The following is a 288358-nucleotide window of genomic DNA, read 5'->3' as shown; positions in this document are numbered from 1 at the left end:
ACCAGTGCCTGCCCCCAGGCTCACATCCTAGACAGCTGCCTAGGGCTGCCTAATGGACCGGCTGGCCCTTAGCCCAACCTACCTCACAGGGTTGATTTAGAATAAAAACAGAGGAAGGGAGAATGATGTTGGAAACAGCTTTGGATCCCCATTGGGAAGAAAAAAAGGATATAACTAAAGAAATTGAAGCAGGGTATAGTTATCTAAAGAAATTGAAGCTGTTTTATTAAATTTACTGCCTGCTGCCTTTGTTTAAAGTGTTCTAATGTAATTTTTTTGCTAAAAGAGCCTCATGGCACAGAGTGGTAAAGCTGCAGTACTGCAATCGGAGCCCTCTGCTCATGACTTGAGTTCGATCCCAGCGAAAGCTGGTTCAGGTAGCTGGCTCCAGGTTGACTCAGCCTTCCATCCTTCCAAGTTCGGTAAAATGAGTGCCCCGCTTGCTGGGGGAAAGTGTAGATGACTGGGGAAGGCAATGGCAAACCACCCTGCCGTGAAAATGTTGTGAGAGCAACGTCACTCCAGAGTCGAAAACGACTGGTGCTTGCACAGGGGACCACCTTTACCTTTAATGTAATTTTATGGCTACTGTTTCAATTGTACATAGTTTCAGTGGGTAGCCATGTTGCTCTGCCATAGAACAGCTATTTGAGTCCTGGATTTGAGTCCAGCAGCACCTTAGAGATAGACTAGAATCTGACAAAGGGAATTTTTATTCTCAAAAACTCCTACCTGAAAATCTTGTTGGTTTCTAAGGTGCTACTGGACTCAAATCAAGCTGTTTTGATCATATCGTGTTTTTTTCTATTGTAGGTAAGGTTGAACATATATTATTTGGAAAGTGGGATCAAAATAATGTGACTAAATAAGCAACACAAAGCAAAACTGCAGAAAAGTAAATAGTTTTCCCTTAGGCTTCCCAACCCTCCCGCCCTGGCGGGGGATCCCAGGATTTACAGCCTCTTCCCCTGCTCTCCAAAAAAACGGAAGTGGGGGGAGGGGGGAAATGACGCCAAGGAGCTTGGCGAGCCGCCCCATCTCGGAGGAGCAGCTAAGGTGAACCGGAGAAGAGGCGGCAGCAGCGCAGCAGCATTGCCTGCTCCGCTCCACCTCTGAGGTAAAATCAGAGAAGGGGAGGGTGGAGGCAGGCCAGGAGTGTGGCGAGCCGCAAATCTGGGTCCTTCTAGGACCCGGACTCACGGCTCGCCACGCTCCTGGCCTGCCTCCACCCTCCCCTTCTCTGATTTCACTTCAGAGGCGGAGCGGGCAAAGCCGCTGCACTGCCGCCTCTTCTCCGCTTCACTGTAGTTGCTCCTCCGAGATGGGCTCAGCCTTTACACAACAGCATACACTTGGTTACAAAAATGGGCTGATAAACTAGCAGCAAGCCTACCACGCAAATGTTGCTGCCACTAACCCACACATCCCGCCCCAACATTTTAATAATAATAATATAATAATAACTTTATATTTATTTATTTATTTATATTTAATAATATAATAATAATAACTTTATATTTATTTATTTATTTATTTATTTATTTTATTCGATTTATATCCCGCCCTACCCCACCGAGGTGGGCTCAGGGCGGCTTACAACATAAAAACCAACAGAATCCATTTAAATACATTCATGATAGATTAATAATTATAATTATACAATATATTTCTATCCCGCCATCCCCGCCAAGGCAGGCTCAGGGCGGCTCACAGCATAAAAATACATTATACATCGAGTTATACTTATAAAATCATGGTTAAAACAAATTACAGATTATATTAAAATTAACATTTTGGGTAAAGAGCAGCAAAAGTACTTCATGAAAGGATGCAAAAATATTGCCCCTCGGCCCGAACGACTGCCTTTCCCGTCTTCTAATAACAAGCATTCCCTCTATTTCCCTCCTGGCTGCTGCTTCTTCCAGCTCTCTGCCAATGAGCATATGCGAGCGCAGGACTGCAGAGTCCAGTGGCCTTGGTTCTTCCAAACACCTGGCAATCACCAGCGGGAGCGGGATTCGCTCATCGCAGAGGAATGAGGGCACTTGCCACATCTACCGCTCCCCGGCCAGTTGCTGAGGAATCTACTTGGCCTGAGGGAGCCAGGCTCAGCGCCGGCCTAAGGGAGCACGACATTGGCCCGCCCCAGGTGACGGCAGAGAAAAACAAGCACATACAATCTATACGGGAAGAAGGAAATTCTCTGCCGAAGCCGAATTTCAGCTTCTTGGGGGAAAGTCTGGCGCCAGAGAGAGGAAGGCGGGGAAAAGCACGCGGAGGAAGAGAACGGGGGGGGGGGGTGCTGTTTGTGTGAGGCCTCCTTGGGGTCAGACCAGAGAAAAATCCGAGGCAGAGCTAAACCCCAGAATCCGGTTTCAATAGGAGAGCACAGTTCTTGGCAAAGCCAAGTGAAAAAAGAAGGGTATCAATTGCCAGCACCACTCGTGTAGGATGAGGGGGATTCCAAGCCCATGCCAGAGAGATGCGGTTTCCAAATTAATTTGAAGCTGGCCTGGCACCTCCCTTCGTAGACATTTACAGCCTGAGCCCATCTCGGAGGAGCAGTTACGGTGAAGCGGAGAAGAGGCGGCAGCCGCACAGCGGCATCACCCGCTCCGCTCCACCTCTGAGGTGAAATCAGAGAAGGGGAGGGTGGAGGGAAGGAAGACATTTAAAAAGGTGTGCCGTCCCTTGAAATGCGATGGCCAAAACTCCCGTTGGGGTTCAGTGATGCTTGTCACACCCTTGCTCCTAGCTCCACCCCAGTGTCTCCTGGCTCCACCCCCAAAGTCCCCAGAGATTTCTTGAATTGGACTTGGCAACCCTATTTTCCCTACAGTTACAGCTGTTTGCTGCTATGCATAGAGGAAGCAGATTTTCCTGGTAAGCCATGTGGTTTCTATTCATAAACAGTAATCATGCCTTTTAAATAAATTGTAGGCCTGAGTCAGAGAAAAAAGGTTTCTGTATACATAAATGATGGACCATAGAGATGAACTAAAAGCATAATGGTAGGAGAAAGTGATGGCAAATAGCAACTGCCCTAAGGCAACCCCGTAGGATTTTAAAGGCAAGAAACATTCAGCGATGGTTTGCCATTGTCTAGTTCTGCAAAGCAGCCCTGGACTTTCTTGGTGGTCTCCCAGCCAAAAACTAACAAAGGCTGACCCTGCTTAGTAGCCAGGATCTGACCAAATCAGACTAGCCTGGGCCACCTAGGTCAGGGCAAAGCTTATATAATATTTTTTTCCAATAACTAGGTAACTTTTTAAAAAACTGACTTTAACCAAAGATGCATAGTAAGTCCACTAGATGTCTCCGGTGGTTATTCACCAGCCATGAATGCATTGTAAGGCAACAGTTGCCACTGACAAACTCTTTAAATCATTCCCATGCTTTGGCCTAGCACTTTTGCTTTTTTAAACTCCTGCTGTTGTGAGCTGGCCATCTTCCAAATGGGGTTTATTTGAAATATTGAGTCTCTTATCTCAGCGTGTTGGCTTCCATAGTGGTGTCTAAATTTATTTATTTTAAATAGTCAAACCAGTTCTCACAAAAAGAACAAGGAGACCAGCAGTAAAACCACATCAAAATGATATCAGAAAAAGGCAGGATATATTGTAGCAGCAGTAAAACTACAATAAAACTTGAGAAAAAATTAAAAAATAAAATTTACCTCTGCTGGGTCAAAAACCTGTGCTATGCAGCACATGCAGCAACTCTAGGTGTGTGCGTCAGAAGGATGAGGCCTAATAGGGGACCAGCTGCAGTAGAAGCAAACTAAGAAACCAATAGGGTTGCCAATCCCCAGGTTGGGGCAGGGGATCCCCCGGTTTGGAGGCCCTCCCCCCGCTTCAGGGTCATCAGAAAGCGGGGGGGCGGGGAGGGAAATGTCTGCTGGGAACTCTTTTATTCCCTAGGGAGATTTATTCCCATAGAAAATAATGGAGAATTGATCTGCGGGTATCTGGGGCTCTGGGGGGGGGGCTGTTTTTTGAGCTAGAGGCACCAAATTTTCCATAAAGCATCTAGTGCCTCTCCCCAAAATACCCCCCAAGTTTCAAAAAGATTGGACCAGGGGGTCCAATTCTTTGAGCCCCAAAAGAAGGTGCCCCTATCCTTCATTATTTCCTATGGAAGGAAGGCATTGAAAAGGTGTGCCGTATATTTAGTGATGGCCAGAACTCCCTTTGGAGTTCAATTATGCTCGTCATAGCCTTGGCTCCACCCCCAATGTCTCCTGGCTCCACCCCCAAAGTCCCCAGATATTTCTTGAATTGGACTTGGCAACCCTAGAACCCAAAGCAACCTGCCCTTTCTCCGGCAGGTGTTGCTGTAGCCCTTCCCTTTCACCCAGCCAAGCAGAGGACTGCAGCAACAGCAACAAAGGGACAAACAAACAAACAAACAAAAAGAGAACTAGAACTCTAGAAACACATAGATTGTTTCTTCCGCCTCTGACTTTGTACATCTCTTCCTTTTCCCTTCTGAATCTGATTATTTAACATGTAAGAGTGAAGATGCTAAAAACCCATCACTGAGAAATATTTTATGAAGCTAGCAACTGTGATGACTTTGTATTTGAATGCTAGTTATGTATTAGGTTGCCAGTTATCAGCTGACAATCCCCAGGAGACTTGGTGGCGTGCTCACCTGAACAGTGTCTGGTTATGCTACAGTATCATAAATTCTGGAGTTTACAGTAGGCTCTGTAAACTCTTGGAGGATTGGTTACATCAGGGGTGCGTGGCCTAATATGCAAATGAGTTCCTGTTACAACAAAAAGCCCTGCTAATAAACATTAAATGAAGTAGGTTAGGCTGAGAGTATGTGACTGGTCCGAGGTCACAGTGTGCTTCATAGCTAATTGGGGATCTGAAAGTCTCCCCAGTCTTAGACCAACACTCTTTTGTAACAAAGTTGTTGTTGTTATTGTAATGAGATACAGAAAAAGGGGGTATTGAAATCAGAATATCATTAATCATCAACAGTTATAACATTTTGTTTTTGTTGAGGACACAGTTCTATATTTTATACATATCACAAAAGTATGATATCTTTTCCACTTAATTTCTCAACAATAATTTCTCAGAGTGTCAATATTCTTTTTTTAAAAAAAGAATGAAACAAAAAGACAGTCCCAAGCATGACAAATTATAAACAGATTAAAATAAAATTTCAAAGTAACATATATGATTTCTTTTTTCTTAAAATCTACTCTACACATTGCTTACTTGATATTATTAGATATGGGCAGCCCAATCCAGACATAAGTGGCAGCTGGCCATGGCATAGCTGCCATGCCGCTAGTAGACTTCCTGAGGACTTTGGCACGTTGGAGTGTGGGGAGGGGAGAGGCATAGCTTGCCATGAGGGAGATGGTCGCCATGGCAACGTTGCTGGTATAGGCACACAAGGGCAGCGGAGGCAGCTGGAGGGGAGGGCCAGCCCACCACCCACCCCGACTAGTCCTGGCGCATGCGCCAAGGCTCATGACAGTCAGGGATGGGGAGAGGCGGCCCCAGAGAGGCTGATAGCCATCCCCAACCCACCCCCAAAAGCCATCCCCAACCCACCCCCAATGATGGGCAGACCATCAAAGGCCAAGGAGAGACATCCCACCAATACAGGGAGGGAACAGGAGTGAGGCTGGGCATGCGCACACAAAAAGCCTGGTTTGGTGGTGAGGCAAGGGTGGGGGCAAGATAGGCCCACACAGGACCATGGAAGAGCCGTCAATCCCTTCACACCTTCCCGCTGCCAGAGACTCTGCCAATGGCAGGCAGACAAGCAGGAATTACCAAGTGCAGGAGTTCGCTGTCTTAGACAGCGGCTGGAATGTGTGTCTGGGAGTGAGCAACCCAGCAGCAGACACACACCCCCACCCAGAGACCCCCCCTGTATTGCCCTGACGCCCTCTGCCATGGTCATGGAACACCTCCCCCGGGGGCCACAGAACTCAGAGTGTGAGTGCATCAGCTGCAGAGCTCTGTGTCCACTTCATCAGCCCCCCCTTTGTGCCCTGCACACAACAGCCCTGTGGGGTCGGGTAGGCTGTAAACCTGGGCAGGCTGAGGGGTGGCACTCCCCTCCCCTGGCCAGCCATGTGGGAGGCAGCGTGGTGGCTCATAGACCATCCCCCCCCTCAAAACCAAGTCTGCCCTCTCAGGCATTCCCTTGGAGTGGCTACTGATGGGGCGGGGCGCTGCCCAGGGAACGTGCAGCAGATGCCAAGAAGGAGAGACAACAGAGGGCACAGCTCAGACTTTATTTTTCTGGAATAGAATGCAACATTCTCCCTGGCGCACGCTGGGCAGTCTCGCCGTGGGCGGGGCTCCACTCTGAGCAGCGGGAAGTGGGGAATGGGGGGGGGGCAGTGGAGCAACACATTCGGAAGCCTCTGTGTTGGAGTTCCACCTGCAAAACGGAGATGGAGATCAAGAGCACCTGCAGGGGCAGCAGCTGGAAGAGCAGGCTGCGTTTCAGTCAGGCACTCTCTTAAAGGGACAGTCTCTGACCCACCTCCCTGCAACAGGGCAGCTGCCACACACACACACACCCTGTGCCCTGCCAAGGCACGTGGCAGAGGGCAGACCAAGGGAAGGGAGCAGGCAGCAGCACAGGGGAGTGGGGTCAGCAAATGCCCCTGCTGGAGCCCACTACCTGGTTCAAGGACCAGAGACGCTCGCACACCAAGTGGTTGAAAGTGAGGGGAGGGGGAGGCTGCAGGGGTGGAGAGTGAAATTTACTCACAGTCCTCGCATACAGGGAGCCTGGAACCTGTGGAGACCTGGAAACAAGAGCAGTCAAAGATACTGTCAAAGCAACTGTGCGGTGCAAAACCTGTCAGCAACATGCCTGCCTGTTCCTCACTCTAAGTCTGTATGGCCGGGAGCTCACCGGCAGAGCTTCCCACCACACACTTCTGTCCCTAACAACTGAGTTGTGCGAGACCAGAGTGGAAGTATTTCTAGGAGGGGGGAGACTGTGATTGGGTGCTGGGGAGGGGGCCCGTCGGCCCGAGGTGCGAGGGAATTGGCAAGGCAATCATGCCACTCCCTAAGGTGTTTGCAAGCTTCCACAGCGGCAGAGGTGACCTTTGTTTTTTGTTTCAATGAGTGCCTATGGTACACGCCGCTATTTTTGCCAGTGTAACATTGCGCCTCTCGGGGGGACCGTGTCATGGGCCAAACTGCTCAGGAAGCTGCCTAAGCCTGGCTGCACCCCCAACTCCACCCCCTCCTCCACCTGAACGCCACGCTCCGCCTCACTTCCACCCATGCTTGGGCGCAGCCCTCAGGCTCCACTGCCCTGAGGCAGAACGGCGCTCGGGCGCCCCCTCGCCCATGTAACTCCCTCTGTTGTGGTCATATATTAGTGCAAACCCTTCCTGCACCCACCTAGCAGCTTGTCTGCTCCCAAAAGACTTTCCACACACCCCCTCTGGATTGTGCTGTTAATCTATTAAGAGGAAACTCTGATTGGAGATATAACTTTGTATTTAATATGTCTGTATTCCCCTTTGCAGGGGCTTAAACTAAAGGGGGCAGTGGGGCTCAAGCCCACCATGAATTCTGGAGGGAGCAGTGCCCCCCCACCTGTTTGGTAGTATCATGAAGCTGCTTAGGCTTAAATTGTGCAGTCTCATGCTTTCCACTCACACAGAGGCTGCAAACTCCATTTTCTTTCTCTGAGACTTTGGGATATTTACTTGCCACAGATGAACACCCCTTCACTGCCTTGCCTAATTTTTGTCTTGGAATCTTTGGAAGTTCTGCCTAAAGCCCTTGCTTTCAACCTGTGGGACATCAAAACAGACAATATACTGGTATTCTGGGACTTGCAGCATTGGCAAAAAAGAAATGAAGGGATAGGAATATTTCTGTTTTTAGCTGTATGCATTGGAAGGTTACAGAGGTCTGTGGATTAAATGCTGGAAGTTTAGGTGATTTTGGTATCCTGAGACTTTATTTATTTATTTTATTTTATTCATATCCCGCCCTTTCCCACCGAAGCGGGCTCAGGGTGGCTCACAGCATAAAAATTCTAACAATAAAATTCAGAATTAAAATAGACTAGTAATTACATAGTTGCAGCTTTAGAGTAAATAAAGAAAAATATTGGAGCAGCTTCATCTTCCTTTTTCCCCTTTTTTTGGTCTCAGTGTCTGTACATGAGGAGGGAAGAGATAAAACTGGTTCACCAAATTTCAAAGTGAGAGGATTCTGCTGTCCTGGACCCTATTTAAACCAAACAAATACTCCCATAATTTCAGGCCAGGGTATCTGAGAAGCCAATATTTACTGTGGATTTAATGTAGATTCTGAGATGCATTTGGAGATTCATATTGAATATCCAGTATGTAAGTGGTATGATTGTTAGGAGTGCTGGTCTAAAAGAACATGAGCAGCTTTTAAAAAACAAGAAACCGGGCAATCTATATAGCCTCAACAAATGAAAAGAAAAAAGCATTGCAATCCACGTAAGAAATCAATGTATAACAGTAGTTAGAGATTTAGAAGGGAGATATATTCTGCTAAAGATTCACTTTCCTAATGGCAAGATTTTTATACTTGTATCCATCTACGCTCCCAACAATGCTAAACAAAAAAATTTTGAGAAATTTTTCCAAGTCTTATAGGATTTTCAAGAAGGAGAGATTATGATATTTGGTGACATGAATGGAGACCTAGATCACAAAAAAGATAGATTCAAAAGGAGGGCAACTTCCTAAGAATGTCTTTAAATATATGGAATTTCTACAGCTAAAAGATGCATGGAGAACTGTCAACTCAAGTCTTAGAGACCAACATTTCTCTGACAGATCAGATATATTCTAGAATTGATATCTGTTGGATATGTGAAAGATCAGTTATGAACCTGGAAAATGTAGAGATCCAACCAAATATATTCTCTGATCATAATCCATTTGTGAGTCATTTTAGCCAGAAAAATCATAGAGCTGAGGACTTTAAATTACTTGCTTTGTGCAGAGATCCTCATGCCCAGGGTAAAAACATGCAGCAGATTCTATTAAAGGAATAGAATCAGTTCAACCAAAAACGTTGAAGCCAAAACAAAATCACTCCCCTTTGTGTTGATCTTGATAGGTTGTAGTTACCATTTGTCCTTCAATGCTGCATAAGTCTCCTCCATTTTTGGATTCACCCAAATCATTTTCAGGCACTTGGTTATTCACTTTCTCCAGTTTCTTAGAGGGTCTTGCACCTCTTGTTCTCTCTGCTCTTGTATAGCTTCAACTTCATTACATTTCTCCATAAACTGTTGCACCCGATTTAGTAGCAACTCCTTTAGTACACTGATTCCTTGTTTTATAGAGGATATGTTAGCCATAAAGTCCTTTAAATCATCCTTTTGTATTTGTTGTGCTATCTTTCCCACACATTAGCTCAGTTCAATAGTAAGATGAAGTAGTAGCCCAAAAAGCCAAATTAATTATTCCTTCCAGATCTCCACATAAAAAATATTTTTCTCTCACAATCCAGTTTAAATCAGTTCAATGCCAACAGATCATCAGATGTACTTCACATGCTTAAAGTCACAGTCTACCTTCATTCAAATTGTAGTGTATCCATGATCCAGTTGATGCTTACTTAATTTTAAACTGAGTTCGCCCCAATATATATGTTATTTTTCTTTCAGAAAGGAGCCCCGTGGCACCGAGTGGTAAAGCTGCAGTACTGCAGTCGGAGCCCTCTGCTCACAACCTGAGTTCGATCCCAGGAAAGCTGGTTCAGGTAGCTGGTTCCAGGTTGACTCAGCCTTCCATCCTTCCAAGGTCAGTAAAATGAGTACCCAGCTTGCTGGGGGGAAAGTGTAGATGACTGGGGAAGGCAATGGCAAACCACCCCGTAAAAAATCTGCTGTGAAAACATTGTGAAAGCAACGTCACCCCAGAGTCGAAAACGACTGGTGCTTGCACAGGGGACTACCTTTACCTTTTTTTCTTTTAGAAGCCTCTCATACGAGGGGGGGGGGATTCCCTCCTCCTCCTCCTCTTCCGGAACAGTCAGATTTGGTTTTATAGTAGGGATTTCATAAATGGTAGAGATCAGACTTACTTGCAAAGTATAGTTTTGATAGATGCAGTAGAAAAAGGAATGATGCATTACAAGATCGCTGAAGATAGAAAAAAGAGGAAGCTGGCATTCACCTCTGATGCTATTTAAAAATAGCGATCGGCGCAGCGGTGCATCGCAGAAACAGAGGCTCAGGGAGTTGGTCTTGACTTGTTTGGATTGCAAAATGGATTAAAAATCCCAGTGACAGATTAGTGAAATTAGAAGCAGTGGGGCTAAAGAATGGACTGCATTATTTGGATCAAAAAATCAACTTTGAAAAAAAAAAGTCCAAGACAAAAACCACACAATCAGAGACAGCTCACTTCAGACTTGGGGGTCGTTAAGAAAAAGGATCAGCACCACAATATCTCCTATAATGTCACCATTATATGTATATCATACTGAATATGAGAGAAGAAATAATGGTTTCCTAACTTACAAAGATATGATAAATGCCAAAGGTGAAATCAAATCTTGGCAAAAGATTCAAGAAGAAGGAAAGAAGATACAATGGCTAATTTACCTTCAGTCAATCTCCAGACTTAAAAAAATACCTTTTTACAAAAAGAGAAAGAATCATAGAGTTGGAAGGTACCTCTAGGGTCATTTAGTCCAACCCCCCACACAATGCAGGAAACTCATAGGAAAGAGTAAGAGATCTGACTGAGTTGGGAAAAAAATATATGACATAAAGACCATTTGCTAGGATGGCTTTACAAATTATTACTTCAATATGATATGGAAATGGAAGAAGCTAAAGTCTGCATGATAAAATGGATGCAGAATGTTGACAAAATGATACCCCTTTCACACTGGAAAAATCTATGGATGAAAGGTATTAAATACAGCCTGTCAGGCCTTAAGAGAATATTGGTACAAGATGTTCTTCCGATGGTATTTTACTCCAATGGATATCCACAAAATGGACAAGAATTATAAATGAACTTGCTGGACTTAAAGAAGTGGAAGGCATGTTCTGCCATATGTAGTGGTCCTGCAAAAAAAGTGGAAAGACTAGATTGAAATTCATACAGAGGTTCAGAAAATTCTTAAAATTAAATTCCCATTGAACATAGAGACAATGTTATTGGGAATTATTCCAGATAGTGTTGAAAACAAATCACAAGCATTAGTTAGGCATATGTTAACAGCAGCAAGAACACAGTTTGCATCTATTTGGAAGACAAAAGATTGTCCAATTAAAAGAAGCTTGGTGTGATAAATTGAATATGCTATAATTGCAAAGTTAACAAATCTAGTAAATAAAAGACCAATTGAATTAATTTCAGCAGAAATGGAAAGCATACTATGTACATTCTGGTCAAGGTTAATAATTGATTACTAGCCTATATTATCAGATACAAAAAAAAGAGGCACCTCCTGCAATAATTATAGAGGGAGAAATTGTACTCATTATTAATTAAATTTCTAATGTTATGTATATATGTTACACATCTCCCATTCCTTACTTTGCAAACTTGTAAGATAATATACTTTAGGACTTAGAAGTTCTCTCAGTTTAATCAACAATACAGATGGAATGTATTGCTGGAGTTTTGTATTTTTTCATTCATTGCATGCATGTAGAAGAATATAGAATAAAATGGAACTAGATATTCTCTAAGAGCATTTACTTGACTACTAAATTCCAGGATGAATTTAAAAATGTTGGGAGTGCCTCAGGCTAGAATGGCAGGGGGTCTTATATAGTAGGCTGACAAGGAGTTCAGGGCCCCTTAAGAACATGCCTTTTTATCAAGCCTGATAAAAGTCATCTGGAAAAATATTGACAACTAGAAGAAATTTTCTCCAAATATCAAAAATTGTGTCAAACTTGTAGAATTTTCTCTGAAGAGTTTGGTGCTTGTTATGCTGGTTGAGCGTTAGAAGTAGCTTGGAAAAAGAGAGAATGTGGACAATATTGAACCTCTTCATGAAGAAGATCTCTAAAACAGATGGTCTAATAAGCTAGCCAGCACTGTTGAGGTAATTCTGGGATGTCCATCTACAGATTCCATATTAGCACTTTTGGAAATTTATTGGACTATATTGAAATTTTGCACAAGCACTTCATTCTATTGTATGGCATCACTTTAAAAGAAAAAAATTCAACTTCATATTGGAAAAGATTTTGTAATTGTAATGGACATTGGATTTGAACTTTAATGAACATAAGAGAAGCCATGTTGGATCAGGCCAATGGCCCATCCAGTCCAACACTCTGTGTCACACAGTGGCAAAAAATTTTATATGTACACACACACTGTGGCTAATAGCCACTGATGACTTTTCTACAAGTTTGATACAGATTTTGATATTAGTAATTTTTCATGATTTTTGGTTATTTGGCTCATTATCCCATGTACCTCTTCAATGGCAGAATATAGGTAGCACATAAATTAAAATAACAAGGAGATTAATGATATTATAACTAGACTAATAAATAATATTAGCATAGTATTATGGCAATAATTTATATCAACATTATTATAATGATGATACCCCCATGTCACTGCTAAACCTCACCCTGTTACTGGCTATATATGTTTGCTCTAAAAGCATCACTATTTTACAGGAGTTTTGTTTGAAACAGTTGGGCATCATATTCTTCTCATGGCATGTACTTTGCAATATGTGTCTTAGACCTAATTTCAACATGGTGGCAGCAGCAAACCTGTTAGTGCCATGACACGGGCAATACTACATTAACATGATCCATAGGAAGTAAGTACCTTATGGTGCCATGATGGAAATTCGTGGAACCATGTTGGGTAGCTACTTCACATAAATACATTTGTTCATTCATTTCCCTTCGTGCCTTTCATTCCAATAGTATCAAAACAACAATGGAATCGCACTGAAGCAAATAAAACCAGACTGGGTCTTTGGGTGCTGCTGGCTCAGCTCTCCTATTTGTCAAGTGTTGCTAACCATTAGAAATAGTGCCTGAAAGGAGTGCCCCCTCCCATGAGTGGATTAAAGTCTCTGTAATGAAGGTAGGTACTGAGAGCTGGGGGTCTCTTCCATTGTTCCTGAGTCTGTAGAAAAAGAATCTGGCCCAACTGGCACAGCTTGGTCTTCTCTTTGCCTTCTTTAGCAGCAACTTTTCCTCAGCTGCTCAGATTGAGGAACAGATCAGATTTTTTCTGGGACATCATCATGTGTTCATCTAGTTCCTGGGTAAAGCAGAAGGTACGGCAGAACCCCTCCCCCTCCATTCCACACCTCACTGCCTGCCCTTGGTTACTGTGGCCATCGTACTCCAATTCGGGCTTTGATAAACAGAAGTGATCCAGAAACAAAGTCCCTTAAGTAACGGATTGAGGAAAGGTACAACACAATCCTAAACTAAGTGTAACTCTTTTTAAGGTTGCATTAGTAAGGTGAAGGAAGGAAGAGGCCTGTGTATTCCTCTTGTGTAATCCTGTTTGTTTACTTAGAACATTTTAAAGCTTACCTTTCTCTGTGACCAGGCCAAAGGCAGGTTATGATAACACTAAATAAACAAAAATCCATTAAAACATAACAAAATATTAGTAACTAAAGATTATGTTCCTGTTAGAATATGGCTCCCACCAGACTTCAGTCTTCTTTATAAATGAATGTGACCAAAACATCAAAATGCAACACAATGCATATATGCCACCACCGATTTGGTCCTTAGATGGGAACAAGATTCACAGAAGGCTTACCATATGCACTTCCAAGCAATCAATGGAGCAGGAAGAACACTGTCTGAGGGCTGCCTAACATTTGGAAAGAAACAGGAAAAGGCACCTTGTCTACATTTTGTTGGGGTTGCTAAACTGTAAAGGTCACTGTTGCATTATTGGATAGGCTGCTGGCTAATACAGGTGGCTGTAAATTAGTGCTTTCTTGTAGTTTGTCTACTGATAAACTGCCTCTGAACTTTTGTGCTAAGATTAGATGCAGGATATCAATCAATATTCAGATAAATTAGCTTGGTTTAAGTCCCAAACAAACTCCTTGCAGTTTACACTGCCTAGAGTTTAGACAAGACAGATCTGGGTCAGAAGGATATGAGAAAAGCCTCCACCTTTCCACCAAGGACAGGACAAGGGAAACACCTTTGATATGCCTGTTGCCAAAATCACAAGGGCTAGCTGGGCCATGAAGAGAATGTAGGTCATCTTGCTGCCTTATGGTTGATAGATCATCTGCAAACTAAACTACAACGTTAACTTTTCCTAGACCTTCCTTCTGCTGCTACTTTTTCCCCTCCAGGCTGCAGTTCCTATAAAAAAGAGCCTTCTGCCCTCACAATGGTTACAAAAGAAACCTGATGTGGACTCAGAATTCAGGGTAAAGGTCACAACTTCGGAAAAGCTGCCAGTTGACATCAAAGCTGCACTGCACTGCCCAGTTGTCACTACATATCAAAATGGAGAAAACAGCGTAGGATTAAATTAAGAATACCTCAACATGCCACTCAACATTGAATTAACCATTCAGTTGTTTATTTTATAAATGACCATTTTTCTATTAAATATTTAAGAACAATAACTTTTGTATAGTTTTTATTGCAACCAACTGTTATGTTAAAATTATATTCAAAGTTCGGAGGATATAGTTTTTTATTAAGTAAGCAAGCAAACAAACAAATAATAAAAAGAAACAAATACATCCAAAACAACAATAAGGGAAAAGATAATAAAACACAATAAAACGCAATAGAACACAATAAATCACAATAAAACACAATAAAACACAATAGAACACAATAGGGAATACACAACAATACAATTGAAAAGAAAAACCACTACAACTACAAACTCATTCACACTAAGGAATGGAGAGGATCAATAAACTTCTGTTACTCCAAATCAGCACCTTTACTTTTTACCCACTTATATATGGGATCCCGTTCCTCCTGGCATTTTTGCACATTGCCATCTCTTAATCTTATGGACATTAAATCAGATTCTGCGGCATCTAACAGTTTGGTAATGAATTCCTCTTTGTTGGGGATTTTATTGGTCTTCCAATACTTAGCATAAAGTATTCTGGCAACAGTAACTATGTATAGTAATAGTTTTAGTTTTGTCGTAGGAAAGTTTTGTCTACAAATATTCAAGAGGTATAGTTCTGGTACATGACTAATTTTTATTTTCAAGATTTTTTGTGCCCAAATATTGACTTGGGCCCAGTATTTTCTGGCATCTTCACATTGCCACCAAATATGAAACAAGGATCCTTTAATTTCTCAACACTTCCAACATTTGTTTGAATATGTGGGATATATTCTAGCCAGTCTATCTGGAGTGAGGTACCATCTGTATACCATTTTATACAGGTTTTCTTTAAAATCTGCTGGTTTTATTAATTTCAAATTCTGTTTCCATAGTTTTTCCCACTCAACCAAGTCCAAGTTAAATCCAAAGTCTTTCAACCAGCGGATCCATGATTCTTTTACAGTCTCATCTTGCATCTTAATTTGGAGCAGCCAATCATAAACCTTGGAGATAATCTTCTGCTTGGCCTCTAAAATAAGGTCCAATTCAATTGGTTTATTCAAAAATCCTTTTTCTTTATCCTTTTGAAATCTTGATTTAAGCTGACATTGTACCCACCAACTCAGCTTGGAAAGTTCTTCCTCGATCAGGGCATTCTGGTCGTCCAACAAATAGCCATAGTTTTGTTGATTGTCCCAATTATACAAATTAGGGTGGGTCAAAGCTTCTATTGAAGATATCCACTTTGGAGTATAAGAATAATGCACTTTAATTTCTAGCCAGGTCCTGTATAGGGATCTTCTTATTTCATGTCTAAGAAAACGGCCGGATCTGTTAGGAGTATGATACCACATATAATTATGCCAGCCTTCCCCCAGACCAGCACCTTCCATGGCCAATAGTCTCTTGTTACTCAACATACACCAATCTCTTAACCACGCAATACAGCAGGCCTTATAGTATAGGTTCCATTCAGGAAGAGCCAGACTGCCTCTTAATTTACTGTCCTGTAAAACTTTCAATTTTATTCTGGCTTTCTTACCCTGCCAGATAAACGTCTTGGTCATGCAGTTAAGTTGCTGGAAAAATAACTTGGGTAAAATAATTGGGATTGTTTGAAAAAAGAATAAGATTCTGGGAAGAATGTTCATTTTAATTGTAGCAATTCTGCCTAAGAGTGATATTTTGAGGTCTTTCCATCTGATTAAATCATTGAGAATCTCTTTCAGTATTTTTTCATAATTGTCTCTGTACAGACTCTTTAAATCGTTTGTTAAATAAATTCCAAGGTATTTTATTTTTCTTTCATACTTAAATCCTGAAAGTTGTTCAAGAAGTTCAATTTGGGCTTTATCCATGTTTTTCGCTAAGATTTTTGTCTTAGAGACGTTCAATTTAAAGCCGGAAACTTCTCCGAATTCTCTTAATCTTTGTTTTAGAAGAGCTATCGAAGAAATCGGTTGTTCCAAAATAAATACTAAGTCGTCTGCAAACGCCAAGTTCTTGAATTCTTCATTATTTATTCTGGCTCCTTGAATTTTGGGATCTTCTCTAATTTTCTTGATTAAAGGTTCCAACGTCAAAATAAAGAGCAGGGGCGATAGGGGGCACCCCTGTCTGGTGCCTTGTTCTATTTCTATTGGGTCAGACATCACTCCATTGAAATTAACTTTCGCTGCTTGCTTCGAGTAGATTGCTGCAACCATTTTACAAAACTTTTCACCACAGCCAGCCTCGGCCAATGTTGCTCCCATAAAGTTCCAGTTCACATTATCAAATGCTTTTTCGGAGTCCACCATGATACCCGCAAATTGTTTGTCAGGATGGTCTCTGTAATATTCAATCGTATTTAATAGCAGCCTCACATTCTGGCTCATAAGGCGACCCGGAACAAAGCCCGTTTGGTCTTCATGGATTAAGCCACCAATTACTTTCTTTAACCTATTTGCTAAAATTGCGGCGAAAATCTTGTAGTCGCTATTAAGGAGAGAGATTGGCCTGTAGTTTCTGATTTCTGATGGATCAGTACCTTCTTTATGAATCAGGGTAATTAGAGCTTCTTTCCAGGAGTCTGGGATCTCCCCTGTATTTTGGATACTCTCGATCACTTTTTTGAAAGGCATCAATAATATATCTTCAAAAGCTCTAAAAAACTCAATCGGAAGCCCATCTGGGCCTGGAGTCTTATTACTTTTTTGAATTTTAATCACATCAACAATTTCCTGAATTGAAATAGGATTCTCCAAAGTTGCTTGTTGTTCCCGTGTTAATTGCTTCATTTTAACTTCCTCCAGATAGTCTTCTTGTTTTTGGTCTATTATCTTTTGCTCTTTGTAAAGATTCCGATAAAAATTTTGAATAATATCTTTCATTTGAGAATTCTGAAAAACCTCCTCCTTAGCATCATTTTTCAGCATTTTTATAATCTTTTTCTCCTTTTCCTTCTTCAATCTGTAAGCCAGCCATCTACTCACTTTATTTGCATTTTCAAAATGATTTTGCTACGCCCATTTTAATTTTCTCTCAATTTCATCTGCCAAAAGAAGGTTTATCTGATGTTGAATAAAAGTGATTTTGGCCTTCGTCTCCCTTAAATTCAAAGTTTTCTGTTGTTTCTCATAAGACTCCAATTTGGTTATAAGCTCGTTGTATGATTTCCTTTGTTCTTTCTTCCTTTTCGCTGTTTATTTTATAAATGACCATTTTTCTATTAAATATTTAAGAACAATAACTTTTGTATAGTTTTTATTGCAACCAACTGTTATGTTAAAATTATATTCAAAGTTAATGGGAGAGATGGTGGTTAGAACATCTGCTTGGTAAGCAGAAGGTCCCAGGTTCAACCCCCAGAATCTCCAACTAAAAAGGGTCCAGGCATGAAAATAGGCATGAAAAACCTCAGCTTGAGACTCTGGAGAGCCGCTGCCAGTCTGAGTAGACAATACTGACTTTGATGAACCAAGGGTCTGATTCAGTATAAAGCAGCTTCATATGTCCATATGAGAAGTTACCTGTTTTATTTCTATTATATAATTGATAAGATAGAACAAAATGGAGATATGAGAAAATGGTAGAATATTTTGAGTAGGTTTTTATCATCCTAAGCTTCCATGTCATATTTTTCTTTATACTTTTAAATCAAAGATTGTTCTTAATATCGGTAAAATTGCCCTCTGTATTGTGTTTTTACCGACCTCTGAAGGATTGAAGGCTGAGTCGGCTACCTGAAACTCAGCTTCCGCCGGAATTGAACTCAGGTCATGAGCAGAGCTTAGGACTGCAGTACTGCAGCTTTACCACTCTGCCCAGCTTGCTGGGGGGAAGTGCAGATGACTGGGGGAGGCAATGGCAAATTACCCCATAAAAGTCTGCTGAGAAAATGTCGTGCAAAGCAATGTCACCCCGAGTCGGAAACAACTGGTGCTTGCACATGGGACTATCTTTACCTTTTTATTGTGTTCTTATAATTTTATTTTTCTTCCTTCCCCCCTACCTCCTTTCTTTATTCTGTATCCCCTTAAAAAGTTAAAAATAAAATTATAAAAAATAATTAACCATTCAGAATTAAATTAACAATTCCCCATCAGAGCACCATGCATACTTAGGAACATAATGCTATTGGGTTAAAGTCCTGTGGAAGAAAAGAAGGCATTTGAGAATGGGGTCTTATGTGTGACACTGGAAGTTTTCTGGCTATGGGCTATGGAAATACCACTTATGGGTGGCATTACTGTTGATTATATTATATTGTATGTACACATGATAGTTGTTATTACTGGAAGAGTTAACTACACTGAACTAACCAAAGTGACACTGATATTACATTTCTGTTCATTATATTTTATCCCGCCATCCTGTCAGAAGGTCAGAACAATGTATGGTTCTGTCTTCCCTCATGGAATCTTCTGCTGGGTCACATGTAACATTCCCCAGGGGTCACCTAGTGGGTCTCCTGGGCTGTTTCACATTCTTCCTGCACACCACAGTCCCAACCTGAATTGAGCATGCATGCACCTGGGAATTAAGTTCTGAGCATGGAACTCCTAGAGCGTATCTGTTGATTAGCCACAAGGTCAATATGTGGGAGCACAATGACTTTGTAACATGTGGATCACCCTTAAATTTCTACTCAAACCAGCTTTTAGGACAATGAAGGACCAGGTAGAACAGGGGTCCCCAACACATTCAAAGCCGCACTTAAGAGTAGAGGAGGTTTTTGCACTTAGATCCTAGATCTAAAAGTTTCCAAAGCACTGGCTCTGTAAAGGTGCAAAGACCAGCAGTGCACAGAGACCATACAGAAGTAATGTAAGAATGCAAGAGTAGCCATACTGGATCAGACCAATGGTCCAATTTCTTCAGCATCCTGTTTCCAGCCAACAAGCTGAGCCCGCCCCCAGACAACAGCCCTCACCTGTTGACTGCTCCCCAGCAACTGACAATGAAAGGTATTCTGCTTATGAACCTAGAGGCTCCATTCTGCTAACATGGCTAATAGACAAAGACACACCTATCCTTCATAAATCTGTACACAGCCCACCTCCTTTAAAATAGGGATAGTTGAAACCAGGGCTTTTTTGTAGAAAGACCCAGCAGGAGCTCATTTGCATATTAGACCACACCCTCTGACATCACCAGTTTCACACAGGGCTTTTTTTGTAGAAAAGGCCCAGCATGAACTCATTTGCATATTAGGCCATACCCCCTGATGCCAAGCCAGCTGGAATTGTGCTCCTGTGCATTCCTGCTTTTAAAAAAAAAAAAAAGCCCTGCTTGGAACTGTAACTTTGAATATATATTGTTGAGTTTTTGTTCCTTTTGTTTGGCATTTGGATTGCAAGAAAAATATAAATATAGAAATTTCATTCAGATACATCAATCCCACTCATAAATAATATGTCAAATGTAGTAAAATTAAGTTGTTATCTTGGTGCAGCAATAGTGAAGTTCAGCCCCTGCTCAGGAAACATGTGCAAAGTCTACGGTGGAAGAAGCCCTTCACTGTACACTCCAGTTTCCCAATGGATAGGAGGAGAAACAAGTGCGCTCTAGCAGTAGCTCTTAAAAGTTTAGTGACGATCATATAGAATTATTTATAGAAACTAACTTGAACAGCTGCTTTTCCCACTCTCTTGTGGGACTCATCAAAATCCTGTTTGACACTCAAATGAGTCGGTGTGTTTGGTGGTGAGAGGGAGAAAACTATGTGTACTTTAAAGAAATTACAGGATTTGGAAATTAAGATCAAAGGTGCAGAATGATCTTGAAGTTACTCACTGCTCCCCACGCCTTCTTGATGAATTAAAAAATGATGACGAGGAGCACAGAGTGGTTTCTTCTGCACGGCCAAAAATGGAACAGAGGAGCTAAATGCAGCCATGTTGGAATCTGCATTAAACGGAAGCGAGGAATAAAAAGAGGAGGTATTTAGATGGTGTCTCAGGAAATTACTTCTGAAGTCTGAAGCAACATGAGAAATCAGTTTGGGGTTGGATGATTCCTCCACTGGCATGCACAGTCCTGGAAGGCATTATACTGTAGGGATGAAGGGACATAAAGAAAAGCGGTAATCTTCTGCAAATTTGCCTGGGAGTAAATCTCTGCTGAACACAGTGGGATCGTCTTCCAAGTTAACATTCATAGCATCGGACTGCACAGGTCCTCTCTGCCCTGAAACAGGATCATGTTTACCTAATGCTAATTTCATATCAGCTCATGCCATTCAGATGACACACCATTAACAGAACCAAGGGCAAGCCAGATGCGGTGGGTCATAAGTGCTAAGTAATACATATTCATATTATTATTATACTTCTGTAACACTGCCAGGTACACAAAGCACTTTATAACAGTGATCTCCTTCATCCACAACCTGTGATATTAGTCAGTAATATTCATATTTCATAGATGCACAATAGTGACTTGCTCAATACCACCCAGATAGATGGTATGTTGGTTTCAGCCAGATTTTTCACTCAAGCTTACTCAATTTCTTTTATTACCACAGTTCCCATCCTATGTGACTTTTGTCCAGTGATTCCTGCATAGCCTTTTTCAGCAGTGGAAAAACTCAGCCCATTGGCTATGGCAGAATTTGAACCCATTTCATCTGTTACAATCATTACTTTATACATGGAGGGCCTTCTGCCTCTGTAAAGAAAGTCAAGGCTCATGCTTAACCAGAAGAAAGGGGGAAGGTTCTGATCATACAAGTAAAGCAATTTGTTCAGCCTCAACACAATAAATTTCTACTTTACTATATTATAAAGTGAGTTTTATTGAGTCCATGTGAGCAGTTTATTAACTTTGACTACACTAATTTTTATAATTGTGGCAACTTTAAAAAAAAAACCAGTAGTGGTCAACAAAGTATAATAATGCATTCTTATTTAAGATCACTTCTGCACTAGCCATTCAGTGGGGATATTGAAATGATTTGTTCATTTTGTTTATTTTATGGAGAATCCAGAAAAGGTTTCCGCCTATGTACTGCACTCTGGTTTTTTCTCCATTTCCTTCCCTGCCACTTAATTTGTGGCAAATTATTATTGCTTAAAATATAGTTGCACCACCAAATTGTCCAATCAGGATTGGCAAAGCAATGTTAACATCAGTAAGAGCTACTGTCCCTGTAAATTCTGGCCTATGGCATCTTCTGTTTCTCAGTTTAATTGGTCATTTTCTATAGCCATTGGTAACCAGAATCAATCCTTAATTATTACTTCTTTGTTTCCGGGGCTGGGGGTGGTGGTGGTGGGATGCCTGTAAATGCTGCTTTTCTCTTTTCAGCTGAAGCAATTACTCCTTCCTCTTCTACAAACTAATTTCTGCTGTAAAATGGGGTCATTTCATCCCTTTGTCTCCCGTTATTGCAGCCCATCAGACTGCACGGCCATTCCCCTGTATGGTTCCTACAACCCCAAAACAATTTTTCCTGGAGGTTGAAAAGGGCTTGTAGGAATTAAAAAGATAATGAAAAAAACCTCTATAAACCCTCTCTGTGCATGGACGGATGGATAAACATTTTAAACGATTAAAACAGAGGAAGACAAGTGGCTGAAAAGGCAAAGAAGCAAAATTGTAATGGTTATGCCTTTTCTGAATGGAATCTACTTCCAGCGTGGATGGGCTATGCTGGATTTTATATGGAATATAATTCTATATTATGAATACTATGTGAAACCATGGTTAGCTTCCTTTATTGTTAGATAGCAGGAACTGTTTTATTAATAGTATGTATTAGTTTGAGTCTTACTCTTGTTTCTCACCTCTGCAGAGCACCTGGCATGAAACAGCTATTAAGATACAGGAATCCCTTCATCCTCTAGCTTAACAGGTTACTTTTTTGGTTCCTTCTTATTACCAAACCCATTCTGTAGCTTATTTCACTGCCCTATTTAGTTACAATAAAATTCTACTTTGGTGGTGTATGTCTATCAACTTTAGCTCAAATACTCTGACAGTTAGTGAAAGTTAACTAAGATGGAAATCCTCAAGCCAGTTATCTCAGAATAGCTTTGTAAGGTTTAGATTGTTTGAAGAAAACACCTAGTTCCCAGTAAGGTGTATTCCTTATATGGCAATTGCAAGGAGAGGGGTCTGTTGAGACAAATCAGGTGGCGGATGGCACACCCTACTCTTTCCCACTCACTGGTTTTCCCGTATAAACACATTCCCTGTCAGCCATTTTAAATTCCCCTCCTTCCCCAGGAATGAGAAATCAGCCTGGATGATAGGTAAAATCTCCAAAATTTGCAGAGGAACAGTTAAGTAAACCTAAGAACTATTGATTTTCTCCTGCAAAACCTCACCTCTATCTCTGCATGCATTGCATGTCTCCATGGCAAATGCGGATTTAGGACAAAAGGAAACACTACAGAGAGTGACAAAAATGTGAAATTCACTGCCAGAGGATGTAGTGCTGGTCACAGGAATAAATAGCTTTAAAAGAAGATTAGATAGACTAGTGGAGGATAGGTCTATCATGGTTACTATCCATGGTGACTGAGGGGAACTTCCACATTCAGAGGAACTAAATCTCTGAATCCCAGAACGAGGAGGCAACCTCAGGGGAAGGTCTTGATCTCCATGACCTGTTGTTGGCCCTGCAAAACAACTGGTTGGCCACTGTGTGAGACAGGATGCTACACTAGATGGTCCATTGTCCACCCAGTGGTGGCCCCTAGGAAGCAAAAATCTTGGGGGCCCACTTGCAAATTATCTCAGAGTTGAAGCACATGCCCCACTGCCTGTGGCCCCTGCTGTAGCTTGCAGGCACTTTCCCAAAAATCCCTTTGGCAAAACTGTGGGGGCGAGAAGAAGATATTGGATTTATATCCTGCCATTTACTCTGAATCTCAGAGCAGTCACAATCTCCTTTACCTCCCCTCCCCAACAAACACCCTATGAGGTAGGTGAGGCTGACAGAGCTCTCTCAGAAGCTGCCCTTTCAAGGACAACTCTGAAATAGAGATGGCTGTGTCAAGACACACAAGAGGGGAACCCTCTCACAGCAGCTGTTATTAAATGTCCAGCTGCTAAAGACAGGTTGCTTACCTGTAACTGTAGATCTTCAAGTGGTCGTCTGTGCATTCACACTCATGGGATAGAGCACCTACGCCGATCCCCGAATTGGTATCTGAAAAGCCCGGGATTTTTCTGCGCTCGGCACCAATGGGCATGCGCAGGCGTCCCAGTACGCATGCTCACCGGCGCCAGCATGGGGATCCCGCCAGTTCCTTCCTGACCGCTGAAAGCCCCTACTGGAGGGAGACCGTCAGCAGTGGGGAAGGAGGGTGGGTAGTGTGGGACCGTCAGCAGTGGGGAAGGAGGGTGGGAATGCACAGATGACCACTCGAGGATCTACAGTTACAGATAAGCAACCTGTCTATCTTCTTCGTGGTCTCTGTGCTTCACACTCATGGGAGATTAGCAAGCAAGACATACCTGGAGGCGGGAAGACGGTCAACCGGAAGAAAAAGCTTGCAGCACCGCAGTTCCCAACCGAGTCCTCTGTTGAGCATGCATGTCCAGCGTGTAGTGCTTCATGAAGGCATGCGGAGAAGACCAGGTGGCAGCCTTGCAGACATCAGCCAGGGACACGCCTTTCAGGAATGCCACTGACATAGCCATCGCTCTTGTGGAGTGTCCACAAATAGGCCCAGGTAATGGCTTCTTTGCCAACAAATAACAAAGTTTAATAGTCTCAGTAAGCCATTTTGAGAGTCTCTGAGACGAAATCCTGGAACCTAACTTGGGTGCAGCATATGAAACAAAAAGCTGCTTGTCCTTGCGAAAACTCTTTGAACGATTCAAATAAAACAGCAGAGCACGCTTTACATCCAAAGCATGCAACCTACGTTCCTCATCTGAGGAAGGTATAGGGAAAAAGGTGGGCAACCAATTCTCTAAGTTGAAGTGGAACTGGGAGACCACCTTGGGAAGAAAAGTAATGTCCGGAGCTAAAGAAACACCAGCCTCCCGAAAAACAAAGTAGGGATAATCACAACACATCGCCGTGAGCTCCCCTGCACGACGTGCTGATGTGATAGCAACTAAAAATGCAGTTTTCCATGATAGGAGCTGCAAAGAGCACGTGGCCATCAGCTCAAAGGGGCGACGAATTAGTTTGTCCAGCACTAAGGTTAAGTCCCACAACTGCGGGGGTCATCTTGATGGTGGCTGCAGCCTAAACAAACCCCTCAAAAACTTTTTGGAATGAGGGTGCGCAAAAACAGAATATCCCTCCACTGGGTTATGAAAAGCAGATATTGCTGCCAAATACACCTTAATGGAAGAAAAAACAAGACCAGCATCCACTAAGGATAACAAAAAATCAAAAACTACCGACAGCCCCACCCTACTAGGTGAGACTGAAGAGTCAACTATGAACTGAGTGAATTTCCGCCACTTCCTGTCATAGGAAGTGCAGGTGGAAGGCTTCCTACAGTTCATAAGGACTTGCTGGACCCTGTCAGAGAACGCCAAGGATCTATGAGCCACGCTGTCAGCTTCAGGGGGGTCACGTTGTGATGGAGTACGTGGCCGCCCTGAGCTGACAGAAGGTCCGGTTCTGCCGGGAACTGGTAGAAGACCCCCCCCCCCCCAACAGTTGAAGCAGGATCGAAAACCAGTTCTGGCGAGGCCATCAGGGAGTCACCAGGATGCAGGACGGCCTCTCGCTTGCTATTTTGTTGACCACCTTCATCAACAACGGCAGAGGTGGGAACATGTAGAGGAACCGGCCCTCCCAAGGAAGCAGGAGCCCGTCTCCCAGAGAGGCTGGATCCGCTCCCCCTCTGGAACAGAACATGGGGCATTTCTTGTTCTTGGCCGTGGCGAAGACATCCGGCTGCGGGTACCCCCAAAGCTGGAATACAGGCTTCAGAAAACGCCACTGCAGTTCCCACTCGTGTGGGGAAGCCCCACCCCTGCTGAGGGAGTCTGCCTGTATGTTGAGGACCCCCGGAAGGTGTGCCGCCTTCACAAAAATGTCGTATTGGAGACACTCCAACCAGATATCCATCGCCAATGCGCAGAGCCGATGAGACACTGTCCCTCCCTGCCTGTTGATGTAGCACAGGGCAGTGGTATTGTCCATAAGTAGCGCTATAGTCTTCCCCGCCACCAAGGGGCGGAAAGAGCGTAGGGAATAGTGAACTGCCAGCAGTTCTAGGTAGTTTATATGAAACTGAGTCAGTTTTGTCGGCCACTGGCCTCCACACACAGGCCTTCCATGTGGGCCCCCCAACCTCACAAGGAAGCATCTGTTGTGATAGTCACAGTAGGAATCGGGAGATGGAAGGGAGCTCCCTGACAGATGTTGTTCTCTGACTCCCACCACTGTAGCGTCTGAAGAGTCCCGGATGGGATGACGAACCTCTTTCAAGGTGAGTCTCTGAGTGGGCGAAACTGGCGAAGAAACCACAACTGTAGGTCTCTCATCCTCAGTTTCACGAAAAGTAGCACGCTTGTCGTCGCCGCCATCAGCCCCAGCATCCACTGAAGCTGCTGCGCTGTGCCCCACTTTCTCTTCTGTAGCAGTCGTACCAGACCGATAATGTCCTTCGCTCTCTGCGGAGGCAGGTATGCACGATGCTGGTTCGTATCCAGCAAAGCCCCTATGAATTGCACTGTCCGTGACGGAGTAAGGTGAAATTTCTCCAAATTGACCTGCAGCCCCAAGGTGTCGAGAAGACGTAGAGTGATGGCAATGTGTGTTGACAAACTTTCCCTCGACTTCGCCACAAGGAGCCAGTCGTCGATGTATGGAAAAACGACAACTCCCTGGAGACGGAGATGGGCAGCCACAACGCTCATCATCTTCGTAAACACTCGAGGTGCAGTGGACAGGCCGAATGGAAGGGCTTTGAACTGAAAGTGTTGGGAACCCACTGCAAACTGGAGGAAACGCCTGAACGCCGGATGGATGCTGACGTGGAAGTAGGCATCCTTGAGGTCCAGGGTCACCATCCAGTCCCCTTGATTGATGAGGGGCAGGATTGTTTGCAGCGTGGACATTCTGAACTTCTGGTACAGAATAAATTTGTTCAGATTCCGAAGATCCATAATTGGTCTTAAGCCCCCGTCCCTCTTGGGGACCAGGAAGTAGCGAGAGTAAAAGCCTCCCGTCCTGGCCTCTATTGGAACTCTTTCTATGGCTTGTTTCTGTAGGAGGTTGTTCACCTCCGCCAACAGAGGTGGGGAAGGGGGAGTGGTGATCACCACGGATTGGTTCAGAATCTGAGCAAACTCTATTTTGTAGCCCTCTTCTATGATGGACAGGGCCCACCTGTCTGTAGAGATCAACTCCCAGGCAGGTAGGAAAGGGCGGAGGTGGATAGATGTTGAACCAGTAGGGACGATGACGTGTGCCACGAGAAAGTCAAAGGCCCTGCTTTTGAGGGCGAGCACCCTTGGATTTGCCAGTGGCCTGAGAACCATAATGGTTCCTGTTGTTGCCTGAGTACAATGGTCTGTCAGGCTGAGTGGAGCGAGGTCGCCGTTGCTGTTTGGGCAAGAACTTTTGATAAGGCTTCTTGGCCCATGGTTTGTGCCACTGCTTTGCCTTGGGAGCCCTGGAGGTGGCCTGCACACCCAGGTCTTCAGGCTCTTATCTATTTCCTGCAGTGCACTGTCTGTGGTGGTGCTGAAAAGGCCATCCCCCTCAAAGGGCAAGTCCTCAACAAAGGTCCTAGTATCTTGCTGCAGGGCTGTTGACCGTAGCCAGGAGTGCCGACGAATGCACATAGCGGACGTGATGGCTTTTGCCGACACATCCACCATGTGCTTTGCTGCAGCCAATTGTTGCTTGGCCACAGCAAAGCCTTCCTTCTGCAGCTTCCTAGCAGCAGCCTTGTTGTCCTCACTCAGGGAAGAGAGGAGAGGGGTGAGTTGTTCCCATACGGAGAATTGGTATCTAGCCATGCAAGCTGCATAGTTAGATACCTTTACTCCTAAGGCCCCTGCAGAATAGACCTTTCTTCCCATATTGTCCAGCTTTTTTCTCTCCTTGTCAGGTGGGGATGAGTGGACTTTGCGTACTTTGGAGGAAGAAGAGACGACCACTGAGTTCGGTTTTGGATGGGTGAAAAGGAACTCAGCCCCCGTCTCCTGGACACTGTACATGTGGTCCAGCCTTCTGGATGACACCGGTGTCAAAGATGGTTTCTTCCAGGGCTCCTTGACTGCCTGCAGAATCACTTTGGTGACCGGCAAAGCCATTTCTGTGGATGTGTCTCTTTGCATAATGTCAAAGACATTATCATCCACGACGGGTTGTGGTTGCATCACAGGCAGGGAGAGGGAGGTTGCCATCCTCTTCACCAGGTTGCCATAGGACTTCAGATCCTCCGATGGCGAGATAGGAAGATCCTCGGCCATATGGGACCCTGGCGAAGGCTCCAAAGCACCTTCCTAGGTGTCGGTACCGCTCTCAGAGTCCGACAAAGAAGACTCCCGGTGTACGGAGTGTTTAGAGAGGATCGGCGTCGATTCCCAGATGGGCGAACGGGTTGATGGCAGCCGACGAGTCTCAGCTGCTGGAGTGGTGCGCCTCTCCGGAGGGATCGATACCGATGCCGCTGTTGATGGTCTTTGAGAATGGTGCGAAAGGCTCGACATGCAGGATGCCTCCGACTGTTGATCCCACTCCGCAAACTCCCTCGGTGGAAACCTCTGATATGGAGGGTAAGGATACGGATAAGTGGGCAGCCACTGACGCTGCTCCCACGGTGGTAGCGGTGGGAAACGGCATGGTGCCATGGAGGGGTCTAGCTCCCGTCTGCCTCTAGGTTCCATCAGGGTAGACGGGTCCATCGGCGCCGATGCCTCTATTTCAGAGATCAAAGCACTCCCACTGCGACGCCGCAACCCGGATGATGAGGATCGCTGAGTGAGGTCAATCTCCTGCTCAGACATCAAGAGACAGGGCTGTTGAGTACTGCCTCTCGATGCCTATGGGCTGTGGTGCGGGGACGCCAGGATCTTCCTCGGCGGAGCAGAAGTCATTGGTGCCGAAACGTCGCGAGAAGGCGATGGAGTGCGGGACCTCTTCCATTTCTCCTTGGACTTGGCCTTCTTCGAAGCGGCTGCTCGGGTCCCCGAGTCATCCCGATGCTTCTTTGTGGGCGTGTCCACTGATCCTTCATGGGATCGTTTTGTAGAGGAGCCTCGCATCGAGGTCACATCAGCCGATGTGACCGTCGGGGCCGGAGTGTCTGCCATGGTCGATGCCGACAGACCTGATGCCCATTTCTGAGGGCGGAGTGCCGACTCGGTTAAGGCAGCTGAAAGCCATGCCGCCCGGTTCTTCCTCGTTTGCTTGGAGAAGCGGAGACAGTGTGGGCAGGACTCCATGCGGTGCGCTTCACCCAAGCAGAGAAGACACAGAGAATGGCCGTCTGGGGGGGCAATCTTCTTCCCACAAGAGCAGCAGCGTTTGAAAACCCCCCAACGTCTTTCCATAGACGCCAGTCACCAAAAAACCCACTCAGAATCCTCTGAGGGGAAAAAAAGTTTGGGGGGGGGAAACAAACAGGGGGAAGGGCCCCGAAGGGCAGTCCAACAAACACACAAACTTCTTCTTTTTTTTTTACTAACTATCTAAACTAACTATCTAACTATCTACTCTATGAAAACAACAAACGGGCTATATACAACGATAAAGGCAAAAAACCCGATATCTCACCGACCGGGGACACGAAAGGCAAACCTCTCCGCACAGCGGTCAGAAAGGAACTGACGGGATCACCGCACTGGCGCTGGTGAGCATGCGTACCGGGACGCCTGCGCATGCCCATTGGCGCCGAGCGCGGAAAAATCCCGGGCTTTTCAGATACCGATTCGGGGATCGGCGCAGGCGCTCTATCCCATGAGTGTGAAGCACAGAGACCACGAAGAAGATTTTATAAAAATAAACTCTATAAAATGTTACGTAGGTTCTTTTTGGTCAGGGTGTTACCAGGTCCTGCGTCTACCAAGTAAAAGGCAAAACTTATAGAAAAATATATAAACTTTATTCATAAGATAAAGGGGGAAAGGGAAACACAAAATGGGATGATAAAAACCAAGAAAACATACTGTGCACAAAGGAACACTTAAACAAAACTCTAAGGCAATTTGCCTATCTCCCTACACTGGACTGTGTAGTAGTTGGCTAATTCCCTAGACGAATACTCACTGACGCTTTTCTGCTGTCAGGCCCACAAAACCAGAGAGATGTCTTCCAAAGTCCTGTCCTCATTCACCTGGTTGTCCTGTTACCTTCTCCTAGATCTCCTGGAGAAGACCAGGCTTGGAAAAATAGAAACTCCTCCTTTTGTGGGCACCTAGCCTGATTTTATCCTGGCTGGCTGACTAGTCAGCTAATAGCTGACAAGATCTAATTTAAAAGCTGTCATCTAGCCTTGACTCTAGATGCTAACCTGTCAAGGCTAGATCTAAACAATCTATGTCATTTGTGGGCTGACTTCACAGGTGTATCCAGTTAGTCTCTACCTGGGACTATTTAAGTGCCTATTAGCTTTGACATATTCTTGGTGCAAATCCTGAAATACTTACAACACATATAGACATTGAGTACACAAACACTTAGGTATGTCTCAGTTTCTTGACAGGCTGACCCAAGGCCATTCCAGCAGCTGCAAGTGGAGGAGTGAGGAATCAAACCCAGTTCTCGCAGATAAGAGTCCGCACACTTAACCACTACACCAAACTGGCTCTCGGAAAGAGGCAAACTTGGCAACAACACCAGCAGCCGCACCAGGCAAGTTGGGCAAAGAGTAGCTCAGTTGCTGGCTACATATGGAGGCTGGGAGGGCTGCAAGCAGGGGGAAAACCTGGGGGGGGGGAGCCAGTCTGGGGCCCTTAAAGGCGTGGGGGCCCATAGGCCAGTACCTACTTGGCCTAATTGTTAATCCGGCTCTGCCATTGTCTGATCCAGCAGGGCTGTTCTTATGTGTTTGCCAAGGTAATTTGTAGTTACTATTAAGGGGCTCCCATTTATGTAGTTTGAATGCTCCACTTCAGCCAAAGACAAATTTCATAAAGTTCACTTGGTACAATGACTAAATAGTTATCATAATTATGGTTTAGTCTCTCATTGTGGCTCATGTAGGCCCACTATGCTGTAAAGAGGCACATTATTATTTCAGCTAGCGAAGGCAAAGGTAATTAAGCAGAGATCAACATCATTCGTTTCATTGTGTATTATTTACATTGTGTCATCATTGTACACAGTAGCTTACAGAGTAATATTAACAGAAAGACAATCTAAACTTCATCAGAGGGACAGATGACAGGGGAAGTACATTTGTTTTCATTTTGGTACAAGTGAAGGACTAAAAAGTCAAAGGCTTCATGAATGAGATGGGTTTTAAGTAACACACATACTATGGGCTACAGAATGCCAGGCTCAATAGCTTCTCATAGCTCTAAAAGCAGCATGCTTCAAAGACCACCTCCCTCGACCAACCTGTTATGGAATTCAGAAAGCAGCTTGAATGACATGTTTGAATTTGAAATGCTTACCAAGCCTTAGGCACCAGGGACTGGCCTGATGAATTCCTTACTAAGTCCAGTCCCTTGAAAATTATCTTCAAGTAAACTTGGTATATCACAGTATATAGAGGTAGAGAATATACTCTTAGGTCGTTTTCGCACTCACCTCCAGCCGGCGCGACCCCCCTCTTCACCGCGCAGGATCTGCGCGGATTTCGCACTAAATGCCGCGGAGCAGCCGGAAGAGCCGGAAACTCCCGGCGCAAAAGCCGCTCAAACGTAAACCGCCAAAAAGCAGTTTCCGTTTGCGCGGCTTTTGCGACGGGAGTTTCCGGCTCTTCCGGCTGCTCCACAGCATTTAGTGCGAAATCCGCGCAGATCCTGCGCGGTGAAGAGGGGGGTTGCGCCGGCTGGAGGTGAGTGCGAAAACGACCTTAGATTATTAGATTCCTATTTTCTCCTGGATAAACCCATCCGTAAAGGAGCTTTAACCTTTGAAACTTGTATTCAGTGAAACTAAGAAACCAATTTTCCGATTATATTTTATAGTGATGTCTCAAATCAGGCAGACAATTATGCCCTGAAGTCCTGATCTAGCCTACAAAGAGTCAGTTAACATTTTTTGAAGCACTGCTGGACTTTTACACTGACATTTGGGAGCTGGGGTGGATGGTAATAGTATTTTTAATTTTAATTTGCTTTATTAATATTTATGGTTATCTCTTGCTGGGTTCAAACTGGCACTTTAAGCTGATACAGGGATGGCTCCCAGATGGATCAAAAAAATCAAATCCAAACAAGCACATCTGCCTCCCATCCTGCTCCCATAACCACCCCGTCCTTAGGTCTCTCTAAGATGGCTCAAAAAATGAGCACATCCATAGTGGAAGCAAATTTTTGCGCTACATGCCATCCACTTTTCCTGTGTCTGAGCACACAAGTGAGGCAGATTGGTGGTGTGAACTTGCCAAGCTGCCCCAAGCCACTTCCAGCTTTTTTTAAGCCAGTTTGGTATAGTGGTATAGACTCTTATCTGGGAGAACCGGGTTTGATTCCCCACTCCTCCAGTGCAGCTGCTGGAATGGCCTTGAGTTAGTCATAGTTATTGCAGGAGCTGTCCTTGAAAGGGCAGCTGCTGTGAGAGCCCCCTCAGCCCCACCCACCTCACAGAGTGTCTGTTGTAGCGGGAGAAGCTATAGGAGATTGTAAGCCACTCTGAGTCTGTGATTCAGAGAGAAGGGCGGGGTATAAATCTGCAGTCTTCTTAAAAAAATTAATTGCTTCCAAGTGCTTAGGCACATATGCGCATGACCACTGAAATGAATGGGGGGGGGAAGACACCCAAACTGAGCTGAGGGGAGGGTGCCCCAAAGGCATCTGACCACACCAAAGTGCCTCCCATGCAGGATAGGGGTGCTTTGCAGGGGAGTGTTGACTGGCTTCCACTGCTCTGTTTTGAGCCAGTCTGATTTGGAACACCTCCCGTGTGCCCCAAGTTGCCAGCTTGGACTCAGCCTCTGTGTTGTAAATTTATTCTAACCTATCCAGAGCTTCTAGTGAATTATTTTTTTAAAAAAATGGAAATAGATATAAATGAAACAAAGAGTTAAACTCCATAATTCTGACTTCAGTGAACCCAAGGATATTTTTTGTCTTCTCTTGCTTTATACAAAGAAACAAGGGGCGTTTTCGCACTGACCTTAATCAGCAGCGACGCCCCTCTTCACCGCGCAGGATCGCCGCGGATTTCGCACTAATTGCCGCGGAGCACCCGGAAGAGCCGGAAAGTCCCGCGGCTTTTGCGGCGCAAACGGAAACTGCCAAAAACCAGTTTCCATTTGCGCCACAAAAGCCGCGGGACTTTCCGGCTCTTCCGGGTGCTCCGCGTCAGTTAGTGCGAAATCCGCGCCGATCCTGCGCGGTGAAGAGGGGCGTCGCTGCTGATTAAGGTCAGTGCGAAAACGCCCAAGCAGTGTCTCTATGTATGTGAAGGGTTTTTTCTGCTTAAGAACGTAAGAACATAAGAGAAGCCATGTTGGATCAGGCCAATGGCCCATCCAGTCCAACACTCTGTGTCACACAGTGGCCAATATATATGTGTGTGTGTGTGTGTGTGTGTGTATATATATATATATATATATACACACACACACACACACACACACACTGTGGCTAATAGCCACTGATGGTCCTCTGCTCCATATTTTTATCCAATCCCCTCTTAAAGCTGGCTATGCTTATAGCTGCCACCACCTCCTGTGGCAGTGAATTCCACATGTTAATCACCCTTTGGGTGAAGAAGTACTTCCTTTTATCCATTTTAACCTGACTGCTCAGCAATTTCATTGAATGCCCACGAGTTCTTGTATTGTGAGAAAGGAAGAAAAATACTTCTTTCTCTACTTTCTCCATCCCATGCATAATCTTGTAAGCCTCTATCATGTCACCCCACAGTCGAAGTTTCTCCAAGCTGAAGAGCCCCAAGCATTTTAACCTTTCTTCATAGGGAAAGTGTTCCAACCCTTTAATCATTCTAGTCGCCCTTTTCTGCACTTTTTCCAATGCTATAATATCCTTTTTGAGGTGCGGTGACCAGAATTGTGCACAGTATTCCATCGATTTATACAGGGGCATTATGATACTGGCTGATTTGTTTTCAATTCCCTTCCTAATAATTCCCAGCATGGCGTTGGCCTTTTTTATTGCAATCGCACACTGTCTTGACATTTTCAGTGAGTTATCTACCACGACCCCAAATCTCTCTCTTGGTTAGTCTCTGCCAGTTCACACCCCATCAACTTGTATTTGTAGCTGGGATTCTTGGCCCCAATGTGCATTACTTTGCACTTGGCCACACTGAACCTCATCTGCTGCATTGATGCCCACTCACCAAGCCTCAACAGATCCCTTTGGAGAGCCTCACAATCCTCTCTGGTTTCTAATAGAAACACACTTAGTTTCTTGTGCCAGTTAGTTATGAGCCAACTGGAAGAGGGTTGTCTTACAGGCCCTGCGGAACTGAGCAAGGTCCCGCAGGGCCCTCACCTCTTCCGGCAGCTGGTTCCACCAGGAAGGGGCCATAACAGAATGAGCCAGTTTTTGATCAACAAGAGGACCTGTCCTTTTACTCCATGACTTTCGAGCTTACTAAGGAGCCTTTGGTGAAAACTTTATCAAAAGCTTTCTGGAAGTCAAGGTAAACAACATCTATTGGGTCTCCTTTGTCCACATGTTTGTTCACCCCCTCAAAGAAATGTAACAGGTTAGTAAGGCAAGATCTTCCCTTACAGAACCCATGCTGAGTCTTCCTCAATAACTTGTGTTCATCAATGTGCCTACTCATTCTGTCCTTGATAATGGTTTCTACCAACTTTCCCGGTATTGAAGTCAGATTGACTGGCCTGTAATTTCCCGGATCTCCTCTGGAACCCTTTTTAAAGATGGGGGTGACATTTGCCACCTTCCAGTCCTCAGGAATGGAGGCAGATTTCAATGAAAGATTACATATTTTTGTCAGGAGATCCATAAGTTCAACTTTGAGTTCTTTCAGAACTCTTGGATGTATGCCATCTGAACCTGGTGACTTATTAGTTTTTAATTCGTCAATAAGTTGTAGGACCTCCTCTCTTGTCACCTCAATTTGACTCAGGTCTTTCAACACCCCTTCCAAAATTAGTGGTTCTGGAGCAGGCAAACACTTCTCATCTTCCACAGTGAAGTCTGAGGCAAAAAATGCATTCATCTTCTCAGCCATTTCCCTACCCTCCTTCAGTGATCCTTTTACCCCTTGATCATCCAAGGGCCCCACTGCCTCCCTGGCTGGTTTCCATATTTGAAGAAATTTTTATTGTTGGTCTTTCTGTTTTTTTGCAATATGCTTCTCATAGTCCCTTTTTGCCTGCCTGATCACAGTCTTGCATTTGATTTGCCACAGCCTGTGTTCCCTTTTATTAATCTTACTTGGACTAGCTTTCCACCTCTTAAAGGAGTCCTTACCTTTTACAGCTTCCATTACTTTGTTTGTTAACCATGCAGGCCTTTTCTTATACCTGTTTGTGCCTTTCCTAACTTGTGGTATATATTTTATCTGAGCTTCTAGGATTGTAGTTTTAAATAGTCTCCAAGCTTCCCCAAGGGTTTTGACTGTATTTACCTTTCCTTTCAGTTTCCTCTTCACATGTCTCCTCATCTCAGAGAATTTACCCCTTTTAAAGTTAAACGTGGTTGTGCTGGTCTTTTGGGGCAACTCCCTATTTATACAAATGGTGAAATCAATAATGTTATGGTCACTGCTCCCAAGCGTTGTGATCACTTTTACATCTCTCACCAAGTCTTGGGCATTACTTAGGACCAAATCCAGGATCGCCCCACCCCTGGTAGGTTCTGAGACCATCTGCTCCATAGCACAGTCATTGAGAGCATCTAGAAACTCAATCTCTTTCTCTCAACCTGAACACATATCGACCCAATCAATCTGCGAGTAGTTAAAATCACCTATTACGACACAGTTTTAACGTTTAGCCGCTATCTTTAAGCCTTCCATAATATTATAATTGTCCTCTATCTTTTGATTTGGTGGGTAATAACAAACTCCCATAGTTAAATTTCCTTTTGGGCCCTCTATTTCGACCCAAAGCATTTCTAGAAGGGAATCTAATTCTTTGACCTCAGTCTTACTGGACTGTATACCCTCTCTGACATACAGAGCCACCCCATCTCCAACCCTTCCCTCCCTATCCTTCCGATATAACTTATATCCAGGAATCACAGTGTCCCACTGATTCTCCTCATTCCACCAAGTTTCTGAAATTCCTGCAATGTCTATGTTTCCCCCCAACACTAAACATTCCAACTCACCAATTTTACTTCGAATACTTCTAGCATTTGTATACAAACATCTATAATTTCCCAGGCAAGTTAGGCCCGCAACCTTCCTCCTGCTGCCTCGAGACTTTGGCAGACACTCCATATTGTTTGTCACCATCTTAGTGGACAACTCTGATCCATTACGCGGTAGAAAAGTAAGAGCTAACCCTTCATCTCTTTGAGATGAGTCCTCCCGAACCAGAGACATTTCATCTTCTGTCAGATTTTCCCCAAGATTTAGTTTAAAAACTGCTTTGGCACCTTTTTGATTTTAAGCGCCAGCAGCTTGGTTCCATCTGGGGACAAGTGGAGACCGTCTCTTTTGTACAGCTCCCGCTTGTTCCAGAAAGCATCCCAGCGCCTAACAAACTTAAACCCTTCCTCCCTACACCATCATCTCATCCACACATTGAGACTTCTAATTTGTGCCTGCCTCTCCAGCCGTGCACGTGGAACAGGTAGCACTTCTGTGAAGGCTACCTTGGAGGTCCTGGCCTTAAGTCTCCTGCCTAGCAGCCTAAATTTTTCCTCCAGGACCTCACGTCTGCATTTCCCCACATCATAGGTGCCAACATGCACCACGACCACTGGCTCCTCCCCAGCACTGTCTATCAGCCTATCTACAACACGTGTGATGTCCGCTACCTTCGCACCAGGCAGGCAAATCACCATACAGTCAGTATGCAGTTTTGCCATTCAGCTGTCTACTTGCCTAAGGATCGAATCTCCAACTACCAAGACCCCACCTCTCTCCCTGCCCAGGCACGAAAGGATACCCGCTCACCAACTGAAGAAGAGGTCCCTTCTGAGGGTGCAATCCCCTTATCCTCAGCATGATGCCATTCCCTTTCGACCCTCATGCTCCCTGGCAGCAACGGGGCTGCCATGTTCAGAGTGGGGCTCATCTAATACGTCCCTGAGAGTCTTCTCCGAGTGCCTAACTTACTGCCTCTGCTTCTCCAGGTCAGTCACCTCGACCTCAAGGATACAAATTTGTTCCCTGAGTACCAGGAGCTCCTTGCATCGAGCACACACCCAAGACTTCTGTCCTGTGGACAGATAATCATGTAACACTCAGTGCAAAACACTGGAAAGCCCCCATCCCCCTGCTGACATTCTACCTTCATGATAGCTTTTTAAAAATATACAGTCCCCTTTTAAATCCTGTTTGTTTATGTAGTGCTGCTACTGGAGGGTCTATTTACCTTATTGCGAACACAAGGAAAATAGGGATCTGGCTTCCTGGTCCTTATATAGCCCCCAGGCCAAGAGCCACAGGCCAAGAGCCCTTTAGCTCTCGCCCTTTGGCATGCGCCTCTGGCAAGGCGCAGCTTAATAATGCAAAGAGGGTGGGGCCTCAGTCTGCCCCAGGAACACAGCCAATCCTAATCAATCAGAAACAATAACCTTCAGCCCACTCAAACCAAACCAAACAAACAGCTTAAACTCCTCTCTTTCAGCTTTTGGAATCAACAGCTTACCTTTGCAACAACAGAGTCCTCTAAAAATTACTTCAAAGTATGCTAGAAGTTTAAGCTGTAAGAAGTTTAAACTGTAAGAATTGCCCCTGTATAAATCGATGGTGCGGTCTCATTTGGAGTACTGTGTGCAGTTCTGGTCGCCGCACCTCAAAAAGGATATTATAGCATTGGAGAAAGTCCAGAGAAGGGCAACTAGAATGATTAAAGGGCTGGAACACTTTTCCTATGAAGAAAGGTTGAAACGCTTGGGACTCTTTCGCTTGGAGAAACGTCGACTGCAGGGTGACATGATAGAGGTTTACAAGATAATGCATGGGATGGAGAAAGTAGAGAAAGAAGTACTTTTCTCCCTTTCTCACAATACAAGAACTCGTGGGCATTCGATGAAATTGCTGAGCAGACAGGTTAAAACAGATAAAAGGAAGTACTTCTTCACCCAAAGGGTGATTAACATGTGGAATTCACTGCCACAGGAGGTAGTGGCGGCCACAAGTATAGCCACCTTCAAGAGGGGTTTAGATAAAAATATGGAGCACAGGTCCATCAGTGGCTATTAGCCACAGTGTGTGTGTATATATAAATATTTTTGCCACTGTGTGACACAGAGTGTTGGACTAGATGGGCCGTTGGCCTGATCCAACACGGCTTCTCTTATGTTCTTAATTTAAGGAGTGGGAAGATTTTTCCATGTAACCATAAAACAAATTTGTTGTAGTTCGGCTGCACAGTTGAGTCCGACTCTTTGCAACCCCATGGACAAAGTCACGCCAGACCCTCCTGTCTTCCACCATCCTCTGAAGTCTGCTGGAATTCGTGTTTGTTACATCAGTAACGCTGTCCAGCCATCTCATCTTTTGCCGTCGCTTTCTTCTTTTGCCTTCTGTCTTTCCTAGCATCAGGATCTTCTCCAGGGAGTGCTCCCTTCTCATTTGGTGGCCAAAGTATTTGAGCTTCAGCTTCAGCATCTGACCTTCCAGGGAACAGTCTGGGTTGATTTCCCTTAGGACTGACTGATTTGATCTTCTTGCAGTCTAAGGGACTCTCAAGATTATTCTCCAGCACCACAGCTCAAAAGCATCTATTCTTCAGCGCTCGGCCTTCCTTATGGTCCAGCTCTCACAGCCATACATTACTACTAGGAATACCATCGCTATGATTATACGGATTTTTGTTGGCAGGGTGATGTCTCCACTTTTTATTATACTGCCCAGGTTCGCCATAGCTGTCCTCCCAAGGAGCAAACGTCTTTTAATTTTATGGCTACAGTCACCATCTGCAGTGATCTTGGATCCCAGAAATGTGAAGTCTGTCACTACTTCCATGTGTTTCCCTTCTATTTGCCAAGGTGTCATGGGGCTGGATGCCATGATCTTAGTTTTTTTGATGTTGAGTTTCAAGCCTACTTTTGCGCTTTCCTCTTTCTCCCTCAATAAGAGGTTCTTTAGGTCCTCCTCACTTTCTGCCATTAGAGTGGTATCATCTGCATATCTGAGGTTGTTGATGTTTTCCCCGGCAATCTTAATTTCTGCTTCTGCTTCATCCAGGCCAGCATTCCGCATGATGTACTCTGCATATAAATTAAATAAGCAGGGTGACAATATACATCCTTGTCAAACTCCTTTTCCTATTCAAAACCAATCAGTTGTTCCATATCCCGTTCTGACCATTGCTTCTTGACCCTTACACAGGTTTCTCAGGAGACATGTGAAGTGGTCTGGTACTCCCATCTCTTTAAGCACTTGCCACAGTTTGTTGTGATCCACACAATCAAAGGCTTTAGCATAGTCAATGAAACAGAAATAGACATTTTTCTGATACTCCCGTGCTCTCCGAAACCCAGCTTGAACTTCTGGTAGTTCCCGATCTACATACTGCTGAAGCCTAGCTTGTAGGATCTTTAACATTGAATATAAAAGTGATATTGATGCTTTAAAAAACATTTGCTGTGGAGAGATGCAAATGAGCTACATAATACTAGAAGTGACTTTCTTGATTCTATGTGGCTGCCAATTCACTTTCTAAAGAAAAGGAAAAAAATATAAAATTACAGCTATATGACTTGTCCAGGTAAAGAAGCCAGAACTAATGTCCTTTACTTTAAGAGGCAACACTAAAAAAAACTACCAGAAAAAATGCTGCATGAAATACATTTATTTTTAACATTAAAATGAATTAATTTTCTCTCATCAATTTGTGGAAGAAGTTTGTGACATCCTTTGAGATAATTGGTAGTACACCTGGGTGTCACAAAACCAAGGTTGAGAATCATTGCCTCATGCAGATAAAAGAGAAACAAAATTGCAAACCACAACTGCTCAATGTAATTAAACATTGTTTTCACCTTCCAGCAGTTTGGCAAATAAGTGCAAAAACTCCTGGATGAATAGCAAGTTTTTGGCATTTGCTGTCAAAACTCTGATAAATTAGGTAACATCCAAACTTTCAGATTGTGTTTAGTTTCTCATGTTGATTTAGTAGTACTACCCAAGGCACCACTTTTCCTTTCCACAAATTTCTGACTATGGTTCTGGATGGGAGATTTTTACATTAAAAAATTATGGCCAACAGGAATTGATAAGTTCAGATGTGAAATCACTCATCTCCTTGTTCCATACCCCAAATACAGATCTGGCTATGTCTAGGACCACAGCATATTAGAGATAGATCCAGGTGGGTAGCTGTGTTGGTATGAAGCAACATAACAAAGTTAGAGTCCACTGGCACCTTTAAGACCAACAACATTTTATTTCAGGGTGTGAATTTTCATGTGCTTTATCTGAGGAAAGCTCACACCCTGAATAAAATTTTGTTGGATTTAAAGGTGTCATTGGACTCTAAGCATATTAGAGATGATATTCAGTGTAGAGAAGGTTTTTTTCTTTCACTAAGTCGTTTGTAGATAGTGAAGTTGTAGCTTTTTAGCTAGGGAGTTTTCATAGATGGATGGTCTGTCAGTTATTTCTGCTACTAGAAATTACATACCGGCAAAACAACAACTGTGTCTTGGTAGCAATGAACAATCCAATCCAGCACCTTGTTATACTATATAGCATCTATTATTTCTGACAATGCAATTCTAAGCAAAATTGCTTCCACCTGAGACCTGGATAGCCCAGGCTGGCCTGATCCCATCAGATCTCAGAAACTCAGCAGGGTCAGCCCTGCCTAGAATTTGGATGGGAGACTACCAAGGAATACTAGGGCCATGAAACAGAGGCAGGTGATGGCAAACCACATCTGAATGTTTCTTTCCTTGAAAACCCCATGGGATAGCTATAAGTCAGCTGTGACTTGACAGCAAAAACAACAACTAAGTCAATTGAAAAAAATGGATTTAAGATTAGAGTCACTGTGCATAGGACTGCACTGTTAAGTCATTGCATGAAATTTAGTGTGAGTCAGAAGTACTAAAGAGATGTTCTCTGTAGATACTGTTGAAACAGCGTTGCGAAGGGGTGACAGTTCTGTCTTTGATGAAAATGGAAAGCAAAATTTATGTAAGGCCAGAGTGTTCTGCCACAAGAGTAATTAGCATTTGCTGTTAATCTTGGTTAGGTTTCTTGAACAGCTGTCAGAGCAGCAACCTTGTCTTCAGGGGCAATATTGCTTTTCTTCTCAATAATCAGCACAGCCAGACTGGTGGCTTCTGAAGGATGCCAGAATATAAACTTAAAAAAAAAAAACAACTACATAGAAACTGGAAATACAATTCTGTCACAATACTTGAAGCTTGTAAAGGGACCCAGAGGAATCCTAATCTCTCCTATGAACTGTTTTGTACATAAAGATCAAAAAACTATAATCTGCTTCAGATTCTACCTGACCAGTTATCAAGACTTACTGCTAGGAAATGCAGAACTTCCTAATTTATTCAATTCTTACCAAACTGAGAGCCAGTTTGGTGTAGTGGTTAAGTGTGTGGACTCTAATCTGGGAGAACCAGGTTTGATTCCCCACTCCTCCACTTGCAGCTGCTGGAATGGCCTTGGGTTAGCCACAGCTATCGCAGGACTTGTCCTTGAAAGGGCAGCTGCTGTGAGAGCCCTCTCAGCCCCACCCACCTCACAGGGTGTCTGTTGTGGGGGGAGAAGACATAGGAGATTGTAAGCCGCTCTGAGTCTCGGATTCAGGGAGAAGGGTGAGGTATAAATCTGCAATTCTTCTTCTTTATTAAGGCAGACATATCATTGTCAATAGGAGTACTGGAAGGAGAACAGTAAGACATATTTCACTATAACTGATTTCAGCACCTGTGGGAAATCTTTAGATTTAAATACCATTGATCACAGTGGGAGTGGAAAGAGGTCACTCTTCCATCATATCCAGATCCTTTTGTTGTTGTTGTTCAGTCATACAGTCGAGTTCAACTCTTTGCGACCCCATGGACAAAGTCACGCCAGGCCCTCCTGTCTTCCACCATCCTCTGAAGTCTGCTCAAATTCGTGTTAGTTACATCAGTAACGCTGTTCAGCCACCTCATTTTTTGCCATCTCCTCTTTCTTTTGCTTTCTGTCTTTCCCAGCATCACAGGATCTTCTCCAGTGAGTGCTCCCTTCTCATTTGGTGGCCAAAGAATTTGAGCTTCAGCTTCAGCATCTGACCTTCCAGTCTGGGTTGATTTCCCTTAGGACTGGGAAACAGTCCTGGGTTGATTTCCCTTAGGACTGACTGATTTGATCTTCTTGCAGTCCAAGGAACTCTCAAGATTATTCTCCAGCACCACAGCTCAAAAGCATCTATTCTTCTGCACTTGGCCTTCCTTATGGTCCAGCTCTCACAGCCATACATTATTACTGGGAATACCATCACTTTGACCACACAGACTATACTGCCCAGGTTCACCATAGCTGTCCTCCCAAGGAGCAAACGTCTTTTAATTTCATGGCTACAGTCACCATCTGGATCCCAGAAATGTGAAGTCTGTCACTACTTCCATGTCTTCCCCTTCTAATTGCCAAGGTGTGATGGGGCCAGATGCCATGATCTTAGTTTTTTTGATGTTGAGTTTAAAGCCTACTTTTGCACTCTCCTTTCTCCCTCAACAAGAGGTGCTTTAGGTCCTCCTCACTTTCTGCCATTAGAGTGGTGTCATCTGCATATCTGAGGTTGTTGATGTTTTTCCTGGCAATCTTAATTCCAGCTTCTGTTTCATCCAGGCTGGCATTCCGCATGATGTACTCTGCAAATAAATTAAATAAGCAGGGTGACAATATACATCCTTGTTGAATTCCTTTTCCTATTCTAAACCAGTCAGTTGTTCCATATCCCGTTCGAACAGTTGCTTTTTGAGCATTATACAGGTTTCTCAGGAGACATGTGAGGTGGACTGGTACTCCCAACTCTTTAAATACTTGCCACAGTTTGTTGTGATCCACACGATCAAAGGCTTTAGCATAGTCAATGGTGCAGAAATAGACTTTTTCTGGTGTTCCCGTGCTTTCTCCATAATCCAGTGAATGTTGGCAATTTGATCTCTAGTTCCTCTACCTCTCCGAAACCCAGCTTGAACTTCTGGTAGTTCCCAGTCTACATACTGCTGAAGCCTAGCTTGTAGGATCTTTAACATGACCTTGGTGGCATGTGAAATTAGTGCAATGGTGTGATAGTTTGAACCAGGGCTTTTTTTTAGCAGAAACACAAAGGAACACAGTTCTGACTGGCTTGGTGTCAGGGGGTGTGGCCTACTATGTAAATGAATTCCTGCTGGTTTTTTTCTACAAAAAACCTTACGTGAAATAATGGTGACATCAGGGGGTGTGGCCTAATATGCAAATTAGTTCCTGCTTGTCTTTTTCTACCAAAAAAGTCCTGGTCTGAACATTCCATGGTATCACCCTTCTTCAGGATTGGAATATAAACTGACCTTTACCAATCCTGTGGCCACTGCTGCCCACATTATGTCAGCAAATTTGGAAGACGCATCACTTTAACAGCATCATCTTTTAGGACTTTGAATAGCTCAACTAGGATACCCTCATCTCCACTCGCTTTGTTGTTAGTAATGGTTTCTAAGGCCCATTTGACTTCACACTCAAGGATGTCTGGCTCAAGGTCAGTGATTTCACTGTTGTGGTTGTCAAGGACATTGAGATCCTTCTTGTATAATTCTGCTGTGTATTCTTGCCACCTCTTCCTAATCTTTTCTGCTTCTGTTAGGTCCCTGCGTTTTTGTCCTTTATCATGGCCATAAAATGTTCTCTTGATTTCTCCAATTTTCTTGAAGAGATCTCTTGTCCTTCGCATTTTATTATTTTCCTCTATTGCTTTGCATTGTTCCTTCAGGAATGCCTCCTTATCTCTCCTTGCTGTTCTCTGGAAATCTGCATTCAGTTGGGTGAATCTTTCCTTTTCATCTTTGCCTTTCGCTTTCCTTCTTTCCTCAGCAATTTGTCAAGCCTCATCAGACAGCCATTTTGCTTTCTTGCATTTCTTTTTCTTTGGGATGGTGCTGATTGCTGCTTTCTGTACAATGTCACGAACCTCCATCCATAGTTCTTCAGGCACTCTATCAACTCTAGTTCCTTAACCTATTATTCACCTCCACTGTATATTCATAAGGGATGTAATCAAAGTCAAACCTGAATGGTCTAATGGCTCCCCAGTTTTCTTCAGTTTAAGTCTGAATTTTGCAATGAGTAGCTCCTGATCTGAGCCGCAGTCAGCTCCAGGTCTTGTTTTTGCTGACTGTAAGGAGCTTCTCCATCTTTGACTGCAGAGTATATAATCAATCTGTCTTCTGTGTTGTCTATCAAGTGATGCCCATGTGTAGAGTCACCTTTTAGGTTGTCGGAAGAGGGTGTTTGCTATGACCAGCTTGTTCTCTTGACAAAACTCTATTAGCTTTTGCCTGGCTTCATTTTGTTCTCCAAGGCCAAACTTGTCAGTTGTTTCGGTCACCTTTTGACTTCCTGTTTTGGCATTCCAGTCCCCTATGTTGAAGACGACATTTTTTGGGGTGTTAGTTCTAGAAGGTGTTGTAGATCTTCATAGAACTGTTCCACTTCATCCTCTTCTGCATCAGTGGTTGGTGCATAGACTTGGATTACTGTCATATTGAATGATTTGCCTTGGATATGGACCGTGATCATTCTGTCATTTTTGAGACTGTATCCCATTATTGCCTTCCTCACTCTCTTGTTAACTATAAAGGCCACACCATTTTTTCCACGTGACTCTTGCCCACAGTAATAGATGTAGTGATCCTCTGAGTTAAATTCACCCATTCCTGTCCATTTTAGTTCACTGATGGACCTCTGCTCCATATTTTTATCCAATCCCCTCTTGAAGCTGGCTATGCTTGTAGCCACCACCACCTCCTGTGGCAGTGAATTCCACATTTTAATCACCCTTTGGGTGAAGTACTTCCTTTTATCCGTTTTAACCTGACTGCTCAGCAATTGCATCGAATGCCCACAAGTTCTTGTATTGTGAGAAAGGGAGAAAAAGGACTTCTTTCTCTACTTTCTCCATCTCATGCATTATCTTGAAAACCTCAGGCGACGTTTCTCCAAGCTAAAGAGCCCTAAGCGTTTTAACCTTTCTTCATGGGGAAAGTGTTCCAACCCTTTAATCATTCTAGCTGCCCTTTTCTGGACTTTCTCCAATGCTATAATATCCTTTTTGAGATGCGGCGACCAGAACTGCACACAGTACTCCAAATGAGACCGCACCATCGATTTATACAGGGGCATTATGATACTGGCTGATTTGTTATCAATTCCCTTCCTAATAATTCCCAGCATGGCGTTGGCCTTTTTTATTGCAATCGCACACTGTCTTGACATTTTCAGTGAGTTATCTACCACGACCCCAAGATCTCTCTCTTGGCCAGTCTCTGCCAGTTCACACCCCATCAACTTGTATTTGTAGCTGGGATTCTTGGCCCCAATGCGTATTACTTTGCACTTGGCCACATTGAACGTCATCTGCCACGTTGACGCCCACTCACCCAGCCTCAACAGATCCCTTTGGAGTGCCTCACAATCCTCTCTGGTTCTCTCCCAGTCCTGCATTTACTTGTAAGTCTGTTCGACTGAGTTCAGTGGGACTTGCTGAACCCTATGTATGTTTCTTTAATGAGAAAAAACTGTTGTTTACACCAAATTCTAAGTAAACATGGCTGTTAATGTGCTTGTGATGTTATTAATGCTTTTGCATTGATTTTTTTGTGTTTGTTTTATAAACTGGCACCCAAGGTAAAATAACAAAACAGAAACTAAAATCATGAGAACTATTAATAGGTTGCTTTAAACTACAAACTGTTGCCGACACAAATTTTATGAAACACTGTTGCTAAACTTTAAGGCTTTCTTTCTTGGATAAAATTAAACCACACTTTGCATCTCTAGTCTCCTCTCCACTGCCTATAAAAAGTATCAGTTATTTAATTTACATTGCCCTATTTATCTAGAGGTTTCGGACTCTCTATCCAAGTGTCATCTGCTTTGTTGCAAGCTACTGAACTCTTAATTATTTTCATTTTTGGATGAACTGCAGATCCATAATGTCGCTAGAAACATTTAATAAAATTCAGTTCAAAATTGAAACAATAAAAATAAACCAACACTTAAAAACAGGATAGGATTCATATTAGCTCTTATGCTAGCAATGCCAATATATTCATAAAATTAATACTTTGTTTCAGAAATCTATGTTTCTTATGGCCTTGGATTTCTTTACAGAAGATGCAGCTTCTTTTCAATGGAGAACCTGCAATGGTGAGCTAGTTTGGTGTAGTGGTTAAGTGTGCAGAGTCTTATCTGGGAGAACCAGGTTTGGTTCCCCACTCCTCCATTTGCAGCTGCTGGAATGGCCTTGGGTCAGCCATAGCTTTCACATAAGTTGTCCTAGAAAGGGCAGCATCTGGGAGTGCTCTCTCAGACCCACCTACCTGACAGGGTGTCTGTTGTGGGGGAAGAAGATAAAGGAGATTGCAAGCCACTCGGAGACTCTGATTAAGAGAGAAGGGTGGGATATAAATCTACAGTCTTTTTCTTCTTCCTTGATCTTGGTTTATATCATCAAGCATACTTGTTAACTTGTATTAATTATTGGGATCGCATCTTGTAGTTGGACTGTCCATCTTGGGCTGTTTTGGAGGCTTCTTGTCTGGCGTCCTTCTTAGGTGGAATACATTAGGACAGGGGTGTTGAACTCATTTATTACAAGGGCTAGATCTGACATAAAAGGGACTTTGTGGTGCCAGGCCACGCATGTCATGAAATGTAATGTCAGATAGTGGAGATATAAACTTTACAAAGGATACAAACACAATTAAATTTTTTTTTTTAAACTTAAAATAAAAACATGATTGTGATATTTTGTTTAAAATGGAAAGTTGGGGGAATTTGGCAAAGCTGTATTTAAATTAAAACACCAAGAAAAAGCACAAGGATCACAGCAGAAACTAAAAAAACCCCCTAAAACTGAAATGCTCTGGGCCTAGGAAAATATGAAATGTCTGGGCATTGCAAGGTTCTCCCTATCCCCTGGGTCTACTCAGATTAGCAATGGTTTCTAGTGCAATATCTTTTTTTAGTGGTGGGTTCCCAGGTTAGAGTATTCACTAAGCACCAGTTCTCAGGTCCATTCAGCAGAGACAAGCTGGCTCAAAGCATCAAGCCTTTATTTGCAAGAAGACAATTCCAACAAGCGACAGCTTCATCTGGCCATACAAATGCTCAAATTCTTGCCAGGCTGTCAGAAAGCAGGCAACTGTACATACTACACTGTACTGCCACAGGCCCATTAAGAGGGCAGGCTGGGCTATATCTGGCTTGATCCATGAAATAAATTGTATCGGCAAAGCTCACATATATCTAAATAAATATTTATATCCTGCTTTTCTCTCCAATGGGGACCCAAGGCAGTTTTTAACACCATTATCTCATCCATTTTATTTATTTTTTATATCACCCTTACCCAGTGGGGTAGGTTAGGCTAAGAGACTGTGACTGGCCAAAGTTCACCCAGCAACTTTCCATGGAAGAGTGAGGATTTGAATCCGGCCCAACACTCTAATCACTACATAACATCACACACTCCTTGCAGCACAATGGGTTTCCTTCTGTCTCATGCACTGATTCCAGTTCCTTCAAGATTCCTATTAGCTGTGATATGAGCAGAGGAAATTCTTTACTCTCATAAGACTTTCAGTGTGCACACCTGCAACAGAGGAGAATCCAGCATGATCAAGCCGCTAGAGGTCTCAACATAGCCGTATAAAGATGATACATATAGTTTAACACTTTTATTGATTCTGTTGGTTGTAATTTAAACCAAAGTGGATAAAAATAAATGATTTTTAAAAAATAAAATAAGATTTTTTGAAATTTAAACTATATTTTTATTTAGATCAGATTTTTAATAGAATGCTTTTTGAGGGAAAATCGATCAAAATAGATTTCTATTTAAGATATAGTCCAAAGATGAAATATGAAATTAGTTTTTAATTATGTAGCTTGAGGCTGTATATTCATGAAATGTTTTAATTTTTTTGTAAATAATTCCATTATTCCATTCACAATGTCATGCTTTCCCAGAGGTTTCTATAAGATTATTCTGGGCAATTTCTCTATCTAAAAGAATGCCATTCAATGTTTAAAACTGTTTGAATTATTAGGCTTTTATGGTTGGCTTGGTGCTGTATAAATAAACTGAATACTGAATCTATCTAAAATAGATTATCAGAAATGCTTGGTTTTGCAGTTCTCAAAACTGTGACTTTTTTTTCTGCAGAGATAATATGCCTATTCTTTACAGTAAAAATGTTACAGAATAAAATAGAGTTAAGAGACCTCAGTCCTACTGGTCCTCTGCAAATCTAAGCACAAAGAATCAAAACCTTATCTCTTAAGTGCCAGGTTTAAAGAAGACCTATTATGCATGGATATTTCCTCTCACTTTCATCATGGGTGTCAGGTTTTCTTTGTTGTCTGAATTGATTTCCCTCACTTCAGCGCTCAGTTCACTTTCTGGTTGCTCTTTCTCAGTGATTTCTGAGAGTGGTTTTGTGCCAATTTCAAGCCAGTACAGATTCCCTTGGAACCCCCCCCCCTGCCCTTTTGCTGCCCCTTGAAGGTCACGCCCCCGTCCACAATGAGGTCATTCTGCCCACTCTGCACCTTCCACCATAGTCCCCCCTTCATCAATTACTTTCCTCCTCATTTTAAATTGATTTTTTTTACAAACACCATTAGTCTAGCGAAAAATGACTATTGCTAGTCTTTAATCACTAAATTTAAATGATGTTGGTAAAGTTTAAAAGGAACTGTGCAAGGTTTAGTTCCCTGCTGGTATTGACTTGAAAGGGGGATTGGAGGGGAGACAAACAACAGAATCTGTAGTGCAAAAAAAAAAAAAGGATTTCAGTGCTGCATGCAAACACAATAGTGCAGAATGAAATTGACGTGAGATGTAAAGAGAGAGACAGACACTAAGATGGGAAGCCTAAAACACCCCCCTTTAATGCTTTAGTGAACAAAGATTTTTTTTTTTGGGGGGGGGAGCATTTTGACAGTCTCTGGAAGCCTAACATTAAAATGAGGCTGAGCCATATGGACCTTCTGCAGACTACGAAACTTAAGAATCACTTGGAATCTATCCATTTGGAGGAAAAAGTGCAATCGGCACAAGAGAGGCTTTAAAAAACTATCAAGATCACAACCACTGTGCAGGATCAAATTGGAGAATCAGAAAGGGAAAGCCACACAAATTTCCAAGATAGGGCAGGAAATTAGTGTTATTGAGCAGCTGTGCTAGAGCAGTAGAAAAATACTGAAACAATTTTTATTCAATTTAGTGGCACAAGACTTTAAAAAGTTCTCCAGAACTTCTGCCAGAGGACTCCTCCCCCATACAAATTGCAGCCCTGTGCAAGGCAGAGTTGTAGCCAACTTTGCACAGATGTGTGCACACACACACATAGCCAATGACAGTGTCAGTGGGTTCTAACATGCATTCTGTACACTCAACATATTTGTCCATATTATGAGATTGTGTGACTCTTCCCTGTTTTTCATAGTGGCTGATAACATATCAGAGAATCCCCTAGTGGTTGGCAATATAGAAAACAGGGCTTTTAGCTGCTTGTCAGTTAAAAAAAAAAAGTTTCAACATTGGTTTTCCCCCTTTGCCTGCATTTCTTTCTGCTCCATTTCATTCAATGAACTAATGTTAAAATGTATGTGAAAAACCTGAACCACAAAGATTTAAATGGAAGGCTGGATCGTCTGGATGCCACCCCCCATATATCACAAGTGACATTATAATAATAATAATAATAAATTTTATTTCTACCCCGCCCTCCCCGCAAAGCGGCTCAGGGCGGCTAACAGTAAATAATATATTAACATAAATAGTAAAACATTAGATTAACAATTAAAATTACACATAAAAACCCATTAATTCAATTAAAATACTTAATTTACATTACATTATATATATCTGGCAGTAATAGCTGTTTTGGCGCTGATTCTGCCAGTTTAAATGGTGTTAAAGATGGCGGTTCTTCGTTCATTGCAACTCAGCAGTCCGTATCATTATAGGCGCGTCTAAAAAGGGCAGTCTTGCAGGCCCTGCGGAACTGGTCGAGGTTCCGCAGGGCCCGCACCTCCTCCGGGAGCTGGTTCCACAGTGCAGGTGCCGCAACTGAAAAGGCTCGCACCCTGGTGCTTTGGAGCCTGGCCTCTCTCGGCCCAGGGATGGTCATTTTGTTTTTACTTGCTGACCTCAGTGCCCTCTGGGGTTCATACGGGGAGAGACGGTCCCTTAGGTAGGCAGGTCCTCGGCCATATAGGGCTTTAAAGGTAATAACCAACACTTTGTACTGGACTCGGTAGATAACCGGCAGCCAGTGCAGTCCGCGCAGCCCCGGCTGTATGTGCTCCCATTTCGGGAGCCCCAGTAACAGCCTGGCCGCCGCATTCTGCACTAGCTGCAGCTTCCGAGTCCGGCACAGAGGTAGCCCCAAGTAGAGGGCATTACAGTAGTCCAATCTTGAGGTGACCGTTGCATGGATCACTGTTGCGAGGTCGCGGCGTTCCAGGAAGGGGGCCAACTGCCTTGCCCGCTTCAGATGAAAGAATGCTGACTTGGCAGTGGCTGCTATCTGGGCCTCCATTGATAATGAAGGCTCCAGTAAAACACCCAAACTCTTTACCTGGCGCACTGGTTCCAATGGTGCGCCGTCGAAGGTTGGGAGAGCTATTTCCCCTCCCTGGGCGCCGCGACCCACGCAAAGGACCTCTGTCTTCGCTGGGTTCAACTTCAACCCACTCAATCTAAGCCACGCCGCTACAGCCTGCAAGGCCCGATCCAGGTTCCCTGGGGCGGAGCCAGGCCGGCCGTCCATTAGTAGATAGAGCTGGGTGTCATCTGCATATTGATGGCAACATAGCCCAAACCTCCGGACAATCTGGGCAAGGGGGCGCATATAAATGTTAAACAGCATTAATGTTAAACAGCATATAAATGTTAAACAACATTCCCACCCCAATTTAGAATAGTGTGTTTTTTAAAATCATAGCTGCAGAATAAATACACCAGAGGAAAAGAATGATTTGTAAGTCAGGCACAGAATCCAAAGTCAAGCTTAAAGGCTTACTGCTTGGAAAATCTGCATAAGGTGTGTGTGCTGGCTGAAGTTCAATGAATATAAGATTGTCTGGGGTGAAATAGGTATGGATAAGGAGAAGATGTTGAAGACCTAAGCGTGAGGAAGGAAGGGCAAGCAGTATAAATGACATGCCAATAAAGGTACTTACTGACTGACCGAACAAATGAAAGTGAAACTTTTTGAGAATACTCCAGACGTCTTGAGATCTTTGTAAGTGATTCCTCATGGATGTTTAAGCAAATACAAGAATACATATGCTATATGATGTTATTGTGTTAAATAAAACAATTTAAATGGTTGTTGTTAATGATTATTTTTCTCCTAATAAAGTACAGCAGAAAAGTTGTCCAAATATCGATTAGTCTACTAGACTGGGGATAGTGATTTCATAATTATCTATTTCAAGTGATAAATAACCAATCATTAATTTTCTGATATATTATACTAAAATGAAACCTTCATCTAGGTTGTAATACTAAGGCCAGTAGGAATGAGCCTTTATGCAGAAAACCATGATTTAAATTGAGTTTTACTGACTAGTGATTTAAATCCACCCTGATTTCTACAAACTAAAAATATAATTTAACATTTTCAGAATCTCACTGAGTTAGTGGGACTCCCTGACTAAAGGTCAGGTTATGGGTTCATTATTGTATCTTATTTGGATTCGCCATCTACTTAGAAAAATCAGTACAAACAACAAAAATTATTCTTTCCTCCCACAGCTTGGATTTGCTACAGTAATCTTCACAGTTCATTATTTATTTAAAATGGTAATGGAAAGATAGAAATAGACCTTGCATTTAAAGAAGTGAGCCACAGAGCTCACACTGGAAGATAGAGCAGAAGTAGTAAGAAACATAAGAACTTGGCTTCCGTTCAATGAATGGTTTTATATATATATATATATATATATATATATATATATATATATATATATATATATATATATAACACACACACACAAACACACACACACATTTAGAAAACAAACAAAATACAATGGAATAAATTCCATTCTTAAAACTGGCTTCATGCCTGGATCAAAGTAAGCAGATAAGAGGACAATATCCATAGAACCTGTGTCTGTGCTGGGATGCTAGGGGAACTTTGTGTAGGCAGGAACTGTAATTGCATTCTTCCTCACCACTAGCATTGGCTACATTAGAGAAGGAGGGAGAAAAGGGATCCCATATTCTGATGCATCTTTAGAACTCATTCCTTAAGAAACAAAAAGAGGTGGCTACAGTGATGGATGATTTTCTAGCAGACAAAGTATCATGTCAGATAGCATTATGCCATTTTAAGTGGGTAAATCTTAATTACTTGAGCTACCAAACCAACATTTATTATATTTATACTCCACTCTTCCCTAAGGAATTTATTGCATTGTACTTATGCATCTTCTATTATGCAGTTCTATGAAGATCTACAACACCTAGAATTAATACCAAAAAAAGATGTCCTCCTCATCATAGGGGACTGGAATGCCAAAGTAGGAAGTCAAAAGGTGACTGGAACAACTGACAAGTTTGGCCTTGGAGAACAAAATGAAGCCAGGCAAAGGCTAATAGAGTTTTGTCAAGAGAACAAGTTGGCATAGCGAACACCCTCTTCCAACAACCTAAAAGGTGACTCTACACATGGACATCACCTCATGGGCAACACAAAAATCAGATTGATTATATACTCTGCAGTCAAAGATGGAGAAGCTCCTTACAGTTAGCAAAAACAAGACCTGGAGCTGACTACGGCTCAGATCATGAGCTACTCATTGCAAAATTCAGGCTTAAACCGAAGAAAACTGGGGAAGCCATTAGGCCATTCAGGTCTGACCTTGATCACATCCCTTATGAATATACAGTGGAGGTGAAGAATAGGTTTAAGGAACTAGAGTTGATAGACAGAGTACCTGAAGAACTATGGATGGAGGTTCATGACATTGTACAGAAGGCAGCAATCAGCACCACCCCAAAGAAAAAGAAATGCAAGAAAGCAAAGTGGCTGTCTGATGAGGCTTTACAAATAGCTGAGGAAAGAATGAAAGCGTAAGGCAAAGGTGAAAAGGAAGGATTCACCCAACTGAATGCAGATTTCCAGAGAACAGCAAGGAGAGATAAGGAGGCCTTCCTGAAGGAAAAATGCAAAGCAATAGAGGAAAATAATAGAATGGGAAGGACAAGAGATCTCTTCAAGAAAATTGGAGAAATCAAGGGAACGTTTCATGCAAAGATGGCCATGATAAAGGACAAAAATGGTAGGGACCTAACAGAAGCAGAAGAGATCAGGAAGAGGTGGCAAGATTACACAGAAGAATTATACAAGAAGGATCTCAATGTCCCGGACAACCATGACAGTGAAATCGATGGGGTTTTCTGGGTTATGTCGCCTTGAACTCAGCAGGGGTCAGCGGATTGTCTCTACAGCGGCCCCTCTGAATCAGGCAGTTGGAGGACACCCTGAAGGTTTTTTTTTTTCTGGCATAGGACTTTTGCAAGAAGCCAGGGGCATAGCGGCAGTTGTTCCTGTCTTTCTTGTATGCCCCGAAGCTCCACCGCCATGATAGCTAACTCAGCAGAAAGAGGTGAATGCCCAACTGCTTGCTTTCTTTTCTCTCAATAAGCTCCTGATGTATCGCTTTCCTACCTCAAGCACGGCAATTCTACTAGGCAAGTAAGTGTGCTTTCAATACCACTGGCTAATGGGTCGTTTTACATAACAACGAACGGGTCAGTTCAAAGGAAGGGAAAGAGATGGATTCCACCCCGACTTTCCCTGTGAATGAGGCTTCGAAAAGTTAAAAGAACAACTTTGAGCATTGGCAACAATCTGAATCAGACTGAATACAGATACCTAAATCGACCCAGATTATAATTGGATATGTGTTAAAGAGGCTATTATCTGGCTGCAATATGGTCTGAACATAAACGAGATATATTCTAGAGAGATTGCAACTGAAATGGTAACATCCAAAATCACAGCTGGAGGAGATTTGGAGAGGCAAACTAACTCTTTCTGAGCTACTTTTCAACTTGGATTAATAGATTGAGTTTGTTGACAGAGAAAAATGGCATTACCAAGCGAAATGTTTTATAAAAAAGACATATTATGTAGCATAATTTCTCTGAAGCAGGATCTTGGTTAATTAACAGAGTTGATTAAAAAACAAATGGGAGCTTTTATGGTGAAAGCTAGTGAAATCTCAAATCTACATGAGTGTTAAAGAGATCCTGGTGACATCTGTGGAATTGGAAAGGGAGAGTGATCCGCTGGGAAACGAACAAAAGAAAATCAAAATGGAACCTTATGGCACAGTTAAAAAAGACTGGAAATTGAGACTGATTGAAGTTTTTTCAAGAGGAACAAATGGTGTGGAATCCTTCCTACTTTTATTGAGAGGGATGACTGCATTAAGAAGAGAGAAGGTCTACCTCAGTCAAAAAATCAATATGTGGAAATTTTTCAGGAAGAGGGGTTTTTGAATTGTCTCTTTCTCTGTGGGTAGTTGGATATGGAACTCTCAATAAGAACTGATATGCAATCTTAAAAGGCTAAGTGAGATTTTTGAGTTATATTAATCTGTTTTTTCTAGAGTAATATGGATATAAGAGCTAAAGGATTGAAAAGTTTTGAAAAGAATTTTACATAAAGAAATTGTTAACTTGGATTAACTTTTAAGAAGGTAGACAACATAATTGTAATTTGGTAGATTTGCTCTTAACAGATAAAGATATTTGTTTCTTAGGCTCATTTTAATGACAATATTGTTAAACTAATAAGCTAGTCTGTATTTTCAATATGGTTGAGCTAAGCAGCAAAAAATCAAGACATGGAAATCTTTCAGGAAGAAGTGTCTTTGAACTGTGGTTCCCACTGTGGGTAATTAGATATGGAATTTTTAATAAGAACTGATATGTGATTTTAAAAGGTCAAGTGAGATCTTAAAGCTTGAAAAGCTTTGCAAAAATGTTATATAAATAAATAGTTAATTTGGATCAATTTTTAAAAATGCAGCACAATTATTTAGTAATCTGGTAGATCTGCTCTTATTATGTTTGTTTGGAGAAACTGTCTATACTGAGACAGATAAAGTATTATGTCTTATCTTTAGCTTATTTTTTCTCCCTATGCTCTATGAGATTTTAAATCATTTTTCCCTCTTTCTTTCTGTTTGAATTAAGTTAGTTAGAAGGATAAAGATATTTGTTTCATATGCTTATTTTAATGACGATATTGTTAAACTAACAAGTTAGTCTGTGCTTTCAATATGGTTAAGCTTAGCCAGCCAGTTCTGTGTTGAGACTGCCCTGACTCTTTTATACTTATATGTGTTGAAGAAGAATTGTTTAGACTTGTATTTTAAGTAATAGTTTAGTAAAAAAATCTATAATGAAAGATAAAGATGGTAAAATATATGGGGAGAACCTCATACTTGCAGGTAGAAAGAATTGGGTATTTCACTTGTAGATAGAATTGTAATTGACATATTTACATTTTTCTTTGTTTCTGTTTTTCCCACTTTGTATCCACCCCTTCCCCTCTTTAATGTATCTACGCTTGTGCTTCTTTTCTTTGTAGTTAAAATCAATAAAAATTATAAAATAGACAGTGAAATCGATGACCTTGAGCAGACATCCTGGAGTGTGAGGTCAAATGGGCTTTAGAAAGCATTACTAACAACAAAGCGAGAGCAGAGATGATGGTATCCCAGTTGAGCTAGTCAAAGTCCTAAAAGATGATGCTGTTAAAGTGATGCGCACATTATGTCAACAAATTCGGAAAACACAACAGTAGCTACAGGATTGGAAAAGATCAGTTTATATTCCATTCCCAAAGAAGGGTAATGCCAAGGAATGTTCAAACTATTGCACTCATTTCACATGCCACATGCCAGCAAGGTTATGTTAAAAGATCCTACAAGTTAGGCTTCAGCAGTATGTCTATCGGGAACTACCAGAAGTTCAAGCTGGGTTTCGGAGTGGTAGAGGAACTAGAGATCAAATTGCCAACATTCGCTGGATTATGGAGAAAGCATGGGAGTATCAGAAAAAGTCTATTTCTGCTTCATTGACTATGCTAAAGCCTTTGATTGTGTGGATCACAACTGTGGCAAGTCCTTAAAGAGATGGGAGTACCAGACCACCTCACATGTCTTCTGAGAAACCTGTATAAGGATCAAGAAGCAACTGTCAGAATGGGATATGGAACAACTGATTAGGAAAAGTAGTTGGACGAGGATGTATATTGTCACCCTGCTTATTTAATTTATATGCAGAGTACATCATGTGGAATGCTGACCTGGATGAAGCACAGGCCGAAATTAAGATTGCCGGGAAAACATCAACACCCTCAGATACTCTAATGACAGAAAGTGAGGAGGACCTAAAGAACCTCTTGTTGAGGGTGAAAGAGGAAAGCACAAAAGTAGGCTTGAAACTCAACTTCAAAAAAACTAAGATAATGGCATCTGGCCCTATAACATCTTGCAAATAGAAGGGGAAGACATGGAAGTAGTGACAGACTTCACATTTCTGGGATCCAAGATCACTGCAGATGGTGACTGTAGCCATGAAATTAAAAGACGTTTGCTCCTTGGGAGAATAGCTATCGCGAACCTAGGCAGTATAATAAAAAGTAGAGATATCACCCTGCCAACAAAAGTCCGTATAGTCAAAGCGATGGTATTCCCAGTAGTAATGTATGGCTGTGAGAGCTGGACCATATGGAAGGCTGAGTGCAGAAGAATAGATGCTTTTGAGCTGTGGTGCCGGAGAATAATCTTGAGAGTCCCTTGGACTGCAAGAAGATCAAATCAGTCAGTCCTAAGGGAAATCAACCCAGACTGTTCCCTGGAAGGTCAGATGCTGAAGCTGAAGCTCAAATTCTTTGGCCACCAAATGAGAAGGGAGCACTCCCTGGAGAAGATCCTGATGCTAGGAAAGACAGATGGTAAAAGAAGAGGGGGACGGCAAAAGATGAGATGGCTGGACAGTGCTACTGATGTAACAAACACAAATTTGAGCAGACTTCGGAGGATGGTGGAAGACAGGAGGGCCTGGCGTGACTTTGTCCATGGGGTCACAAAGAGTCTCTGTTATGCGACTGAACAACAACTTATGCATCCTTAAATTCTGACAATGGGGTTTTGTTTTCTGGATCCCAAACCTCTTATTCTTATTTAAAACCCTCCGTAGCCCAGTTCTCCTTACCAATCCACTATTATATCATCAAATTTCTCCAGCTCTACCACTCCACTACCACCCTGCTTCTTCAAACATACTTTCTCCCTTGCTGCCCCACATGCTTGGGTCTGCATCCCAGAATACCTGCATAATGTGACCTCTTTCAGTTCATGTCACATTTTCTGTGAAGTCTTGTATAAGTCCCCTTTTCTGTTGAATGGGATCCCAAGCACGTTACTGTTACAAACATTTCTTCTTCTTTATCTCCCGCTGCCTTTCCTTTGCTATCTGCATCAGATCTTAGACTTTAAACTCTTCAAGTCAGGGACTTGTACTCTGTAAAGCACCACACACTTCGATGGAGCTCTATGAATTAAACAAATTAGTGAATGTTTCCCATATAGGCATTCCTCAGAGCCATATTTCCATTATTCAAGCAGTTGCAGTGAATCATAATGCATTTTCACATTGTTTTCTGGGCCAAAGATTGGGACCATCACTTGATAGCACTTGCAAAGTTTATTGTTCCCTTTGATGAAAAACTGAGAAAGAATGTCAAAAGACAGTATTCTGATACAATATGGAAAAGAATCGTTTGCTTTTGATCCATGTGCTATAATTCCTTGCATAGTGTTCCCTCTAAGCTGTGTTAGCGTGAGCTATTTCACAGATTTTTAGCCTCCAGCTCACACATTTTTGTCTAAGCTCAGGAAGAATGACCCCAGAGCACACTAATTTATGCAGTAGCTCACAACTTTAAGGCCAGTAGCTCACAAAGTAGAATTTTTGCTCACAAGACTCTAGTTTAGAGGGAGCATTGCTTGGATCTGGGATTAATGTAATTTATTATGGTTCAATGTGCTTGGCAGTCCTTCACACCAATACTGTAAGGTGAAGATGATCCTTATTATTTCTGTTTTAAGCACAGCTACACGCCTTGCTGACCTGCCTCAGGTACCTTTTCCCAACAGCAGACAGAGTGCAATGGTCATTCTCTGTCTGTTCCTACTGTCTTATACTCAGGAGTACAAAATCTTAGAATGTGGAAGTTTCCTTGACCAATTCTGGCAAACAGAGGTTGATATAGTTGTCATTGTAACTTGATTATCTGCCATTAACAGACTCAAATACTACGGGAGGCCAAGGATTTCTCTAGGCTAGTGTGTCCATAGCACTTGTGAATTCAGAGTGTCAGCATCATTGGAAATAATTGAGAAATATAATCCCCCCTGCACAATTTCTATAATTAAAAAAATTATTTTAAAATTTCAGAAATTGAACATTTCTGTCTACTGTGCCTCTGTACTGATAAAAAAACAAAACCGTAAACTCTTGTAAAACCATCTTTTCTTTCCCCAGTAGTGCCCTGAGATTTAATGAACCTTCACACTTTTTTTTTGTATTTTAATTCTTTTGAAGTTGGACAATTTATGTTATTTATAGTCTTTCTTTTTCACTGAGACTCAAAGCAGATTACACACTGTAAATCAATGTAATCAACAGGACAAAAATTTTAAATCTCCTAATCTTATTTTTTCAAAAGGTATGAATGTGTATATTATGCTACTTTGTTGTTGTTCAGTTGCAAGAGTCGAATTTGACTCTTTGCAACCCATGGACAAAGTCACACCAGGCCCTCCTGTCTTCCACCATCCTCCGAAGTCTGCTCAATTTCGTGTTTGTTACATCAGTAATGCTGTCCAGCCATCTCATCTTTTGCCGTCCCCTTCTTCTTTTGTCTTCTGTCTTTCCCAGCATCAGGATCTTCTTCAGTGAGTGCTCCCTTCTCATTTGGTGGCCAAAGTATTTGAGCTTCAGCTTCTGACCTTCCAGGGAACAGTCTGGGTTGATTTCCCTTAGGACTAACTGATCTGAACTTCTTCCTGTCCAAGGGACTCTCAAGATTATTCTCCAGCACCACATCTCAAAAGCATCTATTCTACTGCCACTTTACAAAAACACAAGTAACCAGTGCAAGAGCCACCATGTTATGGTGGAAAGAATGTCAATTGGACTAGAAAAGTATGGTTTCACATTTTTATCTCAGTTATGAAATTTAGCAAGTGGTTGTAGGCAGGTCAGAAACTCAACATAAAGTAGCTGTACAGACAGAAGTTTGAGAACTCCTACATACACTACTCCAGGGGTGGCCAACGGTAGCTCTCCAGATGTTTTTTGCCCACAACTCCCATCAGCCTCAGCCAGCATGGCCAATGGCTGGGGCTGATGGGAGTTGTAGGCAAAAAAACATCTGGAGAACTACCGTTGGCCACCCCTGCACTACTCTTTGTTTGGAATATGGGGTACATGTATACCACCTGTAGCCTGATCCTCTATGTGTTTACTGAGAAGAGTTCAGACTGTCACTCAAAAGTCAATTTACACTGCCATCTTAAACAGGATTAAACTTTCCAAGCCCACTAACTTCAATGGACTTAGAATGTGTAGCTCTGCTTTGATGGCACTGTTAGCACACAAGTTTCAATTAATCTTATTCAAAATGCTTTTTCTGTAATATGCTAGTATCTATTTAAATCTAATATGAACAAAGCAATATCTCTGAAGAAAAGCAGTACTTTAGATGACACACATAGGCATCAGCTCAGACATAACAGTCTCATTTGTGAGAAAGAAGAGGAATGTATCTTCTAATGTGATGAATGTCCCCTATGGAATTGTACATATATAAAACCATTTTAAAATATGTTGTGTGACTATTAAATACATTTTTAAAACAAAATGTAGTTGCAGCTTTACTCAGAAATAAAGCCAACTAAAATCGGTGGTGCTCACTCTTGAGTAAACAGATTTGCAATGTAAGACAAGACTTCATTTTGATTGCCTGGACAGGCCCTTCTGTTTCACCCTATGATATACTTTCAACCCTGTTTTTCAAAACCTTCAAACCATTATCTGAAAAAAATCTTATATACACAGCATTTGGGATTTATTTTCAATCTCAAACCAAATCCCCCAATGAACATAGGGGTAAAAAAATCTAAAGTTTTTTGTTTGTGGTTGTCATAAAAGGTTGCATCTCTCCAGAACACTTAGAAACAGTTCTCAGGATCACTTAGGGGGCAGAAAAATATCCCAGAGTTATTTTAGTAGCCTATGGGTTAAAAAAACTCCAATGGCAAAATGTGCAGATTGTCTGGGGTTTATTTTCTGCCAAGGTACTTTTCTTAAAAGATAAAATAAAATGCAAGTGGTGAGTGTTTATACTTTGGGGAAATTGTTTACTACTGTGCAGGTGACAGTGTCCTAAGAGCAAAAGGCTCTAGAGGCCTTTTCAATGAATGCTACCCCAAAAAAGTACAACTGGGATAGCTAATTTATGCCAGTAGTATTCATAACGCATATAAATTGCAGTCCAATTTCACCAGAGGCAAAATTTTATAGAAGTTAAAAAGAGAAACATAGGCAATCCCCCCAGCACACCAGAAGCAACTGAAAGCAGTGATCATTCACTCAACCACATACTCAGCAAGAAACAGCAGGAACAAACACACAACCTACACCAAAGGCACAGAATATATTTTATTTACATTAACGCCTTTCGCACTCCTCCACACCTACCCTCGCCTCTATATTCGTTGATGGGTCGCAGCCTTCCCCCACCAAGGTTTCAACTTGGGCAGCTGTTTTCCACAGTTGGTTGATGCTCACATAAACCAGAGGCTTCAGTCAGCTCCCAAATGCCAGCGCAATCGTGAGAGGAAAGAGCTTGTTCTCAACAGAAGGACGGCGCAAACTGTTTAAGCCGCTTCTCTTTCAGAACTCGCCTGTCTGCCTCTCTCTCTCGAGTCAGGAATGGATTAATCATTTCTCTCCATGAGATCATCCGAATAATAATTATTAATAATATTACTTCCGTCCTACATTCCCCCTCCCTAGCATTTCTCTCATACAAACTCGGAACCGAAACTCTCGTTTGGGAACACCCTTGACACAGAAGTCATGTTTTGTCTTTTACCCCAATTTCAGGACGCTTCTAGCTTTCGCCGAGACAAAGCCTCAGCTCCTAGTGCCCTTCATTGTGGTTGGTGGCGGCGATAATCCCTAATGGACTCCCGCGACCGAGAAACCCACAGCGCTGGCACTCTCTCTAGCATACCCCCTTGAGCCTGAGAAAACTTGAGTCGCCCTGTCTCCCCTCCCCCCTCTCAGCCAAACCGAAAGGTACTTAAGTCTTTCTCCGCTCGGCCATTTATATCCTCTCTTCTCCCCCCCCCCACCCCTTTTGCGGCCTCCTCCAGCCACCCCACCCCTACTTCTCCCCTCCCACAAGTCACTCTAAGCCTCTGCCACCCTCCCCATCTCCTCCTCAGTACCAGCCTCCCCTTGGACGAAGTCTGTAAGCGTTGTCACGATTGGTGAAGTCGCGGGGCCTTTTCCGTGTGGGAGCTGCGGATTGGCCGGGACGGCCCGCCTTACTCGTTGTGTGAGTGTGTGTATGTGTGAGGGGGGGTGTCTTCTTTCGCCTCTCCTCCCCTCGATCTCTCTGGCAGTGTCAATGGCTCCTCCTGCCACGGAGCGGCGACAGGCTTAAGGCGAAGCCGGGCTGGGGGGGTTGCGGGTGACTCCCTTGAGAGAGAAAGAGACACTGTCGGGGGGGGGGGCTGGGGAGGGAGGGAGGAAAAAAGCGCGCGCGCTCGTGCTCGCGCTTGGGAAAGGGAGGGGGACCGGCACGAGCATCCCCTCATTTAACTGCCGCCGGCGGAGGAGCGACCCAAGCGGCAACTGAGGAGAAGGCGGCTCTTTCCCTCAGCGAGCTCATCCGGGCAAGGTCCCTTCAAGCCGGGGTCCCTCCTCGCCCTCCCTCCATCGCCCGAGGCAGTGCCGGAGGAGCGACCCCCTCTCCTCCCCCCGACCGAGCCGGCAAATGAACTCGGTCCGAGCCGCCAACAGGAGACCCAGGCGAGTGTCCAGGCCGCGCCCGGTGCAGCAGCCGCCACCACCGCCGCCTCCTCCTCCGCCGCCTCCTGCTCAGCCGCCTCAGCAGCCGCAGCAACCACTGCAACTGCCGCCGCCGCCGCCGCCACCGCCGGAGAGGAACAACAACAACGCCGCAGCTGCCGCCGCAGCAGCCGTCGCCGCCGGGGAACGGGGTAAGGACGGAAGGGGGCAAGGACGGCGACGAGGTGGAGGAAGAACCGGGTGGGGTCTGGAAACATGGCAAGCCAAAACTGCTGCCGCCTTTCTCCTCCCTCCCCCATTAGGCGTACAGGCCGCGCTTTGTTTGGCTCGGGCCCTGCCGAGGGATGGTAGTGTGGGTGGGCTGTGGGGGGGCATCGGGAAGCGCGTTGTGGGTTCTTCTCGGGTACGGGGGGGGGAACAGCGAATACAGCGCCCCCTCTCGGTTCCCCAGGGAGAGGGGAAGAGCGAGGCCCATGTTCTCTTTTTGCCATGGGAGGAGAATGCTTCCCCTTGTGTCCGGGACACGGTGTATCCCAGTAACTTGTGTTGACACCTTTCCTTTTATTCGCTTCCCCCTCCCTTCCTCTTCCTCAATCCCCTGCTCCTCTCTCTCGTCTTTTTGTAATGGTGTCTCATGGAGACAAGAACTGCTCCCCCTCCCTTTCCTCTTCCTCTCTCTCCTCCCTCGCCCTGCCCCAGTGTTTTTGCTGCGCAGTTTGCATTCAGTGTGGCTTTGGTTACCCGGGCCCCGAAGGAAAGATCAAGGGAGGGGTTGTGGGGTGGAATGGAAGAGAGAAATTACCAGACCTACTAAATACAGATGGCGTTGCTTTCGGGGTAGATCATCAGCCATTTGTTCGCTTTCCCCCTTTCCATTTGCTTTCTTTACTCCCCCCCCCCCCCGACATAAATATTTGCTCCTGGTGTCAAGCTGCAGCGGCTGGGAACTGAGGAACCTTCGCCTTTCTAGCGTGTGTGAAGGTTTCAGTTCTCTCCACTGTGCGTGTTGGTCCGGGGCCTAGTATAAAAATGTTGTCATACTGGAGGTAGGGAAGCACCATTGTCTGCAAGAACTAGGAATTAATCGTTGTAAGGATTCCTCTTTTCCTTCCGTACTTCCTTCTTTCTCCGTAATGGAGGCTTAAACGATAACCCTGGGAAAAAAATTAAGGTGGTGGGGGGAGTGTAGTGGGTATAGGGGGAGGGGAGAAGAAGGGTGATCGCTCGCTCACTGAGCTGCATAACTGTTGCCATATTAATTGGCTTGGTTTCTCTGTTGGTGTACTGTCGTCGCAGGGTTATTTTCTAAAGGAGAAGAACAGGGGTGGGATCCAAGGAGACATTTTGCATGTTTTGTCTGATGGGTTGCATTTTAATTTTTTATGCATCGGCTGTCACACCTATCGCATGATAAAAAGGCGAATGACCTGTGGTACGGTGGTTTAAGACGTTTAACCAGCCCCCCCCCCCCGCCGTTGTTGTCAGCGGAATGTCTTTTGTTTGAGTGTGTGGAGATAATACCTTCAATATAAGACATTATAGCTTAAGAAATACATTGTAATTCGGTTTAAGGGTTTTAAAAAATAGGGCTGAAATATCAACTTATTTAATAAAGAAAATGTATCAAGCTGAAATGCTTTTAATCATTTTTTTCCTCCGTTTCTTTCTATCCTCCCCCAAGGGGCAAAGAATGTTATCCAAACCAGATAGCTGAGTATTTTCAGAGGATGTGATGTCTTTTGCCCAATTATGGCTTTTGTGTAAACCATTAGAAATCTTTGTCCTGTTAGTTATGTAATTCCTAAACTAATAATGTGCAATTTTAAAAGGCTTGAAATTCATTTCCTCCTCTTGTGTGACCATGTATTGTGGGCTTTTGCTTTCATGTGTTCCCTGTGCATGGAGTAGGTTTTTAGGTATGAGCTTATGTGTTGATTGACAGTTTGAGGTAGCTGAGAGCGGTTTTGTAAAACCTGTGTTATGTATTGGAGGAGGGAAATATAGTTAAGGGTGCAAATTAAGTTACATTTGCTCATTACTGAAATTTGGATTGTAGCATAGCTACTCTGAATGTTAGACCTGGGACTGGCTGACATTGCTCAAATAAAACTGACTTGTCTCTCAAAATTGTCTCATCTTTAATGAAAGACTTAAAAGCTTGGCAATATTCAGTAGGGGTATTTGTGTGTATTTTTGATAGTGTGACTAACAGAACAAGTATAAAGTAAAACTAATCACTGCAGGTCAATTAAATGCATATTGCACAACCAGATAAATGAAAAATCTAGTATTCTCTGTATATCAAATAGGTCAGGGGTGGCCAACGGTAGCTCTCCAGATGTTTTTGCCTACAACTTCCATCAGCTCCAGCCAGCATGGCCAATGGCTGGGGCTGATGGGAGTTGTAGGCAAAAAATATCTGGAGAGCTACCATTGGCCACCCCTGAAATAGGTGAATTATTATAAAAGCTGGTTTAAGTTTTTTGGGGGAATAGGACATTCCTGCTGTTCTTTAATTACAAGAAAACACCAATACCTTTTGCAGATGTGCACAAGCCTGTATTTTTAAAGGCCAATCATAATTTGTTGGGTAAGAGTAGATGAATAGGTAAACGTGGAAAGGAATCATTTACTAAACTTAAGGGTTTTTTTGAGTTTTCCCATGGTGGTCCTAACTAAGCATAGGAAATGAATCCCATTGACAGCAATAGATTAATTCCAAGTTACTATATGTTAGGATTGTGGTGTCCAGGTTATTGACTTGTGACATTACATTGTTTTAAAAACAGGTAATCAAATAAGTAGGATTTTAATTATTATTAAGGTGTATAACTATTTTTTCTCTGCATTCTGTATTATTTGAATATAATAAGTTCAAATAAGTCAATTCATAAACAAGGTGCTAGAAGTTATTTGAGAAATATAAATTGAAATAAAAAACGTGGACATGCTTTATTATGGACATGGATTCTGGAGTGAATCACATGACTGGAAATTCAGGGTCTTTGTTGGTTCAGACTTCTTTCCCTGGTTTGAATGGGCAAGGGGTCACGTAAATATCTTCATCAAGAGCACTGCTTGCTGGCATTCCTGCAATAAGTTATATACTTATATATGTGTCTCATTGTGGGTCTGTGGTAAATGGATCCATATATCTGGTATGCTGTGTGAATAGAGATGTGAAGGCATGAATAGAGATGTGAAGAACACATTTCCCGCCATATTTTCTGAGGATTTCCCCCAACCCAGTTTTTTAAATGGAAATATTAGGAATTTTGTGGAGTATAAAAAAAATCCTATGAAATATTTTCATTTTTAGAATGAGTGAAATGCTTTTAAAGACAAGATGGGGCATGCTGTAGACATATACTACTCTTAAATCCAAGATGGATTCCTCTACCTAGGATACCTCATCTTCATGAAGGGAACATATCCAAGACTCTCATTGCTTTTCAGTTGTTGCATATATTCTGTTGTCTTTTCAGCATAACTTGTGGCTGACCTTTTTATCTCTCCTTCAAACCACTGCAATACATATGCCCACAGACTGGGTAAAAAGTATATTATTGTCTACTTTGCAAAAGGCAGAAAAGAGATCAGGAGGAGCTGTGGCAGAAACTGCACCAAAGCCTCAGAGGAAAACAGAAAGTTTCATTGAAAACTTAGCTCCCTCTAAGCAGACAAGCAATAGTTAAGGTATATGTGCTAAGATAGCATCGGGTGCATCACCTTGCAGTTTTCTTTTAAGTACTGAGTACAGTTGCAATTTTAGTTGTACAAAACTAAGGCATTTATAATGTCTGAATTCCATAAGTATATCAAATATTGCAATTTTATATGCTAAATAAGTTATAAATGATGCATTTTGTATTGTTAAGCAATATAATTATTTTATGTTTGCTAGGGCACTAAATATTGCATATTCCCAACATTTTTAACACCTCCTGCCCCTCAAAATTTCCAGAAATTTACACTTCTGTGTGTATGTATATTGAATATGGGCAGACAAGAGTTTTGTAAACATTCTAAAGAAGTGACCAATATGAATTGGAAGTGACCAATACCATACTGAATTTTTAAATCAGTGATACTTGTTTCCATTTGATTATCCTGGAATTGGTTTCCTGATGATTCTCAAAGGATCAAGTCTTTTGACTGCCATAGTATGCCATGGTTGGAAGATGCAGAAACTATTTTCTTTCTGTCTTTCACTCCCTCCCTGGTCCCAGACTGAAGAAATTTGGTTCCTAAGCTTTGCAGCAATACAGGTCATATTGGCCCAGCTTTTGATTCACATAGGTTAATTTGTAGTGGATTAAAGAAGATAATATAGTAGATCCTGCCATAGGTCTGAAATGTTGGAATTTGCATTTCGTTATATTAGACATAACAAAGTAGTCATGATTGAAGATTCAATTTGTGGAAAATAGGTTCATTTTTGTTTTGCTCCGTTCTAAGGTGAAGATTTAACAATGAATCTTTTTACTGTTAACAGTGAATTTTACATAAGGCTACTTTGGGTTGTTTGTTTTTTAGGTTCAGGTCCCGCAGATGCTAGCAAGTGTAGCCTTTTGGATTTCACTGAGACAGTGGTTGTCTGCATGATTGGGTGGTAGAAAGAGTACCCTCTGTATAGTTTTCACATTTAAAAGATTAAGAATAAAAATTAAAACATTTAGTAAAATAAAAATGTTTGTTTCCTCCTTGTCCAGATCAGAGATAGACATGTGCAGTGCGTGCATACTACTAACCATAATAGTTGGCACAGTCAGCTTTCTTAGCAGCATTTACCTGTTTGGAAGAGGAGAAAGTTCTGTCTTCCCATGTGCTGTAAATGTGAAACCATCTTATTGGTTGGTCATATGCATACTCTGTCCAGTGAGTAAAACTATGTGTCTCCACTACTGATGTATGCATAATCCTGTAGTTTGACTGCAGCACCCTTAATCTTATATAGTGACACAAACTTTCCAGAAGACATTAGCATGCTTTTTAGTAAAAAAGGATCAGGTCAGAAAGGTTTCTCCTGTATTCTCAGCAAATGTCACTGGCTTCTAAGTTTTGTAAAAAATTTTACAATCATCTTTGTGTTTGCAAGATCTGAAAGTAGAAATCTGTTTCTCCCTGTGTATCACTCTTGCTGGATTGAGTCACTTCTCTTTTTTTCCACCATGGAAAACATTTCTATATTTATATGAAACATATTCAAGAATACTAATTGCTTTATTTTAAGAGTGGTGAAAACCATAAATAAACTTTTCAAAAACTTGCTTGTAATATGTCTCATAGGATTGGAAGTTCTTGCAGATGCTAGAACTAAACTAGTAGAAGATGTGAATCAAACCTTTTACATACATCCATGCATCATTTACCTGAAATACTGCATTTATCATTAAGACCTGGTGTAAATATGTGGTAGAATGAAGTGGTAAAATGCTGAGATGCTAGATAAACTACATTACTTTAGACTGCATGTGGTGGATTCTAGTCTTTAATGCTCTTGCTTCTTGTGAATGGAAAACTGTCACAGCAAAGAAAATGGCTATTAGCCTATTTTGCTTGTTGTGCTGGCATTCGACTTACAGTACTTTTAAAACATAGGTGAACACTCAAAAATATGAAAACACATTTGTTGTTTAAAGCAGTACAGCCCATTCTACCACATCAACATTGTGTTACTGCATGAATTGATTAAGCTTCAATGTCACTTCCTTCTTACACAGTCATGAAACTCATATTTGGGCTGTGGTATTGCATGGGCTTGTTTATAGAAGTGGTCCATATATGCCAACTTCACAAATAAGTCAAACTCTTTTCTTAACCATGTAGGAAAAAAACAATGTGTGAAGTATATTCAAAGCAACGGGTTTTTGATGAGAAAAACAAGAATCTAGCATGTGTTACTTTCCATTTATAATGCAGTACTGGTTTATCATGCTTGAAAATCTTTTGAATTTTCATGCTAGAGTATACTTTAAAGGCTGGTTCATACACTCATCCAGCTGTCAGTCCTTCTCAGCATGCTCATAAATCAATGCATGATGCAGGGCCTCTGTGTTTACTACTACCAATGCTGGCCTGATGGGCAGTTATTTTGCCTCTTGATCATTTTTCTTGAGGAGGAAGAATTGTACAAATTGGGGCTCTGTGTAAGCCATTGGGTGCTTTCACACACGCTGAATAATGCAGTTTCAATCCACTTCAGTGACTGTTTACAAGCAGATTTTGCCATTTCATGCAGTAAAATCCAGTTGTAAAAATGGATTGAAAATGTGCTATTTGGTGTGTATGAAAATGCTCATTGTGTTACACTCTTGCTTATGTGTGTGATGGGTAGGCATGTCTGACTGTTCTTCCAGTATACAGAGTGCTTGGTGACTATGACTGGTGGAGAGCCAGTTTGGTGTAGTGGTTAAGTATGCGGACTCTTATCTGGGAGAACCAGGTTTGATTCCCCACTCCTCCACTTGCACCTGCTAGCATGGCCTTGGGTCAGCCATAACTCTGGCAGAGGTTGTCCTTGAAAGGGCAGCTGCTGCGAGAGCCTTCTCCAGCCCCACCCACCTCACAGGGTGTCTGTTGTGGGGGAGGAAGGTAAATGAGATTGTGAGCCGCTCTGAGACTCTTCGGAGTGGAGGGCAGGATATAAATCCAATATCTTCTTCTTCTATGAGCAGCTTAAATTCAAGAATTCTGGAATCTCATTTATACATATAATCCTAAATATGAGATCTGGAGTAGTGTACAGTTGATTAATTTAAGAAATTTTTATGCTATCTGCCTGGGATGATTTACAAAGTAAAATATAATAAAGACATACAATGTATTAAAAGCAGACTTCCTGAGGGGAAGGGAGTTCCATAAGTGAGGTGCTACTACTGAAAAAATCTTGTCTCTGGTTGCCACCAGCAACAAGAGTTGTGAAGAAGATCTAGGTTGACGGTGGACAGTAAAGGAGGAGGCAGTCCTTTGAGTACTCTGGGTCCAAGCTGTGAAGTCATTTTGCTAGTTTCTGCCTGATTTCTGTCCATTTTGAATTTGGCTTTTCCATTTTCTCAGAGAGTTTTGGATTTTTACATTGCCCTTTTTGTGTGATGCTTTGATGTTAATGTATATTGTGACAACATGACAAAGAAAGCTTTGACTCTCAAAAGCTTATACCCCCAAAATCTTGTTGGTCACTAAGGTGCTGCTGGACTCTAATCTAGCTGTTCTACTGCAAAACAACACAACCACCCTCTGAAACTAAGTCTGAGAGCATAGCATCTTAAAATCTAGAATGGTATATTTGAATTGGTTATAACGATAACTTCTTAGCTTCAGTCGCAGAAGAAAAAGGATCTAGGAACTGGCCCTGGTATTAAATTCCCACCTAAGTGCTTCATAATTTATTATCAAATCAATTTAATGACTTTTTGTGCATTCAAGATAGTTATAGTTGGGATCTATGTCTTTATATTACATTGGTAGAACTCTACATGGAAATGCATTATACAATGTATTTTTATCATATTAACATAGATTAAGAGTATGAATAAAAACTATCTTTCAGTATGCTATATGAAAAGTAAATAGAGTACCAAAGAATAAAGTGTGGTCAGAATAATTGTCAGAAATGTTGTCACTATCTTCACAGGAGCCAAGATGCTGTGTAGCTTTTCAAAGTTAAAATTTTCAGTATAAAGATGCTGTATCCCAACAAATCAAGTATACACAGTGCAGGAGCCTCCCCAGGACCAGGCAGTGATCACAGGGCCCAGATGTACTGTGCGGCAGCCTCCCTGGGGCCTGGCTGGCCAGCCAGAATTGCTGCAGGACCTGGAAAAATTACTGTCACCGTTCAGTTTGCACTTGATTATCCCAGATGGTGTGGTCTAATATGCTAATGAGTGTGTGACCTAATATGCTAATATTAGGGGAAGTGGTCTAATATGCTACTGAGTTCCTAGGGCGGCAGGCCGTGTGTGTGTGTGCCAGAGTAGGCTCTCCCCACATGACTTCAAATAGAAAAACAATTACTTGCATTAATTTTGCTGGCCTGAATCATTCTCCCTCAGCGGAGCACTGTTGTTTAAGTTGATAATTTTTTATGGCCTGTGAATGATGTTATAATATCCATATGGCCCTTGGCAGAAAAAAGGTTCCCCACCCCTGATTTAGTTGAATAGTTCAATTACCCTTTTCTGTATCTAAAATCATAATTCTGGAGGCTTTTTTGTATCTAAAATCATAACTTATGCTGGAGTTGCAATATTGTGCAAATATTCAATATTTGGTTATAGGGCTGATCAGTTTTTCTGAATATGTGGCATTATGCATTGGTGGTATTGAGTTAGCTGCTATCATTTATTTAGGAAATGTATATGACACATCTCTAGAGAACCCTCTTGAAGCTGTATTAACACTCAGAATGCTATCTTCTATTTCAGTGTTTTTCAAAATTTATACTTTCAGAAAATCCTTTCTACTTAGCTGTTGAAGAGCCTCTGCTCTTTCTGCATGTATTACATCAGGGGTGCCAAACATCTGGCCTGGGGGCCAAATCAGGCCCCCAGTAGGGTCTTACCAGGCCCTTGAACAACTGGCTGTCATCTGCTTCCTTCTCTCTCTCTCTCTCTCGCTTCCTTCTGCATAACAGCTTGCTTTGCAAGGCTTGCTCAATCACACTGGAGCTGAAGAGCAAAACTTCTATTTTTTTCCATTGGCTGAGGCTCCTCCCTTGGGAAGGAAGGGGGGGGAGGAAGAGCTTGCTTTGCCAGGCTATCACAATCACACACTAGAGCTACTGAGCCAAGCCTCTATTCCTTCTATTGACGGAGGCTCCTCCCACTCCTGGTCCCCTGGAGAAGGAAGGAAAGAGCCAAAGCTTCCTTTGCCCAATTCCCTGGATCCCATGGGAGAAATACAAAGAAAGCACTTTTAAGACCAATCTTTAATGGTGTTTGTCTGTGTTCTTTATAAAGTTTATATCTCTGCTATCTAATCTTAAATAGGTACACACATGGTCTGGCCCAACATGGCTCAGTCTGACAAGGTCTTATTTATGTCAGATCCAGCCCTCATAACGCATGAGTTTGACACCCCTGTTCTACATGTTCAGTTTATGCAGGGTACTGGTTAGGCATGTGAGCATCATAATTGCTTCATTTAAACTGGGAATGTGTTGTAATAGAAACCCAACACATTCCCTCCCAATACATATGGAAGGGAAAGATAGGTAGTGGGTGCAGAAGCTTGCCACTCGTGAGCTTCTTTTTGACGAACTGTAAGGGGTCCCTGCAATAGAGCTTGAAAATCTCTGTTCTAGTTATTATCTGAAATTTTGGCCGAGCTTTTACCCTTGTAAAAATGCTTAGGGTCATAACATTTAATTGACATTAGTTAGAATGAAAGGTTTTTAATCAATATGATGCAGTATGCCCCTGAATAAGTTTGCTTTTAACATGAGGAGGACATTAGGTGCTCTCTGAGTTGTTTCTGTATTCTTGCTCACATAAGGGCATGTCTCTTGTGACAAGGTTCCTGCTGACGTGCATACATAATCTTAAAAACAAGCGAAGTTATTTTTCTTTAATACAGGTATTATTTACAAACACATTTAGATAATTAATCAATTTATTTAATCAGATAGTGGCCCTAAAAATTCATGCTGAATGGAATGAGTTGAAATTTTGAAGTCATTGGGGGCAAAAGTTTTTTTTCCTGTTTTTTTGTGGGGGGAACAACAAACATTTCGGGAAAAACTGTACACATAATACTTGCTGTTAGGGACTTGCTGAAAAAAGTACACATAATACTTGCTGTTAGGGATGGGCATGAACCAGGAACTGTCACAAACTTTTAGGAGCTAAATGAACAGGTTTGGTTTGTGATGTTCGTGATGTGGTAGAACAGCCCCACAGTATTGTAGAGACACCAAACTCACAGGGGATCTCTGTCTGAATCCTCATGAACTTTAGTTCGTGAGCCAGTTCTGGTCTATCCCTACTTGCTGTCCTATCAAACCTAAACTAATTTTATTGCTTTAACAACAGAAGATACATTATTTATAACTTACCAAATAAAATAGCAATAGTTGAAATATTTATGGAATTTAAATGTTATAAATGCCTGAATTTTTTACAAGCAAAATTGCAGATCTGTCCAATGCTTAAGAGAAACTTTAAGCTGATGCACCATATTTTTGCTTATCTAAAAAATAGAATAAATAGGAGTCAAATGGAAAACACAAGCTTTGTGCTAAATGATGTAAAATGTATTATTGGTCAGGAAAAAAAGTGTCACATAGGGTTCAGTAATAATATCTGCACTGCTAAATGTAGTTTCAGTTCAATGCTGTCGTCTTCCTTCTGTAGCTACTAGTTGGAGAGACCTTAGTTTTCAGATTTTTAAAGTTTTTACCCTGACCTGGATAGCCCAGGGTGAACCCAATCTTGGAAGCTAAGCAGGGTCAACCTTGGCAAGTACTTGGATGGGAGACCTTCTTGGAATACCAGGGCCAGGAGGGCAGCAGCAAGCTTTATTCAGCTATCTCTCTGAATATACTCCATGTCCTCAGTAGTGGTCAGTCACTAGAGATTGCTCTGGGTTCTAGGTGCATGCACACATGTACATTTGCACATAAAAATACGAAAAAAGGAAGAAATTTTAAAAGTTTTCCTCTGAAGTTTTAGTGCAGTTACTGCTCCACCTCCTTATGATCTCTCCCCGCCCTGGTGAAGCTATTTGATAACCACTGTGGATATCATAGTGGTTTGTGAGAGAAGTGGAAAGGTCAGCCACAAGAGAAGAGTCATGTCCAAAGGGCCAGAGAAACAATGAAAGTCCTGCATGCTGCCTTCATGAAGATCAGGTGCAGAAATGCATCTTGTATTGAATAATAATAATAATAATAATTTTAAATTTATATCCCGTCCTCTCCACCGAAGCAGGCTCAGGGCGGCTTACATAGCATAAAATAAAGATATTACAATGATATAATAATAAAATATCCCAATTACATCATAATTATATTTCTTAATTTAATATACTATTACATTTAAAACTAACAGTTAAAACTAACAGTTTAAACCACAGATTAATTTAAGAGCTGTTTACTTTGTCTGTAAATGCCCACCTTGTCTTTAGAAATATTTTATTCATTCTATAAGATAAAACGTTTCATAGGAGCTTTTTCACTACTCAACAAAAGTTCTCATTTTCCCATTAGAAAAAAATTGGGAGGGAAGGCTTTGGAAAAAAAAATGGGTTTTTTACCCAGGTCTTCACATATATAATCTGGAATAATTACTCCTTGTTTAATGGTCCTGTATAGTATCAAGGCAGGTTTCAGGAAACGTTTGTTTTATAATTGGAAGAAACAGCCCTTTTTTTCTGCTTGCATTTGCTTTGCAAGGTAACAGTGAACAAGAATGAACTGAACTCAAAAACAAAAGAAACAATCTCCTACCTCTTACGAATGAATCTAATATTTTATATTTATAGCAAATTATGATTTAGTTCCTATGCAGCACTTGGGGTTCATTCCTTGGTTTTCTTTAGTGCAGTAATCTTTTTGCCAACAGCTCTCTAGTGGTGGGAGAATTCAGTAATGTTTCCGTTACTTAGTGGTTAAATATTTCCATGCCAAATAAATAAAATTATATATTTTTTAAAATGTAGTTTCGATAGTAAGCTTAAACTTTTAGAATTATATATACTCTGCTTGTTCTATTATATCATTTTAGATCAGTAGGTCCTGGTACAGATTGAGACTGAGCTTGTTTGGTAGAAAGGAGAAGTATTTGTAGAATGCCATCTTTATACACAGTTTCCTCTATCAAGCAAATATTTGTATTGCTTGTTTCTAAATACCAGACAACTTTCTCAATTTGTTTTGCCAGTTCATGCAAGACCTTGCACGGATCACAAGCAGGCACAGGTGGGGCATGGGGCTGGAGGGGGGTGGAAGAGAGTGTTAGTTAATACTATCACTAGTATTTAAAGCCTGGGAAGTTGCCTTGCAACTGTGTCATGCTGTTTTCAACAATTAACATGATACATTTAAAGCACAGGACTATTGCCAATGCAGAAGGATAATGAGCATACATATCCCCATTCTTACATTTAGAGAGTCAGAATGCAAATAGTGTGAAACATCCACTTACATAAAACAGCTCTGGGTATAATTTTTGCATGGTCGCCCATCAGAAACATGTCCAGCCCAGCTTGCTTCCAATAAACTGTTCTGTGTGGCCAAGGTAAGGTAAAGAACTGGGCACATTACCTCACTAGAGAAGCATAGCAGGCACAAGTGAATCAATAGAACATTATTTCAAAAAACAATGCAAAAAGACTGAGATGATAGATGTGCAGGAGCAGAGCAGTGGGCTTTAATAGTGGATATCTGGATCAGCGATAACAACAAAATTGAGATTCTGGAGGTACTTTTAAAAGAACTAATACATTTTTTTCACTGTTGATTGCTGTTTTCTGAATATTGGAAAAAAAGAAATATGAAAATAGCCAGCAATTTATTCTTTGATCCTAACAATGTCATTAACACCTCCTCTCCCCAAAACTAGAGCCTCTCAACATTTATTAATAATATAAAATACTTTCCCCCTGTTAGTCAAGTGTATTTAAATTGTCCTTGTCCTGGGATTTGGGGTAATAATTTGTCATGAATGATTTCAGTATCAATGATTACAGGAAGCCAAAGTAGAAGTTCTGACTTTATCATGTGGCCCTGCCATAAGCCAAGGGGAGCTTGTTATCCCAAGTAGCTGATTTTGGTTGCCGTTGAAGACAGCAGTTCTCCTGTACCAACCCTGAAGAAATGAATGGTGATTAGACAAGAGACCAGAGTTTTTCTGTTCATTTCGGTGGGGCTTATGCATAAGGAGTTTATAGTGGGTTGTCTCCCACCTTATTTAATGGGAAGAGGGAGGGGTACCATTTGGCTTTGTCCATTTCAGGCATTAACATATCTTGGACTAGTAGGGATAATAGTTCATATATTGTGATTATTTTTAATAGACTATATTTGACATCAGAGGACTCAACTATATATGATTTGTGAGTACTGTGATCTGAAATGTCTGCAATTTCTAAAAAGCAAATAGGGAATATTTGGATTGGATTCAGTGGTGGACATATTATCCCTTTAGTGCTGTTTCCATTGTGTGGGTCATCTCTCCACCACAGTGCTGTGTCCCATGGAGAAATTGAATAGAAGAAAAGTGCTAAACCTTCTTTCTCCCACACAGCAGTCTCAGTACAACCCTCCCTTAATTGGAATCCAGAGATATAAAATTTCTAGAAATTTTGAAGCTTTGGGGGAAAATCTTGTATTTCTCTGAAGTAAAATTGAAATATATGGAATACTTTACATTATTTATAGTCCACCTTTCTTATTGAGAGTCAAGGCAGATTACCCAGCATAAATTAGTATGATCAGCCAGATAGGACATTTAATAAACAATGCAATACGGTTTCGATTGCAGAAATCTGGAACTAAGCAGAAATATGAAACAGCTGAAACAAAACATAAGTATTTAAACATGACATACAGTATGTCACAGAAGTGAGTACACCCCCTCACATTTTGTAAATATTTAAGTATATCTTTTCATGTGACAACACTGAAGCAATGACACTTGGCTACAGTATAAAGTAATGAGTCTACAGCTTGTATAATAGTGTAAATGTGCTGTCCCCTCAAAATTACACAACACACAGCCATTAATGTTTAAATTGCTGGCAACAAAAGTGAGTACACCCCTAAATGATAATGTCTAAATGGGGCCCAAACTGTCAATATTTTGTGTGACCACCATTATTTTCTAGCACTGCCTTAACCCTCTTGGGCATAGAGTTCACCAGAGCTTCACAGGTTGCCACTGGAGTTCTCTTCCACTCCTCCATGATGACGTCACATAGCTGGTGGATGTTAAAGACCTTGCGCACCTCCACCTTCCGTTTCAGGATGCCCCACAGATGCTCAATAGGGTTTAGGTCTGGAGACATGCTTGGCCAGTCCATCACCTTTACCCTCAGCTTCTTTAGCAAGGCAGTGGTCGTTTTGGAGGTGTGTTTGGGTTGTTATCATGTTGGAATACTGGCCTGCGGCCCAGTCTCCGAAGGGAGGGGATCATGTTCTGCTTCAGTATGTCACAGTAGATGTTGGCATTCATGGTTCCTTCAATGAACTGTAGCTCCCCAGTGCCGGTAGCCCTCATGCAGCCCCAGACCATGACATTCCCACCACCATGCTTGATTGTAGGCAAGACACATTTGTCTTTGTACTCCTCACCTGGTTGCCGCCACACATGCTTGACACCATCTGAACCAAATAAGTTTATCTTGGTCTCATTGGACCACAGGACATGGTTCCAGAAATCCATGTCCTTAGCCTGCTTGTCTGCAGCAAACCGTTTGAGGGCTTTCTTGGGCATCATCTTTAGAAGAGGCTTCCTTCTGGGATGACAGCCCTGCTGACCAATTTGATGCAGAGTGCGGTGTATGGTCTGAGCACTGACAGGCTGACCCCCCACCCCTTCAACCTCTGTAGCAATGCTGGCAGCACTTATATGTCTATTTCCCAAAGCCAGCCTCTGGCTATGACACTGAGCACGGGCACTCAACTTCTTTGGTCGACCATGGTGAGGCTTGTTCTGAGTGGAACCTGTCCACCAGCTACGTGACGTTGCCATGGAGGAGTGGAAGAGGCCTCCAGTGGCAACCTGTGAAGCTCTGGTGAACTCTATGCCCAAGAGGGTTAAGGCAGTGCTGGAAAATAATGGTGGCCACACAAAATATTGACACTTTGGGCCCCATTTGGATATTATCACTTAGGGGTGTACTCACTTTTGTTGCCAGCAGTTTAGACATTAATGGCTGTGTGTTGCGTAATTTTGAGGGGACAACACATTTATGCTGTTATACAAGCTGTAGACTCACTACTTTACATTGCAGCCAAGTGTCATTGCTTCAGTTGTTGTCACATGAAAAGATATACTTAAATATTTACAAAAAGTGAGGAAGTGTAATACAGTAATACATACTATATTAAAACGATGCAGAAGTTACGCAGAAGGAGCATACTTATAGCAGCGATGATACATATTGTATATAGTAGAATAGTCCACTGCCTCTGCCCCTTTATCCAAACATCTTTCTGTGCCATTTCATTGCAGTCCTATTACTTGTGTTAGAAAGACCTCCAAGGTAATTCAATTTTAATAGTTTGCGGAAAGCTGAGAGAGTGGGAACCTTCCTATACTCATTAGCTGGGTCATTCCATATGGTGGGGACCAAAATAGAGGATGTATGAGCAGTTATTATTTGAAAGGTAGCACTGACAGAAGGCCTTTCTCAGATGAGCAAAGCTGTTGTGGTGGCATATCCTAGACCCATTCCAGCCTGGTTTTCACTCTGGTCATGGGGTGGGAACAGTGTTGGTCGCTCTCACAGATTATCTCCGGAGACACCTGGATTGAGGTGGGTCGGTGCTACTGTTGCTTTTACAACTGACAGCAATGTTTGACACGGTTGACTATGATCTGTTGGCTCACCGCCTCTCCGACATCAGAGTCAAAGAGACTGCCTTGTGGCGGTTTTCCTCCTTTCTCCAAGGTTGGGGACAGATTGTGGCACATGGTAAGTCGGTTTCCCAGTGGTACCCACTGGAATGTGGAATGCTGTGGCGAGCAATCCTGTCACTAATGTTGTTCAGCATCTACATGCATCCCTTCACCCAGTTGGTACAAAGGTATGGACTGGGACATCACCAGTAGGTGGATGACACCCAGCTCTATCTGTTGATGGACAGCCACTCATACTCTGTCCCAGAAGATCTTAACCAGGCACTGGAGGCTGTGGCTGGGTGGTTCAAACAGAGTCAGCTATAATTCAGTCTATCTATGATGGAGGTCCTGGGTGTGAGCCGGGGTGGAGTGGATTCTGGAATCAGGCTCTGGCTCCTCAGTGGGGCACCATTAGTGCTAGTGCCAAGAATTAGAACCCTTGGGATGATCTCAGATGCCTTGCTCTCTTTGGAGGCCCAGATAACCACAGTTGCCAGGTCTGTTATTTACCATCCTCGGCAGGTCAGGCAACTGATTCCTAATCTCTATGCTCAGGATCTCACTACAGTGACCCATGTAATAGTCACCTCCAGGGTAGATTACTGCAATTTGCTCTACATGGGCTTGGCCTTTAACCTGACCTGGAACCTCCAGCTGGTGCAAAATGCGGTGGCACACCTGCTGACTGATGCTTATATAGGTGCATACCCAGTTGGTGCTCCACCAGTTGCATGGGCTACCAGTTGAGTACTGGATCCATTTCAAGGTAATGGTGTTAACCTTTATTGCCTTTAACAGCCTGGTACCAGCATATCTAAGAAACCACCTATCTTCATATACTCCCCAGAGAGCCTTACACTAATGGGCAACATCTTCTGGTCGTACTTGGCCTAGAAGATGTACACTTAGCCTCATCTAGGACCAGGGCTTTTTCTGTCCTGCCCCCTCAAGTTTGCACTGGAGATCCAAACCTTGCAGAGCCTGTTGCAATTCCTCAGGGCCTGCAAAACAGAGCTGTTCTGCCAGGCCTTCAGTTGAGGCAGTGGTCATCACTGAGCATCAGTGTGGCCTCCCTGCCACATGCTGGCCCATCCATGAGTCCTATTTGGAGCAGTGACTGATTTTGACTTTCATTTGTCTTTATTTGCTCAGTCAGGGACCAGGTTTTTAAAATGGTTGCCATCTGAACTTTTAATTTGCAAATTGATCTGTCTGGTTTTATGTTTTAGCTAGTTGTTTTAGAACATATGTAATTTTTTTTATTCGTGATGTGACCCGCCCTGAGCCTGTTTCAAGAAGGGCAAGATAGAAATGTGAAATAATAAATATAGGAAGAGAGGTGGTCCTGCAGGTAGGAGAGTCCAAGGCCATGTGATAGCCAGCAGCAGTAACTGATGAGCAGCCAAAGGAGTATCTGAAGATCTGCTGACATAAAACACATAATTTAGCGTATAAAATGGTACTATTTGGCATATTTATAGAATTTAAAAGTATAAATAACTTAATTTCTATAAGAAAAATTACAACTGAACCCACTGCTCAAGTGCTGCACCTTTTAAGCTTCGATAGCGCATGTATATTTGCTGTCTGAAGCATCAGGAAAAATAAAAGTTGACAATAGAAAATAAATTCTGTGTTAAAAAAAATTGGACTCTCATAGAGATGCAATAGCTAAGTCCATCAGCATGTTTGAATATTAAGCTATGCAAGTTTATTTTTCCAGGGAAAAATTGAAAAATTCATGAGATGTTTTCATGCTCTACATTTAGAAAGAGTGAGATGTTTTGGAACAGGAGTTCCAAACCTTTTTGGTATGTTGACCCACAAAGCCAAATTTATTTGGTATTGTGGTTCATCCAGGGCTGTCCCAAGGTTTTTTGGTGCTTTAGGCAAACTGTCAATGTTTCCTCTAAGCTGCAGAATCTTGTGAGCAAAAATTCTACTTTGTGAGCTACTGGCATTAATGTTGTGAGCTTCTGCATAAATTAGTGTGCTCTGGGGTCATCCTTCGTGAACTAAGACAAAAATGTGTGAGCTGGAGGCTAAAAATCTGTGAGCTAGCTCACACTAGCTCAGCTTAAAGGGAACACAGCTTGGCATCCATCTGTGTCTGTTTGTGTGTTAAGTTCCATCAAGTTGCTTTTGACTTACGGTGAACCTATGAGTTAATTTTTTGCAAAACATCGTGTTATTAACAGCCATTTTCAGATCTTGCAAACTAAGGACCATGGGTTCCTTTATAGAGCCAATCTATCATGTTGGGATTTCCTCTTTTCCTGCTGCCTTAACGTTTCCTAGCATTATTGTCTTTTCCAATGATTCTTGTCTTCTCATAATGTAACGATTTTGTACCGTGGCTAACTGATAAATGTCATGTGAAGGGCACAGCCACCCCCATTATGAAACCTAAGCAGGTGGCATTGTGTTATACACAGCCTTTGCATGTGGCGATTACATCCCAGCCTTTGACCACCTTCTCCTTCTTCCTTACTCTTCCTAAGATACTTACTAAAGTACTTACTCTAGTAAACACCAGATCATCTTTTACTTGATCAACATGTATACACAGTGAAAAGAAATACCAGTTAATTGTATGACATGGAAGATACTGTTTCCAGGGTCAGATCTTGGTTTGCAAGATACAAAAGAAAACAATGGAAAGGGCAGGGGAGGCCATTAGGGAGGGCTGGCTTACAACCCACTTCCAAAGGGTTTGTGACCCACTTTGGGGTCTTGGCCCAGAGGCTGGGAAGCAGTGCTTTAGAAAACCAGGTTTTTCCCTCTCAAAATGAATGCGTATTTCTCCTCAGATTCTGTGACTCAGGTGGATCTAGATATGTGTCTGTTTTTGTTTTTGCTAATACCTAGGTGAGGAGTTGGTCTGGATTTTTATACAGGGAGTATTAGCTGTGCATGTGGCTTCACTTTGCTGCTTATTGGCTTTTTTTGCCTGCTGGTGGAAGAGATGATGCCACAATTCATTGTGTGTGGAATAATGGGAGATGTGATAAGAAGAGCAGGCCAGGGAAGGAATGACAGACATTTGTGAGCTGTTGCCATTTTTCCCCCCAGTTGAGGTGTTTTTGGTAACTATATTTGTAACTTGCCAGGCTATAAAATCCTGCTGTAAAATGCCAGGTCAGCCACAGGAAAAAACAGCAGCTATCCAGAATTTAATCCTGTATTACAGGGCTGACCTGGCATGTATCAATGAGGCTTGCCTGGAGAGGGGTTAACCTTTCCCAACTGTAGTCCTTGGGGAACTCAGTTTGGTGTAGTGGTTAAGTGTGTGGACTCTTATCTGAGAGAACTGTGATTCCCCACTCCTCCACTCGCAGCTGCTGGAATGGCCTTGGGGTTAGCCATAACTCTCACAGGAGTTGTCCTTGAAAGGGCAGCTTCTGTGAGAGCTTTCAGCCCAACCTACCTCACAGGGTGTCTGTTGTGGGGGAAGAAGATAAAGGAGATTGTAAGCCTCTCTGAGCCTGTGATTCAGAGAGAAGGGCAGGGTATAAATCTGCGGTCGTCGTCTTCTGCTTCCTCCTCTGCTTTCTCCTCTTCCTCTTCTTCCTCCTCTTCTTCCTTCTCCTCTTTTTCTTCCTCTTTCCTGGTGGGTGGGGAGGTGGTATCACTGTAGTCTATAAGGATTCTATCCTCTTATGAATCCACCCATTGCCTTAACAGTTTACCTGCCTGAGCTGACTGAGGTGGATTTAGGAGTGTTGTTGAGAACTCCTAGACTAGTTGTTCTGTGGGAACTTCAGCATTCATACTGAGGCTGTCCTGGGCATGGCCTCCATGACAACCATAGGCCTGACCCAGGTAATAACTAGTCCTATACATTGTGCAGGTCTCACTCTTAATCTGATATTTGGTTCTTGGTTGGGCTGAATGTGATCTCAGGGTGGAGGAATTGATAATGGTTCCTTTGTCATGGACAGTTCACTGTTTTCTCTGGTTTGGACTTACAGGGATATGGGAGATGGCTAGTGTGAAAGTACAGGAAGACATGGGCTGAATTCAGTAAAACAGATGCAAAAGCTTATATTCTGCAGTGGAGGTGTTGTCCAAGAAACAGTGCTTTTTTGCCATCATTGCATCTGCACAGCATAGGCCAATGGTCCTGTTTTAGGTGATTAGAGGCTTGTTGGGATATGGCCTGCAGAAGGAGGCAGACTGTTCAGTGACTCATTTAGCTCAGCACCTGGCAGATAAAATCTCTTGCATCCATCCATTCTGACTTGAATTCTACATTAGCAGTGGCAGGGTCAGATGGAACCAGGGTGCCTACTTGTCCAGTTTTTGGGGATGCTTTCCAGTTGTGTGAGGATATGAACAGGATCCTTGGAGATAGGAGGCCTGGCTCCTGCTTATATGACCCTTACCCTTCCTGACTACTTAAATCTGTGAGTTGGGTTTTTTGCTGATTGGGTTCAAGAGGTAAATAGTGCCTCCATGAGAGTGTTTGCCCCAGCCTTGAAACAGGCTATGGTGTATTCAGTTATAAAGAAGTCTACCTTGGACATTGGAGATTTCAGTCACTGTTGACCAGTCTCAAATGTCCCATTTTTGAGCAAGGTGACTGAGCGAGTAGTGGCCAGACAACTTTGAGCTTTCTTGGATGAGGTGAATTGTTTCCAGGGGTGTTAAACTCATTTGTTGTGAGGGCTGGATTTGACACAAATGGGTCTTTGTGCGGCCAAGCCATATGTGTCATAAAGTGTAATGCCAGGAAGCGAAGATATAAACTTTATAAAGGATACAGATAAACACAATTAAAGATATTATTTTTAACAAGATACATTCTTAAAACTCTAATGATATTTTGTTTAAAATGGAAAGGTGGGGAAAGGTGGCAATGCAGTCTTTAAAATAAAACATCAAGAAAAAGCGCAAGGATCACAGTAGAAAATAAAAATATAAAATGCTCTGAATCTAGGAAACATGGAATGGCTGGGCATTGCAAGCTTCTCCCCTCCCCTCCCAGGGTCTATTCAGATTGACAGCTCTCCAGTATAATATTGCTGTGGGTTCCCAGGATAGAATACTCGCTAGGCACCAGTTCTCAGGTCCATTCAGCATAGACAAGCTGGCTGAATACATCAGCCCTTTATTTGCAAGCAGCTTCAGCTGCCCACAAACACTGCAAAAAGTGAAACTGCCTTCCCTCGACTCCATTAAAATACATTGCAGCACAAAGTTGCAAGGAAAACATGGAATGGATTTTCCATTAAGGTCTCTGGGTGCATTTCGTGTTTTCCTTGTAGCTTTGCCAGCCCAGAAGCTGACAAAGGCAAGACGGAATGAGCTGGGAACATTGTTGGCAACCATGGAGCTTCAAAGCATGAGGTCAGGAGGGGGGAGAAAATTGCTGCGGGCCTGATTGAAACCCTGGGCAGGCTGGGTGTGGCCTATGGGCTGGGAGTTCGACAGCCTTGGTTTAGACCCTTTCCAGTCTGGTTTTAGGCCTGGTTATGGGACCAAACAGGCTTGACTGTCCTGATGGATGTCCTGTTCTGAGAGATAGACAGCGGAAGTGTTACTCTGTTGATTTTTCTGGATCTTTCAGTGGTTTTCATTACTATAAATCATGGTATCCTTCTGGACCATCTTTCTGACCTGGGGCTGTGAGGTACTGGAGAGTAGGTTTCAGAAAGTGGTACTGGGGAACTGCTGCTTAGCACCTTGGCTTTTGGTATGTGGGGTCCTACAAGGTTCCATCTTGTCCTCTGTGCTCCAACTTCAACATGAAACTGCTTGTTGAAGGCATCTGGAGATCTGAGCTGGGTTGTCCCCAAAACATGGATGAGAGGAAGTTCTGGTGTGGTTGTAGGATAATAATCAGAAGCTTAAACCTGACAATATAGAAATGCTATTGATGAGTGGGAGGTGTGACTCAGGATTTAAGGTGTCACATGTTCTCCATGGGGTTTTAGTCCCCTTGAAGGAATAGGTCTGTAGCCTAGGGTGCTCTTGGATCCAGGCATGTTGCTGGATAAGCAGGTGGCAGCTATGGCCAGGAGTGCTTTTTACTAGCTTCAACTAGGCAGCTGTGACCTTCTCTTGGCAGCAATGATGTATCCACCATGATCCATGTCCTGCATACATCTCAATTAGGTTACTTCAGAGTTTGTGCAGAATGCAAGAGCCAATATGTTGATTAGTCACAGGGACCATAACACTCAAGTCTCAGCCCATCTACACTGGCTTCCAGTTTATTTCAAAGTCCTGGTGTTGACCTTTAAAGCCCTATATGGTTTGGGACCAACGTACTGGAAGATCCCCTGTTCCCTTATGAATCTACTCAACTTCTATAGTCATCTTTGGATTCCCTATTTTGGGTTCTCCCACCTTCAGAGATCAGGTGGGGGGGCATACAAGGAGAGGGTGATCTTAGTCATGGCAAAAAACTCTGGAAGTCTCTCACTAGGGGGGCTCATTTGACCCTTTCTGTTGCCATCTTCAGCCTGCAAGTGAAGACTTTTGTTTTGTTTGGCATCTTTTGGGCAGAAACTGGGTATGGAAACATTTTAGCGTAAATTAGAAATTGTATGCATAAATTCCTATATGAGTATGCTGCATATATGTTATCTGCCCAGTATAGAAAATCAAGTGAACATATTGTATGAGCAGTGCCTGTTCGTATGCTATTTTTTATGTGTAGGTTCCAGGTCATAGTAGAGTTTCTAGGAATAGTGGGACAGAGTGAATAAACCTAAGGCAACTTGTATTATATTGGTACCATGTGTGAACTATCTTAATTAATAGTTTAAGACAGTGATTGCATGTTGTGGCTGATCTACATTTTATACCCCCAACCCATATACTTATAGCTGCTTGTCTCTGTGTGTGTAGCTGCTTGTATTTATGGTCTCTTTTTGAGCGGTACAGAAGATTATATTTGTGCTCAGAATTTATAAATTGAATTTAAAAACAAATTTAATTCATGATTTTGACAGTGAAAAACTTTTGCCACAGACCACAATGATTTACATTATCTAACAATTTATGTAAGCAAGATTGTGCTTTAGTAGGTAAGGAGCCAAATTTAGTAAAGGAGCCACATTGTACTTCATAAATCAGTAATGGGTTACAAGAATGTACATGTGAAGTTACTGATGGTGTGCCAAGAGCATGGGAGGAGTTAATAAATATATCGTTTGCAATTTCTTGCAGTTAGTACTATTAGCTATTTTGATTCACTGTCCACTGCAGCCAAATCAGTAGCATAGGGAAGAGCCTCCATGCTTCTCCAAAGCCAAATGTGTCCTGGGAAGGTAACTGTGGAAATTTTTGACAGTAATAATCCTTTGCCATGTCTCCTTACACCCTGACATATTGCAACCAATAGAACTGTAGAATACAGATGAATTATAGAAGAAGGGTGCTGATTGGTTAAATTAAAACTGTCATAAGTTGTAGCACAGACAGGCAAGACAAACTATAGCTTGTGTAATCACTGCAACTGGGTACAATAGTCATTAATAACTTGCTTAATTATAGCCTACTTCAATTGAATATAGGATCTGCACTCAACATTTCAGCTAATGCCTGTTGTTTGGAAAGCTTTACATAGCTGTATCATTTTACCAAGGTCATTTATTATAAAGGGTATAAAACTTCCTTAAGATTCAAATGAAAACCAAGTATTTTGAGTTTACAACCTTGTTTTTTAGTGGAGCATTTTTAAAACCCTTAGTGTTGGCCAAGTATACTGGGCTTTGCTTAAAACTTTTTTTGTGTTTGTGAGATTAAGGTTTTTATGTTTGAGAGATTGGGGTGGAGGTGTTCAGTTCATTTCTTGCTGAACTCTGTTAATACAGCTGGCTTAAGTGCTGGAAGGCTGCTGTTTAAAGCAGTATTGTTTCTGAAACTTCCTTTGATGGGAAAGGGATCTCTTAAGAGCTCTGAGCATGAACATGCTCTTATGTACAGCTCTTAGCGCTAATTTTAATTTGACATTCACAACCAGTACTTCAAATGTGTTAATTACTGCATTGAATGCAACACAATTTAGCATTGAATATAAATATATTTCATAAAATTAAGTGGCTATTTAAATGTGTCATTAAGAATTTCTCAGTTGGCTCCCTGACCTGGATAGCCCAGGGAAGCGCGATCTCAGAAGCTAAGCAGGGTCATCTGTGGTTAGTACTTGGATGGGAGACTGTCCTTGAAATATCCAGTCGAGAGGACAGAGTCAGGCTTTCAGTCACCTCTCTGAATATCTTACAGGTCCCCAGTAGGGGTTAGCTGCTAGAGGTTGACATGACTTCTAGGTGCACCCCCCCCCCAAAAAAAAATACACAAAAATAATTTAAAAAGAATTTCTCAGTTGGATAAGTTCGCTGTTCTCCCTCTGAGGTGGAGGCCATCTCTGTGGGTGATTTCCATCCATCCTTTAGGAAGGCAGGAAATACTTTTTTATACTTCCTGTTGATGCCTTTGGAATAATCCTACCTTCTGTTCTTTTCCTGCCTCTATAGGGAGAGCAGCTTTGATTAGGCCTTGGCTTTATCTAACTCTTAAGCTCTAGATTTTTCTTACTTATTTTCCCTCATAACTACTTCTTTTAATTATTTCACTGTTCTTCCTTGTATTCTTATTCATTTTGATGAACAAAATCTGCTACATTTTTCCTCAGAGGAGAATGTTCCTTCATGTTCTGTGTTTCCTTTCTATATCTTACCACTTTTCTCCCTCCCCCTCTCTCTTTAGATGCCTACAGAGGATCAATACTTTTTTGTACTTTGCAAGTGCTCCTGCATAATATTTTTTCTCTCACCAAATGGTGGAGGCAGAACACTCAGACACCTTTCTGACTGATGAGGAGTCAAAGCCATCTGCAGCTGTGATTGCTGTGTGCTTTTTAGGTGGGGTCGACATGCCTTCGCAGCTTGTTGATGCCGTCCATCTCAACAGAGCCCAGCAGTCAGCGATAGTAGTGGCCAACTGACAGGCCAAGAAGCGCTGTCTACTTTTCATGTGGGGCCAACATGCCTTTGTGGCTTGTGCTGTCCATCATGACAGAGCCAGCAGTCAGCGGCGGCAGCTGAATGACAGGCCAAGAAGCGCTGCTTGCTGGTAGAGCATGCCAGTCCTTCAGGTCTGTCAGTAGCTGGTGGTGGCCATTTTGGAGGCTTGGAGTCCGCATACACGCCATTCCCTCCACACCAACTGACCCTGACACCATTGCAGTCTGTTGGCCTGTTTTTAAGGCTGGACAGAGCTTCCACTACAGCCTCCATCACATTCACAGCAACAATTGTCTGGGCCCACAAGGTTATCCAGGTCTTGTCAAAGAACAACCTCTGCCTCCTTGAAGGCACTAGCAGAGGGTTGAGAGCTGCCTTCTTTCTAGTTGATGCCACCTTAGCTTAATGTTCATTTCTGAGGCCATGACTTCCAGCACTGTGACTAGGAGTTTGAGTGCTTGGCCTGCAGATATGCTTTCTAAATCCATGGTATCTGTCTATCCATTCCAGAGTGATAGTCTCCTTGGTAACTGCCTTGGTAGATTTCTGACATGACAAGAAACAGACCATGCCCCAGTATATCTGTCATTTCAGTAGACAGGGAAATCACTCCTTTTGTGCCTAGCACTCCTTGTCCAAGTTTTGGTCTGCCCCTGTCTCCCCCCCCCCCCGCCCCTCCCTGTGGACAACATGGGCCCAATCCCAAGCAAGCATGACAGCATGTCCCTTCCAATGGGAGTCATGTTTTCAGTGTTCTTTCTGGTCTGGAGATATTCTCAAGAAGACTCATGGACCCTAGATGTCATTGTTCATAGCTACACCATTAAATCCTCTAACTCCCACTGGAATGATTCAGTCTCTGGTGTCCAAGGTCTACGCCAAAGAGTAATCACTGAACAGGCCATACAATATTTTGTCACATTTGAGTTATGCAGCCCATTTCCCCTTCCAGAGTAGGATGGGGGAGTATATTCCATTTTATTCACAGTTTCAAAAAGGAATGCCAGTTGGAGGACTAGCTTGGATCTCAAGTTTCTCAACAGGTTTGTTAAACTTTATGGCTTGCTCAGGGAATCTTTGAGGTCCATAACAGAGGCCCTTCAACTCCAGGTATTTTTTTACTTCTGTAGTCCTGACTGATGCCTAAAATCCTGGTAAACCTGATGCCAGTGAGGGGTCATTCTCCTCTGAGTACAGGAAGACATCTTGCCCACCACACTGCATCGCTCATACTAGGGCCTGTTCTGCCACATCTATATCTACTTCATCTTTTCTTGCTGCTTTACAGTTCTAGCTATTATGCTTGTTGCATATTATCTGGCTGTTATTACTGTTATTACCGTTTAATTTTTTTTGAGTAAGGTTGTTAGTCTAGAAACTGCTTCTCGGAGTATCCCAATTGAGGAGATCTGGGTGCTCTGGGGTCAAGGAAGAGGAAGAAGAATTATTCTATTTCCTTCCTCCCTGACAAGATGGTGGAAAACACCCAAGATGTCCTCCTGTACTCAAAGGAGAATGACCCCTCACGGTAAGTACCAATGGTCGTTCTACATGTATGCTGAAACAATCTTCTGTTAGAATTGGAAGAGTCAAAAATTTGGGTAAAGATTGGAGGAAGGAATATCAACAATCTTCAATATGCTAATGACACAACCCTCCTCTTGAAAACTAAAGAACTCAGCAACTGTTTGCGAAATAAGAAAACTGGGGCTAGTTCTGAAGTGTAATCTGAGTCAATATTTAATTGTTATAATTCAGGCTTTCATCTCTATGAGTCTTTGATTAGTCTTCAAACAAATGGCCGTATAGGGCACATATGGGGGAAGGCTTAGTACTTTCCGCTAGAATTCAGGTTGAACTTTTCCTATATCCTTCTTGATGGTCATACTCCAAATTGGGATCCCATACAACAATTTGGCACTTGCAGTTATGGTTAAAGACCCTAAGAGCAGCAGAAACATATTGATTACCCTTAGTATGGTAAAAGTGGGTAACTGCAAGTGTGTTGCTATTAACAGATTTAGTCGTTTTCTTTTTATGGAATAGAAACATCAAAATAACAGTTGACAGTGCAGAGACTGATCGTGTGGAAATATTCACTTTCTTAGGATCACTGATCAACCAAACTAGGGAATGCAGTCCAGATATAAAACATCAATTCACACTGGGGGTGACACACCAATGATAAGCATGAATTTAATATGGAAGAGCAAGGATATCAGCCTTGCAACCAAATGCAGATTAGTCTGTGCTATTATTGCAAAAGTTGGACCATGAAGAAGCAAGATAGGAAGAAAATTGACTCATTTGAGCTGTGGTGCTGGAGAAGGCTTCTGAGCATTCCTTGGACATCAAAGATGACAAACAAGCAAGTATTGGACTGCATAAAACCAGACAGGCCATTGGAAGGAAAAATCACAAAACTGCAACTGACTTATTTCAACCATTAAAAGGGTGATTAACATGTGGAATTCACTGCCACAGAAGGTGGTGGCAGCTACAAGCATTGCCAGCTTCAAGAGGGGGTTAGATAAAAATATGGAGCAGAGGTCCATCAGTGGCTATTAGCCACAGTGTGTGTGTGTGTGTGTGTGTGTATATAATTTTTTTGGCCACTGTGTGACAGAGTGTTGGACTGGATGGGCCATTGGCCTTATCCAACATGGCTTCTCTTATGTTCTTATGCTCTGGGCCACACTCAAGGGACCTGTTCCCATTAAGAAGCTTCCCTCAGCATCAATCTTTTGGAACTGTGTGCAATTTGTCTGGCTCTTCTCCACTTCCAAGACCATCTGTCTTGATTGAACATATGAATATGAACAGCTGGCACCCTTCTTCCCTCCGCCTTGGATATTCTGTTTTAAGTTCCTTCTCCCTCCTCCCAGAAAACGTCCAGGTACAGAAAATTAAGCCATTTTAGACTCCCTTTTATTCTGGTTTATTCTGGTTTTTATCTTTTAAACTTGAGAAAGGAGGACACTCCGGACCCACCCTAGTTGGAGCGTCTCTGTTCAGCCTTTTACACTTCCTAAAGGGTGACTGACTGCCAGTCCCCATGTTCATTGTTCTTCCACTGTTTATCTTTACCTGTATGGTTTGTTTCATAGGGCTCTGTAAGCCTTATTGTCTGTCTGTTTGCCACATAATGTGGACTGTACTCAGATGCAGAAGTCTCCAGGCTGAGTGTGGGCTCCTCCTCTCCCCAGAGATGGAAAGTGCAAACAGTTTCCTGCTTCCAGGGATTGTGGGAAGAGGAACCCAAGCATATCAGTATGTCTTCCTAACCCTCGAGAAGAATGAACCTTCATGGGAAGTCCAGTGTTTTGATCTGTTTTTGTCTGCTTTTTTAAAAATTGCCAGTCTTTAGATACTGGAAGCCAATTTTAGTGAAAACTTGCATATTCTAGTTAGAAGTATTTTATATTAGTTCTAAAGAACCCTTGTTGTATATGCTGTCTGGGCCAAAAATTATTTCCTTGTTAGTCCTAGAGTTTTATCTCCCATTATGTCTTTTTGACTCAATTTTGATATGCTTCCTGAAATAGCACTTCTGCATGAATACATCCCTATTGTTTGCCAAGGTGAATTTAGGCCTAGGTTTTGTTCCTACAGAAAAACATGACCCATTTTGCACTAGAAAAGATTTATTTTTTTATTAATTGTTGACTTAAACTTAGAATCTTTTTTGGTGAGCAAAATTTGGAGTGTGAATTGTGAGAACTCCCATTGTGTTCAAAATCAAGTTTTACCCCTTCAGTACAGGAACCTTCTATACAGGTGTTTGAACACTTTGTATTAAAGGACATTGAGAGATTGGGGTCTAATAGAGGCTATACTGGACAGAAATTTCACTTGAGGAAAGAGAGGCCATTTGAACACTCTTTGTGGATAAAAACAGTGATAAAGGAAGCCAAATAAGGGTGAGGGGGTAGTTATTATGGACAGACAGAACTGACTATGGCAGATGCTTTATTGAATAATGGTAAGCATCACCCCATCTCTTCTTATTCAACTAAACACATACATAGGCTAACTGATATTACAGTCACTGAGGCTTTGGAATTGGGGACTATTAACAATCAGCCAAATTTTTGGTGATGGATTCCCCCGGAACACCTCTGTTTTATGTGCTATCAAAGATTCATAAAAAGGGTATGCCCCCTCCAGGGAGACTTATAGTGTTGAGTATGGACTCGATTTTTGAGCCTCTGGCACAATTATTGGATTTTTTTCTACATCCTTTTGTATGTTAAGTGGATTCTTATATAAAACACACCACATGTTTTATTATTAAGGGATGTGAAATTGATGAAAACATGGCACATTACTATGGATGTTAAGAGTACTTCACTCTAACATCCTTCATGATGAAGTTAGGGTTGTTGCTGAGACTGTTATGGACTCTAGACCTGAGCAATCTCTAACAACCTATGTACTTTTTGACAGAATTATTGGATATTATTTTGGAAAATAATTATTTTAGATTTGGTTTTTCTTTCAATCTTGAGGCATAGCAATGGGTAGCCTGGTGGCACCTAGTTTTGCTATATTATATATGGATTTTTTGGAAAAAAGATTTATAATGTCAGCTGAGCATAATTCTTTTTTTGAGTATATTTCTTTCTACAAATGTTTTATTGATGAATTTTTAGTTATTTTCTAATGTTAATATTTATGTCATTCATGATTTTCAGTTATGGATCAGCTTCCTTCATGAATCCATTACATTTGATTTATATCATCATGTATTGGTCATAGAGTTTTTAAATGCTGAAGTTTTTAGAAATCAGGACGGCAAGATGGTTGTAAAACCTTTTCATAAACCCACTGATAAAAGCTCAGTGTTAACATTTTTCTTCTTACTACCTGAGAGTGAATTTACTGGTAGGACAATTTATAAGAGGTAGAAGAAAATCTGCTCTGGAACAAGACTATTTTAAAGAATGTCATGCATTAGAGGAACAGTTTTTTACAAAGTGGTTATCATAGGGAGATTATTCATAAACTAAACTTAAGGCAGAGGGTAGGCAAAGGGAACAATTATCATATAAACAATGTGATCAGAATAAATCATTTAAAGCCTTATGGGACCAACATACCTGCGGGACCACCTCTCCCCTGAAGCCCTGAAGACTTTTGCTATCTGCTAACCAACACTTTTTGGCCATCCCTGGCCCAAAGGTTGTCTGGCTTGCCTCTACCAGGGCCAGGCTTCTTCGGCCCTGGCCCCAGCCTGGTGGAATCAGCTCCCCATGGAGATTTGGGCCCTACCAGATTTACTACCATTCCGTAGGGCATGCAAGATGGAGCTATTCCACCAGGCTTTTGGTTGAGGAAAGTGGGCGTCCTTACCCTACTGTTTATACCATCTGTCTGTCCTCTCACAATGACTTACCATCTGGATTAATATATTTGGGCCGATATTTATGTTTTAACCTGCAAAACATGTCCATGTTATATTTTATCTTGTTGTACTTGTTTTGATTGTTATTGCTATTTTATTGTTGGATTTTAACTGTTTTTATTATGTCTGTAATCCGCCATAAGCCTGTCATGGGAAAGGGAGGAATATAAATTTACCAAAATAAATAAACAAATAAATAAAATTGCTTGTGCCTTTCAGTTCTTCAGTCTATCTCATGATATTAACAGGAGTATTAGGAAATGTTGGCACATTGTTTCCCAGTTACCAGGTTGCCAGGGTCCACCAGATATTGGACTAAGACTTGAAATTTAAAAAATATGTATTAGGAAATGTTGGCACATTGTTTCCCAGTTACCAGGTTGCCAGGGTCCACCAGATATTGGACTAAGACTTGAAATTTAAAAAATATGTTGGTTAGGGCTGACATTTCAGAACAGAAGAGGGAGACAGAATTAGAAATAAAAGGAAATTTTAGATGTGGACATTGTAAAGCCTATAAGTACATTATAGTGGTAAAAAATTTACAGATCCAGTAAAAGAAATTGAGATCAGTTTTTCTTTTTTTTTTTGTATCATGTTATACTAAGCATTGTATAACATTTCTGTAATGAATGTCAGTAAGTCAAAAGTAGATTTGCAACTTAAAGATACATAACTGAACAACATATTCAAGATTGCTACAGCACAGACATTATCTTCAGATGTTGATGTAATAATTCAAAGCAAGAGATGTCAGTTATCGGAGACAAATAAAATATTGCAAGAGTGCTGATCTTTTAAGCAGGTTTTATGATTTTTAAAAAAAACTTTATTTTTTTTAAAAAAATATTTGTGTTTTCAGTGTCTTTTATAAAATTTATATCTCTGCTACCTGGCATTACATTTTATGACATACATGGTCTGGCCCAACAAGGTCTAAGTTATGTCAGAGCCAGCCCTCATAACAAATGAGTTCAACACCCCTGATCTATACCTTGTGGCCAATAGCCACTGATGGACCTCTGCTCCATATGTTGATCCAATCCCCTCTTGAAGCTGGCCATGCTTGTAGCTGCCATCACCTCCTGTGGCAGTGAATTCATGTGTTAATCACTCTTTGGGTGAAGAAGTACTTTACTTCCTTTTATCTGTTCTAACCCGACTGCTTTGCAATTTCATGAGTTCTTGTATTGCGAAAAAAGTACTTCTTTCTTTGCCTTCTCTATGCCATGCTCTCTCTCTCTCTCTCTCTCTCTCTCTCTCTCTCTCGGCTTGGCTTCGCGGACGAAGATTTAAGAAGGGTGCAATAGTCCACGTCTGCTGCAGGCTCGCTGGTGGCTGACAAGACCAATGCGGGACAGGCAGGCCATGCATAATCATGTAAACCTCTGTCATGTCATCCCTCAGTCATTGTTTCTCCAAGCTAGAGCCCAAAGTGTTCTTTTTCATATGCAATGCTGTGTTTAATAACAGTACACCAGGGCTTTTTTTCTGGGGGAGCACACCAGAGCACAGTTCTGGAATCTCTTTGTGGAAACAGAATTCTCAAAAAATGTTTAAAGGTTCATGAGGGGCATTGGGGGAACACGATGCGACTTGTAGCACCACAAAAATATTAAAATATTTTTTTTAAATTTAAATCCAGTAGTGACTGCAGGGAAGTAGCCGGCCAATGCAGGGGACTTGTTGCTCTCGCCAAGGGCAAGGCATGGGCTGCAAATCCGGGAAGAGTCTGTGGTGGGTTCAGCTAGGAGAGAGAAAATCAACTGCAGCCTACCCAATGGAGGCTTTTCTCCCTTGGCAGCAGTGCACCCCAGCTGCTGCTCCACATGCTGACTGCCAGGAGAGCATGGCTTGGATTGCAGCCCAGACAGGCCTGAGCCAAAGCTATTCAGATGTGCCACCTGGCCAGCTCCTCTCCTGCACCGAGGCCCAAGTAGTCTTGACAGGGCGCTCCTTGCACAATCCTTAGCTGGCTCCCTCCGCTGGACCCCTGCACAGTGGTGGCAGAGTCTGGGCAGCCTTTTGCCCAGCTCTTCCTGGAAGAGCAGCTTCACTGGGGAGCCAGCCAGGCTACCACTGCTTGTTATCTTCTGGTTTCTAGATTCTCACGGCCTCCACTGCCCCCTCTTACTAAGAGCTGCTATACAACAGTAAGACGTACAAGCCGTTCTGTGACAGGGATGGGCTTTTTCAGATGAGGGAGCACTGCAGAATGTGGGGGGGGTGTCACCTGTGTGTGTGGGTGTGCGCGCGTGCCACCCATATAACAAGGATTTTGGACTATTTTACTAAGGCTACAAGGAGCCCCATGGTGCAGAGTGGTAAGCTGAAGTACTGCAGTCCAAACTGTGCTCACAACCTGAGTTCGATGCCGGCAGACACTGGGTTCAGGTAGCCGGCTCAAGGTTGACTCAGCCTTCCATCCTTCCGAGGTCAGTAAAATGAGTTCCCAGCTTACTGGGGGTAAAATGTAGATGACTGGGGAAGGCAAGCCACCCTGTAAAAAGTCTGCTATGAAAACATTGTGATGCGACATCACCCCAGAGTCAGAAACGACTGGTGCTTGTGTAGCGGACTACCTTTACCTTACTGGGGCTACAACAAAACTTAAAGAAATTGAAGACTGTTCATCAACATCAAGGGATTCATCAATCAATCCAGCTGGAATTTCAGTTCCCAGTAATTCAGGTGTGGAACATCAAAATGTAACAAGTGACTCAGGGAGTTCAGTCTCTGAAGTTAATGGAAGCTTTTGGCTCAGCTGTTGGGCTGAAATAGAATTGATGACCCACCAATCTCCCCAGTTGCATTCTATGATCAACTTAACATTTCTCTTCAGAAAACAGTGCTTTCAAAAGAAGACACAGAAGATGGGGAAGAGTTCTGGATTCTATGAATTGGCCAGCAAATTCAAGGGAAAACATCCAGTACTGCTTTCTAGTCAACTGGTGGAAGTCTGGGAGCTTCACTTTCTGTGGGTAATGAGCTTGAACAGGGAGACTTTATTACTTCCTCTAGGATGATGAATATTTTTAGACAAGCTATGCAGGAAGAAATCATCTCCTTTTGTGCCAGAGTAGGCATTAACTCTTATGGAGCTATAGACTGAACAAATCTCTCTCTGGTGGGAGATTGTGAAATTCAATGGCGCTCCCAGGAACACCATCAAAAAATTCATCACCAACCAGGCAATTCAACACCTGATTGACATCCATGCCGTTGAACGAGTTTCCTCATCTGAGCAGGGTCATGAAGTGTACTCCATCCTCTTCATGATTCCCAGGAAGAATGGAGATTGGAGAGCCATTCTAGAGGCATTTCCAAATGGAGACCTTGAGGTCTATAACAGAGATTTTCCAGATGGGAGATTTCATCAGGAAGAAGAAGAAGATATTGAATTTATATTCCGCCCTCCACTCTGAATCTTGGCATCTCAGAGAGGCTCACAATCTCCTTTATCTTCCTTCCCCACAACAGACACCCTGTGAGGTGGGTGGGGCTGAGAGGACTCTCACAGCAGCTGCTCTTTCAAGGACAACCTCTGCTAGAGCTGTGGCTGACCCAAGGCCATTCCAGCAGGTGCAAGTAGAGGAGTGGGGAATCTAAAGGGGAGACTAAAATTAGCTTTCGAAAGTATCAACATTAGAAGAGTAGGTGGTAATCATCAAACTACATCAGTAAAGCTCTTAATAAGTAACAACAGCTTATAAAAATCAATACTTACAGAATGGTTTGGTACTGGAGAGCAGTGGCTGTATATTCTGCCGGCATTCAGGAAGGCTTGTTAAGGCAGTTCTGGTAGTTATCCAGTTTTTTTTCTGAACGGAACTCCTTTAGAAGCCTTCATGATAGTTGGCACTGCTGAAAAGGTCTGTGCTTGAACTGGAGGCATTCTGATTTGAGACATAGAACAACAAGGAGATGTTGATTTGGTGATGATCCCTGCCCAGTGACCTATGTGAAACTTTGCCTTTTACTGTTTTACTTTGTTTATGGCACACAGGGGAATTGGAATGTCCATCTAGGCTGACTTTGTATGTAGTACTGGTATCAAAAATTTATGTGAAGATTATTCTGTGTAATCTACCTTGAGTCTCAGTAAGAAAGGAGGAGAATGAATAAATGAATGTGATGCAGTCTAGACTGCATCCACTTTTCTATACAAAAAGTTGTGTGTTATTAAAATCTTCCTTCATCTAGTCTGAATAGAGACCCTGTGATGTTGTTATACTGTTATAGCCTAATCATTCTTTGGAACGTTGTGTAAGCAGATTTGCGCTTTAAAAAGCAGATATAACTCACATAAAGCAATCAGTTAAGTAAAATCTGAAACTATCCAAGGACTACAAAAGCCTTCCTGAATAAGGTTTTCACCACCTTCTGGAATTCTTCCTGAAACCTGGTTATATATTCAGAGGTAGAAACAAACAAATTAAGTATTAGCCATGGTTAATAATGGTGCAGACCTAATCATTAGCCCTGGTTGGGAGGGTGGAGAGTAAAGTCTGCTATTTTCCTTATGGTTGAGGAATAGGCAGTGTTACATCTGCACTAGTGCTGGTAGTTTACACACAGATAAACCAATCTTGGATCTGTTTTTATAAAGTGGTAAGTGGTGTTATCAATGTTTCCTCTAAGATGTGGAGTCTTGTGAGCAAAAATTCTACTTTGTGAGCTACAGGCATTAAAGTTGTGAGCTACTGCGTAAATTAGTGTGCTCAGGGGCCATCCTTCCTGAGCTGCACGCTGAGCGAAGACAAAAATGTGTGAGCCAGAGGCTAAAAACTGTGAGCTAGCTCACATGAACTCAGTTTAGAGGGAACACTGAGCATTATGCTTAGGCCCAGTTAGCCCAGGATAGCCTCATCTTGTCAAATTTCAGAATCTAAGCAAGGTCAGCCTTGGTCAGTATTTGGATAGGAGACCATCAAGGAATACCAGGGTCACTATGCAGAGGCAAGCAATGGCAAATCATCTCTGAACATCTGTTGCCTTAAACCCTGTGAAGTCTTCATAAGTCAGTTGTAACTTCATAGGGGGAAAAGTGTTTTTTTAATCATGTTTATGTGGGCTGCTAAAATCCTTCATCTCCCCAGCATTTCACCTTTCCTCTTTAAATGAGAGGGAGAATAAAGAGCCAGTGCTGTCCCTGCTGCAAGTATAATATTCTGTAATTGTCTGGAACTAGTAGAAGGAATGCGTGAACTCTCTCTTCACAGCCCACTCATCTGATGCCTATTCTGTGTAATTCAAGATACTTGGAGTAAATTTTATTTATTTACCCAGACTCTTGGTGGCATGTAAGTTACCAATCAAGCGCTGGATCAATTTCAAAGTGCTGTTATTGATCTTTAAAACCTTGCATGGCCTGGGACCAACATATGTGAGGGACCCCCCCCCCATATGTGCCCTGAAGAGCATTACACTCAGTCACTCAGCATCTACTGGTTCTACTTGGCCAAAGGACATCCAATTAGCCTCAACCAGGGCCAGGACGTTTTCTACCGTGGCCTGGGGGAACATGCTCCACCTTGAGATCATAGCTGTGCTGGACCTTTCACCATTTCACAGGGCCTGCAAAATGGAGCTGTTCCGCCCTCAGTTGAGGCAATGGGTGTTCAATCAAGTTGGCCTCCCTTGCTGCAGTCTTTTCTTCAGTGTGGCCAGTTTTCAGAAGTCCTTTATGCCTGGTGGCTCCAGCTCTGGTTCAATGTACTCCTAGCCAAGAGCTGTCTGCTTTAATTTATTTTAACTGTTTTTAATTCATTATGTATTTTATATGATGTAATCTACCCTGAACTGGCTTGTGCAGAGGGCAAAATATAAATCAACAAAAATCAATAAAACAAAAATATTGTGGGTTGGTAGCAGTGTTCCCTCTAAGCCAGGGGTGTCGAACTCATTCGTTACAAGGGCCAAATCTGACATAAATGAGACCTTGTTGGGCTGGGCCATGTCAGGCCAGGCCATGTGTATACCTATTTAAGATTAGGTAGCAGAGATAAAGGCTCCTCTTGTTCTTTACCCTTCCCTTTTTTGTAGTCTTTGTGTTCGTCTTCTTCTCTCCCTCTCCCGTCTGCCATTTTGGGTTGCTCTACAGGGACCATAATGTAGCGTTTCTACTGACTTTCACATGAGAAACACAGGAGAGGATGGATTTCTGTCAGAGGGGGAATATGAGCCCCTGGAGGGGCAGAAATCTTCAGGAGCTGGCACGACCTGAGCGAGGGCTGTACTGGCCTCCTCAATGCCGCTTATGCACGGCACAGCTGAAAAGCACGCCAAAAGCGGCCACTTGGAAAAAGCTGTGGTTGCCGAATCTGCTTCACAGTGAAAGACTAGAGATCCCCAGGAGGGTGAGCCGAGCCCATCGGGCAGGTCTTTTAATAGCGCGGCGCTGGTAAGCAATATCCCCACTGCTCAAATGGCTAGCTCAGGTGCTGTTACACCTGACTTACGAGGAGACCCATCTGCAAGCAGCCAAAACATGCCTCAAGGGGAACTAGTACCCATGTTACTACACAGGGAACAGACTCTACAACTACCTTTATCGGCAGAACTGCTCCACAAAGGGCCGGTCTTGCACACACGTCCAGATTGGCTCAAACTGACCGCTTGAAGGTTGAAAGGACAAAATTGCTTCGATTAGGGTATTCAGCACAAGTGACTAATACCATTTTGGCTTCTAGAAAACCCTCCGCAATTAGAATATGCAACACCACTTGGAAGGCTTTTGTACGCTGGTGTCGCAGGAAGATCAACCCAATTCATCCAGAGTTGAGCTCCATTTTACTCCTTCAAGTTGGTGTGTTGTCAGGGCTCAAAGCAGCAACACTCAGGAGACAGGTACCAGCCTTGGCTATTGTTTTGCTGAAAGCTTATCCTGACAAGACATTTACACTAATCATTTTCTCCATGGTGTGTCTTTACTACAACCTTCCCAAATTCACAGATTTCCTACATGGAAGCTCAACGCAGTTCTGTCAGCACTCACCAAGTTTCCTTTTGAACCCACCAAGGACATTTCTCTATCCTTTCTGTGTATGAAAATCTTATTTTAACTGCAGTGACGTAGACTTGTGTATATTCCATAAGGACAAGGTTGTGCTTCGTATAGACCCATCCTTCACTCCAAAGGTGAACTCAACATTTCACAGGTCGCAAGAAATATATCTTACATCTTTCTGCCCCAATCCTAGACATCACAAAGAGAAGGTGTGGCACACCTTCGACATTAGAAGGACTTTGAAATGTTTCATCCTATGTACACAAGAGTTTCGGCAAACAGATGCCCTGTTCATTAATTTGATTCTTCCACACAGAGGAAAGAGAATGTCTAAAGCAGCTATCAGCAAATGCATGAGGCTTTGTATTGCAGAGGCATACAAAACACAAGGCATTCAGGTGCCAGGGGGCATTACAGCACACTCCATCAGAAGTGCAGCCACAAATGCAGCATTAGCAAACAGAGCATCTCTAGAAGAGGTTTGTAAAGCAGCAACTTGGTCGTTCATGACAATGTGTATCAAGCACTAAATGATAGACGTGTACGACTCTTCAGATGCAGCGTTTGGATGTAAAGTTTTGCAGCAGATTCTGGAGAGTGATGATGGCGAGAGCCCTGCCATTTGCTAGGGACACTGCTGTTAGATGTCCCACAAGATGGTCTCTGCCTCAGAGGGAGAACAACCCTTGAATACTCACCATGAGAGGTCCTTCTCCTCTGAGGTTAGGAGGCCATCATGGCCCACCCTGGCCGTCATCGCTTATTCAGATTCTTGAGATTTACAGAAATAGTTCCATAAGGAATAGTTTTAGGGCTGCTGTGTGTGGGATGATTCTGTTCTGCCTATCAATGTTTTCTTGTTATTTGTTTTGAACATGCGCTTGATTTCTATACATGGTTGCTACTCTGTTCTTTTCTGGTAGCTTTTCTCTGTTCATAGGTTGAAGGTTGCAATGTTTTATTCATCATGATCAACTGCTGGCTGGAGTTACCGAACTGACTTGAGGGTGACTCCCAGCAGGAAGTGAGGTTTTTCAAGTCCTGCCTCCCTATAAGTAGGAGGAGAATCACCCACAAGATGGCCTCCTAACCTCAGGAGGAGAAGGAAGAAGAAGATGAAGAAGATATTGGATTTATATCCCGCCCTCCACTCCGAAGAGTCTCAGAGCGGCTCACAATCTCCTTTACCTTCCTCCCCCACAACAGACACCCTGTGAGGTGGGTGGGGCTGGAGAGGGCTCTCACAACAGCTGCCCTTTCAAGGACAACCTCTGCCAGAGCTATGGCTGACCCAAGGCCATGCCAGCAGGTGCAAGTGGAGGAGTGGGGAATCAAACCCGATTCTCTCAGATAAGAGTCCGCACACTTAACCACTACACCAAACTGGCTCTCCTCACGGTGAGAATCCAAGAGTCATTTCCTCCTTCCTCCGCAAGGGAGGAGGCTCAGCCAATGGAGAAAATAGAGGTTTTACTCTGTAGCTGCTGTGTGATTGAGCAAGCCTTGCAAAGCAAACTGTGATGCAGAAGGAAACGAAAGAGGGAGAAGGAAGCAGATAACAGCCAGTTGCTCAGGGGCCTGATTCGGCCCCCAGGCTGCATGTTTGACACCCCTGACTTAGAGGGAATATTGGTAGGATGTAAATAGAATATTTAAGAATTGCAAATATTAAAAGTTACTGAAACTATTGAGACAACTCCAGAAGTGTTCATGATTAGAATATTGTATCAGTCACACAGTATATTTGAGGATTGGCAGTTAAGATAGATTTAGGCAGCTAGCTGCCACTTAGTAGCAGCTAGTAGCTTCCCAGGTATATCTTTGACATCCTGTTCATATTTTCTAATATCTTAGGTTCTAAATAAAATAGGTAGGTGATAATCTTGGCAAACCACCCCGTAAAAAGTCTGCGAAAGCAACGTCACCCCAGAGTTGGAAACAACTAGTGCTTGCACAAGGGACTTCCTTACCTTTTTTATATAACTTAAACTAACCTGAAAAGTTGTTATGCTAAAATGAATTCTTCATCTGGGTTGTAAATATTAAGGCCAGCAAGAATTAGCCTTTGTGTAGAAAGGTAAAAGATAAAGGTAGTCCCCTGTGGAAGCACCAGTCGTTTCCGACTCTGGGGTGACATCGCATCATAATGTTTTCATGGCAGACTTTTTACAGGGTGGTTTGCCATTGCCTTCCCCAGTCATCTACACTTTACCCCAGCAAGCTGGGTACTCATTTTACTGACGTTGGAAGGATGGAAGGCTGAGTCAACCTTGAGCCGGCTACCTGAATTCAGCTTCTGCCGGGATTGAATTTATGTCATGAACAGAGCTTGGAGTGCAGTGCTGCTGCTTACCACTCTGTGCCACCATGTTTTAAATCATGATTTAAAACAATGTCTCAGGAGCAACCTGAGCACTTTTCTCCAATGTGACATCTATTCCATGGTCCAGGAAAGTAGGCAGAGCCTAGTAGGGCTTATGTTCGGCAGGTGGTTCCTATCTTAAAACATCTGCTACCAGATTGACTGGAGAGGTGGGTAAACTCCAAGCCTCCCTGAGTTATGAACCTCATCCCAAGAACAGAAGTAAAGAGGCCATGCTCTTCAACAATGCCCTGTCCTTCTATGCAGCCCTTGCACTCTCATCCTAGTGTGCAGGTAGCTTCCAGGAGGAGAGCAGGCTGGCCACAGTACTATGGTGATGATTTTAATCCCTCTATTGCCAGTTTGTGCTTCTCTGGGCACCTTGCCAATTTCATTCTTTCACCTGAGCCGCTATGCCTCATGCTGGATAGAAGTGGCAACTAATGATCAGTGGTGGGGAAAGAAGGGCGGGATATAAATGGAAAGTTAATAAATAAATTTTTGAATTTGTGGAGTGGTACATAAAGTATACAGTAGTCACATGGCATTTATAGTTAACAGGGCTGGCCCTAGCCTATCCGATGCCCTAGGCAAAATTAGGTTCTGGCACCCCCCCCCCCCCAAAACTCATAACTAATTTTAAAAAACAGATGAATTGTTACCATGACTTCCAGGTGCTCTTATGGTGGAAGAGGCAACCTCCAGTAGAATTCTGTGCAACCAGCCCCCCTCCCATCATTAAAATTCAAAGGGGAGGCAAAAGGTGGGAAAAGCCAGGGGGATTCTGTTGCCAAGGCTTAAAAATACCTGTATAATTGTACTTAAAGTGAAATCATGATTTCATCACCTGGCATCTGAAAAAGTAGGTGAACTTGCCAGATCTTGATCAGTGATCAGCGTTTAGAGCTTGATCAGTGAACAGTATCAATTTACCAATGATCACAGTAAATGCTGTTTCATTTCTGAATCAAAACACCTTCCCTGTGGATGACAGAGCATAGGGTTGCCAGGTCCAACTCAAAAATATCTGGGGACTCTGCGGGTGGAGCCAGGAGACTTTCTTACTCTCTAAAATAAGACTTTCTTATTCTCTAAATACAAACTTCCACATACCTCAGAGATGGGCTCTCTCTCTCTCTTTCTCTCCCCCCCCCCCCAAGCGTTTGCAAGCCTGCACATTTGTGGATCTCACTGGGGCAATTTATTCACAGGAATTGGTGAATATAGCCATCATTATTTTCACCAACTTCTCAGGAAAAGAGAGCAGCCAAAGGATGGCAATGGTGGAGTTTTACTCCAAACAAATGATTTAAAGGCGCACACACACACCAAGAAGAGGGGATGGGAGGGAAGCACCATGCTGGGAGAAAGGGGAAGAGGAGAGAAAGGAAAGCAGTAGAGAATGAACAGGGAATGGGAGGAAAGAGACATTGCTGGAAGAAAGGGGAGGGAGGAAGGAAGGAAGGAAGGAAGGAGAGAAAGAACAGGGGATGGGAAGGAAGTTGGGGAGGGAAGCACTGTGCCCGGGAGAATGATTTGCCCAGATAAGAGTCCACATACTTAAGCACTACACCAAACTGGCTCTCTCTATTTTAGAGGAAAGTTACAGTTTCAATCTAATTTGATGAAATAATAGGAGCCTGAAAATGCCACATAGAGCTGTGAAGTCAGAGTAACATTGAAAAAGGGAATAAAATATCCAAAAATATGGACAGAGGAAAAGATAGTTTAAAAAGTGTCTTAAGAAATGAAGGATATTTTGCTGATGAAAGATTTCCAGTGCTATGAGGGATCAGTTGTATGTTATCATTGTAATTGTTTAAGAAATAAGATAATTTGATGTTAATACATAGTAAGCTACAAGTAGCTGTACACTATAGTACCTTAGCACAGGTATTTTAGTGTTTGCTGTTTGAGAGCCAATTTCACACTAAAAATATACAGCATGAAAAAGTCTCAGTTTTTCCAGTTGGGAGGGGGGTTTCCTATCAAATACTTTCTGTTTTGAGTGAGGTCAGCCTTGTCTTACAAAACATTTCCATCATTCAAAATATACAGCATAAAAAAAGTCTGAGGACTTTTTCAATTTTTCCAGTGGGAAAATTGGGAAATTTGGAGAGCATTGGAGAAAACAACCCTCCTCTCTTATACTATAGATGCCATAACCTAGCCTGATCTCAAAAGCTAAACAGGGTGGGCCCTGGTTAGTACTAGGATGGAAGACTGCCAAAGAAGTCCAAGATCCCTGTACAGAGGGCAGGCAATGGCAAACCATCTCTGTTCATCTCTTGCCTTGAAAACTTTATGGGGTAACCATAAGTTGACTGCAGTTTCATTATACTTAAGCACAACACACACAGAGGAAACAGCATGTTCAATAATTTTTTTGCTCCAGGGTAAATAATTTTAGGAGCAACTAAGATGCTATAGTGTGTTTTTAATGGTAATACATAATTAAAGAGTTCAGTATTTTCAATGTTATAACCTGAGCCTGCCTTTGGCGGGGGAGGGCGGGATACAAAAATAAATTTATTATTATTATTATTATTATTATTATAACGTTTAGCTTAATATCTAAAGATGCTGGTAGTCCTACCTGTTTTGACCTTGAGTTTTTATTCAAATAATCTACTTCCTTCTGTTTACTATAAGAACATGTGTTCTGCCTTTAAATTTTACTTTTTCCTACCTCTTAGATGGCAGAAATTAAAGATACCTGTGCTATTGTAGCATAGACTGCAGCACTTTGCAGCTGTGTCTCAAAACTAAAGCCTCAGGATGCATAAAACATGGATTCTGATGTCTCTACACTAATGCACAGAGTATGGGAAACAAGTAGGAGGAACTGGAAGTCCTAATACAGGAAGGAAACTATGACCTAACAGGCCTTACTGAAACATGGTGGGATGACACTCACAATTGAAGTATTAGGATTCAGGGGTACGAAAAGAGAGCAGACAAATGAGAAAGGGTGGAGTTGTAGCAGTATATGTGAAGGAGGTATATACTTGTGAGGAAATACGTGAATCTGAGCATGGCAGCTAAATTGAGAGTATCTGGGTAAAAATAAAAGGAGGAAGAAATAACAGTAATATTGTGGTGGGGATCACCTATAGACCATCAAGCCAGACAAAGATGGGTTTACCCAGTCTAGGCCTTGGATGATGACTGTAGCTGTTGAGTGGTCCTTCAGGTAGGCTAGTCCAAAGCCATGTAAGGTTTCAAAGGTCAACACCAGCAGCTTGACTTATTCCCAGAAACAGACTGAGAGCTAATGTAGATGAACTAAGACTGGAGTGGTATGGTCCCTGTGATCTACTCCAGTAAAAATCCTAGAGACAGCATTTTGTACAAGTTGAAGTTTATAAGAACTTTTCAAGGGCAGCTCCATATAGAGTACATGGCAATCTAGATGTAACCAGAGTATGAACCACAATGGCCACATCTTTTCTGCCCAGGAGAAGCTCCAGCTGGCTGATAAAAGGCACTCCTAGGGGGAGGTGTTTGTGAGTTTCCTGCATTGTGCAGGGATTTGGACTAGATGACCCTGGAGGTCCCTTCCAACTCTATGATTCTATTATTCAAATAAACGACTGGCTACGTCGATGGTGTCATCAGGAAAGATTCGGATTTCTGGACCATGGCTTACGCTTTAGAGATGGTGGTCTTCTATCAGGAGATGATTTTCACCTTACGGCGGTAGGGAAAAAGGTGTTTGGTAACAGCCTTGCTAACCTAATGAGGAGGGCTTTAAACTAAATTGTATGGGGGAGCAAGACAATAATTCAAAGCCTCATATGATGCCAGAAACTGGGGATAAGAACATTCAAGATTTGCAGAGAGTAGCACATACGCTAGGTAAGGTTAACTTGCAGGCTTGTACGGAAACCAAACCCTCGGGATGCATAAAACATGGATTCCGATGTCTCTACACTAATGCACAGAGTATGGGAAACAAACAGGAGGAACTGGAAGTCCTAATAAAGGAAGGAGACTATGACATAATAGGCCTTACTGAAATGTGGTGGGATGACACTACTGGAATATTAGGATTCAGGGGTACAACTTATTTAAAAGGGAAAGGCAAATGAGAAAGGGCAGAGGTGTAACAGTATATGTGAAGAAGGTATATACTTGTGAGGAAATATATGAATTGGAGCATGGTAGCTCAGTTGAGAGTCTCTGGGTAAAAATAAAAGGAGTAAGAAACAACAGTGATATTATTGTGGGGGTCTGCTATAGACCACCGAGGCAGGCAGAGGACTTGGATGAGATACTTCTACAGCAGATTGCGAAGTTCTCCAAGATAATAATAATAACTTTTTATTTGTATCCCACCCTCCCCGCAAGCAGGCTCAGGGCGGCTCACAACATGTGAATACAGTATACAATAAAACCATGTGCAATCAATTATAAATTCATATACAATTTCGATATAAAATCATCCTTAAAATCATTAAAATTACATTAAATTTAAGATTATGGTGCTATAATTAAGATCTTTCATAAAATCCAGTGATTAAAACATAAAACATAGAACATATCCAACAGGACTTCTTGGCTCGGTTTATGTGAAGGCTGTTTTAAAGAGGTGGGTCTTACAGGCCCTGCGGAATTGATCTAAGCATCGCAGGGCCTGTACCTCCTCCGGGAGTTGGTTCCACAGTAGGGGGGCCGCAACAGAGAAGGCCCGATCCCGGGTGGACTTCAATCTGGCCTCCTTTGGCCCAGGGATATTCAGCTGGTTCTTTCCAGCTGACCTCCGCGCTCTCTGAGAGACGGTTCCTCAAGTAGACAGGTCTTCGGCCATATAGGGCTTTAAAGGTAATAACCAGCACCTTGTAACAAACTCGGTATGCCACCGGCAGCCAGTGCAGTCCGCGTAGCCCCGGCTGTATGTGCTCCCATCTTGGGAGCCCTAACAGCAGCCTAGCCGCTGCGTTCTGCACCAGCTGCAGCCGCCAAGTTCGGCACAGGGGCAGCCCCATGTAGAGGGCGTTACAGTAATCCAGTCTCGAGGTGACCGTAGCATGGATCACCGTTGCTAGGTCCTGGCGCCCAAGGAAGGGGGCCAGCTGCTTCGCCCGTCGAAGATGAAAAAATGCGGACTTGGCAGTGGCCGCTATCTGTGCCTCCATTGATAATGAAGGCTCCAGAAGAACCCCCAAGCTCCTGACTCTGTGGGCCGCTTTCAGCGGTACACCGTCAAAAGCCGGAAGGGGGATTCTCCCCCCCCCCCAGGGCACCACGGCCCAAGCAAAGGACCTCTGTCTTCGTTGGATTCAACTTCAACCCACTCAGCCTGAGCCAACCTGCCACGGCCTGCAATGCTAAGTCCAGGTTCTCCGGGACGCAGCCAGGCCGGCCATCCATTAGTTGATAGAGCTGGGTGTCGTCTGCATATTGGTGACACCCGAGCCCAAACCTCCGGGCTATCTGGGCAAGGGGGCGCATGTAGATGTTAAATAAGAAGGGATACAGTGATCATGGGAGATTTCAATTACCCGGACATCTGTTGGAAGTCCAACTCTGCTAAAAGCAAAAGGTCAAATAAATGCCTGACTTGTCTTGCTGACAACTTTCTTTTCCAGAAAGTGGAGAAGGAAACAAGGGAATCTGCTATCTTGGACTTGATTCTCACCAACAAGGAAGAAGTGGTTAATGAGGTGGAAATAGTGGGCACCCTGGGCAATAGTGACAATGTGATGTTGGAATTTACAGTCTTAGGGAAGGGAAAAGCTGTACAAAGTCAGATGTATTGGTTGGACTTCAGAAAAGCAAACCTTGACAAACTGTGCTGGGTAAAATCCCATGGCCAGAAATACTTAAGAAGAAAGGGGGTTCAAGAGGCGGAGTTTCTTAAAAGTGAAATATTGAAAGCACAATCACAGATGATTCCTATGAGAAGAAAAAATGGGAGAAGCCTAAAGAAGCTGAAGTGGCTCTGTAAACAGTTCTCTAAAGACTTGAGAAATTAAAAAAGGCTCGTTTAGGAAATGAAAGGAGGGCCGTATAATGAAGGATGAATATAAACAAATCACCAGTGCTTGTAGAGAAAGAGTTAGGAAAGCTAAAGCTCAGTATGAGCTTAGGCTAGCCAAACATGCTAAAAACAACAAAAAAGGATTTTTTCCCCTTATGTTCAAAGTAAGAAAAAGAGCAAGACATGGTAGGCCCATTGCGAGGGCAGGAAAGTGAAGTTGTAACAGGTTATGAAGAGAGGGTAGAACTGCTCGGTTCCTACTTTTCAGCAGTCTTCTCTTCTGAGGGAAACAGTGCTCAACATAGCAAAAACAGAACATATAATGAGGCCATGGAGAACATAAGAACATAAGAGAAGCCATGTTAGATCAGGCCAATGGCCCACCCAGTCCAGCACTCTGTCACACAGTGGCAGTTTTTTTTTAATATATACACACACACACACTGTGTCTAATAGCCACTGATGGACCTCTGCTCCATATTTTTATCTAAACCCCTCTTGAAGGTGGCTATGCTTGTGGCCGCCACCACCTCCTGTGGCAGTGAATGCCACCTGTTAATCACCCTTTGGGTGAAGAAGTACTTCCTTTTATTCGTTTTAACCTATCGGCTCAGCAATTTCATCGAATGCCCACGAGTTCTTGTATTGTGAGAAAGGGGAGAAAAGTACTTCTTTCTCTACTTTCTCCATCCCATGCATTATCTTGTAAACCTCTATCATGTCACCCCGCAGTCGACGTTTCTCCAAGCTAGAGTCCCAAGCATTTCAGCCTTTCTTCATAGGGAAAGTGTTCCAGCCCTTTAATCATTCTAGTTGCCCTTTTCTGGACTTTCTCCAATGCTATAATATCCTTTTTGAGGTGTGGCGACCAGAACTGCACACAGTACTCCAAATGAGACCGCACCATCGATTTATACAGGGCATTATGATACTGGCTGATTTGTTTTCAATTCCCTTCCTAATAATTCCCAGCATGGCGTTGGCCTTTTTTATTGCAAACGCACACTGTCTTGACATTTTCAGTGAGTTATCTACCACGACCCCAAGATCTCTCTCTTGGTCAGTCTCTGTCAGTTCACACCCCATCAACTTGTATTTGTAGCTGGGATTCTTGGCCCCAATGTGCATTACTTTGCACTTGGCCACATTGAACCGCATCTGCCACGTTGACGCCCACTCACCCAGCCTCAACAGATTCCTTTGGAGTTCCTCACAATCCTCTCTGGTTCTCACCACCCTGAACAATTTAGTGTCATCCACAAACTTGGCCACTTCACTGCTCACTCCCAACTCTAAATCATTTATGAACAAGTTAAAGAGCATGGGACCCAGTACCGAGCCCTGCGGCACCCCACTGCTTACCATCCTCCACTGCGAAGACTGCCCATTTATACTCACTCTCTGCTTCCTATTACTCAGCCAGTTTTCGATCCACAAGAGGACCTGTCCTTTTACTTCATGACTCTCAAGCTTTCTAAGGAGCCTTTGATGAGGAACTTTATCAAAAGCTTTCTGGAAGTCAAGGTAAACAACATCTATCGGGTCTCCTTTGTCCGCATGTTTGTTCACCCCCTCAAAGAAATGTAACAGGTTAGTGAGGCAAGATCTTCCCTTACAGAACCCATGCTGAGTCTTCCTCAATAACCCGTGTCCATCAATGTGCCTACTCATTCTGTCCTTGATAATGCTTTCTACCAACTCTCCCGGTATTGAAGTCAGACTGACTGGCCTGCAATTTCCCGGATCTCCTCTGGAACCCTTTTTAAAGATGGGGGTGACATTTGCTACCTTCCAGTCCTCAGGAATGAGGCAGATTTCAATGAAAGATTACAGATTTTTGTTAGAAGATCCACAAGTTCAACTTTGAGTTGTTTCAGAACTCTCGGATGTATGCCATCCGGACCAGGTGACTTATTGGTTTTTAATTTGTCTATCAGTTGTAGGACCTCCTCTCTTATCACCTCAATCTGACTCAGGTCTTTCAACACCGCTTCCAAAATAAGTGGTTCTGGAGCGGGCAAACACTTTTCATCTTCCACAGTGAAGACGGAGGCAAAAAATACATTCAGCTTCTCAGCCATTTCCCTATCCTCCTTCAGTAATCCTTTGACCCCATGGTCATCCAAAGGCCCCACTGCCACCCTGGCTGGTTTCCTACTTCTAATCTATTTGAAGAAATTTTTATTGTTGGTCTTTATGTTATTTGTAATATGCTCCTCATGGTCCCTTTTTGCCTGCCTGATTACATTTGATTTGCCACAGCCTGTGTTCCCTTTTACTAATCTCACTTGGACTGGTTTTCCACCGCTTAAAGGAGTCCTTCTTAACTTTTACAGCTTCCATTACTTCGTTTGTTAACCATGCAGGCCTTTTCTTATGCCTGTTTGTGTCTTTCCTAACTTGTGGTATGTATTTTATCTGAGCTTCTAGGATTATAGTTTTAAATAGTCTCCAAGCTTCCCCAAGGGTTTTGACCGAGTTCCAACCTCAGATCAATATAGGGGGGTGGTACATAAACACCTAGTTTCTTTAAATGAAACTAAGTCCTTGGGGCCAGACGAAGTGCATCTAAGGGTTCTAAAAAAGCTTGCAGATGTAATTTCTGAGCCTCTGGCCATTATTTTTTGAGTTGGAGAACAGGTGAAGTGCTGGAAGATTGGAGGCAGGCGAATGTTGTCCCCATCTTCAAAAAGGGGAAAAACGAGGATCTGGGTAATTATCAACTCATCAGCTTGACGTTTATATCTGGAAAATGTTTAGAACAAATCATCAGTCAGTCCTGGAACATTTAGAAATAATGGATGTGATTACTAACAGCCAGCAATGGTTTCTCAAGTACAAGTTATGTCAGGCTAACCTGATCTCTTTTTTTGAGAAAGTGACCACCTTGCTGGATCAGGGGAATACTGTAGAGATAGTTTATCTTGATTTCAGTAAAGCTTTTGATAAGGCTTCACATAATATCCTTGTTGACAAGTTGGTAAAATGTGGTTTGGATCTTGTTACCGTTAGGTGGCTCTGTAACTGGTTGACAGATTGCACCCAAAGAGTGCTTGTGAATGATTCATCCTCTTGGAGAGGAGTGACAAGTGGAGTGCCTCAAGAATCCGTCCTGGGGCCTGTTTTGTTTAATATCTTTATAAATGTTTTGTATGAAGAAATGGAGGAAATGCTTATTAAATTTGCAGATGATGCTGAATTGGGGGGGGGGGGGTTGCAAATACAATAGAAGACAGAAACAGGATATAGGATGATCTTGACAGGCTGGAGAACTGGGCTGAAACAAATAAAAGGAATTTTAACAGGAATAAATGTGAAGTTCTCCATTTAGGTAGGAAAAATCCAATGCATGGTTATAGGATGGGGGAGACTTGTCTTAGCAGTAGCATGTGCGAAAAGGACCTGGGGGTCTTAGTGGACCACACGCTGAACATGTGTGATGCTGTGGCTAAAAAGGCAAATGCAATTTTGGGCTGTATCAACAGAAGTATAGTGTCCAGATCATATGAAGTGATGATATCTCTTTACTCTGGTATGACCTCACCTGGTGTTCAGTTCTGGGCACCACATTTTAAGAAGGTTATAGATTAGGGGTCCCAAATCCCCCGGTAGGCCTGGAGACTCCCGATTTGGAGCCTCCTCCCCCCGCTGGCCATAAAAGGGAAAGCGGGGGGGGGGAGGGGAGGAGGAGAACGGCAGCCCTTCGCACCCAGCCCCGATCGCAGCAGCCAGAGCTCTTTCGTTTTCTCAGGCTGCTTCCCGCCCCCAGTCAGCTGGCCGGTGAAGGGAGGGGAGCCCAGCCACGCCCCCAAAGGACCATGTGCCTTTGCACCTCCGGAGGTGAGTGAGTTCTGTCTCCTGCATCAGATTTCCCAGAAAGGGGGGGGCGGGGGGGAGGGGGGTGGAGAGGGAAACGTCTTCTCATAGGGTATAATGGGGAATTGATCTGGAGGTTTCGGGGGCTCTGGGGGAGCTGTTTTTTGAGGTAGAGGCACCAAATTTTCAATATAGTATCTAGTGCCTCTCCCCAAAGTATCCCCCAAATTTCAAAACGATTGGACCAGGGGGTCCAATTCTATGAGCCCCAAAAGAAGGTGCCCTTATCCTTCATTATTTCCTATGGAAGGAAGACATTTAAAAAGGTGTGCTGTCCCTTTAAATGTGATGGCCAGAACTCTCTTGGAGTTCAATTATGCTTGTCACACTCTTGTTCCTGGCTCCGCCCCAAAGTCTCCTGGCTCCACCCCCAAAGTCTCCTGGCTCCACCCCCAAAGTCCCCAGATATTTCTTGAATTGGACTTGGCAACCCTATTATAGATAAGCTGGAATGGGTCCAGAGGAGGGCGATGAAGATGGTGAGGGGATCTGGAGACGAAGTCCTATGAAAAAATGTTGAAAGAGCTGGGGATGTTTAGCCTGGAGAGGAGGCAACTGAGAGGTAATATGATTACTATCTTCAAGTACTTGAAGGGTTGTCTAGAGGATGATGTGGAATTGTTTTCTGTAGCCCCAGAAGGTAGGACCAGAACCAGTGGGTTGAAATTAAATCAAGAGTTTCCAGCTGAACATTAGGAAGAACTTCCTGACTGTTAGAGCGGTTCCTCAGTGGAACAGGCTTCCCTGGGAGGTGGTGGGTTCTCCTTCCTTGGAGGTTTTAAAACAGAGGCTAGATGACCATCTGACAGCAATGCTTAAAACTCTTCCAATATTTTGTTTAAAATAGAAAGGTGGGGGAATAATGGGATTTGGCAATTTAATTTTTAAAATAAAACATCAAGAAACAGCACAAAGATCACAGCAAAAGTATAAAATGCTCTGAGCCTGGGAAAACAATGAAATGGCATTGCAAGCTTCTCCAAGCTCCTGAGGTCTACTCAGATTTGGCATTGGCTCACCAGTGTAATATCCCTCTTTAGCTGTAGGATCCCAAGTTAGAGTACTCACTAGGCACCAGTTCTGAAGTCCACTGAGCAGAGACAAGCTGCCTCAAAGTATCAACCCTTTATTTGTAAGGACTCAGCTCCAGGAAGCATGAGTTTCAGCTGACTATTGGAATGTTGAAAGTAAAACTGAGCTCCACTCCATTGAAACACATTTCAGCACAGACAAAATTGCAAGGAAAACATGGAATGGATTTTCCATTAAGGTCTCTGGGTACTCTCTATCTGGGCATACAGACCTTAATGGAAAAGCTATCCCAACATTTTTCTTACAGCTTTGCTTCTTGCTGCAGCTAGCAAAGACTAGGCAGAAGAAGCTGGGAACTTTGTTAGCCTTGAAATTTCAAAGGGTGAGGACAGGAGGGGGAAAGGGGAGAAAAGAGCTCTGTGGGCCTGATTAAAGCCCTGGGCAGGCTGGTTCTGGCCTGTGGGCTGGACATTTGATACCCCTGCTCTAAAGTTATAGAACATATTTTACATTTGCCACACTTAAAATGACCACCAGGGGACCTCTCTGTTCCATCCTCACTTTCAAACTTTGAATGAGCAATCAAATCTTTAATGTTTCTTGTCCTTATGAACCCAATCCAGGGTATATCTTGACAGCCTGGCAGATCCTGCACTGAGGCCCAATTTGGTGTAGTGGTTAAATGCACAAGTCTCTTACCTGGGAGTGCCCAGGTTTGATTTCCCACTGTTCCACATTCACCTGCTGATGTGACCTTGGTCAACCACAAGTTCTTTGGTGGTTCTGATAGTGGGTCAGTCTGTACTACTGGGAATGTAGCTCCTCCTCTTCCAGGATAGGGTCAGCTTAAACTTGATCCTGGAGGGGAGGGGCTTATCCCCGGTTTCGCAATCTTACCAGCCCTGCCCTTGAAGCAGGATGTGTGGGCTTGAGCTCTGTTGAGCTCAAAGATCTTGATAAGAAGAAAGAAATTGAGGCAACCAGTCAGCCTCTGGGTCCTAGAGGGATTAATGCTTCAGACTGCTTTCACTTTCAGTTGCAACCCAGGCATTCAACATGGAAGACTCAGCATGTGAATTCTGCCAAATTCCCCATCATCCAATAATGACACACAGTTTGAGAGTCAAACCATGGATATTTCAGGGGAAGGTGTCAAAGCCAATCAACTTTATAGCTGTAGGCTGAATCAGGAAGGATTGTAGAGACCTTTGGAAAGAGGGATCCAAGACAGAGGCAGACTCTAAGCCCAAGAAATGGGGCAGAGATGAGGATGTGGGTTAGGGTTGCCAAGTCCAACTCAAATATCTGGGGACTTTGTGGGTGGAGTCATGAGACTTCTGTGATGTCATTTCCTGTAATGTCACTTCCAGGTCAAAGGTCAAGTGATGTCACTTCTACTCATTCCAATGATGTCATTTCCAGCACACTGCACCAAAAGCCCACCTCTTCCCGTGATGTCATTTTCTGGGCACTCCCACAAACCTAACTCTTTCTGTGAAGTAACTTTCTTTTTTCAAAATTCAAATGTACTGTCACATATAATTTCCCATCTCAACTTTCCCCCCCAGTTTATATTACCTTTAGGCTTTTAGACCTCCTTCCATTGCAGAAATAACAAAATCTTTGCATAAAGCACCAAGGATGCTGTACAATTTTTCCTCTATGCTGCAGAGTCTTGTGAGCAAAAATTCTACTTTGTGAGCCTACTGACATTAAAGTTGTGAGATACTGGCATTAAAGTTGTGAGCTACTGCATAAATTAGTGTGCTCTGGGATCATCCTTCCTGAGCTAAGACAAAAATGTGTGAGCTAGAGGCTAAAAATCTGTTAGCTAGCTCCCACTAACTCAGCTTAGAGGGAACACTGATGCTGTAGAACCCTACTGATGAGGAGAGTTCTAGACCAAATAGTAAAATAAACATTTACTTGTTTCAAAATAAGTGATTAAAGAACCTGACCAAAGCACTCTGGGTTCTTTTTAAAGCAGGTCAAATTTCAGCAGAAAACAAAGCAGGCCAAAACAAGGGAATCTTAATTTAAAGCAGTGATGGAGAACTCCAGCAGACTTATTCCACTCAGCAGCACACACACCAAGCATCATTCATAGCTTCAAAACAGGCCATGAAAACACTTCACCACCACAAAAATGCAGTGTCATCACATTGTGCTTTAACAATAAGAAATGAATACTTCCTGCATATACTCCACAACTAATTTTAGAAGATATATATAACAGACAGACAGAGGCCATCCAATACATAACATTAGTATTATCAGCTTCATTTATAGCCTGCCTTCCTCACTGAGACTCTAGGCAGAATACAAACAATTAAAAGCAATTCAATCAGACAGCAAGAGCCTCCAATAAACAATGTATTAGGACTACAATTACAGAATTGGAAAACAATGCAAATGAATGACTTGGTAAGGTAGCCGAAACTGTCTAGAGCAGGATGGCCAAACTGTGGCTTGGGAGCCACATGTGGCTCTTTCACACATATTGTGTGACTTTCAAAGCCCCCACCATCAGCTGACTTGGATAAGGCATTTCTCTCTTTAAATTACTTCTCCAAGCCTAACCAGGTAGCGGCTTGGAGAATGCATTTAAAGTCGCTTTCTTTCCATCTCTCCCTCCCAACAGTACCACACCCAAACTGAAGTGCATAGCAGAAGGTGCAGCTACTCACTTGGTAGCAGGAAGTCTCCCTTCTGACAGTTTGTAAGACCAAGACCTGCTCTTCCGATGTACCAGATAAAACCAATCTGTAGCTGTCCCAATTCTGCACATAAAGCAGAAGCAGATCATTTGAAAAATGATAAGAATGAACCATAATTAAAAACCTGGGTAAGCAAAAATGTTGTGGCCTGGTGCCTAAAAGACAGTAGAGTAGGTGCCACTATACCCACCCCAGCCCCTAAGCTCAGACCTTTCTGAACCATCAGCTACAGAATTAAGGTACAGAAAAGAGTTAACAGTCCAGTAGCACTTCACAGATTTAACAAAATTTGTGACAGGGTCTGAAGTTTTTGTGAGTCAACCCTCCTAACCTGATGCGAATTTTGTTAGTCTTTAAGGTGCTATTGGGTTCTTGCTCTTCTCTGCTGCTACAGACAAACAGGGCGACCCATCTTGATTGCCCTCCTTATAGAATTAAGGTGATAAGGTTTCCTTCCAAATAGAGGAGGAAGCTCCCACATGGCCCTGAGCTCCAGTATGTCTTCTTCTAAAGTGAATCACTGCTTAACTTTCTCTGGATACCATTTTGAGAGCAGAAGGGTGAAAATTTAAAGAACATATAGCAATAGTCTTCCAGACTGGAGTGTGCCAATTGAGGGGGGGGGGGAGTTGAGAATAAAAAGAAAGCTTAACCACACAAGGTTCTGTTTCATAAGATCTGTTGAATGAATGGAGTTTGCATGTCTGAAATGTGTATTTGGGGTGGGGGTATGTGACATTTGGTATGGGAGATCAGGCACCACCAAATTTAGCTCAGGGTTTTGAGGAAGGGAGGGCAGGAAAACAGATCTGTAAAAACAAATAAAATCAACCCCCATCTAATTTTTTTCTTTCTGAACGGGAGAAATTTGGTGTATTCCTAGCATGTTGTATGCACAACCCATTAAGTTTTGAAGAGAGTGGAGAAAAAGAGATCCAATTTAAGGTTGCAATCCCACACACACATGTCCTTAGGAGCAAAATCCACTGAAACCAAGATTTCACTAAAGAAAGCACGGTTAGGACAATTGCTTACAGAACTTGATCCTACACGTTTTCTCTCGAAGAAACACCCTCCCCCTCAGCTCAGAAGGAAAGTTCACCCAGATCTTCTTTGTGGTTTCTGTGCTTCACACCCATGGGATTAGGGCGCCTGTGCTGATCCCAATCGGTACCTAGAAAGCCCAGGATTTTCGTGCCCATGCCCAGTGAGCATGCCCACAAGGTGGGGCACGGACATCCCGCCAGTTCTCTTCTGACCACCGCACCGAACAGTTCGTTCTTCTCAGCTCCGGTCGGTACTTACCTTTATTGCCTTTTTGCCCAGTTCTTCTATTGTTCTACTATTAAAAAAAGAAAGAAAGAAGAGGAGGAGTTATTTGACTCTTTTTCCGACCCTCTGGGGTACCCCCCCTTGTTTCCCGCCCCATTTGGACTCACGCTTCGTTTGGTCTATGGACAAGCGTTGGGGGTTCTTCAAGCGCTGTGAGTGTTGCGGCAGTAAAATAGCTCCTCTTGACGGTCACTTGCTCTGCTTGCTGCGCCTCGGAGAGAGCCATCGAGTCGACTTCTGCCCTCAGCGTGCTCGGTTTTCAAAGCAGATCAGAAAGAATAGGGCAGCCCGTCTTTCAGCCGCTCTTGTGGAGTCTACCCTTACTCTGAGTAAAATGGCTTCAACTCCTTCGACACCGTTGTCGACCGCTCTATCGGCATCGACATCAACTCCCGCAGCGGAGACAGGCACCCACAGCCAGCTGCTGTCTGATACTGTTTGCCCCTCTCAAACGTGCGGGCTTGGTTTCGCAATCGGAGTCCTCGACACCTGCGAAGAAAAGCAGTGAGGACGTGGGGTCTCATACAGACAAGGGAAAGAAACATAAGAAGGATAAGGAGAAACAGAAGAAGCGCGACCATGTTAGTCACACCCCATCTCTGACCTCGGATGGTTCGGTATCGACTCTGACTGCAGTCCCAATGATTCCACCTAAACAGATCTTGGCCTCTCCATCTTGTCAGAGAAGCCCCTCGGTACTGAAAATCTTACGCATTCAGGCCCTCTCCGGTTCTAAACCCAAGTTCGATCTGATGCAGTTATCATCTTCTCCTCGCTTCGGTTTGCGGGGCAATAGTGATAGAGACTCTGTCAGACCCTGATGCATCTCATTCAACCTTACAGCCTCGGCCTAGACTTTGATTGGTCGACCCCAACATCGATCACCAGTCTACCTTCCGTAGACTACCTTCGCCACTGACGTGGGATCAACGTCAGTGGTCATACTTGTATGGGGGCTACCCCTTCAACCCATGCCCGTGGGTTGCGCTGGAGTGGGAGCAGTGCTCAGAAGCATCCTTCCGCTCCAAGGTATCTCATCATTCACCAATCCAACGTTCACAGTGGGCCACTGTCTCTGTCCCTTCTCGGCAGGAAGGCTGAAAAACAGAGAAACCTCGTGAGCCTAAACCAGCAGAAACTCCGGTCATGTTGCCCGCGAAAGACTTACCTTCGACATTGCACTTGTCGGAACACTTCGATGCCCAGGGAGCGTCGTCTGCCTCTGATACGAACTGCGATGCCAAAGGCTCTATCGATAAAACCCGAACCAAGTCTTCTCCAAACCCTCAGATCACTGATGATCTCACCCTCCGAAGACCTGAAATCTTATGAAGATCTTGTTAAGTGTATGGCCCAGTCACTTTCCTTACAGATAATTCAACCTCAGCCTACAGTTGATGACACGTTCTTTGATATCATGCAGTGTGACACATCCACTGCCATCGCCCTTCCAGTCACCAAGGTGATCCTGCAAATCAACAAGGAACCCTGGTCTAAGCCAGCGTCCACTCCAGTATCCTCCCGTAGACTGGATCATATGTACCGTGTTCAGGAGACTGGGGCCAAGTTTTTGTTCACACACCCATGCCCCAACTCCGTAGTGGTCTCTTCGTCATCTTCAAAAACCAGAAAGGTACACTCTATTTCACCTGATAAGGAGAGTAGGAAGATTGACAGTGCTGGCAGAAAATTTTACTCTGCCATTGCATTGGGAATCAAGATCTCCAATTACTCCGTCTGCATGGCTCTCTACCATTACTCACTTTGGGAACAGCTTTCTGGACACCTAGCTTCACTCCCCGAGGATAAGCGTCCCGCAGTAAAGAAATTATAAAGGGAGGGATTGCTGCTAGAAAAACAGCAACTAGCTGCATCTAAGTACATGGTGGATACTTCTTCAAAGACACTTACCTCAGCCATCACTCTGCGATGCCATGCCTGGCTTCGAACCACAGCCTTGTAGCCAGACACCAAGGCCTACATAGAAGATCTTTCCTTTGAAGGCGAAGGACTCTTTAGATTCTGTCCTACAGGAGAGGGACAAAAGCATTAAAACGTCACACATCTTAGGTGTCCCTTGTCCTGCCCCGAGGGCCTTCAAGTCTAAACCGTGGCAGAAACCCTGGAATAAGAAGCCTTTCCAGAAACACTCTCCAAATCACACCTGGAAGTCATGCTCCTCACACTCTGGAAACAGATCTTCCTATGACAACAAGGGCAAGTTTACATCCCCGTCTGCACAACAGATGAAAAAGGGGACCCGCACCCGTTCTAGCAAACCCTCCCTCTTTCCCCCCTCCTCTGGATCCACGCACCTCCACCGATACCTTTCAGCATGGTGCCTTGTCACTTCAGATCGTTGGGTTCTCTCCATCATAGAGGAGGGTTATGTGATAGAATTTGCTCGTCTCCCGGACAAGTCAGAATTCATAGCAACTCCTCCTTCCCCAGCTCTGCTTGAGGAAGTCCAAAACCTTCTACAGAAACAAGCTATAGAGTGGGTTCCCCATCACTCTCTAGGTCATGGGTTTTATTCCTGTTATTTTGCAGTACCAAAGAAGGATGGGGGAATCAGACCCATCATAGACCTCTGGGACTTGAACGATTTTATCACATACCAAAAATTCCGAATGTCAACTCTTCAAAGCATTCTGCCATTGATCAAATAAGGGGATTGGATGGCTACATTGGATCTACAAGATACATACTTCCATATTACCTTCCACACTTGCCACAGGAAGTACTTACGTTTTGCGATAGGTCCAGATCACTTCCAGTAGAGGGCCCTTCCCTTTGGACTGTCCACTGCCCCACGTGTATTCATCAAAACCATGGTGGCGGCGGCTTACCTGTGTCTTCAAGGAGTAGTTCTATTCCCATATATAGACGATTGGTTGGTAGTGGCAAGCTCAAGAGACCTTCTCCTGCAACATCTCGACCTGACTCTGAATCTTCTTACCAATTTGGGCTTGAAAATAAATTACAAGAAATCCCATTTTGTTCCGGCCACTGTGGTACAGTTCATAGGAGCGGTGCTAGACACCAACTTACACAGGGCCTTCCTTCCCCAACATTGAGCGGAGGATATAGTATCCCTGGTCAACCTCCTGCAATCTCGGAGGATGGGCTCGGTTTTTCAAATTCAGCGTCTTCTGGGACGCAACAATCAACATGCTTTTCTTTGCCAAGTTGAAAAGGCGAACTCTGCAACTCTGGTTTCTGAAGCAATGCCGCGGCTTGGTAGGATCTTCTCTTTAGCTTCTCCAGATTCCTCCCTCGGTCCTCCAATCTCTGGATTGGTGGAGAGAGAAAAACAACATCTTACAGGGAGCACCATTTCATCTCCCACACCCATCTGTGACAGTCACCACCGACGCATCCCTGTGGGGTTGGGGAGCTCACCTGAATGGCCTCTACGTGGGAGGCCCGTGGCCCCCCTCTTCCCTGCATCATCACATCAACTTCTTGGAGCTTCTAGCCATCCAGTATGCTCTTCAGTCATTTCGTCCACTGATTGCTCACTGCACAGTGGCAATTCTGATGGACAATACAACAGCACTCAGCTGCATCAATCGTCAGGGCGGGACAGTGTTGAGAAAACTGTGCCCTGGCAATGGACATCTGGGAGGAGTGCATAAGCCTGCAGACCTTCTTGGTGGCATCCCATCTCCCAGGAGAGCTCAATGTTCAAGCAGACTCTTTCAGCAGGGGGGCTGTCCAGATACATGAGTGGGAGATCAGCTGGGCTTACCTGTCAGCAGTGTTCCAGTGATGGGGTCGTCCTGCGGTAGACGTGTTCGCTTCAGCTCTCAACCGGAAGTGCCTAGCCTACTGTTCCAGGGGCGGGGCAGGCATAGACATTGGGAGACTGCCTCCTCTTCCCTTGGAACTAGAAGTTCCTATACCTCTTTCCACCCCTTCCATTTGCTGACCAGAGTAGTCAACAAGATGTTGTGGGAACATCCGGACTGCATTCTGATAACGCCATGGTGGCCACGGCAGAGTTGGTTCCCTATTATGCTAGGTCTAGCCAATGGGTCATTTCACCTTTTTCCCCCAGAACCAGATCTTCTGTCCATCCAGGGAGGGAAGCTCTTGCACTACAACGTTCCACACCTCAAACCTCATGGAGGATTACTCCTCAGGCTTTTCAGCAAGAGTCCAGCACATTTTATTGAACAGCCGCAGGCCTTCTACCCAGCGATCTTATGACTAAAAGTGGTCTAAGTTTCTGCAACAGCAGCAGCAGCAACAGCAAGCCTTTATTGGCATAAGTTTGTGGACTTTCTGGGGGATCCCAATGTTGACACTCATGGGGTGGAACTACCACTAATTTTTGAGTTCTTGCTCTCTTTAGTGGATGCAGGCCTGAATTACTCTTCAGTTCGTGTTTATCTAGCTGCTATTACAGCTCACCATGACCCCATAGACGACTTCTCAGTGTTTGCACATCCACAGACTAAGAGATTTCTTAAGGGACTGCTCCATCTGCATCCACCCACTAGGAAGCCGACTGAGCCTTGGGACCTTTCCTTGGTGTTGGATAAATTGTCAGGTTGCCCATTTGAACCTATGGCCAGCTGTCCATTGAACCTCCTTTCATGGAAAACAGCCTTCTTGGTTGCCATTACCTCGGCTAGGAGAGTTGGGGAGCTCATGGCTTTGCATTGTGACCCCCCTTACCTTTGTTTTCCAGAGGATCACATTTCATTGGTTCCTGACATCTCGTTCCTTCCGAAGATAGTTTCAGAGCTTCACCTTAGTTTGAACATTTCCCTGCCAACATTCTACCCCCTCAACGTCTTTCGAGGAGGATAGATGGTTACATTCGTTGGACGTGAAAGCTTTTCTTTTCTTCCTGAGTAGATCGAAAGCCTACAGGAAGGACCCATATTTGTTTGTTTCCTATGCTACTGCTAGGCTAGGAACTAAGATTACATCTCAAAGATTGTTGAAATGGCTAACAGAGACTATTAAACTCTGCTACTTGTTAGTTAAAAGACCCTTACCAGGCCCCGTGCTTGGGCATTCCACACGGGCCCTGGCCACATCCACTGCCTTCCTTCGAGGTGCTTCGTTGGCTGACATTTGCAAAGCGGCTACTTGGGCTTCGCCGCATGCCTTCATGAGATACTATGCTTTGGATGTGCACAGACACCAGAGGTTCAAGTGGGATGTCTGGTCTTACAGTCTGCTACTTCTGGTTGACCTCCTGCACCCTCCTTCAGGTATGTCTGCTTGCTATTCTCCCATGGGTGTGAAGCACAGAGACCACGAAGAAGATAAACAGGTTGCTTACCTGTAATTGATGATCTTCGAGTGGTCATCTGTGCATTCACTCTACCCGCCCTCCTTCCCCACTGCTGTTGGTCCTCCTTTGTCTGGCCTTGACAGCGGTCAGAAGGAAATGACGGGATGTCCGTGCCCCGCCTTGTGGGCATGTGCACTTGGGGCTTGGAGCATGCTCACTGGGTGTGGGCACGAAAATCCCCGGCTTTCTAGGTACCGATTGAGATAGGTGCAGGCACCCTAATCCCATGGGTGTGAATGCACAGATGACCACTCGATCATCAGTTACAGGTAAGCAACCTGTTTTTAACCCTGCTTAGAACAGCAGCCTTAAATTCAGCAGGCCTACTTCAAAGAGCGCTCCCAAATCAGCATGCACTGTTTTCAGCAGAAAGCAGTGGCCCCGTGATCTGTCTTGCACCTACTCAGGAGTAAACTCAGCTGAAACACTGGGATTTACTTCTGAGTAAACACGCAAAAAAATGATATGAAGAAAGCCTCTGGCGTGCAAAGTGGCCGGAAGTTGATCCCAGCAGGTTATCTGTGTAAATGCTGGGATTGGGAAGGGAAAGAGAGGAGCCAGAAAGGCTAGGGGGGAGGATAAAGGGCAACCCTGCAAGGGTTAGTCAGCATGCAGTTAACCTATCACTGCCCGCCCCAGGAGGGTATCCCACCTTCAGGGCAGCAGCATCAACGTTTGCACACCCTCTTTCCTGACAGCTTCAAGCACAGCATGTGACCAGGGCTCAGGATAGGTGAAACTACCCCCTGCCTGCTGCAGGATGAGTGAAATCACCTCTCCTCGCCCCCTAACAAACGCACACATTCTTTTCTCTCCTCCCTCCCCCCCCCAAAAAAAATTATCAGGTAGGCTCTTTTTCTGGGGGCAGGGGGATAATGCATGGGGAAGATAGGCAGCACAGTATGCATCCTCCACATGGTAATGCTCTAACCTCCAGTCTGTGGTACCATAGAGAAGAAGTACTAGAGTGTCACATGACGGGCACCATTTTGTCTCCCGCTGCTGATACTTTTTAAAGTGGGGGAGGGGCATCAGAGCAGGAGGAACCCCGGTCCCAGCAGGGGCTTGGCAAGCCTAGTGTGGGTAAATTTTTTAACACATTTTTTTTAAAAAAAGTTGAACAAAACAAATTACAGGCCCCCTAGGGATTGCAATCCTCTGTTTGGTGACCAAAACAGATTCTGAGTCCTCAGCCTTCTGTTAAAGAAAAAGTTGAATTATATGAGGAGGAGGCAGAGGTTTTGCCTACTGCCGGAGTAGCCAAGCTGTTTCTCAAGGAGCTTTATATTAGAGTCTCATTGAAGGTCTTGGCAACTCTGGACCTCTCTTATACCCCAGATGGGATAATAGATGATTGCCTAAGGGCTCTGACAAAATCACTGCCAAGGTCAGGGAATAAATCCATCTTGGGTGCCTCTGTCAGCTGGGGTTTTTCTCAGTGATGAAGCGGAATGGGAACAGCTGGTGAAATGTAAAGCTAAATCTTCTTTTTGCTAAGTTTTATTCTCTCATACCAGGAGTTTCCAAGAAATTCAGACTTCCACCAGTGTTTTGCATCCTTCTCAGTGCTCCCCATGGGCACAGATGGTATGCCAAAGGACAGAACAAGTCCTTCAGAGGATCCCTGAGAGACTTTGATAATCCCTCAGTCACATGTTCTCCCTTCACTAGAGCAGCCATCTCCTGGGCTTCTGACCTGGCCTATGTGAACAGCACCAGATATTGGAATGCAATCCCAGCAACAAGAGCTAAAGTGGCAACAGTCTTTTTCAATTGTGCTAACCAATTTTTGTGATTTTTTTTTTTGACAGACATGATCCCAGGTTAGGCTACAACAAACTCTTTAAAAGGAAGTGGCAGTGCAAATCCAGAGAGAATAGGTCATCTTCCTTCTCCAGCTAACAGGGTCAAGCTTCTAAGGGAACTAAGAAACAAATTCAGTGTGACTATGCCATGAACCTGCATGGCATCAGAATTGGGGGGGTCATTTACAGAGGTTTGTATTCCAGTGGCACAGGTCTGTCACTGGCATAGGAACCTGATGGCGTGGAATGGTAAGCTGTAGTACTGCAGTCCAAGCTCTGTTCATGACCTGAGCTTGATCCCAGCAGAAGCTGGGTTCAGGTAGCTAGCTCAAGGTTTATTCAGCCTTCCATCCTTTCAAGGTTGGTACAATGAGTACCCAGCTTGTTGTGGGGGTAAAGTGTACTTGCCATCATTTTCCTGGAAGTTCCCAAGGACTGATCTCCCAGCAAACACAATCCTCTCCAGCTGGCCTTTCTATATCAGCTGGACATGAGCTTGTAGAGCCTGTGTCTTTTTTAGGACCCCCCCAAAAGGATTCTTTTCTTATGTTCAGAGTAAGAAAAAGAGCAAGGACATGGTAGGCCCATTGCGAGGGCAAGAAAGTGAAATTTAACGGGTAATGAAGAGAGGGTGGAACTGCTCAATTCCTACTTTTCATCAGTCTTCTCTTCTGAGGGTGCTCAACATGGCTAAAACAGAACATATAAGGAGGGTATGAAGTTCCAACATAGGATCAGCATAAGGGTAGTACATAAACACATAGTTTCTTTAAATGAAACTAAGTCCTCAGGGCCAGATGAATTGCATCCAAGGGTTCTAAAAGAGCTTGTGGGTGTAATTTTTGAGCCTCTGGCTATTATTTTGGAGAATTCTTGGAGAACAGGAGAAGTGCTGGAAGATTGGAAGGGGGCGAATGTTGTCCCCATCTTCAAGAAGGGGAAAAAAGACAATCCATGTAACTACGGACCCATCAGCTTGACGTCTATACCTGGAAAAGTTTTAGAACAAATCATCAAACAGTCGGTCCTGGAACATTTAGAAAGAATGGATGTGATTACTAAGAGCCAGCATGGTTTTCTCAAGAACAAGTCATGTCAGACTAACCTGATCTCTTTTTTTTGAGAAAGTGACTACCTTGCTGGATCAGGGGAATCCTGTAGACATAGTTTATTTTGATTTCAATAAGGCTTTTGATAAGGTTCCAAATACTGTCATTGTTGAGAAGTTGGTAAAATGTGGTTTGGATCCTGTTACTGTTAGGTGGATCTGTAACTGGTTGACATATCACACCCAAAGGGTGCTTATGAATGGTTCCTCATCCTCTTGGAGAGGAGTGACAAGTGGAGTGCCTCAAGGATCTGTCTTGGGACCTGTTTTGTTCAACATCTTTATCAATGATTTGGATGAAGGAATAGAGGGAATGCTTATTAAATTTGCAGATGATACTAAATTGGGAGGGATTGCAAATACAGTAGAAGAAAGAAACAGGATACAGGATGACCTTGACAAGCTGGAAAACTGGGCTAAAATCAATAAAATGAATTTTAACAGGGATAAATGTAAAGTTCTGCATTTAGGTAGGAAAAACCAATGCATGGTTATAGGATGGGGGGACTTGTCTTAGCAGTAGTATGTGCAGAAAGGATCTAGGGGTCTTAGTGGATCATACGCTGAACATGAGTCAACAGTGTGATGCTGTGGCTAAAAAGGCAAATGCAATTTTGGGCTGTATCAACAGACGTATAGTGTCCAGATCACGTGATGTGATGGTATCGCTTTACTATGCTCTGGTAAGACCTCACCTGGAGTATTGTGTTCAGTTTTGGGCATCACATTTTAAGACGGATATAGACAAGCTGGAATGACTCCAGAGGAGGGTGGCGAAGATGGTGAGGGGTCTGGAGACCAAGTCCTATGAGGAAAGGCTGAAGGAGTTGGGGATGTTTAGCCTGGAGAGGAGGTGACTAAGAGGTGATAGGATCATCATCTTCAAGTACTTGAAGGGCTGTCATATAGAGGATGGTGTGGAATTGTTTTCTGTGGCCCCGGAAGGTAGGACCAGAACCAGTGGGTTGAAATTAAAGCAAAAAAGTTTCCAGCTCAACCTTAGGAAGAACTTCCTGACCATTAGAGCGATTCCTCAGTGGAACAGACTTCCTCGGGAAGTGGTGGGCTCTCCTTCCTTGGAAGTTTTTAAACAGACGCTAGATGGCCATCTGACAGCAATGAAGATCCTGTGAATTTAGGGGGAGGTGTTTCTGAGTTTTCTGCATTGTTCAGGGGGTTGGACTAGATTACCCTAGAGGTCCTTTCCAACTCTATGATTCTGATTCTAGGAACAGTCACAGTGTTCTTCATACTCCACAAATGGACAGGGATGATCATCCTGGATTTAACACGGATTAACAAAGTGTAGGCACCAGGAAATTCTGAATGGAGACCCTGAAGGCCATTGTGTCTACTTTCCAGCGAAGGGACTTCATGGCCTCTCTATCAGGCATTTTTCAACATTCCGATAATTTTGGAGCATTGCAATTTTTTTCGATTTACATATAACAGACTTCCTTTTCAATACTGGACTTTGCCATTGGGTCTGAAGTCCTCCCCTTGGTTCTAGTTTTCCGCTGATAGTTTTCTGTGGCTGCAGGGAACCATTTTCCCTTTCCAGTCAACATCGTAGTTGAGGTGGTCTCCTGGGATCAGATTCTCAAGTCCTTACAGATGACTTATGAAGGTTCTGAGAGACCATGCTTTGTCATCAACATGCAGAGGACCACTCTGTTTCTAGCCTATTCACCTAGGGGTTCAGATCAACATGTTTTGGATGGAGTGTTCTCACAATCAAGATACCAAAAATTCACAGGTTGTCACAGGTAATGGGGATGAATCCCATAGAGCTGATGTTTCTGGCCCATCTCCTAGGCATGAGGGTCTCTATATGAGATCCTTCAATGGGCCAGATTTTTTGTGTTTACTCTCCTCAGCAGTTCCCCCTCCCCTTCTAGGTCTCTAGACCTAGATCTCACACAAAAAGGTGCTGAGACCTGACTTTCTGGTGAAATTCAGGTCGGTGTTGGTGGTAATGATGGATGCAAGTTCATTGAGTTGGGGAGCACATTTCCAAGGTCAGATGACTCAGGGGTCTCCCCCAGAATGGCAGTAAAGCATAAACTTTCTGGAATTGAGTACTATCAGGTTGCATTGTTGCAGTTCAAGAATATTCAAAAGGGACATTACTGTTGAGACAGTGTGCCACCACAATAAAAAAAGACATCGCTATGCTGGGAATTCTTAGGAAGGGAATTGAAAACAAATCAGCCTGTATAATGCCCCTGTATAAATCAATGGTGTGACTTCATTTGGAATACTGTGTACCTATTGAATGTAGCACCTTAACTTATTGTAGTTTTAAATTTTATGTAACTGTTTTAAAATGTATTTATTAACTGTATTTTACAATTGTTTTATACAATAATCATGGTATATACCATGTCCTGTTAGCCGCCCTGAGCCTGCTTCGGTGGGGAGGGCGGGATATAAATAAAATTTATTATTATTATTCTAGTCACCGCACCTAAAAAAAGATAGCATTGGCAAAAGTCCAGAAAAGGGCAACTAGAATGATTAAAGGGTTGGAACACTTTCCCTATGAAGAAAGGTTAAAATGCTTGGGGCTCTTTAGCTTGGAGAAATGTCGACTGCGGGGTGACATGATAGAGGTTTACAAGATTTTGCATGGGATAGAGAAGGTATCAGACTTTTCCCTGCAGCCGTTGTGGCCGGACCTGCCTGTCCCACATTGGTCTTGTCAGCCACCAGCGAGCCTGCAGCAAACGTGGACTATTGCACCCTTCTTAAATCTTCGTTCGCGAAGCCAAGCCGAGAGAGAAGGTAGAGAAAGAAGTACTTTTTTCCCTTTCTCACAATACAAGAACTCATGGACATTCAGTGAAATTGGCAGCTGGGTTAGAACTGATAAAAGGAAGTACTTCTTCACCCAAAGAGTGATTAATATATGGAATTCACTGCCACCGTAGGTGGCGGTGGCTACAAGCATAGCCAGCTTCAAGAGGGGATTGGATAAACATATGGAGCAAAGGTCCATCAGTGGCTATGAGCCACAGTGTATTGCTGGAACTCTCTTTCTGGGACAGTGATGCTTGGTGCTTGGGAGGGCACAGTGGGAGGGCTTCTAGTGTCCTGGCCCCAGTGGTGGATCTCCTGATGGCACTTGGGTTTTTTGGCCACTTTGTGACACAGAGTGTTGGGCCAGAGTGGATGGGCCATTGGCGTGATCCAACAGGGCTTCTCTTATGTTCTTGGTCCATATGGAAAATACTACAGCCAAAGCTTACGTCCACAAGTATGGGGGGTGGGACTCGTTTCCATACTTTACACAAGGAAATGGGCAACTGATCTGATGGTCAGATCATCATCTTCAGTCCCCAAAAGTTATTAATGCGGTGGTCAGAACAACTTGGTAGTGGTCTGGCTGAGTTGACAAATGGTAGAGCAAATATAATGGATGCTCAGCTGAAAAGTCTTTCTACAGGTGCGTCAGAAATTCAGGACACCAAAAGTGTCCTGTTAGAGAGGACAATCTTCATCTGACACTATTAATGTCCAGATTACAAAATCGAAAGGCAGCAGGACAGACCCGCTGAACAAAGATTGATCAAGGGGTTTTCTGTATGCCTTTTCCACCACTTCAGATTATCCAGAAACTGTTCCAGTAGATTATAAAACAAGGAGCGGAGATCATAGTAATTGCTCCCTTCTGGCTGAGAAGGGGTCCTGTTCAGACCCTCTGTAGTAGACTTTTGGAGACTTCTGATGCAGGAGGACCTTCTAGTGCAGGGGGCGATGTATCATACCTAGCTGCAAATGTTCAACCTCACTAATTGGAGGTTGAGAGGCAACAATTAGATAGCATTGGTACCATTCAGGTGGTCACACTATATTAGCCCCCCACAGAGTCTCTGTCAGTAGTGCATATAGTAACACTTGGAGTGTCCTTTCAGTCTCCGATGTAGATAAAGGTTAGATCCACTGGCAGAACAATGAGTTTCGTGGTGGCCTTTTTAATAAAAATAAAATGACTATCCTTGGGCCGAGAGAGGTCAAGCTCCAAAACACCAGAGCACGGGCCTTTTCAGCTGCGGCCCCTGCACTGTGGAACCAGCTTCCGGAGGAAGTGCGGGCCCTGCGGAACCTTGACCAGTTCCGCAGGGCCTGCAAGACCGTCCTTTTTAAACAAGCGTATATTGACATTGACTGCTGAATGCTGTGAACAAAGGAACCGCCATCTATATTACTTTGGAACTATTTAAACAGGCAGAACCAACGCCAGAATATCTTTATTGCTGCCAGATATATTTAATTTAACTTAAATTATGTATTTTAATTCTATTAACTGGTTTTTATATGTTTAATTTTTAATTGTTAAATTTGAAGTTTTTATCTATCAATGTAAATGCATAAAATGTTGTTAGCCGCCCTGAGCCGCCTAGGCGGGGAGGGCGGGATACAGATAAAATCTATTATTATTATTATTATTATTATTATTATTATTATTATTATTAATAGACTGGTCTAGAGAAAGGCCTTAGTTCCACAGGTGGTGGCTATTTTAGTCATCAGGGGGCAAAAAAGAGAAAGTCCTTGTCATAACCCACAGGTTAAGAGGTTCCTTTAGGGGGCAGTACATAGACCCCACTAGGAAGCTGAATGGGGTGTTCTAGGTTCTGTGTAGGAAACCCTGTGAACTAATGGCTTCCTGTAGTCTGAAGGAGCTGATGCATAAAGCAAAATTTCTACTGGGAGTTACATCAGCTAGGAGGTTTTATGGAGCTGAGGGTCTTGTCCACAGACAAGAAATTATGCATTTTTCATGTTGATAAGGTTGCATTCAAGGTTCCCTCTCAGCTGAGTTGGTGTGAGCTGACTCACAGTTTTCGGCCTCTGGCTCGCACATGCTTGTCTTGGCTTGGGGGGGTGCAGCCCCAGAGTGTGCCGGTTTGCGTGGTGGCTGGCAACTTTGGTGTCAGTGACTTGCAGGGTGGAATTTTTGCTCATGGGATTCCACAACTTAGAGGGAGTATTGGTTGTGTGATGCCCAGCACTGCTGGTTATTCCTGAAGTTAATTCTCTTTTCACAGATCAGGACATGTAATTCTGCCTTCATTCTGTTCTAACCCATTACTTGACAGAAAGAAAGAGTGGCACTGTTTGAATGTTCGTAGGGTTCTTTGTCCTGCCCAGACAGGACTAACCCACTCAGATCCATTGAGGCCTTGCTCCTTTCTTTTAGGAGAGTGTAAGGAAGAGATCAGCTTAGAGCCAGCCAATAAGTTAAAGCAAGTTACTGACCCAAGTTTTGCCAGGAACTGCCTGATTTTCAGTTTGCCAGGGCTGCTGAGTCATGTTTTTCTCTAGGCCTTCAAGATAAAACCAAGCAGGAGAAAAAGGTTTTTCATCGCACGCATTCTGCCGGGCTGGAAACCCTCCTGTCCCTGAAGTTTGAATTTATTTGATTTTAATTGTCGTCTTATGGTTTGTAGACCTCTGAGAGCATTCTGAATTTTCTTTGCCTTGTTAATGACAGGCATTTGAGGTCTTTTGGGTTTCTCTTCACCAATAAAGTACCTTTTGCCTTACCTGTTGGAGTGGAGCCCGAACAGCTGAACAAGTCTCCTAGCAAGTGACCTACGCCTGAAATCCTACAGAGAGCATCTTTAGGGAAGCAGTTCACGACTTCAAACTTATATTGGAGATAAAGGGGCTGTATCAGGGAGGCCTATAAAGTTGAAGATTTAGATCCTCCTCAAAGTTTTACAGCTCACCTTTTGGTGGCCTGTAGTTCCTTTCCTTCACTGGAAGTTATTTGTAAGGCAAATACATGGAAGTCAATTCATTCCTTTACCAGGCACTATGGGATAGATAAGCTGGCCTCAGCAGAGGTTGCTTTCAGTAGAAGGACTCTAAAGCATGCTGTCTGCCTGGGAAAGCTGCTAAACCCGCCCTGGGATGCACCGCTTTGTTATGTCCCAGTAGTAAGGACTGACCCACTACCAGGACCACAGGAGAACGGAAGCTTTGTTTCACTTACCATGAAGCTTCTTTCTCAGTGGTCGTGGAGTGGGTCAGTCCTACCCACCTTTTGACATGGGGCAGCTTCCAAGTATGGACGATTTGCTCAAGATCTATCCAGGTTCAGACAGATCATTATGCTGTGTGTGTCCCCCCCCCCCCCCCCCGGAAGTTTCTTCTTCCTGAGAGCAAGGGTCTCTGTTTTTCTGGGTTCTTTTTAGAGCTCTCCTAATGTAGGTCTTTTAACTACAGAGGTGAGTCTGATGCTGGAAAGCATTTAGAGGGAGGGAGTATGTTTTTTCATTCCCTATTTTAAATAGTGGAGATAGGATGCGTGAGCCTTGGATATGACTGGGAAACCAGCGGCTAAGCCCCTCCCCTCCAGGATCAAATTTAAGCTGGCCCTATCCTGGAGGAGGAGGAGCTACATTCCCAGTAGTAAGGACTGATCCACTCCAGGACCACTGAGAAAGAAGCTTCATGGTAAGTGAAACAAAGCGTCCATTTTCTCAAAGCTGTTTCACTGAATAAATTGGGACTCCTGAGTAGACCTGCTTAGGATTGCCTCCTCTTTATAGTGGCACTTGGTTTTTCACAGCTGCTTGATTAGCAGAAATTTAGCATTTCTTTAATTTGGGCAACAAATTGTTAATCAAGGTTAGATAGTAGGATGTTGTCACTTTTTTTTGATTTGGTGTTTCTGCTGTAGGCTTGTGGTTGTATTTCTGCTGTAGGCAATTGAGCAGAAATTTTTATCTTGATTCCAATGTATTTGTGCTGCTCTGGAAGGTTCAGGCATGTAATATGTTTTCTATGTATTCTGAACAGCAGATTTTCTTTACATGTAAAGTATAGTTGGTACATTAAGGGTGCAAAGAATGAAAATTGATGTTCTGAATGCAAACTTGAGTAGTGCATATTACAGAAACCTGGAGGAATGGAAAAATCAGTGGGGTAAGGATATCTGTGGATATAAAAGATCAGGGAAGGATGTATAGGGGGCAGTGTTACTCTACATGTCAAAGAGAGTTAATTAAGCTAAAGAAATAATAAGAAAATGAAGATGATATTGGATTTATATCCCGCCCTCTACTCCAAATCTTAGAGTCTCAGAGCAGGTCACAATTTCCTGTATCTTCCTCCCCCACAACAGACACCCTATGAGGTGGGTGGGGCTGAGAGGACTCTCACAGCAGCTGCCCTTTCAAGGACAACTCCTATGAGAGCTATGGCTGACCCAAGGCCATTCCTGCAGATGCAAGTGGAGGAATGGGGAATCAAACCCAGTTCTCCTGGATAAGAGTCCGCACACTTAACCACTACACCAAACTGGCTCTCTCCAGAGAAATAAAGGGAACTTGAAATGTCTATAGACACTCACCTACCTGATCGCTACCATAGGGAAGATCTTAAAATGGATAAGGAAATAAAGGAAGCAACTAAAGCAAAAATTATTGAAATAATGGATGGCTTCAACTGCCCTCACATTGAGTGGGCAAATCACTATTCAAGTCGTGCTATAAAGACAAAGTTTCTAGATACCATAAATGACAGCACACTGAACAGTTGGTCACAGAGCCCATGGAAGGGGTAACCCTAAACTTGGCTCAGACCCTCAAGACCTGATGAAAGATGTAGCTTGGGAATGGTGGCCACAATAACATTAAATTAAGCTTCATTTATGTCATTAAAGTTGGCCCAAATGTGCAAAATGTATGTTTGATTTTTTTAAAAAAAGAACTTTACAAAAATGAGAGGACCAGTCAGAAAGGATGCTGAAAAGGAGAATCAAGAGTCAGATCTCCCCATGATGTTCGGCAGCTATAATCACATTTATTGAAGATCAGATAGAATGAATGCTTCAGATAAGGAAGAAAGGAAAGGTCTCCTGTGCAAGCACCAGTCGTTTCCGATTCTGGGGTGACGTTGCTTTCACAACGTTTTCACAGCAGACTTTTTACGGGGTGGTTTGCCATTTCCTTCCCCAGTCATCTACACTTTCCCAAGGTACCATCTAATCTAAAAGGATGGTGACATGGTTAGTCAAGAAACCCATAAAAGGTTACCTTAAAAAAATTAGAAGGCTTGCCCAAACAAGGAAAACAGAAAGGAGCATAGGTTCTGGCAAAAAAAGTAACTTGTGATAAAGTGAACAAAAAGAGAATATGAGCTAAAACATTAAGACAAATGTGCTGCTGGTCTATAGAAATGGGGTTTCTAGACATTAGTGATTGTTCATGGAAGCAGTTTGTCATGGAGCTAACCAGAGATATATGAGCTCTTGACTTGGTTCTGAGTTGTAGTCAGGATCTAGTTTGAAATGTAGATTTTGTTGCACTAATTTGCTGCAGTAACCACAATACTTTGAAACATTTCTTCAGATATATTGAGAACAGCAAACTGGCTAGGGAGTTGGGCTGTTGGAAGATAAAAGAGCAAAAGCATTACTTGAGGAAGATAGGGAGATGACAAAGAAACTGAATGAATACTTTCCATTCTTACTGTGGAATATGTGGGGCATATACTGTTTTGAGCTGATATTTTTGGGAAAGGTTATCTGAAGAATTTAGCAACTGGTCTCCTGCCTCTCTTCCTGTGACCTAATTACAGTGATCCATACAATGAGCACCTCCAGGTTGGATCTATTGTAACTCTCTTTACACAGTGCTACCCTTGAGACTGGCCCAGAAACCTTAACTGGTCAAGAACCGGACACGTTTTCTCACTGGGACACCAGTAAAAACCCATATAGAACTGGTATTCCTCCAACTGCACTGGCTTCCAGCTGAATACTGGATCAAGTTCAAGGTTCTAGTTTTAACCTTTAAAATCCTATGTGGTCCAGAAACAACATATGAACATATGAAGCTGCCTTATACTGAATCAGATCCTCAGTCCATCAAAGTCAGTATTGTCTACTCAGACTGGCAGAGGCTCTCCAGGGTCTCAAGCTGAAGTTTTTCAAGCCTATTTGCCTGGACCCTTTTTAGATGGAGATGTTAGGGATTGAACCTTGGACCTTCTGCTTACCAAGCAGATGTTCTACCACTAAGCAACCATCCCTCCCCGATGTATCTTCAGGACAGTTTCTCTCAGTGTATCCCTCAAAGAGCTTCACACTCTATGGATCAATACCTCTTGGTAATCCCCAGCCCAAAAGATATCTGCTTAGTCTCAAAGAGCCAGAGCCTTTTCATTTCTGGTGCCAGCTGGGTGGAACACTCTCCCAAATGAGATCCAGGCCCTGCAGGACCTAATACAGTTCCACCTGGCCTGCAAAATGGATATATTCTACAAGGCCTACAGTTGAGGTGGCAGAATTCCATCTGTATTGGCCTCCCCTGCTTTTACCTCTTTCTATTTTTCTTATACCAACTTGAGTTAGTATTTTATCATCTATGGTCACAGAGATGTAGAGTTCTGAGAGTAGCTATTGTGCTATGGATTACTGTCTAATGGTTTAGGATTAACTGCTTTTATGTAGGTTAATTTATTGTTATGTATGGTTTTTACTGTGTTTACAATGTTATATCTATTGTAGTAACCTGCCCTAAGCCTTGCTGTGTAGCAGAAGGTGGGCTAGAAATCTAAAGAAGTGATCAATAAAACACTGTTACATCAATATTTTAAAATAATACTGTTAATCTAATTCATCATACTGCTAAACTGCTTTACTGAGCTCGTTTGGGGAGGGTGGGATATAAGTATGATTAAACAAACAAACATGGCTTGAATCCAAGCTTTGGAGTCAATAACTAACAATAGTGTTGCCATTGAATTTGACTAGTTAGAAAAATACTTCTAAATGCTACAGAATACAGAATATTTTCAGACGTTTAATCCAGTAATATGTCCAGGAGTCTGCAAAGTATATTGTTTTCTGTCAGTCAGGGTTCACATATAAAGACAAACCTTATTTGTCATTACAGCATCAAGCCGGGGTGGGGATCCTCAGGCTCATCTTTCCACTTTCTCTTTCTTCCTGGCTCAGAAACTAATTCCGCTTTTGCTGTAAAGTATAGTTTATCCTTATGCCCAAACCACAAACTGTTCCAGTTGTTCAAAACCAGCATTCCAAACTATGGTTTAATTCCAATTTACAGGGAGGAGATAAAAATCAGTTTTTGGTTTGATTTGACAAAATGGTAGTTTGCCATGCCTTTGATTGATTTCTGAGCCTTGTAAGGGCATGGGGGAAGGGAATACAGAGGTTGAAGAACACTTGAAGTTTGTTAATATAATTGGACAGTGAAACTTGTTGCTTACCTGTCCTATTATATTAGATTGAATGTTTGAAAGGGTATGTTCAATGAATAAATAAAATCAAAAACCTTGTTTCAATTAATTTAGCCCTTCCATTTTTTGTGGACTATGAAGCCCAAAGTGCAAGTTCAGAATTAATGGATCTTGGACACTGACTTACTGAGAGAAATATTGACACTATGCTAGTTTTTAAAAGCATGTGTTGTTTACTGACAAATAAGTATGGGTTCCGGGTGGATAAATATATGTGATAAACTTTTGATGAGTTAAGTGTTGTCACACTGTTTATATTGTTTCTTTATGTTATTGGGATATTTGTTTTCCTCCTAAACACAGAAGTTTTTTCTGCTGGTTTATGAACTGGCCAAGATCCAAAGTATTGCTGTATGCAAAAGAACTGCAGAGGGCTTGGACATGGCCAGTAGGGGATATCTTTTGTGATGTGGCATACCCCAGTGTTTTATCAGATTGGTTTAACACCACCATCCCCATTTCAGTAGAGGTTTGTCATGAGGCAAGGCAGGCTGCTTTTTGAGAAGCAAATGCTCCTAACCTTCTTGCTTGAATGGAAAAAGAAGTAGAATTATTTTAACCTAGAACATTATTTCTGAACCTTGAAAAGAAAGGATTTCTGTGTATTCACATAAGTGTAAACAATGAACACAGTAAATGCATGTTCAGTGTGTGTGTGTGTGTGTGAGAGAGAGAGATACACTTAGGTCTTGGAGACAAGACTGGACACAGTATCTGGCACATACAGGAATGTGCTGCAGAGTAAGCATGTAAAGCAGATGGGACAAAGGTGAAAAGCTTAATAGTTGAGTAGCAAGGATAATTAAATAGGCAGTATAGAATAGGTAAGTATTAAAGTGGTGTCTTATTTGTCCTTTGTTGTTCATGATCTTCAAATATTTCTTAGTTAAATATTTCAAATTAAATAGGTTAACTAGTTTTATACAGGTGTAACACATGTTCATATAAGTTTGATAATATGGATAATATTACTGAAAAAAGAAGAGAAGATATTGGATTTATATCCTGTCCCTATACTCTGAATCTCAGAGTCTTAAAGTGGTAACAATGTCCTTTACCTTCCCCCCCACCACAACAGACACCTTGTGGGGAGGGTGGGGCTGAGAGAGCTCTTATAGCAGCTGCCCTTTCAAGGACAACTCCTACAAGAGCTATGGCTGATCTAAGGCCATTCTAGCAGCTGCAAGTGGAGGAGTGGGGAATCAAACCCAGTTCTTCCAGGTAAGAGTTTGCACACTTAACCACTACACCAAACATACCTGGAATTTCCTCTTTTACAAGGATCACTACATAAAGCAATTAATTAAAGGAGGCTTACTAATTTAACTAAAATGGTATGCAGTTCTTCACGTATTTGTTCCTATTCTGAAGTTACTGTTCAGTCACCAGTATAGCAGTTATTGCAGGTCTCTTGCTATGTGTGAAATATGTGATTTAAGTGTGCAGCTGTCAAGTAAGTAGAAGGCCAGCAGTCAAATTACAGTGTAATAGTAAGAACACTTCCCTGGAAGTAACCCCCCATTTAATAGACTTATACAGGATTCTGAGTGAAGTTGCCTGGGACTGCACTGCTGCACTTTTAAATCCCAAGTAGGCAATCTGCATTATGCATGCCAGAAATGATAAAGGCAACATGGCTTTCTAGTACACTTTAACTGGGAGTTGGGAAGATGGTGGAACATACCTTTTATTATAGGCCCGTTTCTCCCAGAATGTTCTTAGCTATGTTGTTTCATACTTAGTAGAGCATTACAGCAGAGGCAAAATGACTCCAAAATAGTGGGGGTGAGGACTGGATATGTCTTATTATTATTTATTAGACGATGAATTGCTGTATCCTGGCTAGTGCTGGAGTCAAGACAATGTACAACAGTTGGTCAAAATACAATTATTTAACCAGTAGAATCGATAAAACCAGTTACTACCTCAGGCTGGATAAAATGACAAGTACTTGTGATTTCATACTTGTAGTGCAGTGGCATACCAAAGGCAGGGCAGGGTGTGTGTGTGCTCTGTCCCAGGTGCAGCTTCAAGGGCCCTTGAAGCTGACATTGTGCTGTATCCAGTAAGCATCTTTCCTTTTATTTTTAAAATGTAGTTCTGGTTGCAGGCACTCTTGGCACAGGGAAATCTGAGCACTAGGATCAGCTAGACTTCTCTTTCTCCAAGTCTGAAGCAAAATTGCTTAACAGATTGTACAACCAAGCCAGCATGTTGATAGCTATTACAGCTATAGATATTACAATACAGCCTGCAGGTTAGCTCAGCCAGATCTTACAAAGCAGTGGTTGTGATGTTACAGCAAGATAAAACAATCTTTCCCTCTCTTAATTTCTCTCTCTTTTCCACATTCCTCTCATTCATTTCTGTCTCCCTTTACCTAATTTTTCTGTGCAACCTCCCCCCTTATTTTCACTTCTTGGTCTTAAGACCTTCTCATACCTTTCCTGCTTGGTGTCAAAATGTATTTAAGAGTAGTATAGTAGCAAACCTTTGTTAATATTATTAAGAGAAGGTACTGGGTTTGCTGGGCATTGTATATTGCGCTGGTTCTGTTGGGCTTCCACCCCTCCTGGTTTGGACTGTAATTTTGTTTGACATTAGCTGGTGTTGCCACAGTGGCACTGGTACATTGCTGGGCTTGCAAAAATGCCTCTCCTTCAGTTTCTACTGCAGAGATTCTCTGGTTTGACTATACTCTTTTGGAAACAATGGGGGATGGGGGCATTGTCTTTGGGAGATAGTGTGTTTCTTAACATCTGGTCTGGTGAAGTCTGTGATCACTATTTTGTGGTACTTTGGCTAGTGTTAGTGAAAATTAGCACAAAGGTAGATTCCTAGCTCTCAAAAATGCATCATAGATGTTTGGGATGGTCAGCTCTTGGGCTTTGAAACGGAGAACAGAAGGGCCCCCCCCCCACACATACACATAATGCCCTTTCAGAAAACTAGTGGTGTGAAGGCTAGGAATGAGTTTTGAAAGACTTCATTCTGAGGTTTGAGGGGCTGCCTAAAATTCTGAGTTGTGATAGCTGGGGAACTGCTCTTTGTTTGGTTGAGTGGGCTAAAAGTGAAAGAGATTGAGAGTGATTTGAGAGTGATTGCTGCTGATTGTTTAGGAGTGCCTCTGCTCCACCCTCTTTGCATTATAAGCTGCGCCTTGCCAAAGGCTGAGCACATCTCACAGAGGTCTGAGAGGAGCAGAACAGAGCAGAGCAGCTCTGATAGCTGAGATAGCTGGAGAAGTTGCTGAGAATTTCTGAGTTGAAAGACTTCATTCTGAGGCTTGTGGGGCTGCCTAAAATTCTGAGTTGTGATAGCTGGGGAACTGCTCTTTGTTTGGTCTTTGTTTGGTTGAGTGGGCTAAAGGTGAAAGAGATTGAGAGTGATTGCTGCTGATTGCTTAGGAATGCCTCTGCTCCACCCTCTTTGCATTTTAAGCTGCGCCTTGCCAAAGGCACGAACCTTTGGCGTGAGCCGAAGGGCGAGAGCTAAAGGGCTCTTGGCCTGGGGGCTCCCTAAGGACCAGGAACCCAGATCCATGATTTCCTTGTTCTCCCAATAAGGCAAGTTGATCCTCCAGAAGGGGAGCCACTTAAACAAACAGCATTTAAAGAGGACTGTATATTATATATATATATATATATATATATATATATATATATATATATATATATATATATATATATAAAATGAAGATAGAATGCCAGCAGGGGGGTGGGGGCTTTCCAGTGTTTTGCACTGAGTGTCACATGTATGACTATCTGCCCAAAGGACAGAAGTCTTGGGTGTGTGCTCGATGCAAGGAGCTCCTGGTCCTCAGGAAACGAGTTCGTACCCTTGAGGCTGAGGTGACTGCCCTGGAGAAGCAGAGACGGTCAGTTAGGCACTTGGGGAAGACTCTCGGGAGCTTATTAGATGAGCCCCGCTCTGAACGTAGCAGCCCCGTTGCTGCCAGAGAGCGTGAGGGTCGAGAGGGAACAGGGCACCGTGCCGAGGATAAGGGGAATGCGCCCTCAGAAGGGACCTCTTCTTCGGTTGGTGAGCGGGAATCATTTCGCGCCAAGGAGCCATCCCTGAGCAGGAGGAGAGGGGTTTTTTTTGGTAGTTGGTGATTCGATCCTTAGGGAAGTAGACAGCTGGGTGGCAAAACCGCGTATTGACCATATGGTGACTTGCCTGCCTGGTGCGAAGGTAGCGGACATTACGCGTGTAGGAGATAGGCTGATAGTGCTGGGGAGGAGCCTGTGGCCGTGGTGCATGTTGGCACCAACGATGTGGGGAAATTCAGTTGTGAGGTCCTGGAGGAAAAATTTAGGCTGCTAGGTGGGAGACTTAAGGCCAGGACCTCCAAGGTAGCCTTCTCGGAAGTCCTACCTGTTCCACATGCAGGGCAGGAGAGACAGGCACAAATTAGAAGTCTCAATGTGTGGATGAGACGTTGGTGTAAGGAGGAAGGGTTTAAGTTTGTTAGGCATTGGGATGCTTTCTGGAACAAACGGGAGCTGTACAAAAGAGACGGTCTCCACTTGTCCCCGGATGGAACCAGGCTGCTGGCGCTTAAAATCAAAAAGGTGGCAGAGCAGTTTTTAAACTAAATCTTGGTGGAAAGCCGACAGAAGATGAAATGTCTCTGGTTCGGGAGGACTCATCTCAAAGAGATGAAAGGTTGGCTGCTATTTTTCTACCGGGTAACGGATCAGAGTTGTCCACTGTGATGGTGACAAGCAGTATGGACTGTCTGCCAGAGTCTCGAGGTGGCAGGAGGAAGGTGCCGGGCCTAGCTTGCCTGGGAAATTATAGATGTTTGTATGCAAATGCTAGAAGTATTCGAAGTAAAATTGTTGAATTGGAATGCTTAGTGTTGGGAGAAAACATAGGCATTGTGGGAATTTCATAAACTTGGTGGAATGAGGAGAATCAGTGGGACACGGTGATTCGTGGATATAAGTTATATCGGAAGGATAGGGAGGGAAGGGTTGGAGGTGGGGTGGCTCTGTATGTCAGAGAGGATATACGATCCAGTAAGACTGAGGACAGAGAATTAGATTCACTTTTAGAAATGCTTTGGGTTGAAATAGAGGGCCCAAAAGGAAATTTAACTGTGGGAGTTTATCGCCCACCAAATCAAAAGAGAGAGGACGATTATAATATGATGGAAGGCTTAAAGATAGCAGCTAAACATAAAAACTGTGTCGTAATAGGTGATTTTAACTACCCGCAGATTGATTGGGTCAATATGTGTTCTGGTCGAGAGAAAGAGATTGAGTTTCTTGATACACTCAATGACTGTGCTATGGAGCAGATGGTCTCAGAACCTAGCAGGGGTGGGGCGATCCTGGATTTGGTCCTAAGTAATGCCCAAGACTTGATGAGAGATGTAAAAGTGATTGTGCCGCTTGGGAGCAGTGACCATAATGTTATTGATTTCACCATTTTATAAATAGGGAGTTGCCCAAAAAGACGGCCACAACCACGTTTAACTTCAAAAGGGGTAAATTCTCCGAGATGAGGAGGAATATGAGGAGGAAACTGGAAGGAAAGGTAAATACGGTCAAAACCCTTGGGGAAGCTTGGAGACTATTTAAAACTACAATCCTAGAAGCTCAGATAAAATACATACCACAAGTTAGGAAAGGCACAAACAGCCATAAGAAAAGGCCTGCATGGTTAACAAACAAAGTAATGGAAGCTGTAAAAGTTAAGAAGGACTCGTTTAAGCGGTGGAAAACCAGTCCAAGTGAGATTAGTAAAAGGGAACACAGGCTGTGGCAAATCAAATGCAAGACTGTGATCACGTAGGCAAAAAGGGACTATGAGGAGCATATTGCAAAAAACATAAAGACCAACAATAAAAAATTTCTTCAAATATATTAGAAGTAGGAAACCAGCCAGGGAAGCAGTGGGGCCCTTGGATGACCATGGGGTCAAAGGATTACTGAAGGAGGATAGGGAAATGGCTGAGAAGCTGAATGCATTTTTTGCCTCCGTCTTCACTGTGGAAGATGAAAACTTTTTCCCAACCCCAGAACCACTTATTTTGGAAGGGGTGTTGAAAGACCTGAGTCAGATTGAGGTGACAAAAGAGGAGGTCCTACAACTGATAGACAAATTAAAAACTAATAAGTCACCAGATCCGGATGGCATACATCCGAGAGTTCTGAAAGAACTCAAAGTTGAACTTGTGGATCTTCTGAAAAAAATCTGTAATCTTTTATTGAAATCTGCCTCCGTTCCTGAGGACTGGAAGGTAGCAAATGTCACCCCCATCTTTAAAAAGGGTTCCAGAGGAGATCCGGGAAATTACAGGCCATGTGGACAAAGGATAGATGTTGTTTACTTGACTTACCAATAGATGTTGTTTACCTTGACTTCCAGAAAGCTTTTGATAAAGTTCCTCATCAAAGGCTCTTTAGAGAGCTTGAGAGTCATGGAGTAAAAGGACAGGTCCTCTTGTGGATCAAAAACTGGCTGAGTAATAGGAAGCAGAGAGTAAGTATAAATGGGCAGTCTTCGCAGTGGAGGACAGTAAGCAGTGGGGTGCCGCAGGGCTCGGTATTGGGTCCCATGCTCTTTTAACTTGTTCATAAATGATTTAGAGTTGGGCGTGAGCAGTGAAGTGGCCAAGTTTGCAGATGACACTAAATTGTTCAGGGTGGTGAGAACCAGAGAGGATTGTGAGGAACTCCAAAGGGATCTGTTGAGGCTGGGTGAGTGGGCGTCAACATGGCAGATGCAGTTCAGTGTGGCCAAGTGCAAAGTAATGCACATTGGGGCCAAGAATCCCAGCTACAAATACAAGTTGATGGGGTGTGAACTGGCAGAGACTGACCAAGAGAAAGATCTTGGGGTCGTGGTAGATAACTCACTGAAAATGTCAAAACAGTGTGCGTTTGCAATAAAAAAGGCCAATGCCATGCTCGGAATTATTAGGACAGGAATTGAAAAGAAATCAGCCAGTATCATAATGCCCCTGTATAAATCGATGGTGCGGTCTCATTTGGAGTACTTTGTGCAGTTCTGGTTGCCGCATCTCAAAAAGGATATTATAGCACTGGAGAAAGTCCAGAAAAGGGCAACTAGAATGATTAAAGGGCTGGAACACTTTCCCTATGAAGAAAGGTTGAAACGCTTGGGACTCTTTAGCTTGGAGAAACGTCGACCTTGGGGTGACATGATAGGGGTTTACAAGATAATGCATGGGATGGAGAAAGTAGAGAAAGAGGTCCTTTCTCACAATACAAGAACTCGTGGGCATTCGATGAAATTGCTGAGCAGACAGGTTAAAACCGATAAAAGGAAGTACGTCTTCACCCAAAGGGTGATTAACATGTGGAATTCACATGCCACAGGAGGTGGTGGCGGCCACAAGCATGGCCACCTTCAAGAGGGGTTTAGATAAAAATATGGAGCAGAGGTCCATCAGTGGCTATTAGCCACAGTGTGTGTGAGTGTGTGTGTGTATATATATATATATATATATATATAAATATAAATATTTTTTGGCCACTGTGTGACACAGAGTGTTGGACTGGATGGGCCATTCTCTTATGTTCTTATCTCACTGCTGTAGCGCATACTGAAGTGGCACTGTCTCATAAATGTCCCTGATTTGTTTCACACTTGCCAAAAAAGACGCCCGCTACTGTTTTGAGGCAATCGAGGACATTTTGTAATCGTGTTAACATGTCTTGTAATTAACTGAGGCTGGATAAAATGACAATACCGGTGTATTTTATTTATAGCTAATGGTATTTGTAATGCTAGACGGCTTTCCCTCCTGTAAATGGTCATCACTGTGCTTAGGAGAACAGTGTAACAATATACTTGTAAATTTGAGTGGTTTATTACATAACAATATATAAATATAACCAGGGTTTTTTTGTACCAGGAACTCCTTTGCATATTAAGCCACACACCCCTGATGTAGCCAATCCTTCTGGATCTTACAGTAGGCCCCGTACTTAGAGCCCTGTAAGCTCTTGGAGGATTGGCTACATCAGGGGTGTGTGGTCTAGTATGCAAAGGAGTTCCTGCTACAAAAAAAGTCCTGAATATAACACCTTTTTTTGTTTAATTGCGTTAAATTATTTAATGTAATAATGTAAGGTGTGTGTTTGTGTGTTTTGCAGATGATGATGTACCTGCAGATATGGTTGCAGAAGAATCAGGTCCTGGTGCACAAAATAGTCCTTACCAACTTCGCAGAAAAACTCTTTTACCTAAAAGAACAGCTTGTCCTACAAAGAACAGCATGGAGGTATTTCTAAAATAATCATGATATGTCCTTTAAGCAGATACATAATGCAATGGCTATGATTAGAGATGTACATTTGAAAAACAAATCGGTATTTTTTAGATTTAAGATTTCATGAACGGTTTCCACATCAGTATTCTGAATTATTTGAGTTTCCAATATCATGTTGGGATTTTCAGTTGTTAGTTTGTTTTATCTTTTTCAGAATTCCAGAATTTTTCTGGTTCATTATTTGTCTCTCCAGCAAATTAGCTGGCTAGCAGGCTTGTCAAGGCTGCCTTTGATGTGTGGGTCATACATGGTCACCAACATGTAAACCACCTGCTTGATGAGAGGTTCTAGGCAGGATTTGATTCCTTCTTGCAGTAAATATATTTCGGGTCCTATGCTGCTGCCCTAATATTTGCACTATCAGTCATCATGTAGCCCATTGAGACATTCCTGCCTACCTATGTCACTAGCTGCATTTTGAGGGCAGCAGAGATGTTATTATTATTATTATTATTAATTTCATTTATATCCCGCCCTCCCCCACCTTGGCAGGCTCAGGGCGGCTAACAGCAATCCATAAAAACACACCATAATAAATAAAACATTAGAATTACATTATAGAACAATAAAACATTAAAACATTAAATTAAAAACCAGTCTAGTAGATGTTGGCCACTTTTTGTGCCTCATCCAGTACCTCAGTGTGGAGTAAAGCCTGGCAATGGCCAGTCTGGCAGCCCCTTTCACTCTGCCTAGTGATGGTGCCCTTTCCCGACCCTGAACATCCTTGGGTTGCTACCAGAACACACTCAGTGAGATATATGCATGTTGTGACTGAGGGCAGGTCCAAATGTCAGATGTAAAGTTCACAGTTCTTCCACAAGTGCAAAACGTTTGTGCTTTCACATGATCCTTTGCAGTCCTAAACATGGTCCTGCTCAGCTTGCTGCAAGCAGGGATAGGCAACTTAAAGCAACCTGTGGAACCCAGAATAATCAACAATAGGAAAGGGATGCGTATCTAGAGAGATCATCTTGAGACAAATTTAACAACAGTAACAACCTGGGAAACCCCCTGCCCCAGCACAACACCTTTAAAGATTAAAAACCTTTTAGAAACAGAGAAAATACAGTGCAGTTAAAAATTCTAAAACAAGCCTATAGAAGATAACCCAACAGGACAAGCCTTTTAGACACTTAAAAAACAGTACAAAAGAAAAACAAGGAAACTATTTTTAAAACAGTCAGAAAGAAGAAAAAAGGCATTCTCCCTCTCAACTACAACCCTCAGGCAAAAACAAAAAACACAGAAAAACTTGAAATAATATTAAATGATGTTCACTGTGGGAAAACTACTCCTGAAGATGTCCAGGTACTGAGGAACAAGGAGGTCTTCCCTAGTAGCAGGTTACCAGGACTCAAAAAGTCAAAACAAAAAAAGCCCCTCTAGACCTGAAATGGAGTCAAGCTGTGGGCCAGCTTGGAGAGCTGTCATGATTGGGCAGACAGTTCTGGTACTCCTCTTAATGTCTGATCCGATTGCCTGGAAGAGCTGTCTCCTTCTGCCACCCTCCTATTGCCTGGTAAATTTACAAAATGGAAGAAAGACAACTCTTTTAAAAAACCCAACAACTATCTGAATATACATTCTAAGCCATGATCCTTTGCCATACAGTGGGAGGGAGTCCTACATATGTGAATGCAAAAGAGAAGAGGGCCTTGAGTGTTTTAGAAGAGCTGCATCTTGGCTAATCTTCTTTTCTGAAAACTTGCTAGGGTGCCTCTACTTCTGCTACAGAGAACTTTGGTCATCGAGCAAAACGTGCAAGAGTATCTGGAAAATCACAAGATTTATCAAGTAAGTTGCCTGTTATTTATTTCAGAAAGCAGGTAGTAAAAAAAATGGCAGCACCTTGGAATGCTTGGGTTTTGACAGAACCTCAGGGTAGCCGACCTTCAAACTCTTCTTGGTAATTGAACATGTTATGAATGAACAGTAGTGGGTGGCAAAGACCGTTTGCTTTCTTCTCATTTAAGGAGAGGAGAACATCCTGACATTTGGGTACTCCTTCTTCCAGAATCCGTGGAGGTAGAATATTAGGTAATACCTCCCCCATCCCCGCAGGAGGTGTACTTCCTTCTTAAGTTCTTTTCCTGCCTCCTTTGCATGTGCAGGACTCAGAGGAGCTCCAGTTGCTTTTGACCTTTTTTCTGCTGTGGAGTTCCTTTTTAGGTAATCATTTCTTTCCTTGTGTGCCTTAGTTTGTGTTTTTCTTCTCAAATGCTTTCGTTGGAGGGAGGGGGTAAACAACCCCATCCCTGTTAGTCCTCCCATTCCACCTCTGCTCTGTTTGGAGTGACTAGCTACCACTAAACCCCTGCAACTATATCATTTGAATTTAAAATGACTGACAGATTCACAGATGTTTTAGGGGTTATCATGCTGGACAACAGAGGGCTGCAGAAGCAAAAGCCAAGGTGTAAATTGGCTGCTTCCAATTTAAGAGCTTCAAGAAAATAGTTCAGCCAGCTTTGAGATCTTTGGTGCCAGAATCCTTCCATTATCTCGCAGCACCTGCCACTTCCTCTGCAACACAAATGCAGACTGATCAAGAAGTGATTCAGGTGGGTAACCTTGTTGGTCTGAAGCAATAGAACAAAGTTCGAGTCCAGTGGCACCTTTAAGACCAACAGTGTTTAATTTCAGGTATAAGCTTTTGTGTGGTTTTAAAGGTGCCTCTGGACTTTGATCAAGAGGTGTGTGCAGGTCAATCCTGCTTTCATGGGCCCTTCAGCAGCACAGATGCAAACTGATCAAGAGGTGGTGAGTGTGCAGGTCAATCCTGTTTCCCCAGGAAGAGGTGGATGTCTTTATTGCCCCGGTGGGTATTTCACGAGTGGCTGATAAACTTCTTTAATAATCAAATGGTCAGAAGAGAGCAGTCCCAGGACAGAAAGAGACATGGTTCTTTGGGTGCCCCCCCCCCCCGCCCACCTTGTCAGCCTACGTCGCACCTAAAAAGCAGGCTACACGGGGCCAGATTCGAATTGCCAAAAAATCCTTTTGGCCTACTAAATGGGGCACAAAAAAGCCCTTCCCTCACCTCTTCCTGGGCTTTTCCCCAAGGTCTTCCCATCTGGGGGAGCATATTTATAACTCTGATTCTGAGCTTTCGGAGTCAGACTCAGAGAGGATGGGGAACTATCAGATGCAGACCCTCCTCAGCAGGCTACTCAGTCTCACAGACTGTTTTCTCATGAGTTGCCACCATTATTCTACAAGCTTATAAAAAGTCTGCAACTTCACCCTCTCCTCAGGGAGATCCAGAGGGTGAGGATGTGGCCACAGAGGTGTTCATAACCTTAACCTTGGGGTTCGACCTTTCCATTTCTTCAATTTTTCACTAAAGGATGTCAAGGACTGGATTGAAACAGTGGCAGCCTTATGCAGAGATGAAGTGATGACCTATTCCATTAGAACTTCAGCTGCCACCTTCCTCATGGCTAGAACCTCTATCATGTGGCTTTGTAAACTCATGAGGGAAACGCCCAGTTTATCAAGGAAACTCACTGACTACCTCTCTAGACTAGAGAGCTGCATCCTTCATGGCTGATGCCAGTTTTGATTCTGTGATATTTTCCTGAAAGGCTATGGCCTCCACTGTGGTGGCAAGGAGGAATTTATGGCTGAAGAATTAGACTGTGGCTAATGTAGCCACATGGCCTTTCCTGGGGGTAAGCTGTTTGGCAATACCTGGATGATACCCTAATAGAGACCAAGGATAAAAAGAAGGTAGGGCTGTTCCCCCTCTGTGGCAGAGGACCTCTTGATATGGTGATTCCTACCTTCCAATCAAGGGAGGTTGGTACTAATATTCAGCTTCCTCCTTTCACAGTCACATGGGTGTCACCCTCTTCAGTTTATTTCTTGCCTCAGAAGGAAGTGCAGCTAGGCAAATAAATTCTGCCCTATGCCATTTACTTTTTATTTCTTTTCCTCCTTTTCCCTCCCATTGATTCTGCCTCGCTTGCTCTCCTTTCTCCTCTCTCCCTCCTTCTCTGTGGACCATGGAAATGTGGATAGCAAAAAAACAAAAACAAAACTGCAGACTCCTGAATGCACTTGACCACCTGGAGGTTGAAAGGAGGTGCTTCCTATGACTGGGATACAGTCCTGATGTAGTGGAGACTCTACTGGCATCCTAAAGAAAAGCCCTCAACAGAATATACTTCTTGCAAAGCCTTCGTACTGTGGTGCAGAATAAAGGAGGTTAACCCATTAAAAGCATCACTTGCCTCAATTTTAGAATCCCTGCAAGATGGAGTCAAGAGAAAGCTTAAGGTTCCCACACTGAAATGGCAGATAGCTGCCTTAGCTACTGTTCTGCCCCATATCAATGGAGTGTACATTTCCTGTCATCCCCATATCATCCACTTTATTCAAGGCGTGGCTCTGAGGGACCCACCACAAACTCACAGATTTCCCATGTGGAAACTTCACATTGTCCTCTCTGCTCTCACCAAACCACCATGTGATCCAGTGTTTATTCCCAAGGTTAATTCTGCGTTCCACAGATCCCAAGAATTTCACCTAACGTTGTTCTGTCCAGAGGTTAAGCATCCTAGGGCAAAGACTTGGCACACTCTTGATCTTAGAAGAGCCCTAAAATATTACTTACAGTGAACCAGCTTCTAAAGTATTACAGTAAAAAAGAATGATATGTTTCTCTCCAAACAAGAGTGTCAGGGCGGCCATAAGCAACACCATCAAGGTTTGCATCATTGAGGCCTATAAAGGCTATAATAGTGCAGTCCCTTCAGGTATCACAGATCATTCTGTCCAGAGTGCTGCCACTAATGCGGCATTCCTTTGTCAGGCATGCTATCATCAAAGAAGCCTGTAAAGCAGCAATCTAGTCTTCGCTATCTGCCTTCATCAGACTTCAGAAAATTAACACACACTGTTCAGCCGATGTCGCCTTCTGCAGAAGAGTGCTGCAGAATGTCATAAGTGATGGTGAACTGAAGATACTGCTCTGGGAGATCCCTATCAAGATGTCCTCCATCTCAGAGGGAGAACCAACGATTGGATACTTACCGTAAAGGATCCTGCTCCTCCCAAAGTCATTATCAGGAAGACAATAAAGCAGGTTTTTCTTCTTGTCTCAGCCTTTGTTCACCTGTTTTTTCTCCTACTGTAGAGATAATAGCTTAAGTCTGCATTTCTAGTAGAGTTGCCAAACTGAAGAGGGTAACCCCCACGAGGCTAAAGACAGGAAGCTGAAAATTAATTCCTGCCTTCCTTGATTGGACAGTGGGAATTATCCTATCAAGATGTCCTCTTTTCCTCAGAGTAGAAGGTTCCTTCACAATAAGTATCCAATGGTCTGTTTTCTTCCAAGAAAGAGGATAGATGACAGAAGGGGTTTAACTCCCAGTCCTTTCATATCTTCAAAATTTCTCTCAGATTCCATACAGACTAAAAGACTGACCTGGTCCAGCCCAAAGTCTTCCTTCAGGTCCAATTCTCAGTCCATATAGGGCAAAACTTGGGCAACAGAGGCAACGAACCTTGTCCACAGAACTCCTGACCCCAGGCCTCCACTAGTAGGGGACAGACTGGAACTCTTCTAGCAGAAATGGACTGCATCCATGTCCAAAACTTGGGTGCAACACACTACCAGGCAAGGTTGTGCCATTGAGTTTTCTCTTTCCCACATGAGCCTTTATTACACTCCCTTCATTCCAACAAATTCATTATATAAAAAAAATCATAATAGAGACACTAAAGTCAATTGCAGAGGTTATTATATTAGGGGACTTCATGACATCCATAGAACTCAGAGGCTTACCTACACATCCTAATTTTCCCCCACACCGAATTACTTCTGCTTCGCTTGTGGAAGCCCCTGCCCTTAGGACTAGCTTTGGCCCTGAGGGTGTTCACAAAGGTGATTGTTGCCCTTGTAGCAAACCTCAGATCCCAGGACTCCACATGCATCCCTTTTTTGGATGATCTTTATTTATTTTTATTTTATGATTTGTATCCCGCCCTTCCCACAAAAATGGCTCAGGGCGGCTCACAACAGACAATAAAACAAAATTTAAATTAACATTTACATATATAAACAGTTAAAATAGTCAAAACATTTAAAACCTTAAAACATCCAGTCTTATAACAATATAAATAGCAAAAGTCTAGTAAGCTACATTTGTTTCCCATCTCAGTTAGGTGTAAGCTAGCCGGAAGAGGGTTGTCTTACAGGCCCTGCGGAACTGAATAAGGTCCCACCGGGCCCTCACCTTCTCCGGCAGCAGGTTCCACCATGTAGGGGCCATAACAGAAAAGGCCCTGTCTCTAGTTGATTTAAGGCGGACTTCTTTTGGCCCAGGGATAGCGAGAAGGTTTTGAGTTCCCGACCTCAGTACTCTCTGGGGAACATGTGGGGAGAGACGGTCCTTCAGGTAGGCAGGTCCCAGGCCATATAGGGCTTTAAAGGTAATAACCAGCACCTTGTACCGGACTCGGTATGTTATTGGGAGCCAGTGCAGAGCCCGAAGACCCGGCCGAATGTGCCCCCATCTTGGGAGGCCCAATAACAGCCGGGCCGCGGCGTTCTGCACCAGCTGCAATTTCCGAGTTCGGCACAGGGGCAGCCCCATGTAGAGGGCATTGCAGTAGTCCAACCTCGAGGTGACCGTAGCATGGATCACTGTTGCTAGGTCGTCGCGATCCAGGAAGGGAGCCAACTGCCTTGCCCGCCTAAGATGAAAAAACGCGGACTTGGCAGTGGCTGCTATCTGAGCCTCCATCTTTAGGGAAGGCTCCAATAGTACCCCCAGGCTCTTGACCCTATCCGCTGCCATCAGCGGCGCGCCGTCAAAAGCTGGCAAGGGGATTCCCCCCCCCCCCCCCGGTCCCCGACGACCCAAGCAAAGGACCTCTGTCTTCGCAGGATTTAATCTCAGTCCACTCAGTCTGAGCCACTCAGCCACGGCCTGTAGTGCCCGATACAGATTTTCTGGGGCGCAGACCGGTCGGCCGTCCATAAGCAGATAAAGCTGGGTGTCATCAGCATACTGGTGACACCCCAGCCCATACCTTCGGGCAATCTGGGCAAGGGGTCGCATATAGATATTAAATAACATCGGGGAGAGAACCGCTCCCTGGGGCACACCACAGTCGAGTGTGCACCTCTGGGATAGCTCCCCCCCAATCGCGACCCTTTGTCCCCGACCTTCAAGGAAAGAGGAAAGCCACTGCAAGGCCAACCCCTGAATCCCCGCGTCGGCGAGGCGGCAAGTCAGCAGCCGATGGTCGACCATATTGAACGCCGCCGATAGGTCCAACAACATCAGCACTGCCGAGCCACCCCGATCCAGATGCCGTTGAAGGTCATCTACCAGGGCAACCAACACTGTCTCCGTCCCATGGCCTGGGCGAAAGCTGGACTGAAGTGGGTCAAGGATGGAAGTGTCCTCCAGGAAAGTCTGTAGCTGCCTCACCACTGCCCTCTCAATAAGTTTGCCCAAAAAGGGCAAATTTGAAACCGGCCGATAGTGTGCCAATTGGGCCGGATCTAGAGATGTTTTTTTAAGGAGGGGGCGGACCACTGTCTCTTTAAGCGGCGTTGGAAAATGCCCTTCCGTCAGGGATCTATTTATGATGTCCCGTACAGGATATCTAAGATCCCTCTGGCAAGATTTAATAAGCCAGGAAGGGCATGGGTCCAGTTTACAAGTTGTTGGGCAAGCAGATAAGAGAATCCTGTCAACTTCCTCCAGGCTGAGGGGGCTAAAACCATCCAGAATGTGATCCGAAGACATGCTCGGGGCCTCAGTTATGCTAACTGTCTCAAAACTGGCGGGGAGGTCGAGGCGGAGTGACGCGATCTTATCCGCAAAATATTTCGCAAAAGCCTCACAGCCTATTTCCAATTCAATAGAATTTGGCCTGCCTTGTGGCAGCGTTGTAAGTTCTCGAATTATATCAAACAATTGTGCCGGGCGCGAAGTTGCGGACGCAATCTTGGCCGCAAAGTGTGCCTTCTTTGCGGATTTGATTGCCATCTCATAGGCCTTCAAACTCTCTCTATAAGATGTTTGGGTCACTTCGTCTTGAGTACGCCGCCATTGCCTCTCCAGTCGTCTGAGTCCCCGCTTTAATTGCCGCAGCTCCTGGTTAAACCAGGGCGACGGCTTCAGGCGGGGGCGCAAAGGGCGCCTAGGTGCGATCACCTCGATGGCTCTGGAGAGTCCATCGTTCCAGGACTCTACCAGATCATCCAGGGGATCGCCAGTGGGCCAGGTATCCCGCAGGGCCGTCAGGAACCATTCCGGGTCCATCAAGCTCCGCGGGCGAGCTAAAATATGCTCTCCGCCTAAACAGGTTTGGGGTGACACATCCATACGAGGCTTGAGGGCAAAGTGATCCGACCATGGCACTGCTTCCATTGCAATATCGTTCACTGATACTCCCGCCGCGAAGACCAGGTATAACATGCGTCCCTCCTGATGAGTGGGCGTTGTAACAACCTGGGAGAGTCCTAGTGTCGCCATGGATGACACTAGATCCATCGCCTGACTGGAGGCTGCGTCGTCGGCGTGAACATTGAAGTCACCCAAGACCAGTAGCCTTGGGCACTCCAACGCCCAGCCTGCCGCGGCCTCCACCAGGAATGGTAAGGCGCTGGCTGGTGCGTTAGGCGGTCGGTACACCAGCCAGATCGCCAACCCCTCCCCAACATCCCACATCAGGCCGGCACATTTAATGCCCGGGATCTCCTGGGCCGGGAGAGCCCTAAAGGAGTAAGCCTCTCGTATGAGTAGTGCCACTCCTCCCCCCCGCCCGCTGGTCCGGGACTGGTGAAAGACCGAGTATCCTGGGGGTGTCATCTGGGAGAGAGCCATGGTCTCCCCATCTCGCACCCAGGTCTCGGTCACGCATGCCAGGTCCACATCCTGCTCCAGCAGGAATTCCCGAAGGACAGCGGTCTTATTGTTAATGGACCTGGCATTACATAACACCAGTGTCGGAGGTGAGTGAATTCGCCTGGTCCCGCTACTTGTCACTGTCGGGATGGGACGCAGGCTGGAAGGTGGTCGAGCACTCTCATGTCTTGGCCTCCTTCGCTTATAGGTCTGCCTGCTCCCACCGTCATACCTTCCCCTCCCCAGGAGTACCGGAATCCCCAGGCCAATCATCTACTATGGTGGGCACCAGCTCGTCAACTGATGATGACAAGTAAATCAGAGGGTAAAATGCTGCTGTATACAGAGTAGCGGAGTGATAAGTGCAAAGTGCTAAAGTGCAAAGTTCTTCTTCTTACGTTATAGAAAATTATGGAAAATTAAAGTGCGGTAGTGTCCAAGGGGTGCAAGGCAGCAAAGGAGGGGGAAATTAGTTCTTAATCTTGATCATGATCTTATTCTTAGATGGTGTAACTGCATAGTTCTTATTGTTGCTATTGTTGGCGTTGTTATTGGGGAAGGGGGGAGGGTCATGCAGTCTGGGGACCCAAGGCAGCCTCCACACAGCACCAGGGACCCAGGGAGGTACTAGCGCCCCCCCCCCCCCGTTGCCCACAGCTGCGCGGCTGTCGCCCCAGTGATTCAAGACTGCAGGATAGGCTGTAGTTCTCACTCTCTCCCACTGGCCGTCCTCCACACACTCTCCACCCTGTCCGCGGACTCCACCCTATCCGCGGACTTTTCATTACACTTCCCTCAGTGGAGAAGGGCAGGACATTCTTCAGGTGGCTGGCTGGCCTGCTGTATGCCTTTCCTCTCATCCCAGTGAATGCCACTGCTCTGAACAAATTCAAGCGAAAGTGAATTTCTTGGCTCCACATTAGCTGAGGAAGCCTTGGTTTTCAGACCTGACTGATTGCATTGTCATTCCAACCTCCCTGTACACTTCCAGTTCTTCCAGACAATCTGTCCCAGTGCCCAATACTCACCAGGGCCTTAGAGCTAGCACACTCTGTAGACAGGCTTTGGCCTTGGTTCTGTCTGCAGTTGAGGGCAGTCCTCTCTCATGCCATCAAGTGTTTCCTCAGAGAAGTGGCATTTTCCAGCCTGCAAGTAGTATACCATTTTCCTCCTTGGAGACTTCATGTTCTCCAAGCACTTACAAAACCTCCATTTCAGCCACTGCGAGAGGTTTCCCAACAATATGTTGTCGAAGGCTTTCATGGCTGGAGTCCATTGGTTGTTGTAGATTTTGCAGGCTGTGTGGCCGTCTTGGCATTATGAGACCTGACATTTTGCCAGCAACTGTGACTGACATCCTCAGAAGTGTAACCCAGAAAACTGGAGTTCTCTCTAGGTCCAACAACATTTCCCAACAGTGAATTCTGTGTCCACAGGTCTAATCCCATCCTTCTGTCCCAGTTAGGAATGAGCATGAACCAAATTAGGAACCATGGTTCAAGGACAGACTGGGCAGTTCATGGTTTGTGAACCAAGGGTTTGAGAAACATGCCTCCCACGAACCCTCTCCAAACCTCCCATGGAGGCTTGGGGAGGTTTCATGCCTATCCTCCAACCCTTGGCTTCCCTAGGCACCACACGATTGCAGGGCTCTTGGGAAAGGCAAGGGGAAGCAGTTTAACTGCCTCTCCTCCTGGGATCAGTTTCGTGGGGCACCTGTGGAAGCCAATCCCAGGAAGGGAGGCAGTTTAACTCCCCCCCCCCTTCCTCCCCAGATGCTTTCAGTTCTTCCAGACAGTCTGTCCCAGGGACCAATACTCACCAGGGCCTTAGAGCTAGTATGCTCTGTAGACAGCTAATGTGCTATGTAGCACGGGTTATTTTGTAGAAAAACAGGTGGTGGAGCTCATTAGTATAACTCATCAACATATGCCCCCCAGCCAAAAGCAACCCAGTGCAAGAAAGGAGAGCCCTGGGAGAGCAAGGCCTGCTTGGGCTGGCTAGAGATCCATGTGTGGGTCAAAAGGCCAGCAAGTCACCCGCCACCCAAAATCACATAAGAAGTGGAGAAAGGATGGTGTGGGCTTCTCCAGGGATTAATGAGGACTGCTGGGAGTGTAACAAAGCCTCTGGTGACTGGCTGGCTGCCCGCTCTCCTGATCCAGGGATTGTTATGCAACTGCACCTACTATTCAGTGGACAAGGTAGGCGGGGGAGGAAGAGGGGGAACCCTCAGAAAGGTTCAGAAGCTGCACTCCTATGAGCTCCTGCTGAATCTGAGGCCTGCTGTGTAGACTTCTCCATAGTCTGTGGAAATCAATCCTGGGAGGGAAGGCAGTTCAAGCTGCCTTCCCTCAAAGCCCCAGCTGAGCCCATGGGGAGACCTGTCCCCACAGGATCAGCTGTTTTGCAGGTTCTGCTGGGCTGTCCAGCTTCAAACAGTCAGCTCAGCTAAGTCTACAAGTAGACCTCTCACCAATCTTTCTTCCCTTCCCCAGCCTACCTGCCAGGGCTGGCCAACTGGTAAAGGGAAGAGAGAAAGGGAAAGCGATCTCTCCATTGTACCCTGTGGGCCCATAGGTTACAATTGAGAGATCGTGCCATGGCTACAGCGTGAGTCCAGAGAAGTTGTGTTGCAGCAGTGGCATGATCATACTCGATGGGCCCATTGGGTGTGTCATGATCCTAGGCTTAATGACACCTACAGGCTCCAGGGAAGCCTGTATCAGAGTAGCTACAGAGCCCACATTTCCCAGGATCCCTTCTGTCCCTCTGATTGGGTGGGAAGTTTTGGAGGGAAAACTTGCCCAGTGAAGGCTAGAGAGGTGGGATCTGGAAGGAAGGAAATAAAAGGTCTATCTTCAGACAGGAAAGTGTTCTCTCTTGAAAGGCTTGGCTGGAGTGAAGTTGCAGTTGGAAGAGATCCTCATGAGCGGGCGGTAAGTCTGTGGGCATTAGAGGAAGGGAACGTCAGTGCTGTTACTTTATTTGCATCACTTTTACTGTTTTTTCCTTTCACTGTTGTACTAATAATTAAAACTCACTGGTTGGTTTTGAGCACTTATAATAAACTAATTATTGTTATACTGACTGGTTCTCACATCTCTTCAGTCATGGATAGAAGGTGTTTTGTTAAGAAGGAAGATAGGGGTTGGGTGGAGCCCTGGACCCTCCCAGGCAGACCTTTACCAGAGTGGTGGCAGCCAGTAGAAGGCCCTTCCAAGTCCCCTGCTGTGTGACAGGGTGCAATGGAGAGATTGTGAGCTGGAAAGGGGAAGGGGTGGCATTTAAATGCCTCCCGCTCTCTCCCCCAGCCATGCTGAACCAACAAACCACAAACTGGTTCGGGGAAAATGGTGATTCCTTTGGTTTCTGGTTTGTTTGGTCATACAATCAAACAAACCATGAACCAGCACAAGCCACCATTTCCCAGTTCATGCCCATCTCTAGTCCCATTTCATTACACCTCACATAGAGGAATTGGGATACCTTGGATGTGTGAAGAGCCTTATGTATTAACATCCAGCATATGCAGATCCGTATCTACAGTGCCTGCCCCCCCCCCAAACTTACTGCCAAGGCTCCTGATTCAATCTACTTTTCCAAATTACATTACACTCTACTATTCATTAGGTTACATTACTGTCTGCTATACTAATCTATTATTCAGAATAAGAAATAAAATAAAGAGGACGTATCGCCCTTCTGGGGAATTGGTAAGAATTCAGATGAACATATGAAGCTGCCTTACAATGAATCAGATCCTTGGTCCATCAAAGTCATTATTGTCTACTCAGACTGGCAGCGGCTCTCCTGGGTCTCAAGCTGAGTTTTTTCACACCTATTTGCCTGGACCCTTTTTTGGTGGAGATGCCGGGGATTGAACCTGGGACCTTCTGCTTACCAAGCAGATGATCTACCACTGAGCCACTGTCCCTCCCCTAAATAAGGTTGGATAAGGTTGAATAAGGTTGGCATATGTAGTAAGATAAGAAACAAATATCCCTGTTAAGTCCTGGGGATTCCATTGTTCTGAGTGTTGTCCTACAGATTTCTCAGTCTTCTGATTCTTGATGTCAGATTTGTGTCCATTTATCATTGACATAGGGTTTGACCTGTTTGCCTTATATAGGGAACCAAAGAGCATTGTTGGCATTTAATAGCATATACAATGTTTGAAGATGTGCTTATGCCTGAGATGGTGTAGATGATGTAGTTAGGTGCAGTGATTGTGTTGTCTGGGTGTATGTGGCAGCAAAGTTGGCATATAGGTTTATTGCAAGCTTTAGTACCATTGTCCATGTTCAGATTAGATGCTGCATTATTGTGGGTGAGGATTTGTCTGAGATTCGGGAGCTGTCTGTGTGGAGGAAAAGGCTTGTCCCTCTGTACTTGAGAGAACTGCCATTACCAATAGAGGTTGTAGTCGCTAATGATGAGTTGAAGTGCTTTGAGCTGAGAGCTGTATGTGACCACTAGTGATGTTCTGTTATTGTCTCTTTTGGGCCTGTCTTTGAACAGGTTTTCTTTGGCTGAGAACAGTCGGGCATTCTGGGGTGGTTTGGAGGTGTCCCAAATCAGGATGACTCAAAAAGATGTCGCAATGCCTCCGCACGCTCACCCGCATGCTGCCCCCATCCCGTCTGTGCGGCGGCTGGGTGCCTCCACCCAGGAAGGTGCCCCAGAAGCTGGATTCTTTGTTTTTCCCTTGGGGGCAAGCGCTCAATGTACACAAGCGCTCCAGCACTCTGGATGGTTTATTTTTTTAAAAAAACCTGGGACCAGCTTGGGTCAGCTTGGCAACTCCACACCACCAAGTCGCCTCGCTTGTGCCCTTCCCCGTCCAGGTGGTGAGGAGGCGACTGATGGCCAGCTCAAAGATTTTTGAGCTGGTCTCAGGCACCTGGAGGACAGGAGAAGGACGGCCGGCAGATGTTGCCATCTGTACAGATTTTTGGGGTCAACTTCAGAGGCGTCTCTGGGTTGACCCAAAGTGCTGGTCTGTAATCAGTCTTTGGGTACCATTCTGGCTTAGTTTCTTGACCATCAGGTGGGTACTGAGGCAATAGAGAATATTAGAATAGATTAGAATATTAGATTGTCATGCAATGAAAAGTAGGATGTAATGTAATTTGAAACGGCAGACTGAAATGTAGTTCTCTGGTCTGGAGAAGGGGAGATCACTCTGCAGAAGAAGATGCTGTAAGTTGACTATGCATGAGAGGAGACAAATGGAGCATAATAGGATCTCAGTAAATTGCTGTCAGCATTCCGCAACTAAGGATACATCTGCCCATAAGTATCCAATTTTGTCATATTTATTTCCATCACTATGTTTCCCCCCAGAATTAAACCCAAACAAATGGTAACCATAGAAGCTAAGTTTGTTATTCCCGTTTGGTCCTTGAATCTGTTAAATATCTTCACCCTCTGCTATATGTATGGAGTAGTGACCCTCTTCCTATATGTATGGACTGTAATTTCCATTTCATTGTATCTGGAGAAATGTGCTTGAACATAAAAGCTTATACCTTGTTGGTCTTAAAGGTGCCACTAGATTCGAACTTGGTTCTGTTGCTTCACACCAACATGACTCTAGACTGTTGTGACATCAGTCTAGAGTCTTACCGGCCATTTAATTCAACCCCTGGTCATTGGAGGAAATATTAAAGCTGGAGAATCCCAGACAGCTGCGCAGCCTTTACAAGGGAGTGCTCCCTGTATACTCCATTGTTGAGTTGTTCCTACTCTTAGGCATTTTCTTCTAATATTTCAGCAAAATACATTCTGTTGTAACTTAAACTCATTAGATCTAGTGACAAGAGTATATGTATGTATTTAAATAGAAAATATTAATAAAATGAATTTTGGTGCAAAATGTCTGATTAATTATTTTTGTTTCAGCCATTTTATACAGAGAGAAGTACAGAAGGTCCATGGTTTGTTTTTGGGGTGGGTTGGGGGTGGGGAAGTACTATAGGTAGGTTAGGAACATCAATAAAATTACCCATGTTTTATTTTACTAGCAGCACCTGCAGAACAATATCTTCAAGAGAAGTTACCAGATGAAGTGGTTTTGAAAATATTTTCTTACTTGCTGGAGCAGGATCTTTGTAGAGCAGCTTGTGTGTGTAAGCGGTTCAGTGAGCTGGCTAATGATCCTATTTTGTGGTAAGTGAAAAAAGTATTCTGATTATCCTGAAATCTATTCCATATGATAAGCACAATAGAAAACGGAATTTCTGGTAAAGTGTTCTAATTATCTTGAATTAAAACAGGTTCTTGAATTGCATAAGAAGCTGTGTTATACACTGCTGAAACAGTGCAACTGTTTTTGTCTGGTGTACAATTGTTTTAAATATGCAGCCTTTCTCAGATTCTGGCCATATGACTTTTGTATGGATTCTGCTGTCTTCTATAGAAACTGAGTTGTGATTGTGGAAATACGCTTGCAGAATATGCAAATGTTGTTTGCTAGATGTTCAAAAGTGAAGCTTTTTGTGCTCTGCATGACTGACCTCTTTTCACTTTATTCCATTGTAACAGTGCTGGAAACCTTACTTGTATTTAATCTACAGACTTCTGGCACTGCATCATTGTTAGCCAGTCTCTTCTATGCCCACTCTGCTCAAATACGGACCTGCATATGCTTTTCACATGCATCTCTTGTTAAATTTGCCTCCCCTATCTTGGTAGTAACCTTTTGCTCCACCTGTTTTCATTTTTGATTGTCTGATGATATTAAGAATGTAAGCTCCTAAGGGTTAATCATACCATAGAAATAGTTATGTGGCTACTGCTCACTGTTGTATATATCTAGTGCATGGACTGTTATGTTCATAATTATTAACATTTCTGTGACCTGGAGATTGTAGTCATCTTCTGTTTAATAACCTAAAAAGTAAAAAAGAAAAGATTTTTCAGGCAGCTAACAATGTTCACAATGAGTTCACAATGTGGTGTAGTGGTTAGAGTGTTGGACTAGGATCTGGGAGACCCAGGCTTGAAATCTTGAAAAGTGACGTAGGACCAGTCGCAACTCTTAGCCTAACCTACCTCACAGGGCTATTTTGAGGGGGAGAACTATGTAAGCCCCTTTGGAGGACAAGACCCCTAACAAAGCATATAGCTGAGGTTTTGGCATGCATGTGGCCCAAGTCTAACTAATTAATCTGAAATGGGGACATTTTAACCTACAAATCAATCCTGTGAATCAGTTTTATTTACTTCTTACTTAGAGGCCAGCATTCCAGTACCAAGCAAGCCAAGCCACCTGTGGGATAGAATGCTGAGTTGTGAGGGTTCCATTGCCTTCCAGCCTTCATTAGGCAGATGGGGGAATCTTCTGTTAGCAGCCAGAAACATGCATCTATGTTTGCAGAATTCAAGCTTTGTTTATGTAATGTGGATATATAAACATAGAATTTAACTATACATAGTATTAAATGTATGACTTTATCAAGTGTTTGTGAGTAAATGCAGAATGAAATGCTGTGTTTGCTTTAAAACAAGGACAAGTGGGGGAACTCATGACTAGGGAGAATCCCTTCCTTCCCTCTATCTACTTGCCATGCCAACTATTCACCTGCAATGTCACCATCTGCCTGGCTTATGCTATGGTGGGGAGGGGAGTTCTTGCTCCTCCTGTTTGCAGCAGCTCCACTGGCCTGACTCATGCAGCAGTGGTAGCAGCTTGGGCTTATGCTTCCCCCCAGCAGCATTGTTGCAATCCCTGCTGCTATCCTGATTCTGCTTTTTAGATAACATCAGGGTCCTTCGGGATCTTACACAATTTTGCAGGTCCTGTAAGGCAGAGATGTTCCACGAGGATTTTGTTTGAGGAAAGCAGTGGTTCAGCTGGCACCTTTTCCTTTCTCCCCCATACACTTTGAAAGTTTTTCTCCCCCCACCCAGCAGGATGCCCTGGTAGTCCTATTGGATGCTATCTAAGCTTTTATAATTTTAATTAATTTATGTGCTGTATTTGTATATTGTTTTTAAATGGTATGTCGTACATTGACCAGAGCCAGTATGGGGCAGTTAATTAAATGTAATAAATCATAATAAAATAACTTGCTTGCTTGCCCTCCACCTCCCTGTCTGGCTGCCCACCTGCTGGTCTGACTTCCCTCCTGCTCTATGCTCATATTGACAATCCTCTTTTTTGGGGGCGGGGGGGAGTTAAAGACTCCCTCCATTTAAAAAGATGTTACTATGTCAGATATTCACAAGTAAAGTTTTCTGTGCTCTGCATGACTGACTTTTCACTATATTCCGTTTTAAGCAGTGGTGGAAGCCTTACTTGTATTTAATCCACAAACTTCTTCTGGCTCTGCTTCACTGATAGCCAGTCTCTTTTATGCCCACTCCCCTCAAATATTGACCCACATATATATTTCACATGCATCTCTTATTTTTGGAATAAATATGGAATAAAATGGCCACAATGTTTCTAGGTTACAACTTTATGAAGCATTGGCATAGCATGGGTCCACCGGATCTGGTATCAACTGACCCCGCTTGCCAGTTGATGCACCCCTTCCCACCAAGCCAGTTAGCTGGGGTGTGGGAAAACCACGGAACGGCAGGTTTTAGGATTATACAGAGGCAATCGCCACTAAGTGGTCTCCCCTTCCACTTGAGCTGGGCATGCCCCTTGAAACCCTCACCCCAGCATCCCTTGCTGAAATCCTGATATGCTGTAAAAATGGCACTCAGACTGCTTTTCCAAAATGGACCTGGTCCCATACTGATACCACCCTAAGGTTGTGACAAAGAAATTAAGCAGCAAGCAAAGAATAAGAACATCACTGCATGATACCTCCAATACAGAGCTGTCAAACAGATTTGTTACGAAAGCCAGATCTGACATAAATGTCACTTTGTTGGGCTAGGCCATGCATGCAGTAAAATGTAGCACAAGATACCGGAGATATAAACTTTATAAAGGTGATTTCAGATGTCATATGGCAATAGCAGGTGAATTACAATAGCAGGCTTGATTGGATTAGGTATGATATGCAGAGGGGTAGTAGGCATGGAGTAGCATTGGTAATGAGACAGGAAATTTAGGTCTCAATTCCATCCTGGAAGATTCAGTCCAGGAGGATGCAAAGAAGAAATGGACATAAGTTTGACATTAGAAACCACAAGATTCAGTTGCTGACCTTAAGAGTAGCAGTGCCTCTTACAAAGGAATTTCAAAGGGAGATTAGAAAGAGAGACTGCTGAATTGCAATTGATAATGAAGTTCAAGACAATGGATCCGCCTGGACTGAATTGAGAGCTAATTTTCCTGTCTAATTACAATGTCCTAGCCGCTGAAAGCAAGTACCAGGTCAAAGTTCTATCTTCTTTTGGAAATTTTTCCATTTGTAATCCCAATAACAAAGTCTCTGCTACTTTCTTGAATTCATATCCCAAGATCTTTGAAATTTCTTGTTGAATCATCTGCCAATACTTCTTTGCTCTTTCACAAGTCCACCACATATGGTAAAAAGAGCCTTCATGTCTTCTACATTTCCAACATCTGTCTGGCATCTTTTTATTGATCTTTGCCAATTTTTTAGGAGTCATATCCCCCTCCCTTTCTTTTGAGCTCAGTTCAAACCTAACCATAGGCCTGCTCTAGAGGGGGATGACCAAGATTTCCTGCTGCTGCTGCCACCTGGCCCCTCAACTGCCTTTGCTGCCCATCCCACTTCACTGTATGTAGCCACAGTGGCCACCCATTGCCCAGCTGGCTTCTCCCTCTGTGGGACCGCAAACAGGGCTTGCAATGAGTCATTGCCCTATCTGATCTGAAGAGTGATGATCATCAAACTGTCTTTTAAAATGTGCTTTTCTTTTGTTGGTTTATACAGTTCAGTGAGAAGAAGATACAGTTAGTTTAGTATTTGCAGCATTGTTCAAGGTTTCTCTGTTTCAACAACCTTTAATATTTTAAGTTTGATAAATGCTATCCAAGTACATTTACAAATTTGTTTTTGTGTGCTTTTTTATGTTCAGGAAACGACTCTATATGGAAGTATTTGAGTATACACGCCCAATGATGCATCCTGAACCTGGGAAATTTTATCAGATTAATCCAGAAGAATATGAGCACCCAAATCCCTGGAAGGAAAGCTTTCAGCAACTGGTATAAATATCTTTAAAAAAAAAACAAAACTTTGTCATTCTTATTTTATTTTGCTTAGAATGCTTCAGTTGATTAAAGATTGAGGAGAAATGTGAGATGTGAGGATGTCCTTTCAGTCTTCTCTGTGAGCCTGTTTAGCACTTCTGCTTTTGTCTCTCTCATCTTTATCCTCTTCAGTTGATTTTTAGAATATCGTCACTGACATCCCAGTTCACTCACTAGTGTAATGTTTCAGCCCCCTGGGGTTTCTAATACTGTCTGCCGAAATGCTGGGAGATTGTGGAATGGGGTGGGGGGGATGATATCTGGGGAGAGTGTGATTCAGTTCCAGGTGATGCTCTAGGAATTTCCCCTGATCTCTATTTCCCATAGAGCCTAGGGGAAATTCCTAGAGTATCACTATGGAGGCCATTTTTTTCTCCTCAGTTTCTCAACAGTGGGAAACTGGGGCTGTGAGTCAGCAGTTTTCTATTGGGCCTAGGCAGTTGGGAAGCCTATACCACCACTGCTTCAGATCAATCTTCAAAATTACTACATTTAAGATTCCTCACCTCTTTCTCTTACTTTCTCTCACCTCACCATCTTCTCTTACTGCTGCAAACAAGTAATTAGCTCCCCAGTCTCCATTGTTTAGGAGCATTTCCTACATGTTCCCATGAAATAATAACCAGAGCATGATCTGCACATACACTAGGATGGATCTTAACATCTTAGATTTTTGCCATGATTATTGGCAAAACCAGGAAAAAATGTAATTGTGAATACAAATTAATTGGCATAGAGTATATAATACTAGGCATTTGGGTTTAACCATCTCCAGGCATCCAGTAGTTGAAAATAAACTGCCGCAAGTGCACTGAGATGGAAAGAGGGTTCCACTTTCTTCTGCACTAAGAATAAGTACCTAAATTGAATTTATGTAGTTATTCTTAGTACAGTAGAGAGTAGAACCTGCTATATCAAGTGCTTCTTGGCAAATGCCAGGAAGAAACACTGCTTATTTTTGGATGAGCTTTATTGTTCTGTAGGCAAAAGAATAATCCTTGAAAAGAGTTCCCATGTTCAGGGCTACAGGCTATAAAGTGGAATAGGAAGATTTAAACAAGCTTTCATCATTTCTTCCTCCGGAGTCTAGGTCTGTCTGTAGAGTATGGTTAATGTCAGGGTGCTATGACTTATTCTCAGAAGTTGTTCAATGTTGCACTTGTTTGCTTTGAAAAAAATATCATAGGTCATATTTTACCATAAGCTTATCTCAAAATGTGTTTTCCCCATCTTCAGTACAAAGGAGCCCATGTAAAGCCAGGATTTGCTGAACATTTCTACAGTAACCCAGCAAGATATAAAGGACGAGAGAATATGCTGGTATGTTTCCAGATTGTTTTAATTGAGCATAGGTATGCCTTACCTGCGGCTATTTATCTTTAAATTATTATTTTTCTTTTAGTATTATGACACCATTGAAGATGCTTTAGGTGGAGTTCAAGAAGCTCACTTTGATGGACTTATCTTTGTACATTCTGGCATATACACTGATGAATGGATTTACATTGAATCTCCAATAACCATGATTGGTGCAGGTATTTAATTTTTATGTATTATTTTTATTTATTCATTTTATTAGATTATAACCTGCTCTCCTCAAAAACCGGCTCAGATCCAGTAACAACAAATTATGAAAAATGCAGTCTAAAACATTATGATAATTACAATCAATATACTAACAAATTAAATAATTACAATAAATCAACAGAATACAGCTACTGTACAGTAAAAAGATGGCGTAAAAGTATAATGGTGGGACAGTATATAATCGTCTGATAAGAAGGAAAGGGGGAGGGGTGAGAAGAGGAAGGAGAAGAAGGGGGAAGCCAATCCTAGATGAAGTCAGGTTCTGCAGGGCCCTGATCTCTCCACTAGGCTGGATAGCTGGATGCTCTTTGGGCCAGGGATTGTCTCAATAGCTTAATTGTCTGATTTCTGTTTAAATGAACTAGCTGTATATGTGTGGGTTAAAACAAATCTGAAAGGAGGCATAAAACTTATCAACTGACTTTATTGTACAAACTCCTACAGAATAATTATTGACTTTTATGAAACTGAAATGCATAAAATAGCATCTTCAGATTCACTCTCCCGTGTATGTGTCAGAATTTTAATGCTTTTATTCAAAACTACTACTTAGGTATAGAAAACATGGGTTAGTTCTGCATTTCCATTGCCTGGGAAGAGGCTACTAATGCAGACCAGGAATAAATATGCATCCTTTTGCTAAAATAAAGGCATGCGCTGAGAGGTTTACCTTTCTTGTTCCCCGGTCGGTGAGAGTTTTGGCCTTGCCTTTCTTCTCGTTTTTTCTTAGCCCGTTTCTTATTTTCTTAGTGTAGATAGTTAGATAGTAGTTAGTTAGTTAGTTAGTTGGAGGCAGTAAGTGGACTCGAAGCCCAATGCGTGTCTTCTGATTTAACTCTGGATTGCTTCGACCCGCTCAGCTTGGAGGAAGTCGACAGAATTCTTGGCACTGCACGATCCATGACTTGTGACCTGGACCCATGCCCCTCCTGGCTAATTAAGGCCTGCCAGGAGGAATTAAGATATCCTATACGGGATATTATAAATCGATCCCTTTCAGAAGGTGTTTTTCCAACACCCCTGAAAGAGGCATTGGTCCGCCCTCTCTTGAAAAAACCGTCATCAGACCCGGCCGAACTGGCACACTACGGGCCGGTCTCAAATTTGCCCTTTTTAGGCAAAATTATTGAGAGGGCCGTGGCGGTGCAGTTACAGGAATTTCTGGAGGACGCTTCCGTCCTAGACCCATGCCAGTCTGGCTTTCGCCCGGGCCATGGGACAGAAACAGTCCTGGTCGCCCTCATGGATGACCTCCGACGACAACTGGATCGAGGCGGCTCGGCGGTATTGCTGTTGCTAGACCTATCGGCTGCGTTCGATATGGTCGACCATCGGCTGCTGACCCGCCGCCTCGCCGACGCAGGAATTCGGGGGCTAGCCTTACAGTGGCTCTCCTCCTTTCTTGATGGTCGGGGACAAAGGGTGGCAATTGGGGGGGAGCTATCTCAGAGGTACCCACTTCATTGTGGAGTGCCTCAGGGAGCAGTTCTCTCCCCGATGCTGTTTAACATCTTTATGCGCCCCCTTGCCCAGATTGCACGGAGGTACGGGCTGGGTTGTCATCAATATGCGGATGACACCCAGCTCTATCTACTGATGGGCGACCGGGCTGGTGATGTCCCTACAAATTTGGACCGGGCATTACAAGCCGTGGCTGACTGGCTCAGGCTGAGCGGGCTGAAGTTGAATCCGGCGAAGACTGAGGTCCTTTGCGTGGGCCGCGGCGGGCCAGGAGGGGAGATTACTTTACCGGCCTTTGACGGTGCGCCACTGGTACCAGTGCGCAAAGTCAAGAGCCTGGGAGTGCTACTGGAGTCCTCCTTATCAATGGAGGCCCAGGTGGCCGCCACTGCTAGATCCGCCTTCTTCCATCTTAAGAGGGCGAGGCAGTTGGCTCCCTTCTTGGAGCGCACCGACCTAGCAACTGTGATCCACGCAACGGTCACTTCGAGGTTAGACTACTGCAATGCCCTCTACATGGGGCTGCCCTTGTACCGAACACGGAGACTTCAGGTAGTCCAGAACGCGGCAGCCAGGCTGCTGGAGGGACTACCACGGTGGGAGCCTGCGCGGCCTGGGCTGCGGAATCTGCATTGGCTGCCGGTTGTATACCGTGTTCGCTATAAGGTGCTGGTTATCACCTTTAAAGCCCTATATGGCCAAGGACCTGCCTACCTAAAGGACCGCCTCTCCCCATATGTGCCCCAGAGAGCACTGAGGTCTAGTTCTCAGAACTTACTAACAATCCCTGGGCCAAGAGAAGTTAGGTTGAAGGCTACTAGGGAGCAGGCCTTCTCGGTGATAGCCCCTCGTTGGTGGAACGACCTTCCAGAGATGGTGCGAGCCCTGCGGGACCTGAACCAATTCCGCAGGGCTTGCAAAACATTTCTTTTCCAGCTGGCTTTCGAGATAGAACCTGATTAACCCAACGAGTGGACATCTAGCCGTCTTGTGTACATTATGATTACAGCATTTTAGCACCTATTTTATATATTTTACCTATTTTAAATAACTTATTTGTAATTGATATATTTTAATTGTTCATGTTGTTTTATGTGAATCATGGGACTCCCATGTCTGTTAGCCGCCCTGAGCCCGCCTGGCGGGGAGGGCGGGATATAAAAATAAAATATTATTATTATTATTATAGTTGTAAAAAAAAAAAGAGATCTTTTTTCCCTATTGTTGGTCGGTTTACCCTTCGGGGTGCTCCGTCCTCTTTTTCCCCCAGTTTTTCCCCTCAGACGACTCTGAGCAGTTTTTTGCGACTACTTGTCTATGGACAGTCGCTGGGGTTTTTTCAAGCGCTGTCATGCTTGCGGGAAAAAGATTGCCCCTCCAGACGGCCATTCCTTGTGTCTGCTGTGCTTGGGAGAGGCACACCGTGTAGAAGCTTGCCCGCACTGCCTTCGCTTTTCGAAGCAGACGAGGAAGAACTGTGCGGCCTGGCTATCGGCGGCTCTGACCGAATCGGCGCTTCGCCCGCAAAAATCGATGGCAACCGTTTCGACACCGAAGTCGACGGACACCCCGGCACAAGAGTATGCATCGGCTGATGTTGCTCCATTGACTCTGACTGAGCTGCCGGAAGAGCACGGCCCCACAAAACGTCCCCATGAGGGTTCGGTGGACACGCCCGCTAAAAAACGCCGAGAGGACTCGGGGACCCGAGCTCCTAAGAAGGCGAAGTCGAAGGAAAAGCGGAAGCGACCCCGCACTCCTTCACCGTCGGCCGATGCATCGACACCGGTGACTCACGCACCGCCTAAAAAGATCCTGGCCTCCCCGCGCCACAGCCCCTCGATCCAACCACGTCAGTTGACATCGGAGCAGGCCCATGAGATCGACCTGACCCAGCGGTCCTCGTCGTCGGGTTCCCGTCGACGTACTCTGAGCGGATCGACGTCGGAGTTGGACGCTTTGGCACCGATCATCGAGCCGATCCGGAGGAGGTCTCGAGAGAGAAGGGAGGTGGAACCTTACCAAGCACCTCGCCGCTTCCTGATACCACCGTGGGAACAGCGCAGGTGGCAACCTCCTTACTCCCGGTACCAGTCTTACCACTGGTACCCAGAAGAGTACCCTGAATGGGAGCAGGAATCGGAGTTCTCCTCGATGTCAGGGGTATCGCACCGGTCCCGAAAGCCATCGGTGTCGATACCCCCGGAACGACGCATGGTCCCGCTCGATGTCCATCGACAACCATCGCCACCGGTCCAATCTCCGCCGAGAGAGCTAACACCGATGCTGTCTGCCCACCGAGAGTCTTCATCGTCGGCATCGGACAGTGAGGACCAAGATGTGGAGCCTTCGCCGGTCTCCCAGATGGCCGAGGATCTTCCGATTTCGCCGTCGGAAGATCTGAAGTCATACGGGGACCTTGTAAGAAGGATTGCAGCCACCCTTAATTTGCCTGTGACGCAACCAGAGCCCATCGTGGACGACAACGTGTTCGATATCATGCAGAGGAACACGTCCACAGCTGTCGCCTTACCTGTCACCAAGGTGATTCTCCAGGCAGTTAAGGAGCCTTGGAAGAGACCATCATCAACACTGGTTTCATCCAAGCGGCTGGACCATATGTATAAGGTCAAAGAAGCAGGAGCTGAGTTTCTTTTTACCCATCCAAAACCAAACTCAGTGGTCGTTTCCTCCTCTTCTAAGGCGCGGAAGGTTCATTCCTCCCCACCCGATAAGGAAGGGAAGAAGATCGACGGGATGGGCCGCAAAGTTTATTCAGCGGGGGCACTTGGCATCAAGGTATCTAACTATGCAGCCTGCATGGCTAGATACCAGTATGCCATGTGGGAACAGCTCTCCCCCTTTCTTTCCTCACTGAGTGAGGACAAGAAAGCCGCTACGAAAAAGCTACAAAAAGAGGGTCTTGCTGTAGCCAGACAGCAACTGGCTGCAGCAAAACATATGGTGGAGGCGTCAGCGAAAGCCATCACTTCCGCGGTCTGCATCCGTCGCCACTCCTGGTTGCGGTCGACGGCTCTACATCAGGACACTAAGTCTTTCATTGAGGACTTGCCCTTTGAGGGTGATGGGCTCTTTAGCACCACGACTGACACGGCGCTGCAGGAGTTCGACAAAAGTGTCAAAACCTCCCGCAGTCTGGGTGTCCAGGCTGCCCCCAAGGCTACTAGGTCCAAGCAATGGCCTAAGCCCTGGTTGAGGAAACCCTACCAAAAGTTCTCACCTGAACAATGGCGTCCACGTCCTTCGCAGACTGAACGACCCTCCTACCCTGACAACAACAGGAGTCGTTACGGGACCCAGCCGACTAGCAAGCCCAAGGGTGCTCGCCCCCAGAAGCAGGGGGTTTGACTTCCTGCAAGCACGCGTCGTTACCCCCACTGGCATCTCATCCATCCGCCTATGCCCTTTCCTGCCTGCCTGGGAGTTGATCTCCACAGACAGGTGGGCTCTGTCCATCGTGAAAGAGGGCTACAAAATAGAGTTTGTTCAGACCCCGAACCAGTCCGTGGTTATTACCACTCCCCCTTCTCCACCTCTGCTGGCAGAGGTGAACAACCTCCTACAGAAACAAGCCATAGAGGTAGTTTCACCGGAGGCCAGGACAGGAGGCTTCTACTCTCGCTACTTCCTGGTCCCCAAGCAGGACGGCGGCCTGAGGCCTATCATGGACCTTCGGAGTCTGAACAAATTTATTCTGTACCAGAAGTTCAGAATGGCCACGCTGCAAACAATCCTGCCCCTCATCAATCAGGGAGACTGGATGGCGACCCTGGACCTCAAGGATGCTTACTTCCACGTCAGCATTCATCCTGCGTTCAGGTGTTTCCTAAGGTTTGCAGTGGGTGCTCGGCACTTCCAGTTCAGGGCCCTGCCATTTGGACTGTCTACTGCTCCTCGGGTGTTCACGAAACTGATGAGTGTGGTGGCTGCCCACCTTCGTCTCCAGGGAGTAGTTGTCTTCCCATACATCGACGACTGGCTCCTTGTGGCGGAGTCGAGGGAGAAACTAACAACACACATTGCCATCACGCTGCATCTCCTGGACACTCTGGGGTTGCAGGTCAATCTGGAGAAATCCCATCTTACTCCGTCAAGGACAGTTCATTTCATAGGGGCTCTGCTGGACACAGATCAACACCGAGCGTTTCTGCCTTCGCAGAGAGCAAAGGACATCATCACTCTGGTACAGCTTCTCCAAAGGCGACAGTGGGGTACGGCCCACCAGCTCCAGCGGATGCTGGGGTTGATGGCTGCGACGACAAGCGTGCTACGTTTCGCAAGACTGCGAATGAGGGGTCTTCAACTGTGGTTCTTGCGCCATTTTCGTCCTCTCATAGACTCTCCTCGAAAGAGGTTCACTATCCCTCCTGCGACTCTCCAATCTCTGCTATGGTGGGGGTCGGAGAGCAACATCTGCCAAGGGGCTCCCTTCCACCTTCCAACCCCTACCGTGACTATCGCTACCGATGCTTCCCTGTGGGGGTGGGGAGCTCACCTGGAAGATCTATGTGTAGGAGGTCAGTGGTCACCGAAGCTGAGTCGGTGCCACATAAATTACCTGGAACTGCTGGCAGTTCACTTTGCCCTTCGTTCTTTCCGTCCACTAATAGCAGGGAGGACTGTGGCGCTGCTTACGGACAATACCACTGCCCTGTGCTATATCAACCGACAGGGAGGGACAGTGTCTCGCAGGTTGTGCTCGCTGGCGATGGATCTCTGGATGGAGTGCCTCCAGTTGGACATTTTTGTGAAGGCAACACATCTGCCGGGGATCCTCGACATACAGGCGGACTCTCTCAGCAGGGGTGGAGCTTCTCCACACGAATGGGAACTACAATGGCGGTTCCTAGAGCCTGTGTTCCAACTCTGGGGGTACCCACAGCTAGATGTTTTCGCAACAGCGGAAAACAAGAAGTGCCCCTTGTTCTGTGCCAGGGGAGGTGCGGATCCAGCCTTGCTGGGAGACGGACTCCTACTTCCGTGGGGGGGCTGGTTCCTTTATATGTTCCCACCCTTGCCTCTGCTGACAAGGGTAGTTCACAAGCTAGTGCAGGAGAGGCCACGTTGCATCCTGGTGACTCCTTGGTGGCCCCGTCAGAATTGGTTCTCGATCCTTCTCCAACAGTCGAGGGGGGTCTTTTACCAGTTCCCGGCAGAAACGGACCTGTTGTCGGCCCAGGGCGGGCACGTGCTCCACCACAACGTGCCACACCTGAAGTTGACGGCGTGGTTCATCGACAATTAGGTTTTTCTACCAGGGTCCAGCAAGTTCTCCTAAGCAGCAGGAAGCCTTCCACCCGTGCCTCTTACGAGAGGAAGTGGAAGAAGTTTAGTACCTTTGTGGCTGACTCTCCTGTGCCGCCTGACTCTGTCGGACTTTCGGCAATTTTTGAATTTTTATTGGCTTTGGTGGATGAGGGGCTGGTATTCTCCATCAAGGTTTATCTGGCAGCTATTTCTGCTTTCCATGGTTCAGTGGAGGGTTACTCTGTTTTCGCTCACCCTCATTCCAAAAGGTTCATGAAGGGACTGTTCCACCTTCATCCTCCCTCTAGATCCCCTCCTCAGTTGTGGGACTTGACGTTGGTTCTGAACAAGTTGACTCATCGTCCCTTTGAACCCATGGCAACGTGTTCCTTACAACTTTTGTCTTGGAAGACTGCATTTTTAGTTGCCATCACTTCAGCACGTCGTGTGGGGGAGGTCACGGCGATGCGTTGTGACTACCCCTACCTTGCCTTTAGGGAAGCAGGGGTTTCTTTAGCTCCAGACATCACTTTTCTTCCCAAGGTGGTTTCCCAGTTTCACCTTAATTTAGAAGTTTGGTTACCTACGTTTTACCCTAGTCCTTCCTCGGATGAGGAACGCAGGTTGCATGCGCTGGACGTTAAGCGTGCCCTCCTGTTTTATTTAAATCGTTCACGGGGTTTTCGTAAAGACAAGCAGCTTTTTGTCTCCTATTCTGCCCCCAAGTTAGGGTCCAAAATTTCGTCTCAGAGACTTTCGAAGTGGCTTACTGAGACAATCAAACTTTGTTATTTGTTGGCGAAGAAGCCTTTACCTGGACCAGTTCGTGGGCACTCCACAAGGGCGATGGCCACGTCGGTGGCATTCCTGAAGGGTGCGTCCCTTTCTGATGTCTGCAAGGCAGCTACCTGGTCTTCTCCGCATGCCTTCATGAAGCACTACGCGCTGGACGTGCATGCTCAGCAGAGGACTCGGTTGGGAGCTGCGGTGCTGCAAGCTGTTTCTTCAGGTTGACCGTCTTCCCGCCTCCAGGTATGCTTTGCTTGCTAATCTCCCATGAGTGTGAAGCACAGAGACCACGAAGAAGATAGACAGGTTGCTTACCTGTAACTGTAGATCTTCGAGTGGTCATCTGTGCATTCACACTACCCGCCCTCCTTCCCCACTGCTGACAGTCTCCCTCCAGTAGGAGCTTCCAGCGGTCAGGAAGGAACTGGCGGGATCCCCGCGCTGGCGCCGGTGGGCATGCGCATTGGGACGCCTGCGCATGCCCATTGGCACCGAACGCGGAAAAATCCCGGGCTTTTTCAGGTACCGATTCGGGGATCGGCGCAGGCGCACTATCCCATGAGTGTGAATGCACAGATGACCACTCGAAGATCTACAGTTACAGGTAAGCAACCTGTCTTTCTAGCAAGACCTGGTCTTGCCTGATACAGCTTTATTACTGAATAAATTTTCTATGATTAAACAAACATAAAGCTCATCATTAATGAAAACTGTGCAGTATTTACATTAAGGAATTCCCACCCTTCTTGAACTCCCTTCTCCTTAAGTATTTCTGGCCATGGAATTTTATCCAGTATCACTCTAAGTTTGTCAGAATTTGCTTTCCTGAAGTCCAACCTATATGTCTGACTATGTACAGCTTTTCCCTTCCCCAAGACTGTAAATTCCAAAATCACATGGTCATTACAACCCAGGGTGCCCACTACTACTTCTTCATCAACCAGTTCTTTCCTATTGAGAATCAAGTCCAAGATAGCAGGTCCCCTTGTTTCCTTCTCCACTTTCTGGAAAATGAAATTGTCAGCAAGACAAGTCAGAAATTTATTTGACCTTTCATTTTTAGCAGAGTTGGACTTCCAACGGATGTCCAGGTAATTGTAATCTCCCATGACTACTGAGTCCCTTCTCTTTAAGAGCTTTGCATTCTGGCGCAGGAGTATCTCATCTAAGTTCTCTGTCTGGTTTGATGGTCTATAGGAGATCCCCACCACAATATTACTGTTATTTCTTACTTTTATTTTTACCCAGAGACTCTCAACTGAACTTCCATGCTCAGATTCACGTACTTCCTCACAAGTATATACCTCCTTCACATATAATGGTTCTCCTCCCCCCTTCCTTATTTATCTGTTCCTTTTAAAAAAGTTGTACCCTGAATCCTAATATTCCAATTGTGAGTGTCATCCCACCAAATTTCCATAATCCCTATTATGTCATAGTTCCCTTCCTTTATTAGGACTTTCAGTTTCTCCTGCTTGTTTCCCATACTCTGAACATTAGTGTAGAGACATCAGAATCCATGTTTTATGAACCGCGAGGTTTTAATTTCTTTATGTACCTATGAGTTGTTACCTAGTGTATTGCCACTTTCTGCAAAACTTTAATGTTCTTATCTCTGGTTATTGGCATCATACTAGGTTTTGAATTATTGTTTCACTCCCCCATACCATTTAGTTTAAAGCCCTCCATATTAGGTTAGTAAGGCCCTTACCAAACACCTTTTTTTCTTACTTTCATGAGGTGCAAAACATCTCTCAATAGAAGAGCTTTATCTCAAAAGTGTAAACCATGGTCCAGAAATCCAAACCTTACCTAATGACACCATCTACATAACCAGTCATTTATTTGCAGTATTCTTCTTTCCCATCCTAAACCACAGCCTTTGACAGGAAGAACTGATGAAAACTCAACCTGTGCTCTCAGCTCCTTCAACTTCTGAACCCAGAGCCACTTAGTCTCTTTTGATACATTCCAGGCAGTATCATTTGTTCCCACATAGATCAGCAAGAAAGGATAATAATTTGTGGGCTTGACGAGTCATCCTATCCTTTCTGTTACATCCTGGATGCATGCACCCGAAAGACAGCATACCTCTCAAGATGACAAGTCCTGTCAGCGCACTTTGGGTTCTACTCCTCTGAGGAGGGAATCCCCAGTTACCAGCACATGCCTTTTCCTGTATTGGGAAGCAGAAGCTCAAGTTTTCTCATCCACAGGGTCCTGAGAAACTTCCTTCAAGCTTTGTGGAGGCTGGAGAAGTAGCCCTTGTTCTAGTGTTTCAGAATCAATATCTATGGGGAGATCCTGAAACTGATTGCTTAGCTGTAGAGGCTCAGAACATCTTGTTTTCCTGCTCCTGCAGGTTACATTTTTTCACATGCATTCCTCCTATGTTTAGTAGTCCTCCATTTGCTGAGATACCTTTTCCTCTTCCTCCTGTAGTCTTCTCAAGAGCACTTCATGCGTTCTATCCATTAAATCCTAACCTCCCCTTATGTACTATATTATGGACAAGTGTACCTCAAATCCCCGTATCTTCTCATTCATTAAGGCTACCAACTTATACTTGCTTCTAGTGTAATCATTGTTACCCTCAGGTAGAAATACAAACATCCCACAGACTTTATATGTCACTGCCTCAGCTTCCTCATCATCCATGCTGCTACAATCCTTTTCAAAATCTTGACTTCCCCAAAAACTCCACTGCCAAACTACCTCTTGAGGCTTCTTGTGAAGAACAATTTGCTTTCCTAAAGGGCCCCCAGACTTAACTCACCAGCAGTTCTGTCCCAGCTGTCAGCACCTACCGTACTTCCAATCCAGCTGAGTCACCATCTGTCTCTATTGCCTGATAGATCAAGATGGGTAGCTTTGTTAGTCTTTAGCAGTAGAAAAGAGTCCAGTAGCACCTTAAAGACTAACAAAATTTGTGGTAAGGAAGAGCTTTTATGAGTCACTGCTGACTTCAGTTGCCTGTTGAAACTGCACATTTCTGGAGTTTTTTTTAAAAAATATATCTTTAAATGCTGCTGTTCGAATTAGTATTGGGAAAACTTAATAGCACTTTCATGTTGGTTACCCTACATTTTGTAAACTATAGAATAAAGTGGACTGTTTCCTTTTCACCTGAGATCTTTTCCTGGAAAATTTGATGTATATATGCCTACATAAGTGTAGCAGTACAGCCAATAAATAAATGGGTTACAGTACCTGACTACACTAATTTTTAATGTATTTCCTTTAAGATTATTTTAGCTTCATAGTTGGGAAATTCACATTCGAATTTTTCTGTTGAATAGCAAATGTCTGGTGATATGATGATTTTGAAGTGTTCTGTATTCTTGATCCAAGGTTATTTGGCTACGACAAAGTCTACATTTAGCTTTCCAAGCAGATCTGGTCCTGTACTGCATGTAACTTTTGCAGATCAAACTGTATTGTATTGTTTCACGAGTAGGGCATATGCCATGAGGGCTTCTGCTCAGAGTTAGGAAGAACTGAGGCTGCATCATAAGCTTCCTGTCACTCTGCATGGACCTGAAACTTTTCTCTTCAGACTTCCTCTGCAGTGTAGTTTGGACATCAGGAGGATTGGAGGACATCAGGAGGACATCAGAAGTTTATCTATGTTCTTATGGAAGCTGCTATGATTTCAAGATTGCATTTTCTTAATTCTTCTATTTCACTGTTTTGTTCTCAGTAAGTCATGAGGGTAAATAGTTCTTGCCTATTCCCTGCTGGTTAGACCTCATGTGAAGTGCTTTGGGCCTTGCATATTAAAGAAGAAAGGTTGAAGGAACTTGGTAGGTTGAATAAGAGTAGACCAAGGGAAGACATGATAGCACTTTTATGGTACCTGAGAGGTTGATATGCGAAAGAGAACCAAGACCTTTTCTCTGCTATTCCTGACTAGCTCTAATGGGGTTAAGTTACAGTAGGTTAGAGTTCCATTGAACATTAAGAGAAACTTCCTTAGGGTGAGAGAAGTTTAGCAATAGAACCAGAAGTGGGTAGTGGTGTCTCCCTCTGTGGAGGTTGCACAAGGTTGCAGAGAGCCAGTTTGGTATAGTGGTTAAGAGAGGCAGACTAATCTGGATGGACCAGGTTTGATTCCCCCTTCTTCCACATAAAGCCAGCTTGGTGACTTTGGGCAGTCATAGTTCCCTCAGAGCTCTCTCAGCCCCGACTACCTCACAGGGTGTCTTGATGTGGAGGGAAGAAGGGAAGGTGATTGTAAGCAGGACTGGCCTTGCCACTAGGCAAACTAGGTAATTACTAGGGCGCTGGCCTTCTGGGGGTGCCAAATTGGGCACCCCCATGTAAGTCGGTGACATTTTTTTGGGGGGGGGGTGCCAGAAGTTAGCCTTGCCTAGGGTGCTAGACAGTCTAGGACCGGCTCTGAGTGTAAACTGCTCTGAGACTCCTTCGGGTACTGAAGGGTAGGGGGTATAAAACCAACTCCTCTTCAACAGGGATGTTCTAGCTTTGGAATCTTGCATTGACTTAATGGCCTACAATATTCTTTCCAGCTTCATGTTACTAAAATCAGTTTATTTAAATAATTCACTCTGCAGTGTAATCATAACAATGTTTGTCCCATGGGCAGCAGTATTTTCTGTGTCTAAAATGTCATAAAATACACCCCCCCCCCCAGATATCTAGGAATGTTGAGTTCACAAGGTGTGTTATCTGTCATGAAGAAAAAAAAAGTTTCAGTTCTGGCTTATGGTAGTGTGTTTCTGATGTTCTGTGGTTATGATATTTATAAGTGTTGAAGGTATTATATAGTTATTGCTTTTGTTGTTGGTAAAAACAAACTCATGTATGACTTCTGTGGCTAATCAGTGTCTTTTCCTTGTTAGAAACTTTAAAGAGCTAAACTATTGTATGAATGAAAAGTTCTAACTTGGAGGTTGTTGCAGGACATGAAAGGATGAATGAATAATGTTTCCTCATCATTTATTTCCTTTCAAAAGTGGAGCATGGAGTCAAAAAAGGGGATTTTAATGAAGTATATTCACCTATGTTTGTGTGCTCTCTCTCAACATTTTGCTCAGCACTTTCCCTTAGCCTTAATTTAAGGAATGAAGACTGCTAGAGCAGTTTTGCTTATGGATATAGTTCCAACAGGGAACATTTTGTTTCTGTTAAAATTGCTTCTGAATCTGCACACAATAAATTTTACTTATAGAATCATAGAATCAACTTGTCTTATAGGCTCTTTTTATTCCCCTTCATTCTATGATAGGTTTATCCCTTGCTTTATGTAGCTTTCAAATCCATGCTATTGAAATCAAAAGAATATTTTTCAGTGTGACTTTGTTTTGTGGATTTGTGCTCCCCCTACTGCCTTTTCAGGTATTAGCATACAGGATTTCGTCAGTTTTCAGTCAAAAATGTATCCTACTATTTAGACTGAATTTTTCCCCTGCAGCATTAAGTAACGTCTTGTTTTGAGTAATTCTTCAATAGCTGTAGATTTTAAGATGTTTTTATTTGTAAAGATACCTATAGTAAAAAAGATTACTCATGCTTTACTAGAGAATTACCTCTTCATCATTACAAGCAGCAAAATGGTCAATTACAGGGGCTGAATGGAGATAGTCTGTTGCAGGGGTGGCCAGACTTGATTAAAATGTAAGAGCCACATACTAGCATTTAGCTCTGGTTTGACCAAGCCTCACAGATTTATCCAAAATGAAGTCTACTTCCCTTTAAATATGAAGATTCTTGGGGAGTCTCTTCTATATTCCTGGTATTCTCTTCTCCTGAGACCTGATTAGAGGGGATAGTGATGAACAACACCTTGATCAGACCAATCATTTGGTGAGGGGAGCATGACTCAGTGGTAGAGCATCTGCTTGGCAATTAAGAAGTCCCAAGTTCAATCTATAAGAACATAAGAGAAGCCATGTTGGATCAGGCCAATGGCCCATCCAGTCCAACACTCTGTGTCACACAGTGGCAACCCCCCCCCCCCCCAAACAAACAGGTGCCACCAGATGTTTGAAAGCCACAAGACATGAATGTCATATATTTGAGAGCTGCAAGACAGGGAGGGAGGAAAGAAGGAAGGAGGGCAAATAATTGGGAGGGGAGGGAGAGGTGGAAAGAAAGCAACTTCAGATTCATTCTCCAAGTCACCAGCTGGTTTGGCTTGCAGAAGTGATTTAAAGAGACACCTGCCTTCTCCAAGCCAGTTGATGGGGCAGTGGGGGCTTTGAGAATCATGCAATATGTGTGAAAGAGCTATGTGTGGTTCACAAGCTGCAGTTTGGCCACCCCTGGTCTGTTGTATTTCATATCTGTAGTATTTTATATCTGTAGTTCTGATGAAGTCCAGATTCTCAATCGATACTTTATTATCTGTATTATTTCGTATTTGCTTTAACACTGAAAGAATATTTCCTTTTACTAAACTGGTAACTGGTCACATGGATTTGGAATAAACTGAACTTGTCTGTCAATATTGTTATCTTTTTGCTTCCTATTACTGAAGTGGCAACATTTAAAAGATCTTCTTCGTGGTCTCTGTGCAGTCCCACACATGGGTCTTGCCGCAGGCAACGGATCCATACCTCGGAGCTCCAATAGCTCGCCTATAGCGCTTTTGGCGCGCTCTCCTCCCGCCCTGGGGAGCAAGCAGCGACTGCGCATGCCTGGAGCGGGGGGGGGGAGTGCCCATTCCACTCAGTTTCTTCCTTACCGCCGCCCGGACAACACCTTCCTCGTTGCGTTTCCTCCTTAGCTCCCTCGTCCTTCTCTCCTCTTCGATTGGTATCGTATTTCCTACTTATTTCTTCATATTTCTTCGCCTCTTTCTCTCTACTTTCGTCCCCTCCCCCAAAAAAATCCGTTTCTGCGCTTTCTTTCCCCCTCTATTCTTTCCCTCCCTCCCCTCCCTTGTCCGGAGCGTATGGAAGGGAAGGTTACCTTTAAGAAGTGCAGGCGCTGTGGGGCTAAGATCCCCACCACTGACGGCCACAGCTACTGCCTCTTTTGCCTTGGCGAAGCCCACCGGGTCGACTCTTGCCCCCACTGTGCTAATTTTGGGAAGCAAGCTCGTAAGAACCGTGCAGCAAGGCTCCAGAGTTTTTTGCTCGAACGGTCTTTGAGGGCGATGCCCACATCTGACTCGCCGCCTCCCCCACCTAGAGCGGGAGATTCGGCCACTTCGGACGCGCCTCTCTTGCATAAGCAGACGCACAAGTCCGGGAAAAAACTATCGAAGCACACCAACACCGACCATAAGTCTTCTAAGAAATAGCGTCATTCCGACTCCGCGGACTTGGCGCCAAAAAGACCTCGTCATTCCGAATCGGCTGATTCGACTTTGAGGAAGCCCTACGAGTCACATCCGACCTCGCACCCAACCTCTACGGGACCTCGGGTTTCGGCCTCGTTTCTCGCTCCTATGGATCCCAACACGACCTCGGCTGGCCAACTTCTACTGCCTCCGGAGCTGTCGGCTCCATCTGACATAATTACTGACATGCCGCAGTTGACTCCTCATGCATCTACGGCTGTAGAAATAATTCCGATCCGATCGCGTTCGCCTTCGGTCCGTAGCGTGGTCCCTTCTGAATTCCTCGAGCCCGACCCATCCACCGACACTACTCAAAAATATATGAAGTCTTCACTTCCTTTTGGGTCCTTCCGAGATGTCGCAGTTTCTCCCTTGTATAGGGAGTCAGCAACTCAGAGTTCTGCTCACCGAGTCCGCTCTCGCTCTCCAGCAGATCAGCGCCCGACGTGTCGGATTCGATCCCGCTCGCCGACACCTCTTCCTCCTCGAGCCCGCTCCCGCTCCCCGCGTAGGCGCCGCGACTCGGGCTCGTCAAATTACTATGAACATCACGGACATTATGCCCGCCCACGCTTTGACTATCCATCTCGTTCACACTACGACTACTCATCTTATTCGCGATCTCCCTCACCTAGGACTCGGCCTCACCATCGCCGGTCCCGCTCTCCTTCCTATGAAGGAACACACCGCTCCAGGTACCAGGAACTTGGTCGTGAGGTCCTTACCCCTTGGATCCGCTACGACGACTCTCCTCGAACCCGTGGTTTCGATCGACTCCGAGAGTTCTCTGCACTTCGAGACCCCGAATACTTTCCTCCTCAACACTCGGAACCGTCTCCGCTCCGAGAGCGTCCTCGACTTCGAGACTCGGATAAACCCTGTACCAACTCCGCCACGGCTTTGACGGCTCCCATCCTTATTTCTCCACCTCGACCATCTCGAGATACTCAAACCCCTAAGCCTCAGGCCTTGGCCTCGGAACCGATCGCACCGCCTCATTCACCAGCTAGAGAGGACTTCCACTCCGACAACGAATCCTCTGCATCTTCGGATTCGGAGGACCACCCTGCTTCTGTAGCCTCAGAATCCACACCTCAGCTGCGCCTTTCGCCATCAGATGCTTCTAAAGCATACTTGAATCTCATCACCGCTATGGCTGATGCTCTAAAAATAGCTTTACCTTCCGACTCCCCCAAGATTTCGGACATTGTACACGACCTAGTACAAGCTGACTTCCCACCAGGTTCACTTCTGCCGATGTTGCCTGTGCATCTGGAGGGCTTGCGTGAAGCATGGGACAAGCCCGCCTCTGTCCCACCTACTTCTAAACGCTTTGACTCTCTCTACAGAGTTCACGCCCCGGATGCTAAATTCCTGGCTTCACATCCAGCACCTAATTCTATCATAGTGCACTCCGCCACGAAGGCCAAGCCTTCAAGACACCCCACACCACCCGATCGCGAGGGTAGAAAGCTCGACACGCTGGCACGCAAGTTATTTAATTTGGCTTCTACTAATTCAAAACTCAATAACTATTTAGCCTATTTCTTTGCTTACGTTTTCAATCTGGCGAATCAATTTACGCCCCTCATCCCCTCCCTTCCTGAGACCTCTCAGAGAACGGCCTCCAATTTAGTTTCTGAATTGTCCAGAGTGTCCAAACAGCAGATTAACACCATACGACATGCTGTTTCTTGTTCTTCAAGGGTCTTTGCTTCCTCCGTTGCCTTGCGCCGCCACGCCTGGCTACGTTCTATGAACCTGCAGCCGGATATCAAGCAAAAGATAGAAGACCTCCCTTTAGATGGCTTAGGCCTCTTCCATGCAACCACAGACGAAGTGCTGACCTCAGTTGATGATGGCCGCAAGCGTGCCAAGCGCCTGGGGGTCTCCCAACCTAACTCCCAACAATTCACTCGGGCCAAAACCTGGAGGCCATCGTTTCCAAAACGCCAACGGTCACCGAAACAAAGTGACTACTGGAGGAAGAGGGGTGTGCAACAGAAATCTCAATTTCAACAGAGGCCGAAATCCCAACAGCCCAAGAAGGCCTCCCTCCCGTCTAAGCAGTCTCTTTGACTCTCTCCCACTCCCTCCTGCTTACCAAACTCGTCCCTCACCCTTCCTTCCGACTTGGAACTCGATCACAACCGACTCCTGGGTGCTAACCATCGTGCGTCTAGGTTATGCAATCGAGTTCATTTCACCACCTCACCACCACTATTTCATAGCTACCCCGCCCTCTCCTCACCTCCATCAGGAAATTCTGGACTTGCTCCAGAAAAATGCCATAGAACCCGTTCCTCCTCAACATCGAGGGACGGGCTTCTACTCAAGATACTTCCTGGTTCCCAAAAGGGATGGAGGCAAGCGTCCTATCCTAGATCTTCGGAAGCTGAACAAACACATCACTTACAGGAGATTCAGGATGATATCTCTACAAACCATCTTGCCTCTGATACCCAAGAATTCTTGGATGGCTTCTCTAGATCTCCAGGACGCTTACTTCCATGTGACAATCCGACCTCAGCATCGGAAGTATCTTCGATTTGCTATGGGCCAACATCATTTCCAGTACATATCCCTCCCCTTCGGACTCTCCACTGCACCCAGGGTGTTTACCAAGTGCATGGCGGTGGTAGCAGCTGCCCTCCGCATCCGGAACATACCGGTCTTCCCATACATCAACGACTGGCTCCTCATTGCACCAACTCTGCGACAACTAGAGATGAATCTCCACACGACTCTTTCTCTCCTGACTTCTCTGGGCTTGCGTGTGAACACCTCCAAATCACACCTCATTCCAACCCAGGACTTACAATTCATAGGGGCCCGTCTATGCACCTCTCTTCATCATGCCTTCCTTCCGGAGGACCGAGCGCTGACCATCATCTCTCTTGCCAAAGCTGTTCAGCGAGAGCCACTTCAGTCTGCCTTCATCATCCAACGTCTCCTGGGACTTATGGCAGCTACCACGTCAGTCCTTCGCTTTGCCAGGCTCCGGATGAGACAACTCCAGCTCTGGTTCGTACGTGCTTTCAACCCTCATGTGCAACCACAGAGCACCTTACTCACCGTTCCCCAGAGAGCACTTCTTTCTCTCACCTGGTGGACTGTACCCGACAACCTTCTTGCAGGCATGCCGTTTCTACCACCTCTTCCTACGGCTACCGTAACAACAGATGCCTCAAAGTGGGGATGGGGAGCCCACTTAGAGGGCAAGACTGTCAGGGGACTCTGGACTCCCTCGGAGAGGGTCATGCACATAAACTGTTTAGAACTTATCGCGGTGCACCGGGCCCTGCAATCATTCCTCCCACTCATCAGGGGTCGGCACGTTCAGATCTCCACAGACAATATGGCAACAGTCTTCTACATAAACAAACAAGGAGGCACCAGATCCCTCCGGCTGTGCCGTATTGCTATACTGCTCTGGGAATGGTGTGTCAAACACAACATTTATATGACTGCCGTTCACCTCCCAGGTGTGGAGAATATCCTGGCCGACTCTCTCAGCAGGGCTCGGATAGACGACCACGAATGGTCCATCAACCTGACATACCTTCGTCGCATCTTTCGGTGCTTCGGAACACCCAAGGTGGACGTCTTTGCCTCCAGGGACAATGCCAAATGTCCCCGATTCTATACCAGGAGAGGCAACGACGCCTTTCTACAAGTCTGGAGAGGCTCCCTTCACTACCTCTTTCCTCCAACACCCCTGCTAACACGGGTATTGATGAAGATCACGCGAGACGGCATGGACTGTATCCTTATTGCCCCATGGTGGCCACGGCAGCCGTGGTTCACGAGGCTACTACAGATGTCCGGCCACACTTACCGTCGCCTGCCTCCTATGGGCGATCTCTTATCCCAGGCCAACGGCCAGATACTACACCACAACCCTCAAGTTCTGGCCTTAACGGCTTGGAGAATCCGCCCTCCTTCCTCTCTACTGAAGTAGCTAACATCATCCTCAATGCTAGAAAGCCGTCCACTAGACTTTCCTACCAACGCAAATGGAAGCGCTTCTGTTCATTCGCGACCTCCAATCATCTGCGAGCAGAATCAGCGCCTCTCAATCTGGTCCTTGACTACCTACTGTCCCTACAGAGGTCAGGTCTCTGCTATTCCTCCCTTAAAGTTCACCTTTCTGCCATTTCTGCGTTTCATGACCCCGTCGACGGCAAGACGGTATTCTCTCACAGTCTTTCCAAATCTTTTCTCAAAGGTATGCTGCACCTTCACCCACCGGTCAAACCATTTGTTCCAGCTTGGAGCTTGTCCCTAGTTCTTTCCTGCTTAATGAAAAGTCCCTTTGAGCCCATGGCTACCATTGACCTCAACCTTCTATCTTGGAAGACAGCATTATTGGTTGCCCTTACCTCTGGGAAACGCGCAAGTGACCTATGTGCTTTCCGCCATGACTCCCCCTACACTATTTTTCATAAGGACAAGGTTGTTCTCCGACCAGACCCTGCATTCCTCCCTAAAGTCGTCTCCCAGTTCCATTTATCGACTTCGACTTCTCTACCGACGTTCTTCTCCAACCCTACTGACGCAGGACAAAGAGCCCTGCATTCCTTGGATGTCAGAAGGGCTTTATCTTTCTATCTTGCTCGTACACAACCTTTCCGTAAGGACCCTAATCTGTTTGTGGCCTACGGTAAACCTCACAAGGGACACAAAATTTCTATCCAGAGACTATCTAAATGGGTAGTTAGTGCTATCAGGTTGTGCTACGAACTGGCTAAACAGCCTATACCCGAAGGCCTTAAAGCCCACTCTACCAGAGCGGTCTCGACGTCTTCGGCTTTTCTACAGGGCGTCTCCCTAGAGGACATCTGTGCTGCTGCATCATGGTCCTCTCCGTCCACGTTCGTCTCCCATTACGCCTTGGACGTTCGTGCGAGACGAGATGCCTCCTTCGGGCAAGCGGTCCTCAGATCCATCTTCCATTGAAGCCATGGGTGAGTGCATCCGCTTACATCTAAAATCTGTTTAGTGTGATGTAATTTATTGTGTGACTAATTCTTTTCTCTCACCAGCACCCTCCTCCAGGACATTCTTCTGGCTAGTCACCCATGTGTGGGACTGCACAGAGACCACGAAGAAGATAAACAGGTTGCTTACCTGTAACTGATGATCTTCGAGTGGTCATCTGTGCAGTCACACACGCCCACCCAGCCTTCCCCGCTGCTGGTCTCCTGAGATTGTTGCTTAGCCTTGTCTGATGTCTGTACCAGTGGTGGCTGGAAGAAACTGAGTGGAATGGGCGCTCCCCCCCCCCCCCCCGCTCCAGGCATGCGCAGTCGCTGCCTGCTCCCCAGGGCGGGAGGAGAGCGCGCCAAAAGCGCTATAGGCGAGCTATTGGAGCTCCGAGGTATGGATCCGTTGCCTGTGGCAAGACCCATGTGTGTGACTGCACAGATGACCACTCGAAGATCATCAGTTACAGGTAAGCAACCTGTTTTTTAAATGGCTTTATTCCACTTGAGTTGCCCTTTTGGGGCACCAAGGTGTATCAAGCTTATTGTTGAACAACCTGATTTCAGTTTTTTAAAAAGAACAATAGGATTGTGGGAATTGGAATTCATTCTTCACTGCATCATTTTCACTTATTTGAGCAAACCCTTCTGAAGGTACCCCCCTACAAATGATTAATAGTGATAGTTGCATATATGCATGCTTTCTCTGTTGTGGCCTCCACCTTGTGAAATGGCTTGCCTGAGGAATTCAGGAAGCCTCATTCTGCAAAATACATAGAACAGAATTGTTCAGGAAGGAATTTTTATAAAAGGGACTGAACTATAATCTATGCCATTGCGTATATGGTATGTATTGTCCTGCTCATACTACATTGTAATACCATTTTCTGTATTGTTTGGCACAGGGCTTTTTTTGTAGAAAAAGCCCAACAGGAACTCATTTGCGTATTAGGCCACACCCCCTGATGCAGAGTCAGCCGGAACTGTGTTCCTGTGCATTCCTGCTAAAAAAACCCCCTTGGTTTGACATATGTTATATGTTTGCAACATGGCTAAATTTCGTAATGCTAGTCCTATTGCATTGCTTATTAGATCTCTCTTGCTATTTGATTGCCTTGAGTTGTACCATATAATCCACCTTGAATCTCAATGAATAGGTGGAATAATAATAATAATAATAATAATAATAATAATAATAATAATAATAATCTTTTAAAATTTACAGCTCCTGGGAAGGTAGCAGATAAAGTCATTATAGAAAACACAAGAGATTCAACCTTTGTCTTCATGGAGGGGTCTGAGGATGCTTATGTTGGCTATATGACAATCAGGGTAAGAACTGTGACATCAGGCATTTAGTAATTTCAACATAAACTGAAAGAAAGGCTCATGAAAAAGCATTAATATTGCTTTCTTTTTTCCAGTTTAACCCTGACGATAAATCTGCACAGCATCACAATGCCCACCATTGCTTAGAGATTACAGTCAACTGCAGCCCAATAATAGATCATTGTATTATTCGAAGTACTTGTACAGGTTAGTAAATTCTGTTAAAGCTGTTATAAAATAGTCCACTGCAATATGTTGATATTATTCTGAGAAACACAAAGCTCAGCTTCTTACAATATAAATCGAATAAAGTAAAGTAAGTATATGTTCTGTTAGAAAACTGTGAATTTCAGATGTTTGTTTAGTGGTATCACAGTGATAAAAACAAATTCTTTATAAATACAAGAATGCCAGCTAATGAAAATTATTTGTTTGTATGAACCGTATTTGATGCAATCAGCTTCTTAGTCATTCCTGATTAAATTATAGCTAGATGCTTATTGTTGTAGGATCTGCCCTATATCTGTTGGCTATGCAGTTTTTTCACTTGCCTCTGTTCATCATCTTGGTACCTGTTTAGTCCTGCATGGCTACTGTGCATACACAGGCCTGCATGAAGATCTTTTTAAAGTCAAAATGTCTAGATCAAAACGCTCTGCTCCCCTCCCCCCTCACTGTTTCCCACCTTGTTCAGTGTGATATAAAAGTGCCTCTTTTGCCTTGGTGAAGAGCAGTATACAAGAAATCACAATGTATAAGTTAATAAATAGCTGCTTTCATTATGTTGTGTATGAAATACATCATATACAGGCATGAAATGTGTACTGGAAACACAACAGTACCAATGTTAGACACATACAGGACAGCAATAATATTTCATAATTGTATCAATCCAGCACTAAATGCTTCCAGAAATGCAGAAGTTGCAGAACACAGTATGAACGCAGAGTGCTCTTGCAAATAAATCTTATATGCTTATAGCACCACAAAAGTTGTAGAACAAGCTTGAAGACTAATTGCTCTTGAAAATAAATTTTCTTGCATATAAATCTAAACTGATTCCTAGGTGTTTATCCCATTTTCAACACTTCAATCTTCACCAGAACTATCTCTCCATATTCCCCATGGGGAACTGTCCTAAAGGAGAACCTCTCATGGAAAAACGTCCTTAAGAAGAATGTAAGTGAAGGCATCATTCCAATATTTTGAGAAGATCAAATTTTCCATCAAGTATTATGGTCAGCCTTCTTCTCTCCTTCATTGAGAGAATCTGCATTCAAACTGTGCTCTGCAATTGGTGCATTTTTGGAAGCATTTAGCACTGGACTGATAAAATTATGGAAGATTATTGTTGTGCTGTATGTCTCTAATACTGATATAATGGTGTTTCTAGTAGACATTTCATGCCCCTGTATATGACGTATTTCATACACAACATAATCAAAGCAGCTATTTATTAACTTGTACATGGTGATTTATTGTAATTATATACACTGTGTACTTTTATCATAGTATATTGGTGAAGAGCAGAATGTATTATGCTGTTCCATTTATCACCAATTCACCCCAAAGGCAAGGCATGACAGCTTCCTGCCTAATAGTGGCACTTTGAAAAAAGCTGTTTTCTGGTGCTATTTGAGGAGAAGAACAAGTAGTTCACTGCCTTTGACTTCTGGTAGAAGAATCCAAGCATCCTCAGTTCCAAAACCAGCCACTCTGAACCTAATCAAAACCACAGTGGAGGCTACAGGTTCAATTTCTGTGTGACGAGAGCACATCTCCTTGGAACCATCATTAAGGAAGGCTTAACAAAAACACTTGGAGAAGTCGCCAAAGTCAAAGTTGTTGTCCACCTCTTCCCACCCACATCATAAGAAACTTGTGCTTCATAAAACATTTTTGGAACTGGCCAAAGTATTAGTATCTATTCTGAGAACACTTTCACTTTCTCATTGCTCGCTGCCGTCATGCCATTCCTTCTCAGAAGGTGAAGTTCAGGACTTGGAGCTTCCTATCCTAGTTTTCAGCCTCCCTCATCTCACCATTTGGATCAGTTTCCCCAGTTGATTTCAACAGATTTATTGTTGTTGTTGTTGTTACTATCCATAGTTTGGGGGGGGGAATACAACAGGCTCTGGAAAGAGGCTCTGGGTGAGTGCCCCCCCTTGCTGTCTGCCCACCCACCCAAGGCAGCTGTTTTCTATAGGGGAACTGATCTGATTTCACTTTTCCATCTCCTCCCTGCAGCCTCTACTTAGGAAAAGTACAGTCTTTCTCCACAATATGGACCAAAGCAGCTTATAATTCTCCTCTCCCTCTTCTGATCTGTAGGACAACCCTGTGCGGTAGGTTAGGCTGAAAGTCTGTGATTGGTTTGAAATCACAGTGTGGATCAAAGCAGGAGGGCAGCAACCTCAGCAAGGTATAATGACACAGAGTCCACCCTTCAAAGCAACCATTTTCGCCAGGGGAGCTGATCTCTGCCATCTGGAGAGCAGTTGTAATTCTGAATGATCTCCAGCACTCACTTGGAGTGTGGCAACAATGGTTCCCCCTGGAGGAAGTAGCTGGTTTGGAGGGTGGAGTCTATGACATTGTATCTGTCTGAGATCCCGCACCTCTTCCAACCCAACCCTCTTCATACTCCATCCCTTAAATCTCCAGGAATTTCTCAACCTGGAGTTGGCAACTCCTTCTCAACAGCAGTAACAATGTTCAGGAGAGCAGTTGTAATTATAAGTGATTTCCAGCCCTCACCTGGAGAGTTACAACAGTGGTTCCCTAGGAGGAAGTGGCTGTTTGACTGCTGCTGAACAATAAAAGATAGCCAGGCCTAGGGTAGCCAACCTCCAGATAGAGCCTGAAGATCCTGGTATCACGACTGAACTCCAGACAACAGATCTCTTTCCCCCTGGAGAAAAGAACTGCTTTGGAGGGTGGACTCTTGCATTATATTCAGCTGAAGCCTCTCACCTCCTCAAACTCCACCACAAAATCTCCATTTTTATATATATATATATATATATATATATATATATATATATATATATATATATATAAATTATTATTATCATTTATATTTTGAATCACCCAATTTGGGCGATGTGCATCAGGCTAAAACATTTACTAGATAAAACAATAGATGTTATAAAAACGGTTGCTGAGTACTATTCCTTATCAAAGTATCTAAATTACAGACTGCCAGCCACTACGCAGGCAGGGGGAAGGGGAAGCAGACATGAGGAGCAATGGAAGTTGCCAGCCAGGATGGAAACCATCGCTGTTCTCAACCAAAAGGATTTGTATTTTATGTCATCCCAGTTGCTATTCCACTTCCTGTGTGATTCTTATGACCAAGGCTGGGACCCATGCATTCCCCTTGGTTCTGACCAAGTGGAAGCAGACACCTTCTGTACAGATGACTATGATCATAAGAGCAGCCATGTTGGATCAGGCCAATGGCCCATCCAATCCAACACTCTGTGTCACACAGTGGCCAAAAAATCAGGTGTCATCAGGAGATCCACCCATAAGATCCAGGAAGAGAGCCATACACTAGGGGACTTGGATTGTGATTATGACCATCCCATTTATGAAGACAAAGAACATAAGAGAAGCCATGTTGGATCAGGCCAATGGGCCATCCAGTCCAACACTCTGTGTCACACAGTGGCCAATTATATATATACATATATACACACACACACACACACTCTGGCTAATAGCCACTGATGGACCTCTGCTCCATATTTTTATCTAACCCCCTCTTGAAGCTGGCTATGCTTGTAGCCACCACCACCTCCTGTGACAGTGAATTCCACATGTTAATCACCCTTTGGGTGAAGAAGTACTTCCTTTTATCCGTTTTAACCCGACTGCTCAGCAATTTCATTGAATGCCCACGAGTTCTTGTATTGTGAGAAAGGGAGAAAAGTACTTCTTTCTCTACTTTCTCCATCCCATGCATAATCTTGTAAACCTCTATCATGTCACCCCGCAGTCGACATTTCTCCAAGCGAAAGAGCCCCAAGCGTTTTAACCTTTCTTCATAGGGAAAGTGTTCCAACCCTTTCATCATTCTAGTTGCCCTTTTCTGCACTTTTTCCAATGCTATAATATCCTTTTTGAGGTGCAGTGACCAGAATTGCACACAGTACTCCAAATGAGACCGCACCATCGATTTATTCAGGGGCCATATACAGAGAGTCGTATTACACTTTGGAACCCCTCTCCCCAGGACTTAGCAGCAGAATCATTCATGTACTTCCCCAGCAAAGACCCTTCTTATATTCAATGAACAACTCATTCAAATGGTGAGGTCCCTTGGAAATGATGTTTTATGTGCCCCTGCAAGGGAAATGCATCCAGCATTTAGACTAATACACCCTGAAAATATGGGTCCCGTCACATTCACAGTTATGGAATGTCTACTTGAAGTCACTACTAGCCCTTGGCTCCATTTGGCATTAATGGTGCTTCCTGTTAGAAGTATTAAAATCAGTACAGAACAAGGATGCTCTTTGCTCTTCTGCCTTATGGCTAGCTCACTAGTCATATATTATATCCAAGGGAAAAACAAGCGCTCAACGTTCAGCCCTCAATTGATAGAGACGGCAAAAAACTAAATAGAATAGGCAGAAAAATCTACACTTCCTCTGCCTGTGACTTCAGAATTGTCAATTACCAATGTATCGGCCTGCTATCAAACCTTCCTTTGGGATAGTATTACACCCTACCTGGGGCTGGCAAAATTGTTAACCCTAGAAGCATCAAAGCTGACCAGACAACAGATTTCTGCAGCCAGGCACTCAGTGAACTGCTAAGCCCACAGCCTAGCCATGGCTATAGCATTTTCATTCCTGGCTCAGGTCCATGGTGCTTCTACAAGAAACCCACAACAGAATCAAGGGCCTACCCTTTGAAGGCACAGACCTATTCAGCATCAATAGTGATGAGGTACTTAACAAGATGTGAAAACACAGGCTCACAGCTAAGACACTGGGAGTGATTCTCCCTACCTAGACTACTCCAAAACCTTGATCTTTCTTCAGACCATTTCTGTTCTGCATCCAGAGGAAGAGGTCAGCTAATGCTTCACCCTTCATATTCATACAGGCCTACTTATATGCCTCACAGTCAACTCCCTGTCCAGCAGGGAAGATTCCCTACTCCCAGGGACAAAGCCAGGTCTCAATCATCCAGACTCCAACCTGTGAAACAGGATTTTTGACAGTTACAGCCCACATCTGGTACATCTACCAGCAGGGGGACTGAGTCTCCATCAACTCACCTGGTAGGGCATTTACCAAGACCAATAGGATGTTTTATTGAATTGATTGTTTTTATGATGTTGTAAGCCGCCCTGAGTCCGCTTGCGGAGAGGGCGGGATATAAATGTAAAGTAATAAAATAAAATAAAATAAATACTCAGTATCATGTCACCATGATAGAATTTGCCTCTCTTCCAACATACGTACCATCCCACCCTCTCTCCAGAATGCCTCATGGGAGTTGACACCCTCCTCAACAAGAAAACACTCAAGGAAGTGCCTGCAAAATATCAGCATTTGGGGTTTTACTCCAGATACTTTCTGGTCAGGAAAAGGAGATCCATCCTGGACCAGAGAGGCCTAAACAAGTTTCTGTCAATAAAAAGGTTCAGAATGTTTTCAGTTTTTAGTGTCCTTTCTCTATTACACCAGGAATATAGTTTGCAGTACTGGATTTACTAGACACACATTTTCACAGCAAGGTGAGACCAGACCATCACAAGTGCCTCCACTTCCAATGTGGCTCCTGCCAGTTCCAGTACACGGTGCTTTCATTATGGCACCCATGGCCTTTACCAAGGTGGTAGTGTTAATAACATACATAAGGAAATGGAGATTTAAAATATGCCCTTAACTCAATGATTGGCTTAACATAGCCAATTCCAAGCCAAAACTCCTGTCAGATCACCTAACCCTGCAACTACTCTGAGCACTGCCCCTGAGGAAACACCTACAATGACTTATATGCCACCAATTAAAACACGAAATACAGAACCTTCAGCTTCCTTGGTGCATGAAACCAATGGTATGGACACATGCTGGGAGATGCATTTCAAATCAATTGGATAAGAGGCCTGCTATATACTTTCCTGTTGCCACTGATTCCCAGAGTTGTCTGCCAAATGAGACAGGAAAACACATTTATCATCCTGGTAGCTCTCTTCTGGCCTAGATAATTATGGATCTTCTTCGTGGTCTCTGTGCAGTCCCACACATGGGTCTTGCCGCAGGCAACGGATCCGTACCTCGGAGCTCCAATAGCTCGTTTATAACGTCTTTTGGCGCGCTTTCCTCCCGCCCTGGGGAGCAGGCAGCGACTGCGCATGCCTGGAGCGGGGGGAGAGCGCCTATTCCACTCAGTTTCTTCCCTTCCGCCGCCCGGACAACACCTACCTCGTTGCGTTCCTCCTCTGGCTCGTCTCTTGGTATCGTACTACTCCTCCCTTTTCTTCACTATTTACTCTATTTTTTCCTTCTTCGTCCCATTAATATTAAAAAAAAAAAAAAAAAAAAAAAAAAAGGTTACCCGATTCTGCGCTTCAGCCTTTTTTCTTTCTACCCCCCCCCCCCCCCCTTCTCGTCTCTCCCTTCCCTCCTTCCCCTGTCCGGAACGAATGGAAGGGAAAATCACCTTTAAAAGGTGCAGGCAGTGTGGTTCTAAAATTCCGTCCTCGGACGGTCATTCACTCTGCCTTTTTTGCTTGGGGGAATCCCACAGAACCGATAACTGCCACCACTGTGCTTGCTTCGGCAAGCAGGCGCGCAAGAACAGAGCAGCCCGCCTTCGTAGTTTCCTCATGGAATCCTCTCTACGCGCAGTGTCTACTTCAGATCCGCCGCCTCCCCCACTGAGAGCGGGAGATTCGGCAACTTCGGCCCTTCCTACCGTACCTAGGAAGCATAAGTCCGATAAAAAGGCTTCTAAGCACTCTGAGGGTCACAAGGCGCCCAAACAGACTCGTCATGGCGAATCGAGCCTGTCGAAGCCACACCACTCGGGCCCGAAAACCTCCAGCCCGACCACTTCGGCGCCTAAGAAGCATCACGACCCGTCGGCTTCTACCTCCGTGCATACTTCCGCCTTTGCTACGGCTGCGCAATCGTCCGCATCGACCGCCCAAACGGCCTCCGCGCAATCGAATCCGATTCTACCTATTGAACTCTCGGCTCCTTCCGATGTTATCTCGGAAATGCCTCGCCTCACTCAACCCTCTATCGAAGTGATTCCGATTGGCTCGAGATCGCCCTCGGTTCACAGCCTTCCTCCTGATGATATCCTCGACACCGAGGCTCCACTTCTCGGACCCGAATCCTTCCTCGACGTCACAACGCCAGTGCAGAAGGACATTACGACTCCATTGCTTAAAGACACGGCAGCACCACTGCTAAAGGAGTCCTCGACACAAGTTTCCTCTCATCGGCTCCGACCTGGATCCCCACGGGCCCGCTCTCGCTCGCGGTCTCCGCTTCGTCCGAGATCTCCGTTCAGAGATCGTCCCTACTCTCCGCATCGATCTCCGCGTCGTCACGACTACCAGGACCCTCGCCGTGATCGCTCCCGGTCCCGGTATGGTGACTACCTCCGTGACTACCCACGAGACCGTTCTCCTTCTCGGTCTCCATCACCTCGACTTCACTCGCGCTACCATCGGTACCTGCGTTCACCATCGCACCACAGCTATAGGCATCTCTCCGACTTCGATCCCGAGCCTCTCCCCAGAGATGTTTATATGCCTCGACTCAGGGATTATTATTCACCCGGAACCCGCGACTACTACCGTTCACGCGACCAACGATCTCCTTATTACCGCCACCTGTCACCAGATTGCTACGATGATTACCAACACTACTACTCTCCCCGAGAAGAACCAAACCCTCGCACCCGAGATGATGCGGCAGCCCTTCGGACCCGAGACGTCTTCGACTCCCAGACTGCACCTGTGCAGCCTCCCGTGATTCCTCGAAACCGAGATTCTTCCAGAACAGCATCCGCATCGGTTTCCAAGCCACCGGCTTCGCCACTCAAGCGTCCCCGGGACCCTTCACCTGTTGAACCCAAGTCTCCACAACGTCCCCTCTCGGCTTCGGATAGAGACACTTCTGATCATTCCGACTCCGAGGAGGCCCCTGCCTCACCCTCATCCGACCAGCCTCCTAGGCTTTCACCATCCGACAGTTCTAAGGCCTACCTGAATCTCATCACAACCATGGCTTCCGCACTAAACATCCCTATGTCCTCCGACTCACCAAAAGTTTCGGACGTGGTCCACGACCTAGTCCGCGCAGATTTTCCAGATAGCTCCACGCTTCCTATGCTCCCTGTACACCTTGAAGGCCTCCAGGAAGCCTGGGAGAAGCCGGCTTCGATCCCTACACTTTCTCGCCGCCTGGATTCTCTTTATAGGGTGCACGTAGCTGACTGCAAATTCCTCGCATCTCACCCGGCACCCAACTCTGTCGTGGTTCATTCCGCCACCAAGACCAAACAATCTCGCCACCCCGTTCCTCCGGACCGGGAGGGTCGAAAATTGGACACTCTGGCTAAGAAAATCTACAGTTTTTCTTCAACCAACTCCAAGTTGAACAATTATTTAGCCTACTTTGCGGCTTACTCCTTCAACTTGGCTAACCAGATTACCCCTCATATTGCATCCATGCCTGACTCATCTCAGAAGACTGTGTCGTCTCTCGTCTCTGAGCTCTCCCGTGTCAATAAACAACAAATCAACTCTATCCGCCATGCGGTCTCCTGTTCTTCTCGAATTTTTGCAACTTCGGTGGCTTTACGTCGCCACGCCTGGCTGCGCTCTACCAACTTGCAGCCGGACATCAAACAGCGTATAGAAGACCTTCCCTTCGACGGTCTGGGACTCTTCCATGCGTCCACGGACGAGGTCCTTGCATCCGTCGATGACGGCCGCAAAAGAGCCAAACGACTTGGTGTCACACAACCAACCTCACTGCCCTCTAATAGGCAGAGACCGTGGAAGCCATCCTTCCAACGCCGCCAGCGGTCTCCCAAGTCTCAAGATTTCTGGAAAAGGAAACCTCTCCCAAAGCAACCTTTTCATCAGAGGCCACGGGCCCAACCTTCTAAGAAACACTCTCAGACAGGCAAGCAGTCTCTTTGACTCCCCCATCAGGCATACCAGACTATCCCCTTTTTACCCGAGTTGGAGTTCCATCACCACCGACTCTTGGGTCCTCACCATCGTGCGTCTAGGTTACGCAATAGAGTTCGTTTCGCCACCACACCACCACCACTTCATAGCCACACCTCCATCTGCTCTCTTGCAGCAGGAAATTCTGGACTTGCTCCAGAAGAATGCCATAGAACCCGTTCCTCCTCAACATCGAGGCACGGGATTCTACTCAAGATACTTCCTGGTCCCCAAACGCGATGGAGGAAAGCGCCCTATCCTAGATCTTCGGAAGCTGAACAATTTCATCGAATGCAGGAAGTTCAGAATGATCTCCCTACACACCATCCTGCCTCTTATTCCCAGGAACTCCTGGATGGCTTCCCTAGATCTTCAGGACGCTTACTTCCACGTGACTATCCGACCTCATCATCGGAAGTATTTAAGATTCGCTATGGGGCAAGACCACTTCCAGTACGTATCCCTGCCCTTTGGCCTCTCCACCGCACCAAGGGTATTCACCAAGTGTATGGCGGTGGTGGCAGCGGCTCTCAGACTCCGAGACATCACAGTCTTCCCATATATAGACGACTGGCTTCTCATAGCACCGACTCAGCATCGTTTGCAGACCAATATCAGCACAACGCTCTCCCTCCTCGATTCCCTGGGCCTTCGTGTGAACACATCCAAATCCCATCTCGAGCCCACGCAGGACATCAAGTTTATAGGAGCTCTCCTTCGCACCTCTCTCCACCGTGCTTTCCTTCCAGAGGATCGAGCAATCACCATCATCACCTTAGCCAGGTCAATTCAACGACAGCCCTGCCAGTCTGCATTCACAATACAACGCCTGCTGGGCCTCATGGCCGCCACGACTTCTGTCATCCACTTTGCCAAGCTACGGATGCGACATCTACAGCTCTGGTTTGTGAGAGCCTACCATCCTCTGTTGCAACCGCAGAGCACCCTACTCACGGTTCCCCAGAGAGCTCTCTCATCCCTTACCTGGTGGACGGTACCCAGCAATCTTCTCGCGGGCATGCCGTTCCTACCGATGCCTCCAGTAGCTGTTGTGACAACAGATGCCTCAAAGTGGGGATGGGGAGCCCACTTACAGGACAAGACCGTCAGAGGCCTTTGGACGCCCTCCGAGAGGGCCATGCACATAAACTGCTTAGAACTGATTGCCGTACACAGGGCCCTCTTATCCTTTCTTCCCCTGATCAACGGGAGCCATGTCCAGATCTCAACGGACAACATGGCAACTGTCTATTACATCAACAAGCAAGGGGGAACCAAGTCTCTCAGACTTTGCCGTATAGCCATCGTGCTCTGGGAATGGTGTCTGGAGCACAACATCCATTTGACCGCCGTTCACCTCCCAGGCGTAGACAATGTTCTGGCCGACTCTCTGAGCAGGTTTCGTCTGGACGACCACGAGTGGTCCCTCAATCCAACCTACCTCCGACGCATTTTCAGATGCTTCGGAACACCCATGGTGGATGCCTTTGCTTCACGGGACAATGCCAAATGCCCACGCTATTTCTCCAGAAGGGAGAACGACGCCTTCCTACACAGATGGACGGGCCCCCTCCACTACATCTTCCCACCAACCCCCCTACTGACTCGGGTTCTGACGAAGATCACACGAGACGGCACGGACTGCATCCTGGTAGCCCCCTGGTGGCCACGGCAACCATGGTTCACGAGACTTCTCCAGTTATCTCATCACACCTACCGTCGCCTTCCTCTCGTGAGCGACCTCTTGTCCCAAGCCAATGGTCAGATATTGCACCACAATCCTCAAGTACTGGCCCTAACGGCCTGGAGAATTCGACCTCCCACCTCTCCGCAGAGGTAGCCCACGTTATTCTAAACGCTAGGAAGCCCTCCACAAGGCTTTCGTACCAAAGGAAATGGAAACGCTTCTGTTCATTCGCGACTGCTAACCATCTACTCCCAGAATCAGTACCTCTCAATATGATCCTGGAGTATTTACTTTCCCTACAGAAATCAGGACTCTGTTACTCATCCTTGAAAGTTCATCTCTCTGCCATCTCTGCGTTCCACAACCCGGTAGACGGCAAAACAGTTTTTTCTCATTCCTTGTCCAAGTCTTTTCTCAAGGGCATGTTGCACCTCAATCCACCCGTTAAACCCCTTGTCCCAACTTGGAGTTTATCCCTAGTTCTTTCCTCGCTTATGAAAGCACCATTTGAACCTATGGCTACCATAGACCTCAGTCTCCTCTCCTGGAAGACAGCATTGCTGATTGCCCTTACCTCTGGAAAACGGGCAAGTGACTTATGCGCCTTCCGCCACGACCCTCCCTACACCATTTTTCACAAGGAAAAGGTTGTCCTCAGACCGGACCCTGCGTTCCTTCCTAAGGTTGTCTCCCAGTTCCACTTATCGACTGCGACCTCTCTGCCGACCTTTTTTCCAAACCCAACAGATCACGGACAACGGGCCCTGCATTCGCTGGATGCAAGAAGGGCTTTATCCTTCTACCTTGATCGTACACGGCCTTTCCGTAAGGACCCTAATCTATTTGTGGCATACGGAAACCCCTGCAGGGGACTCAAAATCTCTACCCAGAGACTATCTAAATGGGTAGTTAGCGCCATTAGGCTGTGCTACGAACTGGCTAAGCAGCCTCTGCCCGAAGGCCTTAAGGCTCACTCTACCAGAGCGGTCTCGACGTCTTCGGCTTTTTTGCACGGCGTCTCCCTAGAGGACATCTGTGCTGCTGCATCGTGGTCCTCTCCCTCCACGTTCGTCTCCCATTATGCGTTGGACGTTCGTGCAAGACGTGACGCCTCCTTCGGCCAAGCGGTCCTCAGATCCATCTTTCACTGAAATGGGGTGAGTGTATCCGCTTATGTCTCTATGTCATACAATCTTTGCCTTAGGCCATGTGACTAACCTTTTTCTTCTCCAGCACCCTCCTCCAGGACACTTAGCTGGCTAGTCACCCATGTGTGGGACTGCACAGAGACCACGAAGAAGATAAACAGGTTGCTTACCTGTAACTGATGATCTTCGAGTGGTCATCTGTGCAGTCACACACGCCCACCCAGCCTTCCCCGCTGCTGGCTTTTGGTACTTCTTGTCTTACCTTTTTAGTCTCTCTGCCAGTGGCGGCTGGAAGAAACTGAGTGGAATAGGCGCTCTCCCCCCGCTCCAGGCATGCGCAGTCGCTGCCTGCTCCCCAGGGCGGGAGGAAAGCGCGCCAAAAGACGTTATAAACGAGCTATTGGAGCTCCGAGGTACGGATCCGTTGCCTGCGGCAAGACCCATGTGTGTGACTGCACAGATGACCACTCGAAGATCATCAGTTACAGGTAAGCAACCTGTTTTTCCCGATGCTACTGGTCATGTCCCACAGTAGCTATATCCCACTCCTACAGGAACAGAGGCTCTTTCTGTAGAGCCCATTCCCACACCCAAACATTGGCAGCCTGCACTTAATAGTGCAGCTTATTCAATAACCAACAGATAATTCTGAACCCGTCAAAGAAATTCTACTTAATGCCAGAAAATCTTCCATCTGATATTCCTATTTGGCCAAATGGAAATGTTTCTGTACATGGGCCACAGAACAGGGTTTAGTTCAGTCCACTGTCCAATACAGAAAGTTTTTGAATCCCTCCTAAACCTAGTCAGAGGAGACCATTCATTCACCTCTATTTGAATCCATCTAGCCACTCTATCATGTTTTTATGTTCAATTCCTATTCTTTCAAAGAGAATCCAGATTTTTTTTCTTGTGGGGTTACTGAATCATCCCCTCCTTCCATTTTAGCCTCCTATTCCTCAGTGGATCCTCTCACTCATGCTCTCACAACTTCTGAGTAAGCCTTTCAAACCAATGGCCAATTGCTACATTCCCTATGAAATCCATTTCTTTTCCTAGTTGAGGTAACTCAGCCAGATGTGTCAGCAAACTACAGGTGATGAGACATGACCCTCTCTTTCATCTTCTGCACTTCTCAACAGTGTTGCCCAAGGTAACATCCAAGTTCTACCTAAACCAAGACATCACCCTGTCAGTATGATACCCTCAGTTGCAAGATGAAGAGAATGAGCTCTCTATTCCTTAGACGTTTAAAGGGCTCTCCTCTTCTACCTAGATAGAACAAAATCCTTTTGAAAAGATGTCAACTTATTCATTGCTTCTGTAGGCTCCAACCTGGGGGAAAAAAACTGTCAACTCAATCTATCTTTAGATGAATAGTCATGTTCATCAGACTGTTACAAAATAGTATGTTGATTCTTTGCTGCAGCTTCATGCCCATCTGCTCAGGCACAGTCTACATCAGCTGCTTTTTGCCATGGTCGCTCTGTTAATTCCATCTGCAAGGCTGCACTTTAGCAAGACACTACCTGATGGGTGTAGATGCCACAAGAGATGTGGTGGTGGGAAGAGCTGTCCTACAATCTCTGTTCAACTGAAAGCTCACACACACCTTCCTAAGACTGGTAAATCAGCTCATTAATCTTCTATGTGGGACTGCACAGGTACCATGATGATGAAAAGAAGGTTGCACTTACCTGTAACTTGTTCATTGAGTGGCTGTTTGCACAGTCACACAATCCTCTCTTCTGTCCCTCTTTGAGGTCTTAATATAATGTGAGAAATTTGCCTCCCTCCAATGTACAGAGAGGAATTGATGGAAAGGTGTGCTACTATATCATGTGCAAAACAGCATGTGGGGGGGTAGAGCACCTCTAGGCATTTTAAGCTTCAAAAAAAATCCTTTCTGCAACAGGCCTGTGTGTGCATGGTATCGCACAGATGACCACTCAATGAACAAATAGTTCAAGTTAATTGCAACCCTGTTTCTTTTTATATGGGAAACTGAATAATTGAAAAGACCAATTAACAGCATATTCTAAAAGGCTCAGTCAAGGTATTTTTCAATAGATATCGCAACAGTTTTTTAGTTGTGGTATAATGTTATATATGTCTTGTAAAAGCAGGTTTACCCTAATCTAAAATTTCATGCCTCAATATTTCCTTTCAGTTGGTTCTGCAGTCTGTGTTAGTGGGCAGGGTGCTTGTCCTACTATCAAGCATTGTAACATCAGTGATTGTGAAAATGTTGGACTCTACATCACAGATCATGCACAGGTAATGTTCTGTCTCATTTTTATTCCCACTTTTCTTCAAAAATAAAGTCTTTGGGCCCATTTTAAATCACCGATCTTTACTGATCTTTTAGGGAATATATGAAGACAATGAGATTTCTAACAATGCATTAGCTGGGATTTGGGTTAAAAACCATGGAAATCCTATTATCAGAAGGAATCACATTCATCATGGGCGCGATGTTGGTGTTTTTACATTTGACCATGGCATGGTAATGTATATTTTTCCTTTTGAGGAGAGATTATTATATATAATATATGTGTGTTGTGCATGCTTGTGGATAATGTTTTGTGAATGTTGGAGTTGCTATTATTTCCTCTGACCCCAAATATAACACTAGATATCTCCAAGCCAGGGTTAGGAGATCAGGGAACAGAAAAGTAAGCTCACAAGTTGGCACTCATGTAAACCCCCCTCCCCTCATTATGTTTGCACCACACTAACAAGTATTTGAAATTAGAGTTATAAGATGTAGTTTCTCTGTTTGTGAACACAAGTTGTAGAGAAGTATTTCCATAGGGTACAGGCTACATTTCATCAGACGTTCTCCATCTCTGCAGGCCACTGAAATGCTAATTCCAACATTTCAGCACTTGTATTTCTGTGTTTTAAGCTTATCTTTTGCAACAATAAATGCTGGAAATGTTGTCATTGAAGTTTGAATAAATGATCAGAGCTCAAGTTATTGGTAGAAATGTATTGCTTATAAATTGATTTTTTAAAAATTGATTTTGGCTGAAACCAAAAAACAGTATAAGCTATTTTACATTCCCAAGAAAACTGATTTCGAATATCAGAAGTGCTTTGGGTCAAAAATGGAAATGGGGCTTGGTCTTCTGATAACTACTGTTCTTTTACTGCCTGTCTTTCCTTTTTATATATATTCCGTTCCTTTTCTTCCCTTAGAAGCGCATTGATTCACAAATCTTGAGCTTGCTTGTCTTTAGGCATGATTCATATTCTTTAAAAGTATTTTGAATTCATATTACTTTATGCTCTGCTGGAAATAATCTACAGATGATCCCTAGCCCTAAAAATGTCTGGCTGCCCTTGACCAGAGCCAGGGCTTTTTCAGCCTTGGCTCCTATCTGGTGGAACTCTCTGCCAAATAACACCCATGCCCTACAGGACCTTATTTAGTTCCACAGGGCATGTAAGGCAGAGATGTCCCACCAGGTTTTGGTTGAGGATAACAACAGGTACCACCTTATCTGGCACTCCCTTCCCTCCCCACCCACCACCTCCTTGCTGTCTCCCACTTGCAGGACAGTAATGCATACTGTATTTAGTTGATGCCATCTAATGTTTTTAAATGTTTTTTTAAATTTTAACTTGACTATTTTAATTCTGGTTTCTGTTGTACTTTTTGTTGTTAACCACCCTGAGCACTCAGGGAAGGGAAGTATGTAAATTGAAATTATAAATAAATAAAGTATTCTTTAAAAGAATTTATTTTCTTAAAAAGAAACTAGTGCCAGAAATGTTGTACTACGCCCAAAAGACTCATTAGTTGTTACGTCAAAAGATGTAGTCATGTACTAAGGAACAGTTCAAGTTTTTAAAAGAAGCCTTCTTACTTTTTATAGCTTCTTTGACTTGGGTTGTTAACCACACGGTCATTCTTTTAGAGTTGGCAGTACCTTGCCTAAACTGGAGAGTGCATTATATCAAGGACTCATTATAGTGCTGTTTTAGATAGCTTCCAAGTATCCTCTGGAGATTTGACTCCTTGGATTTCCCTTTCAACTTTTTCTAACAAGCCCCTTAATTTTTGTAAAGTTTCCTATTTTGAAATCAAATATGACTGTTTTGGCCTGGGAGGGTAACTTTTTATTGATATAAATGCTGAATGTAATAACACTGTAGTCGCTGTTCCTAATTGGTGCAACTACATCTACGTCTTGCACCAGGTCTTGAGCTCCACAGAGAAATGAGTCTTAAATACAAAAACTTGATATATACTGAATCAAACCATCACGGTCAGTATTGTCTATTCAGAGTGGCAGTGGATCTTCAGGGTCTCTGGCAGAGGTCTTTCACATGACCAATTTCCACATGACCTGGTCCTTTTAATCTGGAGATGCTAGGAACATAAACTGAGGTCTTCTGCATACCAAGCAGATGCTCTGATGTTTAGCCACGGCCCCTATCCAAGATCACTACCTTTCTGATTTGCTTCATAAGCAACTGTTCAAGTGTGCCATCATTTATTATGTCTAGGGACTTTATTTCTACAGCATGAGTCAGGCACAAATTTGCCTACTCAATGTAAGGATAGTTGAAGTAACCTGGAATTGCAGCATTTTCTTCAGTAATCACTTCCCTAATTTCCTTCTTCATCTTGAGATCAGCTCAAGGGCTTGATCAAGGGTGTGTGTGATAGTGTACTCTCTTTTAAGTAGTCTTTAGGGCCTGATATCGCTATCCATAATGAGTCTATATGGGAATTTATTCCTGTAATGTTTTTCAGCTTGTTTGACTCTGTGACTTATTTGATGCACAATATAACACCTTCCCCAACATATCCTGCCTATAGGATACTTCTAGGGATAAGAGTTTCATCAATTTATTTTCCCCATTCCACCTTGTTTCTGAAACACCCATTAAATCTAAATTGTGATTTACTTTCAGTCTCTCCAGTTCCCCTTTTGACTCAGGGGCTGTATAATCACACATATAACATTTCTCTCTCCCAACGATCCTTGCTGCCTATGTAAGAACATAAGAAGAGCCCTGGCAGATCAGACCAAAGGTACATCTAGTCCAGCATCCTTTCTCACACAGTGGCCAACCAGTTCCTTTAGATGTCCCAGCCATAGGGCAATAGAGACTGTGGCCTTCTGTTGATGTTGCCTCCTGACACTGGCATTCAGAGGTTCACTGTGTTTGAATGTGGAGGTTATCTTCAGTCGCCATGGCTAGTAGACACTGATAGACTTCTTCTCTATGAATTTGTCTAATCCCCTTTTAAAGTTGTCTTGTGCCTGTGGTCATGATTATATCCTCTGGCAGTGAATTCTACTTTTTAATCAAATGTTGTGTAAATAAGTATTTATTTTTGTGTATCCTGTCACTGCTGCCCATCAACTTCACTGGATGCCCTCAAGTTTCAGTATCTTGGAAAAGGGAGAACAAGTTTCCTTTGTCAGCTCTGTTCATCCAAGTACATAATTTTATAAACGTGTACCATGTTCCCTCTTAATCATTTCTTTTCTACACTGAAAAGTCCCAGATCATTGTGCACCACAACTGATAACTTCCCCACAGCACAATCTGTTATCCTATCTAAATGGCACATGGTGCCCACAACCTTTGCACCAGACAGGCACGTTATCACACAGTGAAAACAGCTGTTACAGGCCTCTGCTTGCTTTATGTTTCTATTGATCAAATCACCCACCTCCACCTAAAAAGTGGTACTCAGTACAAGAGGATATCAGTCCATCATCCAGAGAAGAGATCCCATTTTAAGGGATTGTATCCCTTCTCCTTAGTCTCATGTCCCTCCCACTTCAAGACCAGAGAAGCTGTTAGCATAGGGAGCAGCATGGTTCCAGCAGGTCACTGAAGGTCTCATTCATGTAACTCCCTCCCCCTTCCAAATCCTTGCAAATTCCTCTAGCAAGAAGGATAACGTATACCCTTTGTCTCCTATTTTATGCCTTCTCTCCTGCTCCTTGTCAGACACCTTCACTGAACTCCCAGTCTCTTCCCATTACAATTCCTTGGTTGCCAGGCTCCCAGAAAACTTGTGTGTCTTCTTAAAGTCTAAACCAAGGGGTGTTGAACATGCAGTCCGGGGGCCAAATCAGGCCCTCAGAGGGCTCCTATCAGGCCCCTGAGCAATTGGCTGACATCTGCTTCCTTCTCCCTCTCTCTTGCTTCCTTCTGCATCACAGCTTGCTTTGCAAGGCTTGCTCAATCACACAGGAGCTACAGAGCAAAGTCTCTCTTTTCTCCATTGGATGAAGCTCCTCTCTTGGGGAGGAAGGGTGGGAGGGATAGCTTGCTTTGCCAGGCTCTCTCAATAGCACAGCAGAGCTACTGAGCCAAGTCTCTCTTCCTTTTATTGGCTGAGACTCCTCCCTCTGCAGGTCTCTTGGGGAAGGAAGGAAAGAGCCAGAGCTTCCTTTGCTCAATCCCCTGGATCCCATGGGAGAGATACAAAGAAAGCACCCTGAAGACCAACTAGTGCTAATGTTTTAAACATGTTTTAAGGATTTTTTCCCCATCTTTAATTTTGACTGTGTTTGTCTATGTCCTTCATAAAATTTATATCTTTGCTGCCTAATCTTAAACAGGCACACATACAGGGTCTCATTTATGTCGGATCTGGCCGTCATAACAAATGAGTTCGACACCACTGGTCTAAACTCTTTATTGGGCAGATAGTTTTCATTGTTGAAAAGGCACATTAACCTGGTCCAAGCTGCATTTTAAACTCCATCTGTTTTTCTCTCTCACATTCTAACTTGGGACCCTTCTCCCTATCCTTGGTTTCCTTCCAGCCCATTTCTCTTAAGTGACTTATCACCTGAACTTGTTCAGTGTTTGGCTTGTTGAAAATCTGGAGTACCCCATTATCAGTGTTCCAATCCATTGGTCTCTTAAAGGAAACAGGTGTGGGCTGCTCGCCCAATTTAAGGAACAAGTTATCAGAAATGTGTGCATCTTAGGATGCCACCTTTATACCTTTTTTTTCAGCTGGGCATTTACTACTGGTTGCACTATTAATTGCACTCTTGGCCCCTCCCTGTCCAATTTCAGAATTCATTCTGTGGTTGGGAGAATTTGGGATGATCTGTTCTTGGAGAGATAATGGAAACCTTGTACTTATTGAGGGATAAATCAGAATCCTGGTTCTGATTAGTGGATTGGGATTTTTCTTTGTGCAAGATGCTGGTAGAATAAACTAGGTGATTTAATGGGAAGGGCAGATGGATCTGAGTGGGATGATTGAATTACCCGTATATACCCGAGTATAAGCCGACCCGAATATAAGCCGAGGCTTCTAATTTTACCCCGAAAATCTGGGAAAACTTATTGACTCGAGTATAAGCCGAGGGTGGGAAGCGCAGCAGTTACTGGTAAATTACAAAATTAAAATACTGGTAGATACCAATAAAACGACATTAATTGAGGCAGTAAACTATTGTTCTGCAAGTAGAAAAGAGGGTCAACCTAAACAATATGGTATCAACAATAACTAAAAAGTACAAAACCTTAGCTCAGGTAAGGGGTCTGAGCCGGCGGATGGGGTGAGAAGCCTTGGGGCCAGCGTGGGCGAGGCTGGGGGAGGCCTAGGCCCCAATCCGTGTGTCCGGGGAAGCCGCAGGAAACCAGCAGCTGCTTTGTAGGCGGGCAGGCAGGACGGCTTCCTTTCTGCTCCTCTCGGGCTTCCCAGGGTCTACAAAACGGCGCATGGAAAGGAGTCCCCCGCCCACTTGCAAGGAAGCAGGAGGGAAAGAGGGAGGAAGGAAGGGAGCCCCCGGGAGGGAGGGAGGGAGGCAGAACTCTTGGGGCGCGGAAACAAGAAGCCGGGGAGCGGTTTCCCGGCGAGGCCGGCGTGCTGTGGCTGCTTCACCCGGAGGCCTTCGGGGAATGGAGCAAGCGTACTGGCAGGCAGGCCTCCCCAGCCAAGGAGCTGCAGAGAGGGACAGACGGATTGCCAGCCATTGTCCCCCTCAAGCTCAGTCGGCGGAGAACCACCCACGGCCCCCCGCCTGGGATCCCGCCAGCCACGCTTCTGGCCGGGCAGGCGGCTGATTAATCAATAAAATATGCAGGTGTATGGGCAGGCCGGATAGTGACTCAAGTATAAGCCGAGGAGGGGTTTTTTCTGCCCAAAATTTGGGCAGAAAAACTCGGCTTATACTCGAGTATATACGGTACTTAAATGGCAGGTCTGACTAATGCCTTGTGATGAAGATAAGAGGATAGTTTGGGCTAAACTCTTGATCATATTTCCAGAGAGGTCTGCCTTGTCAGGCAGATTTCTGGATGGTCCTAGAAGATTTGTTATTGTCCTTGATTGTTAATTACAGGCAGAATGTCGATGAGTCCTCAGGAAGTCACAGAATAGAGTCATTGTTATAACCAGGCTACCATGGGAATCTGACTGCTTCTGTATTCATTAACATTTTGATGTATGTAGCCTGATACTAATTCCTCATATCAAACCTTGGTGCTCTTGCAAACTCACACAGCACAAGGCCTGAGAAGCAGGGTGGTCGGGGTATCTCATAACATGGCTCCTGCCCCTGGGCCTTTTGTCGGTTAAGAGTGATCAGTCCAGCACCTACTGGAAAATTCACTTTCATGTTAAGTCTAGATTAAGGATGTCAGATATATGACCTATGTGATGAACTGGCCTGACCAGTATCTGGCCCATGAGCAACTGGTGCTGTTCTCAGCCCATGGGGGAAAAGGGGCTGCAAGAGGAAAAAACCACTCTCCTGGAGGCTTTAGAAACAGCCTCTCTGTCAAGCCTTTCCCTCAGCACGACAGCTTCTATGGGAAACAAAGGAGGTATGAGAATTGGGATTGGGGAGATCTGAGTGAGCCAGGTTTTTGTGGGTTCCACAGTAAATCAGTTGCTGTTACTCCTAGGAATCAGTTACTTTTCTTTGTATTTTCAATAAAAAATAATATCGTTAATTGGATTTGCCTGTGTCCTTTATAAAGTTTATAGCTCCGAAACCTGGCATTACATTTTACAGCACATGTGGCCTGGCACAACAAACTGACATTTATGTCAGATCCGGCCTTTGTAACAAATGAGTTTGACACCTCTTAGAAATGAAGTCTGTCCTGCAGTTTTTTGTGCCTATTTGAATGCAGTTTCTGGTGTTTACATTAAAGCTTTATAGTTAACTACACTGGTAGCCCAAAAGGGTCTGATGAAACAAGCTCTGGCTCCCAAACATAGGACTGGGAAAAGATTTCATATTCTTAGATGAAATTTCAGTCATTTCATATACAAACAGAAAAATGTATGAAGTTATGATCTTGTGAAAACATTTAGTATTTGACTTTTTATTAAGTTGCAATGTAATGTGAGATGGAGCCTTAGTGTTGACTCATCTGTGCCAGAATTTGTGACTGAAGAACTGGTCCTTACTCAGTAGCATGTTAGATGGGGCTGTCTTTTTTTTTACTCTGTATGGGGAACTGATGGTGCTATATGTGCATATGTATACCATTTTCTTTAAAATAATGTCAATGAAGTGGGGAGAAAAATAGTTCAAAATCACTTTTGTTTTTCCTTACAAAAATAATGCCTTCTTCCTTGCGTTTAGGGTTATTTTGAAAGCTGCAACATACATAGAAATAGAATAGCAGGTTTTGAAGTGAAAGCTTATGCCAACCCTACTGTAGTTCGTTGTGAAATTCACCATGGTCAAACTGGAGGGATTTATGTCCATGAAAAAGGAAGAGGACAATTTATTGAAAACAAGATCTATGCAAACAATTTTGCAGGTGTATGGATTACTTCAAATAGTGACCCGACAATAAGGTATTACTCTTTATTTTGACTTGGAAGGGAAGGTTAACAAATGGAAGCATTGAGTAGTATGTATGAATAACATAAATTAATATTTGGAGTTGTTTCAAACATTTGGGAATTGTGTAGTTTTAAATTGGTTCTGTATGATGCATGGATGAGAGTCCACCAGTGCAGTAATTATACAGCCACTTTTAGTTTTGGGGCAAAAAGTTGGGAGATATTTTTTTTTCTTCATTCCACGTTGAACACACTGCAGATAGGAAACAGGTGTTTGCTACAGTGCTGAAGAATTTCTCCTAAAAACAAGGATTTATTCGGTGTCTTTTGAATGCAGGTTCTGTATATGGTTTGGTGGATGTGATAACTTCTTCTCTGGTTTTACATCTTAGGGGCAATGCAATTTTTAATGGGAATCAAGGTGGTGTCTACATCTTTGGTGATGGAAGAGGCCTTATTGAGGGAAATGACATTTACGGTAAACAACCAAATGTTTGTTGTTTTGCGCTTGATAGTCCTTATATCTTCAGTGCCATATTTCTCAAAGTGTGCTTCTTTCAATAGGGAATGCATTGGCAGGGATACAGATAAGGACTAATAGCTGCCCCATTGTTCGGCACAACAAGATTCATGATGGCCAACATGGTGGTATTTATGTGGTGAGTATCTTGATGTGGACTTCAGAACTTTATTCCCTAGCTTTCAGAAGTATTTGTAATTAAATGTAGGATACATGCTGAATAATTTCCTTTATCTTACAGGAAAGCCTTCACTGTAATGAGATGGGTGTTTCTAATTATCAATAGGGTGAAAATGCTGTGCTGTGTGGTATAAGTAATTGAAAAAGATTAACTGGATTTTGTTAGTTTAGCTGGAAAGGTTTATTTTTTTACGCTTGCAATTGTCAACAATTTGACATATTGAGTGAGAATCTTGTTCTGTGTTACTTGGACACTTTTCATCTCATGCTCATCCAGTTTTCTTGCCAAAAACAAAACAAAACTGAGAATTTAAAATGGTAAATTGAACTGTTGGCATTATAAGGGTTTTTTTGTGTTCTAGATGTGCATTCATGCCTGTGTGTTTTGGATATAGACTTTTATTGTTATTTAGTTACGAAGTTATATCCCGCATTTCTGCCCAGATCAGATCCACCAAAGCAGTTATATATTAACAGTCCCATGGTTTTTGGCCTGTGAGGTTCTGCACGGTTTGATCTTATCCCCAATGCTATTTAATATCTGTATGAAGTCACTGGAAGAGGTCATCAGGAGGTATGGGCTGCAGTGTCACCAATATGCAAATAATACCCAGTTGTACTTTTCTTCTTAATTCCAAGGGTATTATTGATGTTCTGAACTGCTGCTTGGAGTCAGTAATGGGCTGGATAAAGGTAAACAAGCTGCAACTTAATCCTGACAAGACAGATGTTCAGAAAGGCAGAGTAGAAAGACAGAGATCTGTCCTGTCTTAGGTGGAGTTATATTCCTCTTAAAAAGCCAGGTTTGCAGCATAGAAGTGCTGCTTAACACAGCAGTCACCTTAGACAATCAGGAGGCAGAGGTAGCTCCCAGTGTTTTTGTCATAGTGCAGCTGGTGCATCCAGAGTATCCATTCTGGTTCAGTCAGAACTAGCCACAGTGACCCATGCTTTAGTTACAGCTACACTGGGCTACTGTAATCTGCTGTTCTTAGGGCTACCCTTGAAGATTGCTTATAAGCTGAAGCTAGTGTAGAATGTTGCGGCTGTTGCAGAGCACTGCAGCTAGACTGTGAGTTGGGTTCAGCTACCAGAAGCATGTGACCCCAATACTACAGCAATTAAACTGGCTATCAATCTACTCCTGAGCTCAATTGAAGGTGTTGTTTTTGTAGCTTGGTACTGGGGCATCTTGATGGGCTGCCTTCTCCCATACATTCCTGGCCAGATACTAAAATCACAGGGAGAGGCCTTCCTGACTGTCCCGCTAATAAAAGAAGCTTGTGTGGTGGGTGCAGAAGAGAGGGTCTTTTTGGTTCCCATGATTATGGAACTACTTCCTCATGGACATGAACCTGCCCCTCTCGCTTTCAACCATCAGGAAGCAGTTGAAGACAGTTTTATTTAGGACTGCATTTGAATGATTTAGGTTTTTATTTATTGGCAATCTTTATTGAGAGTTTACATTTTAGGGGTTTTTAAATAATTGTTGTTTTATTTACAATGTAAGTTGCCTTGAGTTCCACAAGATAGAACGGCAGCTAATAAATGTTATTAAAAACAAAACAACCCAGTTAAAGTACACATACAGTGAAATACACACAAACAAAAACTGTTACAGACAGAAAGGAGAAATCACTGAGGAAATGCCAGATGAAACAAAAGTCTTCACCTGCTGGCAGGAGACAGCACAGAAGGGGACAAGCAAGTCTGTCTGGGGAGAGTGTTCCAGAATTTTGGTGCCCCAACTGAGAAGTCACTTTCTTGGCTTACCACTTGCTTTATCTCAGAAGATGGGGTCACCCAATCTAGGCCTTGGATGATGACTAGCTGTTGAGTGGTCCTTCAGGTAGGCTAGTCCGAAGCCATGTACGGTTTCAAAGGTCAACACCAGCACCTTGACTTATTCCCAGAAACAGACTGAAAGCTAATGTAGATGGACTAAGACTGGAGTGGTATGGTCCCTGTGATCTATTCCAGTCAAAATCCTAGAGGCAGCATATTGTACAAGTTGAGTTTATTAAAACTTTTCAGGGGCAGCCCCATGTAAAGTAAATGGCAATCTAGATGTAACCAGAGTATGAACCACAATGGCCACATCTTTTCTCCCCATGAGAAGCTCCAGCTGGCTGATAAAAGGCACTCTTAGGGGGAGGTGTTTGAGTTTCCTGCATTGTGCAGGGATTTGGACTAGATGACCCTGGAGGTCCCTTCCAACTCTATGATTCTGTGATTCAAATAAACGACTGGCTACGTCGATGGTGTGATCAGGAAAGATTCGGATTTCTGGACCATGGCTTACGCTTTCGAGATGGTGGTCTTCTATCGGGAGATAGTTTGCACTTTACGGCGGTAGGGAAAAGGATGTTTGGTAACAGCCTTGCTAACCTAATAAGGAGGACTTTAAACTAAATTGTATGGGGGAGCGAGACAATAATTCAAAGCCTCATATGATGCCAGAAACTGGGGATAAGAATATTCAAGATTTGCAGAGAGTAGCACATACGCTAGGTAAGGTTAACTTGCAGGCTTGTATGGAAACCAAACCCTCAGGATGCATAAAACGTGGATTCCGCTGTCTCTACACAAATGCACAGAGTATGGGAAACAAACAGGAGGAACTGGAAGTCCTAATAAAGGAAGGAGACTATGACATAATAGGCCTTACTGAAACGTGGTGGGATGACACTCACAACTGGAATATTAGGATTCAGGGGTACAACTTATTTAAAAGGGAAAGGCAAATGAGAAAGGACAGAGGCGTAGCAGTATATGTGAAGGAGGTATATACTTGTGAGAAAATATGTGTATCGGAGCATGGCAGCTCAGTTGAGAGTCTCTGGGTAAAAATAAAAGGAGTAAGAAACAACAGTGATATTATTGTGGGGATCTCCTATAGACCACCAAGGCAGGCAGAGGACTTGGATGAGATACTTCTGCAGGAGTCTGCAAAGTTCTCCAAGAGAAGGGATACAGTGATCATGGGAGATTTCAATTACCCGTACATCTGTTGGAAGTCCAACTCTGCTAAAAATGAAAAGTCAAATAGATTCCTGACTTGTCTTGCTGACAACTTCCTTTTTTAGAAAGTGAAGAAGGAAACAAGGGGATCTGCTATCTTGGATTTGATTCTCGCCAACAAGGAAGAATTGATTGAAGAAGTGGAAATAGTGGGCACCCTGGGCAGTAGTGACCATGTGATTTTGGAATTTACAGTTTCAGGGAAGGGAAAAGCTATACGTAGTCAGACTTATAGGTTGGACTTCAGAAAGGCAAACTTTGATAAACTTAGAACTATGCTGGGTAAAATCCCTTGGTCAAAAATACTTAGGAGGAAGGGGGTTCAGGAGGGGTGGGAGTTTCTTAAAAGTGAAATACTGAAAGCGCAATCACAGACGATTTCTAAGAGAAGAAAAAATGGAAAAAGCCTAAAGAAGCCGAAGTGGCTCCATAAACAGCTCTCTAAAGACTTGAGAAATAAAAAAGACTCCTTTAGGAATTGGAAGGAGGGCCTTATAACCAAGGATGAATATAAACAAATCACCAGTGCTTATAGAGAAAAAGTTAGGAAAGCTAAAGCTCAGTATAGGCTGGCCAAAAGTGCTAAAAACAACCTGTTTTGTTCAACATCTTTATCAATGATTTGGATGAAGGAATAGAGGGAATGCTTATTAAATTTGCAGATGATACTAAATTTATGAGGGGCTGCAAGCACTGACGAAGACAGAAACAGGATACAGGATGACCATGACAGGCTGGAAAACTGGGCTAAAACCAATAAAATGAATTTTAACAGGAATAAATGTAAAGTTCTGTATTTAGGTAGGAAAAATCCAATGCATGGTTATAGAGTCAGGGAGACTTGTCTTAGCAGTAGTATGTGCGAAAAGGATCTAGGAGTGGATCATATGCTGAACATGAGTCAACAGTGTGATGCAGTGGCTAAAAGGGCAAATGCAATTTTGGGCTGTATCAACAGAAGTATAGTGTCCATATCACATGATGTGATGGTATTGCTTTATCAACCAGATAGAGCTGTCATCTGTATATTGGTGACTTATACCAATAAAGATTATTGAACTTGAAAAATATTGGTGACAGTCCAGATCAAATCTTCAGATGACCTCACCCAGCTGTTTCATGTAGATCAGGGGTGTCAAGCACGCAGTTTAGGGGCTGAATCAGGCACCCGGAGAGCTCCTATCAGGCCCCTGAGCAACTGGCTGTCATCTGCTTCCTTCTCCCTCTCTCTTGCTTCCTTCTGCATCACAGCTTGCTTTGCAAGGCTTGCTCAATTGCACAGGAGCTACAGAGCAAAATACCTATTTTCTCCATTGGCTGGGGCTCCTCCCATGGGGAGGAAGGGGAGGAGGAATAGCTTGCTTTGCAAGGCTCTCTCAATTGCACAGCAGAGCTACTGAGCCAAGCCTCTCTTCCTTCTATTAGCTTCCTTTGCCCAGTTCCCTGGATCCCATGGGAGAAATACAAAGAAAGCATCTTTAAGACCAATGAGTGCTAACATTTTAAGCATGTTTTAAGTTTTTAAATATATATTTATTTATTTATTTGTGTTTGTCTGTGTTCTTTATAAAATTTATTATCTCTGCTACCTAATCTTAAATAGGTACACACATGGCCCGGCCCGACATAGCTCAGCCCAATCCCACACGGCTCGGCCCAACAAGGTCTCATATCAAATCTGGCCCTCATAACAAATAAGTTCGACACCCCTGATGTAGAAATTGAAATGCATAGAGGACAAAATGATGGAGCCTTGAACGATCCACAGGCCAAAGGCTAAGGAGCTCCATGCCAGTCTTCCAGCACCATTTCCTGAAACCTGCCTTCTAGGTACAGCCAGAACCACTGAAAAACAGCCACCTTCCAGTCCCAAATCAGAAAGGTAGTCTAGAAGTATACCATGATCAATGATATTGAAAGCCACTAAGAGGTCCAGGGAAATCAAAAGAGCTGTGCATTCACTCTTGTTGATCTTCTGGTGCAGGTCATCCACCAGGGCAGCCAAGACTATTTCTGGCCACCAGGCTAGAAAACAGATTGAAAAGGATCCAAAGAGAACTAAAGATTCAGATTCGTGAATTAATACAGGGTTTAATAAAGGAATTCCATTAGGATTTATTTGCTAGAAGTGTAAATGGCAGAGATGTGATCAGGTGAGGGAATGATACCTTTTGAACTGTAAAATACTCTGCTTCAATAATTTAACATATTTTTATTGCTTTATTTCAGCATGAAAAAGGCCAAGGTGTAATTGAAGAAAATGAAGTTTACAGTAATACTTTGGCTGGTGTTTGGGTTACAACAGGAAGCACTCCAGTATTGAGAAGAAATAGAATACATAGTGGTAAACAGGTAAGTTGCTGACCACTGTGTAGGCAGCAGGATGTCATTTTCAAACTGACTTTTTACCCACATGTCTCTTTAATACTTCAGGTTGGTGTTTATTTCTATGACAATGGCCATGGTGTGTTGGAAGACAATGATATCTATAACCACATGTACTCAGGGGTTCAAATCAGGTAAAAATGCCTTCATTTTATTTGCTTTTCGATTTATATAACCTGTTGTCCTGGTCAGAAAGTTGTTCTCCTTACACTTCTGAGCAGTTGCTCTGTATCTGGCTGTTTAACAAGGAGGATGTTATTAGTAGATACTTCTGTTGCTAGACAGACCATTTTCATGGCCTCTAGTCTGAACTTAAGTGTAAATAACTAATGCAGGTATATAGAGTGATAAAATTCTGGTATTCTGCATTATGTCTATGATAATGTTGATTCTGCACAAAAATATCCAAAACTTACGTACAGTATAAATATGTATAGTATCAAAAATATTCTGAAAATTTTGGAGCATTAATTTTTACATTGTAGATTTGGATTTCTGGAATCCAAAGAGCTGCACAGGTTTTCTACATGTTTACTGAGACTCTTCTCTTCCCTACTCCCAGAGAAACTACTACTGAGGGTCAAGGAACCTTCAGAGTGGCATCTGAAGCAGTGAGGAGTTGCATCTGGAAGGAAAGAAAATCAGTAGTGTGCGCACAGACATCGTTTTTCTTTCTCTCACTTTAATCATGCCCCCATTTCGAAGGATTTTTCCACCACACTGATAGCTGAAAGTATTGTCTTTTTAAAAAAAATAACTCCGTTGCTGTATTCCATATTTCAGCGAAAGAAGAAAAGCTCAGTCAAGAGAAATATAAGCACATCTGTCCCATTAAAACCAGTGGTACTTTATCACATTGTTCAGCGAAATTGGGGGAATGTTCAGATGAGCTGAGCCAGGAGTATATGTGTACAGTTTCAATGAGTATTGAAAAGTGTCCGCTTTAGCAGATTTTTGGTCACTGCTTCAGAAGAGGCTAAATGCTCTTTGCCTGTTGAGGAATTATGCCTTCACTGTGCCTGGGCTTTATTTTCTTCATTCTCAGCACAATGAAATCTGGCTTTGTAGTATTTGATGTGGTCCTTAAATGGCTAAGATTATTGACGTGAATAATTGAGGGATTGGTGTTAGGTTATCTTGCTGTAAGTGGTGTCTGCATGTAATTAACTCTCAGGCTCTTGTCTTATGAAGGGAGGCATGGGTTTCAAACCCTATTTCTCAAAGCCTGGAATTTGTTCCGGGGCTGGGGGTGGGGAGAGGGCTGTAGTTCAGTGGCAGAGCATATACTTCGTGTGTAGAAGGTTCCAAGTAGAAGCCATGGTGGCTTTGCTAGATGATCAGAACTGGCAAGTGCAAGGAAAACCTTTGTGTGCCTGAGATCCTGAAGAGCTGCTGCCAGTCATAGTAGATTATAGTGATCTAGATGTTCCAAAGGTCTGACTGTTCAAATGTGATTGTTCCCAAGTCATATTTATTAAATGATTTCAGCTAATTAGGGAAGGAGAAAGATGTCCCAACAACAAAAAAAATGCACAAAAGTTGCAATAAATGAGGGAAACAAATAGAAATTAATAGAATTAAATAAAGATGAACATTGTTTCAATTAAGAGGTTTGGTGGGGAGAAATACCCCCCAGCTGTATTTTAATCAGTAAGTTGAGACAAGAGAACATTTGATGCAGCTTTACTTTTACACTATTGAACTGTCATGTGCCAGAATGTTTCCTGAACTCATGATTGGTCATTGCATTAGTGAGGTGGCAGTCAAATAGGGGATCTTGCAATGTAGACATTACTTACTACACCCTTACAAGGTGAGGCTGTAAGAAGGCAGCACATGAAGCAAAGTCCTTTTGCCAGTCTTGCCTTGAATGTGCTTAGATACTTCTGAGTGACACCCCAAATTACATGGTTCTGATAATACTTTTCATTTTTAATATCATATTAATTTACCTGTATAAACTTTCTTTTGAATAAATGTACTTTCTTTGTTTGCATATAGAACTGGAAGCAACCCCAAAATCAGGCGCAACAAAATTTGGGGAGGTCAAAATGGTGGTATTCTTGTGTATAATTCTGGTAAGTGTTTCTCTTTTTTTGGAGAAATTAAAATCATTACTCCATGCCTCCACAATACCTATCTTGAATTTCGTTTTTTTTTCCTTTCAAAGGACTTGGCTTTATAGAAGACAATGAAATTTTTGATAATGCCATGGCTGGAGTATGGATTAAGACAGACAGTAATCCTACATTACGAAGGAACAAAATCCATGATGGAAGGGATGGAGGCATCTGTATATTTAATGGGGGCAGAGGTAGTAGCTTTTCATTTTTTTCCATGTTTATTAATAGCCAGTCTGCCGCTTTTAAAAATAACGAAATTAAGTGTTACTCTTCTCAGCTGATCACATTTACTCCCCAGAGATTTACAGACAGGACACATTTAGCCATATCTGCCATATTATGTTAGATGCTGTAATTCTCTATTCAGCCACCCAGAATGAGGCTGCATTGCAGTGTGAGAATTTCACTGCGTAAACTAAGGTAATTCTGAAAGACTGCCAATTTCAGCAGAAGAGTGGGAGTGAATACAGAACAGTTTTGCTTGCATCTCATCTGAGCTTTTCAAATTAAAACTTTTTTTAGACTTTGGCAATAACCATGTTTATGAAGAATGTTGTTTATATTAATATTTGGATTTGTTTGCATGGGTTGAGCATTAAAAGGCCTTTCTGTGTATGTTTTTTCTTTTTTTTTACAGTCATTTTTGTTTGTTTGCTTGTAAGTAAAGCTGGGATTTAAGCTTGAATCTCATGTTATTGGTTCTGTGTTAGGCCTCCTTGAAGAGAATGATATCTTCAGGAATGCACAAGCTGGAGTCCTTATCAGCACAAACAGTCATCCTGTGTTGAGGAAAAATAGAATATTTGATGGATTTGCAGCAGGTTTGTTCAGGATTTACATTGTCTTTGCTTATGATAAGATTAGTTAGGTTAAGCCTCATCAGTGTTGAACCTCATTTGAAAAGTTTCATTATTTTAAAATCTCCAGAGGTGTTGCTATTGCCCAAATTGTTACTTGGAAGTTTCCTTTCCCTTCTTTCTTTTGAAGCAACGGGATAGCCAGAACATCATTCTAATGAAACTCCATGTACAGAGGCAGTGTACGGGATATGCATGAGGAAGGGCTGGTGCCTTCATGTCATGCTTGTGAACACAATTGGTAGATTAGATAGACCTTGAGCTCATCCAGCAAGGGAACTCTTGCTTTTTCTTTAACATTAAGTTTTTAATACATTTGTATGTATTTTGTATCATTCAGAAAGCTCCTCAATGCTGTGAGATTATAAAATGGTAATAGTAATAATAATTAAAATCCTTACAAAATAATAGTGTTCTTGAGGTTGCATTTTGATCCTGTAATTTTGAAGGCCACAGTAACTTATGTAAGAGATGCAGTTTCTAATAATTAATCAATTTTGCTGGTTGTATACAAGTTACCAAAGAAGGCAAGTCCTTATGAAAATGGATAAAAGTGTCAAACTTGGTCTAAACTAGCCTTTTTCCTTTTATATAAGGTATTGAAATAACAAATCATGCAACTGCAACTTTAGAAGGCAATCAGATTTTCAATAACCGGTTTGGAGGTTTATTTCTAGCCTCTGGTGTCAATGTGACAATGAAAGGTATGTTGAATTACATGTTTTCTGTAACTTTCTGAATTATTTGGGATTTAAATAAGTTGCACAGCTTAACATTTCTAACACCTGGTCTAAAGAAGGAATTTTGTGAAAACGGGCCATACATTTCACTACCACCACTAGAAATTGCACATATATATTTATATGCTGAGATCAGTGGTAGTCCAATATGCTTTTGAAGAAGAGAAATTAGGAGGGAGAACTGTTGCTGCCAAGCAATAAGGTATCTGAATACATTTGACACAGATTTGTGTATTCTAAAAAAAGTTTAATGAAATTTTACTTTGAAATGGTAACTGCTTTTAGTGGTCTTATTAATAACACTTTTTTATAAATTGGAGTTTTGCTTGATGGGGAAATTATGATCCTGTGCTTCAGACAAATGCTGAGCATATTATGCTAATGGAAGAAACAAAAGCAGCCAGTGATCGATCTGGTGCAGGGACATTTATCCTTACATTAATGTGTTTTCTTGTATTGGGATACAGCAAAGCCTCAAAGGGTAGTTAGTTAGAAGCAGGAAGTAGTTAGTGATGTTTCAGGGAGACTCCCAGGTTGTGAAGCTAGAATAGCAAAAAGAGGAACAGGATAACAAAGGAACACAAGCAAGTATCCCGCAGGAAGAGTGTATGTAACTGGGAAAAGGCCTATAAACCAAATCCACCCAGTCCTAATTTACTGTGACTGAACTCCTTCAATGAGATTATTAGTTTACCCACATTTACAGTGTAATAAAAATGCAACAAGTAGATGAAAAGATAAGAGCAAAAAAACTATGAAGAAATAACTGCATTAGACTTATTAAGAGATAGGAAAGGGGAAGTTTTATGGTAAAAAAGATTATCAATTAAGCAAATCTGGGAAGATTGTAATGCTGAAAGCATTGACTGGAGGAGGCAAATACTTCATGGTCTGTGTGCATCACACTGATGGACTTTTCACCTGCACAGTACATTAATTCAATGGCTTCTAGGCACAAAAATTTTCTCCCTTCAGAGGCACAGGATTGAGTACACATAACCGGGGATGGGGGGAGGAATAGCTTCCCCTTGATACTCTGTTAGCTACAGGGAGGTAGCTCTTGTGAGATTTGGAACCTCCTGTGAGATTTCTCATACTACTAGCTTTCTCATACTTTTGTTATATAACTGAATTGTTTCTTCATTGTTTTTAGTGTTTAGCGGTAGCTATTGCAATATAGTTTGTTTACAAATGCAAAACAATGAATCACCATTCTACTCCCCCTCCCCAGCCTTTCTGTTTATTCTCTGATTTTTGTCTTCTGAGGTCCAGAAAATCACCTTCAATTAGTATTGTACAAAGGAAAACGACCTTCAACTGATGGCCATGATCTGTATCTCCTGTGTCTGGCTGTAATATACAGTTGAGACTTGCATCTTCCACCTTACTAAGCAGTCAACGTGCAACTAATCCTCCAGGCTCTGAGCCACTATTTACAAGAATGTTCTGTCTGTCCCTGAGGTGATGGCAGATAATTCTGAATCAATTACTAGAAAACAGTACACAAAGCCATCAGGAGCCTCTAAGGACAAATATTTGACTACTCCTCTCCCTTCTCCCCACTAGCACTGTACACCTTTGCCAACTTGTTACTGTGAGAAAGCATAACTAATGAGACCTGGGTTCTCATAGCCATCATGCAGTAAGGTTTGCTTCACCTCCTCCAGTGTATTCAGTCCCCAGCTCCACCTTCTCAAGATGGACTACCTTGTAAAGGATAGTGGTGCCATCCTTCCCAAATGGTCTAGGATTCTGTTCAAGATATTTGACTGTCCTGGACAAAGACAGTGGTTTTCCACCTTATCCTTGACATCAACAGGAGTCTACAAATACAGTAGGCCAGGGTTTCCCAAACTCCCCCTCCCCCGGTTATTTCTACACTTTTCCTTCGTGGCCTACTAAAATTTGGAGGTGGAGCCAGGAGACTCTGGGGGTGGAGCTGGGAGACAGGAAAGTACAAACACGCTTAAAACTCTTGCAGTGTTTTGTTTATGAAAGGTAGAATAGTGGGATTTTGCAATGCAGTCTTAAAAATAAAACATCAGGAAAAAGCACGACTCACATGCAGAAAACTAAAAATATATAATGCTCTCAGCCTGGGAAAACATGAAATGGCAGGGCATTTCAAGCTTCTTCATTCCCCCCCCCCCCAGGTCTACTCAGATTAGCAACGGCAAGGAAGGAAGGAAGAAACAGAGAGAGAAGACGGGAAAAGACTGACTGACAGGGGTGGGGGGAGATTGGGAAATAAAGCTTCCCTCTGGCCAGCATCTTTTCCCCTTTATTGCCGCACACCTCCGTCCCCTCCTTCTCCCTTCCCCATTCACCCCTCTGCCTATCTCTCAGCCCTTCCTCCATCCCATTGCTGCATCCCTCTTGGCCTTTGCCCCACCCCTGGGCCGGCCTTCTTCCTGCTATCCTTTCGCTTTGCTCTGGCCAGGCACAGGCTGCTGGGGACGTCAGGATTGCTGCTACTTCAGCTGCTCAGGCTTGGGTGTCACTCCTCCCCCCTGCCATTGCGGAGACCATTGGGGCTGGCTGCAGCTCTCCCAGCAGCAGCATCATCGGTCATGTTGGGTGGGACCGTCCCTGCTGCTGCTCCTCGTTGCTGCATTGGGGCCCCACTGGGCTCACCACCAACAGTGAGGAACAGGGATGGTGTGTGCCCAGTGGGGCCCCAGCGTAGCAATGAGGAGCAGCAGCAGGGACGGTCCCACCCAACACATCCTCCCGGCGCAGCCTCCCTGGCTGGGCTTGGCAGTGCCTGATGATGGCGCCGCCGGGAAAGCTGTGGCCAGCCCTGATGGTCTCCGCAATGGCAGTGGGGAGGAGTGACACCCAGGCCCAAATGGCTGAAGCAGCAAGCAGTCCTGACATCCCCAGCAGCCTGCGCCTGACCAGAGCAAAGTGGAAGGATAGCAGGAGGGGGGCTGGCCTGAGGGTGGGGCAAAGGCCGAGGGGAAGAGGGATGCAGCAATGGGATGGAGGGAGGGCATGGGCAAGCACGGCTTTCTCTATGGGAGGTATCCATGGCCTGCTATAAAGGCGGCCATGGCACGGTACCGGGTCAGGACCGGGTAAATGGGAAACGCCACAGTAGGCCAAATAGTTAGATAGATAGATAGATAGATAGATAGATAGATAGATAGATAGATAGATAGATAGATAGATAGATAGATAGATAGATAGATAGATAGATAGATAGATAGATAGATAATTTTATTTATATCCCGCCCTCCCCGCCGGAGCAGGCTCAGGGCGGCTAACAACATCATTCAATTTCCCTTATACAAAAGACAAGGTTACATTAACATTAAACATTAAAAATTCTGATAAGTTTAAAATCACTTAATTAAGTTGATAAAAGTGCTAATGCTAATTGTGCTTTTATAATGGCGGTAATCATTAGCAATTTCTTTCTTCGTCAGCGAAAGCCAGTCGGAAGAGGAAGGTCTTGCAGGCCCTGCGGAATTGTTCAAGGTCCCGCAGAGCCCGCATTTCCTCTGGAAGTTGGTTCCATAGGTTCGGGGCTGCAGAGGAGAAGGCCCGGTTACGGGTGCATTGCAGCTTCACCTCTTTCGGTCCGGGGGTGGTCAACAAGTTTTTTCCAGCTGACCTCAGTGCTCTCTGGGGTTCGTATGGGGAGAGACGGTCCCTAAGGTAGACAGGTCCTCGACCATATAGGGCTTTAAAGGTAATGACCAGCACTTTGTAACGAATCCGGTATGTAACTGGCAGCCAGTGCAGCTCGCGCAGCCCAGGCTGTATGTGCTCCCATTTAGGGAGCCCCAACAACAGTCTGGCCGCTGCGTTCTGCACCAGCTGCAGCTTCCGGGTTCGGTACAGAGGCAGCCCCATGTAGAGGGCATTACAGTAATCCAGTCTCGAGGTGACCGTTGCGTGAAGTACCGTTGCCAGGTCTTGGCGCTCTAGGAAGGGAGCCAACTGCCTTGCCCGCCTCAGGTGAAAAAAGGCTGACTTGGAAGTGGCTGCAATCTGGGCCTCCATTGATAAAGAAGGCTCCAGTAAAACTCCCAGACTCCTAACCCGGTGCGTCGCTTTCAGCGGCGCCCCGTCGAAGACTGGGAGAGGTATTTCCCCTTCCCGGGCGCCCCGACCCAGACAAAGGACTTCTGTCTTCGCTGGATTCAATTTCAGCCCGCTCCCCCTCAACCACATTGCCATATCCTGCAAGGCCCGGTCTAAATTTTCAGGGACGCAGCCAGGCCGGCCGTCCATCAGCAGATAGAGTTGGGTGTCATCTGCATATTGGTGGCACCCAAGTCCATATCTCCTGGCAATCTGGGCAAGAGGGCGCATATAGATATTGAATAATATTGGTGAGAGAACTGCCCCTTGAGGCACTCCACAATCCAGTGTGCGCCTCCGGGACCGCTCGCCACCAATTGCCACCCTTTGTCCCCGATCCTCGAGGAAGGAGGAGAGCCATTGTAAGGCAGACCCCCTCACCCCTATATCGGCGAGGCGGCGGGTCAGTAGCCGATGGTCGACCGTGTCGAACGCGGCCGACAGATCTAACAGCATCAGCACCGCCACACCGCCCCGATCCAGATGCCGTTGGAGATCATCTACCAGGGCGACCAGTACTGTCTCCGTCCCATGACCCGGGCGAAAGCCGGACTGGCAAGGGTCTAGGATGGAAGCGTCATCCAGAAAACTCTGCAACTGCGACGCCACTGCCCTCTCTATCATTTTACCTAAAAACGGTAAATTAGAGACCGGTCGGTAGTTTGCCAATTCGGCCGGGTCTGCTGTACTTTTTTTCAAGAGGGGTCGGACCAAAGCCTCTTTCAGGGATGATGGAAAGCGCCCCTCCGAGAGGGATCTATTTATGATGTCCCTTAGAGGACATTCAAGCTCCCTCAGGTAGGATTTAATTAGCCAGGAGGGGCATGGGTCCAAATCACAAGTTGTGGGGCGCGCAGAGGAGAGAATTCCGTCAACTTCCTCCAGGCTGAGCGGGTCGAAATGATCCAGAGTTAAATCAGAAGACAGGCAAGGGGCCTCGGGCTCATGTGCTGTATCTAAGGTGATGGGCAGGTCCTGGCGGAGCGACGTGATTTTGTCTGCAAAAAATTTCGCAAAAGCCTCACAGCCTATTTCTAATTCTCTGACGTTTGGTCTGCCCTGGGGCAGTGTAGTTAAATGTCCAATTATTTTAAACAATTGTGCCGGGCGCGAATTTGCAGACGCAATCTTGGCCGCGAAGTACTTCTTCTTCACGGTCTTGACTGCCATCTCATACGACCTCATAAACGTTCTGTAGGATGTTCTCACCGCTTCGCCACGAGTGCGCCGCCACTGCCTCTCTAGTCGTCGGAGTCCTTGTTTCAACCGGCGTAGCTCCAGGGTATACCAGGGAGCCAGCCTTGAACGAGGGCGCAGAGGACGTCGGGGTGCGATCTCGTTGATTGCCCCAGATAGCCGGTCTTGCCAGGCATCAACCAGGGCATCAAGGGAATCGCAAGGGGGCCAAGGATCCCGAAGAGCTGTTTGGAACCGTTCCGGGTCCATCAGGCTCCGCGGGCGAGCCAAAATAGGCTCTCCGCCCTTACAGGGTTGTGGTAGCGTCTCCATACGAGCCTTGAGGGCTAAGTGATCCGACCATGGTATCGCCTCCGTCGCGATTTCGTTCACTTTAATCCCGGCCGCAAAGATCAGATCTAATGTGTGTCCAGCCTGATGTGTGGGAGTCGTAACAAATTGGGAGAGTCCCAGTGTCGCCATGGAAGACACTAGGTCCATCGCCTGAGTGGACGCCACGTCATCGGCGTGGACATTGAAGTCACCCAGGACCAGAAGCCCTGGGTACTCCAACGCCCAGCCGGACACCGCCTCCATCAGGGATGGTAAGGCGCTGGCCGGTGCGTTAGGCGGACGGTACACCAGCCAGATCGCCAACCTCTCCCCGACATCCAACACAAGGCCGATATCCAACACAAGTTTTGTATGATTACCATAAATCTGTCTTCCTCATCTAACACCAGAAGCTTAGTTCATTTCTGTCCACCTCTGGCATGTTTCTAGCCACAGCCACTTTGCTGTGGGAGGAGATCCCACTCCCAATACCCTTTGGTCTCTCTACCACCCTAAATTCTTCACCAAATGCATGCTAGTGGCTGTACAACTTATTCAGTGCTTTTTTCATAGACTGGTTTCTCATGGCTGCTGCTTTGGTCTGTTTCCTCCCCTATATGTGAATGACCTGTATATTCTCAGCCTCTATATCTTCAGTGAGAAGTCCCATTTTTATCTAATAAACTTGAGAGTTTATAGTGCGATTCCTAACCTGTCTCAGGGAGCACCTTACTCTCCTCAGAGATGACTCATGCTGTCATCTGTCCAACATTAGTTTTTCTCCATTATCTGTTACAATCTGCCAGACAAGTCCAGAGGCTGTTAGGTTTTACAGCAGCTTCCATTACTGTAGTGCATTTTGCCAATGAGACTTCTTCAGTGCTGGTTAATTGCAAATTCCAATCAATGCCAGACTCACAGGAGAAACTTCTGTTCTATCAGCAGTATTCAGAGTCTTCTCTGGTGGACTCACACTTACCACCTATGGTAAGGAGTTCCCTTCACATTCCCAGCTCTGTGCAACCATGAGTGCCTTTGATGAGCCAGATGCGAGCTGTATATTTGTCATCTTTAAACTAGACAGTCCTGTGAGTAAACAGAAATGTTGTTGAAACTACAGTTTAACAAAGAGATGGGATCTGTTTACCTGTGTAGTGACCTAGTCCTAGAGTACCTATTTAATCTACATTTTCTAGGTTTGGCACATTGCTCTCAGGGTCCATCTAGGTGTTATTTCAGTTTCACATCCCTTTATTCAGGGACTTTCTTAACTCTTGTGAAGCAGTTTGTTGAGGGCCACACAGGGCTTTATTCTCCAGTGACAGCACTGGCACCTGTGTGGGACTTTTATTGATTCTCCACCCACCCCCCATGTAATGTATTTGAACAATTAGCCACCTATAATCTGTGGCTTAGCTACAAAGTGGCTGTTACGGTTGTAGTTTGCTTAGCAAAGAGTGAACAGGGGACTACCTTTACCTTTTTAATCTCCATACCATAGCGGCAAGCATGTCCTGCACGCAGCCATTGCCATTCTATTGAAGATGGCCTTTAGGGTAAGCAAGTTAATCTCTCAGTTCATCATCATAGCTTCTGTGCAGGCACACATGGGACTGCACTTTTGCAGGCCAGCCATGGAAAGGAAACTCGCAAGCTATTTTAAGAAGTTTTTAGAGCCCCAGGAGTGCCTCTTCTCTCAGTGTGCCTCATATAGTTTCCCACCCAAATGGTCACATGACCTGGGAGGGAAGGCACTCCTCCCTCACTAACCAAATTAACCTCAGGATTTCGGTGAGATGGCACTTTTTTCAAAAAATATGAATGGCATACCTTAAAATGGCACAAAATGACAAACACAAATCTTGTCTATTATGTTTGAGGGAAGTCCATAATACTGCCTCATGCCTGACTTGCTGCCCCTGCACCCTCAAAGCCAGGGAGGAAAGAGCAGCTATGCTAAAGGCAGCATTGTGGGAAAGAGCTTTGGGAGCCACTCATCCCACTGCAGAAAAGGGCTCAAGTTCTGAGACAGGTACCAAGGCCCTTTCAGTAAATTCATTACTGGCTTCATTACCGCAGCTGCTAAAAAAAGCAACTCTGCTATGGTCTGCTTTTGAGCCACCAACAAAGAACTCACTCCACCATGAGTTGCTGGCCCATTCACCATTGCCAAGCTACAAAGTACTGTCTTAACATCAACAGTCCCCCTCACCGCCTTCTTGATGGTCTAAATCTCCTCAGGGTTGATGTGCTTCCCTTGCCTTCCATCATCTTCAAGACCAAGCGCCAGTACTGGATGACCCAATACTGACATCTCCTTGCCACCAATCTCAAAGTCTAATCAACACCAAACTGTCCCCAGTGCTGAGAGCTCTATCACTATTGAAGTGGTGCTGAGGTGTGCCTTACAGTGGCATTTGTCTTAACAGTGACATTTTCAAGATTCAGCCAGCACAACCTCACAGACAGAAGGCTTGACAAGATGAGCATCTGAGGAAGGATACACAGCAACAACAAAACAACCTCTGGATTCACTACCTAATGATGTGTTCCCCATGCCATGGGGCTCTTAGGACCAATACCAGTTTCCAGTATGTGGTACACTATCTTGATCATCTAAGTCACATGACAAATGACATGCAAAGTCTCATCATTTCATGATTGACCTTGACTCTCAATATTTGGATTCCGAAACAGGTTTCAGTAGAGTCTCAGAGAATGATTCAAAGGAGGCTTCCTTACCTTTGCCTGATATGGTTACTGAACCATTGGCTCTGTCTCCCATGGAAAACTTGAAGCTCTATGCTGAGCAGATCATTCGCATGGCAAAAGCTCTGAACCTCCACAGAGCCCAAATCATCAGACCCTGATAATGGATGTTCTGTACAATTCTGAATCTGGCCCCATGGCTTTACCATTCCTGCAGGGCATGCAGGATGCTGCTGCCATGAATGCTTGGACCAAGCTGGCTTCAAATGTGGCATCATCAAGAAAACTCAAAAACCTGTAAAAGGTGAAAGAGGAAACCTGGGAGTTCCTTTTCCCAGCACTCAAAAGTCAACTCTATGCTGTTCAAGGTTCTCTGCTTGCCAGAGGATGATCTCACTTGTCTCCAGTGGATAAAGATACGATCAAAAAACTGGACTTCCTAGCCAGAAGAATCTACTCATTGGAAGCATTGAGACTGAGGGTTGCCAGTTTTCCTGCCATAATGGCAATGTTATTATGGGTAGAATTTGTAGACTTAGAGTCTCAGAAGACAAGAAACCTTTATGGAGAGCCAGTTTGGTGTAGTGGTTAAGTGTGCGGACTCTTGTCTGGGAGAACCGGGTTTGATTCCCCACTCCTCCACTTGCACCTGCTGGCATGGCCTTGGGTCAGACATAGCTTTGACAGAGGTTGTCCTTGAAAGGGCAGCTGCTGTGAGAGCCCTCTCCAGCCCCACCCACCTCACAGGGTGTCTGTTGTGGGGGAGGAAGGTAAAGGAGATTGTGAGCCGCTCTGAGACTCTTCGGAGTGGAGGGCGGGATATAAATCCAATATCATCATCTTCTTCTTCTTCTATCTTAGAGGGCCAGAAGCTGAGTAAACAGCAGCTAAATGTGGCTTACCATGCTGCCAATTACCATAGTTGATTGATGGCATCAGGAATTGTATTCAGGAGGTTGTCAGCCTTTTCACCAGATACCAAGGCTAAAGTTGAAGACCTCCCCTTTGAGCTATTCAGTGACCAAAGTCTTGGATTGCGTCCAGAAATATAATATCACTGCAAGGTCACTGGGTATCACAACCAGTAATATCCACCTATATTGGTAGACTTGGCCTCAGACTGTCACCTTGCACTGAGCCTTAGAAAACATACAAGCACTGGGGGGCAGGGGGAGAGACTCCTGCAGTCTACTTTTTTTAGATCAATATGACAACCAGCATTACTAATCCTGCCAAACCTAACAAACAGGAAGTTGCTTAAATATTATCAACCTGCTCAGACTACTTATTTATTCATATATTTATATCACACTTTTCCCTGTGACTAAAGACAACTTACAAATCATACTGAAAAGCATAATAGGGGTGTGCAAAATAAATCATTTTTCCAGCTCCATTGTTTCCTATGAGGACCAGTATAGTCAATGGGCCTCATAGGCTATAACTGCAAATCAATCCTGATGTATCTGGGGCTCGTGGGTGGGGGCATGTTTTTTGAGACAGAGGCACCAAATCTGTAGCATAGCTGATGCTCCCTATTCTTCAAAAAGCCCCCAAGTTTCAAAAAGACTGACCAGATGGTCTAATTTTATGACCCCCAGAAGGTGGTGCTCCTATCCTCAATTGTTTCCAGTGGAGGGGGAAATGCCTTCTAATGGGCTGAGCCTGCCACTGCCAGTTAAAAAGATGTGCTCCAGCGCCCCCCTAACACAGCTTAGCGCGGGAACTTTGGTTACAGGTGGGACACATTCACCATCCAGTTTTAGATCCCTTTATCTAACAGCCTGTTTAATCAACCCATCTCACTCTTGACACAAAGGGTGTCATGTGTTGATTTCTTCATGGAGACCCTCCACACATCAGTCATATAACTACAAATGGAAAAGGTTCTGTACATGGGCTGTTGATCAGGGCATCAACCCTGTTAACTGTGACATATACAAAATCTTTTGAGTATCTCTTGACCTTGAAAGATGGAGACCTCACACCTTCATCTTTAAAAGTCACTCTTTGCTGCTGCGCACTTTCTTTCTGAAATTCCATACAGAAAAGATCACATCTGTAATTTCTTCTTAAGGTAGTTGCCAGATTCCATATGGGTTCAAGACGTTACTCTCCTGGTATTTTCCCCATCCTCTATCAGTACAGCAGAAAAAAGTTTATGCATACTAGACGTTAGAAGGGCTCTTCTATTTTATTTAAAAAGTACAGAAAGAGTTCAGGCAGGACAGAAGTTTATTATTATTATTTATTGGATTTATATCCCGCCCTCCCCGCTCAGGATGGCTCACAACAATCAAACTAAAACAATAAAACAATAGATAAGCATTAGAGTTTAACAATTAAAACAAGTTAATAATAACAAATAGTTTAAAACAATTTTGGTGCTAGTATCATTAATTTCACGATGTTCAGCAATGTTGGGCATGCTCTTATACTATTATTCAGCTGAAGGAGAGTTGAATAGTGCTGTTTTACTAGCCTTGAAGAACTGGGCAAGGTCCCACAAGGCCCTCACTTCTTCTGGAAGTTGGTTCCACCAGTAGGGGGCCGCAATTGAGAAGGCTCTCTCTCTAGACTTCAGTCTCACCTCTCTTGGCCCAGGGATCGACAATAAATTCTGCGTCCCAGATCTAAGTACCCCCTGGGGAATATGTGGGGAGAGACGGTCCCTAAGGTAGACAGGTCCTTGGCCATATAGGGCTTTGAAGGTAATAACCAGCACCTTGTAGTAAATCCGGTATACTATTGGCAGCCAGTGCAGCTCCTGCAGCCCTGGCTGTATGTGCTCCCATATAGAGAGGCCCAATAACAGCCTGGCCGCCGCATTTTGCACCAACTGCAGTTTCCGGATATGAGACAAGGGCAGCCCCATGTAGAGGGCATTGCAGTAGTCCTATCTCAAGGTGACCATCTCATGGATCACAGTTGCCAGGTTGCTACGCTCGAGGAAGGGGATCATCTGTCTTACCCGCCTAAGATGGAAGAAGGCGGATTTGGCAGTGGCTGCTATCTGGGCCTCCATTGCCAATGTGGGCTCCAGCAGCACCTCTAGGCTTCTGACTCTGGGCGCCATTATTAGTGGCGCCTCATCAAAAGTTGGTAGGAGGGCTTCTCTTCCTGGACCGTGACTCAGGCTCTGTAACTGTAGCGTTAGTGCTCTCAATAATTTTACCCAAAAAGGGTAAATTCAAGACCAGCTGGTAGTGTGCCAATTCATCTGGGTCTAATGTTGGTTTTATTTCCTTCAGAGGTCGCAATAGAGGTATAGCCACGTCTGTGCAAACTTTGTCCAGGTAGGTAGTTTCTGCAATTAAGACAGCATACACTGAGGCAAGTTGGAGCAAAGGTGTGCTAGGAGGTGCTGGTGAACAAAATTTTAGCTGGCAATGCAAGGATTTTTGCCTCCACTCACAAGTGAAGGCAATTCCTCCTCCATTGGAGACAATGGAGGATGGGGGCACCTCCTTCTGGGTCCCATAGGACTGGACCCCCTGGCAGTCAGTCTTTTTGAAACTTGGGGGGAGGGTTGTGGAGAGGCACCAGTAGCTTTGCTGAAAATTTGGTGCTTCTACCTCAAAAACAGCCTCTCCCCCAAGTCCCAGATACTTCTGGATCTATTCTACATTTTATAGTCTTTGGGGCCTACTGAAGAACAGTAGGATCCTGTAGGATACATAATGGAGTTGGGATGGGGGGGGGAGATATTTTTTTTCACACTTCTATTGGGCTTTTCAGTTTGATTGGTAAGCTGCCTTGAGCCTTGGTAAAAGTGGGATATAAATATTTGAATAAGTATAGGCAGGCAGGTTGATAACATTGCAACTTCCTGTTTGTTAAGTTAGGCAGGGTTCTGACAGTGGTTGTTTCACCTCTTTTATACTTGACCTGTAATGCTGGTTGTCATATTCCACTAAAAAACAAAACTAAAACTAAAGTAACCAGCAAGAGGCGCCCCCCCGGTAAGTTTTCTAAGGCCCAACTGAGGGTGATGGTCCAAGGACAAGTCTGCCAATATAGTGGATGGGGGTGGGTGGACCTGTTCTCTGGAGGCCAGGTCTATCCATGTACAATAAAATTTCTTGTTTTTCTTATAATGTTTAAATTATTCTTATAGTTTAAAAGAATTCATTCTGAGATTTTTACAAGGCTACGGAAATAATCTTATAAAACACTAATTTATGCAATAGTCGAATATAGACTTGCTCACAACTTTAATGCTACTATCTCATTTTGGTTCACGATGTAGAAATTTTGCTCACAACACTGTGGAACTTAAAGGGAACATTGGATAGGAGCTGTCCAATTAAAGTCTCTGCCCACTCTTCAAGGGCCCAGGCTTCTTAACCACAGCCTTCTCATTGAGACTACCTCTTGCAAATGCCTGCAAGGCAGCCACATGGCCAGTGCCCACAACCTTGATGTGACATTACTCAATGGATGTCAATTCCAGGAGCAAGGCAGCTATGGGAAAAGCAGTGCTACAGTCACTTTTCCACTGATCCAGCCCACACCCTCTTCTGTGGTGAGTGAACTTGCTATTATCCCATGTGGGACTGCACAGAAGCCACGATGAAAATGGGTTTGCGCTTATCTGCTGTAACCATTGTTCATCTAGTCTTATATGCAGGCACACATCCCTCCCTGATTTCCTTGCTGTGGACTTCTGCTCTCAATACTTGATGGTGGCAAAGGGAAAACTGAGGGAGGAGTGCACCTGTTTGGGTAGGAAACTAGGAGGCACATTGAGAGGAGGGGGGGGAGCACTTCTGGGGCTCTAGAAATTTCCTAAAATAGCTTCTCTCCATGACTGGCTTGTGAAAGTGCAGTCCCATATGTACCTGCACAGAAGACCATTTGATGAACAAGTTACAGTTAAGTGCAACCCTGTTTTTCCACAGTCCTTGCCTTCCACATCAAAATGATTATATCTTTCAGAAAAACCCTGGTCTGTGTTAGAGAAGCACAAGTAGGGGACAAATAGAGTCCTGTGTCCCTGCTACTGGTTCATACTACAAAATAGATTCTGTTACAAATTGGTGTCCAAACTGCTACCTACCACAGAGTCCACTCTATCTGGAATATTGTCAAATCCACTATTTTCAGCAAGGGCACAGTACCATAGAAAAGAGCAAGGGTGCTACTGGACTCTTGCTCTTTTCTACTACTACAGACAAACACAGCTACAAATCTTGCACTATCTTCAAGAATTATGTAGATCATCTTACAGATCAGTTGTCCACCTTATAAAGCATTATGCCTTGGACACGAGGGCTAAACAGCATATATTCTTCAGCAGTGATACTGTGCTTTTCTCACAATCTCACTTGTTCCCACCTCTAGGTAATCTTGCTGGCATTTGTTCAGTGTGCTTGCACAGACCATGAACACGTTGCTCTTCTTTAACTGAGGTTCATTTTCTTATGCAGACAATCCACTCTTTCCCCTGTATTTTGTGCATTTTAGTCTGCTGTGTTATTCTAATGACAAAATAAGTACCAAGTGCTGGTTGGGATAGGTGCTTGGGATAAGATTGCAAAACCCATTCAGAGAATATCAGTTACCAGTACGGAACCTGTTCTTTTTAGTTTTGTGTATTTTTGTATTCTAGATATGATCAGATAACTTTTTTAATATTTTAATTGCGGTATAATTTGTATTCTATTGTAAGACACTGAACAATTTTTTGGATAATAGGATAGAAACACTTTTCCAGAATTTTATTTCAGTTCATATTTAGTACATGGATAGCTGAAACCTTGGCTCTTGTACTGAGTGACTCTTCAGTGTGCTACAGTAAAATAATATTGTAACACCTGAAATAACCTTTTGTTGCAGATAATAAAATAATGAACAATCAAGATGCCATAGAAAAAGCTGTTAGTAGAGGCCAGTGTCTATATAAAATATCAAGTTATACCAGCTACCCCATGCATGATTTCTATAGGTAAGTGATTAAACCTGGCAGACCTTTTCACAGCTTATGCTGCTTTTTTCAAAAACAATATATTGATTTGTCTACTTTTGGTACTATATTTACCTATCAAGGCTCTAAAGTTTCTTGTCTTTTAAACACTATCAAGTCTGCTTACATCAGTCTTTGTTGTATTCTAGGTGTCACACTTGTAACACCACAGACCGCAACGCCATATGTGTAAACTGTATTAAGAAGTGCCATCAAGGACATGATGTTGAATTTATTAGACATGATAGGTACATTGAACGACTACTTTTGGTGAAATCTTGGTACCATTTTCCAGCAAACATTCATTCAAAGATTTTGTCTTCCAGATTTTTCTGCGACTGTGGTGCTGGAACACTGTCCAATCCCTGTACGCTAGCTGGAGAACCGACACACGATACAGATACACTATATGACTCTGCTCCTCCTATAGAATCTAATACACTGCAGCACAACTGAATAAAATTGAAAAAAAGAAGGTCCTGCCATTCTATTGTAACTGTTTAAATTTTTCGAGGAAGTTTATACCTGCCCATTTCTGCAGAAAGACTTAGAATGGATGTTAAGTGGTGACACAACGGAGCTCAACCTACCAAAAAAGAAAGTGGCAATATGTTGACTCAGGATAACAGAACTGGGCGTTTCAGCATTACTGGCTAAACAGACTTTTGAAGGGACAGATGTGATAAGCTGCATCTGTGTACAGATACCAACTTCCACAAGGCTGGTGTTTCTACAAGTAGCATTGAAACGCAGTCCCATTTGCAGTAGTACTATTCTGTAGACGAGCAGCATTCTTTGTTGCTGCCTTTATGGACATGGGTACCAATTGCTTTTTGTAATATGGTAAAAATGTGAGCTAGCACTTCCGCATTTATTTTGATTTTTTTTAACATTTATTCAGATTGAGATGATTTTAATGCTTTAATCTCATGTAGTTTTTAATTTCAAGCAAATCTTATTGTACTTGAATGTGTCCTGTTTTGTTAGCACACCTAGACTTGCTGTAATTGTACTCATGTCCCAGTATGTACGTTCTTTCTATGAAAGAGAACACTAATCTTAAATTATATCCAGCAATTTTTCTGGTATCCTTTGCAGTTAGAATATCCCCCTTTCCATCCCTTCTCTCATAATCTTTACGCAGATCACCTTAAAAACAAGTGTTTTAATGAGACTTCTTAGAGATAATGCACTATAAAACAGTTCCCCAGAGTTCTGAAATTGGAGGTTTTACATGTTTTAAAGTACACTGTAAGAAAGTCTCCTCAAAACAATCCTGTATTTCTGTTCACAGTTTTATTGAACAGTCTAGACATTATTACTCTTATGAACTGCTGAAAATTACAATTTCCTGCTCTAATGATGATGACACAAAGTATATAGACAGCCCTATACAGTTTCATAGCTTTTTTTCCATTTATGTGTATTGGTGACAGTGGGTAATCAACAGCCTGAAAGTGTATGCATGTACCATAACATCTAGACTTAATATATTGTGGAGTATCAATAACCATTATGTAGAGGGTAGGTAAGAATTAAAAGGGTTTAATTTCCTAGGAAAGACAATGGAAAATGGTCATTTTTAAAAAATAAAGTTTATTAGATCATTATGTTGTGTGCATACTGCCTATAAAGTCTCAAACATAACTGTAATGGGGTCTCTCACTCATACAGCACAGTCACTAGTTTATGCAGATCCTCTATAGCAGCTGGAGCTCCTTCAGCAATCAGGCAAAAATTCCTGGAATGACACCCACAGATAATTTGGTGAGAAACAGGGAAGTGCACTGATGTTAACAGTAAAATTACTTTGCCATCATTATTATTAGTAGCATGAAATGTAGCACCAAGCCACTAACAGTCTACTCCACTACACCAGCCCCATTCTTTGGTGTTCATAGCAAGCTCTGCAAAGTTATTTCTTGACTTCACAGAATTAAGCAAAAGATGGGACAAATGTACCAAGGGAAGTTCTCTAAACTAAAAAAAGTACTTACCTAAACAGTCTCAGTGAGAGAACTGATTTCTCAAAGTCTCTTGCCTTTTTGTGACTCTTTTGAATAATTTCTTCAGGAATGTCTGCAAGCCTTGCAGCATTAAAACCATAGCTTTTAGGACAGGCCCCCTTAATGAATTTGTACAGGAATGTAATTGTTTCCTGGCTCGGATCATCAGTTTCATTTTCCACCATACATGCCTGTAAATAACAAGATATCCACTAAGAGGTCAGTGCTTTGTGCAAGTGTCTTATGCCAGAAGACTTGACTTCTGAACAACTACAAAGAAGCTGCTCTGGCAATTTTTAAGTAATGGAACAATTTGCAGGATGGGTTCTTTTAAAAGCTTGGGGAAGCTGTACTTGACAATCACTTCATAGGTCAGACAGAGCTACAACATAAAGTTGGACTTCCAGGGTCATCTAGTCAACCCCCCCCCCCAAACAATGCAGGAAATTCACAAATACCTCTCCCCAGTGACCCCTGCTCCATGCCCATAAGATGGCAAAAAGATGATCTTTCTGGAGGAAGAAAAAACATTACATACCATGTGACCCAGCTGTACATAAGGACTACGGAAGTAATCCTCTACTAATGAATGGTAGTGAGTTGAAAACATTGTACGGCATTTGATAGTCTCTGAAAGCTCTTTGACAACTGCACTAGCGATAGCTGTTCCATCAAAAGTAGCTGTACCTCTGCCTGAAAAAAAAATGTTGGGAGGAAACAGGAGCAGACGATTAATTATTGTCATTTGACAGAATCCCCTCCTCAGCCCTTTACTTAAAGCCCACAGACCACTCAGTTAACTGAGAGCCAGTTTGGTGTAGTGGTTAAGTGTGCAGACTCTTATCTGGGAGAACTGGGTTTGATTTCCCATTCATCCACTTGCACTTGCTGGAATGGCTTTGGGTTAGTCATAGCTCTATCACAGGAGTTGCCCTTGAAAGGGCAGCTGCTGTGAGAGCCCTCTCAGTCCCACTCACATCACAGGGTGTCTACTGTGGGGGGAGAAGATATAAGAGATTGTAAGCCGCTCTGAGTCTCTGATTCAGAGAGAAGGGCAGGGTATAAATCTGCAGTCTTCTATTTCACTTGGGTTTGATTGGATTACTATAGTGCAAATCTTTTAATGAAGGACTATGTGGACAGTGATATTCTTTAATCTGCACCAGATACACCATGGGCCTATACACACAAAATGGACTTACTACTGCTGACTGCAACAGGGAGGAAATAGTGTTCCTCCATGTAAAAACAAAAAATCAACACATTAGGGTGAAAGATGTGCACAGTGGTACTAATTTTCTACTTATGAAGAATTATTAACATAGGGGCCCTTTAAAAAAAATAGACTCCTTCCCCCCAAAACTGAAGTGGTACAGTCTACACCTTATTCTCTTAAATGTGTTGATTTCTCTTCCTTGGCAGAATTGAAAAAAAGAATCCAAGTAGTGAGGAGGAAGCAGTCAGAGTCTAACCTCATTCCTATTTTGATTTTTCATGCATAACTAGAAGCCTATAATCCACCAAGGAAAATAAGCTATTGGAAGTTCAGCCTACAATAGAGACTTATATACTACATTCCAAAAGCAAGACATTTTCAAGGAACCTGGTCTACAACAGGTCTACAACAGTTTACAAGTATTAGGGGCATTTTGTTTCGAAGAATGACAAAAGGAGAGAGAAGAGACATGACACACAGAAGACAAGTCTGTCTAATTCACTGTTCCCCAATTAACTAAACTGATGTATTAATAAGGCAAAGTACTATGGGGCTGGGAGGGGGATAACAGCTATGAACTTATATTAATTATACCAAACAAGCTCTCAAATGGATGATCAGGATGTTCCCTCTAAGCTGCAGAGTCTTGTGAGCAAAAATTCTTTGTGAGCTACTGGCATTCAAGTTGTGAGCTACTACATAAATTAATGTGCTCTGGGGGTCATCCTTCATGAACAAAGACAAAAATCTGTGAGCTGCAGGCTAAAAATCTGTGAGCTACCTAATGCTGACAGCTTAGAGGGAACACTGATCTGCCTGGGTTTTTTTCCTGTTAGCTCAGTCTCGTGACTGAATTTTATAAGAAAGTGCATTCAGGAACTTCCTCATGTTCAGAAACTTAGCATCCCTTTAAAATGTGACACATAAAGGTAAGAACAACTTGTAGTGGTGCACATATTCAGTACCTTGTTTAAATTAGGGTGCTATAAGTGCACTGGAAAACATGCCAAGCAGGTGACATGATTAGCAGCTGAGAGTCTGATTTAAGTGAGAAAAGCTAGGTGCATGCAACACTATGCAAGTCTGTCATATTTAAATCAGAGCTCAGGTCAGCATTAGCAACTAACATGACAAAACACTCATTAAAGTCACAGTGATTCCATGCTTCTCACATAACCAACTTAAATACCTAGTTCATCCATCAGAACAAAGGAATGCTCTGTTGCATGCTGCAGAATACTGGAAGTCTCACTTAGCTCAACAAAAAAGGTACTCTCCCCTGGGAGGAAAAAACATAGTGTTAACTTATGACAAAAATTATCCCAAAGACGCTTGGGGTTTTATAGAAAATTAAGACAAATTACTTGGAATTATTCCTCCTCACTATAACCTTGTGATATCTTAACATTTGCTATACAGAGGCCTAAGCATCTGATCTGGAGGGCAAGAATTAAACAGAAAAAAGAGGCTGTTTTCAGGTAATCCATACTCCTCCAAACTGATGAGAACTGTTTTCTCAACTGAACTAAGGTAAATGGAAATCTAGTTTCAGTGAGCAAAAATAGATGTATTTTAGGTGACTAGGTTCTTAACAAGTGCAGTACAGACACTTCACTGAAACTTCAGGGAGATCTGTAGCAAGAAAGTAGCCCTGTTCACAAGTTACAGTGAATGCAGTACAATCCATATACACTGCACACTTAACTTTTGCTGATGCGTGTGTGTGTGCTGAGTAGTTCTTACGTTCAGCACATATACACTAAATGCTGACTGAAACGCCACATACAGGTGCTGGTCTACAGTTCATTTATAAAGTGAACATGCACTAGCTTTTACAAATAGGTATATGCATAGGCATGCAAACTGAACATTTTTTCTCTGTAATGTGAACAGAGCTAGTCTTTTACAGTAAGTCCAAAATGCCCAGAGCCTCCCCATATTGCCAATTTACAGCTCTTGTTGCAAATGTGATAGCCCTGGGAAGATAACAGCTTTTGTTTACTCCATTTGCATTCCACCTGTTTCCCCAGGAACTCAGAACAGTTCTTTAAGAAGCCCTTGAGGTAAGTTTGGCTGTGAAAGACAGCAATTCTCCTAAGGCCACACAGTAAGCTCATCAACTGTGTGTATACACCAGTGTTTACCATATCCAAGCACAGTGTCCCAGTCACCACACTGGTCCTTGAAACCTGCAACTCTTAATACATAGTCCATTTAAAATAATACTATACTTTGCTGCTGTTATAAATTTGTATTTGACGTCCTGAAGAAGGCAACGAAGATGCCGAGGGGTCTGGAAACTATGTCCTAGGAAGAAATATTGAAAGGGCTCGGTATACTTAGCCTGCTTATTTAATTTATATGCAGAGTACATCATGTGGAATGCTGGCCTGGATGAAGCAGCAGCAGGAATTAAGATTGCTGGGAAAAGCATCAACAACCTCAGATATGCAGATGATACCACTCTAATGGCAGAAAGTGAGGAGGACCTAAAGAATCTCTTGTTAAGGGTGAAAGAGGAAAGAGAAAAAGTAGTCTTGAAACTCAACATCAAAAAAACTAAGATCATGGCATCCAGCTCCATCACACCTTGGCAAATAGAAGAGGAAGACATGGAAGTAGTGACAGACTTTACAAGTCTGGGATCCAAGATCACTGCAGATGGTGACTGTAGCCAAAGTAATTCCCAGCATGGAATGGCCTTTTTTATTGCACTGACTCAACATTTTCGATGAGTTATCTACCATGACCCCAAGATCTCTCTCTTGGTCAGCCTCTGCCAGTTCACACCCCATCTACTTGTATTTATAGTTAGAATTTTTGGTCCCAATGTGCATTACTTTGCACTTGGTCATGGTGAACCTCATCTGCCACATTGACGCCCACTTGCCCAGCCTCAACAGATCCCTTTGGAGTGCTGGTTCTTCTCTGGTTCTCACCACCCTGAACAATTTAGTGTCATCCACAAACTTAGCCACTTCACTGCTTACTCCCAACTCCAAATCATTAATGAACCAGTTAAAAAGCATGGGATCCAGTAATGAGCCCTGTGGTACCCCACTGCTTACCACCCTCCACTATGAAAACTGTGCATTTATACTCGCTTTCTATTTCCTGTTAATTAACCAGTTTTTGATACACAAGAGAACTTAAGAACATAAGAGAAGCCATGTTGGATCAGGCCAACGGCCCATCAAGTCCAACACTCTGTGTCACACAGTGGCAACTTGTCCTCTTCTCCCATGACTGCCAAGTTTCCTTAGGAGCCTTTGCTGAGGAACTTTATCAAAAGCTTTCTGGAAGTCTAGATAAATAACCTCTCTTGGGTCCGTTTTGTCCACGTTTGTTCACCCCCTCAAAGAACTCTAACACGTTACTGAGACAAAGTTTTCCCTTACAGAACCCATGCTGAGTTTTCCTCAATAACTTTTGTATGTGATCTGAATCCTTTGTATTCTTTGAGAATTTGGTAGTTATATTGTTTCTTTATTGTCTATCACAAATATTATAGTTATTTACAGCTTCTGTTAACTGCGAGCATCCTACTTTTTGCTTCTGGCATTGCATTATACGGTTTCCTCCTTGGTTACTTAGCAGCAAGAAGACTACAATTCCTAGCTCTCCCCCTCCCCCCGCTGTGGTTCTCCCCGTCCCACTGACAAGCATGAGCTGTCAATCAGGTGGTTTCATAATGTGTGTAGAGCACTCGGAGATTTTATTCACCCCCCCCCCCACACTCTCCCTCCATGCAGGGGTACCCCTGCCGCTGTGAGTCACATGGAGGGGCACCCAATACTGCAGCCGCCTAAGGTTGCCTAGTGGGTGCGCCAGCCCTGAGTACAGGATCATTTTAAAACTCAGATTCAATTGGAAAAAAGCACAATAATGTCTAATAATCATGAGCAATATACATAAATTTTGACTGCTACTTGATCTGCTCTACGATTTAAAAACTCACCTGACAGGATTCTGTCCGAAGCACCAAGTCTTGTGAACACTCTATCAACAGGAGTAAGCCTACAAGATTTAGCGGGTACAAAGAATCCCAACTGGGCCATTATCACCAGGAGGCCAGCCTGTAAAGCAACAAAGTCACTATGATAGATCCAAAATAAGGACAGGAGCATATCTTCCATCTCTTTACCAAACATAATTCCAATAAACTGAAATGGTCGTTATTTGGGCCAGCCCGTACAAGTAAACATCCTTTCAGCTGCAAATTGTCATTGGTTGCTCAATCCTTACTGCTGGGATGAAAAGCAGAAGAAACCCCGCAATCTCCACAAAGAAGTGCTTGATGTTAGGATTGGGACACTCTGTCCCAGTTTGGCATTTAATACTGACCTAGTCAAACACAATGAGCCACTAATGGTTGTTAATACAAGGAAATACTCTATACAAATTTCCACAGATACTGTTGTTGAAATGCCGCAGTAAAGAGAAGGCTTTTTAAAAGCAAAGTTTTCTTATTGTCACAGTTTTAGAGAACAAACCCAGGAAAGCATTTAAGCTGCTTTGCTGCTTCATTCTGACTCTAATGGCTCTCAGTCTTTCTGAGCTAGTCAATCAGCAGCAGAAGAGAGACCAATGTTATACCCTTCCGGCTCCTCGCTACTGCCCCTCTCCCCCCGCATTCTATTTTGTCCATGTGGGTCCCATGACCAAGAATCATCTTTCCAGTGGTAGGGGTCAAAAGGGATTGCTAATAGGATCAACATGTGGGAAACCCATGCACCATTCTGCTGGCATTTGGCTACAGGCAAGCCAGGTTCTGTATAAACCTAGAAGTGTTAAAACGGAATGAAAAAATCAAAGCTGTAACCAAGAGTGTTCTTGCAGCAAATGGCTCATTTGCTTGGATGATCTGGATGTTAATAACGAGATGAGTTTTTTTCAGATGACATTTTTGGCATAGTGCACCATGTCTGTGACATTTATGACAGCAAATAAGATCTTTTTGGATTAAAATAGTAAACTAGTGCAACTGTTCTGTAATCACCTGTCTCATAAGTGTTGACTTGCCTCCCATGTTTGGGCCAGTCACCAGAACACAGCGAGCATCAGTCCAGGAATCTGACTCTTCACCCTCCACACCAATCAGTATATCATTAGGGATGAAGTCATCGCCAAAGAAAGTTTTTGTAATACATGGGTGGCATGAAGATCTGAGCTCCAGAAAAGGTGGTATGTTTTTTTCTGGCAGCAGAAATACTGGTCGGCACAATGGTCCATCGCATCCCTGACTGTACTCTGCCAGGCATAGTAAGCCATCTATAAAAGAAAAAGAAAATCCCCATGAGTTAAGCTTTCCAGCTTCCTTGCTGTAACAACTAGCATACCCCAGACAGCTAAAATACCTATTTAAAACCAATTCATTACAAATCTTTCAGCATAATTCTGTCTTCCAAGTCAAAAGTTGTACTGAACTGTTGTTCTAAATATCATCCAAGTGCAGTATTGAATATCTGTACAAATAGTGATCAAAAACAAGCTCAAAAACAAATTTAAATTGCCCTATATAATATTGCATGCGAATACTGTTGTTGTTTTTTTGGGGGAGGGGGGGGATTTATGAATTTAACAAATTTATCAAGGCATATGCTTTTGTGAGCCAGAATACAAAATGCTTCGCCTAAGTGGATAAGTCTCTAAGATCCAATCAGAGAGAGAAAGTAGTATCTTTTGGAAAACTATTTTTTTGTTTCAAATGTTCAAACATGGCAAGAGTTTTTGTTTCAGATGGTAGTTGTGTTGGTCTCTAGTAGAACAGCTAGATTCAAGCCCAGTAGCTCTCCACAGAGCAACATGATTTTCAAGGTACAAGCCTTTGAGAGCCAAAGCTTCTTTCATAAGATATCTGGCAAAGGGAGCTTTGACTCCCGAAAGCTTATGCCCGCCAAATTGTTTCTCTCTGAGGTGAAACAAAGAGTATTCCACATATGCTCGAGTTTTCTGCCAAACACTCAGGAACCGAGATAGCAGTTAACATGTTTTCGGAAAGCAACCTTCTCTTTCTCTCGCTATAAATGTACCTACCCACTAAGTCACTTACTGTATCTGAAATATTTATTCTTTGCCTTTGCCTAAATAGGCTCAGATATCTGATGAGGTGGCCTCTGGCCCATGCAAGCTTATACCACAATACATGTGCTATTTTTAAAGTCACAGCCCCTGTTGTTTTTGCCAGGGTGGACTAATATTGCTATCTCTCTATAGCTTTCTGCCACACAGATGACCAGGAGTAAGGCCACTGAAGTAAAATCCTGGTGGGCTGACAGCTTGGCAGCTGACCCTGCAGCAGCCTCGTATGAAGTAGGTGGGAACCACTGCCATTGTCAGCTGGTTGCTCCTGAGATAAAGTGGAAGATGCTGCTGCCACAAGCCAGCAACTTCTGCCTCTCAGGAACCAGTGGCTCCTATACACAACACAAGATGGGTGTGAAGTGGGCAGGAGCCACCATCCCTGCTGCTGCCCTTGTGGGAGTACAGAATACAAGCAGGCATGAGTTGGGCAGAAGCCACAAGCAGCGTCCCTCCTTTCCTCCCCCCTTGGTCGGAGGGGGGGCAGGGTCCTTTCCAGGGCAATTTTTACCTCCCAACTGATCAACAACTGCCATACTGAGGCCAGGTTCACACATACAGTGACATGAGATAGCAGAGAGGTGGCAGAATGGACTTCTTTGGAATGTTCTATGTTAAGAACAGTAAACCACCTTCATAAGCAAAGCAGGATACAGAATCGTACTTCCAGCTTTGCTATTTTCCTATTTGCATGGAGTTATTCAAGCAAAGGAACACTTAACGCTGGAAATCACCTGTAATACGAAGTAGCACAAATCCATTCCACAACCATAGGACTCAACCCCACCTCAACCTCACCCCACTCTCTTTAACATGTAACCCAAGCCTGCATTAAGTGCTTGCTGTCTGTCGCTAGAGAAGGATCACTCTCTCCTTCCTGAGAGTTACAGGGCATATATACACTAGGACTGGTGGTGGCGCTTCTTTTCTTACTTCTACAACTCCCTCCTCTCCCCAAGAAAAGTATCATGTAACTTCTGAGAACAAATTTCCTTTCATAACACTGAAGCTGAAGACAAAATTTTTAACATCACCTTGCTTTGGATCCAACCAGATTTTTGACTGGAACCACCAAGAAGGTTAAGATGGGAATCACTAGACCTGCATGGAGCTGTAGTAAGGAAGGGAGATTGAGCTAAATTAAGGGGGGGGGGGAATGAATGGATCCAACTCCTCCACTAAGATTGCAAAATCCAAATATAACTTTGTGGATCACATCTCAACTATGGGCTGTGCATTGGCCAGCTCCAATATATTGCATTTAAACACATAAATGAAAGATTAAATTAAGGTTAACCCACAGGTCTGAATTAACACACAATGAAAACTCCATACCTAGAACTGCAATGCATTCCACTGCCGTTCGCCAGTCTTTGCTGTTTTTATCAAAGTTATAAAATAATCTTTTCATGCAATCCTTTTGTGCAGCATCCCTCCGTTCTTCAGCACTGACTATCTCTGTCAGCATGTCCTCTATGTCTTTGGTCCAGTAACGTTTGTAGCCTTTTCTGGTAGACTTCAACACATATTCATCAGGCAATTTATTAGGTAGTGCACTTTCTGCAATCTCCATCTGGTAACGGTTCTTGCCTGCTCCCCAATACATCATAGCTTTGCACCCAAGCCGTTTGCGCTGCTCTTCCATATACTGACGGAGGCGCTCCTCAACACTACTTATATCCTTTAGTGCTTTGTCATAATCAGAATCAAACCCAGTTTTTGGATTAACCACACCTGTCCTGCGTGCAACATTATGGTCAAAAGATGCATCCCATTTTTCAAGCTCTGCTTTCAGATCTGGGAAACAGCCTGCTGGATTTTTAGATTTAACTGTTACTATTTGCTTAAGTGTTTTGGATGTAAAACCATCAACAATATCTTCCAAAATGGAGATAATCTCAAGGATTATTTTAAACCCTTCCAATGCAGACAAAAAGTCTATAATCTTCTTCTTACTATACCTTACCTCTTCATACAAAATTGCCCTGTTGTTCGGATGATTCTGGATCTTAAGTGATGATCCAATACTATGAATCTTGCCCAAGAGTCTTTCGAGGTCTGGCAATTTTTTTAGAAGATCACGGATTTCAGACATTTTAGCAGCCTCAGCCATGAGGTCTTCAACTGCATCCTGGCGGTCATTGATAGCAGCAGGATTGCACAATGGTGCACAGAGCCACTGTTTCAAGAGTCTCCTCCCAAATGGGGTACAACACATATCAAGCTTTTCCAGCAATGAACCTTCTAGTGAACCAGTGGTTGCATTCTGCAGTATTTCCAGGTTTGTTAGAGTCACCCCATCCAGAACCATCCTCTGACTAGTTTTAGCAAAGATACTACTTGATTCAGCTGGTTTTTTAGTATGAACATCCACAGGAACATATTCTTTAAAGTTTGCCATTGATAATAGCTCCTGGTCAATAATACATTTCTTAAGGTAGAAGACACAGCTACCAAGAGCACACAGAGCTAACTCGTGGTCTTCTGCTGGAGTAAGTCCAAGCGGGTCACTTTCTGCAGTCATGGATCTGATTACTGAAGGCAGAACAAGTCTACTGTTCGCATTTTCCTGGCCCTCAAAGTAGCCTTCTTCAATCAGAGTTTTTAATGTTTTGGATGCACTCCAGAACTGAGAACCAGGAGCCAAGCCTTCTTGCACAGTAGAAGACAGTAAGCCTTTGAATATCTTTTGTGTTTCTGCAGAGGGGTTTCCTCTCTCAAACAGGATCTGCACAGGAGTATAATGAGCCAAAAGAGTTCTAAACCTTGAGCAATGGCGGTCATCCGGGAACTGACCCACATAGAACTCACCCACAGATGTATCAACAAAACATACCCCATAAATACGATGGAGGCCCGCAGAATCAACAACTTTTTCTTTTACACACAGTAAATATTTGTTTTGCTCCTCTGAAAATTCACCATCCAGAATACTGTAGGTTTGTGTCCCTTTGGTAATGATCCTGCATATTTCTCTTCGTACAACCCTGTCAAACTTTGTCGGATGAACCAAAGATTTGCAGCGTGCTTCCATCATTTCCGGTGTCTCCATCTGCTCAACACGGACAACTTTATAACCTTTTTGGACTAAGATATTGGCAAATCTGTCAAAAGCTATTTCTGGGAAGCCTGAATGAGCCCAAGTGCCTTTCATGAACACCAGACCCAGCTCTTTAACTCCAACAACAGCATCCATGTGATACAGCTCATAAAACTTTCCAACTTTGTAGAATATCACACAGTCAAAATTCCGACTCTTCATCTCCCACCACTTCCGCATTCCCGGAGTGCAGTTTTTCAGATAGTCCTCTGGCACAAACAGTGTGCCCGGATCATAATCTGGATCATTTTTCTTTCTCCTAAGGGCATCTTTTCTTTTATCATCTTGGAGCCAATCAATTTTATCATGTTCCCATACAGTTGGAGTGGTATCATCTCCTCTTCCTCCTCCATTGAGGCTTGGCTGAAACTCAAAACATTCAGGAGCTGCGAAAGATGTTAGCTTATTCTTGATCTCAAAAGAAAGATCAAATTCTCTTCTGGGAGTTATAGGAAGGTCATTTTTAAAGGTTTCCTTTTGAGGAGGTCTGCTTATCTTCTCCTGAGTTTGTTTGTTATGAACTTTAACAGAATTTTCTGCTTCTTTTCTTGGATAAGCCACAGATTCGGAGCCCTCACTGTCACCTCCTCCATTGCTCACTTCATCACTGCTCACTTCTTCCGGCTTAAACTCCATGTCTGAACCTCCATTGTCACTATCTGAATCCACGACCACTCTCCTCCTTTTGGCTTTTCCAGCATGTTGCTGCCGTCCAGCTGGCCTTTTATTTCTTCTCCCTTCCCCTGCTGTCTCAAAATCTTCACCCTCATCACTCACCTGCTAACAAGAGAGAGAAAGTCAGCAAACAGAAAGCTATCCAGGTTTGAAAGGCAAACTGGTCACTTAAAAACTAATTGCAAGCAAACACTGAAAATCTACACAGAGCCCAACACAGCACTTTTGACAAAACAGAGATCTGGTTTTCTTAACTGTATGTAGGCAGGATAGGGGTTTCTTAGCACAGTGGCAGGTGGGCAATATCATGCCAAGTACTAGAATTTTCCATTCCATTTCAACCACAATATACTTTTGACAATAATAAGGTGTTATTAGTTCTGAAGAATGACAGCCCATTTTTAAAAAAGTAAAGATGAATGCCTTCACACAAAAATAAAATTAAACATGCAGATAGATTACATTGGTCTGTACACATGTACTGCTCAGAATAGAGGCAGCAGCAAAAAAAGCAACATGAACAAATAAGGCACATATTCTGTGAAATACTGCCATCTAGCAGTGACCTACCACTGTCCTCAGAAAAGCTATATAAGCCAGTAAATATTCATTGGTTTAAACAACTCTGTGTATATAATGTTTAATTTTCTTTTCAAGACTTGATTGAAATTGGGGGTTGAAGGGAAGCTGCTACTTTTTGTTAACTGGACTGTTTTTCAAATGTTTTTGAAAAGAAAAAAAACCTGTTCTGAGGAATCATATTCCAACCGTCTAGCAAACGAAAAATACTCCCCAAAGTTGAGAGAAGCAGAAAATACACCAGAAGATATAGAATTCAACTAGATCTGAACACACTGGAAAAGTGGGCAGATGTGAAAAAGATGCAATTTAACAAGGATAACTGTCAAGTTCTATGTCTGGGTAACAAATATGAGGAACATGAATAGTGGATGGCGGATACACTTCTGGGTAGCAGTGTGTGTGAACAAGATCTTGTGATACAGGTGGACCGTTAAGCAGCCAATGTGATGCAGCAGCAACAAAAAAGGCTAATCTAATCTTGGGGTGTATCAACAGAGGCATTGCATCCAAATTGCAAGATGTCAAAATCCTGCTGTACAGTGCATTGGCCAGGCCATACCTAGAGTATTGTGTGCAGTTCTGGAGGCCTCACTTCAAGAATGATGCATACAGAATGGAACAAGTGCAGAGAATGATGAGGATGATCAGGTGCCTGGAGACCAAGCCCTATGAGGAAAGGCTGAGGACTTGGGAATGTTCAGTCTGGAGAAGAGGAGGTTGGGGGGCGGGGGGGAGACATGATTAAGTAATTGAGGGGCTGTCACTTAGAGGAGGGCAGGGAGCTGTTCCTGTTGGCAGCAGAGGATAGGACTCACAATAATGGGTTTAAATCAAGGGTGGGAAGGTACCAGCTGCATATTAGAAAAATCTATTTGACAGTAAGAGAGTTGTTCAACAGTAGAATTAGCTTCCTAGGAAGGTGGTGAGCTCCCCCTCATTGGCAATCTTTAAGCAGCAGCTGAACAAACACTTGTCAGGGATGCTGCAGGCTGACCGCATTGAGCAGGGGGTTGGACAAGATGGCCTGTATAGTCCCTTCCAACTCTGGGATTCTACACTTTTACAACTGCCCAGTCTTGAGCTAAATTTAAAAGGGGGGGGGGAGTGCAAAAGATTCTCTTCCAAGCTTTGTTTACCAAGACCAAGGCAGACAAGGTCATAAATAGTTTTGTGGATTCCTAAGCACTTCCATCTGAAGATGATAGAAGGCAAAAATGAACTTATATGAAACTCTGCCCAAGCATGGCTGAAAAAGCCTCTGTGTCCTAATCTCTTCTGAATGCAAATAAAGTCAAATTACCTCCATCTCTTCTTCATCCTCCTCCTCACTTTCTGAAGGTTTGTCACATACTGCCAAATCAAGTCGCTCAGTTTTATCTTTTCTTAAAGCAATATCTGCCAATTCCATCGCTCTTTTAATTTCAGGCTTTGGGCTGTAAAACGTACCTCCCCTCTGTGTTTCCCGGCCAGTAGAACCTATAAAACAAGGAGAAATTGGTCAGAAATTAAATTTGAACTCAAACATGGCCAACATCTGCTTTTATATAATTATCTAACTCAGTGTTTCCCATTTGCAGGGTCGTGACCCAGTACCAGGCCATGGAAGCCTCACTACTGGGTCACAAGAAAAGCCAAAGCTAGCCCCGTCCCCTGCAAAGCATGACCTCTGCTCTGCTTCCTTCCTCCGTCTCTCTGTTGTGCAGAGAAAAGCTAGCCTTGAAGACTGACACAGGCTGCAAAGCCTGAGCTCCGTTTGGCTTCCTTCCTTCCACTGTTTGTGTTGTGCAGAGAAAAGCCAGCCTTGAAGACTGACACAGGCAGCAAAGCTTGAGCTCTGTTTGGCTTCCTTCGTTCCTCTGTCTCTGTGTTGTGCAGAGAGGAGCTGGGCTGCCTCTCCTTCCTTCTCCCCGCCTTCCAGTATTTGAGAGAAAAGCTGGCATCCATTGGCACTTTAGACCCATGAAGTGTTCTTCAAGATATGAGCTTTCATGTGCCTTGTAGTATGTTCTTTTGGAGAGATTTCCCCAGAAGGCCTGGGCAGCAAAGAAGGGGGGGTGTTTTTTCAGTTGGGAGAGGTGGGGAGTGGGCATTCCAGTAGCTATTTTTTAAACCAAATGACCCCTGGGCAGAATTGTTGCTGTCTGGGGTCATTTGATGGTGAATAAGGCTCCCCCTCCCACTTTGTCCCTCTTTCTTTCTTTCTTTCTTTCTTTCTTTCTTTCTTTCTTTCCCTGCAAGTGATGCTCTGTCTGTATTCTTGGTGCTGGGGGGAAGCAACAGTGGCCTCTAGTGGCCTGGTCTCACTGGTGGACATTCTGGTGTTTTTGGGGCATTGTATGAGAAAATTTTGGACTGGATGGTCCACTAGCCTGATCCAACATGGCTTCTCTTACGTTCTTATGCTCTTTCTATGTCTTTTTCTTTTCCTTTCCTTCAATTTCATTCTTTCCCTGTCTTTCTTTCCCTTTCTCTTTTCCCTTCCATTTTTACTGGATGAAACTTTTCTGTTTATCATACTGTTGTTGCAGACATAACAGCTCTGCCAATGAAAAGTTGGCACCCCCAGTTGTAGCCAGCTAGCCTTTCTATGAGATTTCTGTGTGAGTGAGAGGTATGGGGTAGAAAGAGATTATTGGAGATTACTGCTGTATATTTCAACAGCACTGGAAGTGATGGTACTATGAACTTGGCACCATTTTACTGATCCTGCTTTTAACAGCTGTCTGACACAAAAATTAAACTCCTCCTGTAGATATTAAAAAGGATGTAAGAAGTTTGCTGGCTAAATATCTGCACAACAGGTTGCTTTTTAAAGCCATGGGAAACACAGCCAGTAAAAAGCTGCAAGCCCCTCATAAATATACTTTTTGGGATAACTGCAGAAAAGCTTGTGTGAACTTGATATAACTTTAAATTAATTAATTGCAGTACAATTCTCTGCTACCTTTCACAGCAATTTCCCAGTATTTCAGCCAAGGAAAAGTATGAAAAATAGATGTCAAAAGATATTCTTGAAACCAAGCAAGCTTGGTTGTAGCCTGACGCAGGGTTCCAGTAGTAGCAGCTGAAGGAAGGGCCTACTAAATGTGTCAGCATATTTTGAGGTAGAGCAGCTGCCAGGGCCCAGTGTGGATGATACACAGTGCTGGCATTCCTGATGGCAATGGCAACAGAACTCCCAACTGCATACATTGGCCAGTGCTGTTGAGGAAGGGGTGTGTAGGTGGTGCAGGCTATTGAACATGGGCATTAGGAGTGCTTGCAAGGTGGAGAAGAACATACAGATAGGTGCATGCAGGTGTGGAGGTGGAAAGAGAGGACTGTCCACTTTCCCATTTTGGCTCAGCTTGAATTTCAGAGAGATTTTTCTGAAAACAAAATTACTTCAGAAGAAGAGGAAGGTTTGGGGGAGTGCCCTGGAAGTGGCATCACAGGAAAAGGTGGAATTTTGATTCAATGTGCCCCGGAAGTAACATCACTTGGCCCTTGACCTGGAAGTGACACCACAGGAAATGACACAATTCCTGTCTCCTGGCTCCCCGAATTTTAGTGGGCCATGAAGGAGAAGTGTAAAAATAACCGGGCCACAGGAAAGAAACGTTTGGGAAACCCTGATCTAATATGTCTTAACTGCACAGTTCAGTTTCAAATTCTAAATTCAAGATTTTGTGAGCCCAATTATTCAGAACCGTCAAGAAGCATGAATGCCTCACATACTAATTAACAAGACTTCTTATACCATTAAAAATAAACGTTTAATTTCTCTTCAAGGGGAAAACTAGACATGTGAACACCCCCCCCCCAAAAAAATACAGAGAATTTCAGGAAACTTCTCCATGGAGATTATTTCTTCAGGTTTTTTCAGTAGAAAACTGGGGGGGGGGGAGGCTGTAATCTGTATTTCTCTTCCTGAATGAATAAATACTTTTAAAGTTGTGTTCTCAAATAAATATCATTGTTGTCTAATTCACAGTAGTGTACATTTCACAAATCAAAGATTCAAAGACAACCAACAAACCAAAAAAGTAAACCCATGGCCTTACAAAGAGGCAACTCTGCTTAGGATGTAACATACTTATTGTAGCACAAAGCTTTTGTGAACCGGAGCCCAGTTTACCAACTACATACATTCAATTCAATGTAAATATTTGCAAATGAATGCAACACTTAACACACCTGCCAAAAGAAAATACAGAGCATCTTCTTTATGTGGTGGTCTTATCTGGAATCTGCCAAGCATGTTGCTCTTACAACAGCCCTCTGGCTCCTTCTGCTTCCCACTTGCCTCATGATTCCTCCATATTTTGTATCAAGTGAAATTAACTGAGAATTGTTAGAAATACACAAATACAGCCAGAGTGGTGTAGCAGTTAAGAGTGCTGGGCTAATATCTGACAGACCCAGCTTCAAATCTGTTTGCGCCACAGATGCTCACTGGGTGAGCTTGGGCCAGTCACACTCTCTCAGCCCAACTGTTGGGATTTGGCCAGGGCTCAGTAAGGACTCCTATGTGACCACAGCTTTGGATCCTGCCTTGCTTATGTGACCCCCTGACTGGCTTCTGACTACTGTTTTCAGCTCTGCTAGACTCATGCTTGTGAGTATCCCTCATACTCCTTGACTACACCTCTCAGACAACCCCTTGGTAATGGCTTGCTTGGCTCTGAACTCAGGCTGGACTCCTGACTCACTTTCTCTTGTTCAGACTTTGGCTGCCTCCCAGGAACCGTCCCTCAGCTCTGCCTGACCTGCAACACTAAACTACCTCACAAGGTTGTTGTGAGGATAAAATCAAGGAGAAAAAAATTAGGTACTCTGCACTGGGTCCCCACTGGGGGAAAAGGCAGGGTACAAATGATTTAAATTAAAAAATAACATCAAGGAACAAACTAAGTTGAGAAATTGCTTTTAATTCACAGGCGACCAGTAGTACCTTAACAAGTACCAAAAAATCATTTCAGCATGGATTTCTGTGTAACTCTTTTCATTTTCCAAACTCTTTAAAGCTCAAAGCGAAAATTCAAAATCAGACACTATGCTCTTTCAATCACTGATGAAACTGGAAGTTCAGATCCTTAAAAATTAAAACTTATTGAGATCGAGCAAGGTATAAATAAAATTATATGGCTTCAAGAAAGTTGCCCCTGTTCTATCTCAAGTTTTGTTTTTGCTTTTGTGTTTTGTCTTTTTGTTTCTGGATTATACTGTTTTCCCTTATGCTAGTGTTAACATTGCTTTTATGATTTAATGTTGTACAGTTATTGTATTGATTGCTTTTATTGTTTTAATATTTGTAATAAGTGACTTTGAACAAAAATAATTAAAAATAAATAATGCCATTACCATTATGACACTTGCTTCAGAGTAAACATGGCAGCAGGCTGTAAGCCCAACTAGGTTCCATGGACCTGCTATCCATATTCAGTTATCAGAATCACACCTCTTACCTGTATACGGTTTTATGTATTTAACACCAACCCATCCTCTCGATGGCTCATCATCAAAAAACTGTACATGGATGCGAGCTGATCTTCCTCTCCCTCTGACATATGCCCCTTCTGTTGGATGATTGTACACAAGACATGGCCACCAAGGGTAACCTTCGAGTTTGGCCCAAACCAAATCACCAGGTGTAACTTCACTGAGGACACTGTAAGGAACATAACATATTAGCCTGCATCACAACGAATTTGTTCACTGATGATGTTAAAAATACAATCAACATGGGTTAAGGATGGGTTTCTCTGAAAAGTGGGTTCACCAGACTGAGAAGGTAATAGAGAAGAGAGGGTGATCAGAGGCTGGAATCTAACCTCCATAACGAAGGATGTGTATGTTGGAATGCCACTTTTGAAGGAGAAAATGAAAATGCCAAGGCACAGCCATATTAGAATGCTGAAGCAAGCAGTAAGAGAAATATACTAGTCAGTAGGAATAAGGCCTGTTGTGAGGGAAAATACAATGGGCTCTAGAAAGAGGCTCTGGATGAGTGCCCCCCCCACGCTGTCTTCCCACCCACCCAAAGTGGCCATTTTCTGTAGGGGAAATGATCTGACTTCAGCTTTCCATCTCCTCCCCCCTCTCTGCAGCCTCTACCTAGGAAAAGTAGTCTTTCTCCACAGTATGGACCAAAGCAGCTTACATCATTCTCCCCTCCCCATTTTGATCTGCCCAACAACCCTGTAAGGTAGGTTAGTCTGAAAGTCTGTGAGTGATCTGGAATAACTGTGGACCAAAACAAGAGAGAATTGACCTCAGCAAGGTATAATGACACAGAGTTCACCCTGTAAAACAGCCATTTTCTCCAGGAAAGTGATCTTTGAACAGCAGCTGTAATTCTAAGTGAACTCCAGCCCCTACCTGTAGATTGGCAACTATCGTTCCCCATGAGGAAATGGCTGGTTTGGAGGGTGCAGTGTATGACATTGTACCTGTCTGAGGTTCCGTCCCTCAAACCCCACCTTCTCCAGGCTCCACCCCTCAAATCTCCAGGAATTTTCCAACCTGGTGTTGACAACCCTATCTCCTTCCCTTTACCTGCCCTTCTGACTTCCATTTTCCATCTCCTTCCCCCTCCTCGCAACCTCTACGTAGGAAAAGCACAGTCTTTCTCCTCAGTGGTGGTGGTGGGGGGAAACCAAAGCAGATTACACTATTCTCCTCACCACCCCCCCTTTGATCTGCACACCCTGTGAGGTAGGTTAGGCTGAAAGTCTGTGACTGGTCCAAAATCACCCAGTCAGCTTCCACAGCAAGAACCTGGGTCTGGCAGACCCCATTCTGAAGCCCTAACTCCTGTGCCACACTGGCTGTCATAAGGTGGTTGCTACTGATCTCCTGGTATCACAACTTAACTCCAGACAACAGATCTCTCTCCCCCTGGAGAAAATAACTGATTTGGAGAGTGGACTGTATGGCATTATATTTAGCTGATACTTCTCCCCTCCCCAAACCCTGCCCTCCTCAAACTCCACCACAAAATCTCTAGGAATTTCCCACCAATGTGGAACTGGCATCCCTAGTCAGGAGTGGCCCCAATGAGTTCTCCCTTAATGGCCTTTAGTGATAGCTTTCAGACCAACACTGTCTCTCTGATAATGTTGGTCTTAAGCGCAGAACTTCATTCTCTTTCTCTCTTGCTTTCCTTCCCCCATCCCTCCCTCTCTCTCTCTGTATCTGGTCTGCTGCCACAGGACGTCTGTCTCTGGCTGTTTCCCTTCCAGAGGAGGAGAAGGAGGAGCCCTGCCAATCAACGGAAGGCATTATCTGGCTCTTTCCCTCCTTCTCCCTCCCTTAGCCAATTGAGGGAAGGCTTCCTCTCATCTGTGAAGCAGTGGCTCAATCCTTAGCTGTCTTAAGGATGGAGAGTGGGGGTTGCTCCCCATTGAGATTGAGTGACTTGCAGCTCAGTCAATGGGAGAGTAGGTGAACTGTTGCCAGTCTGTCTGGAGAGATATATTATAGGGGAGATGTACTTTCAGAATCTCTAAATACCAACCCTTCTCTGGCTAAGTTAAGGAAAGAATGTTTCTTGACCCATCTGATCTTAGCTATGAAATGTCAGCAGTATTTACGCTTTGCTAACAAATATTTATGCAACAGCCCTGAGACAAACAAAGTAGGATTCTGAAGACGTTTTCGAGGTTAAAGAAGATGACCTGGGCAGCAATGTCTGATCAGTTCTAATTTGGTGCAGTACTAAGTTATCAACCAATAACTGGGTAAGTTTACATTTCTATAGTGACATGATTTTGTCTATATAAGATGTAAATTTTGCTTTGTTCAAGGGTCAGCTTCTTGAACTCATGCAAGGATAGATGCTTTCCTTAACTGTGATCAACCAATTAAAGTCTAAGCTTCTAAGAAGGAATTTGCTGTTACTTCCCTCTTTTGGACTTCTTTGGTCAACCCCAATTTTTCTCATTTCCTTGGGGCTTATAATGGCGGGCAGCTGCACCCTTTGTGTGATGTTTGCTGGTTTCTCAAAAACATTTGGTTACTCATAGTAGAAAATGAAATGCTGAACTAGATGAATGCCAAGGTCATAGTTTTCCTAGGGCACCAAAACACCTTGGGCCAGCCATGGATGGGTCACCATACCAAAGAAATTTGAACTTGTGGGTCACCATCTTATACAGACATAATTGTCTTGTATAGACAAAATTATGGCACTACAGAATTGTAAAACTAACCAAGTTATTGGATGATAACTCAATACTGCACCAAATGAGAACTGATCAGACAATACTGTCCCGGTTGTCTTCCAAAACCTCTAAAACAGCCCCAGAATCCTACTAACTTTCTTTGTCTCACAGCTGTTTTTCTTGCACTGGGAACTAACAAAGGCTCTTTATTACTGTACATGACTGGGATTTATTTGTAAAGTTTTTAAAGCCCCCCCCCCCCCTTTCTTTTCATGGCATATGTGAAAGAAAAACTACTAGTCTTCTTTTCAGGAAAACAGGGTAAGTGTATGCAGACAGCACCACAGTCGCTGACAGCAGTCATTATCTGCAAGCCACTAAATTCAATGGGATTCACCTCTAAGGGATCTGAGTTCCATGGGAAAACAGGCAAGGCATAAATGTCATAAAACAAATACACGAGAAGGCTTAAGCTTTATGCACTTTTACAGCAGACTATTTCACTCACTGCAGAGATTTGCAGTACTACACTTCATTCCTATCTATGCATATTACCAAGTAGTAAATCCTATTCAACGTGGTGGGGCTAGCATCCGAAAATTTCATTTATTTAAACTTTATTCATACTCCACCTTTTTCACCAACGGGCTCCCAAAAGGGCTTACAGCCTCCAAAGAGCCTCACCCTCCATAACAGGAGTTGCAGACGGAAGGCCATCCACATATTGCCATTTCTCCACACCGGCCAATGCTCCAATAAGAATCGAGCAATGGCTTCTTATTGGAGCATGAACCGGGAGTCTCCAAGGCCCCTTTCTGGCGCCAAAGTCCCGTTTTCGCTTCCACAGCCCCACCTCAGCCTCCCCGTTTTGCGTCATGGATCGGGTCTTTTATACCCAGCCAGCCACTCCCCCTTCCCTCAAGGCCTATACCGAAAACCTGCAGCGGTAAGGCCGCCGCTGCCCCCCCCCCTCCCGAATCTCACAGCCCGCCGCAGCACTTGGGCAGTGCACAGTTTACCTCTCGGCAGCAGGAACTGGAATTGCTTCCACTGTCCTCCGTCGGGCCCGGGCGCTGCTTTGAGCTTTCGCCCCAGTGGAGCCTGGGTCGGGCGAGCTCGCGCCGCCATCACGCTCGTCGTTCTCCGGCGGCGTGGGGCTCTTGGGCACCGCAGAGGCCTTGGGGAAAAAATTGAGGAGAGAGCTCTGGCGAGACATGGCGGCTGGCGGAAGCGTGGCGAAAGTGGGCCCCCGCCAACCCTCGAGGAACAAAGTGTGGCTGCCGCCTACCCGCTCCCCACGTCGCGCGCAAAATTCTTGTCCCCGCCCAGGAAAGGAAGGCGGTGGGAGGATCCGTTACCCGCCTCCGCGGCCTCTCAGCCAGTGTAACTGAAGGGAATGGTCTTTTGTTATGGTTTTGAGACTTTTCAGCAGCCATCCTCCCATTCAGGATGCGTAGGCTGGGCTCGTCTGCGGCCCTAGATTTCCGATTGCTCAATCACAAGGTTGCGCTCTCCTACCTGGAAGTAAGCCCCGCTGAGCAGAGGAGAAGTGACTTCCAAGTCATCTCTAATGAGGCTGTATTGGTCCCTAGAGACGACTAAACCTGAGATCTCACCCTGAGGTAGTTTCTATTGTTGTTATTACCCATGTCACCCAATCAAAGAGATGATTATATAATAATATATTGTAATTCACTGATTGATTTGATTAAGATTTTATTTATTTAATTTATTTAATAGGCTTATATCCTGCCTTTTCCTATAAACAGGCTCAAGGTGGATCACAACATATAAAAATAGCAATAAAAACCTACATATCAAAGTTAAAACACCAATTTAAAATTAACTATAAAAATAATATATAAAACACACCATGGGGGAACAGGGCACAGCATATCAATAAACAGTTGCACTGTAAGAAGCATGATGTCACCACAAGGGAGGCTAAATGATGGAATAATAGGATGCCCGCTGCCTCAACCATAGGCACGGCGGAACAGCTCCGTCTTGCAGGCCCTATGAAATGGCAGTAATTCAGGTAGGGCCTGGATCTCCACAGGGAGCTGATTCCACCGGGAGGCACCAGGGCTGAAAAGGCCTGGCCCTGGTTGAGGCAAGTCAGACGTCCTTAGGGCCAGGGGTGGTCAGGAGGTGTTGCGTAGCCGATCACAACGACCTCTGGGGCGCATATGGGGAAAGGCAGTCCCTCAGATATGTTGGTCCCAGACTGCGTAAGGCTTTAAATGTCAGTACCAAAACCTTGAAGCGGATCCGGTAATCAATACGTAGCCAGTAGACTGATCCTCCCACTAGGCAAACTAGGCAGTTGCCCAGAGTGCCGAGAGGCGGGGGGTGGCAAATTGGGCTCTCTCCCTGCTGCCTCCCTCCCCTCTCCCCACTGCGGCTGCTAGCCCCTTCTGGGCCGCCGTCTGCCCACCCCCCCCCAGCGCGGCATCCCACCCACCCTGCCCCCCCAGGCGCTCTGCTCGTCTGCCTGCTGATGCTGAAAGTGGCGGCACTCCGCTCGCTCCCTTCCCCCTGTTTGCTGGCTAAAATTAAGCTTAGCCAGTGAGCCCCAGGGGGAAGGGAGCGCTGGGGGGGACACCATGCGGGGGGGGGGCAGGGAGAGGGTGTGGAGCTGCGGGGGGGGGGGGGAGCCGGGCCGGCCCTGGTAGCCAGTGCAGTTGGTGATTAATTGTTTAATGGATTCAGTATATAGATTTTTTTTTAAGTTCTGAAAAAAAATACTTCATTTTCAGATGATGCATGCATGTATCCCTGGCAGTTAGTTGACTCCCTAAGGCACTCCAGCTTGGGGTCCCCCCACCAAGGGTTACCGGCTCCAGGTGGGGAAACTCCTGGAGAGTTGGGGATGGAGCTTGGGGAGGACTGGATTCTTAGCAGGGTCCACCCTCCAAAGCATGCATTTTCTCTAAGGGAAAAGATCTCTCTAGGGGAAATGATCTCTTTAGCTATAATTCCAGAGGATCCCCAGGTCCCACTTGAAGGCTGTCATCCCTACGCTGCAGACATATATGGTGTCAAAAACCATGGCATAGCTCATAGACACTTTTACAACAGAAAAGGCCAAGTGCCCCCCCTACACTCTGCTGCTAAGCCCCAGTGGAATACCCCAGTGCTGACTACAGCCACAACCTATCATGCTCCCTCCCCAGTACTACATAAACTTAGGGTTGCCAAGCTAGGCAACCAGTAGAAAGTTTGGGGGGCAGGGAAATGGGAAGAACATGCAAAATTGCTGATGTCATTTCAAGGTACAACTTGAAAGCAACAATGGGTAGCTCTAGGAATTGATGGAAACTATGGCTTTACCATAAAATTTCCAGCGATTCCTAGAGCTGCCCATTGTTATTTCTAGGTTGTAGCCAGAAGTGATGTATTGGTGCAAAGAATGGCAGCATTTCTAAAAAAATTTTTTTTTTAAATTCTCCCACTGCTGCTCCAAGATGATTAGCTAGAATCAGGAATGATTAGCTAGAATCATCCTATCTAAACCCTAGCCAGGATGTCCAATATATAAAACACACCACGGGGGGACAGGGCACAGCATATCAATAATTCAGTGGCATAGCCCATAGACACCTTTACAACAGAAAAGGCCAATAATTCAATAGTTGTTAGGGCATGTGGCATGTCTTAGAGGTCTCTTAGCACACAGCACTTCAGTGGTGGGAATAGACATGCAATACCAAATGAGGGAGCACTCAGCACTCACACCTAAGAGGGAGAGCAAAGTCCACACTATGTTGCTATGATGTCTTATTTCAGAACTCATACAGGTATCCAATCTCTGGAGACTCAGAAGGAGTGACCATGTGCTGACAGTTTAACAGGGGCAAGAATTCAGCTGCCACAACCTGGGAATCCACACTTGCCTCCCCTGCTCCTCTTGCATGTGTCCAGGAGCTGTCCCAACAATTCTGGCTTCCAGGAACTGAGGCAAAATATGGGAGTGGAGCAAAATAAGGCAAAAAGAACAGTGGTGCAGTGGGAAGAAAAACTATTTTATTCAGGTATACGACCTCAGAGACATCAATAAGAATATATATAAAAACAAGAAAAAATAAATTACCATTAATAAGCAGAATTAAGAGACTTGTTAAAAAGAGCATTTGAAAAGTGTATTAAATTACCAGAATCACAAATCCATGAGAATGTTTCAGATGTTATACAGGTACAATACACAGAGGATCTTAAAATTTGCATAGAATACTCCAAAACTTCTTCAAGTTAGAAAAATATACAACTTATGTGTGTAATTGTGTAACTAAGTGGTGTTTGAAGGTTTGACTGTTTTTAGCTCATATAAGAGAGAACAATTTGAGGCTTTCATTTAACCCATTAGGGGCCAGAGCCATCAGTCTTAAAATCCACTCCACCACTTTTTTCACTAACATTTGATGTAAAAATAGCCTCAAATGTCATTTGGACCACAGTTGTGCTCTAGAAAGCACTGTATCAAAGGGACATCTTTTTTAAAAGGTGAACATTACTTTTGTATTCTGCAATATATATTCTAAGTTTCCTTAAATTTTACTAATGTCCAGCTTCACATAAGGAAATTTAATAGCATACAGTACTCAATCAGATATGCATGTGGACAGGGACCTCAGTGGGGTTCAATGCCAGAGTCCACCCTCCAAAGCACTCCGTTTCTCCAGGGGAACGGATTTGTGTAGTCTGGAGATGAGCTCAAATTCCAGGGGATCCCCAGGTTCCACCGGGAGCTGGAATCTTTAACTTGAGAGGGGAGAAAAATTCTTCTGAATTTTAGGTATGATGTAAAACCCCCCCAGTGTTTTGGGACTGGGGTTATCTAAAAATATATCTCATGTCATGTGGGGAGATATAACCCATGATTTCAGCTCCCTCCAACAAAATCCTGATCTCATTCTGAATCTATTAATGGTCACAGCCACATTGAGCATAGTATATCTGGTTATTGAGCTGCCTAAAGATTTCTGATTCATAATCCTCTCTGTTCTTTATGACTATGGTAAAAAAAAAAAGGTAGTCCCCTGTGCAAGCACCAGTATTTCTGACTCTGGGGTGACGTCGCATTACAACGTTTTCACAGCAGACATTTTATGGGGTGGTTTGCCATTGCCTTCCCCCATCATCTACGCTACCCCCAGCAAGCTGGGTACTCATTTTACCAACCTCAGAAGGATGGAAGGCTGAGCCAACCTTGAGCCGGTTACCTGAACCCAGTTTCCACCAGGATCAAACTCAGGTTGTGAGCAGAGCTTGGACTGCAGTACTGCAGCTTACCACTCTGCGCCATTGGGCTCCTATTGCACCTCTTTATCTGCTTCCCTTCTAATCTATCTGCTGCCTTTCTTGGGCTAAGCTCTTCCATGCCGCTTTTTCTTGATAACTGTGAGGCTCCTCCCTTGTGGGCCCCAACTGCTGTCCTTGCACAGTCACATTGCTCCTCCCCACACCTCAGACTGAGTTGAGGAAGGGGTTGAGTTCACACTGGTTTTCATTCATCCTCAACAAGGAGGTTCCTCCCTGGGGCTTCAGTGGAGTTTCCCATTTTAAAGAGTTGTCACCACCCTGGATCTGATCCACAGGCAGGGCCAGACCCCTACTCCACTGCCCCCTTCTATCCACCATGAGCTGTTTGCTTGATGGCCTGTCTATCTTGTGGTTAGGGTGGGCCCCTGGAAGCCCTGCCCCATGTCAATTCTTTCTGGCACCATGCCATCCTGGACTGCATTGTTGGTCATGCTCCCTACCCTCCACCCCTGGGGCTGGGGCTTGTCTTTGACTGGCACTAGGGGTTCCCAGCCAGCACCAGCCAGTGACATCTTCCAGCTGAGCCAGGTATAGTAAACAGCCCAGCAGCAAAGCCACATATGAACATATATCCATATCCAGATATATGTTCATATGCGGCTTTGCTGCTTGGCTGCTTACTATACCTGGCTCAGTTCAGCTCAGCTTTTCCTCCAGCCTCTTCTGGTGGCTTCTGGTGTGATGTGGGCTGGCTGTTCCTTGCTGCCCTTGGCTCTGCAGCAGGGCAGCAAGTACTCATTCCAGTCTTCTTGTTCCCCCTCCTCGACATCCCTGGATCCTCCTTCCTCATGGGGGCTGACTGGGGATGTGGAGCCCCCATATGATAACTTAGGTTGATCCATATGGGTTTGGTGTTATTTTCTAGTCTTTCCAAGTCTTTAAGTAACTAATTTTCATAGACCTAGTTAGAAGGTGGAATAGAAACCAGAAGTATGAAGCTGAATGAAAGCAGATGGAATAGATGCTATCTTGTGTGGTATCTCTAAATAATTCCTTTAGTCTTAGAGTTCTAATAAATTAAAACCGGTGGTGGAAGATGCCATCAAGTCCCAGCTGACTTTTGGCGACCCCATAGGGTTTTCAAGGCAAGAGATGTCTGGAGGTGGTTTGCAATTGCTTGCCTCTGCACAGCAGCCCTGGACTTCCTTGGTAGTTTCCATTCTAAGCACTAACTAGGGGCAACCCTGATTAGCTTTTGAGATCTGATGAGGTCATCCTAATATTAAAAATATCTAAGCAGAAAATTAAAAATGTAAAAGATAACGTATCAACCTGGGGATCCTGTTACTGAGAGGTGCTGTCTGATAAAATGGAGTACCCCAGTGCCTAGAGAGAGAGTGGGTCTCCTATTTCTGTTTAACAAAATGGAGTCCGACCAAAAACAGGCCAAGAAAACACTCCATCTAAAAAGATGGAGTGGACTCTGCAGAGAGCTTGTTCTGGTTGGCGCTTGAATTCTGTCTCTCAGTGTAGTCTCACCTATTAAGAACATAAGAACATAAGAGAAGCCATGTTAGATCAGGCCAATGGCCCATCCAGTCCAACACTCTGTGTCACACAGTGGCAATATACACACACACACACACACACACACACACACACACTGTGGCTAATAGCCATGGATGGACCTCTGCTCCATATTTTTATCTAAACCCCTCTTGATGGTGGCTATGCTTGTGGCCGCCACCACCTCCTGTGGCAGTGAATTCCACATGTTAATTCCACATGTTAAGTACTTCCTTTTATCTGTTTTAATTGCTCAGCAATTTCATCGAATGCCCACGAGTTCTTGTATTGTGAGAAAGGGAGAAAAGTACTTCTTTCTCTACTTTCTCCATCCCATGCATTATCTTGTAAACCTCTATCATGTCACCCCGCAGTCGACGTTTCTCCAAGCTAAAGAGTTCCAAGCGTTTCAACCTTTCTTCATAGGGAAAGTGTTCCAGCCCTTTAATCATTCTAGTTGCCCTTTTCTGGACTTTCTCCAATGCTATAATATCCTTTTTGAGGTGCGGCAACCAGAACTGCACACAGTACTCCAAATGAGACCGCACCATCGATTTATACATGGGCATTATGATACTGGCTGATTTGTCTTCAATTCCCTTCCTAATAATTCCCAGCATGGCGTTGGCCTTTTTTATTGCAAACGCACACTGACTTGACATTTTCAGTGAGTTATCTACCACGACCCCAAGATCTCTCTCTTGGTCAGTCTCTGCCAGTTCACACCCCATCAACTTGTATTTGTAACTGGGATTCTTGGCCCCAATGTGCATTACTTTGCACTTGGCCACATTGAACCGCATCTGCCATGTTGACGCCCACTCATCAGCCTCAACAGATCCCTTTGGAGTGCCTCACAATCCTCTCTGGTTCTCACCACCCTGAACAATTTAGTGTCATCTGCAAACTTGGCCACTTCACTGCTCACTCCCAACTCTAAATCATTTATGAACAAGTTAAAGAGCATGGGACCCAGTGCCGAGCCCTGCGGCACCCCCCTGCTTACCATCCTCCACTGTGAGGACTGCCCATTTATACTCACTCTCTGCTTCCTATTACTCAGCCAGTTTTCGATCCACAAGAGGACCTGTCCTTTTACTCCATGACTCTCAAGCTTTCTAAGGAGCCTTTGATGAGGAACTTTATCAAAAGCTTTCTGGAAGTCAAGGTAAACATCATCTATCGGGTCTCCTTTGTGCACATGTTTGTTCACCCCCTCAAAGAAATGTAACAGGTTAGTGAGGCAAGATCTTCCCTTACAGAACCCATGCTGAGTCTTCCTCAATAACCCGTGTTCATCAATGTGCCTACTCATTCTGTCCTTGATAATGGTTTCTACCAACTTTCCCGGTATTGAAGTCAGACTGACTGGCCTGTAATTTCCCGGATCTCCTCTGGAACCCTTTTTAAAGATGGGGGTGACATTTGCTACCTTCCAGTCCTCAGGAATGGAGGCAGATTTCAATTAAAGATTACAGATTTTTGTTAGAAGATCCACAAGTTCAACTTTGAGTTCTTTCAGAACTCTCGGATGTATGCCATCCGGACCCGGTGACTTGTTAGTTTTTAAGTTGTCTATCAGTTGTAGGACCTCCTCTTTTGTCACCTCAATCTGACTCAGGTCTTTCAACACCCCTTCCAAAATTAGTGGTTCTGCGGCGGGCAAAAAGTTCTCATCTTCCACAGTGAAGACGGAGGCAAAAAATGCATTCAGCTTCTCAGCCATTTCCCTATCCTCCTTCAGTAATCCTTTTACCCCATGGTCATCCAAGGGTCCCACTGCCTCCCTGGCTGGTTTCCTACTTCTAATATATTTGAAGAAATTTTTATTGTTGGTCTTTATGTTTTTTGCAATATGCTCCTCACAGTCCCTTTTTGCCTGCCTGATCACAGTCTTGCATTTGATTTGCCACAGCCTGTGTTCCCTTTTACTAATCTCACTTGGACTGGTTTTCCACCGCTTAAAGGAGTCCTTCTTACCTTTTACAGCTTCCATTACTTTGTTTGTTAACCATGCAGGTCTTTTCTTATGCCTGTTTGTGCCTTTCCTAACTTGTGGTGTGTATTTTATCTGAGCTTCTAGGATTATAGTTTTAAATAGTCTCCAAGCTTCCCCAAGGGTTTTGACCATATTTACCTTTCCTTTCAGTTTCCTCCTCACATGCCTCCTCATCTCAGTGTATTTACCCCGTTTAAGTTAAACGTGGTTGTGGCAGTCTTTTTGGACAAATCCCTATTTATACAAACGGTGAAATCAATAACATTATAGTCACTGCTCCCAAGCGGCGCAATCACTTTTACATCTCTCACCAAGTCTTGGGCATTACTTAGGACCAAATCCAGGATCGCCCCACCCCTGGTAGGTTCTGAGACCATCTGCTCCATAGCACAGTCATTGAGAGCATCAAGAAACTCAATCTCTTTCTCTCGACCAGGACACATATTGACTCAATCAATCTGCGGGTAGTTAAAATCACCTATTACGACACAGTTTTTACGTTTAGCTGCTATCTTTAAGCCTTCCATCATATTATAATCGTCCTCTCTCTTTTGATTTGGTGGGCGATAACAAACTCCCATAGTTAAATTTCCTTTTGGGCCCTCTATTTCAACCCAAAGCATTTCTAAAAGTGAATCTAATTCTCTGACCTCAGTCTAACTGGACCATATATCCTCTCTGACATACAGAGCCACCCCACCTCCAACCCTTCCCTCCCTATCCTTCCGATATAACTTATATCCAGGAATCACCGTGTCCCACTGATTCTTCTCATTCCACCAAGTTTCTGAAATTCCCACAATGTCTATGTTTTCTCCCAACACTAAACATTCCAATTCACCAATTTTACTTCAAACACTTCTAGCATTTGCATACAAACATCTATAATTTCCCAGGCAAGCTAGGCCCGCCACCTTCCTCCTGCCGCCTCAAGACTCTGGCAGACAGTCCATACTGTTTGTCACCATCACAGTGGACAACTCTGGTCCGTTACCCAGTAGAAAAATAGCAGCCAACCCTTCATCTCTTTGAGACGAGTCCTCCCGAACCAGAGACATTTCATCTCCTGTCGGCTTTCCCCCAAGATTTAGTTTAAACACTGTACTGCCACCTTTTTGATTTTAAGCGCCAGCAGCGTGGTTCCATCCAGGGACAAGTGGAGACCGTCTCTTTTGTACAGCTCCCGCTTGTTTCAGAAAGCATCCCAGTGCCTAACAAACTTAAACCCTTCCTCCTTACACCATCGTCTCATCCACACATTGAGACTTCTAATTTGTGCCTGTCTCTCCTGCCCTGAACGTGGAACAGGTAGCACTTCCGAGAAGGCTACCTTGGAGGTCCCGGCCTTAAGTCTCCCGCCTAGCAGCCTAAATTTTTCCTCCAGGACCTCATGACTGCATTTCCCCACATCGTTGGTGCCAACATGCACCACGACCACGGGCTCCTCCCCAGCACTGTCTATCAGCCTATCTACTACATGCATAATGTCCGCTACCTTCGCACCAGGCAGGCAAGTCACCATACGGTCAGTACGCGGTTTCGCCACCCAGCTGTCTACTTGCCTAAGGATCGAATCACCAACTACCAAAAAAACCCCTCTCCCCCTGCCCAGGGATGGTTCCTTGGCGCAAAAGGATTCCCGCTCACCAACCGAAGAAGAGGTCCCTTCTGAGGGCGCATTCTCCTTATCCTCAGCATGGTGCCCTGTTCCCTCTCGACCCTCACGCTCTCTGGCAGCAACGGGGCTGCTACGTTCAGAGCGGGGCTCATCTAATACGCCCCCGAGAGTCTTCCCCAAGTGCCTAACTGACCGTCTCTGCTTCTCCAGGACAGTCACCTCGGCCTCAAGGGTACGAACTCGTTCCCTGAGGACCAGGAGCTCCTTGCATCGAGCACACACCCAAGATTTCTGTCCTTTGGGCAGATAGTCATACATGTGACACCCAGTGCAAAGCACTGGAAAGCCCCCAACCCCCTGCTGGCATTCTATCTTCATGAGAGATATATATATATATTTAAATATACAGTCCTCTTAAATGCTGTTTGTTTAAGTGGCTCCCCTTCTGGAGGGTCAACTTACCTTATTGGGAGAACAAGGAAATCAGGGATTTGGGTTCCTGGTCCTTAGGGAGCCCCCAGGCGAAGAGCCACAGGCCAAGAGCCCTTTAGCTCTCGCCCTTCGGCTTGCGCCAAAGGCTCGCACATTTGGCAAGGCGCAGCTTAAGATGCAAAGAGGGTGGAGCAGAGGCACTCCTCAGCAATCAGCAGCAGTCACTCTCAATCACTCTCAATCTCTTTCTCCTTTAGCCCACTCAACCAAACAAAGAGCAAACAAAGAGCAAACAAACAGCAGTTCCCCAGCTATCACACCTCAGAATTTTAGGCAGCCCCACAAAGCTCAGAATGAAGTCTTCCAAAACTCAGAAATTCCCAGCAACTTCTCCAGCTGTCTCAGCTATGAGAGCTGCTCTGCTCTGTTCTGCTCCTCTCAGACCTCTGTGAGATGTGCTCAGCCTTTGGCAAGGAGCAGCTTAAAATGATGGATTAGATGGAGATTTCCAAAATCAACTAATGAGGTTTTGGTACCTACCTAAGATTTTTAAAATTGTATAACCTGTGATTTTTCTAATGTTCAGAATCATTTTCCAGAAAATTTGGATCTTAGCACAACTCTACCAGCAGTGGAATAAGGAGCCTGTCAGACTATAGGCTTTCCAGCATTTAGGGGAAGAAGAGGAGGAGGAGGAGATGATTGGATTTATACCCCACCCTTTACAACCTGAAGAAGTCTCAGAGCAGCTTACAGTCTCCTTGCTCTTCCCCTCCCCACAACAAACACCCTGTGGGGCTGAGAGACCTCTCCCATAACTGCTAGCAGAACAACTGTGAAAGAATTTATGGCTGACCCAAGAGAGGTTCATTAAATGCAGTTTCCAAGGGAATATGTGCCATCTAGTGACTATTTTATAGAAATGGAGTTTTACATTGATGGCTTTAATTGTAAAGATAGGAGCAGTCCAAATTGAGTTCCAAAGCTTTTCTTCATAATTACAATCTTTCTGCCATTTATTTTGAAATGACATTGCAATGGACCATTTTTTGGAATTTAACAATTTGTAAAGCAAGGAAATCAAGCCTTTGATATTAGCTTTGCCATCTTGTAAAATATTTTCAAAAGTGGTGAATTCCCTATTCAGTAAGGATTGTAAATGAAGTTCTTGAAACATATGGTAAACTTGATAGTATTGATACCATGGAATAGTAATATGTTGTTTGAGTTCCAATTGGTACTTTTAGACATGAGTTGACTAGGCTTCCCAATCCCCAGGTCCCAGCGGGGGATCCCCTGGTTTTACAGGCTTCCCCCCTCCCCCAGCCAGCTGGCCGGCGGGGGAAGCCCCACCCCCACAACCATTATGCACCTCCAGGAACGATTCCCAAAGGGAATGATGGGGAATTGATCCGTGGGTGTCAGGGGCTCTGGAGGGGCTGTTTTTTGAGGTAGAGGTGCCAAATTTTCCGTATAGCATCTAGTGCCTCTCCCCAAAATACCTCCCAAGTTTCAAAAAGATTGGACCAGGGGGTCCAATTCTATGAGCCCCAAAAGAAGGTGCCCCTATCCTTCATTATTTTCTTTGGAAGGAAGGCATTCTAAAAGGTGTGCTGTCCCTTTAAATGTGATGTCCAGAACTCCCTTGGAGTTCAATTATGCTTGTCACACCCTTGATCATGGCTCCACCCCCAATGTCTCCTGGCTCCACCCCCAAAGTCCCCAGATATTTCTTGAATTGGACTTGGCAACCCTAGAGTTGACCATTATATGATATATCACATAATCTATCGTTGCCTCCAGGTATTAAAACTTCTAGGGTTTCGTCCGTGGGGAAAACCAGTTTTGGCCTAAAAAGGACATAATAAGGGATGAATTTGGAGCTAAGAGTTTTCTGTGTTTATCCCATAAATGTAAAGAGCAGCTTAAAAGGGGGTTAAATTTAACAGATGACTCTCATTCATTTGGTTTATTCCAAGTTATTTCTCTTAGAGTGAAAAAATGGCTATAATAATGTTCAATTTCAGTCCAGTTTTCTGCTCCATCGCAATGTAGGTAGGCATGTATGGTTCAAAGTTGGGAGGCTGTATAATATGTTTTGAGATCAGGTAGGCCAAAGCCACCCATCTTTATAGGGTGGTTTAATTGGTGGGATCCAATTGTGATTTTTTCTGTTAGCCCATATAAACTTATTTAAAACAGTTTGCCAATATTTAAGTCTTTAGGAGGCATAATATAGGTTATGACTGAAAAAGAAATTAAAAATGTGATAAAATAAAAGCTTTGATAAGTTCAGTTTTTTTCTAGCCAAGTACTAAGTACTGTTACTAAGCATTCTAGCCAAGTAAAGTATTGATTTAACCAACTATATAAAATTTGGATTGTTTTGCAAAGGTTTATAGTTATAATCAAACAAACCTGTTAATTTCAGTGGGACTGTGATGCTGAGGTGCCTCCAGGGTGCTGGAGGCCCATTTAAATTTATTCATTTTTAGATTACCTATGTGAATATTCATGTGCTGGAATATTTCAAAAGAGAACAAGCAGTGAGGAATCAAAATAATGCTACTTATAAGAAACTAACTACACAGTAAGACATTGCTTCAAAACAAGAATGCAAATTGCAAGATGTTATCATTCCAAACTTGCTCAGCAAACAAAGTCCAACTCTCTCCAGAGTTCGCATGGGCAGAGTGTCTGACCCAAGGCTTTTCTTGTAGAAAAAGCCCAGCAGGAACTCATTTGCCTATTAGGCCACACCCCCTGATGCCAAGCTAGCCGGAACTGTGTTCCTGTGTGTTCCTGCTCAAAAAAAGCCCTGGTCTGACCCAGATCAAGGAGGTTTCAAAGAACGCATCCAGAATCAAGGAGGAAGAGGCTACTCCTGCCTTGCCATTTGCTAATTGCAAAGGCTAACACTTAAGATCAAAGGATCCAGTGTGGTTTGGGCCCATACATTAATCAGAACCTTGGCTCATGATGCCAGTGCTAGTATAACCTGTTACTAAGCATGTAACCTAAGGATGAAATGGGGGGAGCTATCCATAGACTAGTCTGACCATTTCTCACAGGTGCAAATCATGATGTCTCATTGAATGGAATGTAGGTAGCTAATTAGTTACCATGGTGTCATGTCATGGTTTTGTCCTTGGGAGTCAAAGATAGAACCTTCCCTCCCTGCATCTGGCAGTTATCTAGTCATGAGGTCTTCCCAACAACAGTTATTTTCTACTTTAACTTTTCAACTCCTGATATAGTGACTGTCTGGTTTCCAATTTTAGAATTCTTACAGGAACGATCTGAGACACCCAATGATATAGAAGCTCTTATGGTAAATGTATGAACTAATTTGTAATAATAAGTCTGACACTGCTGACATGTATAAGCATGTGTTAGTTAACTTTGTTAAATAATACTTAAGTTTGTACTACTATAAAACAAAAAGGCCAATAAAAATTTATTGCGGGAAAAACCTTTTCAACTCAGTTTGTGGTCTAGAGTCAGGGTTCCTATTCTCTCACTGAGGGCAGGGTTTCCTCTGATTTCAGGGCCTCCAACCCACCACCATGCAACTGGCCAGCGGGGGACTCCCTGAAGAGTGCCAGCACACCTGACGTGCCCGGTGCAATGACATCACCTGGAAGCAGAGCTTTTTTTGTAGCAGGAACTTCTTTGCATATTAGGACATACACCCCTAATGTAGCCAATCCTCCAAGAGCTTACAAGACTCTTCTTATAGAGCCTACTGGAAGTGATGTCATTGCACCAGGAACTCATACGGGGGATGCTTTAGTATTTTGGGGGAAAACTCTATGATAAGCATAGAGTCCCCCCAAAATGATATTGTCCACACACAATGTGCCTGGTGCAATGACATCACTTCAGGGTGAAGATCCCAGAAAAGAAGAGCAGAGTCCCCCACCAGCAGCCAGGTGAGACCTGGCAACCCTGGTCAGAACCAAGCCTAAATCAATGTTTGAAAGAACAAGGAACTTGGCAAGGGTCTCAGTCCCTTGACACAAGTAGGCTGAGAAAAGGAAAATAAGGAGGATGGGGAAATTTTGGGACATGAGGAGCCCAATGCATTTGCTACTGTGCTACACTTTTGTGCAGGTATAATGGATGAAAGTTTGGAGGACCAGGTGGCAGCAGGTATGTGTTTGGACTCAGTTCTTAAACATTCCCACCCCACTTGCGGCTGTTGCCATTGTGTATGTGTTTTCGCACCCCTGCGGAGATGCAATGCCATACAATTGTGGTTCAGAAACATAGTTTCCTAGCAAAAATAGTCTCCATACTGGGGAGAAGTGTCCTGGAGGATGAATGTGTGAGATGAATGAATGTTTTTCTTCTGCTTGCTGATTGTTAAATATGCATTTCTCCCAGTTTTATATTATAAATTTTATATTAATCATGAATAAACCATAAATCATGTGTATCCTTGTTTATTTTCACCTCCTTAAAAATCCCAGATTTGTTACACAAATTTGGAACTTCTCCAGTCTAGAAAATTCAGTCTTTCATGACTTCAGTTTATCCAATATCTGAAGATGCTGCAATAAAGAATTATTCTTATGATGACAGATGACACAATATGTATTCTTCCACTGATTATATCCTGACTTAATTTTGAACAGTCAGCTCAAATTGGCACAATAACAGCATCAGATCGTACCGCAGTAATATCTATGATTAGACTACAACAGAAAGAACAAACTTGTAACACATGGTGAGTCAACTCCTTTGAAAAGCAATCTGTAGCAGCCAACATCTCTAAGAAAATAAAGCATTTTTTTGTGGGCTGCTGAAAGAGACTGCAATGCAATGAAAGCAGTCATTAGGGTGCTTGTTAATCAAGGAAGTTGCTATGCTCAAAAATACTATCTGTAACTGCCAGAAACCCTTTACTTCAAGAAATTAAGTATTTGGAATCAGCTTATATGCAATATGATAGAAATAGTTTGCATAAACAATTTAAAAAGAAAACAAATGGAGGCCTTGGAGGGTGGTAAAATACAAAAAGCTATAGTTTTATGATGAATCCACCCACAAAAATATCAAAGGCATTCAAAAATAGTAAAATGTACAGAACTCCCAAGAGTGGCTATTCCAATCCCTCCATTGCTTCTTCTCCTCTCCTCCACAACTCCTTCATTCAGTCTCTCTTCCCCCCTCATACCTTCTGCCACTCCTCCTCCTCCACCTCTCTCTTATTCCTTCCCCCATGCTTACTGTCATTCCATCTCTTTCTCCTTCTCTCTCCCCCACCTCTTCACTCTCTCTTTCTTTTTCCAGTCATTTACTTGAATTATTTGAATTACTTCAATACCAGGAAAGTTGGTAGAAACCATTATCAAGGACAGAATGAGTAGGCACATTGATGAACACGGGTTATTGAGGAAGACTCAGCATGGGTTCTGTAAGGGAAGATCTTGCCTCACTAACCTGTTACATTTCTTTGAGGGGGTGAACAAACATGTGGACAAAGGAGACCCAATAGATGTTGTTTACCTTGATGTCCAGAAATCTTTTGATAAAGTTCCTCATCAAAGGCTCCTTAGTAAGCTCGAGAGTCATGGAGTAAAAGGACAGGTCCTCTTGTGGATCAAAAACTGGCTAATTAATAGGAAGCAGAGAGTGCGTATAAATGGGCAGTCTTCACAGTGGAGGACGGTAAGCAGTGGAGTGCCGCAGGGCTCAGTACTGGGTCCCATGCTCTTTAACTTGTTCATAAATGATTTGGAGTTGGGAGTGAGCAATGAAGTGGCCAAGTTTGCAGATGACACTAAATTGTTCAGGGTGGTGAGAACCAGAGAGGGTTGTGAGGAACTCCAAAGGGATCTGTTGAGGCTGGGTGAGTGGGCGTCAACATAGCAGATGAGGTTCAGTGTGGCCAAGTGCAAAGCAATGCACATTGGGGCCAAGAATCCCAGCTACAAATACAAGTTGATGGGGTGTGAACTGGCAGAGACTGACCAAGAGAGAGATCTTGGGGTTGTGGTAGATAACTCACTGAAAATGTCAAGACAGTGTACGATTGCAATAAAAAAGGCCAACGCCATGCTGGGAATTATTAGGAAGGAAATTGAAAAGAAATCAGTCAGTATAATAATGCCCCTGTATAAATCGATGGTGCAGTCTCATTTGGAGTACTGTGTGCAATTCTGGTCACTGCACCTCAAAAAGGATATTATAGCATTGGGAAAAGTCCAGAAAAGGGCAACTAGAATGATTAAAGGGTTGGAACACTTTCCATATGAAGAAAGGTTAAAATGCTTGGGGCTCTTTAGCTTGGAGAAACATCAACTGTGAGGTGACATGATAGAGGTTTACAAGATAATGCATGGGATGGAGAAAGTAGAAAAAGAAGTACTTTTCTCTCTCACAATACAAGAACTCGTGGGCATTCGATGAAATTGCTGAGCAGTCAGGTTAAAATGGATAAAAGGAAGTACTTCTTCAACCAAAAGGTGATTAACATGTGGAATTCACTGCCACAGGAGGTGGTGGCGGCTACAAGCATAGACGGCTTCAAGAGGGGGTTAGATAAAAATATGGAGCAGAGGTCCATCAGTGGCTATTAGCCACACTGTGTATATATATGTGTGTGTATATATATATAATTTTTTTGGCCACTGTGACACAGAGTGTTGGACTGGATGGGCCATTGGCCTAATCCAACATGGCTTCTCTTATGTTCTTTATTCTGCTTACTGGCAGTGCTGCCAATCCCCCCTCCCCCCACACACAGCTACAGCAGGGGGGAAGGAGCGGGTACTGTGGTGGATGGCAGGGGCAGGCCACTGCAGGGGCAGCTCCTCATTTGGCAGCATAGCAGAGGGTTCAACCACCACATTTCCATTGGCACCTCCACCCTTGGTAGTGGTACTACCTCAGAGGTTGCTGAGACAAGGCAAAATAGTAGGACTGGCAGTGCCAGTAGTTCTTCCACCTCCCGTACTTGCAGCGCTGCCACTGCCCCTCCCCTCCAGTTCCACTGCCTCAGAGGCTGGTGAGGAGAGGTAATGACTGTAGGGTTAGCAGTGGCAGCAATTCTGTGCAAGTGCAGAAAGGTTCTTCTATGGGGGAATCACCCCACCATTATGGATTTTTAGAAGATTTTTCTGCAGACTTGTAGGCTCCCCCAAAAAATTGCATTAAAAACTCCTTTATCATTCCCTGACCCTGATCCATAGATTTAACTATCCTCTGATGGTGCCAGGTTCAGAATTAGCTATATTGATGATAGTCCTTTTGTTTTTTAAAAGTTATAATTTAGAGAAATAGCTCCAATCAGTGTGCATTCAGGGAGCAGAAGGCTCCAATGGACTTACTCCCCCCACTCCCCCGTCTTTTATACACTTTTCGGGGTAGTTGCTAGGGTTGCCAGGTCCTCTTCAAGTCCCAGTGGGGGACTTTTGCATGCGCACAAAGCCCCCGGTCTGTGCAGGGAATCCCCCGCCTGGGAGGTTCCCAACCCGCTGGTGCGATGACAGCACCCAGAAGTAATGTCATCAAAATGGCTTTTATGGGATTTTATGATTGTTCTGGTATTTCTTCCAGGTGACGTCATCGCACCAGTGACACAGGGGGAGGTTCCCCCTGCCGCCCCAATGTGGGCTGGTGGTAGGGTGGCCATAATGTCTAAAGGCCAGCCAGGGACACCTTTTGGGGGGGAAGGTAGGGGCGCGCGCCGCCGGAAACAGGAAGTGACATCACATCCGGTGACGTCACTTCCGGCGATGTCATGCCACCGCCGGAAACAGGAAGTGACATCACTTCCTGTGACATCATTTTCCCCGCGCCACCTGCCGGAAACAGGAAGTGACATCACTTCCTGTGACATCATTTCCCCCAAATGACATCATTTTCCCCAAATGCCACTGCCGGAAACAGGAAGTGACTTCACAGCACTTCCTGTGACGTCCCCAAAAATCCCCCAAATATCACCGCCGGAAACACCAAGATTATTTATAGAGAGGGAAAGGGGGAAATAAAGTTAAATAAAACTCTTTTTTTACTTTTTTCAAAGTGAGAAGACTAGAGAGAACGGGTTCCATGCTGAGAAGCCAGTCAGATTCCAGTGAGATTCCAGTGAGACGGTGCTGCATAATGCAGCCTATTTATTTTGTCCTGTTTGCTCTGTTGGCTCTATCTGCGCCACCTTCATCACTTTCGGGGTGTGGATCCCCCAGTGGGGTGGTCTCCCGACTCCCTCCACCAGCTGTTTCTGATAGCCCTGCGCCCCTCTTTCATTTTATATGTGTCCTGTGCAGGTGCCACCCTCCCGCCGGGAGATGCCGCAAAATGAGCCCCCTTGAGGCTTATGGCGGCAGGGCTCGGGGGAAGCGAGCTAGACTGCTGTTCTTTTGAGGGGTTATAGAGTGTTTCGAGCCTGTCCCTGTGGCATCGGTCCCATCGTTGTGGGACCCAGGGGGCCGGCGCAGCGGCACGCCGAAGCAGCCTGTCACTAATAACACAGGTCGAGATGCAGGACAGGAACCCGGAAGTGACCGACAGGCTGCTTCAGCGTGCCGCTGCGCCACTGAGCAAACAGGACAAAATAAATAGGCTGCATTATGCGGCACAGTTGAGAAAGTGCCTTATCCCATATACTGATGAAGTAAATACAGGATCTGAGAACAAAATTGCACCAGAAGACACAAACACAAAGCTCCCTTACACTGAATCAGTGCTTGGGTCCACAAAAGTCAGTATTGTCTAGTCCAGTCACAAACACAAAGCTCCCTTACACTGAACCAGTGCTTGGGTCCACGAAAGTCAGTATTGTCTAGTCCAGTCACAAACACAAAGCTCCCTTACACTGAATCAGTGCTTGGGTCCACGAAAGTCAGTATTGTCTAGTCCAGTCACAAACACAAAGCTCCCTTACACTGAATCAGTGCTTGGGTCCACGAAAGTCAGTATTGTCTTGTCCAGTCACAAACACAAAGCTCCCTTACACTGAATCAGTGCTTGGGTCCACCAAAGTCAGTATTGTCTACTCCAGGGGTGGCCAGAGGGAGGGAGGGAGGAAGGAGGGAGGGAAGAAAGGGAGGAGGGAGGGAAGGAGGGAAGGAAGAAAGGAAGGAAGGGAGGAGGGAGGGAAGGAAGAAAGGAAGGAGGGAGGAAAGGAAGGAAGGAAGGAGGGAGGGAAGGGAGGGAGGGAAGGAAGAAAGGAAGGAGGGAAGGAAGAAGGAGGAGGGAGGGAAGGAAGAAAGGAAGGGACGAGGGAGGGAAGGAGGGAGGGAGGGAAGGAAGAAAGGAAGGAGGGAGGGAAGGAAGGGAGGAGGGAGGAAGGAAGGAGGGAGGGAAGGAAGGGAGGAGGGAAGGAAGGAAGAAAGGAAGGAGGGAGGAAAGGGAGGAGGGAGGGAAGGAGGGAGGGAGGGAAGGAAGAAAGGAAGGAGGGAGGGAGGAAGAAAGGAGGGAGGAGGGAAGGAAGAAAGGAAGGAAGGAAGGCCGCCCCCTCCCGCCAGCCGCCCCCCCCCCCCGCTTTTGGCCCCCTCCCTGCCTGCCTTACCTGCTTCCAGGGCGGCGGAGAGTCCGGTGGCGGCGACGGAGAGTCCGGCGTCGGAGAGGCCGGGGAGGCGTCGGAGAGGCCGGGGAGGCGTCGGAGAGGCCGGGGAGGCGTCGGAGAGGCCGGGGAGGCGTCGGAGAGGCCGGGGAGGCGTCGGAGAGGCCGGGGAGGCGTCGGAGAGGCCGGGGAGGCGTCGGAGAGGCCGGCGCTGGTCGCTGGAGGGCCTCCAGCGACCAGCGCCGGCCTCTCCGACGCCCTCCCCGGCCTCCGCCTGCACTGGAGGCCCGCGCGCGGGGCCCTGCGGCGGTTGCGGAGGCCGGGGAAGCGTCGGAGGGGCCTCCAGCGACCAGCGCCGGCCTCTCCGACGCCCTCCCCGGCCTCCGCCTGCACTGGAGGCCCGCGCGCGGGGCCCGGCGGCGGTGGTGGAGGCCGGGGAAGCAGCGGAGAGGCCGTCGCTGGTCGCTGGAGGGCCTCCAGCGACCAGCGCTGGCCTCTCCGACGCTTCCCCGGCCTCCACCGCCGCCGCCGGGCCCCGCGCGCAGGCTTCCAGGGCGGCGGAGAGTCCGGTGGCGGCGACGGAGAGTCCGGTGGCGGCGACGGAGAGTCCGGCGGCGGAGAGGCCGTGGAGGCGTCGGAGAGGCCGGGGAGGCGTCGGAGAGGCCGGGGAAGCAGCGGAGAGGCCGTCGCTGGTCGCTGGAGGGCCTCCAGCGACCAGCGCTGGCCTCTCCGACGCTTCCCCGGCCTCCACCACCGCCGCCGGGCCCCGCGCGCAGGCGGGGAAGGTGGCGAGTGAGGGAGGGAGCGTCCCCGCGCACGCGCAGGGATGCTCCCTCCCTCATTCGCCGCCTTCCCCGCCCGCGCGCGCGGCCCCCAGCTCTCTGGCTGGCTAAACCGGGACCTCTAATGGTCCCGGTATAGCCAGCCCGGGAGCCGGGAATTGGGGGCCAGAACCGTGACTTTCCCGGGAGACCGGGACGGTCTGGCCACCCTAGCCGGTGGGTTGGGAACCTCCCAGGCGGGAGATTCCCCGGACAGATGGTGGCCTTGGCAACCCTAGTAGCTGCCCATCACTCTTGACCAATCAGGATGAGAAGACATCTTTAGCTGAAAAGGCCCAACTAATCAATCAATAACAGGAATCTGTGTGGGATTTTATGATTGTTCTGGAATTTCTCCATTAGGGGCTTTCCATCATCAGGGACTTTTACATAAGAGTATATATCACCCATGCTCCATCATTCAAGGTCAGTTGGACCTTGATCATTTCCAGACCTCTCTCTCCTTGGCTTCTCTTCAGGACATCAGAGAAACAATTTTGTGTCAAAGTATCCATTTTTAATCAGACCACTCTGAGGAGCCATCTTAGAGTGCACAACACCCTCTACCCTATTACTCACTTACTGTATCTACTATGGCTACATTCATGCCATGATAATAAGAACGGGTTCAGGTTACTAAGGCTTTCCTTACAACACAAATGCACTACAAGCAAACCTAATTAGTAAGGGTTTTTTTTTGAGCAGGAATGCATTTTCGGCTGGCTTGGCATCAGGGGTGTGTGTGGCCTAATATGCAACTGAGTTCCTACTGGGCTTTTTCTAAAAAAAGCCCTGTGTGAAACAATGGTGGCATCAGGGGGTGAGGCCTAATATGCAAATGAGTTCTTGCTGGACTTTTTCTACAAAAAAGCCCTGCTAATCAGTTTGGAAAAACATGAATACATTATAAAGTGGTCCTGTCATGGGTGCTGGGGACCCTTCAGAGGAAGTTGAGTCTGATGAGGAAACTGTGCCCCTGCCACCTGCACCAGTGCCCCTGCCTCCTGCTGGAGAAGATCCCAGCCCCCCTGCCTCGCCCTCTCGGGTGGCTCGTGTGCCTGACCGCCTCCGGCAGGACCTCAGGGATCGGAGGAGGGCGGCACGCTCACAAGCAAGACGCTCCCTGAGCCCTGAGTTCTGAGAGGATTCTGGCCCTTCTAAGAGCAAGGATGCTTGAGTGGTAACAGGATCCTGGCTGCCTCCCTGAGCCAGCAATTAGCCCAAACGGGCAACAGCCAGCAGAGGGCTATATAGCTGTGGGCTTTGGGAGGAAGCTTTGTGGAAGCAACTAGTCATCTCCCTGACATTCTAGCATCCACTCCGGCTTGACTTTGGTTCCTGACTCCCTGACTTTGGCTTTGGACTTCTGGACTCCCTGACCTCGGCTTCTGGACCTCAGACCTGCGATACTTCTACAGTGATTCGGATTTGGCGCCTCGGACCCTCCTGCTTACTGGCTACAGACCTCGGACTGCCTCTGGACTTTGCCTGACCCGGCCCCAGCCGTGACAGATTGCTTCCACCGACAAACACCCACTCCACAGGATGGATGCTGAAGCAAGTGAAACCACAGAACTACTGGCTGCGCTCCAAGCCCAGGTACAGCAGCTAACACAGGCAGTAGTGCACTTGCAGCAACAACCTGCGGCCAGTGCTCCAGCCAAGTGCCCAGTTCCCCCACCTGACAGATTTGGGGGTGCCGTGGAAGAATTTCCTGCCTTCCTAGCACAGTGTCGGCTGTACTTTGAACTGAGAGCACGGGACTTCCTCAATGACAAAACCAAGGTGTGTTTCGTCATCAGTCTGTTAAAGGGGCAGGCGGCCAAATGGGCCACACCCTTACTGGTCGCGTCCTCTCCCCTACTGACTGATTACCAGGGGTTTGAGGCCCACCTGTCTGCTGCTTTCTCAAACCCAGTCCAAGCAGCCACAGCCAACCGGAAGATCAGGGCACTGAAACAAGGCAACTCCTCGGTGGCTCAATATGCCACTGAATTCAAGCTCCTGACCCAGGACTTGGCGTGGAATGAGGCTGCCCAGATGGACCAGTTTACTGAGGGGTTGGCAGAGGAGGTCCTGGATGAACTGGCCAGGGTGGAGCAGCCACCCACGCTCCAAGAACTTATCACCCTCTGCCTCCGCATCGATGGCCGCCTGGAAAGTCGCCGCCAAGCCAAGACCAGAGGGCGCCAGCTCCCTGCGCCGTGCTACCTGGCTCCTCGCCCGTCCCCAGCTAGTACCAGCACCAAGGATGAGCCTATGCAGCTTGGAGCTGCTCGACCCCGCCTGACCCCAGAGGAAAAGACCAGACGCCGCACGCAGAATCTGTGCCTCTACTGCGGCACGGCAGGCCACTATGCCTCTGGCTGCCCTGCTAAGCATCGGATACCTGGACCTTCGCTGCCACCGCCGCCAAAAGGGCAGCCCCAGGCGTAAGTGGACCCCCCAGCCTGGGGCGACTAGCTGGGTCCTCCGAACAGCGGGCTGATACCCCAGGGCCATTCCTGCTACCAGTCAAACTCCGTCTGCCTGACGAACGCTGGCTGTTCGTGTATGCCATGCTGGACTCGGGAGCGGCCCACTGTTTTATAGATGCCGCCTTTGTGAAGCAGCACCAGATCCCTGTGCAGACAAAAGGGATTCCGTCGCTGGTGGAGGCTATTGACGGGCGCCTCCTCCGTTCTGGCCCCGTCACCCAGGAGACCTGTCCCATCACCTTCCACGTCCAGCAGCACCAAGAACAGCTGCGGTTTGATGTCGCCCGCATGCCTCGCTTCCCGCTGATTCTAGGCCTTTCCTGGCTGAAGCTGCACAACCCCATCGTGGACTGGGCCCAGCAGGAACTACGCTTCCGAGACCCATGCCCCCATCTGACTCCTCCCACCACTCTAGCAGCTGGCATCCCGAGTGGTGGTCCTCAGCTCCCTCAGAAGTATGTGGACTTTGCTGATGTCTTCGAAGAGACAGGAGCTGATCAGCTTCCTCCTCACCGGCCCTACGACTGTGCCATTGATTTGGTACCTGGGGCACCACTCCCGGTGGGGCGTCTGTACCCAATGTCGGAGCCGGAGTTGGCAGCTCTGCGAGACTTCCTGGACAAGAACCTGAAACGCGGATTCATCCGACCCTCAACCTCTCCCCTATCTGCTCCAGTGCTCTTCGTGAAGAAGAAAAGTGGGGAGCTCCGGCTGTGCAATGACTACCGGGCCCTGAACAAGATCACCATCCGCGACCGGTACCCTCTACCACTGATCCCTGAACTCTTGGATCGCCTAAAGGGGGCCCAAATCTACACCAAGCTGGACCTCCGTGGAGCGTACAATTTGGTGCGCATACGGCCCGGAGACGGATGGAAGACCGCGTTTGGGACCCGATACGGGCAGTACGAGCACCTGGTAATGCCCTTCGGACTGACCAATGCCCCCGCTGTCTTCCAGAGGTTCATGAATGACATATTCCGGGACCTGCTCGACCGCTTCGCGATCATATACCTGGATGACATCCTAATTTACTCCCGCAATCCTGCCCAGCACGCCGAGCACGTCCGCCAGGTCCTGCAGCGCCTACGAGCCCATGGTCTCTACGCCAAGCTGGAGAAGTGCGACTTCGACCTGCGCTCCGTCGAGTTCCTTGGGCACATCGTGTCACCGCAGGGGATCCTCATGGACCCGAAAAAAGTAGAAGCGGTCCTGACCTGGCAGGCTCCTCAGAATCGCAAAGACCTGCAGCGGTTCCTCGGTTTTGCCAACTACTATCGGCAATTCATCCCGGCCTACGCATCCCTGACCACACCCCTGACTCAACTACTCCGCCCCAAAGAACCCTTCCACTGGTCCCCAGAGGCCGATAACGCCTTCTCCACCCTGAAGACTCGCTTTGCCACCGGGCCACTCCTGAGATACCCCGACCCCCAGCTTCCCTTTACGGTGGAAGCTGATGCCTCCAACGTGGCCCTGGGAGCAGTGCTGTCCCAGCGCGAGGAGCCGTCCCAGCCACTACAGCCCTGCGCCTATTACTCGCGGCAGCTCACTGCTGCAGAGAGGAACTATACCATCTGGGAGAGGGAGTTGCTCGCGATCAAGGCGGCGTTTGAGGTTTGGCGACATTACCTCGAAGGGGCTCGCCACCCTGTTCAAGTGCTCACCGATCACCGGAACTTGGAACACCTCCAGACCACCCGCCGTCTCAACCAGCGCCAGATCCGGTGGTCCCTATTCTTCTCTCGCTTCGACTTCCGGATCTCCTACATCCCCCATACCCAGAACCGGAAAGCAGACGCGCTCTCCCGGAAACCGGAATACGCCCCTGCCTCAACTGAGACCGCGCCCGCTGCTCCAATCCTGCCGCCCTCAGTATTTGCAGCCACCTCCGCTTCACCAGCACTCGTGGAGGACATTCGGGCTAGCCAGGCCAATGATCCCTGGGTCCAGCAACACCTCCAGGCTCTCCAAGATGACCCAACAGGGGAGTTCACGACTCGAGGCGGCCTCTTGCTACACCGCGAACGCCTCTATGTGCCGCCCGGGCCCTTGCGGGCAGAAGTGCTACGCCTGACCCACGACTCGTTACCCGCCGGGCACTTTGGACAGCATAAGACCACCCACTTGCTGACAAGGGAATTCTGGTGGCCACGAGTTCGCGCTGATGTTGCCCGCTATGTCAGCTCCTGTGACGTCTGCCGACGGGCCAAAGACATCCCAGCCAAACCCTCAGGGTTGCTGCAGCCCTTGCCCACATCTTCAGGACCCTGGGATACCATCTCGATGGACTTCATCACGGAACTTCCACGCTCCAAGGGTCAGACTTGTATCTGGGTGGTCGTCGACCTATTTACCAAGATGGCCCACTTTGTTCCGTGCCCGAAACTCCCCACAGCTCAGGAGACAGCCCAGCTTTACCTGCAACACATCTTTCGTCTGCATGGACTCCCAGCCCATCTGATCTCCGATCGGGGCCCTCAGTTCTCCTCTCGGTTCTGGCAAGCCCTCCATTCCAGCCTGGGTACTCGAGTGCACCTGTCCTCGGCCTACCACCCACAGACAGATGGCCAGACAGAGCGCACCAATGCCACGCTAGAGCAATATCTCCGCTGTTACACCTGTTACCAGCAGGACGACTGGACCACTCTATTGCCCCTAGCGGAGTTTGCATACAACAACGCGGTCCATTCATCCACCCAAATGACCCCGTTTGCTGCAACCTACGGGTACCACCCTCGGTTCTTCCCAGCGATCCTACCACCCACGAATGTCCCCGCCGTCGATGCCTACCTGCAAGAACTCCGTGCCAGCCAAGACTTGCTCCGAGAGCAGCTACAGCAAGCCAAGGAGGCATATAAACGGGCTGCGGACCGAAAGAGGCAAGAAGGCCCTCCAGTGCAGCCGGGGGATCAGGTGTGGCTCTCAACTCGCTACCTGCGCCGGCCTGGTCGGTCTCACAAGCTGGATGCACGGTTCATTGGACCCTACCCCGTCGTTGAACAAATAAACCCCGTCGCCTTCAGGCTCCAGTTGCCACCCCACCTCCGCATTCACCCCGTGTTTCATCGCTCCCTCCTTGTTCCGGCTGCACCCCCTGACCCAGCTCGGACTCCTTCCCCACCGCCGCCACCACCAGTGTTGGTGGATGACGAGGAAGAATATGAGGTGCGCCAGATCCTGGACTCCCGGTACCATCGTGGAGGCCTCCAGTACCTGGTGGACTGGGAGGGATACGGCCCAGAAGACCGGTCTTGGGAGCCCGAGGACAATCTTCATGCCCCGGACTTGGTGCACCAGTTCCACAACGACCACCCCGACCTTCCAGGTCCCCCGACGGAGGGGGGCCCTGGGGGGGGGGATAGTGTCATGGGTGCTGGGGACCCTTCAGAGGAAGTTGAGTCTGATGAGGAAACTGTGCCCCTGCCACCTGCACCAGTGCCCCTGCCTCCTGCTGGAGAAGATCCCAGCCCCCCTGCCTCGCCCTCTCGGGTGGCTCGTGTGCGTGACCGCCTCCGGCAGGACCTCAGGGATCGGAGGAGGGCGGCACGCTCACAAGCAAGACGCTCCCTGAGCCCTGAGTTCTGAGAGGATTCTGGCCCTTCTAAGAGCAAGGATGCTTGAGTGGTAACAGGATCCTGGCTGCCTCCCTGAGCCAGCAATTAGCCCAAACGGGCAACAGCCAGCAGAGGGCTATATAGCTGTGGGCTTTGGGAGGAAGCTTTGTGGAAGCAACTAGTCATCTCCCTGACATTCTAGCATCCACTCCGGCTTGACTTTGGTTCCTGACTCCCTGACTTTGGCTTTGGACTTCTGGACTCCCTGACCTCGGCTTCTGGACCTCAGACCTGCGATACTTCTACAGTGATTCGGATTTGGCGCCTCGGACCCTCCTGCTTACTGGCTACAGACCTCGGACTGCCTCTGGACTTTGCCTGACCCGGCCCCAGCCGTGACAGGTCCAGTCTATCAAAAGATTTTCAGAGGGGGGAAGGAACCCTCTAACAGCAGCTGTTATTGTTACTTAATGCCCAGCTGCGAACTTATAATAATAAACTCAATAAAATACTAAGTAGATTCTTTTTTGTCAGGGTGTTATCAGGTACCAGGACTACCAAGTAAAAGGCAAAACTTATAGAAAAATATATAAATTTTATTCAAAAGATAAGACGGAAAGGGACACAAAATGGGATGATAAAAAGCAATTAAAACAAACACATTGTGCACAAAGGAACACTAAACAAAATCCTAAGGCAATTTGCCTAGCTCCCTACACTGGACTGTGTAGTAATTGGCTAATTCCCTGGGCTAATGCGCACTGACGCTTTCATGCTGTCAGGCCTACAACACCAGAGAGACGTCTTGAAAGTCCCGTCTTCTTCAACCTGATTGTGCTGGTACCCTTTTCTAGATCTCCTGAAAAAGACTCCTGGCTTCTGGCTTGAAAAAGTAAAAGCTCCTCCTTTAGTGGGCTCCTGGCCTGATTTTATCCAGGCTGGCTGATTGGTCAGCCAATTGCTGACATGATCTAATTTAAAATCTGTCATCTAGCCTTGACTCTAGATGCTAACTTGTCAAGGCTAGATCTAAACAATCTATGTCACTTGTGGGCTGACTTCACAGGTGTATCCAGTTAGTCTCCACTTGTAACTACTTAAGTGCCTATTATCTTTGTCATACTGCTGGTGCAAACTCTGAATGGCTTAGAACACACATAGACATTGAAACTACAAATACTTAGGTGTCTCTCAGTTTCTTGCCACAGTCATAGTGTGTGTTCCTACTAGCATTTAAGAACTTATCAATGAGATTCTATATAATTAAAAGCTATGCAGGGGTGTCAAACATGCAGCCTGGGGGCCAAATCAGGTACCCGGATGGCTCCTATCAGGCGCCCAAGCAACTGGCTGTCATCTGCTTCCTTCTCCCTCTCTCTTGGTTTCTTCTGCATAACAGCTTGCTTTGCCAGTCTTGCTTAATCACACAAAAGCTACAGAGCAAAACCTCTATTTTCTCCATTTGTTGAGGCGCCTCCCTTAGGGAGGAAGTGGGGAATGCAGAGCTTGTTTTTCCAGGCTCTCTCAATCATACAGCAGAGCTACTGAGCCAAGTCTGTCTTCCTTCTATTGGCTGAGGTTTTTTTCCCTCCTGGGGAAAGAAGGAAAAAACTAGAGTTTCCTTTGCCCAGTTCCCTGGATTCCATGGGAGAAATACAAAGAAAGCACCTTTAAGACCAACATGTGCTAATGTTTTAAGCATGTTTTAAGGTGTGTGTGGTTTTTTTTTTAAAAAATAATAATCGTGTCCTTTATAAAAAAAATTATATCACTACTCTCTAAACTTAAATAAGTATACACAAGCCTGGCCAGACATGGCTAGGGTTGCCAATCCTTAGGAGGGGACAGGGGATCCCCCGGTTTGGAGGCCCTTCCTCTGCTTCAGGGTCATCAGAAAGCGGGGGGAGGGGAGGGAAATGTCTGCTGGGAACCCTATTATTCCCTTTGGAGACTGATTTCCATAGGAAATAATGGAGAATTGGACTTCCAAGGTTGGAAAATGCTGAGCGGAACTGCTTCTCAGAAGGGGAGCAGGCTGGAACTTCTGTTCGGGGTAGTGGAAGGCAATCTAATGCCTACTTTTCTCAGTCAGAGATCAGTCCAAGATATGCACAGGAAACATTGAGGAGATTTACCTTGGCTAAAAGGGAGTCCCGAGGGGGGGCTCCTTGAGGCTTTGAGGGGTCTCCGGAGACGAGTTGCATTTTCATCATCTGCAGAAGTATCCAGAGTCATTTATTTGACATAAGCTTGACAGGATCCTAATCTTCTTTGATACTACTAAACATCTAAAGCTACACAAGACCGGTGTTGATCTGGATAACTACAGAAAAGGTACAGATTGCTATCTTTCATTCCGGGACTAATTAAAGTTAAACAAAATAAAATCAGAAGGTGTGAAATTGAAATCTAAAAAGCTGGAAGAAGAAGGGGAGAAGGGGCGAAATTTGGACTTTGTAAATTTAAAGGACAGTGCTAAAAAGTGGAAAGGAATTTATTGTTTGGTCTACTTGCGGTTTTTGAGAAAAAGCCCCATCGTCATAGAATTGCAGCTCCCACAGTCAACACAGGAAATACATCAAGTATCGTGAGATCTCTTTACCAGCGAAAACGGGATTTGGTGGCAAGAAAAGCAGGAAGCATTGGATGGAAAAGGGAAATCATTGAAGCAGCCAGCCTACTCTAGGACTATAATATCATAGAAAAACATTGGTGGCCATTGCAAGGAGGCTAAAATTTAAATAAAACTTTTAAAGTGTTCGGGACATTAAAATTGGTGGAGCCGATAGAGGTGACGATTATAAGGTAAATGCTACTGGACATTATTGTAAATAACTATTTTAGAAGCCTTCAGAGAAAAAAGGAAATTTTTTTTTAAAGTGAGGCAGAAAATCGTGACCGCCATTTTGGAGAAAATAAAAACTTTAAAAATTAATATCTGAGCCCAGGAGGCTCGGAGGACGGCGAAATTAGGTTTATTGAAGAAAGCAAGCTTCACTCTTTTAAAGCTGATAGTTGAAATTTAATTTGGGGAGGTCAAAATTTTTGGTGTTTTTACATGTCAGACAGACCACAAGCAAACCCATGCAAGGACTGCTTCAGTGGAGAAAATGCAGGACCAATTAAATGTAATGGAAGCCAGGATAATGAAAGGGATGAAGGAGATGATAACTGCTTCCAAAAAAGAAATTAGAAAAGATATTGAAGAGCTAAAAAAAGATATAGAGGATCTCAGAAATGAGACTGTGGTAACATCAAAGAAAGTGAAAGAGGTGGAAGGGAGAGTGAAAGTACATGATTCCACCTTGTTAAAAATGCAAGAAAAAGTGGCAATTCATGACTGCAAATTGATGGAGAGCCAGATATGTCTGAGAGGAGTACCTGAGGATGAAGAAACTGACTTGAAAGAATATATAATAAAAATAATTGCAGAATTTCTGGAGGAAGATCCTGAAGGGACTAGAAACATGTATGACTATATGTATAGAGTTAACTCACTTTATGCAAAAAAAAATAATCTACCAAGAGATGTGGTTATAAAATATATGACAAAAGAAATGGTGGAAAAAATCATGAATAAAAACTTTGAAAAGACATTGATAGTGGGAGGCAGCAGAGTAAGAATTATGAAGGAGTTGCCAAGACAAGTGATAAATGACAGAAGAGCATATAAGAAATTGACAGAAAAATTATGGGATAATGAAATGAGGAATAGATGGATAATACCTGAAGGTTTGAGCTTTGAACTTCAAGGGAAAAGGATTACAATTACAAACACACAGGAACTGTTTAGATTTTATGAAGAACATAAAGAATTTGCACCATGATGGATTACAAATTATTATCTTGGAATGTAAATGGACTAAATTCACCACAAAAAAAGAAAGGCAATGTTTCATAGGATTAAAAAGCAAAATTGTAATATAGTTTGTCTACAAGAAGTACATATCAAACAAAAGGATTACAAATGTTTATGGAATAAGCAATTAGGACTAGAATTTCATTCATTGGCTGAACAGAAGAAAAGGGGAGTGATTTTTTATATTAAACAAGAATTGGATCCGAAATTAGTGTTTAAAGATAAAAATGGAAGATTTGTTGTGGTTGAAATAATATTAAATGCAAAAAACCCGTTGTTATTGGGATTGTATGCACCAAATGGAGCAAAGGATGCTTTTTTCAAAGACATTATACATCTTGATGAAAGGACATATGATCCAGTTTTGATAATGGGGGACTTTAATGGAACAATTAAGAAATAGATCTGGGGAAAAAAATAATAAGGAAGGAAAATTGCCAAAGTCTTTTTTTGAATTGGTCAAACAAGAAAATCTGGAAGATATATGGAGAAAAATTAATCCTGAAGTGCGAGACTATACCTTTTTTTCAGCAAGACATAATATTTTTCCCAGAATTGACATGTTGTGGGGCACTAAGGATTTAGGCCTTATAACAAAGAAAATAGAGATTTTACCCAAAATAGGAGCTGATCATAACCCAAGAATGTGGATTACAAAATTGTCTAAAAAATCGAGAAGATGGAGATTAAATGAAGATTTACTACAGAATAAAGAAATAGTGACATCTCTAGAAAATGAAACTTTATGTACTTCTTGTAAACAAACTATATTACAATTTTGCTTTTTCTCATCTTCCACAGTGAAGACGGAGGCAAAAAATGCATTCAGCTTTTCAGCCATTTCCCTATCCTCCTTCAGTAATCCTTTTACCCCATGGTCATCCAAGGGCCCCACTGCCTCCCTGGCTGGTTTCCTGCTTCTAATATATTTGAAAAAAAAATTATTGTTGGTCTTTATGTTTTTTGCAATATGTCAGCATTGGGTTCTTTAAGAGGGAAAAATGCTGAGTAATAGTTATGTAACTCCAGCTATACAGGCTAATGCATGTCACGAGAGTAGCATGTGCAGCTAGTTTACTAATCAATGATTGTGATTGGCTAGCTGCACTATAACAGCAGAGGTCTAACTCTCAGCCACTGTGGGTGATACAAGGAGAGGAGGACGGTGTGTGAGAGAGGAGCAATATCTAGAACTCAGACTGTTACTCTGAAGGATTGGATAAGACTGGATATGATGTATGGACTGGTATGTTGACTACTCTACTGGATACTGATTTTGTACTGTTGCCTTGACTGGACTGACTACCTGTGTATGAACCTTTGGACTGCCTATAACTGCCTCTACCGTCTTTACCCAAATATATCTGTTTGACCGGCTGTTTGGAGTTTGTCTTTCTAGCACAGCAGCTGCAGCTGCACTTATCAGGGTACTCAAACCGAAGAACTTCCCACGCACACTGTCACAATATGCTCCTCATAGTCCCTTTTTGCCTGCCTGATCACAAAAGGCAAATAAGAGACAATATTAGAACTGTTGTAAATATTGTAGAATATTATGAAAGACATTCAGAAAAAGAAGTAGCATTATTTTTTGCGGATGCAGAGAAAGCATTTGATAATTTAAACTGGGACTTTATGTTTGCAGTAATGGAGAAAATGTAGTTGGGGGAAAACTTTATAAGGATGATAAAAGCAATATATACTGAACAACGTGCAACACTATGTATAAATACAGAAGAGATGATAATTAGCAAAGGTACAAGACAAGGCTGTCCGCTTTCCCCACTGTTGTTTATAATGACTCTTGAAATTTTACTGATGCAAATCCAAAAAGATAAAGAAATAGAAGGATTAAAAGTAAAAGGATTTACTTATAAATATAGAGCATTTGCAGATGATATAATGTTTATAAATGAAAATCCCATACAAGTAACACCTTTGTTGTTAGCTAAAGTACAAGAATATGGAGAATTGGCGGGACTTTATATTAATAAAGAAGAATCAAAATTTCTATGTAAAAATATGCAAATAAATAAACAAAAGGAACTGCAGAAACTAACGAGTTGTGCAGTTACCTCTAAGGTAAAATATTTGGGTGTGGAGATAACAATGAAGAATATTGATTTGTTTAAAAACAATTATGAGAAACTATGGCGTAAAATGGATGAAGATATGATAAAATGGAATAAACTTAATTTGTCATTGCTGGGCAGAATATTCTGCCAAGAATAATGTATTTGTTTCAAACTATTCCGATTGTGAAAGACAGTAAACGATTTAATAGATGGCAAAGAAAAATCTCAGAGTTTGTGTGGGCTGGGAAGAAACCAAGGATTAAAATGAAAATTTTAACAGATGCAAAAAAAAGAGGAGGATTCCAACTACCAGATTTAAAATTATATCATGAAGCAGTTTGTTTAGTGTGGATAAAAGAATGGGTGATGCTGTTAAATAAAAAACTTTTAGCATTGGAAGATCATGGAAATAAATTTGGCTGGCACGCTTATATGTATTATGGGGGGGAAAAGATGGATTTTTTTCCCCTCACCATTATATAAGAAACAATTTGTTAACTACGTGGATGAAATATAAGAAATATGGGGATGAAAGAAAACCGTTATGGATAGTGCCAGCAGAAGTAATAAAAATAACAGCTGAGACCGGGGGAAGAAAAGTGGTTGTCATATAATCAACTATTAAAAATACAAAGTGGCAAAATAGAATTGAAAACTGCTGAAGAGTTGAATAATAAATATGATTGGTTCCAAATGCAACAAATAAAGAGCTTGGTGGAAAATGATATAAAAACTAAAGGAATAAGAAAAGAGCAAACAGAAATGGAAAAAAATCTGCTTGGAGATAATGAAAAATTAATTTCAAAACTATATAAATTACTTTTTAAATGGTCTATGGAAGATGACGTAGTGAAATCTCAAATGATTAAGTGGGCAATTAATGTAAATAAAGAAATACAGATGGAAACTTGGGAATATTTGTGGAAGAATTCTGTCACAGTATTAAAGAGAACTGTTTTAAAATGATGTATAGATGGTATATGACTCCTAAAAAGTTGGCAAAGATGAACAACAAGATGCCAGATAAATGTTGGAAATGTAAAAAACATGAAGGTTCTTTCTACCATATGTGGTGGACTTGTGAAAGAGCAAAAAAGTTTTGGCAGATGATTCAACAAGAAATTTCTAGGATCTTGGGATATGAATTCAAGAAAGTTGCAGAGACTTTTCTGTTGGGATTACAAATGGAAAAATTTCCAGAAGAAGATAGAACTATAATTTGGTACTTGCTTTCAGCTGCTAGGACATTGTATGCACAGTTGTGGAAGCAAGAAAAAATACCAGAGAAATGGGATTGGATTGTAAAAGTTATGACATGGCGTGAAATGGACAAGTTAACAAGAACTGTAAGAGACTATGATTTAGAAGTTTTTAAGATGGAGTGGAAAAAGTTCAGAAGATATGTAGAAAAAGAGTGGAAAATAAAAGGATATTGGACAATTTTTGATAATGATTAAGTATTAGAAGGAAGAAGGATATTAATTTTTGTTTTTATTAGTTAAGGGTACCTTTAAATTTTAGTATCTTAAATAAATAATACTGGGGGTCAAGTAATGGGGGGAGGGGTGGTTAGAAAGTAATATATGGGATAGATAAAAAGAAGTTATTAATGATGCAAGAAATAGATATTGTTACCATATGTTACTAAATAAAATTGTTTTAAACAGGAAATAATGGAGAATTGATCAACGAGTATCTGGGGTTCGAGGGGGGGGGCTGTCTTTTGAGGCAGAGACACCAAACTTTCAGTATAGCATCCAGTGCCTCTCCCCAAAATACCTACCAAGGTTTAAAAGGTTTGGACCAGGGGGTCCAATTCTATGAGCCCCTATCCTTCATTATTGCCTATGGAAGGAAGGCATTTTAAAAGGTGTGCAGTCCGTTTAAATGTGGTGGCCAGAACTTCCTTTGAAGTTCAATTATGCTTGCCACACCCTTGTTCCTGGCTCCACCCCCAAAGCCCCCAGATATGTCTTGAATTGGACTTGGCAACCCTAGACATGGCCCGGCCCAACCTGACATGGCCTGGCCCAACCAGGTCTCATTTATATCAGATCAGGCCTTCATAACAAATGAGTTCGACACCCCTGATCTATAGCGTTCTTGATAACTTCTCAACCTAATTCAGCCAGCTTTAGGCTTCTCAACCAGCTCAAAGCTCCCTAATAACATCTTACAACTATTCATCCTGGATCTAGTGTGTACCTGAATTATAATATAACCCTCTTTGTTGTTGTTCAGTCGCACAATTGAGTCCGACTCTTTGTGACCCCATGGACAAAGTCACCCCAGGCCCTCCTGTCATCTACCATCCTCCGAAGTCTGCTCAAATTCATGTTAGTTACATCAGTAACGCTGTCCAGCCATCTTATCTTTTGCCATCCCCTTCTTCTTTTACCTTATGTCTTTCCCAGCATCAGAATCTTCTCCAGTGAGTGCTCCCTTCTCATTTGGTGGCCAAAGTATTTG

General features: G+C 44.2%; 2 protein-coding genes across 6 annotated transcripts; one reads left to right on the top strand and one right to left on the bottom strand.

Annotated features, from left to right (window-relative positions):
• The first annotated feature begins 61839 nt into the window (after window positions 1-61839).
• Window positions 61840-232515, top strand: FBXO11 (F-box protein 11). Of its 3 annotated transcripts, none has more exons than XM_060248910.1 (23): window positions 61841-62309; window positions 143009-143136; window positions 144900-144981; window positions 158084-158225; window positions 162063-162192; window positions 163474-163557; window positions 163640-163772; window positions 184859-184965; window positions 185058-185169; window positions 199179-199285; window positions 199377-199514; window positions 206602-206819; window positions 207200-207285; window positions 207372-207466; window positions 212758-212880; window positions 212962-213047; window positions 214915-214991; window positions 215084-215227; window positions 215747-215857; window positions 216490-216597; window positions 230779-230887; window positions 231055-231153; window positions 231232-232515. In XM_060248910.1, exons 1-23 carry the CDS (start codon window positions 62084-62086, stop codon window positions 231359-231361), a joined length of 2775 nt encoding a protein of 924 aa, XP_060104893.1. In that variant the 5' UTR covers window positions 61841-62083; the 3' UTR covers window positions 231362-232515. The 3 variants fall into 3 exon arrangements, 2 of the variants coding, with proteins under 2 accessions (XP_060104893.1, XP_060104891.1); XM_060248908.1 differs by having other exon boundaries at window positions 61842-62309; window positions 158081-158225; XR_009555909.1 differs by lacking the exon at window positions 230779-230887 and having other exon boundaries at window positions 61840-62309; window positions 158081-158225; window positions 231232-231333.
• On the bottom strand, window positions 232482-254176 carry MSH6 (mutS homolog 6). Of its 3 annotated transcripts, none has more exons than XM_060248878.1 (10): window positions 253729-254176; window positions 250013-250215; window positions 245866-246041; window positions 241544-244088; window positions 239127-239398; window positions 238086-238203; window positions 235317-235406; window positions 233450-233604; window positions 232903-233102; window positions 232482-232646 (listed from the first exon to the last, which is right to left on the bottom strand). In XM_060248878.1, exons 1-10 carry the CDS (start codon window positions 253923-253925, stop codon window positions 232568-232570), a joined length of 4035 nt encoding a protein of 1344 aa, XP_060104861.1. In that variant the 5' UTR covers window positions 253926-254176; the 3' UTR covers window positions 232482-232567. The 3 variants fall into 3 exon arrangements, with proteins under 3 accessions (XP_060104861.1, XP_060104871.1, XP_060104879.1); XM_060248888.1 differs by having other exon boundaries at window positions 241544-244085; window positions 253729-254085; XM_060248896.1 differs by lacking the exon at window positions 253729-254176 and having other exon boundaries at window positions 250013-250232.
• Between the last annotated feature and the right edge of the window lie 34182 nt (window positions 254177-288358).

The sequence above is a fragment of the Heteronotia binoei genome, chromosome 1 (genome assembly GCF_032191835.1).
Source record: "Heteronotia binoei isolate CCM8104 ecotype False Entrance Well chromosome 1, APGP_CSIRO_Hbin_v1, whole genome shotgun sequence".
Taxonomy (NCBI): Eukaryota; Metazoa; Chordata; class Lepidosauria; order Squamata; family Gekkonidae; genus Heteronotia; species Heteronotia binoei.
This window is presented reverse-complemented; position numbering and strand designations above follow the sequence as displayed.

What these genes read in the sequence shown, in the direction of transcription:
- FBXO11 (XM_060248908.1), top strand. Translation starts at nt 62,084, where the DNA reads ATGAACTCGGTCCGAGCCGCCAACAGGAGACCCAGGCGAGTGTCCAGG. An exon ending in TATTCGAAGTACTTGTACAG is followed by an intron (nt 185,170 to 199,178) that starts GTTAGTAAATTC and finishes ATTTCCTTTCAG; the next exon opens with TTGGTTCTGCAGTCTGTGTT. An exon ending in TGAGGGAAATGACATTTACG is followed by an intron (nt 207,286 to 207,371) that starts GTAAACAACCAA and finishes TTCTTTCAATAG; the next exon opens with GGAATGCATTGGCAGGGATA.
- MSH6 (XM_060248878.1), bottom strand. Translation starts at nt 253,925, where the DNA reads ATGTCTCGCCAGAGCTCTCTCCTCAATTTTTTCCCCAAGGCCTCTGCG. An exon ending in ATACATAAAACCGTATACAG is followed by an intron (nt 246,042 to 250,012) that starts GTAAGAGGTGTG and finishes CTTGTTTTATAG; the next exon opens with GTTCTACTGGCCGGGAAACA. An exon ending in ATGTACAGCTGGGTCACATG is followed by an intron (nt 233,103 to 233,449) that starts GTATGTAATGTT and finishes TGTTATTTACAG; the next exon opens with GCATGTATGGTGGAAAATGA.